This window comes from Camelus ferus, chromosome 15 (assembly GCF_009834535.1).
Source record: "Camelus ferus isolate YT-003-E chromosome 15, BCGSAC_Cfer_1.0, whole genome shotgun sequence".
Taxonomy (NCBI): Eukaryota; Metazoa; Chordata; class Mammalia; order Artiodactyla; family Camelidae; genus Camelus; species Camelus ferus.
The window spans coordinates 55,282,533-55,540,505 of record NC_045710.1 but is presented as its reverse complement, the minus strand read 5'-3'; the positions used below and the strand labels follow the sequence as shown (position 1 = coordinate 55,540,505).

General features: G+C 38.9%; 1 protein-coding gene, 1 non-coding gene and 2 pseudogenes across 2 annotated transcripts; all 4 read left to right on the top strand.

The window, feature by feature from the left end:
- Nucleotides 1-63,599: 63,599 nt before the first annotated feature.
- TACR1 (tachykinin receptor 1) lies at nt 63,600-228,254 on the top strand. Its single transcript, XM_006172878.3, has 5 exons — nt 63,600-64,023; nt 158,976-159,170; nt 214,724-214,874; nt 223,260-223,456; nt 225,038-228,254. The coding sequence occupies exons 1-5, from the start codon at nt 63,635-63,637 to the stop codon at nt 225,327-225,329; spliced, it is 1,224 nt and encodes a 407-aa protein (XP_006172940.1). The 5' UTR covers nt 63,600-63,634; the 3' UTR covers nt 225,330-228,254.
- LOC116669074 lies at nt 126,498-126,604 on the top strand. Its single transcript, XR_004326462.1, has one exon. It is a non-coding gene; the product is annotated as a U6 spliceosomal RNA (small nuclear RNA).
- Nucleotides 198,329-199,918, top strand: LOC102519332 (annotated as a pseudogene).
- An 18,005-nt stretch (nt 228,255-246,259) lies between the features above and the next one.
- Nucleotides 246,260-247,909, top strand: LOC102518621 (annotated as a pseudogene).
- Nucleotides 247,910-257,973: the final 10,064 nt, after the last annotated feature.

The following is a 257,973-nucleotide window of genomic DNA, read 5'->3' as shown; positions in this document are numbered from 1 at the left end:
TATAGCAAGTCATTTGTATATTAAGCCCATTATGATTTTAGATAATACAAATCATCATCTTAATATAAGGCATGAGTCATGTAGTTTCAGACTTGCAGTTCACCTGACTGCTGGCTTCTCTGGTCTCTGAGTTAGTGGTCCAGCCTTGGGTTGCACCTGCATTACAGAAACAGATGAAAACAAAATGAGAAGGTAGTGGTGAGGAACATTTTCCCAAAACTTTCCATGAAGGTTTGTGGAAAGAGATTCCAATCTATTCACTACTTGGGAATCTCAATTAATTGACATCATTATTCAGATTTGTATCAGTAATTTTTGAAAAGACATTAACTGTCAAAGTATTACTCAAGTCAATCAATCATTTTACCCAAAATATCAATTTTAGTCAAATATTGCACCAAAAAATACTTGTCTCATTAAGTCACCCAACTCCACCTTTTCTAGGCCCCTTTTGGTTGACTCTGATTGATTCTGAAAAGACTAGAAACCTTCAGCAATTTCAGCATCTCTCGCAGACAGACTCCATGAAAATATTTGAAAACTTCTCCACCCTTTCTTTCTAGTTCTCAAAATCAACAATTCCCAATCCTGGCCCAAATATGAGTACACTGATTCCAAATACAGCTGAAATCTCTTGGAAATGTAAACATTTTTAAATTGGCCCAGAAAGGAATTAGAAGCTGCTGATCCTGCATCCTTTTTAAAGTAAATTTAAGATATAAACAATTTAGCTACTTCAGTGAGTGCTGACAAGAGCCCAGTCACTTCTTACTCCCATACTTTGCCTACTTAGACTGCCTAACCACTGGATTTTATGAATAAAAAGGAGAGGAGAGAAAGAAAAGAGAGATTCTGTTTATCACTGAAAAGGAAGCTTATGGGTAGATCTGGGTGACACTTTTACTTTCTGATCATGTGTTGAGCAAGATTGAGTTCCTCTATTGAAAATGATAAACTATTAACGGAGCTGGATTTGCTTGGATTTGATGTGGTCTTGCTCTTGGTGCGTGTTTATTTGGGGAACGTTTTGTTTCTTTCAGCAAAAAAAAAATTGGATCCCATGTTAAGATGGTGTTTCCTAGTGATACTATAATATCAAGGTTGCAAACTTGGTGTCATGGGGGTCTTTGTCCAGCCCATTAGACTTGCTTGTTTGACCTTCAGAGTCTTAAAAAAAAAACAACTGAGCAAATACTTAAAGATCAGGTGATTTCATATAGAACCTCTCATTTCACTTTCTTGAAAAGTCAAAAGATTAAATTTGATAAGACAACAATGGTCTGTATTTCACTCAAATTCTAATTGCATAAAACAAAAGCTGAGTAGAGTTGTCCACTCAAGTCTGTCTTAGTCTTTAACATTCACAGCTGTTTCCTTGACACTGAGTTTCATTTGCCATTTAACATCATGCTTACACTACTGTTTTTGGTTTTTTTTTTTTAGTAATAGTGAAATAAATCTTGAAAGTGGGAAAAGTGAGAGCTGTTTTTTTCCCCAAGATAAATGACAGACCATGTTTATTTGCACAAGTGAAAAAAGATCCATGTGTTTAATAAGCAAACAATGATCTGCCACAGAAGAAGACAACTTAAGTTGCCAAGCCATCATATTAATTTATGTTACCTTCATGCCCCTTGTAGGCACTGGAGTTGGAATCCCTGATTGATTACATTCTCTACATCAGTGGTTCTCAACAAAGGGGCATATAGGAATATCAGAACCTAGAGTGCCTTTTTCAAGGTATACACCCTTCCACACAGGCATTTCTGGGAAGCCTGCCACTTCCGGAGTCTTCATCTCACTGCAAAAGCTGTCTAGGAAATTCTGATATGATTATCTGGTGGAGAACTCCGTATCTGGTCTATTGAAAGACATCCTGATGTTTTTATTACAATTTCTCTCCTTTGTCCATGCCAAAATAAAATGCCCGACAACCTTTGAATTCAAGCATCATGCCCAAAGCCCTTAATAGAGCTAAAGTAATGTGTTTATATGGTGAGAAGCTGTCAAGAAGACTCTTCTGATTAATGTTCTTGCTTCAAGTGGCATGTGGGGGGGCCTCTCGCTCCCTCATCCCCAGAGATGGCCCACATTCTGTCTACGGAGTGTGTATCTACTTTTACTCTAACCTGAGCACCCAACTCCCACACCTCATGGCCTTTCTCTGGCCTTCTGAAATAGCCTACACTCTATGTGCTATGTATCTCTCTAAATAAATCTACCTTTACTCCAAAAAAAAAAAAAAAATGTAGGTAGGGGTTAAGATTGGTGCAAAAACTACCTGACACCTTTGAAAATGTGTTAGCTCAAAGTCAGGATACCCCTAGATGGGTGGGTCACACATTTGAGAACCCCGGGAGCTTATTAAAATATCAGTGTCCAGGCCTCATGTCACTGTTTCTGCTCAGTAATTCTGTGTGGATGTTGAGACAAACTGACAAACCAACACTGGCCACTGTATATGGAGATAGAACTCTGACCCACACCCTCTGCAGCAACCAGTCCAGGAAGCCAAACTATGACCTCTTTCATCCCTGCTTCCAGCGTAGCACTAACCAGAGAAACCCAGATGCACTCTCCTAACTAACCTCACAGGATGCTTCGCTTAGAGTTAGGGGGCCTCCAGCTTCCCTGTGCCAACAGCTTTCAATCAGGGCATACTGGACTCTTGCCCTTTTCACTGTAACACTTCGTACTGTCATGCCTGCCTTGTGCTTCTGCCAGAGCTAAGTGATGATGGCTAACTTCTTTACTATAGCAAGCTCTGAACAGACAGCTTTTGCTTTTTCTCTTTAGTTATTTTTACAGGTTCCAGGAATCAGTATTTTCAGCCACCTCCCCAGATAATTCTATGATATACCAACATTTAAGAGTCACTTGTGCCTATATGTGTGTGGGAAGAGGGCAGAGATTCTAATGTGCCCCAAGCCCTGGTCAAAGTCCCAGCTGAAACAGAAGCTCTAGGAAGTGGACTGGAAAGTAAAAACAAAACAAAACAAATCCTCCTTTGGGTGATGCTAGTAATCAAGGGAATTGGGGGAGACTTGGGACTCTGCTGTTGTCTACAGTCTTGTGGCAGGTTGGTGGACTATTAACCACCTAGAAAGTTTATTACAAACAGAAGTGTCCAGGTTCCATCCTTGGAGATTCTGATGCTGTAAGTCTGATGTGGTGATTCCCATGAATAGCATGTTTGGGGAAGCAGTGCTCAACCTATGTGATTCTCAACTAATGTGCATACAGATCCCCTGGAGACCTTGTAAAAAGGCAGATTTGGATTCAATAGGTCTGCGGTAGGGCTGAGATTCTGCCCTTCTAACAAGCTCCCATATGATGCTTCTGTGGCTGGTCTGCTAACTGCACTTAAGTAGTCAACGTTGGCTACGCAATAGAGCCAAATGGGGAAACAGCCTAGGGAGTGAGACTTAGGCACCAGACAATTCCAGTGTGCAACCAATAATAAAACTGGTACATCTGCAGACTGCTTAGCCATGTGGCTAGAGCAGGGCTTCCCCAGGAATGGCAGCACAAGCAGTCTGATTAGAGCTCTTGTGAAATTGTCACGGACACGTCACTTACATTTCAGCATGGCTTTGTGGTTCTTGCAAATTCCTGTGGACATGAGGATGCTTGGAAGTCCATCAAATGCACTGAGAAGGGGTTGTCACGTGGAACTCCTGATGAACTACTTTGTCTTGATCTTTGAGGGGCTTCCTGCTGAGGGAGGGGTAGCGTAACAGTGATCTGGAATGCCCCATATGTGAAACCTTGAACTGAGAGCTATTGGTCTTCAATGACTGAGGAAATTTCCATAAGTTAAATTTGTTTTTATCTCAAGTTGAGTGTCACCGGATACTACTATCAACTTACACACACACACACACAACACACACACACACACAAACACACACACACACACACACACACACACACACTTGGTGATCAGATTGGTTTCTTTTTCATTTTTCTCTTCTAGGATGTCATGACTGATTACAAGGGTAAGGCAGATGATGGTGTTGTGGTTGATAAGAAGGTGCATTTGAATGAGTTATAATTACAATTCACCCTTCACCAGATGGCTTCATCCTGTTGCCAGGCATTTGATGAGCTATTTCATGAAGACTGTTGCTGGGATGAGTTAATGCCTGAGAGCTTGCTCATTTGAATGGACAAATGTGAAGGTGCTTAGCAGATCTTTGAATGCTTGGCTCATTTTTGCTTAGAGGATAAATGAGCTGATGCATAATTACATCTAAGAGAACTATTCCAGATGAAAAAGTACCTCCTAACCAAGGATTATGTGGGTTTCAAGCAAGCATGGATGACAACAGAGTTGAGCAAATAGGCTTAGAATCATTTCATCAGTGAGTTAAATGGACACAAGTTTTTAAAAGTCATTTATCCAAAATGCACTGTATCAAATCAATCATAAAGGTCTCATGGCTGATAAACAAACATTCCAATCTGCCTGTGCTCTGTAATTATTCAGAGTAAAACATCCTCTGTATAATTGAATGTCTGTTATTTTCAACCATCTTTCAGTGTATAGACAAAAGAAACCTAAGAAATTTTCAGACATCTGAAAACTGGGTCACATTAGACTCAACTATAGTGAGCCAAAGGGTATTTGTGATTTAGTGCCTAATTCTCAGGCAGAGGTTGAGAAGTTAGCAAGGAGAAGGCAGCAGAATGCCCGAGTGAAAAAAAAATTATTTATCATCCACAAACCAGTGCATGTCTGCTTTCAAAGGATCAAGTTAACTCTCAAATATTGATACATAGATATCTAAATGGTGTGTCTAGTAGCCATGAATCATTATTCATGAGTCATTTAAATAGATAGATAGGTAGAAAGAAAGATAGACAGATGATAGATAGAACCATTATTTTAACAATATACCCTTGTATGTATGATATACCATGTACTTTTATTTTAACAACAAATTTGATGTGAATTCAAAGATTTTTCTGAACAGAGAGCTTTAAAAGACAAAATGAGTCACAGATGGGCTGAATTTTACATCAGTGTTTAGCAGATTTGTAATATAGAAACTCCAAATCAACCAAAGAAACTAAAGTCTTGCATTATAACATACTAGGAGGTTAATACTGCTTTCTTTTTTTTTTCTTTTACCATTGTATTTTAATATCCAAGAAGATATATTACAAGGAAGAAAACAACATAGCAAAAGTACTAAATCTGGAGGTTAAGAGAAATCTACATGACATTGTTGGGAGAATTTCTAATGACTACTTTATCAATGGGTTTAGCTTGAGAAACACAATATTGAATTGTACATCCCAGTCTTACGTGGACCCTACCACCCGCCCCCAGGAGCCCACCATTGATCACATAATGGGCACTTTCCTCTAAAGGGCCAGGGCCCAATCCCTCCCCTGCACCCACCACACATGTCCATTTTCATTCCGACCCAACGTTGAGAAAAGGGCACAGGTGTGAGAACTGACTGCTCCATTTGTTTCAGGGATAGGTAGCCATCTCAGAAAAGCTGGGGAACTGTGAGCATTTGTGTATCACATGTACAAAAACAAGAATGGCAGATTAGAGCTGACTCTCTTCTGTCTTTAGCTAACTTTTTATCAAACCAAACGTGGGTCCACTCACCCATGTGCAGTAAAGCCAACCTACTGACACAAGGTTGTGGTGAAGGAAAGTTCATCATTTATTATAAGGTACCATACAAGGAGTCCAGGACAGCTAGGGCTCAAAAGCCCTGAACTCTCCGATAGGTTTTAGTAAAGCATTGTTTTTAATTTATTTTTTTAATTGAAGTATAGTCAGTTACAATGTGTCAATTTCTGGTGTACAGCATAAAGTCCCAGTCATGTATGTGTATATATATATATATATATATATATATTCTTTTTCATTAAAGGTTATTGCAGGATGTTGAATATAGTTCCCTGTGCTATACAGAAGAAATTTGTTTTTATCTGTTTTTTTATACATAGCAGTTAACACTTGCAAATCTCAAACTCCCAAATTTATCCCTTCCCACCCTTTTTCCCCCTGTAACTGTAAGACTAAAGATTGTTTACTGTCTGCAAGTCTGTTTCTGTTTTGTAGATGAGTTCATTAGTGTTGGAGGCATACTTGTGAATTCTCTGCAGGTATCCCATTTCAACATTAGGAATTTGATGGCTTTTTTTTTTTTTTTTTTTTTTTTCCAGTAAGGCAAGGTGAGGGAGAGGAGTCCCAGGGTATGTGACCAGCTCATGAACAATTCTCTGGTTGATTGGTTGATGGTGAAGTAACATGGTGGTGTCACAGGGGTTAACTTTATCAGTCTTTAGGCTTCAGTAGGCCTGGAGGCTATGTGCTCCTGGTCAGCAAGTATTTAACTCTTGCAATTGGTGGGGGTTTTAACATCTGTTAAAACAACTCAGGGAATGTGTGTCAGATACTGTTGTTTGGGTACTTCACAGAGGAGCTAAAACAGAGGATATCGATGTAACAGATATATAGGATATAGGGGCCTCAGGAAGGCCCCATAAGGCCCTACTCAGTTGCAACTTGCAGGGAGAAGGTCCATCTCAGTCCAGTAGAGTTCCTTAGGGACATTTTTGGCCTAGCTCAAGAATTTGGGCCAGAAGCAGTTCTTGGCAAAATTGCCTCTAAATTCAGGTTGGAACAGGGGAGTTGCCAGTACCAAAGGCACTACCCCTGCCCAAATTCTATGTGTAGCTGCCCCTTAAAGCATTAGGTGACTAAACCATAATAGTTATATGATAAAATCAGCACATGAAGGTCCTAAGGGAAAATTCAGGTAAAGAGAATTATTTGAAGATGCAGAAAGAGTAACTATTTGCAGATTAGTTGCTACAGGAAACAGGAATGAAAATTAAGAGGCATCTGTTTGAGTGCTCATTCACAAACCAGAAGCTTCCAGGGCTCTGAGGTGGAACACTGCTGCGCTTGGTCTCTTGCCACCTGCGGTTTAAGGCTCTGTGGGAACCCAGAGACCCCTGCTGAGCACCTGTTAGTCAGCCTGTCTACCTCAGAGGCTGGTAGAGAGAAGCCAGAAGCCCTCAGGGAAATCAGATGCAGCCGTGGGAAACCAAGTGAGGGAACTAGCAGAGGAAAGGAGGCAAAAGTGTTTATCCAGGAAGCAATTTCTTTCCTTATGTCCTCAAACTTGACCCACTTTTGACACATTTTTATTAACCTTGGACTGCATGGAATACTAAAATTTCTGAACTTATTCTTGTATGGTTTCCTATCTGAGGATTTTTTATTCTGCATTGGAATGTGGACTAGCAGTCCTTCCACCCTTCTTTTGTTCAAGCATGGATTTAAGAGTGAATGTGCACACACTGGCATGGAGGGTGAGACATCAGTATTACTATATCCTATATCTCAGAGATACTACTATATCTGAGACATCAGTATTACTATACAAAATTATGTATTAAGCATTGCACTAGGCTTTTCAAATAAGGATTCACATGCAATTATTGCAACAACCCACAAGGTTGTTGTGAAAATCCCCACTTTGTAAATTGGGCAAATGTCTCCAGGGAGGGTCATGTAACTTCCTCAAGATCACATGGAGAAGGCAGGATTTGAACTCCCAAGTCAACTTGGGTTTGCTTTACTCCCAAGATTTTTCTGCCATAACCATACTCTCTCAAAACAACACATTTGCAGGAGTCAATGGTTTTCTCTACAACTTCTCCATTTTCTGGTTAGATTGCTCTCTTAGGCAGAATTACAGTCCTTAAGTTATTTCCCTTAATAGATCTCTTTCCTAATTCTCTTGGGCCCATTTGCTGTGCTGATTTGAGCCTGGACTCTGAAATTCACTTTTCCTTGGCACATATTCCCCCTTTGGGGCCAGTCAGAGTCGGCTGGTGATTGTCAGCCAATTAGTAACCAATTATCATCAACCTGCTAGCAATTCACCAGATGATGACTATTAAGGTAACATTAGGAGAGAAATATTTCCAATCTTGTTACATTAGAAACAAACAAAAAAAAAAACATTATTAAACCAGTATTACTCACTCTGTTAAGTCACCTCAGTAAATACGATTTCAAAATGATTTTCTAAGAATATCAAATCCACTTTAAAAAGGCAAAAATTTGGCATATTTCAGATAGTTAAAGAAATGTGATGTGGATTCTGAAAGTAATTCAAAGTTAGTTGGAATAAATACAAAGTCTTTGAAAGTCACCATGTTAAAAGGCAGCATTCTTTTGAAAACAAATTTTCTGGCATGTTTTTAAGAACTTTGAGTCATTTTCTAATTCTTTCAGTACCTGAGAACTATCATAATTTTTTCAATAAATATTGTGTTTTATGCCTAAATTGGACAGAGTTGGCTTATGTTACTTACAATTAAAAACACTAATTAATACACAATTTTGAACCTGAAGTAAGAGTCAAATGACAGACCTTAAATATAAAACTTGGATGACTTGAAGGATGAAGTGTGGTTCATTCTGTTCTGTCTCAGATCAATTTAATTTACTAAAGAAGAAAATGGATAAACTGTTAACTGTTTATTGGGATTGAACAGTTTTGGGGGGTTCAGATCATATACCTCACATGGAAATTTGGGGGACTTGGCAGAAAATGTCAGATTATTAAGAGATATCGGCTACTTCCTGCTGCTTCCAGAAAAGGAGCTGTTCACAGCAGGGTTAACAACTGGTAGATCCTTGGACCCACCAAATAAAATGGGTGCCAGGTGTGGTGCTGAGATCCTGCTGAGACCCACACCAGCTGTAGTGCCAACTGGTGCCTGCTGAGGCCTTGCTGCCCCCAACTTCCAGCCCTTAGGCATCTGCCTGCTCCTCTTGGGGAGATGAACTCCTGATGGCTCTTTGCCTTTGCACAGTCAACAGCCTTGGGGAATGGCTAGCCTCACCACGGCTCAGGCAGGCTTGTCACAGCCCACATCTCCCCTGATTGGAGTCATAAATTTCACTACCTTGCTTGTGTCAGCTGCTGTCTCCATCTTACTGGAGTCATAAATCCACTATTCTCCCATATACCAAAGCCCCTCACCTCACTTAGAGCCAATCAGAAATCTGTTTCCCTATTCCTTTGTGTTCACACCCCTTCCCCATTAAAAGAGCCTGCACATTCACACTCAGTGGACATGCAGGCACCTCTTGCCTGTGTGGTGCCCTGTTGCCTACAGCAGCATAACTATTAAGCCTTCCCTTTGTTCTTTGCACTGGAAGGCACCTCCTATACCTATTAAAGAGTGTGCCTATTAAACTTCCTTTTGTTCTTGAACTTCTCCCTTCCTGGCAAATTCTTCCTACCAACCCAACATCACTGGCACCACCAAGTGTTCCCCACCATCACTCTTTATTTGTTGGTCAAGGTGTCCTGTAGGAGGTCGTGGGGAGGGGAAGGATGGAGGATAGAAAAGCTACCAGAAAGAGGCTTAATGCTATAGTTCTTTCAATGCTTTAGCAATAGTTCTGGTCTAAAACTAATTACATTTCACTTCTGGCCTTTAGAAAGATCCTGCAAGAAAAAAGGTCTTGTCCAGCTTGAAACATTTGATAGCGTTGCCCGTGAATGTAACCAGTGATCCAGGTTCTTGTCCCATCTCAGAAAGAATTCAGAGACAACTGTAGTGGTTAAAAAAGTAAAGTGAGAATTTATTTAAGGATGGATAGCACACTCTCAAGGGGAGGGCAGGCAGGCAGGCTCAGGTGGGCTGCGGCGCTGTGTTTCTTTGGCAAGTTAGTTACATAGGGTGTAAAAATGAATGGGTGGAATATTCATTGGTGGGGAGGGGTCTGGGGTCATCTTTCCTGATCTTCATCCCAGATCCACCTTCCCAGATGGGGAGCAGAAATTTTTCATCCTTATTTAGTCTTGATTGGGAAGTTGGATGAGGTCATAATGAACAAAAGTTTACATTCAGATGGGGTATCATAGACAAAAGGTTATGTTTGGACAGAGGTCATAATGATTGAAGGGTTACATTTGGATGGTGGAGACTCCTGTCTTGTCCCACCCTTCTGCCTCCAGGACACTTATCAACCCAGAAGGTATGGTTTTTTAATCAGTCCAGAGGGTCCTGTTTCTCTTGGTCTGTCCAAGGACCCCCTCTTTTTCACAAGATGTATGGTTTTCTGCCATTTGCCCATGTCCCCATTTCTCTGCTCACATCTAGCTACCTGCCTGCTCTAACAATTTCACATGAGACAGTTGTGTTACACTGGGAATTCTGGTACTGTGAGTATGGAGATAAAGGTTACTGTAGGCCCCGGGCAGCCATGAAGTGCAATGTTACAAACTATGGTGGCTGCATTTATCTGTCTAAAAAAGTTTCCTTTTCTCTTCTTCTGTTAAGAACTTCTGCTTCCATGGTCAACAATGCAGTTAGACAAAGCCTGGCCAAACATAAGCCCCATTGCCCAGTGAAGTGAAGTGGTGGGGTCACATGACCCAAGCAGACATGGGGAGAAACAAGCATCTGCTGTTGACAATGATTTGGTAAACCATGATGCCTACCACATGGAGAAGAAATAAAAACTGGGCAATGAAGATACTTGTAGTGTGGATTATACAATTTCAAATCCTAAGGGACTCATAAATGTTTTCCATAGCTCTTCCAAAGTTTCTGTGAGCTAACTTCTCTATCTATCTATCTATCAACATTCTATGTATATAAACATATATAATTATACATATATATTCTACACAGAATCTTGTATAGAATATATATGTGAGTTTAGTTTCCTTTACTTCCATCAAAAAAAAATTACCATGCAATATAACCTTGAATTCTATTATTGGCAATAGAATGATCAGAATAACTTCCTGAAACAAGCAGCCCTCTTATAGCATGTATTATTTAAATAATTCTGCTATTATTTTTAAAGCAGTTATACACAGAATGCTATGAGAGATTAAAAACTACTATAATGCATATAAAATACTATATGTAAAAATTAGGAAAATATTTTAGAATTCACTTAGCAATTTATTCAAAGCCCTTTCACACTTCAATTTCCACCAAAAAGGAAAATAATACAAATCAGATAGTGATGATAATGGAAATCACTTATTAAGCACCTACTAATTGCCATGTGTTTGAAGGTACTTTACATGGAATATCTCTAATATAATAACTCTGCACTGTAAGACTTTGTTCCCCAGCTTACAAATAGGGAAATGAGGTTCACAGAAGTTCAGTAACTTAACCAAGTTCTCAGTCAGTGGATGGTAGGGTCAGATCTGAAGTCCAGGTTTGATCCTTCCAGAAACTTTGTGCTTTAGTCCATATCACACCACATCTCTTCTCTACTTATTGGGATCTCCCCTTTCAAATAAAAAGCAAGAGTGACTAGATGACCTATTGGACCCAGCATTTTAGAAGTAGAGAGGTCTGGACAGAGAAGGAGGCTGACATGGAACACAAGATAGTAGGAAGAATTGCATGTTGTTAGGGATAACTTTGATCCCTACAGCACTTCAGCTTTTCAGTTTGCAAAACCCCTTCTGTGCTGTCTCATTGCAAAGGCATCTGATGTCACTGTAGTCCAAGTTTGGTGCCTGGACTTGCCATTTTGAACTGGAAGTTGAGGCCATTGGATTTCCTAACTGAACTGATTTTCACCAGTACTCATCAAAGCCATTCATTTCTTGGGGCTTAACCCTGACGTCAGAGGTTGCAGAGGGGACAGGAGGTAGCTCGGACAAACAGCAAAGAGAATTTTCTTTAGACATCAAGAAAGTAAAGCTAAAGAGCAGTGGGGTCCAGGGAAGGGGCAGTAAACACGAGCAAGATGCTGTCTATGAGCAGCAGCTTTCTAGAAGCCAGGTGGCAGGACCAGAAGGCACTGCCAGTCTGGACTGGAGCCGTCAAAGGCAGATGCCTCCCCTTATAAATTAGAGCACTGAATTGATTGGCGTTGCCAAATGCTCACAGGGCCTGGAGGACCACCCAAGCAGCCGCTGGCTGCTATATGCTGAGTGGTCTTTGAGTTGCAGAGCAAAGAAGGCTGTGGGGAGGCTGAGGAAAGAAAGTAGCTTTTCCCTTCCATTCACAGTGAGACACAGCATCCTCTGTGAGCTGGAAATGCAAATGCTTTAGGTTTTAAGTGAGCTGTAAATTCCTTGCAGATTTCTTCAACCAGACTGCTCTCTGCTCTGTGTTCCTGTACAAAGCTAATCTGAGAAGTAACAAATCTGTGTATTTACCAGCCTCATCATACCCCAAGGCCAGGGAAACCAGGGACCCCAAGATAAAGACTGCCTCTGCCTTTCTTCTGGATTATATCCATAGTGTCATCGAGGCACTTGGCATCTCTGCAAAATCTCATTTGTAGACATGAATATACATATATTCATTTTCATATTCTTTTTCACCATAACTTACTATAAGATTTTGAATATAGTTCCCTGCACTATACAGCATGAACTTGTTGTTTATCTATTCTATATACATATATATGTCAGTTCATATTTGCAAATCTCTAATTCCCAATTTATCCCTCCCCACCCTCCTCACCCCCCATAACCACATTTGTTCTCTATGTCTGAGAGTCAGTTTCTGTTTTGCAAATAACTTTGTCTTTCTTTTTTTTTTTTTTTTTTTTTTTAGATTCCACATATAAGTGATATCATATGGTATTTTTCTTTCTCTTTCTGGCTTATTTCACTTAGAATAACAATCTCCAAGTCCAATCATGCTGCTGCAAATGGCATTATTTTTTATCATTTTTTATGGCCCAGTAGTATTCCATTATATAAATATACTACAGCTTCTTTATCTGGTCATCTGTCAATGGACACTTAGGTTGTTTCCATGTCTTGGCTATTGTAAATAGTGCTGCTATGAACATTGGGGTCCATGTATCTTTTCTGAATTAAGGTTCCTTCTGGATATATGTCCAGGAGTGGGATTGCTGGGTCACATGGTAAGTCTATTTTTAGTCTTTGCAGAATCTCCATACTGTTTTCCATAATGGCTGCACCAAACTGTCTTCCCACCAACAGTGTAGGAGCATTTCCTTTTCTCCACACCTTCTCCAGTATATGGACTTTTGAATGATGGCCATTCTGACTGGTGTGAGGTGATATCTCATTGTAGTTTTGATTTGCATTTCTCTGATAATTAGTGATATTGAACATTTTTTCACGTGCCTATTGACCATTTGTATATCTTCATTGGAGAATTGCTGGTTTAGGTCTTCTGCCTATTTTTGGATTGGTTTTTGTTGTTGTTGTTGTTAAGTTGTATGAGCTGTTTATATATTCTGGCAATTAAACCCTTGTGAGTCTCATCTTTGCATTGGCTTTTAAGGTTATTCTCTTAACCAAAGATTTGAAAGTCTGTTTGAGAACCCAAAACCCAAGAAAATGACTCTTCACTGTTTGTGTTTGCTTCCTCTGAGTGCTCTTTGAAAAGAAAGCTACTTCTGAAGCCTGAAGAAGGTAGGGTAGCCTATGGGACAGAAAAAAAGCAACCTATCAATATATCAGTGTATGTTTCTGCTCTAGAAGGTACTGATTTGGGCTTCTATGCACCAGGAAGATTAACTAGAATAATTGATCAAATTAAGACAGTAGGGACGGGGACAAGGCACAATGATTAAAAGAATGATACAGCAATTAGCACCCAGATGGCAGAAGATTCAACTCCCAGTAGACCTTGAGCTTCATTATACTCTCACTGTAGTACTACAGCATGCTAAATGGTACCCCCACAGGCGCCATGACAGGTTCAAGGCTGACCATGAAAAGTCAAAAAGTGGGTGGTCACCCAATTCCTGGGAATCCCAGCCCCTTCCCCAAAGTAGTTGAAATAGTCCTCCCACTTGTTAGCATATGAAGTTTCTGAGAACATAAAAAATAACAACCCCGCACCTCATGATCACGTTCCCTTTTGAGTAAGATGGCCCGCATTCTGCCTAAGGAATGTGTATCTCCTAGGCCCCTCTGTCACTTTCTTGCCTTCTGAGACAGCCCACACTCTGTCTATGGAGGGTGTGTCTACTTTTACTTTAAAGTAAACACACACACCCATGCCTCGTGGCCTCTCTAGCTTTCTAAAATGGCCTTCACTTGGTCAGTGGAGTGTGCATCTGTCTGAATAAATCTACTTTCACTCAGCTATGGCTCACTCTTGAATTCTTTCCTGTGTGTGAAGCCGAAGACCCTCACTTAATTGGGCACATCCCAGGGACTCATCCAAGACCTGGGACATGGCCACCCTCTTGTGCTCCATTTTCCCTGTATCAAAATGGGAGAGCTATCAGATACCAATCAAAGTCCAGCTGCACGTAAATAAAGAGTTCTAATATAGGAAATTAGGTCCTTCCAAATTTTTGGAAAGGTTTAAAAAAGCAGGTTCTCAACTGGGTCTCCAGAAATGACTTTTGGAACAAAACTGACCAAAGACATGAACTTGTGCTATTTTAAAATTTGTTAAATCAGGAAGCCATTGTGCCCCATGCTGGCTCTGGGATCACACACCATCTCTACTGGGGACCAAACAGCTGCCACCAGAGGAGCTGAGTTCTGAGCAGTTATGTGCCAGTTAGAGCCACATTAGCTACTGAACACCTCACATGCTGTCACTGCCCTCCTTCAGAATTTAGTTCCAAATTCAAGACCCACATGAATACATCTATTTATTTTAGTGCAGGGAAGTCTGGATAAATAGTTTTCAGCTTCCTAGCCTCTGTAGTAGAAAAGAGAAAGGCACACCAGGAAGAGGTTGGAAGACATGTTAGTGTTCCAATCAGCCATCTATCTGCCAGAGCTGTGGACATTAGCCCACCTTTGGGAACCACGGACCAGCTTTCTGATCAGCTCCTGTCCAGCAAGATGCCTGGACCACACATAAAATTACCATCCATCAGAGGCTTAGAGTCTGTGAATTTAGTTCCTGAGCTGCCTAACTCAACAGTCAAATCCCACTGCTTCTGCCATCCACATCTTTTGCTTCTTCCCCTCTGATGATGCCTCCATTCCACTGTGGTCCTTCGTCCAGGTAAACCTGTATATTCTCTCACTTGATGGAATTTCCACAGGTGGCCCTATGACTGTTCATTTCCATGCGGTAACCCTGAATATAAGCATGTTCTTCCATGTCCATCCAATCTGTCTTAGCTTCTGAGATGTGACTTGTTGACAACCAAATATTGATGCTGGAAACAATCTAGTTTTACTTTCTAAATAATGAACTTTTTAAAAAGCTCTCATTTTGATACAAAGAATGCTCTTGTAGAAGGGTCCCCACATCAATCATTGAAATCTTGGTTTCTTGAGGACAAAACGGGAGAGATTCAGTTGTATTGGTGGTTTGCACTGTGAGACTTTTACTTTTCTCAACAAACATGCATCTTGGCTACAAAATACCATGTAGGTTCATGACCCCATTAAATTCAGTAAATTAAATTTCTATTGTTATATTATAGTAAATGATGTCAGACCAAGATTAAATGAGCCTGTGGAAACAATCATCATTCAATCATGGAGAAACTGAAAGCTTTTTATTCATGACTGAGCATAAATAACATGTGTAAATTTCACTGTTTAATAAAACTTGGTATACATTAGCTTTTCTCTTAATTTTAGTTTCATTCAGGCCTGCTGTTTTAATTCCCCTTAATTTACTCATTCATTGAGTCAGTACAGAAAGGTATGAAAGACATTAATCTTAATCTCATAATAATTTTAGCAAAGATGCCTTTGAATTTTCCTGTCCAAGTAGTATTCTACTTCCTTTCATTGTGACACTAAATTAAACTAATATGTTGTTGGGATGTGTGGCAGGAGAAATGGACAGAGGTTATACTAATGTCCTGGGGTTACCTGAAATCTTCCAACACTGTCATTAGGCATTCTCTCTAGGACATGATCTTGTTTCTGTCATCTTCCACCACTTGGCCCTCACACTCAAGGGAAAGGCCATACTTACATGAACACATGTCACATCTTTCTCCTGACTTCAATGCTGGCCACACAGGGAACACCTGTGGCTGTGCCCAGATGCTACACACTGCTGCCTTCTGCACTATTCTGTTGCCCAGAACAATGTACCACTCTGCCTTAAGCACACTGATCCTTGAGAGAGTGTCTTTGTGTGGGGCGCACCTCAGAAGCAGTAGGGGTGTTCCTTGAAAGGACAGCACCCTGCTTTGGTGTGGATCAGGCCTCTCACCCATTTTCATCCCCTGTGGCTTGGGGCCCAGCAGGGCACCCAGTTCCCCACTGTGTTCCTCTCCCTTCTCTGTGAACAAGGACATGGAACCAAGGTATAATCAGATAGGGAAATGCTGAAAGGATCTGTTTCCCCTACCAAGAATAAAAGAGGGCAATCAAACATTCATCTACTTATTTGCTTTGGAGACTCTACACCCCTCTGAATCCCTAGCTGCCCCCTAACACACACACACACACACACACACACACACACACACACACACACACACACACACACACACCCTGCCATGAGAGCAGATAATTTTAACATCTCATAAACTAGCAATCTCAGAGCAGAGCTTCTGGGTGACAGTATTTGCTGTTGCAGCTACAGCCGGGGCACAGATAACTTCAAACCTGCTGTTTTTAAAACTGAAGTATAGTTGTTGCATTATATTATATAAGTTACAGATATACAGTATAGAAGTTCACAATTTTTAAAGGTTATACTCCATTTATAGCTATTATTAAATATTGGCTATATTCCCTGTGTTATAAATATAAGCACATCTTTATCCATATAGCTTATTTTATTCATAATAGTTTGCTCTTCTTAACTCCCTTATTTTGTCCCTCCCATCTTCCCTTTCCGCACCAGGAACCACTAGTTTGTTCTCTGTATCTGTGAGTCTGGCTGTTTTCTGCTATACACTATTTTTTTTTTTTTTTGTATTTTTCAGATTCCATGTGTAAGTGATATCTTACTGTATTTGAAATCTGCTATTTTTAAAAAATTCATTTGCTCCTTCTGGTCAACCCATGCTGATGCTCACAGATGGCCCCGCTGTTACTCTCTTGCTGCAGTATTTTTGTTTGGATTTGATTTAAAGTTTTGATTTTCATTTTACGTGGAAGAAAAAAAAAAAAAAAAAAGAAATGCACACACAAAAGGGAATCTCTCTACACTCTTCCATCTATCTCTTGAGCCCGGGCTGTCACAGTCCCTTCATAGCTGCTTATTGCTTCAGCCCACCTGAGCACTAAATGTCTTTATGCAAATTATGGAATATTCCAGACACGCAGAGAGGTATAAAGAATGACATAACAAATGGCCAAGTACCTACCATCTATCTGACTTAAGACATAAAATATTATAATAAAATATTATCAACTCCTTCAAAGACTCCTATGTACTTCCTCATGAAATTTACCTCGTCCCCACAGGTATTTGTATTTTAGTGACACATATTTCTTAACTTTTCCTATGCTCCCTTGTCTATTTACTTTCAGATGACCCAGTCATACCTGGAAGTCATACCTGGAAGTATTCCTTGGCCCTGGTTTGCCCCAGTGGTATCTAGTTTCAGCACGGACCTGTATAATGACAGGGGATGGGGGAAAGCGTGGTCTTGACTTACAACTGAAAACCTGGCTTCTAAAGTGTCTCACCTGATCCTCATACTTGGCCATCTTTCAAGAGGAGGGTCTGGAGATGTCCAGATCCCCAACAAGCCCCTGGCACTTGTCAGTGTGCCCTCTGTTGGCCATAAGTCTCTGCAGGACTCAGGTCTCCCTTCCTAACCTCATTGAAAAGAGGTTTTCATTTTCATCTGGAGAAACATTTCCTTTGATAAAAATATACCAAAGAAACTGAATTATTTCATTCTTGCACATACATATGCTTCAGTCACCATCTTGGTCCATACAGATTGGTCCATAGTATAAATTCTTACATATAAAATTTTCAGGATTAAAGAAGATACACATTTCAAATATTTTTGTACATAGCACTAAATTGCCCTCTGAAAAAATTGTTCCAACGCACACATCCATGTTTGAGGGCACCCATGAATTGATTATCTGTTTATGCACTTTTCTACATATTTATTAACTTCAACTTATTGGCCACATTATTAAAATTCTCTGACATTAGATTTTGTCTACTTGGTTCACCAGATTGATTGGTGGTATGTCAAAATATCTCCCTATTGTCTCCCAGCTTATGTTGATCTTACCAACAGTGTATGTTATTTGCACAGAAAGTATGATTGTTTCACCTTCGTGTGGCTCATAAACATCATCAGTTATTAAAGGATTGTATGTATTCCATTTAACGTGTTTGGGCTTGAATTCTTGTGCATGTGTGTGTGTGTGTCTTGAAGAAATGAATGCCAGTGCCCAGCCAAGTTCCTGGTATGAGGCACCTTCAAAATAAATCTTATCTACCTTTCAGAAGCCCTTTCCATTATGAGTGCACTGTCTCCTTTCAACACGGACTCTTTGAAAATCTCCCTCATTTCAAATGTGATTTCCTAATCTTCATATGGGTGGTTCCTCCTCCCTCATAGCCTTCTTTCATATTCATCAAGGTCTTTTATCTAATCAAAGGATGAGACAAGGCTTAGCTCCTCTGTACTGTTCCAGCCTGAAATCTGAGGCTTAAGTGGCTGCTTACAAGGCGGGGGAAAGACCCTGTGGCTGTGGGTCCTCTAATTCCCTTTGTGTAAGCATCACCCAGGGGGCTTGCTAAAGTTCAGGGTCTTGGGCCTCCCCATTACAGAAGCTGATCTGGCAGGTGGAGAGTTGGGCCCTGGACTCTGTATTTTAAAGCACCGCCAGGTGTTTTGGATACAAGTGGTCTTCAGATGGCACTTTGAAGGAGCACTCTCCATGGGACCCAACTTCCTCCACTCTTTGGGGATTTCAGGGCTGCCAAGCTTGGCAGGTTAACGTGGGCTGACTTGTCCCCTTCACTGGTATCTCAGGCGGCTTCTATTTATTAATTTATGAGGGCAAAATTAACCCACAAAAAGAAAATTAACCTTTGAAGGCTAATTAAGGGTCCTATCATAAACCCTCCTTCAGACACCAGCGGCTATAGAGACTTGCCCTGTGTTAGTGAGATCTGGCCCAGGAGGCTTCCATTCCAGTGTACCTGCATGGGATATTGATTTTAAAGGCCAAGGAAGACCCTAGGAAATTTGACTGCAGCCAAATCTTCTAAACTACAGGATATAGACAACTGACTCCTAAGTTTGGGCTTTTCTAGTTGCTCTAAAGCCGTGGGTCACTTTCAACATCCAAAGCTGGTTGGGGAATGGGGAGATGGGGGAGGGGCAAAGAAACAAATCAGGGAGGGCTCCCCCCCACTGCCTGTGTCCCGAACCTGGGTGGAGGGTAGGGTCACCTATACATCTGAAGAAAGAAAAAGGAGGAGCCATCCGGAGTTACACAGCACTTGAGGCTAAATGGTGAATCCCGTAGAAATTCTCTGGTGCCTCCCAAGAGTCTTTTGTACCACGTGGTGAATGCTCGATTAGAGTCACAGACTTACTTTTGCAGAGAACGTGCATCCCACCTACTCACAGACATAAGTTTTGAAAGACTACAGTGTTTTTACATGTTTCTGGAATTCATCACATTGAAACATTGAGATTTCATATAAAAATCCAAGTTTCTGGGTTTTCCCCTGGAAAATGAAGATCTGACTTCATTACCTAACTGTGTCTGGTAACCGCAGTTGGCACTGGGAACCGACTGTCTCTGAGGGAGGCTTCTCAGTCTGCCATAGTCTCCACCACTGAATCCACACATTCCAACTTCTGCTTTACCTACCCGTCCCCCAGGGCTTTCGGCCTTACATGTGGTGTTTAAAAGCTGCCTTTCACATCCAGTGGTGTTTCCAAGTCACCTGTGCCTTCCCAGCAGAGATGCCCATCGTGCCCTCCCATGCTGCTCCCATGACGATCTCCAGCTGTGGGGACCTGCAGCCAGAGGGACCAACATCCTGGCTTATTGGAGACAGTCCCCATTTTAGCCCTGAAAGTCCCACTTTCTGGAAAACTACTCAGTCCCAGGCAACCTGGGACAGTTTCTCAGTCTATTTCCAGGTAGGTCAAAGAGACTTTGGAATTTGGGGCTGTGGGCATCACACTCCAGCTCATCTGCCCTAACTTTGGAAAGCTCAAAATATTGTGGGGAGAGCTTCCAAGCAGCCTATCGTAAGAACTGCTTAAATGCTGGCAAGGGAGAGGCAACTTAGGATGTCCTGTGCCTTTCTGCAGGAGAGGGAAAATTAGATGTCTTCCTATCCCTTCTTTGTATATTTAATGCAACCGAAGAAGGAATTAATGGTTGGGGATAACAAACCATCCCACCTGGCCTGGGACTGTCTGCATCCGTCTCCTGCTCAGCTGGGTGCTCACTGTGCACCCGGGCTCCTGGACTAAAGGGCAGGGCTTTTCCTCTGACTGTAAGGGTGGCAAATAGAGATTTTAAAAAGACTCCCTTCGTAACACTCACAGCTAAGTGTTTACTCTTAGACATTTGCCTCTCAGGAGTTTGGGGGACTGTTGTTTATGAACTTAGAGGTCAGCGTGTACCAGCTTATATGATCCAGATACGTAGTTAGGTGTGGTATAAACCCTTGATTGGACCCACCTATGAGTTTTATTTTGTTCATGTTCTTACACTTGAAGACAATCTTAAAGTAAGTAAGTGCTTTTTATGGAAGAATCCAAAAAAATTCAGACAAGCATAAAAACAAAAAATCTATCATTCTCTACATAAACTCATTTTTATCAATTTTAGAATTTTATGTAAAATGTTTTATTGAAGGATAGTTGGTTTTCAATGTTGTGTTAGTTTCTGGTGTACAGCAAAGTGATTCAGTTATATATATATTACATATATATAATATTTATATATTACATATTCTTTTTCAGAGTATTTTCCATTATAAATTATTACAAGAACTTGAATATGGATCCTTGTGCCGTACAGTAACTGTTTGTAGTTTATGTATTTTATATATAATAGTGTGTATCTGTTAATCTCAAGTTCCTAATTTATCCCTCCCCTCTTCTCCCTTGGTAACCATAAGTTTACTTTCAATGTCTGTGAGTCTCTTTCTGTTTTGTAAATAAGTTCAGTTGTATCATTTTTTAGATTCTACATATAAGTGATATGATACATTTTTCTTTTTCTTACTTACTTCGCTTAGTATGACAATCTCTAATTCCATCCATGTTGCTGGAGATGGCATAAATAAATTCTTTTTATGACTGAGTGCTATGCCATTGTATATATATCACATCTTTATCCAGTCATCTGTCAGTGGATGCTTAGGTTGCTCCCATGTCTTGTCTATTGTAAATAGTGCTGCTATGAACACTGGGGTGCATGTATCTTTTTGAATTAGAGTTTACGCCCAGGAGTGAGATTTTTAGTTTTTTATGGAAACTCTATATGATTATATAGATATACGCCCAGGAGTGAGATTTTTAGTTTTTTATGGAAACTCTATATGATTTTCCATAGTGGCTGCACCAATTTACATTCTGACCAACAGTGTAAGAAGGTTCCTTTTTCTCCACAGCGTCTCCAACATATATTATTTGTAGCTTTTTGATGATACCCATTCTGACTGGTGTGAGATGATACCTCACTGCAGTTTTTAAAATTTTTTTAAATGTTTTTTCCTTCCAGTTTATTGAGATGCAGTTGACATACAGCATTGTATATTTGGGGGGGGGATAATTAGTTTTTATTTGTTTTTTAAATGGAGACACTGGGGATTGAACCCTGGACCTCTTGCATGCTAGACACATGCTCTACCACTGAGCTCTACCCTCCCCTCCCTCATTGTAGTTTTGACTTGCATTTCTCTAATAATTGGCAATTCAACTTTATAATTTGAATCTTATAATTTGCAGCATATAACTTGTATCTTCCTTCTTTCACTTAATGCTACTTTATAAGCAAGGATGCCATTAAAATCACTTCATAACTGAGAGAACATAGGTGCAGAACCAATGGAGATGATACCGGTGCTCAGTTGGGTGTGGGGTGGGAGCAAGGTCCTGGAGCTGTCTGCTCTCCAGGCTTTCACCCTGTAGCTGATGCATCCTAGGGAGGCGTGGGAGGTGTGGAGGAGCTCCCAGAGCAGGCAGGGGAACAGAAGCACACCTGGGCTCTGGCAAACAACTATTAACACATTGTGTACATATTGTATTTCTTTGTGCACAGGCTATTGATCGTAACTGATACCTTCCTGAATCCTTGTCAGCATCAAATACAGAGATAAAGATCTGTGTGTAATACATGCACATTGTTTTAAATTAAAAATAAAACTTACTAAATGGCTACTAGAAGACACCATTCTTTCATTTATTTAATTTTATTGAGTTATAGTCAGTTTATGATGTTGTGGCAATTTCTGGTGTACAGCACAATTTTTCAGCCATACATGAATATACATATATTCATTTTCATATTCTTTTTCACCATGGGCTACTACAGGATCTTGAATATATTTCCCTGTGCTATACAGTATAAACTTGTTTACCTATTCTATATATACATGTCAGTATATGCCACTCTCGAACTCCCAATCTGTCCCTTCCCACCCACCTCCCCCCGGCAACCACAAATTTGTATTCTATGTCTGTGCATCTGTTTCTGTTTTATATTGAAGTTCATTTTAGAAGACAGCATTCTTAATTTTTTCCCCTTTCTTCTGGCATTTAGTGCTATAATTTGAATACATACACACATTAATAAAGTCAATAACATCTAAAGGTATGTACACACACAGAGGGATGTGTGTGTGTGTGTGTGTGTGTGTGTGTGTGTGTTTGGATATATTTATTGACTTTCTTTTATTGCAGGTGAAGTTTTTGTGCCATTTGTTTGTTTGTTATTGCATGCTCTTTTATTCCTACTCTTCTATCCCCTCAATACGGCTATATGACAGTTTGGGGGTCAATCTGTACTCAGCAGTTTTATCACTTTGACTCTGTTATTGTTCACTGCTGAGCCAAGCTGAGTACTGTGATTCCATCTCCTTTCTTGGAGAAGTGGTTTAGAAACTGACCGGCTGAGTTTGAACTCCACTCTGGCACCCTAGGCAAATCGCTGCTCTATGACTCCTTCACTGTGTAATAGACATGTCAAGAGTGTCAATTTGCTAGGGTGACTTTAAAGATTAAGTGAGTTAATATGCATAGAAGGGCTTAGAACTTTAAAGTGTCGTTAGGGGTATTCAATAAAATTTAGCTGCAATTATTGCTCATCTTTTTCTTTACTTTGGGGTTAATATTGCCCCATTAAAATTGTGGCTTAGTAGTTTTCTTTTAACTTCTTAGTCTTTTCATACCATTCAAACACCTCAATACAATTTCCCACACATTCAGGTCTATCAGAGAGCCTTTCTGGGTGGGGGTATATATAGGAGTGGTGCGGATTATGGTAAACTGGAGGAGATAGCCATTTAGAGGTTGTCTGTCTACCTGGCTTTATTAAGGCAGGTTTCCCTTTCAACCTGCTGCACAGCTGTCTCCAGAGCCTCCCTCATCGTCACCCTTAGATTTCTCTGGCCTCCTGCCTCTTTGAGACCCTTGCTTACTGAGCCTTATACCCTTCTCTTTCTTGCTGTAACTCATTGTTTTGATAGAAATTATCCTTCTGCAGCTTTTTGAGAATATTGGAGAAAGGATCAATACAGGCATACTTTTTGAAATTTTGCTTGCTAAAATATGTCTTTATTTTATTTTTTTCTACTTAATTGATGGTTGGGCTAAGTATAGACCTCTAGGTAGAAAATCAGATTTTAAAAGGCATTTTTATCTTCTACTCTCTAGTGCTCCTGTTGAGAAAAAGTCTGCTGCTACTCTCATTCCAAGCTTTTGTCTGAGACCTGTCTCTCCTCTCTGGAAGAATTTAGACTCCTCTCTGGAAGAAATTAGAATCTTCTGTTTATCTCTAGAGTGTTCTGGGATTTCTAATTACATTTGTGTGTTGTAGTTATTTTTCCCCCTTATTCATTGTGCTGGGTACTCATTGGACTGAGAAATCTGGAAACAAATATTTTCAGTTCTGGAAAATGTCTTTGCATTTCTTTTCCTTGATCATTTTCTTTCCTACCAATTTAATTATTATCTCTTTTGGAAATTCCTGTTAGTAGAGTGTTGGTTCTCACAATGAACCCCATGATTGCTTTATCTTTCACATCTTTGTCTTTCCTTCTGCCTTCCAGGAAGTGGCCTGAGTTTTGTCTTTCAAACCTTTTACTGGATGTTTTCTTAGCAGTCAGTTTTTTAAATTTCCAAGCTGATAGCACCACTCATTAGCAGCATATTTAACTTTAGGAATAGAAATAATTTACTTAAATCTTCTCTCTATATTGGACACCTTGATTGTCCAATTTTTTATAGAAAATGAGGCAATAAACATATATGTACATATATCTGTGACCATAACTCCAATTAATTCAATACAATTTTTCAAAAGTGAACTTACTGGGACAAATAATATAAATATATTTTTAAAAATTTTATTGGTTTATTTTTACTTTATTCATTGTTTTACTTAAATATAGTTAACATACAATATTAGTTTCAGGTGTGCCACATAGTGATTTGATATTTTCCTACATTATAAAATATTGATTATGATAAGTATAGTAACCATTTGCCTCCATACAAATGTTACTCACCATATTCCTTATGTTGTATGTTACATCCCTGTGGTTTATTTTATAACTGGAGGTTTGTAACTCTTAATGCAATTCTCCTATTTTGCCCCCACTCCATTCCTCTACTCTTAGGCAACCACTCACTTCTTCTCTATACCTAAGAGTCTGTTTTTGTTTTATTTGTGTGTTTTGTTTTTTAGATTTCACATATAAATGAGATCCTATGGTATTTGTCTTCTCTACCTGACTTATTTCACTTAGTATAACACCCTCTGGATCCATCAGTGTTGTCTCAAATGGTAATATTTCATTTTTAATGGCTGAGTAATATTCCACTGTTTATATATCACATCTACTTTATTCATTCCTCTGTTGATGGACACTTAGGTTACTTCCATATCTTGGCTTTTGCAAATAATGCTTCAGTGATCATAAGGGTGCATATGAATTAGTGTTTTTGTGGTTTTCTTTGGGTAAATAAATACCCAGAAGTGACAATGCTGGATCATATGGCAGGGTTATTTTTAATTTTTGAGGATACTCCATACTGTTTTCCATACGGGTAGCATCAATTTGCATTCCCAACAGTGTACCAGAATTCCCTTTTCTCCACATCCTTGCCAACACTCGTTATTTGTAGTCTTATTGATAACAGCCATCTGACAGATGTGAGCTGTTATCTCATTGTGGTTTAAGTTTGTATTTCCCTGATGATTAGTGACATCAAGCATCTTTTTATGTACTTGTCTTCTTTGGAAAAATGTTGTTTCAGTTTCTCTGTCCTTTTTAAAATCAGATTGTTTGAGGTTTTTTGCTGTTGAGTTGTATATGTTCTTTGTATATTTTGGATATTAAGCCCTTATCATGTATATTGTTTGTTAATATCTTCTCCCATTCAGTATGCTGACTTTTTGTTTGTTGATGGTCTCCTTCACTATGCAAAGCTTTTAGTTTGATGTAGCCCCATTTGCTTATTTTTGCTTTTGTTTCCCTTGTCTGAGGAGACATATCCAAAAAAATATTGCTAAGCCTGATGTCAAAGAGTGTACTGCCTATGTATTCTTCTTGGAGTTTTATGGTTTCAGGTCTTTGAGTTTATTTTTATATGTGATGTGAGAAAGTAGTCCAGCTTGATCATTTTTCATGTAGCTGTTCAATTTTACCAAAATTATTTATTGAAGAGACTTTTTTCTTCCATCAAAGATTAATTGATCAAGTAAATGTGGGTTTACTTCTGGCCTCTCTATTCTGTTCCATTGATCTGTGTGTCTGTTTTTGTGCCAAAACCATACTGTTGTGGTTAGTATAGCTTTGTAGTATAATTTGAAATCAGGGAGCGTGATACATCCAGCTTTGTTCTCCATTCTCAAGATTGCTTTGGCTACTTGAGGTTTTTTTGTGTTTCTACACAAATTTTAAAATTAAAATTTTGTTCATTGTTTTCTGGTTGTTTTTGTAGTTGTTGTCTTGGTTTCTACTTTTGCCTTCTTTTGCTTTCTTCCTTTGTGTTTTGATAACTGTTTTTGTGTAATGTTTCAATTCCTTTGTCTTTTTTTTTTTTTGTGGGTGTATCTGTTATGGATCTTTGGTTTGTGGTTATCATGAGGTTTATATATAACAATCTATATATTTATATATAATATTTTAAAATTGCTAATCTCTTAAGTTTGAAAACATTTTAACAACTCTACATTTTTACTCATCCTCTACATTTACTGTTATTGACATCATCTTTTATATCTTATTATCCCTTAAATACTTATTGTGATTATAGATGATTTTACTACCTTTGTACTAGCTTTGTAAATGGTTGACCTACTACTTTTACTGTATGTTTGCCTTACCAATGAGACTTTTGTAATTTTCTTTTATTGAGGTATAGTCAGTTTACAATGTTGTGTCAATTTCTCATGTACAGCACCATTCTTCAGTCATACATGAATATACATATATTCATTTTCATATCCCTCTTGCAATTTCTATCTTTCTAGTTGTGGCCTTCCTTTTCTGCTTAAAGAATTTCCTTTAACTGTATCTTATAAAGCTGGTTTCATAGTGCTGAACTCTTTTAGCTTTTGCTTGTCTGGAAAACTTTTGATCTCTTCAAATCTGAACTCTTGGTCTTAGGTTTTCCCTTTAATTACTTTAAATATATCATTCCACTCCCTTTTGTCTTGAAGATTTTCTAATAAAAAGTCAGCTCATAGTCTTATGAGTGTTCCTTCCAGTGTCCATAACTGGTTACTTTTCCTTTGCTGCTTCAAATATTCCCTCTTTATCTTTAATTTTTGGCATTTAAGTTGCAATGCGTCTTGGTATAGTCCTTTTTGGATTGATCCTGTCTGGGATTCTTTGTGATTCCTGGATTTGGAAGTCTGTTTCTTTTTCCAGGTTAAGGAAATGTCCAGCTATTATGTCTTCATATATGTTCTCTGCCTTTTTCTTCTCCTTATGTGACACTTATAATGAGAATGTTAGTATGTTTGATATTGCCCCAGAGGTCTCTTAAACTATCCTCATTAAAAAAAATTATTCTCTTTTCTGTTCAGCTTGAATGATTTGCATGACTCTGTCTTCCATTCCACCGATTTGTTTCTCTGTATCAACCATCATGTGCAGAGGCTTCTAGATTCTGATGAGTGGGGCTCTGTCTTGTTATGGCTATCTGGACAACCAAGGGAGTCTGGGCCCTGGTGCTGGGCCACTTGTGAATGGGGTCAAGTTATGAGGCAGCTGGCTACAGAATCCAGAGGAGTCTTGGGGCTAAATCTGGCTCACTGTTGAGAGGACCTGGGTCCCAGGGTGGCTGGCTCTGGGCTAGGGGTCTTCGAGCTAGTGTCAGCTTATAGCTGCAGGATCACTGGTGTCTCAGATCTGGTGTGAGCCCACTGGTAGATGGGGTGATATCCTGGGATGGCTGACTGTGGGACCCAAAATGTTCCAGGGCTGGTGTCTGCAAACTGATAGGTGAGGTCAGAGTGCAGAGGGTCTTGGGGCTGGTGTCAGCCCAGTAGTTGGAAGAGCTGTGTCCTTGGGTCTCTGGTTATGGGGCCAGGGGTCTCTGCATGGAGTTGACCCACTGGTGGATGGAGCCAAAACCTAAGGGCTTCTGGGACTAGTTGCAAGCCACTGGACGGTGGAGTCAAGTCCAAGGGTCTCTAGCTATGGGCCTGGGCTTCCTGAAATTTGTGCTGGCCCACTTGCTGAGTGGGGTTGACAGCCAGGGGTCCCATGGTTGGTGACTGTCCCCTAATGGGTGAGGCCAGGTCCTGGGGCTAATGCTGACCCAGTGGTGGGCAGAGCTGTGTCCTGCGGTCTCTGGCTATGGGAAACAGGGTTCTTGGAGCTGGTAGGCAGGTCTGTGGGGCCCTGGGTATCCTGAGGCTAGTGGAGTCCCACTGGTGGGTGAGGCCAGGTCATGGGCCCTCCGTGGGTGGGGCCAGTTCCACTAGCTCTGAGGTGGTGGAACTTTGGAGAATAAAAGAAGTAACTGTTTCCACCCTTGAAGTTATGAGAAAGAAAGAGACAAGCAGCTATTTGGAGGTGAGATAATGAATAAATATCAATAATTAAGTGTGAAGAGGAATTCAGAACATTAGGTGACCATGAGATAATGAACAGTCTTACAATGGGGCAGGGGCTGAATCCACTGTACTTGAACATTAGAGGAAGGATGACCTCTGAGGGCCAGATGACCTGGGAATATCTGGGTTTTACATTGTCATTATTTGTCACATTTTTTCCTCTATCACTGCACACCATTTCTAACTTAGCCCCTTATTTTGTACCCTTAATTGGATCCCTTTTTAGACTTACCTCCCTGGAAACTGATGGAATTGTTCTGTCCCTTTTCAAGGCTAGTATTTATTGGTTACCCTTAGGATGATACCTATTTGACCCCAAATTTCCATAATGAGTAAGAAACAGATTCTGTGTTTATAATTATAGTTTGCAAGGGTGATTAAAACTGATTTCTATATATTATCCATAGATTATTATATGACTGAGACATGTCATAGACCCAGCAGTGAAGTAAGCTATTGTCCTCTATATCTGCTGTTTCTGATAAAGCCAACCACGATTTACATTATTGTTCTACTATATGTAATGCATCATTTTTTCTCTGGCTATTTGAATTTTTTCTTTACCTTTAGATTTTACCAATTTGACTAAGATGTGTCTTGATGTGACATTATGATTGATGTTTATGGGGCATTTTGAACCTCTAAGTTGATGACATTCATACATTTTATTAATTATTTCTTTAAGTATTTTTTCTCCATTCTTTCTCTTTTCTCCTTCCAGTGCTCCAACTGTATATGTATTAAGCTTCTAAATGATAATCATGTGGTTTTTGTACTTTGTTAACATGGTGTACCACATTTATTGATTTGCATATGTTGAACCATCCTTGTGACACTGGCATGAATCCAACTTGATTGAAGTGTATGCTTTTTTATGTATTGTTGGATTTAATTTTCAATATTTTGTTGAGGATTTTGATTCTATGTTCATTAAAGTCAGTGGCCTGTAACTTTATTTTTTCATAATGTCTTTCTCTGTTTTTTGTATCAGGATGACAGTGGCTGCATAGAATGACTTTGGGAGTATTCCTTCCTCTTCAAACTTTTGAAAGAGTTTGAGAAGGGCTGGTATAAATTTTTCTCTGTATGTTTGGTAGAATTCCTCAGTGAAGCCACCCAGTCCTAGACTTTTGTTTCTAAGGATTTTTTTTTCTTTTTAAAATTACATATTCTATTTCACGTCTAGTGATCATTCTGTTCAAATTATTTTCTTCCTGCTGACTGTAGGTTATTTTTGTTCTTCTTTCTCTAATTCTTTTAGGTGGTAGGTTAGATTGTTTATCTGAGATTTTTTTCTTGCTTTTTGAGGAAGGCCTGCATCACTATGAACTTCCCTCTTAGGACTGCTTTTTCTTCATCCCATAGATTTTGTGTGGTTGTGTTTCACTGTCATTTGTCTCAAGGTATTTTTTCATTTCCTCTTTGATTTCACTGTTGATACTTTTTTTTTTTTTTTTTTTTTTTTTTTTTTAGTATCATGTTGTTTAGTCTCTATGCAGTCATTTTTTTACTCCCTTTTTTTTTTCCCTTTGGTTGATTTCTTGTTTCACGCCACTGTGGTCAGAAAAGATGCTTGAAATAATTTCTACTCTCTTAAATTTGCTGAGGCTCCTTTGGTGTCCAAGGATGTGGTCTATCCTACAGGATAGTCCACACTTGAAAAGAATTTATATTATGTTTTTGGGATTTTTGGATGTAATATCCTGAAAATATCAATTAAATCCAACTGTTCTTATGTCATTTGGGATTTCTGTTGCCTTACTGATTTTCTGTCTGGATAATCTATCCATTGATGTCAGTGGAGTGTTAAAGTCTCCTAGTATTATTGCATTACCATCAATTTCTCCCTTTATGTCTGTTAGTGTTTGTTTTAAGGCCTTATGTGCCCCTATATTGGGTTCATATATGTTAATGAGTGTAATATCATTTTCTTGTATTTATCCTTTAATCGTTATATAATGTCCTTTAACTTTCTTTATGGCCTTGTTTTAAAGTCTATTTTATCTGATATGAGTACTGATAACCCACTTTCTTGTCATTTCTATTTACATAAAATATCTTTTTCCATCCTGTCACTTTCAATCTATGTGTGTCCTTCACCCTAAAATTTGTCTCTTGTAGGCAGCATATTTTAGGCTCTTGTTTTATTATTCAATCTGTCAAAGAGTGTTTTTTAATTCAAGTAAAGTTGAAGTACAATATTATGTAAGTTAAAGATGTACAATATAGTAATTCAGTTTTTAAAGGTTATTGTCCATTTATAGTTATTATAAAATATTGGCTGTATTCTGTGTTATATAATATATCCTTGTATCTCATTTTATACATAATAATTTGTACCATCTAATCCCTCACCCCATCTTGTCCTTCCCCCTTCCCTCTCCCCACTGTTAACCACTAGTTTGTTCCCTATATCTGTATTTATTTTTTGTTGTATTCACTATTTTGTTTTAATTTTTAGATTTCACATACAACTAATGTCATACAGTATTTTCTTTCTCTGTCTTCTTTATTTCGCTTACTATAATACTATCCAAATCCATCCATGCTACTGCAAATGGCAAAATTTTGTTCTTTTTTATGATTCAGTAGTATTCCATTGTCTTTATATATATCTTCTTCAGCCACTCATCTGTTGATGGACAATTAGGTTGCTTCCATATCTTGGCAACTGTAAATAATGCTGCTATGAAAATTGGGATAAATGTATCTTTTTGAATTAGTGGGTTCCTTTTTTCAGATATATACCCAGGAGTAGAATTGCTGAGTCACATGGTAGTTCTACTTTTAGTTTTTTTGAGAAACCTCCATATTGTTTTCCAGTGTATCTGCACCAATGTACATTTCCACCAATAGTGAATGAGGGTTCCCTTTTCTCCAAATCCTTCCTAACATTTGTTATTTGTGTTCTTTTTGATGATAGCCTTTGTGACAGATGTAAGGTATGTCTCATTGTAGTTTTCACTTGCATATATCTGATGATAAAGGATATAGAGAAGCTTTTCATGGGCTACTTGGACATCTGCATGGCCTCTTTGAAAAATGCCTATTCACGTCTTCTGCTCATTTTATAATGGGGTTGTTTGTGTGTGTGTGTGTGTTTTTAAATTGAAGTATAGTCAGTTACAAAGTGTCAATTTTCTGGTGTATAGCACAATGTCCCAGTCATGCATATACATATGTATATTCATTTTCATATTCTTTTTCATTATAAGTTATTATAAGATACTGAATAGGGTTCTCTGTGCTATACAGAAAAAACTTTTTAAATCTATTTTTATATATAGTGGCTAACATTTGCTAATCTCAAACTCCCCAAATTTATCCCTTACCACCTCTTTTCCCCTGGTAACCATAAGATTGTTTATTATGTCTGTGAGTCTGTTTCTGTCTTGTAGATGAGTTCATTAGTGTATTCTTCTTTTCTTTTCTTTCTTTCTTTCTTTTTCTTTTTGAATCCACATACAAGTGATATCGTATGGTATTTTTCTTTCTCTTTCTGGCTTACTTCACTTAAAATGATGATCTCTAGTTCCTTCCATGTTGCTGCAAATGGCATTATTTTATTCATTTTATGTCTGAGTAGTATTCCATTGTATAAATATACCACAACTTCTTTGTCCAATCATCTGATGATGGAAATTTATGTTGTTTCTATATCTTGGCTATTGTATGGGTGCTGCTATGAACATTGGAGTGCATGTATATTTTCAAATTAGAATTCCCTCTGGATATATTCCCAGGAGAGGAGTTACTGAGTAAGGTAAGTCTATTTTTAGTTTTTTTAAGGAATCCCCAAGCTGTTTTTCATAATGGCTGCACCATACTTTATTCCTACCAGCAGTGTAGGAGGGCTCCCTTTCTCCACACCCTCTCCAGCATTTATTGTTTGTAGGATTTTTAATAATGGCCTTTCTGACTGGTGTGAGGTGACACTGCATTTTAATTTGATTTACATTTTCTGATAATTGGTGATATTGAGCACTTTTTCATGTGCCTATTGGCCACTTGTATGTCTTCATTGGAGAATTGCTTTTTTAGGTCTTCTGCCCATGTTTGGATTGTTTTATTATTATTATTATTATGATGATGATGATGATGATGATGATGATGATGATGATGATGATGATGATGTTGTATGAGCTGTTTATATATTTTGGTTATTAACATCTTATAGAAATATTTCCTCCCATTCAGTAGGTTGTCTTTTCATTTTGTGGAAAGTTTCCTTTGCTGTTCAAAAGATTCTGAGTTTAATTTGGTTCCATTTATTTATTTTATTTTGATTTCCTTTAAGAGATAGGTCCAAAAAATTATTGCTGAAATTTCTGTCAAAGGGTGTTTTGTCTGTTTTCCTCTAGGAAACATAGTATTTACAGCCTGGTCTTACATTAGGTCTTTAATCCATTTTGAGTGTATTTTTGTATATGGTGTTAGAGAATGTTCTAATTTCATTCTTTTACATGTAGTTGTCCAGTGTTCCTAGCAAATCTTATTGAACAATCTGTCTTTCTCTATTGTATACTGCAGCCTCCTTAATTCATCATAAGTATGTGAGTTTATTTCTAGGCTCTCTATTTTGTCCCATTATTCTATGGGTCTGATTTTGTGCCAGTACCATACTGTTTTGAGTACTGTAGTTTCATAGTATAATCTGAAGTCAGAAAGCATAATTACTCCAGCTCTGTTTTTTTCTCAAATTGTTTGGGCTCCTTGGAGTCTTTTGTGTTTCCATAAAATTTTTTAGATTATTGGTTCTAGTTTTGTCAAAAATGTCACTGGTAGTTGATAGGGATAGCATTGTAGATTGCCTTTGTTAGTATGGTCATTTTAACAATATTAATTCTTCCAATACAAAAACATGGTATATCTTTTCACTTGTTTGTGTTCTCTTTAATTTCTTTCATTAGTGTCTTATAGTCTTCTGAGTGCAGGATTTTTTAAATCCTCAGATGGATTTATTCCTAGGTATTTTATTATTTTTGATGTGAAGGTAAATGGACTGTTTCCTTAATTTCTCTTTCTGATTTTTCATTGTTAGTGTATAGAAATGCAACAGATTTCTTTATATTAGTTTTGTATCCTGCAACTTTTCCAAATTCATAGATGAGCTCTAGTTTTCTGGTTGCAACACTGGGATTTTTGATGTATAGCATTATATCATCTTCAAATAATGACAGTTTTACTTCTTGTTTTCTGATCTGGATTCATTTTATTTCTTTTTCTTTCCTGACTGCTGTGGCCAGGACTTCCAAAACTATGCTGAATAAAAATGGTGAGTGGGTATCTTTGTCTTGTTCTGATCTTAGAGAAAATGTTTTCATCTTTTCAGAACTGAGAATATTGGCTGTGGGTTTGTCATAGGTGAAGTTAGGTTCACTCTATGCCCACTTTCTAGAGAGTTTTTATCATAAGTGAATGTTAAACTTTTCACCATCTATTGAGATGATCATTTATTCTTCAGTTTGTTAATGTGTTGTATCACTTACTGATTTGAAGATATTGAAAGATCATTGTACCCCTGCAATAAACTCCATTTCATCATGATATTTGATATTTTTAATGTATTGTTGGAGTCAGTTTGCTAGTATTTTGTTGAGGATTTTTATATCTCTGTTTATCGGTGATATTGGCCTGTAATTTCCCTTTTTTGTGTGTGATGTTGTTGTCTGGATTCAGTGTCAGTGTGATTCGGGCTTCATGGATTGCATTTGGAAGTGTTCCATTCCTCTATATTTTTTTGGGTGGGAGAGGAATATTTTCCAAATTCATCTCTAAATAGTTTACCTGTGAAGCCATCTGGTCATGGACTTTTGCTTGTTGGAAATTTTTCATTTACTGATTCAATTTAATTGTTGTTAATCAGTCTATTCAATATTCTACGTCTTTCTTGTACAGGAAGACTGCTCATATGTAGGAATCCATCCATCTCTTCTAGGTTGTCCAATTTATTGGCTTATAGTTGCTTGTGGTTGCTTCTTATGATCTTTTATTTCTGTGGTGTTGGTTGTAACTTCTCATCTTTCATTTCTGATTTTATTTATTTGGACACTTTCTCTTTTTTTTTTTTCTTGATAAATCTGGCTAAAGATTTATCAACTTTGTTTATCTCTTTGAAGAACCAACTTTTAGTGTTATTGATATTTTCTATTCATTTCTTAGTTTCTATTTCATTTATTTCTACTGTAATCTTTCCTTTCTTTTCTTCTACTAATTTTGTGTTTTGTTTGCTTTTCTATCTCTAGTTACTTTAGGTGTAAGGTTAGGTGTTTTATTTGAGATGGTTCTTGTTTCCTGAGGTAAGCTTTTATTGCTATAAACTTCCCTCTTAGAACAGTTTTGTTTCAACCCATAGGTTTTGGATCATCATGTTTTTATCATTTATCTCTAGGTATTTGTTTTATTTCTTCTTTGATTTCATTAGTGACCCATTGGTTGCTTAGTAGCATATTATTTAGCCTCCACATGTTTTTGGTATTTTTGCAGTTTTTTTTTTTCTTGTAGTCAATATGTAGTTTCATAGCATTGTTGTCAGAAAAGCTGCTTGATACTTCAATTTTCTTAAAATTTATTGTGGTTTGTTTTGTGGCCTAGTATATGATCAAGCCTCGAGAATGTTCCATGTACATTTAAAAGAATATGTATTCTGCTACTTTCAGTTGGAATGTTCTCTATATATCAATTAAATTCCACTGGTCTAATGTGTCACTTAAGGCCAATGTCTCCTTATTAATTTTCTGTCTGAATTATCTGTCCATTGAAGTAAATGGGTTTTTAAATTCCCCTAATATTATTGTGTTACTGTATATTTCTCCCTTTATATCTGTTAATATTTGCTTTATGTAATTAGGTGCTCCTATTTTGAGTACATATATATTTATAATTGCCATATTTTCTTCTTGGATTGATCCCTTGATTATTATGTAGTGTCCTTCTTTGTCTCTTGCAACAGTCCTTATTTTAAAGTATACTTTGCCTGATTTCAGTATCACTATCCCTGTTTTCTTTTGGTTTCCATTCATATGAAATATCTTTTTTCCACCTCCTCACTTTCAATCTGTATACATCTTTAGATCTGAAGTGAATCTCTTGTAGGGATATATAAGCATATATATGGGTCTTGATTTTATGTCCACTCAGCTAGACTGTGTCTTTTGACTGGAGCACAGTCCATTTACATTTAAGGTAATTACTGATATGTATGTGTATATTGCCATTTGTTCATTGTTTTCAGTTATTTTGGTAGGTGTTTTTCCCCTTTTCTTCTTCTTTTGTTCTCTTCTTTTGTGATTTTTATGACTAACCAATATAGGAGCACTTAAATATATAAAACAAATACTAACAGACATAAAGGGACAAAATGATGGGAATACAACAATAGTAGGAGACTTTAACACCCCACTAACATCATTGGACAAGTCTTCCAGATAGAAAATCAATAAAGCAATGGAAATACTACATGACAAAATAGAACAGTTGGACTTGGTTGATATGTTTAGGTCATTACATCCCCCCAAACAGAATACAGATTCTTTTCAAATGCTTATGGAACATTGTCTAGGATAGACTACATACTCAAGCCCAAAAAAGCCTCAGTAGATTTAAGAGGATAGAAATTATTTCAAGCATCTTCACTGACCACAGTGACATGAAACTAGAAATCAACCACAGAAAAACAAGGAGAAAGAAAACAACACATGGACACTTAACAACATGTTACTAAAAAAACCAATGGCTTGATGATGAAATCAAAGAAGAAATTAAAAATTACCTTGGGACAAACAACAGTGAAAATACAACCACTTAAAATCTATGGCTGCAGCAAAAGCAGTCCTAAGAGGGAACTTCATAGCAATACAGGCCTTCCTCAAAAAAATGAGAACAATCTCAAATAAACAACCTAAACTTCCACCTAAAAGAATTAGAAAAAGAAGAAAAAAAATAAAACCTAAAGTCAGCAGATGGAAGGCAATAATAAAGATCAGGAAGGAAATATATGGAATGGATAAAAAAAAAACAATAGAAAAAGTCAATCAAACCAAGAGTGATTTAAAAAAAAAAAAAAAAGAGTAAACAAAATTGACAAACCTCTGGCCAGGCTCACCAAGAAGAAAAGAGAAAGGACACAAGTAAACAAAATAAGTAATGATAATGGAGAAATTATAACCAACACCACATAAATACAAAAATTTGTAAGAGAATACTATGAACAACAATATGGCAATAAATTGGACAACTTAGAAGAAATGGACAAGTTTCTAGAAACACACAGTCCACCAAAACTGAATCAAGAAGAAATAGATCACTTGAACAGACTGATCTCTAGAAGGGAAATAAAATCAGCAATAAAAAAACCTCCCTGCAAACAAAAGTCCAGGACCAGATGGCTTCACTAGGGAATTCTATCAAACATACAAAGAAGAGCTCATACTGATCCTTCTCAAACTCTTCCAAAAGTTTGATGAGAATGAAATACTCCTAAACAATGAAGCTGCCATTACTGTGATACCAAAGCCAGACAAAGACACTACCAAAAAAGAAAACTATAGGCCAATATTATTGATGAGCATACATGCAAAAATTCTCAACAAAATATTAGCAAACAGAATCCAACAACACATAAAAAAGATTATATACCATGATCAATTTTGGTTCATCCCAGGGACACAAGGATGGTTCAACATATGCAAATCAATCAATGTGATACACCATATCAACAAAAGAAAGGAGAAAAATCACAAGATCATCTCAATAGATTTAGAAAAAGTATTTAATAAAATTTCACATATATTTATGATAAAAATTCTAACCAAAGTGAGTATAGAGGGAACATAATAAAAGCTATTTATCACAAATCCACAGCCATCATAATATTCAATAGTGAAAAGTTGAAAGCCTTCTCACTCAAATCTCGAATAAGACAAGGATTTCCATCCTCAACACTTCTATTCAGTATAATATTGGAAGTCCTAGCCATAGCAATCAGACAAGGAAAAGAAATAAAAGGGATCCAAGTTGGAAGAGAAAACGTAAAATTGTCACTATATGCAGATGACATGATACTATATATAGAAAATCCTAAGGGCTCGACACAAAAACTACTAGAGCTGACAAAAGAATTTGGCAAGGTAGCAGAATACAGGATTAACATACAGAAATCAGTTGTATTTCTCTACACTAACAATGAACTATCAGAGAAGGAAAGTAAAGAAACAATCCCTTTCAAAATTGCATCCAGAAAAATAAAATACTTCATAATAAATCTGATGAAGGAAATGAAATACTTATATGTGGAGAACTACAAAACATTGACTAAGGAAATTAAAAATTACTGAAGGAAATGGAAAGATATCCCATGTTCTTGGATTGGAAGAATTAATATTGTTAAAATGAACATACTACCCCAAGCAATCTACAAATTTAATGTGATCCCTATCAAATTACCTAGGAAATTTTTCACAGAACTAGAAAAAATAATCCTAAAATTTATATGGAATCATGAAAGACCCAGAATTGCCAAAGCAGTACTGAAGAAAAAGAATGAAGCTGGAGGAATAACTCTCCCAGACTTCAGACCATACTACAGAGCTACAGTAATCAAACCAGCATGGTATTGGTACAAAAACAGACATATGGACCATTTGAGCAGAATAGAGAGCTCAGAAGTGAACCTAGAAACTTTTGGTCAATTAATCTTTGACAAAGGAGGCAAGAACATACAATGGAATAAAGACAATCTCTTCAGAAAATGATGTTGGAAAAACTGGACAGTTGCATGTAAATCAGTGAACTTAGAACACTCCCTCACACCATATACAAAACTAAACTCAAAATGACTTAAAGACTTAAACATAAGACAAGACACAATAACCCTCTTAGAAGAAAAAAATAGGAAAACGTTATCTGACATAAATCTCAGCAATATTCTCCTAGGGCAGTCTACCCAGACAATAGAAATAAAAGCAAAAATCAACAAATGGGACCTAATTAAACTTATAAGCTTTTACACAGCAAAGGAAACCATAAGCAAACAAAAAGACAACCTACACAATGAGAGAAAACATTTGCAAAAGATGAGACTGACAAGGGCTTAATTTCTAGAATATATAAACAGCTAGTAGAACTTAATAAGAAAAAAGAAATAACCCAATCCTAAAATGGGCAGAAGATCTAAACAGGCAATTCTCCAATGAAAACATACAAATGGCCAATAGGCACATGAAAAGATGCTCAATATTGCTAATTATCAGAGAAATGCAAAGCAAAGCTACAATGTGGTATCACCTCACACCAGTCAAAATGGCCATCATTAAAATGTCCACAAATGATAAAAGCGGGAGAGGGTGTGGAGAAAAGGGAACCCTCCTACACTGCTGGTAGGAATGTAGTTTAGTGCAGCCATTTTGGAAAACGGTATGGAGATTCCTCAAAAGACTAAAAATAGATTTACCCTATGACCCAGTAATCCCACTTCTGGGCACATATCCAGAGGGAACCTTAATTCAAAAAGATACATGCTCCCAATGTTCAAAGAAGAATTATTTACAATAGCCAAGGCATGGAAACAACATAAATGTCCATTGAAAGAAGATTGGATAAAGAAGTGGTGGTATATTTACACAATGGAATACTACTCAGCCATAAGAAAGAATAAAATAATGCCATTTGCAGCAACATGGATGTCCCTGGAGAATGTCATTTCTAAGTGATTTAAGCCAGAAAGGGAAAGAAAAATATCATATGATATCACTCATGTAGAATCCAAAAAAAAAAAAAAAAAAAAGACTAATGAATTTATTTACACAATAGAAACAGACTCACGACATAGAAAACAAATTTATGGTTCCCAGGGAGGGAAGGGGATGGGAAAGGATAAGTCGAGAGTTTGAGATTTGCAGATATTAACTAATATATATATATAATTATATTATATATAATATAAAAGATAAACAAGTTTATACTGTATAGCACAGGGAGCTATATTTGATTTCTTATAGTAGCTTACAGTGAAAAAGAATATGAAAATGAATATATTTATATTCATGTATGACTGAAGCATTATGCTGTTCAATAGACATTGACACAACATTGTAAACTGACTATACATCAATAAAATATATATATATATATATACACAAAAGAACCCAGCTAATTAGAAACCACTTAGACTTCAATAGGTTAAGGGTTATTGACAAACCAAATTCATGAGCAAATAAAAACACCTAATAAATGTCTGAAAACAAATTCAATCTCTCTTAATAATCCAATAAATGTAACCTTAAAAACAGCAGGTTAAATTTTTGCCAATCAATTTATAAAAGAATGTAGAAATAATAATGTTAAACACTGATTTTTGTGTAGTGAGGCAGACACTCACACAGTGATATTGAAATGGGGGAAATGTGCTATGGTACTACTTTTTTGTGAACTGCTGTGTAACTGTGTATCAAGCATCTGAAAAATATTCATATTCTTTGACTCAGTAAAAATCACTTTTGGGGTATTATCTTAGAAATATATTTTAAGGGAAAAATCCCAAATACAGAGAAATCTTCATATGTACAAAAATCATTTCAAATAAGAAGTGATATTTAAGAAGTTCCCCACCAATATTAGAAAATGCTGATGTAATAAGATTTAGAAAAAAGAATAAAAGTTTGTGTATATAGCATGCTTTCAACTGTGTGAAAGAAATACTGTAGATGAAACTTTAAAGTGATACCAATATTGACGAGAATGGCTATTATCAAAAAGTGCTGAGGTAATGGGTGATTTGGAGTTTATTCTTTATACTACTAAACTTTATACACTATTTTATTTACCACCTGGAAGAACTTTTAAGTGTTATTTGAAGAATATAAGGTGCTTGCAACAGACACGAGGCAGGAATTGTCAAGTTGGGGACATTGACTTTGATTCCACTTTTGCTCTGATGCATCTGTCCCCTTCCTAGCACTCTGTCTCCAGCCTCTTAAGTTGAATGGTGAGAAATTGCTACTTTTGTAGGTCAAAAAAAGACAGCTAGTGGCAATTTCATGTAGTTATAAATGCTATGCAAACAGGAGGCTTCAGATATCATATACTTTCCAGTGGCATTTTTCCAATAGGAAGTTTCTCATAATGGAATTTCAAGCACTGAAATAGTTGCTAGGTGACGTGAAATGATAAGATGCTAGTGAGAAGAGCCTCTTACTCTCCTGGGTTGTTGTTTGTGAGGGATAAACCACTGAGTTAAGTTGCAGGAAATTATGGTAAGCTTTCTTAGAGCCAGAGATATGGGTTGGATGAATCATTCATAGAGAGTTGGTAATGGAAACCATGAGAGTGGGTGTGCTTGGAAAGGGAGATGCCAAGAAAAAGAAGTACATGTGCCATGTAGTGGGTGGAGAGGGCTGAGCAGAGGAAGGGCAGGAAGAGAGAAAGAACAGCACAACCCTTGCAGAATCAAAGGAGGAAAGAGCTTCAAGGATGCAGAATGCAACAGTGTTACAGAACGGATGCAGGTGCTGACAATTAGTGAAGGCTATTGGGTATGTCCATAGACAGCATTAATTAACCAGAGAAGAGCATGTTTCCTAGGGTGATCAGAGCAGAAACCAGACTGCAAAGTGTCGAAGTAGGAGTGAAGCAGGATGCACAGTGATTAACAGCCATCGCCCTGGAGTCAGACAGCCTGATTTATTTCCTGGGTCTACTGCTAACTAGACAGGTGGAATGTTACTTCCCATCTCTGTGTTTCCGTGTCCTCATTTACAAAGCTAATAAAGTAACAATAGTCCCTGCAGTGATAGGTGACTGATGAGCTCAATTCTTCACCCCTCCCATAAGCACATCCTTTGTCCTGTAACCTGACAGTACCCACCCACTCTGATTCCAGGCTCAGCCTTTTGACTTTCTTTGGCCAAAGAATGAAAGTGACAGCACACCAGTTCTGACCCCAAAAGGACTTGTATGTTTCTTTCTGCTTGCTTTCTGCCCTTCTGCCATCACCTGGCAAATATACTCAGACCAGTCTTGCTGGAAGAAGACTTATTGGAGCAAAGCTGAGTTACTCTTAGAATTCCAGCTGGGGCCAGCCTTGATCAGCTGACCCCTAAACATGTGAGCAAGCCAGTCACCATCAGCAGAGTCATCTAGCCAGCACGTGTACCCCCCTCAATCCAACTAACCTCGGATATGCAGGCAATATATGCTTGTTATTGAATATACTGAGTTGAATGCTTACCATTGAATGCACTCAGGCAGCATCACTGTGAAAACAAATAACTGATATACCCGCTTTATAGGGTTGTTGCAGGATTAAATAAAATAATGGGTGTCGACCACTTTCAACAGTACCTAACACACAGCAGCTACTTAAACAAGTGTTAGTGATCGTCATTACCAGAGACAGTGATTATTTCCCCTGGGGTCGCACAGGGACAAATTGAGGCAACGGTATGATGGGCTGGCTAATAATTTGGTGCCTCTCCAACTTCATATTCTTTCCTATCTTTCTAAATTAATTTAGTGAGGGAAGAAGAACACAATTGCTTTTAATAATTATTGTACACAAAACTGATTCACTTATTTTGCCATTTCTACTGGCCGAAAGAGAACTGATGTTCTGGGAGTGCAAAGGACCAAATAGCTCCCACTTTTCAGTAAATCCACTCCCTGTCTAGAGTTCTTTGTGGTTTTCAAACAAGAAAACCTCTGAAGAAATATACTGAAGTGTATAAAACTCAGAAAATAAAACAAACCTCTCATTTCTAGTAAATGACACCATGCCATGCATTATGCAGTTTGGGAATTCCAGCAGCACCAGACTTCTGACTCTTAGCTGACTGACTACATGCTGAGTCATAAAAATACTTGACAAAAATAAGATGCACACAGCAAGTTTTTTTTTTTTTTTAATTTCCACGTGAAATCAAGTCCTGGTTCTGCAGAAGCAGTGCATTTTTCCCCCCATTGCAGTGGAGGTTTAATATCTCTTAAATGGGACAAGCCTGGACACCTTTACGATGAACCCATCTCTTGCTTGCTTTGGGGTCATCTTACTGTGGGGAAACTGGGTAATCAAATACCCCCTTTGCAACAACATATGGCATAGATGCTGGCTAGGATTCAGGTGGAGCTCACGCTAGCATCTCATTTTAAGGTTCTATTAGATTACCTGGCCTGGAATGGGAGGTATAAAAAACAAGCCCCATCAAGCCAAAGGGTAAGAGCTCTGTAAAATCCAGTTGCCACTTCCGCCTTTCCTCTCATTATTAACCGAAATGAAGCACAATGAGACTACTAACCACTCCTTGATCAATGGATGTTAAATGCAAACAGCAAATCACAGTTCAGAAGTTTATACCCCAACAGGTTCAAGCTAATTATCCACAAACTTTCCTCACTTTCAACCATCCTTGGAAGGCTTAGGGCCCTCCTGGCAAGGTCCCTGGAAGTTGAAGTCCTTTGTCATTGTTGCAGTTTAGGGAGAAAAGTAGCTCTCTCACCCTGTTTCAGTGGGTTCAAATCCCAGATCTGCTGCATATTAGCTGTGAAACCTTGGGGAAGTTGCTGACCTCACTATGCTTCTGTTTTCTCATTAATAAAATGAAGACGATAATAGCACTTCCTCCATGATGGTTTTGTGAAGATTTAATTCAATAATCTATGTACAATGGTTGATAGTTAATGGGACAGTACTAGCCACATAGTCAGTGCTCAATGTTTTATTCAACAAATATTTATTGAACCTACTATGTACTAGGCAATGTTCTGGGCATTCAATAGGACAGACCAAGAAAGACGAATCTTACATTGTAGAGAGGGAGATAGACAATTAACTATGAGTAGACTAAATGGGTAAATATTTAAGTGTGTTAGACAATGATAAATGATATGTAACAAAAGGAAAAAGCAATGCAGGGTGAGGGGATTGGGAGGGCTGAGATGGAAGGAGGGAAAGTTGCATTGTTGAATAAAAATAGATAAGCCTTATCAAGATAACCACATATATATAAATAGATTAAAAAAACAAATTTCTTCTGTATATATAGCACAGGGAACTGTATTCAATATCTTGTAATAACCTTTAATGAAAAATAATATGAAAACAAATATATGTATATATATATATATATGTATGTATATGCATGACTGGGACATTATGCTGTATACCAGAAATTAACACATTGTAACTGACTATACTTCAATTAAAAAAAGATATAATTGGAGAAAAGTCTCAAAGGAAGGGATGGCGTGAGCTGAATGTGTGCCCTGGAGGAGAATCTACCAAGCTCAAACCAAGGCTCAAAGGCAAGGGGCCAGCGTGATTTGAAGGAGCCAGGGGACAGCGGGAGGAAATGAAGTCAAAGCCACAAGGGGTGTCTGATCCCTTGGGGACTTGAAGGCCACTCTCAGGGCTTCAGTTTTCATTCTCAGTAATGCGCAGAATTGCGACAGGATTTTGAGTGAAGGAGGAGCATGATCTCACTTACATCTTAAAGGAATCACTCAGTTCTCTGTCGAGACTAGACTGCAGGGGAGAAAAGTAAGTCAGGGAGACTGTTGCTACTGCTGTGCCTCAGGTGAGAGATGATGGAGTCTCCAGCTGGGGCTTGGGTTTTAGGGTAAAAATAAGAGAGGGCTAGCCATGGAGGTGGTAAGGAGTGGTTGGATCTGGGATGTCCTTTAATGATGAAGTTAACCACATTCCCTGAGAAATTAGATATGGAATGTGAAAGAGTCAAGTCACCCAGCCCGAGCAACTGGAAAGATGCAGTTGCCATCTGCTAGAATGGAGATGCTTGTGGGCGGAAAGAAGCAACAGTTCAGTCTTGTTACTGAAGGAAACTTAGCTGCGTTTGTCAGTATCACAGGCTGCCTTGTACTGTTGTAAATACATGCACCTGCCTTATCTCTTTCTCCAGATGGAAAACTACTTGAGACTAGAGATCATATCATGTTCTTTTTAAAAAATGACCCAGCTTAGCTGATATCGCTGGGCTCCAAATTTGCAAAATACACCAGCTACATTCCTGGCACTTGCTAAATAATCTAAACAACTCCTGTCTGTCCTTTAAAATCTTATCAGAAAAGAAACAAAAATCATTGGAGGATGGCCTGAATGTATAGATAACATTCCTTCACAGATGCTTAAGCACCGTCCCTAGGTTGCCCTAGGGCATCTGGAAGTGAGATCCCTGAGTTGCCTGCACACTTCAGCTGCTAAAATATTTCTATTAATATTATTTTGAAGTGTTGCCTTTGGCCAATATGCAGGAATGCTGTAATATGCAATTCTCCTTTCCGTCAAGCCCCCATTTCATTTAGAGTAAATGCCAAAGTCTGCACAGTGCCCAACAAAGATCTGGGTTATTCCAAGCCCCCCCGATCTTACATCTTACTTGTCTTATTCTTCTCACCAGGCTTCTCCCAACTGAGGAAACTTGTCCATGCTGCTCCCTCTACTGAAAACACTCATCTCCCAGACAGTCACAAGATCCTCTCTCTCACTCTTCAAGAATTTCCTTAAACGTATCTTCTCACTGAGAAGTTACCTTCACCATCCTATTTAATATTATAGCCCCCTCACTCCCCAGAATCTCTCTTCCTCCTTATCCTGCTGTCTTTTTTCTGTATCTGTGTCCTAATTAATATCTCCCTGGCATGTCAGGTCCACAAGGTCAGAGATTCTTACTGTTTTATCCACTGCTGTATTCCCAGCACCTGGAAACATGTCTGTCCATAGAAGGCACATGGTAAACATTTATTGAGTGACTGCATCGTCTTCAGACTAAGACTCACTGTGCTCCTGAAAATGGTTTATTTTTTGCGCAATTTGAATTTCATAACTGATCGTGTTTTCCTCTTCACATTTAAGACTAGGAAACTTAGAACCAAGTCTATAGCACTTATATAGGACCTCACCTACATTTTTATGATTTGTGGTGAAAAAAAATCCCCTCAATTCTGGAGCTGAGGGTCCTGGCTTTGAATCCCAGCCTGACCATTTGATGTGTGACTTTGACCAATCATCTCGGTTGGCCCGGGACCGAGGGATTTCCATGGATGTGAGATTTTTAATGCTGCAACCAGGGCAGTCCCAAGCACACCATTTACTTTTTTTACACTGACATTTCCTTTTATCTCTTTTTATTTCTCATTTTTATTTATTTTATTTTGCTCTGTGTGTTTTTGAGACATGCTTTACATTCTTTATGAAACAAAATGAATATTAATAGATCATACATGCACTCACATATGATTTTGGGCATATTATATGCTACTAAAATATTAATATGCCATATGCTTTATAAAGAAAAATTATTGACTAAACAAAAGTATAGTTATTTCTTCTCCAACAGGGTTTAAATTTACTCTTCTCAATACTGTGTGCAAAGCAGAGGCAGAAAAAGCTGAGGCAGAGATGATAAAGCCTGAAAGGCTCTATCATGAGTAAGTTTACTATCATACAGCAAACAGGATTATGTAAATGAAACGACTAACACTGTTGAGTGTCACACAAATGTTGGGTGATATTATTGTAACAATCTAGTCTCATGACACCCTGAGGTTTCTTGAATAACAGAGAACTGCTGATGTAATGAGACCACATGTTTTAGAAATATGATATAAAGTGTATGTCTAGAATCCTCCTCAAATTTGTCATGTAATTAGCTTCTCCTATGATTGCCTTTGTGGGCATTTTCCCGCTCCTATAACTTTGTGAATACCTGAAATTTTCAACAAGCATCAATACTTTTCTTAACACAAGGATATAAGGGTTCCTGGATGGCACTGTGCAGAGCTCTACAGACGCTCTCCTTGGCAAAACAAATATAACTGGTAAAGCTATTGAAATATATTTTAAGGCTCAGAAAATTGTCCTAAGGGCATATGGCAAATGGAGAATCATCCTGTCAAGAAAACCTAGTATCTTAATAATAAGAATGGGCATCTGTGGCATTTAAGCCATGACTTGCTCCTTCCTCTGTCTCCCAGCTTGGCATGATGGAAGCTGTACTATGGGTAGGCGAAGCCAGGAGCAGGTGACCACCTCTACCCCAGATCCCATTCTACTGCTCAGTACCAGCCCTGGAGGAGAAAACACCCAGCATTTCTCACCCCTACTCACAAGTCCAGGCTTTCTGTTGTAGAAGGTTTCTTCCAGGCAAAAGCAGCTGAGAAGAAACACTTGGTCCCCACTCATAGGAAACTCTACTGTGTGGCAAGAAGAGAATATTGGACTCAGTTACCTCCACCACAGCTAGCTGAGAAGATGAATGTTTCACACCAAAAGAGCCAAGCCAAGAAGACTATAGAGTCTCATGCCCCCAGCCAGTGCCCCATTCATAAAAGCAGGGTGTCGCTACGAAAGAAGTGGGCCACTGTCCCCACCTCCAGCTCTGGTGGAGTTTGTCCAGGGGAAGATGTAGCCTTTAAGAGCAGAGATCTTCAAAGTTCCCCTCAAGGAACTAAATGCATTTGGAATAATAAATTCCACAATGTGGAAGTTCAAGCCCAAGTGTGGTGTCAAAACACTGAGAGCAACAAACTCAACTGTAGAGAAGCCATGAATTTCAGAGTGAGAAGCATGAGAGAGACAGCTAAGGGGAGGCATTCTGGAGTTGAAACAAACTTCAAAGATGTCTTTAAGACTACCCTTTCAAAAAGGCTGGAATTTACATCACAGTGCGAAGCAGTTTACACCCCATGATATTACTGGAAACAGAGCAATCAGCTGGTGATTAGTAGAGGGAATGATAACAACAGAGCACACAGCTTAACAGAGAGACCTGGGAAATAAACTGTCAAAGAGAACAATGCTAAGATCACTGTTGCACTGGGGTGACTCTGTGCAAGTCCAAGGCTATATCCTCTGAAGAGGCGGCACACAGAGAAAGTAAATAGATTGAAATAGTCCAGGTATGTCATTAAACAAATAGACAAGCAAACAACAAAAAAACCATCAAGCCTCTATTTGGGGGGAGGGAAGGGTGAATCAGTGTCCAGAATTGCTATACTGTATTATCTAAACAACCAGGATGCAACAAAAATTATGAGAAATAAAAAGAAACAAGGAAACTTGACCCATACATAGGAAAAACTAGGCAGTAAAAACCAACCTTTGAGATGCCCCAGATGTTGGACAAAGACTTCAAAGCAAGTATTGTATGTTCAAAGAAACCATGCTTAAAGGATCAAGATGAAAACATATTACAAAACAGCTATCAATAAAGAGAGAAATTATAAGATAAAAATAATGGAAATGTTAGAACTGAAAAGTACAAAAACCAAAATGAAAAATTCATCAGGGGGCTAAACAGTAGATTTAAGCTGGCAGAAGAAAGAATAAGCAAAGGTGAAGACAGATCAGTAGAGTTATGCAGTTAGAACAGAAAGAATAAAGAAAAAAAAAAGTGAATAGAGTCTTTGAGAAACGTGAGGCCCCATTAGGCTCCAATACTCATATGAGAGTACCTGAGAAAAAGGAGCAGAAAGAGTATTTTTAAAAAATGGCTGAAAACATCCCAAATTGAAAATAATATCAATCACAAAAAAATCTACACATGCAGAAAGCTCAACAAACTACAGTAGGATAAATACTCGAGATCTAGAATCAGATACATCAGAGTAAAAAAGCCAATGACAAAGAGAAAATCTTGAAAACAGCCAAAAAAAAAAAAAAAAAGTCCAAAAACACAAACAAAAAAAAACTTGTCACACACAAAGGAACTACACAAAAAGAATAACGGCTGACTTCTCATCAGAAAGAATAGAGGCCAGTTCAATGATACATTCAGAGTTCTAGAAGACAAAAAAAACCCATCATCAAAGAATCTTACATCCAGCAAAAATATCTGTGCAAAGTGAAGGTGAAACAAAGGCATTCACAGATAAACAACAATTGAGAGAATTTGTGGATGACGGATTCATCTTATTGGGAGTGTTAGAAAAAGCTCTTAAGGCTGAAAGCAAGTGAACCCAGACAGTAATTGTACACTGCAAGAAAAAACACAGAGTGCCAGTAAAGGGCCTTCTATAGGTATTTATAAAAGAAAATATAATCACACGTTTCTTTGCCTAACTGTTTTAAAAGGCAATTATATACAACAAGAAGTATGTGATTGCATTGTTGGCCCATTTACACATAGAAATATAATACATTTGACAATAAGCACAAAGGAGATGAGTGAGAGCAAAGCTATATTGGAGCAAGGAAATGAAACCAAACGGTAACTTGAATTCACAGGAATAAATGATGAGAACCAAAAATGGTAAGTAAGAAGTTTAATATAACAATCCCTATAGCTATATATTTATTCTCTTTTTTTTCTCAGCTTCTTTAAAGGGCATGAAATTACACAGAGCAATACTTATCACAACGTATTTTGGGGTTTGTAATATAAGTAGATGTAATGCACATAGTAATAAAAGCATAAAAGAGGGGAAGAGAGAATAAAAATATATAGGAATAACATGTCTATGTATCACTCAGATTAAATTAGTATAAATTTGAAGCAGACTCTGATAAGTTACTGTATATTGCAAGCCCTAGAATATTTACCAAGGATATAACTAAAAATAGTTTAAATCATTTGAGGAATTAAAATGTTACAATGAATAAATTCATTTAATGCAGAATAAAGTAGTAAAGAAGGAACAGAGACACAAAAACACATAGAAAACATGAAAGAATAACAGCAGATGCAAATCCAACTCTATCAATAGTAACATTAAAGGTGAATGGATGAAACAATCTAATCAAAAGGTGCATATTTAATCAGACTGGATGTTTAAAAAGATTCAATTATATTGTGTATACACGTTACACACTTGAGATTCAAAGATACAAACAGCTTGAAAGGAAAAGATATAATATCTAAGCAGCAAACATAAGAAAGCTAAAATGACTGTGTTAATATCAAACAAAATAGACTTTAAGACAAAAAAATGGTACAAGCAATTAAGATGGACATTTTATAATGAAGTAAAGAGTCCATCTATCTGGGGAATAAAACAATTATAAATATGTATACTTCTAACAACAGACTTCCAAAAGGCATGGAGCAAAAACTTACAGAATTGAAAGGATAAGTAGACAAATCTACAAAAATATCTGGAGATTTCAATATCCTACTTTCAGTACTGGATAGAACAGCTAGGCAGGAGATTAATAATGAAGTAGTGAGTTAAAAAATAGTATAAATCAGCTGGACCCAACAGATATCTATATAATACTCTACCCAACAAAAAAGAATGCACATTATTCTCAATTGTATATGGAACACTCTCGAGGTTAGACCATTTTCGAGGTCATAAAAGAAGCCTCAATAAATTAAAAGTTCTGAAATCATGTGAAGTATGTGCACTAACCACAATGGAGTAAAATTGGAAATTAACAATAGAAATATGTGAAATTAAAAAATATGTGGAAATTCAAAAACATACTCCTAAATAACTAATAGGTCAAAGAAAACGACAAAGGGATTGCTAAAATATGGAATGAAAGAAGGTCCGTTAGTACCATTACTGAGAGAGTAACATTATAAACATAAAAAAGATTAAAAGAGTGTACTATGAAGAACTGTATGCCAATAGTTGGATAATTTAGATAAAAAGTACAAATTTCTAGAAAGACACAAACTTAATAAAACTAACTCAAGAAGAAGTAGAACGTCTAAATATAATTACAGCAAGTAAAGAGATTGAATTACTAATTAAAAACATTCCCACAACGAAAATCCCAGGTGACTTCACTTGTGAAGTCCACCAAATTTTTTTTTAAAGAATTAATTCAAATTCTTCACAAAATCTTCTCCAAAATAGAAGAGGAAGGCACACTTCCTAACTCATTCTATGAGACTGGAGAGACTGATACCAGAACTAAAGGTATCATAAGAAAAGAAAATAATATATAAATACATTATATATATATAAAATATATATATATAATATGCCAAATATATAAGTATATTATATATATAAAATACATATATATATAATACGCCAAATCTATGTACCAAAAACTATAAGAAACTGATGAAAGAAATTAACACATTCTATGGAAATGGAAACACAACACTCCAAAATCTGTGGGATGCAGCAAAATCAATTCTAAAAGGGAGGTTTATAGCAATGTAGGCCTTCCCCAAGAGACCAAAAAAACCCCAAAAAACAAAACATAAAACACCTCAAGTAAACTACCTAACCCACCATCTGAAAGAATTAGGAGAAGAGAAGCAAAAGAAGCACAAAGGCCACAGGAGGAAGGAAATAATGAAGATCAGGGAAAAAATAAACAAAATAGGGATAAAAAATAGAAAAATCAATGAAACCAGGGCTGGTTTTTTGAAAGGAAAAAGAAAATTGAGAAGCCTTTAGCCAGCTCACCAAGAATGAAGAGAGAGGGCACAAATAAACAAAATAAAATGCAGTAGGAGAAATAACAGCCAATACCAAAGAGACATGAAAAATCATAACAGAATGCTCTGAACAGTTATAGTCCAACAAACTGGACAATCTAGAAAAAGTGGACAAATTGCTAGACACACACAACCTGCCAAGATTGAATCAAGAAGAAACGGACAATTTGAACAGACTGATCACTAGAAGGAAAATCCAATCTGTAATTAAAAAAACTCCCAGTAAACAAAAGTGCACAATGGACAGCATCACAGGGGAATTCTACCAAACATATAAAGAAGAACTAACACCTGTTTTTCTGTAACTATTCAGTACATTGAAGAGGACACTCCCAAATTCATTCAGTGAGGCCCACCATCACCCTGATACCAAAAATGAAGACACTACAAAAAAAGAAAACTACAGGCCAACATCTCTGAGGAATAGAGATGCAAAAATCCTCAACAAAATATTAGCAAACCAAACCCAATAATATGCAAAAGGGATTGTACACCATGATCAAGTTGGACTTATTCCAGATTCACAAAGATGACTCTACATCTGCAAATCAATCAGTGTAATATACCACATCATCAAAAGAAAAGACCAAAACCACATGACGATCTCAATAGATGCAGAAAAAGTACTGGGTAAATTCAACAGCCATTCATGATGGGAAAAAAACCACCTCTCATCAGTGTTGATATAAAGGGAACAGCTCAATGTAATAAAGACCATTTATGACAAACCCACAGCCAGTGTCATATGAGTAATGAAAAGCTGAAAGCTTCCTCTCTAAATTCATGAACAAGACAAGAATTCCCACTCTCGCCACTTCTATTTATTGGAAGCTGTAGCCACAGCAATCAGATTAAAAAAAAAAAAAAAGGAAGAAATGGCATTCAAATTGGAAGGGAAGAGGTAAAACTCTATTTGTAGATGACATGATACTTTATGTAGAGAACCCTAAAGTCTCCACCCAAAAAGTATTACAACAAATAAACACACTCAGTGAGGTTGGAGGATGCAAGATTAATACACAGAGCTCTACTGGGTTTCTGCACATTAAAAATTAAACAGCAGAAAGAGAAATTGAAAAAAAAATCTCATTTAAAATCACTTGAGAGAGACTAAAATACTTAAGAATAAACTTAACCAAGGAGGTGGAAGACCTATACTCTGAAAATTATAAAACATTGACAAAGGAAATTGAAAATAATGCAAAGAAATGGAAAGGTGTCCCCTCCTCTTGAATCACAGAATTAACATTGCTGATGTGGCCATACTACGCAAAGCAATCTACAGATTTAATGTAGTTCCTATAAAAATACCCATGACATTTTTCACAGAATTAGAACAAGTAATCCTAAAATTCATATGGAACCACAAAAGACCCCAAATAGCCAAAGCAATCTTGAGAAAAAAGAACAAAGCTGCAAGTACAACCCTCTCAGACTTCACACTATACTGCAAAGCCACAGTAATCAAAACAATGTGCTACTGACACAAAGAAGACGTACAATTCAATGGAATAGGATAGGGAGCCCAGAAATAAGCCCATGTACCTACAGTCAATTAATCTACCATAAAGGATGCAAGAATATATGATGGGCAAAAGGCAGTCTCTTCAACAATTTGTGCTGGGAAAACTGGAGAGTTACATGTGTAACAATGAGATTAGAACATTCCCTCACACCATATATAAAAATAATCTCAAAGTGAATTAAAGACCTAAATGGAAGACAAGAAACCATAAAACTCCTAGAAGAGACTATAGGCAGAACATTGTTTGACATAAATCATAGCAATGTTTTTTTGGAACTGTTTCCTAAGGCAAAGGAAATAAAAGCAAAAAAAAAAAAAAAAAAAAAGTAATCTAATTAAACACAAATGCTTTTGCGCAGCAAAGGAAACCATCTATAAAATAAGACAACCTACTAAATGGGAGAAATTATTTGCAAATGATATGTCTGACAAGAGGTTAATATCAAAATATATACACAGTTCATGTAACTCAATATAAAAAAACTCAATCAAAAAATGTAAAGATTATCTAATAGACATTTTCCCAATGAAAACATACATACAGATAGCCAACAGGCCCATTATATGATGTTTAACATCGCTAATCATCAGAGAAATGCAAGTGAAAACCACAAAGAAATGTGACCTCACACTTGTCAAGAATGGCTGTCATCAAAAAGTCTACAAATAACAAATGTTAGAGAACATGTGGAGAAAAGTGATCCTTTGTACACTGTTAATGGGACTGCAAATTGGTGCAACCACTCTGGAAAACAGTATGGAATTTCCTCAAAAAAAAAAAAAAAACAAAACTGAAAATAGAACTACCATATCATTCAGCATTTCCACTTCTAGGAAATATCCAAAAATAAAACATCAATTCAAAAAAATGCATGAATCCAATTATTTATAGCAGTATTACCTACAAGAGCCAAGATATGGAAGCAACCCAAGTGTCCATCCACAAATGAATGAATAATGGAGGTTTTTTTTTTTTTTTCTTCCTGTTTTCCTGTTTTTATTCTATGACCCCGGACAAATTTTCGAACCTCTGGTCAAGGTTCATTAACACAAAAGCCGTAAATGCGAAATCCTGGGGAACGAGGGACAGTGGACTCTATACTGGACTTCAAGCCAAGATGCTAAAACGCTGGCAGCGCCCTGTGGTCCTGCACCGGGGGGCCGGCACCGGGCTGCACGCTGCTGACGGCTGTGACGGAACAATCCCACCACCTGAGCTCGGTGTGCAGCCCCCGGGCCCGGGGGCCCGAGCCCGCGGGGGCGGACCTGCTGACGCCGCAGAGGAGTGCTGAGACTCGTACTGCGGAGTGTGATCGCGGCTGACGCGGGGACATGTGAGCACGGAGGGGGGACGGACACGTGGCTGTGAAGCCACAGGCGGGGCTACGCTGACTCTCATTTATAACTGAGTCCCGCCCTGAGTGACCTGCCTTCGGGACCAGCCTAACCCAGGGCTGGCCTCAGACGCGCAGACTGAGCCCCGGCGGGGACGGCGGTGGGCCTCGGGACGTGCCGGCCTCGTCGGGTGGCAGCAGGCACTGCCATCAGTGGGCAAAGCCTTGGAGGGACGGGCTGCCCTGAACAGTGGACCACCGACGCTGCGGCCCGGCCTCCCGGGAGAGCTCTGTGAGTGTGGCCGCCTCAGTCCTTACCCGCCGTGGGCGAGCCGGGCAAAGGGGAGCGAGCCCGGGGGACGCAGGCCCCAGCGCGCTCCTGGGGGGGCCTCAAGCTTGACCGCGGCCCTGAGGGCCCCGCGCCGCCGCGACAACTGCCGCCGCCTGATGAACACGGAGCGCGGCGCACGCAGCTGCCCCACCTCCTGCGCCGTGAAGCAGGGCTGCCCCTCCGCGAAGCGCACCACGGCGGCAAAGGACGCGGCCGCCTGCTCCCAGGCCGCCTCCTCCTCCTCCTCCTCCTCCGCAGACCCCAGACCCGCGGTGGCCGCGCCTGGCCCCTCTTCGGCGGCCGTGCTCCCCAGCAGGCCTCGGCTGGGGTGGGAAGGAGCATCTCCCCCGAGCCCGGGGATGTGTGCGAACGTCTGTTCGTGAGGTTTAGTCCTGAGACGCTCGGGCTCCTCCTCGGAATATGCAGTGGAATATTACTCAGCCATAAAAATGAAATTCTACCTTTCGCAGCAACATGGATGAACTTAGAGTTTATTATGTTTAGGGAAATAAATCAAACAAAAGATAACTCTATGTAATCATTTATTTATAGAATCCAAAAAAAATGAAACAAACAAATAAATATAACAAAACAAAGAGATTCACAGATACAGAACACAATCTAGTGATTACCAGTGGGGAAAGAAAAGAGGGGTGGGGCAAATTAATGGTGAGGATTAAGAGGTACCAACTAGATAGAGAATAAATAAGCTACAAGGATATGTTTTACAGCACAGGGAATATAGTCAATATCTTATAATAACTGTAAATGGAATATAATCTTTAAAATACTGAATTACTATGTTGTATGTCAGAAACTAATATAATATTGCAAATAAACTATGCTTCAATTGAAACAAAAGACAGTATGTGCCATGGGTAGTGTACATACTAAAAGTTAGATGTGTAGGTAAGCAGTGTTACCTCGCTATTATCATCCTTTATGTAATCAATACAGTGTTAAAGACACACACGTTATCTCCTTTAGTTCTCAAACTGCCCTTGAGGAATACTAATATCATCCTGCGGTTGGACATCTTTATGATTATTACCTTAAACTCTTTATTGGGTAAATTGCTCATTTCTACCTTATTTAGTTCTTTTTCTGAGTTTATGTGCTGTTAATTTATTTGAAGCATATTCTGCTGCTTCCTCATGTTGCCCAGTTCTCTGAGTTTATTTCTATATGTTATTTAGGTTGCTTACATTTTCCACCCTTAGAGAAGTGGCCTTACATGGGAGATGTCCTAAGGAGCCAGCAGCTTCCTCCCCTCTGGTCACCAGAGCTCTATGCTCTAGGGGTGCCCCTGTTCTGCCCACGTGCACCCTTCTACTGTGTATGCAGTGGTAGGTGGTGTTGACCCCTGTCCTGGTTGTCTGAGGCTCTGTCTCATGAAGTGGCTGTGGGCACACTGGAGAGTGGAGTTGTCTTCCCATGCAGTTGGCCATGTGGTCCGGGGGCTCAGAGTTGATGCTGGCCCACTGGCAGGCAGGTCCCTGATGCTAACACACCAGAGGGAGGATTCCAATGTGGGGCTCACCAGAGCTTGTGGTATTGCACATGAGGAGCCCCCAGGTGGCTGCCACCCAGGTCTCTGTCCCCAGCACAAGTCCTAGCTGCCTCCTTCCTCTCGAGGAGGCTCTCTAAGATCAGGAAGTGGGTCTGGCCCAGGCTGTTCCTACAGTCTGTCCTGCTCTGGCTGAGCAGACGACACTGCCCATTCTCACCATCTTCAGTTCAGCTCAGAGGCAGCTCACAGCTCAGAGCACCATGAGGAACAAAGGTCTGTGTGGCAAATAGTACTTTTGAGATAAATATTTTGTGTGCCTGGAGCAGTAGGAAGGGGGTAACATTCACATACAGTTATAATCATAGTACTCATGTTATGTTAGAACTGCTGACAGAAGATCAAATAAAGTGACTACCTGTAAAGCACACAGAACAGTGCCTGGCACACAGTAAGCCTTGTTTAAATGCCAGTGAGCCTCCCCTTCCTCTCTCTGCTTCCTGTTATTGTCATTGTTTACTATTGTTTTGTGATGGGAAGATGTACAGTTTAATGACTTCTGATCTGTTGCAGCCTCCCTGCCTCACACCACTTTTCTAAATTTAATCCTTTTGTGCAATTCAATCCAATTTAATACAATACATTTTGATCATCCACTCTGGGCAGAACATTGTATGGAAGGGAGTGTTAGCAAATAAATAGCTAAATAACGTTTTTCCTGCCTTCAGAGAACAATCTGATTTGAAAGAGGTGTAACGCACACCAGGCAGTCTGCCTTGTGAAAGGACGGCTGGGGAAGGGAGCCAGTGACTAACAGCAACGCATCAACACTTGAAAGGGGGAAGGGGATGCTTCCACAGCAGTGGCTTCAGGGGACCAGGGTTTATAGGGGCCAGAATGCAGCTGCTCTCCCTTTCCCAGCCAGCTCCAGTATCCTCTTTCATCATCCAAATGGCTTCAAGCTTTAAAGACAGCTGGACTTAAAGCGAATCCTGGGGCTCTGTTGAGGGCTGAGCTAAGAGAACAATGGAATTGGGCAGAGCTTCTTCTGACTGACTGGACTTTGTTGGGAGATCAGCCTGGGAACTTGGAGGGAGAATGAAAATAAGAGGAACCTGGGTGCTGAGATCTGAAAATGGGGGCAGATATCTGCCCTGGGTTGGTGGGCCAGGGAGTCTCCCTGATGCTCAAAAGGTCTAGAGGAGATAGAAAGGATGAGGTAGGTCTCCTTGCTCGAGACAGGAAATGGACAGGAAGAATGGGAGGCAGGGAGGCTCCCTGGAGGTATCGCAGTGGAATTTTGACAATTTGGGTGTGGCTAATCCTAACCTTAATCCCCCAACTTCTGTCATGACCTGGGTAATCACTAAATGCCCATGTTTAGAACGCTTCAACCTGGGCCCTGGAAACCCACTCAAGGAAAGAACAATCTATGCAAGGGAGCCTCGCTGCCAGAAACACTGAGGCTGGATAATCAGAAAACACGCTCAGGTAAGAAAGCTTCTGAAAGAGTTACTTGGACATCTGAATAAAACATCACAATAACAGTAAGTATCCTTAAGGAGATTCAAGAGTTGAAGCTAAACAAACATCTTTTGGCTAAAATACTTAGCATCAGTATTAAAAGACCCAAAGAAATGGCTTAGAAAATCAAGTGCAAGAAATATATTTGAATGCAAAGCAGAAATGGGGGAAAAAAAAAAAAAGATGTAAAACCATGAGGAAATTTTAAAGAAATTTACAGAATTGCTTTCAAACTTTTTTTTTTTTTTTTTACTGCAATCCATGCAGGGCTGCAACGGAAATAAAAATTTCACAAAACAATACTTACCCTTACTCCATGTGCTGTGCACTCTGACATTTTCTATTCTGTTATTTCATTTTTTTAAAAACACTAGTCACCACTAAAGGGTGAGGTATAGTTTTCAAAACATTCATAGAATGGATATGAGAGACCTAGCATGCCACCAATAAGAGTCCCAGAAGGAGAAAAAGGAACTGATGGAGAAGAGGTAATAACTTCAAAAAATACTAGAAGAAAATTGTTTTGAGATGAAGAAAGCACTCCTCTAGTTTCATGCTGGATTTTAAGTAAAAGACCCATTTATTTCCAAACTTGCTTGAAGAGAAGACTGACCCAAAATACTTGATAAAAACACAGATCACTATCAGACCTCCCAAATCAGAATTTTCATGGGAAAATAATTCATTTATTTAACAAGCAATTCAAGTGATTCTTATCATCTCAGAAATTTGGAAAACACTTACCTATTTTAAGCTCCCCAAACTTTAATGCGCATACAAATCACCTACAGTTTTATTAAAAGGCAGATCTTAGTTTGGTAGTTCTGCATCCAAGAACTTACGTTCCCAAGTGGCTTCTGGGTGATGCCAATGCTGCTGGTTCAGGGACCAAGACTAATATTTCTGGCCATAGTTAAAGATAAGATGTTTCAGAGTTCAGTTTTTGATGCATAACACTGATACCAAAATCTGATCAAGACAGAAAAGGAAAAGAGGAAAAAACTATACATCAAGCTTACTTAGGCAAATAGATGCAAGAGTGTTAAATAAAACATCAACAATTTGGTTCCAGCAATATATCAAAGGCATGATACAGCCTCTGGCCAAACAGAATTCATGCCAGGAATGTTAGGGTGGGTCAATGTTGGGAAGTCTATTATGCCAATAATTCCACTTAATCCATGATGCCAATAAATTAGTGAGAAAAATTACACATTCATGTTAGCAAATCCAGAAAAATGCATTAAAAAGAAAGAAATTACAAGACATGTCAATAAAAACTTCAGGGCAAAATAAAGTAGAAAGAAGATATTTAAACATAAAAGACTATTTAGCAAATTTAACAACAAATATTATCCTAAATGGTAAAAAACCAAAGCCACCCTTATTAACTTCTTAGAAACTATGTAGAAATATTTGCTAACACTACTTTGAATTTGACTTTGTCATGGAAGGTAAAGGAAATTCAGTGAGACAAGAAAATGCTAATGATGTGATTGAAAACTAAGGAAACTCAAGTGAAAAACAGTAGAATGAATAAGAAATTTGGTAAAATGGCTAGGATACACACACATATACACACACTTGCACAAACTCATACAAACAAATACATATGCACAGAAGTCAATAGGTTTTCTTTGATCTAGGGTAAAAAAGAAAAATATTTCATTTGCAATGGAAACAAAACACATGGAAATACACTTAATCAAAAGACTGTATCTATTTAAACCAAAATTATAAAATATTTTTGAAAGGCATAAAACAAGACTTGAAGAAATGGAAAGGGATACCATGTTCTTGGATGAAAAAACTTAGTATCAAAAATATCAATTTTGTCAATTAAATAAATTCCAGGCAGTTCCAATTAGAGTATTAATGCAGGTTGTTTTATTTGGAATTCTAAAAACTTGAAATTAAAATATCAAAGTTTAAATATGATGCCGCAAAATAGACAAGAAAAGCATGAAATGAGCACTCATATGAACTTGTCTTATCCAGTATCAGAATATTTCCTGTATTAGTCAGGATGAGCTAGTATATCATGGTGAGGAACAAATTGATCCCAAATCCTAGTGCTTTAGCACAACAAGAACTCATTTCTTGTTTATGCTACATGTCAGTGATGATCTGGCAGGGGCCTGTGTTATACAGTCACTCAGGAATTCAAGGTGATCAGGACCTGTCCCATTGTTTGGGACTTGGCAGGAGACAACACATGGAGAAGTCTCTCTTCCTTTCTCTCTCTCTCTCTCTCTCTCTCTCTCTCTCTCTCTCTCACACACACATTTCTATGCTTTAGCCTGAAGGTGATGCGTATCATTTCCACTAACAATCTATCGGCTGAATTAGTCACAAGGCTCTGCCTAATTCAAGTAGGCTAGGGAAAGTAGGAGATTATATGAATTATATGTATAGTGTTGCTATAGGAATAGATAAATAGATTAGTGGAAAAGACCAGAAAATATAAATATTAAATCATATATATTTGAAAATTTATTCTATGATAAGCATAATGGTTTAATTCATTAGAAAAATGGAAAGAGCTGTGAAAACATGCAAACTATATGAAAAAAGGATTTTACATAATATAAAATAACAAACCCCAGGTAAATTAAATACTTAAATGTAAGAAAAATGAAACAATAAAAAGCTGCCAAGAAAATCTAGGAGAGTTTGTGACAAAAGCCAGGATTTGCAGAGGCTCTTTTAAACCAAAACTTAAAAACCCAAAAGCTATTAAAGCAAATACAGACTACATAAAAATTATTTATGTTTTTATGGAAAATACACAAAATTCAAGAGATAGATAATAATATTAGAAAAAATATTTGAAATATTCATGACAGGCAAAGTGCTTATACCTATAACATATAAAAAGGACTTAGAAAAAAATGACCAGAAAACAATCCAACAGAAGAAGGGGCAAGGGATGTGAATAGACAATTTAAAGAAGAGAAAGTTCACATAGTAAAGAAGTCTTAAAAGAAATTCAAATTCTCTAGTAGTCTGGAAAATAAACATTATGTATGAGCAATGTTATCATATTTTACATATTTTAGACTGACAAAACTAAAAAGACCCTTAATATCTATTGCTGTAGATGATGTAGGGTAAAGGGTAATTTAATTGTTAATGAAATGTTAGCATTGCACCTTTTTAGAAGGCAATCTGGCAACATAAAAGAGAAATATACAACATGTATACGTATATGCATTTTAATATAAATACAATCCACTACCTAGCAAGTCCACTTGGAATCTATCCCATTGAAATAAAGCATTGTACTGTGGAGACATAATGTAAAAATATTTATAGTAGCGTTGTCTTTAGTAGTAAAAACTGGAGGCAATGTGAATTTTCATATAAATAGGAAAGAGAGGGTATGAATTATGATGCAGTCATACCGCAAGAATAATATTTAACCATTGAAAAGAATAAGTTAAATCTGTCTGTTGACTCTGAAGCATCCAAACTATGTTTTGAGTCAGAAAAACAAAATTCAGACAATAGTGAAAATTCTGTATTTGTATATGCATGTGTGTGTGTTTGTGTTTCTGTCTATATAGGATTAAAGGGCCTGGACAAATAAGGAAGAATTTATACTGGGTTGTCAAGAGAATTTACTTTGGGCCCGGTGGCTTTGTGTTGTGTGTCAACGAGGAAGCTCGGCAGAAAGGGGAGCCAAGACAAAAACCTAAAGAAAAAAAAAAATCAACTCTTGGAGGAAAAAAAAACATATATAGGATCTTAATAGAGTTTTGCAAAGTTATTCCCCCTGTGGAGAAGGGGCGATGCCAGAGAAGGTAACTGCTTGGAGGTGTGAGTGTGCGTACATGTGCACATGCATGTGTGTTTGTGTGAATTAAGGACACATTTGGCCATGGTAAGGCTGAGGCATTTTTTAAAATGTGAAACTATCATGAATATGCTTTGTTTTTGTGGGGAAGAAATAAACAAGCCATACATGCTTAGGACACAGCTACCTGCCACGAGGAACCAGGGACAGGAAGGAGCCACCCAGGCCAGCCTCACCTACACCGCAGGGCAGGGGATGCAGACCCTGGAAGGCCAGAGTAAGAAATGTAGGTGTTCTGAGTGAGCTGAACCTTGTGGGACTTTAAACGGAGTGTCATGATTTAACATATGAAACACATATATGGAAAGTGCGTCTCCCTTATTAGACAGAAGATCAGATGCCTCCCTCCCCTCCTAGCAGGCCTCGTGCCTTTGCTCACCATACTACTGCCTGTTTTGCGTAGGTAATTGTCTCTTTCCCTGTCAATAGACTGTGTTTGCCTGACTATATCCACAGCTCAGCAGTACCTGGTTCAAGGTATCAACTTGCCCCACTAGTGGAAGATAAATAGATCAATCCTTGCTTTTTAGCTTTTATTTAATGTATTTACATTTAGCTTTTGTTATACACTTAGAATTCATTATCTTTCTCCCCTCTCACACCCCCACCACACCTCAAGCATTGAGTAAAGTTCCTTTAAAAAAAGTCAGCCTGCCTCCTGGGCAGGGAGAAAGAGGAAAAGATCGCTTTAAGACAGCTTGGGAGGAAAAATTATGGGGGGACACAGACATGGACTCACACTCTGTCAGCTCTGTGAGAGGTGGAGGCAGCAATGAGAGATTCAGAGTGAAAAAGAAGGTGTTCCCTTCCACCTAAAATCTCTCCTTTTCTCCCCTTCTAAAGAAGACACTGTTCTCTTCCAGGCATCACTGGAGTTTTCTTTTCCGGGTTTAAGGGTGCCTGGAGGACCAGGCAGCTCAAGATGTGGTTCATGCAAACGATGAAGTTCCAGGCGTTAACAAAACCAGAGTGAACTAGCAGATTCCCTGAAAGCATCTGGTTTTAGCCCGGCCTAAGTCCATACATTTCTTGACTTTAAAGCGGTTCCCGCGGGATATTTTGAGCGCTTACCGCAGAGGCACGCAACCAGGCAGGACTAGGGCGTAAACGCGACTCCCGGGAGGAGAGCTCCGGTTTGCGCAAACCCGAGCTTCCGTGCAGGTCGGTGCTGCCCATCCCAGCCCCCGTCCCACAGCTCCGAGTCCCCGCAGTGAAAGGTGGGGGAACCGGCGGACGGCCCCCCAAAAGACTCGGAAGATTCGAGTGTCCATGGAGGCTCATCTCCCAGGCAGTATGGTTGGAACGCACTCCGAACCTCTCAGTCCATCTCGGTTTCTGCGAAAGGATTGGCATCTACTGGCGAGCCGTTCCCACCCCTTCCAGTGCCCTGCACCAGGTTGGCGGTTTGAAATAGCTTTGGACTGGGGAGACGTGGACTCGAAGCCCGCCAGGGGCGGGTCTCGGGTGGGGAGAGAAGGCGAACAGACCTGCCCTCCAGTGCTTATGCAAACCTGACAGAGGATGAGGGGGAGAGGGTCCGGCCCCCGACGCCACCCCAAGACCGGCTGTGGCCGCCAAGCCCGGGAGGCGCAGAGGCAGAGGCTGCCAGGTCGCCGGGCGGCGAGCGCGAGGCTGCAGTGGATGCTGGCAGAGCGCCCAGAGCTGCTCGTCTGGGAGACACACTGCTTAGTGGGGAGCTCAGGCTGGTATCCCGTTGCCTCTGCCGGGGCGGGGATTCTCATCTGGTGAGCTCAGCTGGAGCTCTTCATGGAGCGAGGGCTCAAGCAACCGGGGTGGCTGGAGATGTCCCCAAATCTTAGAACCCATCACTATTTCCCAGGGGAATCGGCCTGTCAGAGAAAGGAACTAGGTGTGAGTGTTTAGGACTGGAGAAGGGCTGGGAGCGCAGCGCTGGCGCTTTGCCCGGACACTTGCCAAACTCCCGCCACCAGAGGCAGGGGGCTCTGCAGGGCTATGGCAGCATCCCTGCCTTCCCCGGAGTGTCCATCACTTCAAGTCTTTCGCAAATCCTTTCTTTCCCCTTGGTTCATCTGCGGTTCCAGCTGCGGACCCCATCTGGCGCATTCATTCTGAGGCGATCTAGCTAGCGCCCCCTTGAGGAGTGCGTGGGGAGTCGGGCTTGCAGACTTCCACAGCAGGTAGCAGCAAAACAGCTCAGTGGTTGCGACGGTGCAGTGAGACAGTTGTCAACAGATGGTGAAGCCGCCTGTCTGCGCAAGGGGACTGGCGAGTACGCAGCCCAGGTACTACCCATTCCCAGTGACGTCTCTGCAGCGGGTTATAAAAGTCTCACGCGTAGCCCTGCCAAGGTTCTGCTAACTCCGGAGCTGAGCAGGACCCGAGCCAAGAGGCGCCTGCAAAGCTGCAGAAGGTGGCGGCGGCGGCGGCGGCAGCGAAAGCAAAGAAAAAAAAATCTCCAGCTGGACGCGGGGCCCCAGAATCCTGGCCACAGACTCAGAACTTTTACAGGTCGTGCTGTGGCTGATACCCCCACCCCACTTCGCCCCCAAGTCCTCAGCGCAGCACAGGTCTTTATCTTTGCCATTGCAGGCAGGAGGAATAGCAGTTGCAAGTGGCAGCAGGTGCAGAAAGGCAGGGGTTCTCCTGCTTCCTGGAACTGTGACCCGTGGAATTTCTTCCTCTTTTCCAGCCCAACGCAGGAGAGACGCTGTCTCCAGATTGAAGAACTCAAATGCTTCCTGAAGCTTGAAAGTGGGGGAATTCAAAGCCACCGAGGGCATGCCGCACATTTAGAAGCTTTTATTTCAGTGCCAATTTCTTACTTGCAAGGAAAGAGTTCTGTCCAGAAACAACCTACAGCCTCCCGTCTTGGTTAAACAGGACTCTGACCCCGGGCGCCGTCTCAGGACCCTTCTGCAAAGGATCTGTGTGTATACTGAGAGGAGGGCTTAACCGCTTAGTAAAAGAATGGATAACGTCCTGCCGGTGGACTCAGACCTCTTCCCAAACATCTCCACCAACATATCGGAGCCCAACCAGTTTGTGCAGCCAGCCTGGCAGATTGTCCTTTGGGCTGCTGCCTACACAGTCATCGTGGTGACTTCTGTGGTGGGCAACGTGGTGGTGATGTGGATCATCTTGGCCCACAAGAGAATGAGGACAGTTACAAACTATTTCCTGGTGAACCTGGCCTTCGCAGAGGCCTCCATGGCTGCCTTCAACACCGTGGTGAACTTCACCTATGCTGTCCACAACGAGTGGTACTACGGCCTGTTCTACTGCAAATTCCACAACTTCTTCCCCATTGCTGCTGTCTTTGCCAGCATTTACTCCATGACGGCTGTGGCCTTGGATAGGTGAGCTCGCCCTTTATGGAAAAGGGAGAAAGTATCCTTAAAGGAGGATGGCATTACTATGGAGCTTCAGGGCTGGCTAGTGCCTGGTTCAAGGTGACGGTCGGCCACCTGTACCCCCTGGATTTGTACTGACCGCCAGCTGAGTCCATTGTTACTGAGGGACTTTATCTTATCTCTCCATTTTCTTTCCTATTCCCCTTTCCTTTTCTTCTCCTTTTCACCCATTTCCAGTCTCCTTGCCTTTATATATACATCCCCCCTTTTCTTCATTTAACTCTCTTTTTCATCCCCTCTCCCCTCCTCTCCCTGACATTTTCCTTTCAACCCCTGCCTTGCTTCTTTCCATATATACCTTCTCCCCTTTATCCTCAAAGCCTGAAGGGGATACCCAGGGCATGGCCAGGGGGCCAGCCCCTGGTTTGGGCTTTGTGATCCTTGCAACCTGTTCTTGAGCCGTGCAGTCTCCTGATGCCTTCCAGTTTTAAGTACACCTGGGCAAAATGTGTCACTTTTAAGGGACTTTCTGCTCCTCCCGCAACTCTCCAATATTATTTGGATGTGAAGAGCGTTTCATGAGAACCATAAAATACTAAGGATTCTAATTCAGCTCTAAGCTGCTAGGGGTTCTCATTCAAGAATGAGAGGCAGCTGTGCTCTTCTTAAGGCGCTCCGCAGATAGAGATCCTGATTACCTAGTGGTTTTTCTAAATTTCTTTTGCCATATAAGGTCCATGTTTTTAGCGTGTTTGTGTCCACAGAGAAACATGCTTGGCAAAGGCAATTAAAGGCAGTTAAAGAGTTCATTCTTTCCTGAAACCAACAGGATAGGATTTCAGAAGCTGAGTAAAAGTGAAAATGTTGGCATTTTCAAACATTGGGGCTAGCGTTCTGGAATGAATGTGTCCTCAGGTGGCACTGATGGAAAATTGATGAGTGGAGCACAGCTTTATTTGTATGACTGTTTCGTGGGTGTCCTAGGTCACTCATTTGTATATCTATATGTGCACAAATGTGTAAATGTTTACCTGGGATGTGGAGGGATGTTTAAAGCTCCTGCCACTGTGATTTTGAAATGGGTCCTTTTGGTAGCCTTGCTGAGATAAATGAATATGAGAAGCCCAAAGAAGGAGCTAAGAGAAAAACTTCAAAACAAACATTCCCCAGTTAGTGAACTCTTTTACATAAAGATTAATTATGATTTGTGATTGATTTGAGGTCTTTTGAAACTTCTGTAGTCAATGAACACTTTTAAAATCAGAGAAAACTATGCTTCCTTTGCAATGGTGTCCAAATGCTGTCTTTTCTGTTCCCTCTGTGCAACCCTGATGTACTTAATGTGTTGTGTGTAAAACAAGTTGCAGTGAATCAATTTATATTTTAAATGTAGAAGGGAAATCAATTACTCAAAGGGGTAGTGAAACTTATCTTTTATGCTACTCTGGTTTTTAAATATTTGGTTTACTGAAAATGAGTTACACCTGTAAGTCTTCCTGTGTTGACTTGCTCCTTTCACTTCACTGCAGCCCCCCTGAAACTTAGAAAATGCATAGCGTGATGTATAACGGAATGTATGAGCCGTGAGACCCGGGGCCGTTTCAGCCCTACACATCCCGTCTTGGTGATCCCTAAATCAGAGGGAAAGCTGGTACTTTTTACTGCACTGGGCACTCGTGTGAGCTCAAGGGAGGCCTGACAGTCAGCGCGAGCCCACGCATAGCGGATGGAGCAGACAGCTCTGTAGCTTTGGCTTCCACAGAAATGACATGTTCCACAGCCCTTCTCTTTCCCTTTGTACTTAGAAGGTTAGGAGGATTAGGGTCAGGATTCAGGGTCAAAGTCTTCACAGCGAATTTGGCAGGGAGCCAGATTTCAGCTGTCTTGGGGCATCTCAGGCTCCACTGTTTCTAGGCAAACCATAGACAGGACCCTGACCTTTCATGACACCTGCTTTGTGAGGTCAGTAAGAAATGTCACCATGTACCTAGTGTCCAGATGGCCAGTAGTATGCTCAGGGTTAGAGTTCAAGGAGGACTTAGAGATGAGGCCTCAAGGCTGTGTCTCCAAGTCTTAGATGCTCTTTCTGCTCTTTTCCTTGTTCAGCCTCATGAGCACAGTGAATCAACCCCTTCAGGCCCTCTGATGAATCTAGCTCCACTGCATGCATGGTCATCCATTCTCTCTGAAGAATGTTCTAGAAAGGAAGAGGACCTTTAGCTTTCTCTCCGTGAATGATCTCTCCTTTCTCCACTGTGGCTATGCAGACTTTGAGGAAATGTTAAATATCTTTTTGTATTTTCCTTGAATTTTTAACAGATAATTTTTTTAAATTGCTGTATAGTCAGTTGACAATGTTGTGTCAATTTCTGGTGTACAGTACAATGCTTCAGTCCCACATGAATATACATATATTCATTTTCATATTCTTTTTCACCATAAGCCATTACAAGAAATTGAATATATTTCCCTGTGCTATACAGTATACACTTGTTTATTTATTTTATGTATCTGTCAGTATCTGCAAATCTCAGACTCCCAATTTACTCCTTCCCACCCCCTTCCACAGTGGTAACCATAAGTTTGTTTTCTATGTCTGTGAATCTGTTTCTGTCTTATATATAAGTTCATTTGTCTTTTTTTTTTTTTAGTTTCTGCATATGAGTGATATCATATGGTATTTTTCTTTCTCCTTCTGGCTTACTTCACTTAGAATGACATTCTCCAGGGACATCCATGTTGCTGCAAATGGCATTGTTTTATTATTTTTATGGCTGAATAGCTATTCTATTGTATAAATATACCATGACTTCTTTATCCAGTTACCTGTCAATGGACATTTAGGTTGTTTCCATGTCTTAGGATATTGTAAATAGTGCTGCTGTGAACATTGGAGTGCTGGTGTCTTTTTGAATTAAGGTTCCCTCTGGAAATATGCCTAGGAGTGGGATTGCTGGATCATATGGTAAGTCTATTTTTAGTCTTTTGAGGAATCTCCATACTGTTTTCCATAATGGCTGCACCAAACTGCCTTCCCACCAACAATGTAGGAGGGTTCCCTTTTCTCCACAGCCTCTCCAGCATTTATTGTTTGTGGACTTTTGAATGATGGCCATTCTGACTGGTGTGAGGTGATACCTCGTTGTAGTTTGGATTTGCATTTCTCAATAATTAATGATATTGAGCATTTTTTCATTGGCCATTTTTATGTCTTCCTTGGAGAATTGCTTGTTTAGGTCTTCTGCCCATTTTTGGATTGGGTTGTTCATTAAGTTATAGGAGTTGTTTATATATTCTGAAAATTAAGTCCTTGTCAGTCTCATCTTTTGCAAATATTTTCTCCCATTCTGTAGGTTGCCTTTTTGTTTTACTTATGGTTTCCTTTGCTGTGAAAAGCTTGTGAGTTTAATTGGGTCCCATTTGTTTATTCTTGCTTTTATTTCTATTGCTTGGGTAGACTCCCCTAGGAGAACATTACTGAGACGTATGTGGGATAATGTTTGGCCTATGTTTTCTTCTAGGAGACTTACTGTGTCTTGTCTTATGTTTAAGTCTTTAAACCATTTTGAGTTTATATTGTGTATGGTGTGAGGGAGTCATCAAACTTCATTGATTTCCATGCAGCTCTCCAGTTTTCCCAACACCATTTGCTGAAGACATTGTCTTTATTCCATTGTATGTTCTTGCCTCCTTTGTCAAAGATTAGTTGATCAAAAGTTTGTGGGTTCATTTCTGGGCTCTCTATTCTGTTCCATTGATCCATATGTCTGTTTTTGTATCAATATCATGCTGTTTTGATTACTGTAGCTCTGCAGTATAGTCTGAAGTCTGGGAGGGTTATTCCTCCAGCTTCATTCTTTTTCTTCAGTAATGTTTTGGCAATTCTGTGTCTTTTGTGATTCCATATAAATTTTATGATTTGTTCCAGTTCTGTGAGATATGTCCTGGGTAATTTGATAGGGATTGCACTGAATCTGCAGATTGCCTCTGGCAGTGTAGCCATTTTAACAGTATTGATTTTTCCAATCCAAAAGCATGAGATATCTTTCAATTTCTTTAAAGTCTTCTTTAATTCCTTAATCAATGTTTTGTAGTTCTCCATGTAAGTCTTTCCCCTCCTTTGAATAAATCTTTATTCCTAGGTATTTTATTACTTTGAGTGCAATTTTAAAAGGGATTGTTTCTTTACTTTCATTTCCTATTGATTCATCATTAGTGTAAAGAAATGCAACTGATTTTTGTACGTTAAGCTTGTATCCTGCTGCCTTACCAAATTCTTTTATTGACTCTAGTAGTTTTTGTGTGGAGCTTTTAGGGTTTTAACAGATAATCTTTGAACCATCTCAAAACATAAAAGCAACATGATTTTCCTGATTATAAAATTCAATCTCGTTCATGAAGAAACTAAACACATAAATAGAAATCAACCATTACTTCACCATGCAAAAATAACACCTGTTAACATTTGAATTTCCCTTTTATGACAATTAAACTACATAATTGAGGTCAGAGTCTATAGAATTCTGTAGCTTACTTTTTTCTATTGATATTATTGGAAAACCTTAATAATAATTTTAATTAATAATTTTATTTAATAATAATTTCCCCATGTTATTAAAAAGTCTTTAATAATGTAATTGCAGTGGCTTCCTGTTATTCCATTATATGAATGTGCCATTATTACTTTAACCATCCCCCTACTGCTGGGAATTTAGATGCTTTTTTAGATTTTTTTGCCATTATGATTAATGCGCTAATAAACATTTCTGTATAATAATTTTGTTTTGCTTTGTTGATTATTTCCTTAGGGTAGATTCCCAGAAGTAAAATTACTGGGTCAAATGAAATGAAATTTTAAAAGACTTTTCCTTCTAATTTTAAAGTATTATAAACTCTGGGCAGAGCAAGGAACACATCTGTTCTGCTTTGTTTACTTTATCTCCTCAGAACAAAGCAGAGTGCTGGGCATTTAACTGTCACTGCATGTTTACTGATTAAATGAATGAGTGAATAAATCTTCTTCTTCTACAAGAACATTTAGAAAATGTTAAAATTGTAAAAAAAAAAATGGTAAAAAAAAAAAGTAAAAGTCTAAAATTCCACTACTGACAGATAGCCAGTTAAAAGTCTAGAATGCTAGCTTGTATTTTTTCTTTGTTATTTATGCCACATACAGTCATTCACACCTTTTAGGATAAATTTTGGATCATAATAAAAGCAGTTTCAATACCTTTTTTTGTGTGTTTTGTTCTTAGCATCATATCATGGCCATTTTCCATATTTCCTTATTTTGAAATAGTTTTAAAAACAGTATTTTTAATGGATGCATTATATTGCATGGTTATAATAATTTATTTAATCATTTCTCTATTTTTAGATGTGCATTATTTCCATTTTTAATGATTTCAAGTAACTTTGAAATTAATTTCCTTGACATAAATCTTTGAGAGCATCCCTTCTTCTTTTCTTAGGTTAAAACTCTTAGAGTTGAATCCCTGGATCAAACTGTCGTGCGAAACTTTACCAAATTTCATTGTGGAACCAAAATGTAAGCAGAAAAAACTTCAGCTGCAGATTGGAGAACTAATTGCAATCCTTCCTGTAAACTTTCCATAGAATTAGGAGACAGACAGACAGACAGAGACCCCATTCAGAAGGAATACTTATTTACTGAAGGCATTGATTACCTAGAAAAAAAAAAAACTTGGTAAGTATACTAAGTATACTAAATAATATCAGATTTTTCTCTAATTAAACTCCAATAAACATCAGGGATTTTACTTTTTCAATCTCTATAATTTCTCCCACTTAAAGTAAAAATTTAAAATTTCTTCCAACTGTGAAAACTAAAAGATGTGTGTGATGTTTCATGAAATTAGCAGCTGGAGGACACTGAGAGTTGACACCTTTATTTTTCAGGAGCCAATAATGATGACTAGTTCTAGTTTTGTGGAGCAGCATCTAAGACAGGAGGCGAGGGGACCAATCCCTTAGCCCCACAAGAAGGGTTATTCAGGGAAAAGGTAGTCTGACTTGGAACCAAGCACACAGCAACAGAAGGCTCAGAAAAAAGACTGATCTGCTAATACTGCTTCTCTGACTGTGAGGGGCAGTAATAAATTCAATGAGATGAAAGGTGAAAGTTGCTCACTACTCAGACTAGTTCTGCGTATGTTACTGCTTTTTTGGTTTGTTTTGTTTTGAATTTAAAAACATTTTTTAAATTGAAGTATAGTTGATTTACAACTTTGTGCTAGTTTCAAATGTACAGAAAAGTGATGCAATTCTGTATATGTATACATATAATTCCTTTTCAGATTCTTTTCTACTGTAGTTTATTACAAGGTATCGAATAGAGTTTCCTGTGCTGTACAGTAGATCCTTGTTATTTATCTATATGATATATAGTAGTGTGTACATGTTAATCCCAAACCCCTAATTTATCCCCCACTTCCCCTTTGGTAATCGTATATTGTATTCTATGTCTGTAATTCTATTTCTGGTTTGTAAATTAGTTCATTTGTATCACTTAAAAATTTTTCTGTTTTTTTTTTTTATTCTACATGTGAGTGATATCATAATATTTGTCTTTCCCTATCTGACCTACATCACTTAGTATGATAATCTTTAGATCCATCCGTGTTCCTGCAAATGGCATTGTTTTTACTTTTTCTTTTTTATGGCTGAGTAATTTCTAATTTACATATATCCAGTCATCTGTCAGTGGACATTTAGGTTGCTTCTGTGTCTTGGCTATTGTAAATAGTGCTGCTATGAATATTGGGGTGCATGTATCTTAGAATTTTCTCTGGATATATGCCCAGAAGTGAGATTGCTTGATCACATGGTAACTCTATTTTTAGTTTTTTAAAGAACCTTCATACTGTTCTCCATAGTGGCTGCATCAATTTACATTCCCACCAACAGTGTAGGAAGGTTCCCTTTTCTCCACAACCTTTCCAGAATTTATTACTTGTAGACTGTATAATGATGGCCATTCTGACTGACGTGAGGTGATACCTCATTGTGGTTTTCATTTGCATTTCCCTAATAATTAGTAACGTTGAGCATCTTTTTCACATGCTTATTGATCATCTGTATATCTTCTTTAGAGAAATGTCTATATAGATCTTCTGCCCATTTTTAATTGGGTTGCTGCTTGATATTAAGCTATATGAGTTGTTTGTATATTTTGAAAATTAATCCCTTGTCGGTCACATGATTTGCAAATATTTTCTTCCATTTCATGCATAGGTTTTCTTTTCATTTTGTTTATGGTTTTCTTTGCTGTGCAAAGCTTATAAGTTTTATTAAGTCCTATTTGTTTAGTTTTGCTTTTATTTTGATTATTCTAAGAGACAGATGCAAAAAAAATATTGCTGTGAGTTATGTCTCTAGGAGTTTTAGAGCATCCACTCTTACTTTTAGGTCCTTAGTCCCTTTTGAGTTCATTTTTGTATATGATGTTATAGAATGTTCTAATTTCATTCTTTTACGTGTATCTGTCCAGTTTTCCCAGCCAAGCTCATTTAAGAGACTGTTTTTTCTCTATTGTATATTCTTGCTCTTTTGCTAGTAGATTAATTGACCATAAGTGTGTGGGTTTATTTCTGGTCTTTCAAACCTTTTCCATTGAGCTATGTGTCTGTTTTTGTGCCAGTACCATACTGTTTTGATTACTGTAGCTTTGTAGTATAGTCTGAAGTCAGGGCATATGATTCCTCCAGTTCTGTTCCTCTTTCTCAAGATTGTTTCAGCTATTCAGGGCCTTCTGTGTTTCCATATAAATTTTACAACTTTTTTTACAGTTCTGTGAAAAATGTCATTGGTAATTTCATAGAGATTGCATTGAATCTGTATATTGCCTTGGGTAGTATGGCCATTTTAACAATGTTAGTTCTTCCAATGCAGGAACACAGTTTATCTTTCCATCTGTTTGTGTCATCTTCAATTTCTCTCATGAGCATCTTACAATTTTTGGAGTACAGATCTTTTGCCTCCTTAGATAGATTTATTCCTAGGTATTTTATTATTTTCAGTGCAATGGTAAATAGGATTGTTTTCTTCATTTCTTTTTTTCTGATATTTTGTTGTTAGTGTATAGAAATGCAACTGATTTCTGTATATTAATTTTTTATCCTGCAACTTTACTAAATTCATTGATGAGCTTTAGTAGTTTTCTAGTAGTATCTTTAGGATTTTCTATGTATAGTATCATGTCATCTACAAAAAGTGACTTCTTAACTTCTTTTCCAATTTGGATTCCATTTACTTCTTTTTCTTCTCTGATTGCTGTGGCTAGGACTTCCAAAATTATGTCAAATAAGAGTGGTGAGGGTGGGCATCTTTGTCTTTTTCCTGATCTTAGAGAAAATACTTCCAGCTTTTTAGAACTGAGTATGATGTTAGCTGTGGGCGTGTCATATATAGCCTTTATTATGTTCAGGTATGTTCCCTTTATGCCCACTTTCTGAAGAGTTTTTATCATAAATGGATCTTGAATTTTATCAAAAGCTTTTTCTGTATCAATTGAGATGATCATATGGTTTTTGTTTTTCAGTTTGTTAAGGTGGTGTATATCACATTGATTGATTTGTGGATACTGAAAAATACTTGCATCTCTGGGATAAATCCCACTTGATCATGGTGTGTGATCCTTTTAATGCACTGTTGGAGTTGATGTGCTAGTATTTTGTTGAGGATTTTTGCATCTGTAGTTGTAAGTGTTATTGGCCTTTAACTTTCTTTTTTGTGATAGCTTTGTCTGGCTTTGGTATGAGGGTGATGGTGGTCTCATAGAAAGAGTTCAGAAGTATTCCTTCCTCTGCAATTTTTTGAAATAATTTCAGAAAGATAGATGTTCACTCTTCTCTAAATGTTCAGTACAATTCACCTGTGAAGCCACCTGGTCCTGGACTTTTGTTTGTTGGGAGTTTTAAAATTATTGATTCAATTTCAGTGCTGGTAATGGTCTATTCATATTTTCTATTTCTTCCTGATTCAGTCTTGGCAAATTGTACTTTTCTAAGAAATTTTCCATCTCTTCTAGGTTGTCCTTTTTGTTGGCATGTAGTTGCTCATAGTAACCTCTTATGATCCCTTGAATTTCTGTGATGCAAGTTATGGTTTCTCCTTTTTCATTTCTGATTTTATTAATTTGGGCTCTCTTCCTTTTTTCTAGTTGAGTCTGACTAAAGGTTTATCAATTTTGTTTATCTTTGCAAAGAACTAGATTTTGGTTTCATTGATCTTTTCTATTTTTTTAGTCTCTCATTTATTTCTGCTCAGATCTTTATTATTTCTTTTCTTCTACTAACTTTGGGTTTTGTTTGCTCTTCTTTGTTTATCTGCTTTAGGTGTAAGGTTACGTTGTTTATTTGAGATTTTTCTTGTTTCCTGAGGTAGGCTTGTATCACTGTATGCTTCCCTCTTAGAACTGCTTCTGCTGCATCCCAAAGGTTTTGGATCATTGCGTTTTCATTTTCATTTGTCTCAAAGTATTTTTTGATTTCCTTTTTAATTTCTTAAGTGATCCGTTTGTTGTTTAGTAGCTTATTGTTTAGCCTCCATGTTTGCAGTTTTTGCCTTTTCCTTCTTGTAGTTAATTTCTAACCTCATAGCATTGTTGTTGGAAAGATGCTTTGTACAATTTCAATTTTCTTAAATTTATTGAAGCTTGCTTTGTGGATTAGTATGTGAGATTCTGGAGATGCACCTTTGAGAATAATGTGCCTTCTTTTGCTTTTGGATGGATGCTCTATAGATATTAAATAAGTCCATCTGGTCTAATGTGTCATTTAGGGCTTGTATTTCTTCATTGATGTTCTGCCTAGATGATCTGTCCATTGATGTAACTGGGGTGTTAAGGTCCCCCACTATTATTGTGTTATTGTCAATTTCCCCTTTTATGTCTGTTAACAATTGCCTTAAATGTTGAGGTGTTCCTATGTTAGGTGCATATATATTTACATTTGTTATGTCTTCTTGGATTGATCCCTTGAGCATTATACAGTGTCCTTTGTTTCTTGTAAAGGTCTTTATTTTAAGATCAATTTTGTCTGATACAAGTATTGCTATTCCAGCTTTCTTTTGGTTTCCATTTACATGGAATACTTTTTCCACCCCCTCACTTACAGCCTGCTAACTCTGAAGTGGGCCTCTTTTAAACAGCATATATATGGGTCTTGTTTTTGTATTCATTCTATGTTTTTTGGTTGGAGCATTTAATCTATTTACATTTAAGGTAATTATTGATATGTATGTTCTTACTGTCATTTTGTTCACTGTTTGGGGTTTGTTTTTGTAGGTCTTTCTTCTATTTGTTGTCTTTTCTTGTGGTTTAATGACTAGATTAGTTCCTTTAACATTTATTTTAAGGCTGGTTCAGTGGTGCTAAATTCTTTAACTTTTGTTTACCTGTGAAGCTTTTGATTTCTCCATCAAATAGAATGAGAGCCTTTCTGGATAAAGTATTCTTGGTTGTAGGTTTTTCCCTTTCATCACTTCAAATATATCATGCTACTCCCTTCTGGCCTGTAGAGTTTCTGCAGAAACATTAGCTGATAATCTTATGTGAGTTCCGTTGTATGTTATTTGTTGCTTTTCTCTTGCACATCCCAACTGTTAGTGGAGCCTCAGTAGTAGAAGTTCACTACAGACTATGGGGTAAATAAATTAGACTGAAAATTATTAGAAATTTTCACTGTGAGTTTCCTCTTTATTTCTTACTTAGGAAAACAAGTGAGTGAGTGACATGATCATAGGTATTATGTTGAATCCACTTTTATTTATTTTTAATAATCTTAATGTTTAATATTATATGAGGAATAATAAATTACTCAGACAGTTAAGAACCAACAGGTTGAAGAATTTTGCTTTTTATTATTATTATTTCCCCCTTATTGTACTTGCTCAGGTTGTATTTCTATATTTTTATTAAAAAATTATTTCCTAGGTGTTTTAAAAGGAATTTAGGAAAGAAGTATTTCAAAATGACCCCACAATCTTTTATCTAACTATAAATTTATATTTGCTTTGTTTTGTTTAATTGAACTATGATTTATACTATTACTTTAGTTTCAGATGTACAACATTGTGATTCTAAGTTTTTATAGATTATACTTCATTTAAATTTATTATAAACTGGCTGAATTCCCTGTGCTGTACTATATATACTTGTAGCTTATTCATTTTATACATAGTAGTTTTACCTTTTAGGTCCCTACTCCTTTTCCCCCTTCGCTCTCCCCATTGGTAACCAATAGCTTGTTCCTTATATCAGTAAGTCTGTTTCTGTTTTGTCATATTCATTCATTTGTTTCATTGCTAAATTCCACATATAAGTAATAATGTACATTATTGATCTTTCTCTGTCTGACTGTAATATCCTCAAGGTCCATCTATGTTGTTGCAAATGGCAAAATACTATTCTTTTTATATTCTGTTCTGTATATATACCACATCTTCTTTATTCATTCACTTGTTGATGGATACTTAGGTTGCTTTCATATTTGGCTATTATTTTAAAAAGCTGCTATGAACATTGAGATGCATGTATTTTTTCAAATTAGTGTTTTCATTTTCTTTATATATATACCCAGAAGTGAATTAAAGCAGGTTACTTTTTCTCCACAACCTTGTCAATATTTGTTATTTGTGGTCTTTTTGATAATAGCCATTCTGATGGGTGTGAGGTGATATTATGGTATTGATTTGTATTTCTCTGATGGTTAGTGACATTGAGCATCATATCATGGTCCTGTTGGCTACCTGTATGTCTTCTTTGGAAAAAAATGTCTGTTCAGGTCATCTGCCCACTTTTTGATTGGATTGTATGTTTTTTTGATATTGAGTTGTATGAAGTGTTTATATATTTTGGATATTAACCTCTTGTCAGTCATATCATTTGCAAATATTTCTCCCATTTAGTAGGTTGTAGAAGCAGACTTGTTAAAATAGGGAGGCCTGAGAAGGCCTTCCTGAGGAGGTGACATTTGAACAAAGACCAGAATATTGTGATGAAGTCTGCATGTATTGTTTTTGGGCAGGGACTTTCTAGGCAGAAGGGACAGCTAGAACAAAAGGCCCCGAGGCAGGAATTGTTTGGAAATAAAACTTGGGTGTGGCTGGATTGCAGAGAATCAGAGGGAGAATGAAGTTAGCGAAGAAGGCCATGCATATCACATGTATTAGTCAGGGTAGGGTATGCTATCCTATAGTAACAAGCACATACTCAAATCTCAATGGCTTAACACACAGAAGTTTATTCATCAGTCACTGTAAGTCTAACTTCTCTTCTGGGGAGCTCCCTGAAAACATTATTTATTGCAGACTTTTTCCATTTGTGGCTCATCCATTTCAACCTGAGCTCCTTGGTTGCTACATTAAGGGAAGAAAGAAGTGACAGTCACACAGGAGCTTTAAATTCCCCAGGCAAGAGGCAATACACATCACTTCTCTTCATAGTTCAGTAGCAAGAACTAGTCATACGGTCCTAGGGTCCCTAACCCTAACCCAACTACCAGGACTCTGGAAAATGTGGGAGAGCAAATGAATGTTTAGTGACCATTAAGAGTTTTTTGCCACAGCAAGATAAATTTGTTTTTCAGTCTATGTGTGATTATAAACAATTAGAATGTAATGAGCAGGGTGGGGACATGATCTTATCTACACTTTTAAGAGATCATCTGTCTGTTATGTGGAGAATAAACACTAGGTGACCTGTGGTGACCCCAGAGAGAGACCATGGTGGTTTAAACAAGGGTATAATGGTAGAGGTGGAAAATGTTCAGATTTTGGATATGTTTTCAAAGTAAAGCAAATGATTTGCTGATGGAATAGATATATGATAGAAGATTTAAAAAGCAATTAAGAATCACTCCTATACTTGAGGCTAAGCAACTGGGAGAATGGTAATTTCATTTACTAAGATGTGGCAGAATGGAGAATAAATAGGTTCAGGAGAATAAATCAGGAGTGATTTTGGCCCTGATAAGTTTAATATAGGTAGCAGATGGACATGTGGAGGTACTGAATGAACTAACAAATGATTATTATTACTTTATTTAATTTATTTTTATTGAGGTATAGTTGATATATAACATTATATTCATTTCAAGTGTACAACATAATGATTCAATATTCATAGATACTGTGAAATGATCATGACAATAAGTCTAGTCAACATCTGTCACCATACATAATCCCAAAAAATTTTTTCTTGAGATGAGGACTTTTAAGAGCTCCTCTCTTATTAACTTTCAAATACGCAATACAGTATTATTAACAATAGTCACCATGCTATACATTACATCCCATGACTTATAACTGAAAGTTTGCACCTTTTGATCCCTTTTATCCATTTCACCCACCTACTCCCATGCCCATCTCTGGCAACCACAAAACTGTTCTCTGTATCTATGAGCTTGTTGTTTTGTTTTTCTTTTAAAATCCATATGTAAGTGAGATCATATGATATTTATCTTCCTCTGTCTGATTTGTTTCACTTAGCATAATGCCTCCAAGGCCCATCCATGTTGTTGCAAATGGAAAGACTTCATGCTTTTTTATGGCCGAATAGTATTCCACTATGTATACATGCCACGTCTTTATTCATTCATTCATTGATGGACACAGATCATTTTCATATCTTGGCTATTGTAAATGATGTTGCAGTGAGCATGATGGTGTATTTATCTTTTCAAATCAGTGTTTTTGTTTTCTTTGGATAAATACCCAGAAGTGAAATCACTGGATCATATTGCAGTTCTATTCTTAATTTTTTAAGGAATCTCAATAGTGATTTCAGTGGAGACTGCATCAGTTTACATTCTCACCAACAGTTCACAAGGGTTTCCTTTTCTCTACATCCTTTCCAACATTTGTTATTTCTTGTCTTTTTGTGGTTTTGATTTGCATTTCTCTGATGATTAGTGACATTGAGCATCTTTTCATGTACCTATTGTCTATCTGTAACGTCTTCTTTGGACTGACTTTTAAAAAAACCTGCATTTCAGGAAGGAGTGGTAAAGGCCAGAATACAAATGTGAGAGTCATTAGCATATACCTACAACCATAAAGCTGTGTGTTTCTAATGCATAATTATTTCCTAGGGGAAAGAGTGAAATAGAGAAGATTGCCACTGACTGAGGACTAAGGAACATCAAACTTAGAAAATCAAGAAGAGGAGTAAGAACTAGCAAATACAATCAGGAAGGAATAGTCAGTAAGTTAAGAGAACTAGTAGGTGAGGTTTTCTGGAAGCTAAGGAAAACGTTTCAGGAAGGAGGAAGTATCTACTGTGTCATAAGTTGCTGAGAGGTTAAGTCAGATGAGAACAAAGTCCTTTGCATTGGACAAGGTGAAATAATTACTACCCTTGATAAAAGTATCTTCAACACTTTGGAGAATAATATATGGGGAGTAGTGGAGTTACAAATGGGAGAAGAGGGAAAAGCATAGTAGGCAGAGGGATGTGAGGAGAAGGAAGGATTTTTTTTTTTTTAAGTTACAGCTTATTTGTATGGTGATAAGAATGGGGCAACTGAGAGAGAGATTCATGATGCTGATGAGAGGAGAATTTAAGAGCAAAGCATTTGAATGTGTAAATGGGGATGGGTCCAGGATTGGCTTTCAAAATGAAGTGAGACAATAAATCCAGTCTAGTTGTTGGAACAATGGAAAATGGGTAGAGAAGACAGTAGACTGGTAGGTTTGTTGATAAAATTATATAGTTCATTTTTATTGGTTCCATGTTTTCGGTGAAATAAAAGTTAAGGTCACTGACTGAAGCTGAGGAAAGATGAGATGTTAGAGGTTGAGAAGAGAGGAAAAGTTGAAAAAGAGTTGTGTTGTGGAGGTGGAGAGTACCATGACTAGATAATACTTTAAGATTGTTAAGCACTATGGAAGGCTCACTTGAAGTTTGTGAACTGACAAGAAATCTTAGAAGTCCAACATAACGTGTTTTTCTACAATGTAAGCTTAGGAAGGCAGAGAACTATGTATTAGCATTGGGGTTTTGTCAGATGAATGAAGTGGAGAGGGAGAGGAAAGTGGAGCTAATGTATCTACAAGGAATGATTACAGGGGCGCACCATGGAATCTAAGCTGGATGAATAGAGGAGCAAGGATGGGTGATAGATAATGAAAACTGGTAACATTGATGGACTGGAGATCCTGGTGAGTATTAACAGTTGTTGGATCTGGAGAACTAGAGGGTATGAGCTGAAAAGATGAGCTGACAGCCGCAGAATAAGAGGCTTGAAGTAGGAATTTGAGAAATGATGTAGTTATTGGTGAAGAAAATGTCCAGGTAATGATTCAAGTGTGAGTGTGGAAGGCTAGAGGCAAGTGGAGGGAACCATTGCTGGAAGGGAGGAAGTTAAGGAAATGAGTCATGTATGTGGGTGTTATTTATTACCAAAAGTGAAGACAGGGATTTGCTGGGAAGGAAGACAGTGAGCCAGGGGCTAAAATCTCCTAAGGACAAAAGGAATGAGTAGTAGATGACTCAGGAAATGGCCGCAACAAGTGTAGCAAGTGGTATAACCTTATATCATGTGCTTCAAAGAAGCAGCAGTTTAAAAAAGAAAGAATAAGGGTCTGGAAGTGGAGGTGAGGAGCCATAAGTACATGTGCCCCTGGTCCAGGGTTTATGGTTGGTGGACTGTGGAGGAAAACTAGCGAATCACCTGAGATAATTGCAGTTGTGGAATTAACATCCTGAAACAGTCACATTTCAGGCAGTAGAAAGATGAAGGGAGTCTCTGAAGAAAGGGATAAGGATTTTGTTGATGGTAGACTAATTGTTCCATGGAAGAGTCCATCAGATGAATGAAATGCTTACAGCCATATTGCAGATAAAAGCCAAGGTGTTGTTGTTGACTGGAGATGCTCAGACCTCTGGTGGTGGTCAAATATACAGAGAAATAAGAAGCAATGGGGTTGTTCCTGGTGGTCATTATAAGGAAGGCCCATAAAATGTTCTTAATTAGAGCTTCCCCCTTGATACTGGACACTGAGACATCTCATTGTGTGGTAAGGTAGGAACAGGGTGGAGGTCTTATTCAGGATCCATGGGATTTCCTGAAATCCTGCTCTAGCAAGAACACTTTTGCCAAAGGCTCTTGGATGTCTAGAGGCTTTCTCCAGAGATTTTCCTGGAAAGTTCATGATCATGGGAGTAGAGCGTTTATCAGAACTATGTCATGGGGGCATTGCTCAATGCCCTTAAGAAAATAGGTTCAGTAGGGTTTTGAAGGAAATGGAAGGAAATGAAATCCAGGGCACAGATGATAGTGCTGGAGAAAAGAGATTTCACCAGTTGAGTGGGGCAGCAGGAAGCTGAGAGGCATACATCTGACCCGATGCCCTACTTTTTATGTCAAATGTTTTATACTGTCCCTTTTATTATATTGAAATACAATTCATAGATATTATAATCTAACTGTACACACATTTTCAAGGAAGAAAACAATATAATATTCTAACTGTATTATACAGAAGAAATATGGAAAAAAAGCAATCCATAATAAAATCCTGTGGGTTTAGTATGGAGATGCTCAGGCTAGGCTTGTTCCTTTATTTAGGATAAAGAGAATGTGACAGCAACAGATTCAGGAAGGTGCAATAATGGGGTTTCTTTTTTTTATGGGGGGGCTGCTACTGAAATACTATGAGTCATGCTGATTCAGTGACATGATGTGCTGAAATAAGGATCAATTCTTGGTCATGAATAAAACAAAATACAACATTCCCTTATTTATAGGGTAGTTAGTTTCCTTAAAAATGCATGATATTAAAAAAAAGTTCAAAAATACTTTTTATGTTGTAGGCAGAATAATGGTCTCCCAAAGGTGTCCTTGTCCCTAAACCCCAGAACCTGCAAACATGTTACCTTGCATGGCACAAGGCAGATATGACTCAGTTAAGGATCTTGAGATAGAGAGACTGTCCTGGTGTATCTGGGTGAGCCCAACGCAATCACAAAGGTCCTTTTAAATGAAAGTGAGAGGCAGAAGGGTCAAAGAGAGAAATCTCAAGCCACTATGTTCTCAGCTTTGAAAATGGAGGAAAAGGCCATGAGCCAAGTAATACAGACCTCTAGAAGCTGGCAAAGGCAAGGGAATAGATTCTTCCCTAGAGTCTGTGGAAAGAATAGGGCCCTGCTAGCACCTTGATTTTAACACAGAAAAACCCATTTCAGACTTCTGACCTCTAAAGCTCTAAAAATAAACTTGTATTGTTTTGAGTAATAGTAAATTAATTCAGTTGATTTATATAAAAGTGAAAGCTAGGTTCTAGATCTGGGGTAGTTATAAGCAGATTTTTCACCTGCACAAGTTTCTGGAGGGACATTCGAAATCATTTGGAGTATGGGGCAGTATTTCTTTGGGCATTACTGTGCCACTTACTGAAGAACATCCGTCATTCCTGGTCCCCACATCTAAATGCCAGAGTCATTGTGACAACCAAAGCACACCTCTATGAGTAATCAATTTGCAAAAGAAAGTACCCATCATCCAGAAGCTATGAGAGTGAGGACATTTACATCTGAGGACTTCCTTGAACTAGAAACCCAATTTCAAAGATACTTTCGTGAACCTGTATTTAATTGGCACTCAGTAGCCTCAAAGCAGACACTGTTTCAGAGTAAATAAATAGATACATAAATAAATAAAAACTATCAGAATTTCTTATCAATCAATGAAGACTCCTGATTGATTCCTTAAAAGCCCGTGTTCAGCACTTTCTCATTCTCTGTCCCTGAACTGAGACTGAGAAGACTGAGAACAGGATCTCCATTTGACAGCAGAAGCCATACAATCCATCACCTTCTAATTTCCCGGGGAGGCATCTTTAATGAAATCCTTAACCCTTGTACAAATTCACAAATGGAGAGAATTAATGCAATTAAAATGGGAAGAAGTCATTCTCCGTTCAGTCTCTATTGCTCTGGATTATGAAAAAAAAAATCTTTTATATGATAACTTCCTCCTCCCTCAGCTGTCATTTGTTATTATCTGGGGAGATGGTGCATAGTTATCAACTGCTTTCAGAAGAGAAATGTTAGAAAACAATACATGGTAGATTTCGGTGTTACAGAGGATGTAATAACATTGATGTCATTTGGGTCCAGTGGAGGATTTTTGGCATAATACCGTGGAGAGAAAGGACCACAAAATTCAGAAAGGGTAATATACGGACTGTCAGCCAAGACATGGAAGTCCTCCAGTTGGGAGTACAGCACAGGAGTGGGTGAGGAGTGAAGGCGAAAGAATGACTGCTTCATCCCTGAGTTCCTGAGTGCAGTGCTGTAATTAGCCCTCACCAGGGAGACCAGGGCACCAGCATATTGTTTAGCATATCAGGCTTCTGTCCTCTGGAACATCCACATGGCTCAGAAGAATGGAGACAGCTTATTACAGAACTGTTCTCTGCATAAGAACAGGAAGGTCTAATTTCTGCCTTTCTACTTAAGAATGTAGCTTGATCATTACCAAGTCAGAGGATGACTTCTTTTGGGTGAGGGAAAGATGATGAATATTCTTTCTAGTTAAAAGAGTAGATAACTATTGTATAATTAGAACATCACCTTGCAGTTTGCTCCTGTTCACCCCCTCATGAAGACCAGAAAAGGAATTTTGTTCTTCCTCCTCTGTCTGGCTCATTATGGAGAAGTCAGGTGCTGAGTTCCTCCAGTCATTCCCATCCCACCTTCATTTTTCACACTCCTTCTTTAGTTGAACCAGATTTGCTTGTCAGGTTGATCAGAAGCCAACTTCCTCAGTGGAAAACAACCCCTAATTATTCATGGTTCAAGAGGGCATTAAAGCAATTTGCAACAGTAAGATGTGATAAAAGTACAACAGGACACACTCCAGAATCACTCATTTATCAACACATATTTGATGACTAGAATGCCACAGTTAATCTGGCAGTCAGTTAATAACCCCCAACAAAGCCTCTTCAAGGATTTTTGCCTGCAATACAAAACTCAGCAAAGTAGACAAAATTCTGGAACCCTGCAATAGCATTGGGTACTAATGTTAACAACTGAACGTATGCCAATGTATAGGGGACAGTTTTCACTGAATTGCAATTTTACCAAGAACTAAGATTCTATGGTTTAAGCCATCCCAGTTTGTGGTCCTTTGAGATGGCAGCCCCAGCAAATGCATACAAGCACTTTTTGTTGTCTGTGTGAGGAAACAGGTGTTGCAACCTCCAGGGCAAGTCATTATTTTCTGAGGTGATCAGAAGAACACCTTCACTGCATCCTCTTTCCCACTTGGGAGCTTCTGGTTCTGGGAGGCTACAACTCCCAGGATGCAGAAAAAAGTTAGGAGACAGGGGAGATATATATACACACCTGAGATATATGTGTTTAAGCCCTTAGGGAAAACATGGAAGAGAGAAAGAGAGAGCTCTGAAAAAAGTGTTCAAGGGAATATTGTTTCTTATATTCTTTCTCAGATCAAAGGATTATGTGCTCATAGAGAAAAGGGCATTTGGGACAAGTTCAGCAAAACTACAGAAGGTCAGTACTTGCTAGGTTCACAGCTTAGGCAGGGGCTGTTAACCTGCCTTTTAGATTTAGAATCTAGAAGGAATTTCTGCCAGCTCCCAAATGCTCAATGGACCCTGTTTGTGTCAAATCCATATTTGACTGGATCTCTATTCGAGAAACCAAAATGGAGCTTATAAAAAAGATTCTAAATCACAGAGACCATTCTTCTGAGAAATTAAAGAAAAATGATGTATTTATTTAGCAGAAGAGAAAAATCAGAAAATATCCACATTGGTTTCTTAATATAGAAAAAAAAAAAGAGCCTCTCAAATGGAGAAGTAAAAATAAGAAGAAAATCAAAAGCATAAAAAGGATCTGGCTGAGAGAAGAGAGAATCACATGAAGACTAAAAATGCAATTTCAGAATTAAAATTATGCTGAAGATAATAAAAAGTTGAACAGACACAGAAGAGCCAAATCAGTCATACAGAAGAAAAACACAAGTTGTTCTAGAACAAAGAAGAAAATAGAAGAAAAAATAAAATTTGAGAGAAATCATTAGTTACAAAAAAATAAGAAATACAGGCCAGAAATCCAACTTCACAGACCAAGTATTCTTGCAAAAGAAGCCAGTTTAGAATAAAACTTTCCTGAGAAGAATCTATCTCCATAATATACACAGAATGAGCTCACATATTTAAAGTAACATGAGTGAGGGAAAAAAAATAAAACTATACTCAGTAATATTTCTTCACTTTTTGGTAAATTTTAAAATTCTAAGTTAAAATTTTAAGTCCCTTTATATATCCCAGCAGGAAAAATAAAAGACACATAAACTGAAACAAAAATTACTCTGACTTCAGTCTTCTGGTAGATGGCAATAAATATCAGACAGCATTTGAGCAAAGTCTATATTAAATTCTTAGGATAAAATATTACAACATAATTATTATACACTTACACTGTTATTCATGTGTGAAGGATATTTTCAGATATGCAAGGACTTTGAAAGTAGAATAGTCAGATCCTTTTCCTGAGTAAAAATTAAATCAATGCAAAGACACATTATAATAAATGAAGGAATGGATCAAAATTAAAGTCTCAAAGAGGAAAAACTGGTATAAAAGAAGTGATAATGAGAATTTTTATTGGTCAAATACAATTTCCACCCACATGCTGTATAGTAATGAAACTGGAAGAAAAATTAAAATTCCAAAAGATAAATCTTGGAAGAGATTTATATTTTATTAAAAATAATACAATAATAATTTTCAGGGGCATTAAAGAAGGATTTAGGTAGGACTGGGAAGATAGAAGTAGGTATTTGCCATAAAAAGTAAAGCCATCATAAATTAGATTATTAAGGTTTATTTAAAAACTGGAGAAATATAAGTTAAAGTGTATTTTACTTAACACTTGTTTGGTTTTTTTTTCTGATTAAAAGAAAGATATTTTGGAAAATAGTAAATCAAGTAGGGGGGAGGGTGTAGCTCACGTGGTAGAGCACATGCTTAGCATACATGAGGTCCTGGGTTCAATCCCCAGTACCTCCTCCAAAAAATAAATAAACAAACCTAATTACCCCCCCAAATAAACAAAAAATAAATAAAAATTTAAAAAAAGGAAATCAAGTGAGAAAAAAAAGTCTCTTGTCATTACAGCACCCAGAAATAATCATTGCCAATCTATTCGCATTTCATCGCTGGAACTAGGCTACTATACTTACAGTTTTGTAATCTGCTTTTTACTTTAACTAAATAAATAGTTAACCAATATAAATTTTAATTACTGACAGCAAAATATGTCATTTGTATTGGTTTTCTATTGTAGCTGTAACAGATTACCCCAAACTTAATTTAGGCTTTAAACAACACAAATTTATTATTTTGTTGTTCTGTAGATTAGAAGTCTGACATGGGCTAAAATCAAGATGTTGGCAGGGCTGTGTTGTTTCCTTGTCTTTTCCTGCTCATTAACCCCCTCCTTCATCTTCAAAACCAGTAACATCAAATCTCTCTGATCATTCTTCTGTTGTCACACCCCCCAGGGAACATGACTAAGAAAGATTCTTCTTTGCATTTAAGGACCCATGTGATTATTCTGCCTGCCACACTATTTATGGCCATAAATCACTTAACCAATTCCTCTTTGTTGGACATCTGTTTCAAAAATTTTAAAGTACTAAATATCAAATATTCTTCTACATAAGTCTCTGCAAACTATTTCCATAGGGCAAATTTCTAAAATTGGAATTCCAAGGCAAAGTTTTTGTTTGTTTGTTTGTTTTTTAATGCCAAAGGTCTTGACATATTGTTGAATTTACTTCCTGAAAGGTCTAAACTCATCTCTTTTCAGTGGTGGAAATGCTTGATTTTTCACCTTGGCAACTGGGGATTATATATCTACTTTTTGATTATTTGACAAATTGATGAGTGGAAAATGGCATGACATTATTATACTAACTGCATTTCTTTGCTTACTAATGAATTGAATATTTTTTTCATCTTTCTCTTTGCCACTTCTATGTCTTTACAAGTGGTTTAACTCCTTTGCCCATTTTTATATTGAAGTTTATTTGATTATTCCTTACATTTCTTTGTAAGAGTTCTATGATAACAGTATGAACTCTTTAATATAAGGTACCAATATATTTTATTTGCTTCTTAAAGTTTTCTAAGATATTTTTTACATTCAGATGTTTTATATAGTTTATCTATTAAGTATTTTTGCTACTAATTTTAAGTTTAGAAAGTTCTCTGTCACCCCAAGATTAAGTATTTACTTATATAACCTTTAAGTTTTTGTATGAAGCAAGAAAATAAAATATTTTTCCAGATGGGTTACTAATTGTGCCAGAAGGATTTCCTGACAATTTTTCTTTTTCCTGTAAATAAATAATGTCACAGATATTTTCTACTAAATTCTTATATATGGTAGAGTCTGTTTCTAGGCACTTTATTACAGTTAGTTTGTCTTATCTTCCTATCCTTATGTTGTTACTGTTAGAGCAGGCAGATAGCTAAATATGAGCAGAGAAAGGGAGTCACAGGCCAAATGGCAGGAATTAGGCAAAAAAGGAGGATTACAGGCCAAATGCAGGAAACCACACATTGTGCATACAACAAGGGTCCTTGGGCAGACAAAGAAAAGCAGGAACCTCTGGACTGATAAGAACACATTTTGAGGTGACCAGATTCCTGGAGGCCAACAAAGAAACATGGGAAAAGGCAGGAATCTTCAGTGTCTCAATGTAACCATTTACTCATTATGCTCCCATTTCAATAAAATTAGCCTTGTAGATTAGAAGTACCCATCATGCACCGATGCAGTGATACTTCCATCCAGACTAAATAAGAACAAAAATCCTTCCTTCCCCTCAGAAAGGTGTAGCTGGGATGAAAATCAGGGACTATGACCCCAAACCCTTCCCTCCACAGTGAATATTCTGCTCATTAATTTTTACACCCTATGTAACCAACTTGCCAAAGAAACTCAGGGCAGCTGCTCACCTGAGTCTGCCCGCCCTCCCATTGAGAGTGCACTATCTATCCCTTAATAAATCTTCACTTTACTTTCTTAACCTCTGTGTCTCATCTGTAAATTCTTTCTGTGATGAGGCAAGGACCTCATCAATGGCAACAATATGACTTCACTTTACTATCTGATTGGGCAGGAAGATGCCTCCCACTGCCAACCATCCTATGCACATGCCATTTTTCTATCTGTTTCTGTGTTTCTGACTTGCTGGACTGTTTTGCCAGTTTATTCTCCCAGATGAACTTCAGACTCACTGAGTCATGGTCCAAGAAAAATCTCACTAAATTTTTTCTTGGAATTGCATTAAAATGTAAAACAACTGGGAAATAATTATTTCACCATTATAAGGCCACTCTTTTAAAGTTTTTAATTTCACCTCAGATAAGCATTAAATGCATTCATCATATAAATGCCCTACACTTTTTAATTAGGTTGTTCTGTACTTTATCTTTCTGTTGCTATTGTGGAAAAATATACTTTTATTATGCATATTCTTATTTATTATTACTAAAAGTATGTTTTATAATCTATTATTGCATATTTATTTATAACTAGTATTGACGGAAAAAAATACACAACCTAAAAGCTGAGAATTATATTTTATCCGGTGACCTTACTGAAGACTATAGCCCAGGATACAGCCTCTCAGGTAGCTCTGAGGAAACTGTTCCAAAGCAATAAGGGAGGAGCCAGGATATATAGTCTTTTTGCTGCAAAACAAAAACAAGACCAAAAACCATGTAACCAACATAAAAAAATTACACTAGTCACAAAAAAAAAAAAAGACATCTCCAGTTACTGATTTTAGTGCTTTTCTACTGTGTGAGAATATTCCAGAGTCTGGGCTCATTGAAATTATCCCTTTGATATGCATCTTAACTGTCTAGGGTCTGTATTCTGATCTCCTTCATCCTGAATTCTCCTGAATGCACCATCAGGGCTGCTGCAACGGCTCATGGCTTGATTGTGGGCAACATTCTTTGTTTACTGAAATAGCAGGCAATATATATACATATATTTTTTTGGTCCAAAGCACCTCCTCTTGGTCATAAACTTGACCAAAGCTTGAGAGGCATTTCATGACCAATTTGTCCCACAGCCCTAGGAAGTTTCATCCCAAGGTCAGATGAAGATTTTGTTGATATACCACTCAAAGTGCTATGTCTTGGATTAGGCCCTATTGATAATCTAATATTCTCTGGGTCACTTGTCTTGCTAGTCTATTGTGATTGAGGAAATGTTTCCCCCTTTGTTTCTTCCTATATCTAGAGTTGCACTATTACAAGTATTCTATATAGAGTTATGTACATGATACATAAATATATATGATATTTGCTCAACTACCTCAAGGTGTTTAGCCACCATTAATTTTATTAGAGGACTGGTTACATACTGGGTAATGCAACAGGTAAGAATATTATAAAATAGACAAAATAGACAGAATATAAGTAATACAGTTAATAAAATTAATAAAGTCATAGTGCAGCTGTGAGAGGCGTAAGGCATAATTTGAAAATAACAAGAGAGAACAAATTAAAGCAATGATTAGCATAACTAGTTATAATTTGGTTGCAGTAAGCCATCAAATCCACAGGGGAGCCAGTTGGAGAAGCCAAATTCTGGAAGGATTAGGGAGAGAGAAAAAGATAAATGTTTCATCTTTATTTACAAAGATATACTTAATCAACTTGTTGTAGGTCATAGAGTAAGAGGAAAGGTTTTCTGAAAAATGAAGATTAAAAGCCAGTGTATTTCAGAGAAAAATAATAAAATTATAGGTCATATTTATCAGTTCATTCAGTCCCATGTAAATAATTCCTGTTGATTTGGATAAAGTCAGATTTTCCATTAGAGTTTTGTAATGTCTTATCCAGTTCAGTGGTATGATCTAAAAGTCATCAGACATATATATGACAAAAAGTCCTTTTTATGAATTTTCTTGAAGATGTTTATTTTATAAAAGCATCAAAGTAAAACAATAATTGTCTATAAATGACAAAAGACTTAAAATGCCATGGTTAAAGATCTGATTACAATGTAATTGACAAGAAAGTTGGTAATTTCTGTGACATTCAACATTTTAATATAATAAGTATAATTATGACTAATAATATTATACCAGGACATATCAGATTTTTAGGAATTCTATATAAATTTTGGAATATCAATATTATGACATTTACCCATACATGATAACCTAAGAAGGCTTTATCACCACTTATTTGACAATATTTCCCACGTAATTTAACATACCATAGTTAGTTTAATATTGTGAACAAAAAACTACTGCAAACTATATCAGTAAACAAAGAATGCTGAAGCCATCAAGTCATCAGCTGATGCCACCATCCTTCAGTGAAGACAAGCATGCAGCCCAGCCTCTGCAGCCACTCACAATGGTGCCCTCTGAGGGGACTTGAATAAGAAAGAACAGGATACTAGCCCTGCATAGCTAGATGCTTGTCAAAGGAATGAGTTCATTGAGCCCAAATGCTTACTTCCTCCCTTACATAGAAAAGTGCTAATTTTTTTAACTTGAGATGTCTGGTTTTCTTCAGTTAACAAGTAATCTTTTAATGTTCCAACTACCTGCTCTTTGTTGTGAAACTCCTATATATCCTGGCTCCTCCCCTACCTCTTCAGAGAAGTCTCTCAGAGCGATTTGAGAGGATGTCTGCCCAGCTTGAGCCTTCCCATTAAATAAAACATAACGCTCAACTTTTAGGCTGTGTCTTTATTTCTGTCAACAATGTCTCTTTTGGGGATGTTTCAGGAGCCCGTTGAAGCATCCCAAAGTTAACTGGAGATCAGAAGAACCTTAATTAGAATTTGACATTCGGGAAGTTTATCAAAAATAAATCAAAAAATTTTAAACATCTTATCAAACAGGATAATAGGTTACTGTGAGACAATACTTATTTACTTAACCAAAGTGACAGTAAGATTTTAAAGGTTCTAATTGATCACTTAAAGGCAAAGAAACTCACACAATCTACTGTCAAAAACAGCTCAATATTTTAAAAGAATTTTTTTTTCTCTTAACAGAGAGATAAAACCAAACTCCAGTTCTGCACCAGGCTACTCTCAATAATAAAATTCAGTTCCCTAATTAAATTCATTCCAATCCTGGCTGGACCACGTACAGAACTCTTTTCTCAGGGCTCCCTTTCTATGAGCCTTCCACAACTTTTTTTGCATCAATATTAGCTTACCCCTCATTTTTTCCCATTTAAAAATAACCAGCTTTGGGACAAAACCATTTTATTTTCCCGTAACAAACTCCATTTCCATTCCTCACAACTTCTTTTGCTGAAAACTCACACCTTAATTTCCTTGCATACTGAAATGTTTCTCTTATTTCTAGTAGCTTTAATTTTATATTTTTATTAGAATTCTCAACTCTTAAAACCTTAATTTCTAGTGAAAACCAAAAACAAGTAATTATGAATGGCTTGTCATACCAGCATTTCCTGATTGGAAAACTTAGGAACAATTCATAAACATATCTTCTCATAGCATAATTTCCTTCCTTCATGTGGTATAAGACATGTGTCTAATAAGTCCAAACATTTTTAGTTTCCCTCTCATAAGAAGACAAAAGTAGGTAAACTTAGGCCTGTTTAGCAGACAATGCTCCAGAATTTTATCTTATTTGAAATGATCTAGATATTTAATGAATTCCATAATTTAACTTAGCAAAGCTCTAAAGTTTCAAGTTACCAAAAATCTGGAGAAACCATTTTAGATAGACATACCCAAAACATAATTATTCTAAAGAGTTCACCTGAGAACTCTTATCTTATTTGTGTTTATTTTATAACTTATATGTAAAATATCATCATATCAAGTTAATTTTTCTTGCTGACAAACACTGCAAGTAAACCAAGGTACAATAAAAGTAAGACATGTCTGTATTGATTAAACCAACAAGCTTAAGCTAGCTTTAATGCCAGATATTAATTTAACATTGAATATTTCCTAGATAACATGAACATGAAATTCTTTCTGAACAGTTTTCTTTATACTTAGAAATATCTCATTTGTAATTGCTTGCATTTAAGTCACTTAAATAGAGCTCTTTTATAATTTAATTTTGATAATATTATCCAGAGGTAGAGATATATCATATGCTTAATGTAGACACAGACATATAATAGAAAAAACTAGCGTTCCCTTAGCTTCACCTTAATAATTAGTTATGAATCAGGTATTACAGTATAGAAGTGCTATATATAAATAACACCTGCAAAGTTAAATTTATTTGCTCAGATGATTAATGCTTCATAAACTGTGGAAAAGACTTTTAAGATTTGTATTTGTCCTTGATAAATCCTTAAGGAAGCTGTGAATTAGATTTTGGGTAAGGGAGCCTTTCCAGAGGTGTGAGTGTTAAAAGGCCTCCCCACCCCCGCACCTTTTATTTCCTTTGGTTTCTGGTTTTTCCAGTCTCAGGACTTTGTGAGCTGTCTTTACATTTCTGATTTGTAGAGATTTGAAAGACAAAGACAATTGCTTTTAATTCCCCACTGTACTGGTTTGCCACCTTAATGATATTAAAAGACTGATTCACCCAACTATATTTTCTCTACTTTTTTATATTAGTGATTTCCAACTAAACTAAAAATCAAAGAGTTCTGTGTTCTAGAATGTTAGGGTTCAGTTTATCATGCTTTCAAAAATTTATGCAAGGCATTCAACAGAGGCTCTTCTCAGTGTGCACAGGTTAATCTCAGAGCAAAAATCTCTATTATTATCTTTATTGTCTCCTGAATATTAGCTCCCTGTTTCAATTTCACATTGTGTGGGCTCAGGTAACACTGTTGGTTTCTTTTAGTATGTTTAATTAATATTGTTTTAGGGGTCAATTTATATGACCTGTCTTATAATACCAGGTAGGGGAAGAAGCATTCTTCAGGGAGACAAAACACCTATCCCACAATATAATGAGGCAAAAGAGATGTAACCATCTTATATAAAGCCCGTGTAAATATACTAATTTATATGAACTTTATCTTAATTCTGTCAACTTTTATATTTTTTGTTTCCGCTAGGATCTCATGAACAAGCCTGATTTTACAAGGAATCCAGATATATTTCTTTTTATCTCTCGATCATTTTATCTAATTTTGTGTAAAAGTCTCCAGGGTCCCTCGTGAGGGCTTGAGCCAAGGGACATGAGACCCTTTGTCAATATTTTAACCTGATTAATTGGCCTAACTGTTGCTCCAAGCAATTGCTATCAGGTATTTCAGTGTAATTTATTTCCAGCCTTGAATATATATTTTTATATATACATATAATATTATTAATATATAATAAATATACTATATTTATATATACATATAACACATATATAATATGTATATGTATAAATATGTATATGTGTGTGTATGTGTGTATATATATATTTTTTAAACTGGGGTAGACTTGTTTGGGACTCTTTAATGTTGGGGACCAATATGGGGTAGTGTTGTATCAAAATATTTGTTTTAATTTCATTAAAATCCATTTTATTTATAATCATCTAAATTCTTAATAATTCTTAATAATCACCTAAATATTTTTATCTTTTTTGGACCACTCCCTTTACATTTTTCACCTTTTTAGGAAGAAATCTCTAGAGTTTCCTCCCACCCCACTTTTTTCTTATTTCTCTGTTAATCAATCTAATTAATATAATCAATCTAAGTTGTATGACCATCTGTAGGATCCATTGAAGTGAAGTAGAGACCATAAATCAGACTTCTTAAACCTTTTTTGTTTTTGAAGTATAGTCAGTTTACAATGTTCTGTCAATTTCTAGTGTACAACGTACTGTTTCAATCATACATATACATACATATATTCCTTTATATATTCTTTTTCATTACATGTTATTAAAAGATATTGAATATAGTTCCCTGTGCTATACAGTATAAACTTGCTGTTTATCTATTTTATATATAGTAGTTAGTATCTGCAAATCTCAAACTCCCAATTTATCCCTTCCAACCCCATTTCCCCATGGTAACCATGTTTGTTTTCTTTGTGAGTCTGTTTCTGTTTTGTAAGTAAATTTGTGTCTTTATGTTTCTATATTCCAGAGATAAGTGATATCATATGGCATTTTTCATTTTCTTTCTGGTTTACTTCACTTAGAATGACAATCTCCAGGTCTATCCATGTTGCTATAAATGACATTATTTTATTCTTTTTTATGGCTGAGTAATATTCCATTGTATAAAGACACCACAATTTCTTTATCCAGTCATCTGTCAATGGACATTTATGTTGTTTCAATGTCTTGGCAATTGTAAATACTATTGCTATGAACATTGGGGTGCATGAGTCAAGTTTTCAAGTTAGAGTTCCCTCTATACATATGCCCAGGAATGGGTTGCTAGATCATATGGTAAGTCTACTTTTAGTTTTGTAAGGAAGGAATCCATACTGTTTTCCATAATGGCTGCATCAAACTACATTCCCATCAATAGTGTAGAAGGTTTCCCTTTTCTCCACACCCTCTCCAGTATTTTTTATTTGTGGACTTTTCAATGATGGCCATTCTGACTGGTATGAGGTAATATATCATTGTAGTTTTGATTTGCATTTCTCTGATAATTAGCAATATCAAACTTTTTTCATGTACCTATTGGTCATTTGTATGCCTTCATTGGAGAATTGCTTGCTTAGGTCTTCTGCCCATTTTTTGGATAGGGTTTTTTTTTGTTTTGTTTTTTCATTATTAAGTTGCATTAGCTGTCTATATATTCTGGAAATTAAGCCCTTGTCAGTCTCATCTTTTGCAAATATTTTCTCCCATTCCATAGAATATCTTTTTGTTTCGCTTATGGTTTCCTTTGCTGTGTAAAAGCTAATAAGTTTAATTAGGTCCCATTTGTTTATTTTTGCTTTTATTTCTTATGCCTGGGTAGACTGCCCTAGGAGAACATTGCTAATATTTATGTCAGAAAATATTTTGCCTGTGTTTTCTTCTAGGTGGTTTATAGTCTCTTGTATTTTGTTTAAGTCTTTAAGCCATTTTGAGTTTATTTTTGTGTATGGTGTGAGGGAGTGTTCTAACTTCACTGATTTACATGCGGCTGTCTAGATTCCACAACACCACTTGCTAAAGAGACTGTCTTTTCTCCATTGTATATTCTTGCCCGCTTTATTGAAGATTAATTGATGATAAGTGTGTGGGTTTATTTCTGGGCTCTCTATTCTGTTCCATTGATCCATATGTCTGTTTTTGTACCAGTGCCATGCTCTTTTGTCTACTGTAGCTCTGTAGTATTATCTGAAGTCTGGGAGGATTATTCCTTCTGCTTAATTCTCTTTCTTCAGTACTGCTTTATCAATTCTGGGTCTTTTGTGATTCCATATAAATTTTAGGATTATTTGTTCAACTTCTGTGAAAAAAATGTCCTGGGTTATTTGATAAGGATTGCATTAAATCTGTAGATTGCTTTGGGTACTATGACCATTTTAACAATATTAATTCTTCCAATCCAAGAGCATGGGATATCTTTCCATTTCTTTAAGTCATCCTTAATTTCCTTAATCAGTATTTTGTAGTTCTTTGCATATAAATCTTTCACATCCTTGGTCAAGTTTATTCCCAAGTATTTTATTTTTTGGATGTAATTTTAAACAGGATTGTTTCTTTACCTTTCTCGTATTTCATTGTTAATGTAAAGAAATGCCACTGATTTCTATATGTTAACCTTGTATTCTGCCACTTTGCTGAATTCTTTTATTAGCTTTAATAATTTTTGTGTGGGGAGTTTATGGTTTTCTCTATATAGTATCATGTCATCCACATATAGTGACAGTTTTACCACTTCTCTTCCAATTTTGATTCCTTTTATTTCTTTTTCTTGTCTGATTGCTATGGCTAGGACTTTCAATATTATGTTGAATACATGTGGTGGGATTGGGCATACTTGTTCCAGATTTTACTGGGAGGCTTTCAACTTTTCACCATTGATTATGTTGGCTGTGGGTTTATCATAAATAGTTTTTATTATGTTGAGATATGTTCCCTCTATACTCACTTTGGTAAGAGTTTTTATCATAAATAAGTTGAATTTTATCAAATGCTTTTTCTGCATCTATTGAGATGATCATGTGGGTTTTGTCCTTTCTTTTGTGGATGTGATTTATCATGTTGATTTATTTGCATATGCTGAACCATCCTTGTGTCCCTAGGGTGAATCCAACTTGATCATAGTGTATGATCTTCTGTATGTGCTGTTGGATTCTGTTTGCTAATATTTTGTTGATAATTTTTGCATCTATGTACATCAATGATATTGGCCTGTAATTATTATTATTTTTTTGGTAGTGTCTTTTTCTGGTTTTGGCATCAGGGTGATGGTGGCTTTATAGAATGAGTTTGGAAGTGTTACCTCCTCTTTAATCTTTTGGAAGAGTTTGAGAAGGATTGGAATGAGTTCTTCTGTGTATGTTTGATAGGATAGGATTCCCCAGTGAAGCCATCTAGTCCTGGACTTTTGTTTTCAGAGAGATGTTTTATTCCTGATTTTCTTTCACTTCTAGTGATTGGTCTGTTCAAATTATTTATTTCTTCTTGATTCAGTTTTGGTGGACTGTATGTTTCTAGAAATTGGTCTATTTCTTCTAGGTTGTCCACTTTGTTGCCATATATAGTTGTTCATAGTATTCTCTTATTTATTTGTTTGTTTGTTTGTTTGTTTATTTATTTAGCACTTCTGTGGTATTGGTTGTAATTTCTCCTTGTTCGTTTCTTATTTTGTTTATTCAAGTACTCTCTCACTTCTTCTTGGTGATCCTGGCCAGAGGCTTGTCAATTTTGTTTATTCTTTCAGAAAACCAGCTCTTTGTTTGATTGGATTTTTCTATTTTTTAAAATCTCTATTTTATTTATTTCCTCCCTGATCTTTATTATTTCTTTCCTTCTGCTGAATTTAGGTTTTGTTTGTTCTTTTTCTTTTCTAATTTTTTAAAGTGATAAGATAGGTTGTTTATTTGAGAATGTTTTTGTTTTTTGAAGAGGCCTGTATCACTATAAGCTTCCCTCTTAGGACTGCTTTTGTTGAATCCCATAGATTTTGGGTGGTTGTGTTTTTATTGTCATTTGTCTCAAAGTATTTTGTAATTTCTTCTTTGATTTCTTCATTGAAATGTTATTTAGTTTAGTCTCCATGCAGTCATTTTTTTTCCCATTTTCTTTTCTGTGGTTGATTTCTAGTTTTATGCCATTGTGATCAGAAAAGACGCTTGAAATAATTTCTATCCTTAGATTTGTTGAGGCTTCTTTTATGCCTGAGTATGTGGTTTATCCTAGAGAATGTTTCATGTGCACTTGAAAAGAATGTATACTCTGTTTTGGGAGGATGTAATGTCCTGAAAATATTGACTGAATCTAACTGTTCTATTTTGTCATTTAGTATCTCCATTGCCTTATTGATTTTCTTTCTGGAAGATCAGTCCAGTATTGTTAGTGGGGTGTTAAAGTTTCCTACTATTATTGTGTTGCCACCAATTTCATTCTTTATGTCTTTTGGTATTTGTTTTATATATTTATATTGGTTGCATATATGTTAATGAGTGTAATATCCTCATCATGTATTGCTCCTTTTATCATTATATAGTGTTCTTCTTTATCTTTCTTTATGGCCTTTGTTTTAAAATCTATTTTGTCTGATATGGGTATTGCTGTCTCCAGTTTCCTGTCATTTCCATTTGCATGTAATATCTTTTTTCATTCTCTCACTTTCAATCTATGTGTGTCTTTCACCCTAAAATATGTCTCTTGTAGGCAGCATATTTTAGGCTCTTGTTTAATTATCCAATCTGCCACTCTGTGTCTTTTGATTGGGCAATTATTTCATTGACGTTTATGGTAACTATTGATATAGACGTGTGTGCATTTTTTTTTTTTTTACCATTTTAAACTTCATTTTCCAGCTGATTTTGTATTTCTTCTTTGTTCATTTCTCTTTTTGTTTTTCCCTTTGTAGTTTGATAGTTTTCTTTTGTATTAGCTTGATTGTTTTGTTTTTTGTGTTTTGTGACTCTATTGTATGCTTTTAATTTGTGGTTACCCTGTTTTTCAAGAATATTAACCCATTACTATATTGATACACTTTAGACTGCCAGTCACATAGGCTCAAACACGTTCTAAAAAGAATGAAACAAATCTACATCTTCTTGCTCCCTCTCCCATATTTAATGAGTTTGATATCCTCTTTTACATCTTTATGTTTATTCTCTTGCTATTCATTGTAGTCATCACATCCCCAGTTGTGGTTTTCTCTTTTCTATTGATTCCTGCTTCTTTTATCTTTAGAGATATTTCAATGTTTCTTTTAGGATAGGTTTAGTATTGCTGTACTCTTTTAGTTTTTGCTTGTCTGTGAAATTTATTATCTCTCCCTCTATTTTAAAGAATAATCTTGCTGGGTAGACTACCCTGGGCTGCAGGTGTTTCTCTCTCAGGACTTTGAAAATATCTTGCCACTCCCTTCTGGCCAGCAATGTTTCTGTGGAGCAATCAGTGATAGACTTATTAGGGGGGCGGTTCCTTTATAACTAATTCTTTGTTTTTCTCTTGCTGCCCTTAGAATCTTTTCTTTATCTTTACCTTTGGACATATTAATTATAATATGTCTTGATGTAGGCCTGTGTGGGTTCATCCTGTTTCTGACCCTCTATATTGCCTGTACTTGGATATCTGTTTCCTTTTTTAAGCTTGGGAAGTTTTCTGTCATGATTTCTTCAAATACATTGTTAATCCCCTTTCCCCTTTCTTCTCCTTCTGGGACCCCTCTTATGTGTAGATTGGTGTGCTTTATATTATCCCACAAGTCTCTTATATTGATTTCATTGGTTTTCATTTGCTTTCCTGTCTGCTGCTCTGATTGGGTGATTTCCATTACCTTGTCTTCTAAATCACTTACTCATTCTTCTGCATTACTCTGTATTGATTGTCTAGCTTGGCTTTCATCTTAGCAATTGAGTTTTCTGATTTTAATTGGCTCCTCTTTATAGTTTCTTTTCCCTTTTGTACAGTATTCTGTATTTCTCATATAGTTTCTCTGATTTCTGTCAATGCTTTTGTCACCTCCTTTTTGAACTTATGATCTAGTAGACTGTTGATGTGTATTTCATTGTTCATTCTTTCAGGAGGCTTCTCTTGTTCTTTTAATTGGGAGTGGCTCCTCTGCTTCTTCATTTTACTTATATTTCTCTGACTCCATTCATTTAGGAGTAACAGTTATCTACTGTGATCTTAAATGGCTTTTTAAAATTTATTTTTTAATGTGGGAGTGTCCCTGTGTAGTGTGCACATCTAATATTTTTGTCACAATGGCTGTTTTTAGTATTGATGGTTGCCACATGTTTCCTCCATATATGCTGGCTGTTATCCTTTTGACTGTGGGTGTGGTTTGTGTTTTGGTGACTAGAGCCTTCACTGGTTATTGAGTAAGGCCCCTTCTTTGCTCTGTGGTTGTCACAGCCCTGACAGAGGCCAGGCATGCTCCCATGTTGTTGGAATTGAGGCTTCCACACTCATTTCTGAGCTGTGGTGTGTGATAGATGGGACAGGAGTGCTCCTGTTGGAAGAGGAGCTGCTGAGTATTTCTCCACAGGAGATGTCCACCAGAAAATGTCTTTATTGTGCAGGCTTACAAACTACACTTTGTTGATGCTGCCCTTGTCCCCTCCTCAGCTGCAGGAATGTCAGCAACCTCCCCTGGTGTCCCCCAGAGTCTTCACCCACAGAGCCACCAGCACAGATTCACTGACATCAAGCACCAGGACCCCCCCATAGTGCACATACAGTCATGCACTAGGTCCACAGTGAACAGGGTCAGCCCATTCCCCAGCCCTGCACCTGCATACACAGGCCCACTGTGAATGCCCTTCCTGTCCCCACTGTGCCCCATACCTTCATTCAGTTTTCTCAGAGGTGCAGGTCCACAAAGACACCAGTGGAGCAAACTCTCCATCACCTCTTGGGGCTCAAATCAAGTCTTGGTCCTGCCTGTGAAGGGCTAGTTATTCCTAGATCCCTAGAAACAGATTCAAGTTTCAGCTCCACCTCTGCCTGGGAGCTGCGCACCAGCGATTGTGCCCTTCCTTCAGCTTGAGCAGGCTGAGAAGATTGCTGGATCTGAGCCTCACCCCTCCAGTGATGGTGCTGAGCAATGCCCTCTAGTGGGCTGGTGGAGATGGCTGCCACATCGGCACTGCATCACATCCCCTACCTGCTATGTGCACAAGCAGTGGTGTTTTCTATGGGGGGACCCAGGCTGTTTTGTTCTGCACACACTCCCAGGCACAGCCCACACCACACACCAGCCTGCTGAGGCTGCCTCTGTGCAGTCAGCTCCCATCCCCTCCACAAATTCATCTGTGGAAGCCTGAGCTCCAGCAGCCTGGCCCAGCCTGCTCCTGCTGGCTTGTGTCTCATGCTAGGGATCACAGGCACCATCTGTGCTGGTTTCTCTCAGTTCTGTCTGACAGGAAGCTGCTGCTTTCTCCTCAGAGCCTCCAAAACTCCTTTTCTGTCCCTGCTGACCACCCCACTGAAAATGGGGCTTCCCAGGGTGAGGGTACTCTCCCTCTTTAGTTGCTCCCTCCCTGCAGGACAGATCTTGCACTAATTTCCTTTTTCTTTTCTTTTTTTAAATCCTACCTGGTTTTGTGTGGATTTCCTTGTGTTTCCAGTTGTAAGAGATATTCTCCCAAAGTTCAGTATATATTCTGTGAGAATTGTTCCATATGTAGATGTAGTTTTTGTTGTATCCATGGGAGAAGGTGAGCTATGTTTCCTACACCATCATCTTGGCAATCTCTCTTCTCTCTATATTTTTTATCTACTTTCTAATTTGGCTTTTTCATAGGTTCCAGTAAAACAGCTGTTTATAATTATCTGTCTAAAAATTTACCAATCTAGAACTTTCTCCAGTTTAAAGGATTCATCGTCTGGCATTGATGAGATATATCTTAATAATAACTCAAACCAATAAAGCCTAAAAGGAGTCCCCACCAGAGAGTGCAAAGGATACAGCATTCACAATATCTAGAAAGTTTATTCCCCCAAACAGTCTAAGAAATTAAAGAGCCTTCATTGTGCAAGCAATGACAGTTAAGATGGCAAAGGCCCCTAAGAGTTGGCACAACCAGACTAAAAGACTGCTTGACTGCTTGGAATCCCAGTCTATTTGACTAGCTGCCAAATGTCCACCATATATGTACCTTCTAGATGGGAGAGTCTAAGCTCTGAAAATACATGGGAAAAAAAAAAAGCCTAAGAAGATCAGGGAGAATATTTACATCTCAAAGACACATGGAAAGAAATGCAAGTTCCCCCTAGAAGGTCAGAATTCTGCAAGTTTATCAAGCCAGCTTTTTTATAGCTGCACATACAAAAAAAAAAAATTAATTTTGGTATGTCAGACTTCAATTTGGCTATTTTTAGGGCAAGATTCTCTTTAATTCCCAATTAAGAAAATACTTGTAAATATAAATTCTGTGCACACATAATAAAATCTTCCTAGTATCTTTCAACTGAGAATATAAACCAGGTACCTCTTCTTGAAGGAAAATCTACCCAGAGAGGAGTTTAACACCATTGAATAAAACAGGGTCATCTGCCAATAACAGAAGATCCAAGGCCCAAGAGAGACTCACACAAATCTAACTGGGCTCTCTGATGTAGCAGATGGACAAAAGAGGCCTCTACTGGTACCAAGGCTCTGGTTCCTCATAGAGTTCAGACAAAGGAGAAACATTTGCTCTGGTTCCCTTTATTGGTTGCCAAAGCTGTTGACTGAAAAAAAAATACACAGCCTAAAATTTGAGAAGTATGTTTTACTCACTGACCTTACTGAAGATTGTAGTCCAGCATACAGCCTCTCGGATGCTCTGGGGACCTATTCCAAAGAGATAAGGGAGAATCCAGGATATATAGGAGTTTTTACCAAAAAAAAAAAAAAAAAAAAGCATGTAGTCAAACATCAAAAGAGTACTACTAATCACAAAAAATAGACATTTCAAAGTTAACGATATTAGTGCCTTTCTATATTGGGAAAATGCAAGCCTGGGTGCATTGAAATTATTTCTTTGGTATGCATCTTAACTATTTAGAGCCAGTATGCTATTTTTCTCCATCTTGAATTCCCCTCAGGACATCACTGCTGTGGACGAAGGCTTGATAGTGGGCAACATTCATTGCTTACTAAAATGGCAGGCAACATTTCTTTTTTTTTTTTTTTCTTTTGTCCACACTAATTACCTTCCTGCATTAGCTCAGCTCAAACTACCACAAGCAAAAGGCGCATTTTGTATAAGAATGCTAAGGCACCTCATATAAACCAAAGGCAGGGCCACAGCTGTGTCTTAGAATGAAAGAACAGGGCTTTCCTATTTCTTGACTCTGTTCTACCCTTTATTTTCTCTCTCCACAAATAGCCTACTTCAGATAATTTGAACCAAATCAAAGAGGAGGTAACCTTGATAGCATTCCAATTTTATATTTTGCAGCCCCAGCCACCCACAACCTCTGGCCCACTCACTCCATTCACTCTTGCTGTCTCTCTTCCAAAATGCCTTGGGAAGACGCTTGGCAGATTGATTAGTTTCCACCTCTGGAAAAGTCACTGATGACCCAGAAGTCAAAGGCCGATAACAGTGTATGTAGGAGTGAGCGTGGTGATTGCTTGACCAGTAACCAAGTAAGTGTCCGTTATAATCCTCTTGACTTTTCAAGTTAGATAATCTTGTTACTGTATTGAATTTCTTAAAGCATCTATAATATTAAATCATGGTACTAAAAACAGATATCTGAACTGTAACAGCTTGACAGTAGGTTTTCATTTTTGTATTGCCAGTGCCTGACTTAAGCCTCTGTTCCCAAGATACCCACTTCAAAGAGGCATCTACTTCAGTGGAGGTGATCTAGGATAAGAGCATTGCCAGTCAGAAAGCTAGATAAAGAGCCAGGATGTGTCCCCGCCCCCCACCATGAAGCTCCTTTGTTCTAAAGATTCTAGCTAATTTAGATAACTAGCCATTTGGGCTGCTTTTTGTTTGTTTGTTTGTTTTTGTTTTCATTTCTTTTCCTCTCTTCTTGCATTTTAAATCCCCACTCTTATGTTTTAAATTCACCAATAAAGAGTGAGCCCTTGAAACCCTAGTCCCCCACCTTGACTCCAATAAAAGCAGAACCACAGGCACTCTCTGTGTTTCTCTCTCGCTCTCTCTGGCCTTGCTATATACTCTCTGACATGCCTTGTACACTCTAGGGCCTGTGAGTCATCATTTTTTTCTTTCAAGTTTCCTAATGGTTATTGCTGCAGGGCATCTTTCAATCTAGTAAGAACTACAAGAGTCAGTACAGTCATGATACTGGTTTGGAAAGCAGAGATGTCTATGGGAAGGCCTCCAGGGCCCAGGTGAGTGCCCGCAGGCATTTATAGGTGATAGGAGTACTATCAATAGGCTGATACCAGCACAAAACAGCATCCTAACATAATGGAAATGCTTTTATAATTTCATCATTCTGTACACTGGTGTGTTGATGTGATGCTTTTTATCATTGTAAAGGAAGGATCTGCCTTAGTTTCTAAGATCATATCAAGAATGGATGTTGAATTTTATTGAATCCATTTCTGGTCTTTATCCAAATGGCTACATGTTTATTTGTTTGTTTTTTCCTATAACCTAAATGACATGATATTCTATTATTAATAATGTCCTAATATTAAATCATTCTTATTTTAATATAACAGTGTGCCTATATGATTAAGTGTTTTGGATTGTCTCAGAGTCTCATTCTTTTCTAGTTTCAGTGATGGAAAAAGTATCCCTTAAGAGAAGGTTCATTTGTGTGACTTTTTAATGAAGTGATAAGGATGAAAGGGATATGTGTGTACTCCTTAATAGATGGTAATTATTTGAATTGACTCACTAAAGTATGGAGTTTTTCTTCCTGTTAAAAAGTCATTCTGAAAGGTATAAGCTTGACAGGAGATTTTACTGTTTAATGGAGGGACAGGGTAGCATGAGCTGGGGAGAAAGTCCTGGAAGAAAGTGGGCTGTCTTTTCTGCCTCCACTGCTGGTCATTTGTGGTATCAGAAGTGGAAGACAGAGACCTGGAGCTGAAGGAGTTTCCATGGTGAGCAGCAGAGTTGGTCTAGCCACTGAGTCATGAAAACTCACTCCCTAGGGGCAGAGACATCAAAAGCTCCTCACGGACAATTCAAGGACCTAATGTTCTGACCTGGAGAATGAAATGAAAGGTGGGACACCAGCTTCAAGAAAGAACCATTCCTTGACTATCCATAAAGCATGAGTAGTGAGCAGATCAATCCTCCTTCCTCTTTCATGACTTTTGTACTAAAAAAAAAGGGCCAGTAGTTGGAGTTGTGACCAATTTATGCTGAGACATTTAATCTTAGTGGTTTTCCTTATGAGAGTCTAGTAAGAACCCTAGTCTAGTTTCTGATAAGTCCCTCTGGGAGGGTGGTAAGACTACCGTTGCTGCTCATCCAACACGTCCAATGTTCCTGCTAGTGCAAATGTTCCTGCTAGTGCAAGGTCCAGTGCATCCTCTCTCCAACTCAACACACCTACCCCAACAGGAAGAGTTATGAAATCCCTAAGTAGAATAGTACTAGGTCAGGGTCAGGTTGTCACGCATTGAACTTCAGGCTTTGGCTTGACCCACAGCATCCTGTGACTAATTAGTTTCACAAAGTGTTGATGGAGCATGAGCTTTATCAAGAGCCTCTGTAAAAGCCAGGCCAAGGCGTGAGCTGGACCAGTAGGAATGGGTATGGTGGGCCAGGAGCCAAACAGAAAGGGCCCCCTTGCATCCTGTGAGCAGATTAACTATAATCATGGATAGTTCTGCTTAGACTATGAGGTGTTTTTTGTGACTGAACTCATGAATTGTATTGCAAATATTTTACTTTGCTTTTTTTGAGTTGAGAAAAGACTGATGACGGCAGACTGATGACTCATCAAGATTGTGCTTCATAAAATGAATTTGAAGGCTGTAGCTCTTTTTCTTTGTGCTGGATTAGTTTATATATCATAGGAATCATATGATTTTTTTTTTTTTTTTTGTAAAGTTTACCTATTAAACTGCCTGGGCCCACAGCCTTTCAACACACTAATTTTTAAACTGTTCTTTCCCCCAAAATTACTGTTCCTTTTAGATTGCGTTTATGCTTCAGTTGATTTTGACAATTTGTATTTTCCCAGAAAATCATCTATTTCATTTGCTGCATTCAATTTTCATGATTGTTAAATCTTTTTAGATAATGTCTTCAATTCTTACAAAATAATTCATTTTGTCATAATTGCTTTTCTATTATTTTTACTTCATACAATGTATATATGGTCACTCTTGCTTGTTTAGTTTGTATTTGCCCAGTTTGTCTTTGAACATCCATTTGCTTATTTTTTAGGGCATGAGTGTTTATTTCAAGATGAGGGTGACAGTGTGTACACCACTTCATGAAACACTCCAAGGAAATAGAAGAACAGTAATTTTGTACAAAATACAAACCAGCTAACCTACATGGAGAAATTTAAATGGATCATTTTAAATTTCATTGCACAGAATATAAAGTCATGAAGAATAATAAGGCAATATTAGGATAAGAATCTCTCTCTGTCTCCCCTCCCTTAATATTGAGTAGACTATCTTCTTCAAAATGTATCACAAAATGCTTCTAATGAAAACAAAATTGAATGTCATATTTTTAACATACCTTTGCACTAACTTCCTGAGTGATCGGGAAGTTGAGTGTTCCAATCTCAACTTTTTTCCCACCTTTTTTTAAAATCTACTAAAGATTAAAAACAAACAAATAAACAAAAACCCTGGCAATGCTTGTCTTTGCCTTACCAAGCTATCAGTGTAAAATTGCATTTAATAGAACGTATGTATATGAAACACCCAATGGATTATTAAAGCTTATATATTTGCCTTTACTTTAGACTTTGTACACTTAAACTGCTAAGAGCTGATTCACATTTTTATTCAAGGCAAATATTTATAGTTCCTAAGAACTTGAGCCCAAGGGAAACATAAAAAAGCCTATGTGAGTAACCAGTCGCAGCTTTAACAGATAAACTTTGAATTCTCAGTAATTCAGCACAATGGTTTATTGCTGGCTCGGCCACTCTGATGTGAGTCAGCTGGGGCTCTCCTCATCTGGTGATCCAGGAATCAAATCTCCCTCCATCTTGTGACACTTTCATGTCAACAATGACTTCCAAGATTGCCATGAGTAAGAGGGAGTGTGGAGCTGGCATATCAGCTCTTAACTGTCTTAACCCAAAAGTGATACCCATCCCTCCCACTCACAGTTTGTTGGTTAGACAGTAACACAACCTTGCCCAGCTGTAATGAGGCTGGGAATTATCACCTCTCACGGGGCCAGGACAGAGGAAAGAACTGGATATGGGAGAGCACCAGCAGTCCCTCCCACAAGTGATAAATCCATAATGCTTCATACTCAGTATAGCAGATTGTGAAAGGAATTCCAGTATGGATTTTAACAACCTTGAAACAACAACCTTTCTCTGAGTCATCCATCTGTTGGGGAGGGGAAATTTCCCCCACAGCCCTTCTTGAGATTTATTAGCTGGACTAATAATAAAATTGACATAAGACAGATTAACAGGAGAAAAAGAAACAAATCTAATTCATGCATATAAAGGTCTCATAGAAATGGGACCTAAGAAGGTGAGAGCAGGCAGCTTTTATATATTTTAGATGAAACCATAAATTTGTGAGAAAATGACAGGACCAAAAAAAAACTAGGTTTTGAGTGCCCAATTAGTGACCCTAAACCTAAACAGAGTTCGGGCTTGGGGTAGTAAATTAAAGAAGTAACAAGGTTTGTTTGTATATGCTTCTCAGCTCAAATTCCCATATTTGGCAATAAAGGTGATCCACCTCCTGATACAGCAAGTACACTTTTCACGTGAGGGGTTAATTTCCTGCTTTGAGGGAGACAGAAAGGAGGGTCAGAGTATCCCTCTTGCACTGGCCATTTCTTCAGTAATTTTAATTCAAAATAATCAATATGCCAACTGAGGCACATTTTGGGGCTGTCTACCCTAGACCCCAATAGATCTTTTTTAAAGAAATAATAATAATATAAAATTAATGCACAAAAAGATCTTAAATAAAAAGGTCAGTTTCTTGAGTGTCACCCAGACATAAATAGTTCACAAAAAAATGCTAAACATATAATTTTATTGACCTGAAATTACAGGAAACTGTATCCCCTATCAAGAAAGTCATGAAATATGATCAAATATGTCTTAGGTAAAACAGAACTCAAATAAACCTGTTTCCTTTGATATATTTCTTTACTTCTAGCTGAAGATTCTCAGTTTCCACTGGCATATTTTATTGTTCTGGCCCCAAGATTTTCTTTTCTAAAATAAGTTAACTGAATATTGTAGACCTTCTTAGCAGGCACTGGCTTTCATCTGGTGTTATTTGGAGATCCAGAACTGTTGGCCACCAACTTGAATTAAAGTATGTTACACTGTATGCTTCTACCACATTTTTTTTTTTTTAATCTGGCATTTTTCTTAGAGAAATATTTAGGTTGGGTCTTGAAAACATGCAATACTTTGGGATGCCTTGGCCTTCATAAATTTGATTTTGTAAACTTTTTATTGCATGGCTGTCTTCTGAATTTATATGTGGCACAAAGGAATAACATTTTATTCTAAAAGGCACTTTCAGAACCCTCTTTGGTTTATTATACAAAAGATTTCTAGTACCTTCTGAGTAATAGAATGGGAAGATTTCCAAAATCTTCCTTTTAAAAAAATAATAATCTATACATTTGGGGGTCTTGGTCAGGCTACTCTAATTCAGCTTTGACAAATTCATCCAATAATCACTCTGGATTAGTGATTTCCTGATTCACCCTTGAGCCAATACTGCCCAGGTTTTCCACTGCAGCTGATGAGAAGATATGGCTCAGTTCCACAGCTGATTTGTACACAGCAGTGTCCATATTTTTATTTGCAACTTTTCCTAGGAAATATTTTTTTAGGAAGTCTATATAGCTGTTTATATGTGGCTGATATTTTCTTTTAGTCTTTTTATCCATTAATATTCTTTTCATAATGAATATGCCTGATTTGCTTCTGCTTTACATTACTTATTGGTGTTAGTGTTGTCTCTTTGCTGTTTTCTTTTTAATACCCTTTTCACTATATGGACTATGTTTCCTTTGACTTTGTTTCCTCTAGTGATCTGAAAGTCCTGTACTCTGTTGTTGATTTTCTAGTGGCTACTTCTATGTTTTCAAAAATTTGAAACTATTCTTCTTATCACTGTCAATGCCAAGAATAAAACTGTGTTTGCTGGCTACCTCTATGAAAGATTAATATTTTAGCATGCATTTTTAATTTTGCTTTCCTTTCTCTCACTCTCCCAGTTTTAAAAAGTATATATATTTTCTTCTGAGGTAAAAGCATTATTTGAGAGGCTTGGTAGAGGGATCAAAGAGCTGGGAGGACAGTGAGATCTAAAATCCTCAGCCTGGCTGGGATGTCCCCAAGCCTCACAGTCACAGAAAGCTACATATGGGGCTTTAACTCATGTTTTCATGCTGTGTCTCTTCTCCTTTAGGAGCTATTTTTAACATTTGTATTAAAGACTATAGTAATATTATTAAGCCTTAACTTTTATGCAACACTTATATTGAGCTTTATAATAATATTAAACAATTATTAAGTCTTAATTTTTATTTAAACTATTGCAGTGTTAGCCATCATCTTTTTAGTCAGCAACTCTCTTCTTGGGCTGCTCTGAGCTGTTTCTCTCCAATTGGACAATGTCTTTGAGTGGTGTTGCTGATGCTGGGGTTATTTTCAAGGAAGTTGTGGTTGATATATTTTCTGAGCTCTTATGTTCCTGAGACAGTCTTTCTGTTGCCTTAACACATTACTAATAACTTAGGCAGACAATTCCAGACAATAAGGTTTCTCCTTCCATAATTTTATAAATATGGCTCCTTTAATTTCTGGAATTATAATAGGAAAAGACTTATGAGATTAGCCTAATTGTTTTTCTGTAGGCCAAATGTGTATCTTCTTGTATGGCTGGTAGAATTCTTTCTTAACTCTTGAAATAAGAAAAAAATATATACATATATATAATAATATCTCTAAGCACATAGTCCTCTCTCACATACATTGATTTTTGCTTATTGTAAGCAACCCTAGATGTTTATTCAATTCAGGAACATTTTTCTTCTATGCCTAAAGTCATACCTTCTGTTCAGATTATTTAATTCTCCTATTCAAGAACTCTAATTTCCTCATTATTTTTATTTTGTTTGTCCTTTTCCTTTTCATTCTGGAACAAATTCTAAAGCTGGTTCATTCATTTCTAATTTGCTTTTCTGCAATTTATTGACTCTAATGCTGAATTTACTTCTGTTACCACACTTTTAACTCCTTCAAAACTGTTTCTCATCTCAATCAACTCAGTCAACAATAGCATTCATGCCCCCTCCTTTTTTAGGGGGCTAAATTTTTTTTTTTTTAATTTCAGCTTGTATTCCTTTGATTTCATCTTTTTTCTGTTTCACAGAGTTGATGTTATACTGAAGAGTTTTTAAACTGTTCCAAAGCAACTGTGCTATAAAATTTACTTCTGGAAACTATAGTAAGTCTTTTTTCTTTCAAAACTACCTTCTGCTGCTCTTTGAGCATTTTCTCCTCCTTTTATAATATACACTCAAAATTCATTGGCTCTAAGTTATTATTTTTTCTATTTACTTATCCTTTAATGTGGAAAGATCTTCTCAGGCTAAGTTTTACTGCAAATGCCGTATTTTTTAAACTTGGTTTACCTCACTGTCCACATAATTGCTGATAAGATTCTCATTTCTTATATTTATTTATTTATTTTTATTTTGGGGTGCATGGGGAGGTAGTTAGGTTTACTTATGTTATTTTTGTTTGAGGCAGTACTGGGGATTGAACCCAGGACTTTGTGCATGCTAAGCATGTGCTCTACCACTTGAGCTATACCCTCCCCCGACTAAGATTCACATTTTTGATCTTCAGATCAAGTCTTGTTAGATATTAATTCTTTCTAGCCTTTTTTTTTTTTAATACTGTTTTAAATCTTTCATTTGGTGTGAATATATTGCCAGGAGGAGACACCTAGTCCTACTGCCTATTTATCTTTTTTATCATGAAAATGGTTTCTATGTAGTCAGACATTCTTTCTAGTTCTTTACTTACCTGACCCAGTGAATGATAGGATTGTTTGCTACACAGTAATTTCTCAGTAGACTGTTCCTCCAGTGTTCAACAGAACTCCCAGGATGTCCCACAACTCTATCAGGCTCAACTCCTTCCAGCTGCCAACCTGACTCTCTTAGATATAAGCACTCCTAGTCACATAGCATTGTGGGTAATAATAGTCCCAGAATTGGTGCAAGGAAACAGGAAAGATGTAGCAAAATGGCTCCAGTTATTCTAGAATTTAGATCTATGCTGGCTTCTCTTTCTCCCATAGGAACACCCCATGTTTTCAAGGGAAGGATTTGTGGTAGACATAGCTTTATAGAACGTCCTATCACCTTTTTCCTTTTTTCCTGTTTCCAAGAGTCTTCAGAACTTTGGCTAATAGAAATTTTTTTCTTTCCTGGCATGTCACTGAGGGAAGACTTTCTTAGAGTTGAATTTTTAAATAAAACTTTTTAAATTAAAAAATAATGCAACAAACAATTATGTAGATTTAACTGGGTTCAATACTTACCAGTGGATCTTTTATAACACACATTCCCCATCTGAATTCTTTACTTTGATTTGTGCTTCAGCTGGCCTAAGTATTTAATATTTTAAATGATGTAACTAAGGAAGGCATATTATTAGGGGCCTGCTATCTGAATCCTTACAGGTCTAGAATTAGTTAATATCTAAGCTGGACTGGAAATCAGGTCTCCTGTTCCTTGGCTTTTCCTACCAAATTAGCTGCTTGATATAGCCAAAAAAATAAAAAAGTACCAATAAAAAGTTGTTTTATCAGCTGATGGTTATTTTAAGAGCAGAATGAGATAATATGTCTGAAGCACTTAGCACAACACCCTTAGAGGTGCAGTTACTATCTCTATTTTACAAATGAAGAAACTGATGCTCTGAGATTGACATAACTTGCCAGAATTGACAAAGCTGGTCAGATGCAGAACCAGGAGTGGGACATGGGACCATCTGAATTCAGAGCAGAGGCTCAACTCTCACTAAATTGCCACATATTGAGCATCTCACAGACCACAAGTTCCTCTTTTCAGTTCTGCTATCCTCTGGTATGCTAATTTGAGGAATACTCAGCTTCAGGACTCAGCTTGTCAAATTAAATTATGTTGCAGTCAGCTGTCTTCCTGTGTTGCTCAACAGGCATTTCAACAAAAATTAATAGATGAAAATATGTGACAATCACCCAAAGCTGACACAAACAGCTTTTATCCCTGCTGTTAAAAACTAAGAGGTTCTAAGTTTAGAGCTTTGCTTGATGCCTGGGTTAGAGACTCCCTCTTAGAACTATTTCCTTTTTTTTTTTTCTTTTTCTGTTGATCTAATTAAGTTTTTATTTTATCTTTAAAAATAGCTGTCCTTTTGCTACTTCTTACAGTAATCCCTTTTGTTAAGTCAGACCCTGGGAATACACAGTATGCATACTCTACCCAGGAAAAGGGCAGAGAGTAAAAGAGAGTTAGGAAAACTTGGAAATCTCTCCATGTCTACTTTGTCTAATCAAAATTATACTGACTCAGTAGTTATCTGGAATAATGCTTTCCCCATAAATGCCTAGGCCTTTACCCACCTGAAGATCTCAAAGACATTAACCTAAAGTGAATTAACAACACTGAAGAAAAAAGAATGAAGCTGGAGGAATAACCCTCCCAGACTTCAGACAATACTACAGAGCTACAGTAATCAAAACAGCATGGTACTAGCACAAAAACAGACATATGGGTCAATGAAACAGAATAGAGAGCCCAGAAATAAACCCACAGACCTACTGTCAATTAATCTTCAACAAAGGGAGCAAGAATGGAGAATGGAGAAAAGTCTCTTCAGCAAGTGGTGCTGGGAAAACTGGACAGCCGCGTGTAAATCAATGAAGTTAGAACACTCCCTCACACCATATACAAACTCAAAAAGGCTTGAAGTCTTAAATATAAGACAAGACATGATAAAACTCTTCTCTGACATAAATCTTAGCAATGTTCTCCTAGAGTAGTCTATCCAGGCAATAGAAATAAAAGCAAAAATTAACAAATTGGACGTAATTAAACTTACAAGCTTTTACCCAGCAAAAGAAACTATAAGCAAAAAAGAAAAAAAAATGACAATCTATGGAATGGGAGAAAATATTTGCAAATGATGCGACTGACAAAGGTTTAATTTCCAGGATATATAAACAGATCATAAAGATTAATGACAAAAAAAGAAACAACCCAATACAAAAATTGACAGAGGACCTAAACAAGCAATTCTCCAGTGAAGGCATACAAATGGCCAATAGGCAAATGAAAAAATGCTCAATATCGCTAATTATCAGAGAAATGCAAATCAAAACTACAGTTAGGTATCACCTCACACCAGTCAGAATCGCCATCATTCAAAAGTCCACAAATGATAAATGCTGGAGAGAGTGTGGAGAAAAAGGAACCCTCCTACACTGTTGGTAGGAAAGCAGTTTGGTGCAGCCACTGTGGAAAACAGTATGGAGATTCCTCAAAAAACTAAAAATAGATTTACCATATGACCCAGCAGTCCCACTCCTGGGTATATATCCAGAGAGAACTCTAATTTAAAAAGATACATGCACCCCAATGTTCATAGCAGCACTATTTACAATAGCCAAGATATGAAACATCCTTAATGTCCATCAACAGATGACTGGATTAAAAAGTTGTGGTATATTTATACAATGGAAGATTACTCAGCCATTAAAAAAAAAAAAGGATTATAATAATGCCATTTGCAGCAACATGGATGGGCCTGGAGATTGTCATTCTAAGTGAAGTAAGACAAAGTGTATCATGTCACTCATATGTGGAATCAAAAAAAGAAAAAGACACTAATGAACTAATCTATAAAACAAAAACAGACTTGCAGACATAATAAACAATCTTATAGTTACCAGGGGGAAAGCGGGTAGGAAGGGATAAATTTGGGAGTACAAGATTTGCAAATATTAACTACTAAATAGAAAAATAGATAAAATACAAATTTCTTCTGTATAGCACAGGGAGCTATATTCAATATCTTATAATAACCGTTAATGAAAAAGAATATGAAAACAAATATATGTATGTTATATGTATGACTGGAACATTATGTTATACACCAGAGGTTGACACACTGTAACTGACTATACTTCAATAGAAAATTTAAAAAGAAGACTCAACAACATGAAAAAAAAAAAAAAAAGTGGATTAGATCCCAAAGTAGTGAGAAGTGTTGGGGAACCAACCTGAGTCCTAGTTAGAACCTGCTATTTTCTTTGTCTTCAACTATCTCTATGATCTTAGATAAATGCTCAACATAGCTAGGCCTCTGTTTTAGATTTAGACATAACTCATGAGGTTATAATGAGAATTGTATAAATCGATATGTACTTATGCTCATGGTTGAGAAACCAGCTCTGAACTAAAAGCTCATTTCCATGGGAACTTGGACTCAGAATGCTCTTACTTCCTGTCTCTAGATAGAAACACCAGAAATTGCTTCCCTGTTGTGAATTCGCTCTCAATAATTCTCTCTCAATAATTCCCACATCTTCCTGATGACAGTCAGTAACCAGAACTGAGAGAACAAAATGAAATATTTAAATTGTTCACCTCTTAAATTATCAACCTTTTCCTGTATAAAATTAATATATTCATAAATTTTCCTTTTTTTTTTTTTTTTTTTTGGAGGGACAGTTTCGCTTCAGTGTGAGGGCAGTGCATCCCTGTGCCTGTGCCCTAGGGTGGGGTGGGGCTTCCCATTGATGCCACTTGGCATGATCCTGGCCCAGGGCAGTTTGGGAGCTGCCTGGGCTACTTATCTGCTCTTTTAAGGCAGTGTTGGACATGAACAGGTGGGGAACCAGGTGAGTGTAGCCCTCCTTTTCTGGCTCTCACCAGTTCCTTCTCTGATCCCACTAAAGTCAAATTCTTGTCTTAGTAGGTACTTTCCTCACCTGAGTCCTTTCATTTGGGAGAGTGAGAAGGAGAAATGTGGGTACCTAATTAAGTAGCCATGTGACCCTTGCTTCCATGGATGGATGAGGGAAGTACAGTGAGCAGGTGGTACAAAGGGAAAGGAAGGAAAGGTGACTTGTTCAGACTTGGTGGAGTGGGGTCTAGCCTTCCTCTATGTCTCAGTTACCAGTTCCAAGTTAGCATCCTTTCCTCCTTTGCTTTCCTTCCCAATATTTCCCCAACCACCATTCTACCACCACCACAAACGAATAACAGCTGAGGTGCCAATCCCTTCCAGCTTCTTTTTCTAGTCGCCATTGATCCAGGGCAGTGGCTGGGATGCACTGGAGAGATGAGTCCCTTGAGAGATGGATGGAGCAACCAGCCCCCCACCCCGACCCCCACCACGAGAGAGGGAGGTGTCAGCTTCACCCTGTGGACTCACAAAGGCTTTCTCATTTTCTTATTCAACTTAATAGAAATGCAATGTGTGCTTATGAGTGCGTTATCTCTTTACCTCCTCAAACTAAACATGAATGAACATAACAAAATACAATATAAAAATACAAATTAGAACAGAGGTTGGCAAACTTTCTGGAAAAGGTCAATGTATTAGTTTCCTAGTTTTTAACTATTTACCACAAACTGTGTGGCTTAAGACAACAGAATATTATTTTCTCACAGTTCCGGGAATCAGAAGGGCAAAGTCAAAGCATTAGCAGATCTGTATTTCCTCCAAAGATTCTAGGAGAAAATCCTTACTCGCCTCTTCCAGCTTCTGGCGGTTCCAAGAGTTTCTTGGTTTATGACTATGTAATTTTAATTTCTGCTTCCACTGTTACATGGCCTTCTCCTCTGTGTCTGTGTGTGTCACCCCCTCTTCTGTCTCTTACAAGAACACTTGTCATTGGATTTGAGGACCACCCTGATAAATATAGAATTATCTCATCTCAAGACCCTTAATTATTTTTTCAAGCTAATTGATTTTTTTCTAGTATTTTTTTATTGAGGTATAGTCAGTTTACAATGTTTTGTCAATTTCTGGTGTACAGCAGAATGAATACATATATTCATCTTCATATTCTTTTTTCACCATAAGCTACTACAAGATATTGGATATAATTCCCTGTGCTGTATAGTATAAACTTGTTTATCTATTTTATATATATTAGTCAGTATCTGCAAATCTCGAACTGCCAGTTTATCCCTTCCACCCCTTTCCCCTCTGGTAACCATAAGTTTGTTTTCTATGTCTGTGAGTCTGTTTCTTTTTTGTAAATAAGTTCATTTGTCTTTTTTTTTAGATTCCACGTGTAAGTGATATCATAAGGTATTTGTCTTTCCCTTTCTGGCTTACTTCACTTAGAATGGCATTCTCCAGGACCATCCATGTTGCTGCAAATGGCATTATTTTATCATTTTTTATGGCTGAGTAGTATTCCATTGTATAAATATACCACAATTTCTTATCCAGTCATCTGTTGATGGACATTTAGGTTGTTTCCATGTCTTGGCTACTGTTAATTTTATCTGCAAAGACTCCTTTTCCAAATCAAGTAACATTCATAGGGCTGGATATCTTTTTTTGGGGGGGGCCACCATTTAACTCATTACAGTCAGATAGTAAGTATTTTAGGCTTTATGGGCCATAAATGTTGCAACTACCTTATGTCTCAACTACTCAACTCTTCCATTGCAGCATGAATACAGTCATATACAATCTATAAATAAGTATGGCTGTATTCCAGGAAAATTTAATTTATGGACACAGATTTGAATGCCATAGAAATTTCACATTACAAAATATTCTCCTTTTTATTTTTTATCAGGCATTTAAAAATGTAAAAACCGTTCTTTGCCCTTAGGCCATTTAAAAAAACAGGCAGCAGGCCAGATTTAGCTTATAGGCTATAATTTGCTGATCTTGAGTTAGAATTATAGAATATATTTTAAATCACCTTGATTTGTTTTTGGAGGTCTCCAGTAATCGTCTTATCTCTTCTCTGTCTTTATTATTCTAAAGGTTTCTGTGTCTTTTGACACAATTTGTGACTGCTCTTCTTTTCAAAGCTCTTTCTCCAGCCATGTGACTATGATAAAATTTAAATGTGGCTTCACAAGAGATATGATAAGGGAGCGTAACGTGATAAGGCAGGAAGGTGATGGTCTTGACCTTATCTATGTGTATCAGAGCTATGTGACCCAAAAGAACAGGATATGGTGACCTCTAAGAAAGGAATAGAACCTTCCACAAATGAGCTGGGCTAGACATTTTTTGTTGTTGGGGGGGTGAAAAAGATGTTTATTCAGGCTTGATCCCTTGATACAGCCATACATGTAAATATATATAATTAAAATTCAGAAAAATAATAATCAGGTTGGTGTGACCTCCCTTCTTCCCCTTAAGCACAGCCTTCCCAACTGGCACCATTCCCGGGTGCTACTTTCAAAATCCTGGAGTAGGGAATACAGAGGTCACTTCTTGGCAGCTTCTGCCTGGGCTGCCAAGTCTGCATGTTGTGTTGATGGGGATGGGAGATAAATGGAGCTAATAACATTAGACAGAGACAGAGAGAAGAGAGAAAAGGGAAAGAAGGGCGTGTAAGCAAAAAGAAAGGGAGATTGGGGGAGGGAAGGGAAAAGAAGGGAAAGACAGAAAGACGAAATGAAGGTAGAAGAGGAAGTTAAAGCCAGATGAGGTTTGTCAGGCCATACCAGGAGAGAGGGCAATGAAAGACATCTTAGCCCGGAGGAGAATTAAGATTTGTTAGGAACTGAAATCTGTTTCTTCTGTACAGCATGAGGAACTATATTCAATATCTTGTAATAATTTTATTTTATCTTGTAATTCAATTTTATCTTTAATGAAAAAGAACATGAAAACAAATATACGCATCTATATGCATGACTGGGACATTACGCTGTACAGCAGAAATTCACACATTGTAACTGACTATACTTCAATATTGAAAAAAAAAAAAAAAAAATGGAGAGAGCATCCCTGAGAGCCAAGGGCAGGATGGACAACAGTAGGTCTTAAGGAGAGTTCCTGACGATTTGGTTATGTTTTAAATGGAAGACAAGATGTTTTCCAAAATAAACAAAGTAAGTTGTGTTTAGTGGGCCTTTCCTTTGGTATGGAGACCAGGAGGACCATGCTTGGTATGAATTTCTGGGAGCAAAGGAAGGGGGAAAGCATATGACTTCTGGAGAAGAGGGGAGCTTCCTCAGGCCACTGTGACTGAGCTGGGAAGTGGACTGGATGTGGCCTCTGAAGCCAGCAGCACAGGGTGGGCCAGAAGTGGTGATGGGGTCACCACAGGAGCCGAGCCATGCTTTGGAGAGTGCCCTGGGGGACTCCTCTGTCAGTAAGGGATGCAGGGTGGATGGACAGGGAGAAACTGGAGCAAGAAGACCAAAGAACAGAAGACAATTTGGAGTACTCGGGAGGAAGAGACTTTCTGCTACTCTTCAAGGCTGTTCTGTCTGGTCTAAGAACTAAACTGACAAAAGTTTAATAACATGTGTATGTGGGAGAGACCCAGGAGAATTGAGGAACTTGCAACATGGCCAAAACCCTCACCTTATATACCAGCTTCAGCTAGAAACAAAAGAGAACGTTGAGAGAAGGAAGGTGGTCTGGGGCATCAAAGGGATGGAAGGCCATGGAGATGGAAAAGCAAGTGTTTGATAAACAGATGTTTGCTGGGCCATACAGAGGTAATGGGACACAGAGAGGAATTTTAACAGGCTTTGCTAGGTTCCTCCCTGTCCATACACTTAGTTCATAGCATAGTGATCTATGGTGAGAGCCCCTTTCCTGGAACAGGTCCTCTGTCTACATGATTTTAGGTAGTTAGGGGGAAAGGCAGAGTTTCTTACTTATTCTTTTGGGGCTTGAATATTTTCAGATCAAAATAATCTGCATGCCAGAGATATTTTGGAGTGGCAAGTTTTGCTTCCCTGCAGTGGCCTCTGGCCACAGTTGATGAAAAGGAAAGGAAAGATGGGAAACCCTGTTTTGGAGAAGGACCAAGGCTGGGTGGCTAACAGGCTGGATTTTTTTTTTTCACTCAGATGGTGCTGGCTTTGGTCCTGAATCCCCAGTGTTTTTGGTTAGGTTGATTCTCCCCCTGGGGCCAATCTTTCAGTCTGAAATCTCCCAGAGCAGGCAGCTTCAGCAACACAGTCCTCCCTCGTGTCATGCTCAGTCTGGAGGGTCTAACTCCTCCCCAGTGGGCTCTTCGGCAGTGTTGTTGGAGGGTTTCAGGAAAAGGGTATTCATACCTCATCAGCAATAGTGTGACACTGATTGTTGGAATCCAAGGGGAAACCAGGAGCCCAGAAGGAAGGCAGGACCAGGCTTAGACTTCCTATGGGTCAACCACCATTCTGGGCACTAGGAGGGGCACCCAAGGGAGCTCGTGTTCTGCACAGCCAGTCTCCACCTTCGATTAACTGCTGTCCTTTAGTTAACCAGCAAGCTTAGCCTTTTCTGAAATCCTGCAGCCAGGATAGTCCTTTACCAAGGCTGACAATGTCCTTATGTAGCAGGGACCACCCCAGGCATTTTCTGTGTACAACACCCTGAATAAAACTGTTTACAGTCAGCCAATTCAGTAAAAAGTTGAATAAGTCTGATTAGAGTATTCATATGATGCCCATGACCTATAATTAGCATAAGTAGGAGAGAGAACGTTGAGTGCAAGGAGACAGATTCTTGCCCATAGAAGTTAAAACTGTCTTCTCTGTTTTGCTCCCTGCCCAGATCTTCTGCCCTGATAAATTCAAAGGGTTAACAACCACGTGGAAGGGAATGGGGACTGTGTTGTGTGAATTTCTGGATTCTTGCCATTGCTTCTCCCCCAGTGGCACACACTTACTCTTAAGAATTAAGAGTTTTGTTTTAATAGTTTTTGTTCTGATTCTAAAAATGAATCCTAGGTCTTTAGATCTGGAAGAGACTTCAGAGCACAGCCAGCCAACCCTGGTATTTGACAGATAGGGTCAGTGACCCTCAGAAGGGAGAAACTTGCCTGGTTGTGTTATCACATTTCAGTGTCAGGACAATCTTTCCTATCGGCAATCTTTCATAATGCCCCACTGAGGTATGTATGACATCAGAAGATTCCTGTCAACTTCTGTTTCCATGCTATGCCAGGGTGTCTCACTAGATTCAATCAAGGTGATTGCGACAATTGTGTCATTCCCAGTCTTCTCTGCTGCTGAACTTTTCCCTAAAACAACCCTTTCAAGAGGTCTTAGCCGCATCTTTCTTTAGGATTTAATAGTCATTGGTCCATCAGCTGAGTGATGGAGTGTGTAGTCTGCTGTCCCAGGGAGCATGTCACTATCCCCTTAGAAATGACTTACCCCAGTGGGAATAGAGTTTGAGTCATTAGGAGAGCTACGATCTAAAGTCATGTTTAGTGGTATTCATCAATTGTGTATCAAGCATTAATTGAACACCTAGTGTGTACCAACTGCTAAGCTTGATGTTTTCAGAGTTAAGAGTAAGACTTCTGACATTTCAACCCATGGCCTTTTGGCTGAACTGACAGCCTGGATGCTCATTTTTCAGGGTTCCCATAGCCCTTCGAGCACACATTTATTAAAGTTCTCACTGTATTGTAATTCAATGCTATCATGTTTCTTTCTTTTTTTTTTTCACTAAACCCCAAGCTCTTAAAAGCAACTCAGTGTCATCCATCTCTGTGAACCTTACCCCTGGCAGTGCCTGATATTTCATAGATGCTTAACAAATATACTTTGTAGGGATGGAAGAAAGAAGGAATGAATGTGGGGCTAAGCCCATTATGTTATTACCACCAGACCCTTGTCACCGAAATGTTCCCACTAAAGATTTAAAGAAATGTCAGTACTGTGACCATTTGAGATCTCAACAATAGAGGCCAAGGACAATTGAAATGTCAGCTGTTTTGGGTCATGTGCCAAGCATCCCACAGTTATGTTTGCTGAGCGAGGGGGCTTCCAGCTAAGTTCTGGGAAGGAACACAATATTTATTTAAGGGCTAGTGTCTACTTACACACAAGAAAACACTCTGCCACCTCACTTTGCTTGAAACTGAAATTCTGGTCTCCAGCTGATGGCTGAGACAATGCAGGACATTGCAAAACATTTCAGATTGGTTGGTTTCCCTGGCAGCTTAGTTTCCTTGCGTCAAAAACACAAACACAGAGCAGATCATGTTTCTGTATTAACAAGCCTGCAGAACCTGCCTGGGGATGAAAAACTGGTACTACAGAGGAAGTGATGGGGAAATATTTTAGGGACATTATCTCAGGGCCATCATTTTAACAAATTTTATGTTAAAATATTGCCTGGAAGTGGGCCAGAACTAAAAATAACACCATCTGTTTATATAGTGGCTTATGGTTTATAAAACATTTCACAGTCATTATCACACTTTTTTGGCAACTGCTACTCTACTTTGTAGATGAGGAAATCGCGAGTCACTAGGGTTTGTTGATTTCACATAGTAACTGGTGGGTCCCATGTGTACTGTCTCCTCCATGGTTATTAGCATCACAAGAAATTCGAAGATCCTCACCCCAAACTTGGCACTCTCCAGTTCCGCTAAAACTACCCTTGCCATGGTGACCAGCAATCTCCTAGAAGCCAAATATCATGGACTCTTCTATTTTTATCTTGCCAGTGCTTCTGTAACAAATGACCACGTGGAATACTCCCTACTTCTTAAAGGCAGTCTTCTTTGGTCTCTGTGATGCTGTTCCCTCCTGGTTTTCCTCCTCTGTCTTAAAACACACCTTCTCAACCTCATTTACTGGCACCTCTGTCCCCACGCACATTATGAATGTTGGTCCTGTTTGGCCCTTTCCTCTTTGAGCCTCACACTCTCCTAGGGAATCTGCAACCATTAACTTCAAAGTGGTAACTCCCAAATCTCTGCTACCAATCTCTTATGTGAATTCAAGCCATATATATATATATATATATATGTATATATATTATATATATATATATATATCCTATCTGATTTCTGCATCTCTCCACCTAGATGTGCAATAAAAGCTTCTAATTCTGCACACTAGATTGTTCTAACATTACAGTATTGGGTATGCCCACTTGGCAAGATATAATGTTTCTTCACTTATTGAAGTTTCCTTTTTCTTTTTTTTAGTAAAGGAATATTTAGTACTTTCCTTCATATAGATTTCACATAATTCAGTAAGTGTTTATTTCTGAATATTACATAGTTTCATGACTACTGTGATACGATTTGGTTTCCATTATGTTTTATAAATGGCTATGCTAGTATGTAAAAAAGCTATTGTCTTTACACATTTGTTTTGAAACCAGCTTCTGAAATCTCAGATTAGTTTTATCTGTTTTTCAGTTGATTCTTTTTGGTTTTGCAGATAAACTACTATCTGCAAATAATGATAGTTTTCTCTTATTTTATGTTCTTTATGCCTCTTACTTCTTTTCTCATCTTAGTTGCATTGGCTAGCTCCCCTAAAGCAATATTACCACTGGCAATAGTGGTCATTAGGCTACTTCAGTGTTCATTGTAAAGCTCAATATCATTTCACCACTAAATTAAATACATGTATATACTTTATTTTATTGGTGGCATATCATTCTATTTCTATTTTACATTAGTAAATGACGTTCATTTTTATTAAATGTCTTTTAATTATATCTTTATATATAAAATGATAGTTTTCTCCTTTGTTCTAATCATCTGATAGATGATGTTAATAGAGTTTCTAATACTGAGTTGCCTTTGTAGTAATTCATTTTTGGAAAGAGCCTATTTAAGAACTTAAATTTTTATTTAGCTCAACTTAAATTTTTATTTAGCTCAGGGGACTACATGTTAAATTTATTAATTATTGCTTCTTCTAGAGTTCCTATTACACTATATTTTATCTCCTAAACCTATCCCTTCATATCTCTTACTATTTTTTATGTATTATATTTGTTTTGGCTTGCTTCTGGATTTTGGGGAAATTTCTTAAACTGAACTTTTGAGTCATTGATATGATTTTCTACACTATCTGATCTATTATTCATTACTACTACTTGCAAATTTGAAAGTTACAACTTGAATTTACAAATTTATGAGATAAATGTATAATTTTAAAAGTTAAATTAATTTAGAAATTGAAATGTTTAAGAGCAATATTTCCTGACATCAGATTGTTGCTTTTAGATGGGTGGGTGCTGAAATCCCAAGTTTTTTAGAGAATATGAATCAATTTTATTTTGTTTCTTTTCATATCTTACTTTTTGGAATAAACTTCCTTCAGAGAACATTTGCTCTGATCTTTCATATGTATTTCCTTCTTTCAAATCACTAAATCATTTCATATATCTGGTGATTTTTCTGTTTGTTCAACTTTCCTGAGAAAGTCCTGTTCATGGTTGTGAATTACAGTGGCTTCCATCAGAGACCATGCAGATGTGTATTCTATTCTTAAGTTTAAGAAAAAGAGAAAAGGTGGATCTGCAGCTTTAGTTTGTAGGAGCATCATTGGCTGGGAAGACTGGGAAAAGGCTACAGCTAGAAACATCTGCACATGTGCTAAATGATTTCTTCCAGGCCATGGTGAAGTCCACGGTTATCTTGGAACTCCATAAGATGTGCCCACATTTTAATTATCACACCTCTCAAGGCTGGAAGGGTTCCATCCATAAACTCCCTCTATATTTCCTGAACCCTTATGAAAACCATGCCTTCTGTCCCAGTCATGGCCCTATGGAGTCCTGGGCCTGCTGCTTGAAGTTAGGAATATTTGTGCCAAGTTAGAATTCCCCTCAACTGTGGAATCTAGGAAAGTAATTACAACCAAAGGCAATCTCATCGCAGGGAGTTCCACTGCTGGGCAGACGGGGAGCCACTCCTCCTCTCTTGCCATGATTACTGGCAATAGACCACTCCCTCTGTGCTCTGCCCATGGCCTCCCTGTTTGAAGACCTTCTGAGCTGGGAAGTCAAAGTGATCTCCTTATATACCCCATCTACTCACTGCTGGGATTAACTCCTTCATTTGTACAGAACTCAGGGCATTGGTCCATCAGTTAGTGAAAACCACCAGCACCACATTTTTTACAATATATTAGGCAGTATAAGGCCATAAGTGCTCAGTGTCTAGAGCCAGACTCCTTGGGTCCAAACATTAGCTCTTCTTCTAGCTGTGGGCCTGACGGACCTCGTAGCCTTCCCTGTGCTGTGGCCTCTTCATCTGTAATAGAGAAATAATAACAACCCATCAGTGTGGATAATGGTAGCACTTCCCTATCAGGAAGTACCACGATGCTGAGCATTTCCTTCCAGACAGTGACTACACACAGTCATGCTCAGTCGTGTGAGTGCAAAAAGTGTCAACACTTCCAGTTCAAGGAAGGTGTCCTTTCCTGATGGTTCTATTTTTTTTTTTTTTATATTTCTTTGGCTATTTCCATGGAAACTTGAAAAAGAGAAGAGTTAAATGTATAGACTTAAATGTCCATCTTGTTCCAGAAGTTTTAAAGTAGTCTTTCTGAAATGAAAGCTGATCACTTTACTCCCTGATTTAAATCTTTAAATGATGGTCCATATCAAAGAGGGTAAAATTCAAACTCTTTGGTGATATCAACAAGGCCACTTGGAATCTTGCTCACCTTCTGGTCTGGACTCTAACCTATTTTTCTCTCACACCCCAGGCTTCCACCCAACCAACCTCCACAGGGTCTCTGCTCATGTGGAGCCTTCCACCTGGAAGCCCTCCTCCCACCACCTTCTCAGCACCCTTGCACCTTATTGGCTCTGTTGCAATTCTGAAGGCTTACTTCCAGGTATCCCCTCCGCTGTGAAGCCCAGAACTGCACCAGCAGGCCCTTCCTTGGTATCCACACTGCATCCAGTGCAGGTCTCTCCATAATATGCCTATGAGGCTTTGTTCTCAACTGCCATGATTGTTGGGACCAACTAGGGAGCTTATTAACAAATACAGTTAATATTCCAGTTCATTAGGGTAGAGATGGGGTCCAGGAATCCATATAATTGATAAAACAACTGAGGTGATTCTGAAGACCTGTCAAGTCTGGATTAATGGTACCTGTTCTCTAGTTAACATTCTCTGTTTAACAAGGCTCCTTTCTGGGTAGGCCCTCCTTTCTGGTTGACCTGCCCTCCCTTTTGGTTAGTGTAGCCTCCTCTCTGGTTAACTTGCCCTCTTCTCTGGTTCATGTGCTCTACTGTCTCTAATAAGCCATGGATTTCTTTTAAGCAAGCACCATGTCTTATCTGTCTTAGTCCCCAGCACCGAACACAGTTCCAGGCACTTAGAAACATGCTACGTGAACAAGTGATTAAGTGATTTGCCTGTCCCTTACATGTTCCAGCCTCCAGTCTCCCAGGTGTTTCTGTCTTTTCATTCATTCATGTTCATTTCATTTCATGTTCATTTCATTTCAATCCCATTCGTTGCTTTTGCCCACTTCCACTTGAATGTCAAAGACTTAATTGAGGAACTTATAAGTGAGGCAGGAACCATTGTTTCTACTTTGGCAGCATATGCCAGACTTCCTTGCCAGACTTACTGTGAACCTTCTGTCCTCTTGAGAAAGGAAGCCTGGGGGATCAGAGGGGCTATTGTATAGCAGCCTTCTCCTGAGACTTAAATGTTTGGCAACTTCAGGCTTGGCACAAGGATTGCCATGAGGAATTTAAAAAAAAAAAACCAAAAACTGAATACCCAGAAAGCATGAGCCAGCACCTTAAATGGACTTAGTGGTGAGCCAGACAGGAGATAGGAGCAAGGGTGGGGACTCTAGGGCTGAGCCAGTCTCTCCTCCTCTAGCCTCCCCTGACTGTGTTACTTAGGCAAGTCATTACTCTGAACCTCAGTGTTCTCATCCATAAAAGAGGGATGAAAATGGGTTATCACAGGGTTGTTATTAGAATAAAATGAAATAGTTTATGTGAAAGCGTCAAGTATAGTGTAAGAAATGTTTTCTCTCTCCTTCCTGTCATATCTTGGACCTTGGCCTGGAAAATACCAGGAGAACAGTAGAGAGCAGCTAGACACTTGGGCTTGGGCTCTCATAGTGGGATGGGGAGAGAGAGTGGGGTGTGGAGCTGCAGGAAACCGGAGAGTTTGGTCTAGCAAGTAGACCACAGTCCCAGATGTATGAAAAACAGACCATTGAGATAGACCAAGCCAGCCACCTTCTCAGGATATCCAAGAATCTTCAAGAATTGAGTCACTTTAACAAGAGATGGTGTTACACATTTCTGGCACAGATCAGTGTTCTTTGGGGGAAGGGCCCATACACCATTCATCTGTGGAGTTCTACTGTCTAATTGAGTGCTTGATAGAGGACCAATGAATATCTGTAAATTGAAGACAAAGTATAACATGGCACCATCCCTCCCTTGTTCTTTCCTAGCTCCCTTCAGGCCTCCAGACCATGAGTGATGTGAACAAGTTGATGTTTACTGAGGGTCATACAGACCTTTTGGTCCATGACCTTGTCCACACACCTGGATGTGCTTAAGTTGTGTCAGACAGACCTCTGTGTCCCATGCTACCCTTCACAGTACCCTGGATCCACAACAGCTTCTGCCCATGTGGCAGCTTTGAGCTTTCTTCTCTCAGATAAACTTACAAGTGGTGCAATGACCCTTTATTAAGTAGGGTTTCTTGTTGGAGGGGCATCAAGCCCTGTTTAATGTAGCAGGAAGAAGTTGTCATTTGAAGCTCCAACGGTTTTCTAAGGGGGGTGGGTTCCATCTTGAGTTGGCTTTGTTTTTGCTGAGACCTTGTGGATTTGGATTTGCAAACTGGAAGAACTGCAGTGTTTCACATTCTGAAGGGAGAGGGCCTTGGGACGTCTGAGGCAATCCAAGAGGAGAAGAGAATCAACAAGATGATGTGTTACTCAGTGAGGCTCTCCTGTGATCTCAAAACCCCTAGTTCTTACTAGACTCACCAACTTGTATGGGAATCAGTCAAAAGTGAGTTTTGCAGGGAAAAGGTATATCTCAGTGGTAGAGCACATACTTAGCATGCACAAGGTCCTGGGCTCAATCCCTAGTACCTCCAATAAAGTAAATAAATAAACCTAATTATCCCCTGAAATAAAAATAAAATAAATGAGAAAACTTTTAATAGACTTTATTTTTTAGAGTAGTTTCAGGTTTACAGCAGAATTGAGCAGAAATTACAGAGTTCTCACATAGCCTTCCCCACCCACACATATATACTCCCCTACCCTTAACATCCCTCATCAGTGTGGCATATTTGGTTCAATTGATGAACAAACATGGACACATTATTATCAACCAAAGTCCATAGTTGACATTAGGGTTCAGACTTATTGTATATTCTATGGGTTTTGACAAATACATAATGACATGTAGCCACCACTATAGTATCCTGCAGAATAATTTCATTGCCCTAAAAATCCCTTGTGCTTCAACTATTCAACATTTTTAAAGTGAGTTTTGCATCCAGGGAAGTGAGGGGGGAAATAGTCTATGCAAGTAGGAACTAGTCACAATGGGAACCATGAAAAGAAAGACCATGAGAATCCCCGCATATCATGAAGAGGGCCTTGGACTTGACCAAGATTACAAAACTAAGAGTTCAAGCCAAATTAACCTGAACCACTGAAGGGCAAGGCGGGGACATCTCAGGTGATACCTGCATCCTCTGAACCTGGCATTATTCTAGACACCACAAGGAATGCATAATCAGCATGTGTGCTGGTCCTCATCCTTAAGGAGCTTAACAGTCTCCCTGCAGATAAAAAGATACAAAGCCATTAGACAACATACTTTCAAGCTGTGTTTTAGTTTCAGTGGAGATGATCAGAGAAAAGTCTTGAGCAGGGTTTCTTGAGGGAACAACCTGAGTTGAATCTTAAAAGGGAGATGACAGGATTGGATTTGGCAGAATATGGGAACAGCTTTTCCAAGATCTCTCTGTCAGAATCTAAAACACACCAGCCAGGAAGTGCCCAAGAAGGAAAAAAAAAAAAAAAAAAAGCAGCTCTGTCCACTGCTCATTTTAAGCACATGCTTTTGTACACAGACGTAATCTGCCACTGTAAACTTTGCAGGCAAATTGGGCTTCCTTCTTCTTATAACGACTTTTTAAAGTAATTTCTCCAGATGGACATTTACCTGACTTGGTTCTTTTTCTGAAATAATGCAAAACAAAAACAAGCAAGAGTGCTCACTTTGCCAGCACATATACTGAAATTGGAATGATACAGAGAAGATTAGCATGGGCCCTGCACAAGGATGACATGCAAATTAGTGATGCATCCCATAATTTTTGCAAAAATAAAAATAAAAAAAATTTTCTATGACTTCTAGCATCCTACCCTCATTTTCATTTGCCCTTGGCCTTTCTGAACTGAGTGGAAGAATGCATGTACATACCACCCACTCAGCTCTCTCCTCCTAGTAAAGTGTGTAGCGTGTCTACACACAATACAGTGGGCTACTTGGAGAAATTCCAAGTTATAACTTCCAAAGGCTGGTGGGTAAAATTGAGTATTTCCATTTCCACTGTGGCCCAGAAAGGTAGAGATAATCTTACAGTATCCAAAAAGTGACTGCTCAGTATGATGGGACTTCAAGTCCCATTTTAACAGAAACATGTTGATTTAAAAGGAACAAAAGCAGGTTTCTGAATTATATGTCTTCTCTCTCCATTAACAAACTAGACACGTATGGGCTACATTTTTATTTCCGTTCTGCTGAGGGGCATCGACCAGGGCTGTTGTGTTACCTGATGTCTGATCTTTCTAATGCTAACCTCTCTGCCTCACTGTTTTCCTCTCCTGAATGAGATGTTAGTGTCTTGGCTTTGTCTCAACTAAACTTATGATTCAGATTTTTAATTCTTCACCAGTGGAGCCTCTCAAATCCTTTATCTTCAGCTCAACAGGAAAGTAACTTTGTTACTAGAATATTGAATGCTGATCATTTATTTGTTTATATGTGGGGAAAAGAAAGATCTGAAATATTCAGTTATGAATGCAATAGTCCCTGGTTCTCTATGTTGGCAGGGTGGGGAGCCCAGTGTGGCTGAAATTCATAGAATGATGCTGGTTTACAAAGCTTCACCAAGCAGGGAGGAAAGAACACCTTGGCCCATGGGTCAGACAGAGCTAACCAGACCCATTGTTATATCTTTGTAGCCACAGCATGGAAGCCAGAGCATAGATTCTCCTCTACCACTCTCATCTTAGCAGAAAAATTACACATGCTGATGTCAGACAGCTCAGACTCAGATCTTGCCTGATCCCTAACTCCAGCCTAAAAGACCTGTTCAGACACCTGGCTCTGCCCCAACTCGTCACTAGCAGTGGGACCTTGGGCAAATGATGTAATTGCTTTGTACCTCAGTTTCCTCGTGGGCAAACTATAAGCAATAATACTTGGGTAACAGAGCACTTTACAGGAAATAATAGCCATGAAGAGTCCAAAATGATGCTGGACAGCTCCATTTGTTAAGCATTTCATGTTGAATGCTTAAACCCATGCTCATTTCATTACCTTTTCCTTTCAAAGGCTGAATTCATACTTTGACTGTTCAATGCAGAGGTGGGCACTCTATGGCCAATGGGCCAAATACATTCCAGCTCTGTTTTTATAAATGAAGTTTCACTGGGACACCACATGTGTGCACTTATATGTTGCCTGTGGCTTCGGGCACTCTACAGCATTTGAGTGAAAGATGGCACAATTGAGTAGCTGCAGTAAAGACCATATGAGGGGTCAGATCAAGATGGCAGAGTAAAGGGGGAGAATATAGTTCAGTGGTCAAACTCGTGCTTAGCAGGCACAAGGACCTAGGTTCAATCCCCAGTACCTCTGTTAAACAAATAATAAATAAAAATTCAATTACCCCCACCCATCTCCCCCAAAAAGAAACAAAATTAAAAAAAAAAAGATAGCAGAGCAGGAAGACATGGAACTCACATCCCCCACAAACACATCAAAAATACATTTACATGTGGAAAAATAATTGGAAACTAACTGGAAACTAGCAGAACCTGTACAACCAAGGCTGTAAGAAAAATCCACACATAACTGAGTAGGAAAGGAAGAAAAGCAATGAGGTTCAGACCTGTGCCCCTGGGAGGGGACTCAGGGAGAATACACGGCCAGAGACCCACCAAGGGGAATGAGTTATGAGAGCCATAGATGGATCCTCTAGTCCTGGGGTCCTATGCAGGGGAGACAAGCCCCCTTGGCTGGTTGGAGGACCAGTGAGACAGTGGGGATGCTGAACTCCACTCATAAGGAGGGCATGCTTGCTGGCTTGCCCCCAAGGCAGAGTGGACAGGATGGGTAGAAGACTGCTCCAATGGCTGCCGGGTTCCCTGCAGCTGCATCAGTTTTGCTCCAACCAAGCCAAGTGAAGGCTCCAACCTCACTCACTCCACATCACACCTTGGCACAGGATCTAAGGCTGCCACAACCAGGGAGAAAATTCAGCCATGGGATCCAGAAGTGACCCAGTCTCAGGATGGATCCTGGGTGGGGTAGCCGTGACCACTGTTGGTGCTTACTCAAACAACACATGAGACATATCCCAGAACTCTGATGGTGACTTTCCTGCCACAGGTCACACCCTGATATAGTTGAGTCCACTTAGGTCCACCTGCCCCGCAGAGCAGCTCTACAATGGGTGGGGTGGCAGAGGCCGGGGAGTTATCACAGTGAGAGATAGAGAGGGACTTGGAACCAAGGCTGTGTCTGAGCAGAATGAGAGAAATAATTGTTGACACCTGCACAAGCAGTGCAATGGAGAGAGCTTGGACATCTCTCTGTGGCCAACAGGAGCCGACAGCTCACAGGGGCCACTCCAGGGCAAAAGTCCTGGTGCTGGGAGAGGGAAAGAACTCAGTTAAAGGGAAAAGAGCCAGCTCAGACCTGATCCTTGGGGCTTCTGCTCCAGCAACTTGGGATCAGACTCTGACCCTGATAGGGTGGTGATGGCCACTAAGGAGAGGGGAAGCCTTAGTTCACTCTCAGCTCCAGCTTTAGCCCTTCCATCTCCAGGTCCACCTCCTTTCACCTCCAATCACATCTTGAGGAAAGTTGTGACTTGTGTCCATGTCAAATCCAGCTCTCCCACCAAAGGCATTGGGCACGCACAGTCTGTATACTGATGCCTCCAAATAAGGACACTCCATCAAGACCACAATAGGTAAATATGTTACTTAAATTCATAGAGGTAGAGAAAGTTAGGCAAAATGAAAACAGAGGAACTAGCTTTAATTGAAAGTGCAAGAGAAAACTCCTAAAAAATAAGCAATGAAACAGAAGTAAATGACTTACCAGATCTTCAAATTCAAAACATTCATAATAAGAATGTTAACTAAATTAAGACCAAAACCAAAGACACTACAAAACAACAAAATTAGCAACAAAATCTTTGATGAATATAGATGTGAAAATCCCCAATAAAATATTAGCAAATCAAACCCAACAATATATAAAAAGTATACACCATGATCAAGTGGGATTTATTCCAGGGATGCAAGGATGGTTCAGAATTCACAAATCAAGCAAAGTGATGCAGCACATTAACAAAAGGAAGGATGAAAATCATATGATCATCTTTTAAAATGAGCAGAAGAACTGAATAGATTGTCAGAATGGCCATCATTAAAAAGAACACAAATAACAAATGTTGGCAAGGATGTGGAGAAAAAGGAACCCTCCAACAGCATTTGTGGGAATGTACATTGGTGCAGTCACTGTGGAAAACAGTATGGAGATTTCTCAAAAAACTAAAAATAAAACTACCATGAGACTCAACAATTCCACTTCTGGGTGTGTATATATATTAAAAAAAAACCAGAAACACTACTTTGGAAAGATATGTGCATCCCAATGTTCATAGCAGTGTTATTTACAATTGCCAAGATATGGGAGAAACATAAGTGTCCATCAACAGGTGAATGGATAAAGAGGATGTGGTATGTACGTACACACACACACACACACACACAGAGAGAGAGAGAGAGAGAGAGAGAGAGGAGAGAGAGAGAGAGAGACTAATACTACTCAGCCATAAAAAAGAATGAAATTTTGCCATTTGAAGCAACATGGATGGACTTGGAGGGCATTATGCTAAGTGAAAGAAGTCAGAGAAAGGCAAATACTGTATGATATCACTTGTATATGGAATCTAAAAAATATAACAAATTAGTGAATAAAACAAAAGAGAAGCACATTCACAGATGTAGAGAACACAGTGGGGAAAGGGAAGAGGGGAGGGGCAATATAAGAATAGAAGATAAAAAAGGATTATTATGGAATTTATTTGAAATCATGTGTGTGAAACTTTTGAAAACTATAAAGCACTACAGAATTTAAAGACTTTCATTCAATAGAATAAGTAAATTTTTAAAATCACATGATCATCTTAACAGACAAGAAAGAACACTTGACAAGATTCAATATCCATTCATGAGAAAAACTCTCATTCAAGTTGGTATAGAGGAAATATATCTCAAAATATATCTCAACATATAAATGATAAACCCACAGTTAACATTATATTCAATGGCTTTTCCTCTATATTTAGGAATAAGACAAATATGCCCACTCTTGCCACTTTTATTTAACAAAGTATTTGAAGTCCTAGTCATAGCAATCAGACAAAGAAACGAAATAAAAGGAATCCAAATTGGAAGGGAAGAAGTAAAACCATCACTATTTGCAAATGACATGATACTTTATACAGAAAACCCTTAAGTCTCCACTGAAAAACTAATAGAATAATTCAGTAAAGTTGCAATACAAGATTAATATACAGAAATCTGTTGTGTTTCTATACACTAATAATAAAATAGCAGAAGGAGAATTTTTTAAATCTCATTTAAAATTGCATCAAAAAGAATAAAACACCTAGGAATAAACTTAACCAAGGAGGTAAAAGATCCATAGTCTGAAAACTCTAGAACATTGATGAAGGAAATTGATGATGATACAAAGAAATGAAAAGATATCTCATGCTCTCTGACTGAAAGAATTAAGATGGTTAACATGGCCATACTACATAAAGCAATCTACAGATTTAATGCAATCCCTATCAAAATACCCATGACATTTTTCACAGAACTAGAACAAATAATCCTAAAATTTATGTGGAATCAAAAAAGACCTGGAATTGCAAAAGCAATCTTGGGAAAGAGGAACAAAGCTAGAGGTATCATGCTCCCTGGCTTCAGACTATACTACAAAGCCACATGATACTGGCACAGAAAAAGACACATAGATCAGTGGAACAGAATAGAGAGCCCAGAAATAAACCCATGCACATATGATCGATTAATTTATGACAAAGGAGGCAAGAATATTCAGTGGAGAAAAGACAGTTTCTTCAATAAATGGTACTGGGAAAACTGAACAGCTACATGTAAAACAATGATATTAGAACATTTTCTCACACTATATAAAAAAGTAAACTCAAAATGGATTAAAGATCTATATATAAAGCCTAAAGTTGTAAAAGTCCTAGGCATAACACTTTTTGACATAGATCATAACAATTTTTTTGATCTGTCTCCTATGGTGAAAGAAATAAAAGGAAAAATAAATAAATGGGACGTAATTAAACTTAAAATCTTTCACACCGCAAAGGAAACCATTGACAAAATGAAAAGACAGCTTATTGAATGGGAGAAAATATTTGCAAATGATCGGCAATCAGTTAATATCCAATATATAAATAAAGCTCATAACAACTCCATATCAAACAACAAACAAAAATGATTAAAATATGGACTAGAAGACTTAAATAGACATTTTCCCAAAGAAGACATGTAGATGGCCAACATGCATATGAAAAGGTGCTCAACATGGCTAATTATCAGAGAAGTGGAAATCAAAACCACAATGAGATATCACCTGACACCTGTCAGAATGACCACCATCAAAAAGTTTACAAGTAATAAATGATGGCGAGGATGTGAAGAAAAGGGAATCCTAGTACTCTGTTGATGAGAATGTAAATTGGAGAAACTATTATGGAAAATAGTATGGTGGTTCCTCAAAAAACTAAACATAGAACTACCATGTGATCCAGCAATTCTACTCCTGTGTGTGTGTGTGTGTGTGTGTGTATCCAGGAAAAAACAAAAACACTAACTCAAAATGATACATACACAGTGTTCACAGTGGCACTATTTACAATAGCCAAGAAGTAGAAAACCCAAGTGCCCATCAACAGATGAATGGGTAAAGAAGATGTGGTAGATATATATGTACAATGGAATATTACTTAGCCATGAAAAGAATGAAATTCTGCCACTTACAGCAACTTGGAAGGACCTAGACAGTATTAAGATCAGTGAAATAAGTCAAACAGAGAAAGACAAATACTGTATAACATCACTTATACTTGCAATCTAAAAAACAAAGTGAATGTATATAGCAAAACAGAAACAGACTCACAAATATAGAAAACAAACTAGCAGTTACCAAAGTATAGAGGGAATGGAAGAGGGGCAGGATAAGGGTATGGGATTAAGAGATACAAACTACTATGTAAAAAATAGATAAGCAGCAAGGAGGTATTGTACAGCACAGGGAATTATAGCTATCATTTTATAATAACTTTAATGGAGTATAATCTATAAAAATACCGAATCACTGTATTGTTCACTTGGAACTAATATAACATTGTAAATCAACTATACCTCAATAGAAAGTCTATGTGACCAACAGAAGTAAAAAATGTTTACTTTAAGCCCTTAAAGAAAAAAATTGCCCACATCTGGGTTAGCTGAAGGATACTGGTTGAGAGAAACAGATTCAAATTCTCACTCCAGTATTAAGTGTGAGATACTGAACTTACTGAGCCAACATTTCCTCATCTGTCAAGTAGGAATAACATTACCAGCCAAAGGGTAATAGGTTAAGCCCTAAGCAATAGAAAATATATAAAGTGTCTCATCACTATGTCTGGTTCCTCTTACTCCTCTTTTAATTGGTAAATGTAAAGAAAGACAAAAACCATCATTTTGGAGCAATACCTTAGAATTAATATGCTTCAGTTGGGAATTCTTCAAAAACATGGATTTCCGGGTCTCCTCCTGGAAACTCTGAGTTGATAGGTCTGGAAAGGGAGAATGGCATCTAACTTTAGTTCACAGTTCGCTCGATAACTGTTGACCAGCCTGACCACTTTACAGGTGGGGGAGCCAGTCAGCAAATACTGAAGTCATTGCAGCCACCAAGGACCAAGTCAGAAGCAGTCAGAGTTGTGTGGAGAATGCAGACAGCCTGCCTTCTGACCATCCCTCTCCTTGGAGTGAAGAGACATGGTGGATGGACTTTTTAATGCCTGCAGAGGCTTCATCCAGACCCTTAGTTACCTGTCCCTTCTGCAGTTAATTCTTGAGGCCCTAAGCTCTAGAACCTTAAGGGCATAGGATGCAGGGGACTGCAGTTTTACAGCTGAGCATAATTTTTACCATATGTGTACCTGTCCCAGGATGTCATGAAGACTAGAGGCAGAGGGCCTAAGATGACCCCAAAGCTATCACACACCAAGCAGATTTCAGTGAGCCAGATAGGACTCTAGAGTGTGCAAACTTGGCCACACCACTTCTTGCCTCAAAAGAACACGAAATAATTTCCCATTCCCGCCTGGGTAGGCACCGCCCCAACTGCTTACTGCTTTAGAGCTGGGCTATCTGAAGATTCAAATCACTTAGTAGCCATATGACACTGGGTACATTGCTTAATCTCTCTGTGGCTCAGTTTCCTCATATGAGAAATATAGATAATAGCATTTATCGTAAGAAATGAGACACATTAAACTATGTGTTAATTTAAAGGTACATCATGAATTCAGAAATATGTAAATGGGAAAAATGTGTGCCTTATAATAAATGATACTGTGTATCTTTGTAAAGATTAAATGAGTTCATAAGTAATAAAGCCTTGAAATAGCACCTGGCACAGAGTAAGCTCCCAATCGTATTAGCTATACGAATTATCCTGCATCATTATCTTCTCTCACTCCCTGTGCTCCAGTGCCTTGAATGTGCCAGTCTGTCTCCTACCACAGGGACTTTGAACATGCTGTCCCCTCTCCCTCTCTGGATCAGATCCAGCTCATCTTATAGGTCAAATGTCACTTCCTTAGAGACTCATTCTCTGATGCCTCTGGCTGTCCAGATCCCCTTGTTATATGATCTTCTGACTTTTCTTCTTCATAGCACTTTTCACAGCTGCAACTGGACATTTATTTATAGGTTTATTTATTATAGGTTTAGTCAATTATGACCCATCGCTCTCATATGACTAGAGCTCCCTGAGATCAGGGGTGCTATTTATGGTCTCCACCTCTGCATCCCCAGTCCCCTCTAATTCCCTGGCTCTAATAGGCACTCAGTAAGCATTTGAATAAAAGCCTGAGTGGGTGAGTATCCAGGCTGCCAGTTAGTGATGGGTCAGGACCACAAAGTGGCCAATGGACAGCAGCAAATATTTCACATTTTGACATTGCTATAGTCCAGCAGAAGTTTGTTAGACACAGTATGTAGTCATGTAGTAAAGTCCAAGGCTACATGTCAACTGGCTGACACGCCTCATTTGCCTGAGATGGACCTGTGCAAACACTCCCCGCAGCTCTGAGTCAATGAAACGGAGCAGCCCTTCATGGACACGGGGCAGTTTCAGCCCCGTAGCCTATTCCTACCTGAGTAGCATTCACCTTCCTTGGGAAGAAGGCAAAAGTTCAGGGTAGGGAGCTTCAGCCGTGGGTGAAAAGCAAATATTTCAGTGAGCTTGTTCACTCCTTTGTGCTCTGCCCAAAGTAAATCTGTCTCAGGGTACACAGCACCTGTCACATGGCTTAAATAAATAACTGCCAATGCTAAAATCTGTAACTATGTCACTCCCAGCCCTGTCTGTCTACAGGACCTTCAAACTGGGGAGGACTCTGCACTCCCCTTCCAAAGCATGGGCTGTGAAATCAGTCAGAACTGACGGGTAGGGGTCCCATCTTTACTATTTAACTTCTGCATGCCATGTCTGTGAACCCCAGTTTTCTCACATTCTATCAAAAACTAATGTAATGGTAAATATGTTCATCTTTCCCAGTACAACTCTCTGCTGGTGTTTGGAGTCAGTGCCATTTTATTCAAAACTATTGAGATGTCTTAGATGCACATATGTCCTGGGCAGCACCAGTGAAACCTGGCATTAAAAACTCAATATTCTACAATGTCTTATGTCTAAGATCCCATCATGAACAAACACACTAAAGACCTAGGGGTGTGGGGCAAGTGGGTCCATATAGGAAGGACAAAGACAGCCTCGCATCTCAAGCACTGGAAGAGACTTTGAGCCAAAGTTCTTCATAGGCAGCTGGATCTCTAAGAAGTATTTTCCCCTTAGACCTAGAGGAGGAAGGGAATTAGAGGTAGCATGAGGGATGATTGCTTATATAGTTAGGATTCTGTTTATAGAAAACCTATTGCACAAATACTAATTTTAAATAATGTGTAAGAGTGAAATATATAAGCAATTCTTTCTATTGGAAAAAATGATCTTGCTATTAAGCTCTGTAAAGGCTTGGAAGATGTTGCTTGACATCCTAAGGATGTCAGAAGTATTCAGATGCTCACTTGTGTCCTCCCCAAACACCAAGTTTGTCCCTGGGAATTGGTATCTGGGATAAGACTTGGGCTCACCGCCTAAGGAGGGCATGACATCAATGTTACTGCCTTCCAAGGGTGCAGTTGGAATAAGCCACCACTTACTCTGACTTCACTTGAATTCAAGAGCTATTGGTGATTTTCAACCCAGCATTGCTCCAAATTGCAAACCTCTCACAGCAAAGGTGGGTTGCCTCCCATTACTGTATGCAGCTTCTCCAGCTCTAGCCAGAGTTTGTCGCTGTCACAGGACTTTACAAAAACAGCAAGAAAGGAACTCATAAATGCCATTGGCCCTAATACTTGAGGCTCTAGCAATAGGCCATGTATTGGCCAAATATGTTGCCATTGCATAATGAGGGTCACCAAATCTCCAAACTGCAATGGCTGAGTCCTTAGTATCCAATAATCAAATGCCATATTTTAGGTTCTGTTAATTACAGTATCCACTTATAAGTGCTGTAGTCTGTTGTCAGTTAGGATTCAGATCACCTGAGAGTAACTGACACATGACTGCTGTGTCTTTAACACATAAGGATTTAAAACAAGCCCAGAAAGGAGCAGGTCAACGTTCTAAGGATGCCAGAGATACGCAAATGCTAGACTTACTTAAAGCCAGTGGCCACAGAAGGACAGGCATGATGGCTCTATGAAGCCATCAGACACCTGGGCTCTTTCTATCTTCTGCTCCCTGACACGTGGCTTCCATTCTCACATCACCTCTTGGTCCAAAGTGAATGCTGAGGTTCCAGACATTGCATCCACATTCTAAGCATCAAAAAGGGTAAAGTGAGAAGGTAGAAATGGTGCTCCCTCATGGAATTCTTATAGAAACTTCCACTTACATGTCTTTAGTTGGAACTTGCCTGACTCAAATTAGGGTTTTATAACTGAGGAAGAAGTGGGGAACAGAGGTTTTTGTGGGCCACCAGCTGGCAGTGCTCTAGACAGTGGTAAGTATTATATCCCAGAGGATGGTGAATTGGATATCTGATAGAAAATGCACCATGCTCAGAGAATTTGAGGGGGCACTGTTTTCCCAGGGGAGGAGTGGATGGCTTCTAACCCACTGGATATCCAGGAGTAAACAATTATGAATGGATGAGACTTGACAGCAAAGACATGTTGCTGCTACTACAAGTCAAACCATTACTATTTCAGGTGCTTTAGTAGGCTTCTTTAATGCCGTCCTGGACTCATCCCCACAGCATCACCAACCTACCCTTAAAGACGGAGCCTGAAAGAGGTAGGGGTAATGGAGGGGAACAGGCTTGAAGACAGAGAAGTAATTTTCTGCACATTACTTGATTTCAGAAAAACATTTCTACCTGTTGACCCCACCATGTTAAAAAAAAAAAAAGTCATATCAAATCTGTTGAAACAAACTGTCCTGCTTCATTTTAGGTGGAATACTCAGCTTCAGTTGCAGGGCTGCAGTGAGATTCCAGAAGCTACTTGGAATATGAACCATACAGGTCATTATAAGACAGTAGTTCTTGGAGTCACCCATGGCCATCTTTGTTAGCTGACCAGTCACCCAGGGGACTTTCAACCACTCAGAGTGAAAAGTAAAAAACAAAACAAAACAAAAAACAGAAAAAGAAAGAAAGGAAAAGTTGGAGGAGAGGCCTGAAAGGCAGCTGGGTAGTCATGAAACAAACAAAGCCATTGAAGTCATTCAAGCATGTCATCACTTTAATCTGTTTGTGACACCTGTCACCTATGCCCTGGAAGGTGAAAACACAGTGGGAGAGAAAGTCCTTTCACCATTCCTTCACACAAGGGCATTGTAAAGCTGGGAATAAATTCTGAATTCTGTCAGCCCACCAAATTGGTTTTTGGTAATAGAGGTTGTAACTAATGAGTTTACTGCTAGAAACTGCTTTCCAATCTCCTAAATGAGCATTAGATAGAGTTACCTGCATCTCTCTATAGGGAACACCCATTGCCAAGGCTGGACCTAACCCTGCTCCTCACCACTGCTTCCTCATGACCCTGGCAGTCCAGAGAGTGGACTCATTGCTGTGTGGACCTGCCCTCTTCCCTCTTCATCTAAAAATGTTCCTATGGCCATATCAGGTGAAAAAGAGCATCAGAGCAGAGCTCTTGCTGTCTTGGTACTAGAGTGGCTTTTGTTCTCTCTCATCAGCATGAGCTCTTCTCTTCCATTTTTTGCTACAAACTTTGATACTTTTTCAATCTTCTGTAAAGTCTTACACAAAAGCAGCTTCAAGACAGCCCTCTCCCTTTCCCTCAGCCCAATTTATTCTTCTAACCCTTCCAATACAGAAATCCCAGAGTCAACATTGGCTTTAAACACAACTTGGTCTCAAACTGGACCTTGATTGTTTATGCCACCTCCCTGGGCCTCAGTGTCCTCATGTGTTTAATGAAGGGACTGGACTAAACAACCTGTAATCGTTCTCCTCTCCTATCAACCTACTTAGTCAGTGAGGTCCTGTGTGCCATCAGCATGGACACACTCACCCTGATTCCTGGTTCAAGCTGTTTCAGGGACAGTGAATTAACATTGACCTAACAATTTCTCCTTGAAGCCCAGGTGAAGATGTCATTATAAATTGACAGAGCATACTTATCTATTGAGATCTACTCTGCCATCATCCATCCTGAGATGTCTGTGACCTTTCTAAAGCTCCAAGTGTGGCATAACACACCTTAATGAGTTGCTTTTCTTCTTGTCTTTCTTGGGTTTGAGTATCTGTTTGGTGAGCATTCCTAACAGTGCTTCAGATGACAATCACAAGTCCTTAATTTTTGTCTTATTTGGTCTTGACAGTAATTACATGGGATGGGAAAGTGAAAGTGCCTGTTAGGAATTTGGACATTTCTGATTGGAGAAAAGAGATCTTTGGAAGATGCTGGCTGAGAGGTCCTATAAAATGTGACAGGGGTGAGTGAAGGGACAGATCTCATAGCAAAACTGACACATGGAGTTTTACAGAACATCACTGGAAATTGTTCACCAATAAAGAAACCAAGACTTGAGAAGAGATGATTTGCCAAAAGCTCTCACTACTCAGTGGCAGAAAAAGAAAAGATAGAATCCAGTTCCTTCTGACTTGTTGTCAGAGGAGATTTTGTGGGGGTTTTGTTATTGTTGTTGCAATACACCAGTAAGTGCAAATTCCACATGTCTTTTGCTGTGGGCAGTATAAGAATGAAGAAGTGAGTGCCAAGCCCCTTGGGGCTTAGACCTGCATCTCCTGAGGGAGCAACCACTGCACAGAGTGGGAATGATGGCCAGAGAGATGGCTGTACAGAGGACTCTGGAAGCAAGAGGAAGCTGGGCTGTGCCCTGTCAGATGACACGCTGTGTCCTGCCAACCCCTGCCCTCCCCCATGCCCTTCTTTGTTGCTTGGGGGTGTGTGTTTCTCCTCCTATGCAGCCCCCACATTCACAAGCTGTGTGCTTTATCCTCTGAACCCCCCCCCCCCATGCACTCCTGGTGTCACAGTAGCTCTCTGGCAAAGCTTCTGAAAAACATTCTCAGAAATGAAATTTACAAAATGCAGTGAAACAGGATGCTGAATAAAGGGAAAGGATTGGATAGCCAGGGGAGGCAGAGAAAGGTGAATCAGTTTCCTCTTCCACAGGGTGGCCTGATCTTAGCTTCCCCTTGCTGGGGGAGGGCGGCATTCATCCCAGTGAACCCTAGAGGAGGTCTGATGTGTAGCTGCCCCTTCACCAGCCTGTGACACCAGGGTTCAGCAGTTGTCATGCTTAAATATCTCAGTGAGATTCATTCATGGGGACTGTGGGGATGAATAATACTGCTCCAATTTTTTTTTTAACTGTGAAATATTAAAGTTGTAAACTGAGTACTTCCATCCTTGACAGCAGCTATTAAGCTGACGCCATGGCCTCATTGCTCTTTTGCTGTCTGAGCATCTCTCGGTGCCTAGCCCTGGATTCAGCCAGTCACACTTGGTTTAAACAGTTTAAATGTCTGTCGCCCTGTACTCGGGTTGAAGGTAGATGCTGGGCATCTGAGAAGATATTGTGCTGCCTCTGGTCATGTGCCTTACAAAGATGCTAAGCAAGAGTGAGTTTGTGTCGTGTGCCGATGGTGCACCAGGCACTCTCCTTTTCCTTCTCATGCATTATCTCAGTCAGCCATCACTACCTGGTAAATAATGTATGGCCTGAGAAACCACTTTGAGAGAGATTAAGTAGCTGAAAAAGCAGTAAGTAAGAGCAAGGGGAAGAGGGAAAGAGGTATGTTCTGAGCCTGGGAGCCCCACGGGAGGAGGAACATCATACCTCAGACAGCAGGGGCTCCGGTGCCCAGGAGCACAGACCAAGGAAGCACTAGATCACCCGCAGGACGGGCCACAGGGTGGGCTGTAAACACCAGCCTGGGGAGTGTTTACGTTCTGGGAAGTGTGTTTTCCTCTCTTGGGCTCTTGCTCTGTATTTGGCAGCCCAGATCCCAGCATCCTTCATAGGGTCTAGGGTCCCTTGGAGGCTAGCGTTCTCTCTGGCCAGTTTCACCAGCAGAGGACCATAAGACCGTGTCTTTCCTCACTCAGCCTTCTATCCTTGTTTCCTATCAGCATCTGGAAGGAGCAAACTCAGAGGTCAACTTCTGCATGCTTAACAGAGGGAGCTGTTAAACTAATTAGATGGTACCTATGTATTAACCTGGCCAGGTAGCATGGGGATACAAAAGAAACAGTACCTTCTTATTCCTGATAAGCAATAAAATGTTAGAAGTGCTTATAAACAAGTCATTTCTTTTCAGGTCCCCACACCTTTGTATATGCTGTTGCTTCCTCCTAGAAAGTATGTGGTGTACAGCTCTCCAGAGATGTACACATCAACTCATCCTTCAAGGTCAAATTCAAATACCACCTCCAGTGAGAAACCTCCCTGACTTCCGTGCCCAGGCTGAAGTGGCTTTCTGTCTGCTCTGAGCTTCCTAGGCATTGTTACTCTCAGGCAGCCCACACAGCACCATTGTATCTTCATTATCATGTAAGTGTGTGCCTCTCCCGTAAGACAGACTTCTTCTTCAAAATATGAATATACTTGTCTTATGTTTAAGTCTTTGATCCATTTTGAGTTTATTTTTGTGTATGGTGTAAGGGAGCGTTCTAGCTTCATTGGTTTACATGCTGCTGTCCAGTTTTCCCAACACCATTTGCTGAAGAGACTGTCTTTATTCCATTGTATATTCTTGCCTCCTTTGTCGAAGATTAGTTGACCAAAAGTTTGTGGGTTCATTTCTGGGCTCTCTATTCTGTTCCATTGGTCTATATGTCTGTTTTTGTACCAATACCATGCTGTCTTGGTGACTGTAGCTCTATAGTCTTGTCTGAAGTCTGGGAGAGTTATTCCTCCAGCCTCTTTCTTTCTCTTCAGTAATGCTTTGGCAATTCTAGGTCTTTGATGGTTCTAGTCAAGACATAGAAACAGCCTAAATGTCCATCAACAGATGACTGGATAAAGAAGATGTGGTATATTTATACAATGGAATACTACTCAGCCATAAAAACCAACAACATAACACCATTGGCAGCAACAAGGATGCTCCTGGAGAATGTCATTCTAAGTGAAGCAAGACAGAAAGAGAAAGAAAAATACTATATGAGATCGCTCATATGTGGAATCTAAACAAACAAACAAAGCATAAATACAAAACAGAAACAGACTCATAAACATAAATACAAACTTGTGGTTGCCAAGGGGACAGAGGGTGGGAAGGGATAGATAGGATTTCAAAATTGTAGAATAGATAAACAAGATTATACTGTATAGCACAGGGAAATATACACAAGATCTTATGGTAGCTCACAGAGAAAAAAATGTGACAATGAATATATATATATATATCCTTATATATATATATATGTTCATGTATAACTGAAAAATTGTGCTCTACACTGGAATTTGACACAACACTGTAAAATGATTATAAATCAATAAAAAATTTTAAAAAAAGTGAATACACTGAGCTCTGACCTGACACACAGAAGTGGATAAAATAATGTTTATTGACTAAAAGAGTCAAAAAAGTTGGGAAAAAGTATGAATATATAGGTTTGTATGTGCAAAGAAAGGACAGTTTCACCCATGTTGACAGTGGATGTAAGAGTCCTGGATAGTGCTATGATTAACAGCAAGGTGAAAGGGGGGAGAAAGGAATGCAGATGCTCTGAAGTCAGACCGCCAAGTTCAAACCCAGCCCCATCACTTGGTGGATTAGTCATTTAAATTCTCTGAGCCTCCATTCCTCATCTGGGAAATGGGAGTCATAACAGTAGCCTGCTCAAAGAGTTGATAAAAGACAAAATGAGTTAATGTACAGGAAGCACACAGAATAAAACTTGGCACATCCCAAGTGCTAGTATGTTAGCTAGGTGTTTCTGTTAGAGCATGGAGGTGGGAGAGAGGCTTTCCCTTTATGTCTTCCTGTATTATTTAAATTTTCACTCCAGATATTTAGACAAGGAAAAAAATAAGACAGTGTAACTTCTGCTGACTAGATATGACAGACTAGATATTCTGATTTATGCTCTTGAAATTAACCAAAAAATTCTGGGTGAGATACCATCACCATAAAAGAAAAAAGCCCTTCTTAAATGCATTAATTATCTGGCAAGAAAATGAGGAATATTCAGGTTAAAAGTTAAATTAAGACAAGATTTCTAAGTATTGGACAGAGCAGAGAAGCTCACATTTGTCTTCAGGACTTTTGGCCTTAATTTTTACTTACAGGGCATGGGAACAAGATACAAAGTCTAGGACCTGCCCATGGTGGGTTATCTACTAAAATACATTCTCTTAAAGTTGAGAAGCAAAGGAGTACACCTTCAGTGTTAAAAAGAGCTAGAAATGCCTACCCTGCCAGGGACTGCAAGGAAAATTACCCATCACCAACCTTGATGCTCAATCAACAGAAAAAAAATATATATTTCCTGAAAGTTTACAACAGAAAAGAAATCCTCACATGGTTCTGCAGGGCAAATCTATATCAGTTCATTGGCCTAAAAATCCTTACCCTGAAATCTAGTTTTTCAGTGATCCCAGCCTGGAAGTGCTCCCAGAAACTATATCCACTTTGAACCCATCAACCCAGGCATCAGTGAATTCTCACAGGTAAAGTCCCAAGAAAAATAAACAGGATGCAGTCAAAATAAAACTGATAATGAAACAAATCATTGTGAACCTCAGGGGACAGACCCACAAAGACTTCGGCCATGGGAGTTAATAGAGACACAGAATAAAAACTACACTTACTATGTATAAAAGAATTTTAAGAGAAGCTTGGAAAATATGAAGAGCAAATGAAAAATATAAAGAATGACCAAGCATGCTGAAAAATAAGCAAATCAAAATTATTAAAATGAAAAATAATAAGAGATGAAATATAAATCACTGGACAAGTCTAGTAGTAGGTTAGAAATGCTAAAGAAAGAATCAGTAAACTGGAAGGTTGATCCAAAAAAAAAAAAAAAAAATCAACCAGAATGAGGCACAGAGACACAAAAAGATTTAAAAGACAAAACTAAGTTGTCTAAGTTGATAAATAAATTGTCTCTGTTTCTTCTTGTTTTACCAAATTTAGACACTGCATAATTATATTCACTCCCAGTTTCATACCAGTCCATTCAGATATGGAATATAAACTATTTACTAAAAAATAGGAGATCCATCAAAAGATTCTTCCCACAAGTCAAAATATTCCTAAGAGCAATTTAAAAATTTCAAAATCAAATTGTGCACACCATGGGGCTTTCATTTCTTGCTTTGTGTAGTTCGTCTCCTGCTTTTACAGGGGAAAATTGCAATGTCTTTTGGTTTGACAGATTTGTATTCAAAAATTGAACTTTTCTAAAAGCTTCAAAAGCTAAAATCTGGGGATATGCCATTAAAAACATTTTTATGAAGATTTTCAGTGAATTGTAAACAAAGTGTAGCCAAAACTTAGGATACTCAATTATAAAAAGTTTAATACTATTACTTATTAATTCACAAAACAGTTTGGCAAATGCTTCAATATTTCTAAAATTCTACTGAAGTATACTTTTGTATTCATCATTGTCACCAAAAGGAAACACATGAGTTTAGTTACTCTGTACCTACAAAAATTATTTGTAAATTTCAACAACTTCAGCCTCTATGTTTGTTGGTAAAATATCACAGCTTGTCTGGACACAGTGGTACATGATATGTATCACAATCTATTCCAAGTACATTTCTGTTCCATGGGTTTCTTAATTTAGTTAGAACATTATTTTAACACATTGTATTCATATTAGTACCCAAACAAGACAAAACAAAATGATTTATCTTTGCTGTCAAAGTCTGAAATGAATTTGTGGTTACATTGGTAACAATCTCAATTCTTTCACCTTCCAAAAACTTTGCATCCGTGAGTTGAATTTAAAAAGAATTGAGCCATTATTGGGATTAACTGATTTCCTATTTGAAAAATCTAATGACAGATAAAAAATTATAGTTGTTTAGCAATTTGCCAAGTTCTTCTGCTAACCAAGCCATTATATTGATAGTTATCACTTGAACTTTTGTACATGCACAAGAATAATTGGAACTGAAAAAGTGAAATTAATTTAGAGCAGTCATTTAATCTAAATGAAAAGTCATGCTTCACAGAATGATGAGCAAACACACCATTTTCACCACATTATGTTACATCAGCATCTTTGGGCACAGTTGTCTCAAAGTGACTACTAACTTTTTGGTGTAGTTGGTGCTGTTTCTTCAATGGCTTTGTGTCTTCTGGTTTTCATGTGTTCAGTGATAACACTTTGGCCCCATAGAAAGTAAATGTCTAAAATCTCTTTGTGCAGGTCACACATTCATTCATCACCAACTTCTTTCATGAAAAGCAAAAATTCGGTCTTTAATTTTTCACTCAACATATGCTTTAGTTTATTTATAACTTATTACTGTCAAAAGATTTTTTTAAACAAAGCACTATCAATCAATTAATTAGTTATAAATTTGCACTATCCAATAAAAGGCAAAATCACTGTAAAAACGGTGACCAAATTACTCTGAACTGTCTTCAGCAGGATTGCTTAGCCTCCATCCTGCTCACATTAGTGATAAATTTCCAGGTTTCCCATGAACCCTGCCACCCATGCTCTGGTCACCTGGGGCAATAAAAGTCTGCAGGCAGAAGACACAGAAGTCAGGTCATTGGGAGGGCCAACAGCATCAAACAATTGTCCCACAACTACCTAAGTTGCAGTATGCTTGATTTTATCAGTGATCCTCCTGCCTGATGTACCTGAGTGAGAGAGATGATCAAAACTGGGATTAGGGTAAAGCAAGGGAGGCACACGGGATGCAAAATTTAAGGAGGCACAAAATTTCTTTTCAGCAATCAAGACATATAATATCTTCAGACAATATTTTAAAATATCAAAATTAATGTGAAAATTCTATGGGGAGTAAAATGTCAAAATTTTCAATAAAGACAAGATCCAACACTGTACTTTTACAATCCCTTGTTTACTTTAATCCCAGCACACAGATCCTGCTTCTTTGGAGATGAATAAAAGAGAACTGTAGGAGAAAAAGGGGTTGCTTTGAGTGAAGAAGATGTAAGAACATGCCATGCTCCAAAACCCCTCTCATCACATTCTGATGTCTCAGATGCCCCTGCTTTAAGTTTTCTGCTATATAAATTGAAAGTCAGGCTATGTTTGTCCAAAAATATGCCTGTCCCATTGGGAAAAAAGATGGCAGAGAATCAGGGAAACCCTAAACATGCCTTTGTGTTAATTGTGGCAAACGCTATATAGCCTACCAGGCCTGATGAAATGGGCATTTCAGCCTCAGAAGAAAAATGTATTTGATATTGCTCACACAAACTTCAGAATTGGTCAGAATAAAACATTAATTAATTTACTATCAAGGCCACACTGCATGATAAAATAAAAATTCAACCCCGTCTCAGATTATGGCCAACTACATTTTCCTACTAAGCTTACCAGAGAGGGTTATTCCATATCTTTTCTTTGGACAAGTATCCAAAATTGGAATTGATGAATATGATAGTTCTATTCTTAATTTTTGAGGCACTTACATACTGTTTTCCATAGTGGCTGTACCAATTTACATTCTCACCAGCAATGAACAAGTGTTCCCTCTTCTCTACATCCTTGCCAACACTTGTTATTTGTTGTCTTTGTGATCATACATGTTCTGACAGGTATGTGGTGATATCTCATTGTGATTTTGATTTGCATTTCCCTGATGATTAGTGATGTCGGGCATCTGTCCATGTGCCTGTTGGCCATCTGTGTATTTTCTTTGGAAAAATGTTTATTCAGGTCCTCTGCCCATTTTTTAAATCAGGTTCCTTGGGGTTTGTTTGTTTGTTTGTATGTTTGTTTGTTTGTTTTTGATGGTGAGTTTTATGAGCTATTTGTGTATTCTGGATATTAACCCCTTATCAGATATATCATTAGCAAATATCTTCTCCCATTCAGTGGGCTGCCTTTTTTTTTTTTTTGACAGTTTATTTTACTGCACAGAAGATTTTTAGTTTGATGTAGTCCAATTTGTATACTTTTGCTTTTGCTCCTCTTGCCTGAGGAGACATATCCAAAAAAATATTGTTTAGACCAATGTCAGAGATCATATCTATGCTTTCTTCTAGGAGTTTTATGGTTTCACATTTAGGTCTTACATTTAGGTCTTTAATCCATTTTGAGTTTATTTTTGTATATATTATGAGAAAGAAATCCAGTGTGATTCTTTTGCATGTAGCTGCCCTGTTTTCCCATTTTTTATTGAACAGGCTGTCCCTTACCCACTGTAGATGCTTGCTTCATTGTCAAAGATTAGTTGACTATATAACTGTGCATTCATTTCTGGCCTCTCTAATTCTGTTCTATTGAGCTATGTGTTTGTTTTTATGCTAGTACCATACTGTTTTGATTACTGTAGCTTTGTAGTATAGTTTGAAATCAGGGAATGTAATGCCTTCAGCTTTGTTCTTCTTTCTCAGATTATTTGGATTATTTGGGATCGTTTGTATTTCCACACAAATCTGAAAATTGCTTGTTCTAGTTCTGTGAAAAATTCCATTGGTTTTTTTTAATAAAGACTGCATTGAATCTGTAGGTTTTCTTGGGTGATATGATCATTTTAACAATTTTAAATTTTCCAGTTTATGAAAAGGTCTATCTTTCCATCTGTTTGTGTCATCTTCAATTTACTTCATCAGTGTTTTACAGTGTTTTAGAGTACAGGTCTTTTACCTCATTGGCTAGGTTCATTTCTTGGGTATTTTATTATTTTTGATATGATTTTGAATGGGATTGTTTTCTTAATTTCTCTTCCTGATACTTCATTATTAGTGTACAGAGAGGCAACAGATTTCTGTATATTAATTTTTCAGTTTGAATGGTTATCAGTGGTGTGTTTAAGGTTTTCTATATACAGCATCACATCATCAGCAAACAGTGACACTTTGACTTGTTCCTTCCCAATTTTGATTCCTCTTATATTTATTTTTCTTGTTGGATTGCTGGATCTAGGACTTGCAGTACAATGCTGAATAAAAGTGGGAAGAGTGCACATCCTTGTCTTGTTCCTGATCTTAGAGGAAATGCTTTCAGCATTTCACCATTGAGTGTGATGGTAGCTGTGAGCTTGTCATATACGGCCTTTATTATGCTGAGGTATGTTCCCTCTATACCCACTTGTTGAATGTTTATCATAAATGGATATTGAATTTTGCCAAAAGATTTTTCTGCATCTATTGACATGACCATTTAATTTTTATTCTTCAGTTTGTTTAAGTGGGTATCACACTGACTGATTTGCTGATATTCAACCACCCTTGAATCCCTATGATCGGTCCCTCTGAATCATAGTGAATGATCCTATTAATACATCATCTAATTCAATTTGCTAATATTTTGTTGACGACTTTTACATCTATGTTCATTAGTCTTATTGCCCTGTAATTTCCTTTTTTGTGGTATCTTTGTCTGATTTTGGTATCGGGGTGATGCTGGTCACATAGGATGATTTTAGACGTGTTCCTTCCTCTTCAATTTTTTGGAATAATTTCAGAAGGATAGGCATTAACTCTTCTTTAAATGTTTTGTAGAGTTCACCTGTGAAACTGTTTCTGCACTTTTGTTTGTTGAGAAATTTTTAAATTACTGATTTAATTACATTACTGTTAATTAGTCCATTCATATTTTGTATTTCTTCCTGATTCAGTCTTGGGAGATTGTACATTGCTAAGAATTTATTCATTTCTTCTTGGTTGTCCATTTTATTGATGTATAATTTTTCACAGTAATCTCTTAAGATCTTTTGTATTTCTGTGATATTGGTTTGTAACTTCTCCTTTTTCATTTCTGATTTTATTTATTTAGGTCCTCTTTTTCTCTTGATGAATCTGGCTAAAGCTTTATCAATTTTGTTATCTTTTCAAAGAATCAGCTCTTAATTTCATTGATCTTTTCTATTGTTTTCTACAGTCTCTATTTCATTTATTTCTGCTCTGATATATTTTTTAATTCTTTTCTTCCACTAACTTTTGGTTTTGTTTGTTTTCCTTTTTCTATTTCCTTTAGGTGTAAGGTTAGATTGTTTATTTGAGATTTTCCTTGTTTCCTGAGGTAAGCTGGTATAAATTTCCCCCTTAAAACTTCTATTGCTGCATCTCATAGATTTTGGATCATTGTATTTCCATTTTCAATTTGTCTCCAGGTCTTTTTTATTTCTTCTTTGATTTCTTCAGTGACCCATTGGTTATTTTGTAGCATACTATTTAGCCTCCAAGTGTTTGTGCAGTTTTTTTCTTATAGTTGGTTTCTAGTCTCATACCACTGTGCTCAGAATAGATGATAGCGATTTCAATCTTTTTAGATTTATTGAGACTTGTTCTGTGGCTAGAATTTATAATTGTTATATCTACTTTGGGGTCTGATCCCTACATCATTATGCAATGTCCTTTTCTTTGTCTCTTGTTACAGTCTTGGTTTAAAGTATATACTGACTAATATAACTATGTCTACTCCAGCTCTCTCTCTGTTTCCATTTGCATGGACCAGCTTTCTCTATCCCTTCTCACTCAGTCTGCATGTGTCTTTAGACCTGAAGTGAGTCTCTTACAGACAGCACGTATAGGTCTTGTTTTTGTATCCATTCGGTACTCTGTATTTGATTGGAGAATTTAGCCCATTTTTATTTAAAGTGATTATTGATAGGTATGTACTTACTGCCATTTTGTTCATTGTTTTGTGGTTGTTTTTATAGTTCTTTTTTGTTCCTTTCTTCTTTTGCTTTCTTATCTTGTGATTTTATGACTGTCTTTACTGTTGTTTAGATTCTTTCTCTTTCTTGTGTGTATCCATCATAGATTTTTGGTTTGTGGTTACTGTGAGGTTTATATATAGATATACATAAATGATTATTTTAAGCTGGTGATCTCTTAAGTCCAAGTGCATTCTAATTACCCTTCACTTTTACTCCCTACCCCCTATGTTTAATATTTTTACATCATATTTTACATATTTTGTTTTGTGTATTCATTAGCTACTTATTGTGGATATAAATGATTTTAAAACTTCTGTCTTTTAATCTTCCTGCTAACTTTGTAAGTGGTTGATCCACTACCTTTACTGTGTATTTGCCTCCACTTGGAGAAGTACCTTTAGCATTTCTTGTAAAGCCACTTCAGTGGTGCTGAACTCTTTTAGCTTTTCCTTGTCTATAAAACTCTTTACCTCTTCTTTGAATCTGAATGATAGCCTTGCCATGTAGTGTATTCTTTTTGTAAGTTATTTCTTTTTAATACTTTGAAGACATCATGCCACTCCTTTCTGTACAGCAATGTTTCTGCTGAAAAATCAGCAGACAGTCTTAAGAGAGTATTCTTTTGTGTAACTATTTGCTTTCTTCTTCCTGCTTTTAATATACTCTCTTTTAATTTTTGACATTTCATTATGTTACTTGCCTGGACTTCCTTGAGTTCATATTATTTGTTCTTCCAGGATCTGGATGCCTGTTTCACTTCCTAGGTTAGAGGATTTCTCAGCTATTATAGTTTCAAATAAGTTCTCCGCCCCTTTCTCTCTCTCTTCTTTTTCTGGGGCCTCTATAATGCAAATGTTAGTACACTTGATGTTGTCCCAGAAATCTCTCAGTTTTATTTTTTAGAATTCTTTTTTCCCTTTGTCTGTTTAGCTTGAGTGATTTCCGCTACTCTGTCTTCCAAATCAATGATCCATTCCTCTGTGTCATCTAATTTACTTTTGATTCCTTCTAGTGTATTTTTTATTTCAGTTGTTGTATTCTTCAGCCCTGTTTGGTTCTTCTTTACATTTTCTAACTCTTTGTTAAAATTTTTTTCTGTGCTCATTCTATTCTTCTCCTGCATTCATTAAGCATCTTTATGATCATTACCTCATATTCTTTATTCAGTGCAATGCTCTTCTCCACTTCACTTAGTCTTTCTTCTGGGGTTTTATTTTGTCATTCATTTAGAACACATTTCTTTCTTGTCTTTTGCCTAAGTCTCTATGTTTATTTGTATATATTAGTTTGTTTACATTTCCCAGTCTTGGAGAAGTGACCTTATGCAGCAGATGTCTAACAGGGCCCAGCAGCACACTGTCCTCTGGACACAAAAGCTATATTATCTTGATGTGCACTGTATGTGGGCTGAAAGTGCTCACTTGGTGTGGTAGAATCAGCTACTGTGAGTGTGCTGTTAGGTAGGGGTCTTCCCCAGCCCAGTTGGCTGCCAGTCCTGCCTCGTGTGTAGGCTATCAGACACTGGTGGGCAAGTACTGGTCCTGGGGTGGCTGACTGCAGGTGCAGTGGGTTCCAGTCCTGACACCGGCCCACTAGTGGGCAGGGCCAAGGTCTTAGAGTGTCCCTGGGGCTAGTGCAGTCCCCCTGGTGGGTAGTGCTGGATCCCAGCATGACTGTGTGGCCAAGGAGGCCATGGACCATTTCCAGGTCCACTGCTGGGTGGTATAGCATTCTCTTATGGTTGGTTGCAGCTCAGGGAGTCCCTGGGCTGGTCCCATCTTACTGATGGGCATTATTGAATCCTGGCATAGTTAGCTGAATGGCACAGAGGGTCCCAGGACTGGTCCTGGACTACTACGTGGGGCCTGATCCCTGTGTTAATAGGCTAGAGGGAAGATGCCAAAATGGTGCTTGTCAGCTGCAGGGTCCTCATGGTAGCATGAGCTCTCAAAAATAGCTGCCTCTATTGTTTATGTCTCCAATGGGAGTCCCAGTTGCCTCCTGCCTCTCTTTGGGGGCTCTTCAAGATCAGCAAGTGAATCTGACCCAGATTCCTTTCAAATTGCTGCTTCTGCACAGAGTCTCAAAGAGTGTGAAATTTTGCATATACGTTTTAAGAGGAGAGCCTGTTTCTTAAAGCCCTCCAGCTCTACTATATGTAAGTTTTGTTAGTGTCACAATATCATGTACACATACACACCGTATGTGTATGGAGATAGCCGATGGCTACTTTAAAGCTTTATGAAGTTACATAGTCTTATATAGGAAAGAATGATAAGGGAAATGGTTAACAGGCAGTGTCCGGCTCAAGCTCAGAAGATCCTTTATGTTTTGGTAAATCATGTTCGTGTTGGCACCAGCGAGCGAGCCTTACAGCTTATCAGAGCAGAATGTATGAGAAACAGCTGCTTAACAACATTCTTCTTGGACTCAGGTGGCTGTGCCTGTCTTAGGTTGCCCCCCTCTGGGGATCTTACCCGTCATTGGCTAACCAGCCTTCTCACCTCTGAGTCTGCAGCTTTTTATAACTTGTTTACCATTCCAGCCCAAGGCTCGTTCCTTTGATCCCACAGTCGGGGAGCTATAAGCTTGGGTAGCCTTCAAAGCCATGTGTTCTGAGGACTCACCTTCTCAAAAGACCTCTGGGCTGGGGACCCCTACATGGGGCTTGGACCTCTCCATCCTTGGGAAGAATCTTTGCAATTGTGATTATCCTCCTGTTTGTGGTCACCTCCCCAGGGTTGTGGGCCTTGACTATACCATGTCTTTGCCCCTCCCACTGTCTCCTTGTGGTTCCTTTGTATATTTAGTTGTGGAAAATCTTTTCAGCTCATCTTCAAGTCATTCTCACAGATAGTTGCTCTGTAAGTACTTCTAATTTTGGTGTGCCCATGGAAGTTGTTGAGCTCAGAGTCTTCCTACTTTGTCATCCCGGCTGCTCCTCAGAACACTTAGGATATTATATTTAGTTTAGATCTTTACTGCATTTCCCCCATAATTAATTTCAGGCCTTAGTTATATTAGTTACCATAACTAATTTTATGGTAGCCCTGGCTGAAGTCTTTATATCTGAATCATCTTTGAAACACATAAGTCCTTTGATCACACTTAAATAGGACAGCTTGGACAATAGTCAGCCACATCCCCTCCTTCAATTTACTCTAAATTGTCACAAGCTCTTGGTTCCATCTGTCTTTGTATCCATTTCTTTTTGTTTGTTTGCTTTTTGTTTTTGTTTTTTTTACTACAAGATATCGAATATAGTTTCCTGTGATGTACAGTGTGAACTTGCTGTTTATCTCTTGTATATCTATTGTATATATCAGTTAGTATCTGCAAATCTCTAATGCCCAATTTATCCCCTCCCACTCCCTCCTTCCTCCTGGTAACCACAAGTTTGTTCTCTATGTCTGAGAGTCTGTTTCTGTTTTTCTTTTTTTTTTTTTCCAATATGTATATTTTTATTGAAGTATAGTTAGTTTAAAATGTGTCAATTTGGGGTGTACAGCACAATGTTTCAGTCATACATGAACATATATATATTCATTTTCATATTCTTTTTCACCGTAAGTAACTACAAGATATTGAATATAGTTCCATGTGCTATATAGTACAAACTTGTTGTTTATCTATCTTATATATAGTAGTTAGTGTCTGCAAATCTCAACCTCCCAATTTATCCCTTCCCACCGCCTTCCACCCTGGTAACTATAAGTTTGTCTTCTATGTCTGTGAGTCTGTTTCTGTTTTTCAAATAAGTTCATTTGTCTTTTTTTTTTTTTTTTTTTAGATTTCACATATAAGTGATATCATATGATATTTTTCTTTCTCATTCTGGCTCATTTCACTTAGAATGACAATTTCTAGGTCCATCCATGTTGCTGCAAATGGCATTATTTTATTCTTTTTTATGGCTGAGTAGTATTCCATTGTATAAATATACCACAACTTGTGTTTGCATACATTTTTTATGGTCTTGTTGACTGAACTCTTGCTGTCAGTTGGCACTTTTGGAACTGAGTCCACTGATAGTGTTATGAATCAACATTGAAATTGGAGGCAAAAAAACATGTGCTTTTTAGAATTGTGCATAACCCAGCAATGAGAATATGTGGGATCCTGCCATTACCAAAATGCTTTAGCAGTATGTAAATGCTGGGTCTTCTCTATTTGCTGCTCAAAGACCTCTCTGGTTATAGTTTGTGAACTTAGTCTTAGCTGAATAGACAAAGTTTCTGGTCAAGTGATTTAGCTAAATGAGGTCACTGGATTTTGATGAATAAAGAAATGTCCTGGAAGAAAACCTCAACTAATGAAATGTTAGTGTCTTCAGGGAGAAAGACTGTGTGCCTTTTGTAATGGAAGGGAGGGGAGTATGAGAAAGACTGAAGTGACCTCTTGTTCAGAGGAAGAACCAGAGTGTGACACCATGTAGAAAGACTGAGTTTTGTACATTTCCCATACTGGTCAATGCAGAAGTTAGTTGAAAAATATTTTGAGAATTTATTTAAGGGTTTAATGTCAAGAACTAGGACATTCTGAAGACCCAGATCCAGTGAAGTCCCTCATGAGTAATGACCCCAGATATCTGTATGACAGAAAACACTGAGCAATAATTATTCTCACCTATATTCAGACTGTGAGAAACAAACGTGTAATATGCATGTATTTCCCCTGCTGCATGTATTTTCTTTTTAAGTTTTTTATGCTTTATTATTTAAAGTTTTTTAAAATTAATTTATTTATTGTGTTATTTTGGGGGGGCTAGGAGATGTCATTAGGTTTTATTATTTATTTTTAGATGAGGTACTGGGATTTGAACCCAGGGCCTCACACATGCTAAGCACCTGCATGTATTTGCATTCAATAACCATTTATGGAGCCCCTGCTTTATGCCAAGAAATCTGCATATTCACTTATTCAATTAAGATTTCATTGAGTATTTACTTTAGCTTAGACACTGAGGAAGCCAAGTAAACGAACGTGAGTAAGTCACAACAACAGCTATCCTCAAAGAATCTGTGGAGGATAAAGAGAGAAGAGACAGATGCACAAATAGATAAATAAAGTGAAGTGTGGTTGGCACATACTTAGAGATCCTCACAGCAGTAAATGTGGGGCACCTAATCCAGCCACGAGGACACAATGACTGGGCCAAGCCTTGAACATAAGTAGGAGTCAGCCAAAAGGAGACTGAGAAGGAAAAATATCCCGGGCTGAGTGACCACTCTTGTGGGTTTCTCGGTCATGGCTTGTGACAGACCACCCTGCTGACTGCTCGTGAGCTGTAAGATTTATCTGCGCAGTGAGCCTCAGTCTTAGAGTCCTCAGTCTGGCAGAAGTAAAGAATGTTTCTGAAGAAAACACTTTGTTCTCCTACGTTCTAATTCCTTCTGCTCTACTATTCTCATAAACTAGGCCAAAGATCAGCAAACTGTGGCCCAGGGGCCAAGTCAGTCACTAGCACTTTTGTAAATAAAAGTACGTAGTCATACAGTCATGCCCAGCAGTTGCCTTGTCTGTGACGGCTTTCACGCTACAAAGGCAGGCTTGAGTAGCGACAACAGAAATGGTATAGGGCATAGAGCTTAAAATATTTACTATTTGGCCTTTTACAGGAAAAAAATGTGCTGACCCTTGAACTAGACTATAGCAGCCCTGCTCCCAGCTGTCACCCGTCCTGGTCTTTTGAACCCAGGAAGATGGTGTCTCTTAAAAGAAACTTGCACCATCCCAGGGAGAAGTGAGCTGAGGGATAAGGGAGAGCAGGGAATGGAACTGGAGGGAAAGCATGGCAGGAAGGCCTGGTGAGACAGGTCTCCCAGCAGAGGAAAGGCACTCTCTTTGCCGAATGACTTAGGGCTGGTATAGAAGTACGTTGTGAGGAGACTGAGGCGTGTCAGAAGATTGGAGTTCTTTCTCAAGATAAGACTGTTTCACTGTATGTTTAAAAAAACTGTGCAGCCTTCTATTTTGCTAGACTTAGAGGACTATAAGGAGAGTTCTTTTTATAAAGCATAATCATGCGAGAGGAAAACAGTAGCTCAAGTTTTCATCCGGGAGGCCACATACAATTCAAATCAGAGCTGGCGGCCCTCCGTGGGACTGAAACAACCTGCGATGGAGAACGTGATCCACTTCTCACACAGCCTCCGGACCCCTGTCTCTGGCAGCCTGATGATTAATGTATAAACTAGAAAGACATCTCATTGACTGCCTTCTAGCCCCATGAGCACAATGCGGTCGATAAATATTTATTGAATGTAATTTCCTGAGGCTTGCAGCCCTTGCTCTGTGATAGCTTACAAGCGAATAAGCCAGGATTGTTCAGGATGGTTGCGAATAAATATAAAAATGTATGTTAATGGAATCAAGCTAAGAATGAATGGTAAGAAAGAAAATATGTGTCCATCTGCAGACAAGACATCCAAGTGGTGCTAGATTTTGAACAAATAAGAAAGAAGTATGTCCCACAAGCCGCAGAAGTGAGAGTTGCAAGGGAGAAAAAGAAGAAAGCAAAAAGGGGAGAAATGAGAGGAGGGAGATTTATAAATGGCTCTATTTTGTACCAATAAAAATATATATGTTTTTTAAAGCCAGTATTTTTTATTCTCTCTGGCTTTATGTGCACAGTACCTTCATCTGTCACTAAAATAGTTCATACACTCAAGAAGTAGCAGTGTGAACTGAAATGCGCTCCTAAATTACATTTTTGCAATAAAAATAAAATGTGGTTTCTGCCACCCATTTGGAACTGCAGCATCAATATCTGATGGAATCCCCCTTAAGCCCCAGTCACAGTAGATTCTGAGTGGTGTATCACTAATTCAGGCATGAGGATGGGTGCTGGGTTACATTTATTAAATATATTGGACATTTATCCTGAGTTAAAAGTAAATTAAAATTTTGCATTTGAGGTAATATCCAAAGGGGACAATGTAATTACCACATTCTCCCCAAATCCCTGTGAAGCCTGAGAATGCACAGCCACAGTGAAGGCAGGAGCTCGTGGGTGGCTGACACCAGCATCTTCATGGCTGCACGTTCAGCTTTGTAAAAGCAAGTACTTGCCTCTAGGAAATGATCAAAGAGATTTTAGCCATGACCTTCCAGGTATAGACCTTTGGCAAATTGGAAAGAAGACAACAGTGGTTGCACAAATCCAACTCCACTGGCTCCGATTCTGGGGTTCCCCTATCCACCACCCCATGACTAGAAAGGAAGCCAAGACTTCATTGCTATCAGGCAGTAATAAAGGGGCTGAACCAGGAGGGAAATCAAGGATTTTTAGAATTCTTTTCAGGATATCACCCCAAGGATGGACGGTCATCGGGTTTGTGGTGTACTGGACTTCTTAGAAGTAGCCAGACAGTGCTTGATTTACCACATTTTGAGAGTTGTCTTTGCGCTTTTGATGCTCTGTAGATGGCAGTTGAGTGACAGACTTTATAGCTACCAACTAACCAATGAAACACCCAGAAATTGATAGAATACTACTCACCTCCACCATAGTATCTTTTGCAAGTCTCTTCCTGATTCCAGTCCCTCCTACCTCGAGACTACATACCCACTTTCCAAAAGAGACAGAAGGAAAAGATCCTGGGGGAGTTCCTTTGGGGTGGGAGGGGCTTTGATCACACAGGTAAAGCCTGACCTGAGGCATCCTAACATTTAGTCTTCATACACTGAACACCTTCAGTGGCATCGCTGTTAGAGACCAGAGAAGAAAAACCTAGGTCCCCAGCAAGAAGATGTGTTCTGAAGTTGAGAATGAGAAGCAGACGATCAGGGAAGCCTTCGTGAAAATGGAGCCATCAAGCTCCTAACACCGGGAAGATTTATTTGTCTAATCACAACGTGGAGAAGGGAAGGAGTCTCGAATACTTCCTGCCCTTCCAGCCGGATGCTCAGCACGCTCACCAAGTCCAGCATCCGCCTTATAAACACTTCAATAGCCCACCTGCCATTCCAAGTCTTGATTACCTCTGCCTCCTCTCTAAGGCTCCAAGGCATTTATCAGATTAACGCTAGAGGCCACATATCCTACTGTCATGTTTTGTGGCTGCTTATATTTATGTGCCTTTTCTCCTTGGAGAAATTAGAAGCTCAGAGTCCAGAAGGAAACACGGTGTTCTGGGTATGGCAGGTGTCCAGAGTGAATTTGAGGTGCATTTACTGAATGCAATTGCTTTGCTTGTAACCCTGGCCCCAGTTCCTGCCTTAGAGATCCTAGGTGTCCAAAGACTGTAAAAAAGAATTATGTGGAATTATGTGGAGCCAGCTGACAGCTGTGCTATTTGTCTGCTCATTTCTGAAGTCTCCTTTGACAGTTCAGTCCCATGGATGCCAGAAATACCTGCATGTCAGAGAATCAAATGCATGAGTCTGAGGATTTGTCACAAAATAAACACCAAAGGCAGGATCAGACATAATTCTTACTCTGAAAAAAAATGCATATTTTAAGGAATAGATACATAAACTTGGCAAGAAAAAAAATTTTTCAGTGTGAGCAATCTTTATTGGCAGATGTTAAGAGGGCAAGACAGTAACAAATCCAGAAGGGATGGGAAAGGGGGTGGAGCTCCTCTCCTTTGAGGACCCTGTAACCAGGCCAGTGGGGTGGGGGCACTTGACCATGGCAACTTTGAGCCCAGCACCCTCCAGAGAACAAGATCCCAGGCAGGAGAGCCCCTCACATTGCTGGGGAAGGGAGCAGCACCCCAGAAGGGTGTCCGATCCCAGGCGGCTTGGTTCCTGCCCAACACACACCTTGACAGCTTGGGGCAGGGGTGTTAGGGGACGGGACTAACCTTAGCGTTTTAAAAGGCAGAGGACTTTTTAAGTGAAGAAGACAGACTTCATGTGATTATAGCTGATATGAAATGATGATTGGTATATTTATTCTAAAATCTCTGCTGAATCTCAGAGGCTGCACACAAATTTGGACATGGACACTTATTCAGATGCCACCATTCAGTGCTCGATCCCAAGTAAGAAATGAGGAAATGGCTCTGAGCCTGAAGTCATCATTCACTTTGCTTCCCCCTTTCCCGCAGTGGGGTTTCATCCACCCTGGCCTTTGGTGTGCTCAGCTGCGTCTGTCTGAGGAAGTAGAGAGTCTCTTTCTGTACATGAAGCACATGTTGTTAGCCACACATTAACTTTGCTATATTCAAAGAATTGGTGAAGATTTCTCCAGGAGCCATTGTTTTTTACTGGCTTCAGGCCACTCCTTTCTCATTCATACACACTGACTTACCTTTGAATTGTATGGACCCATACAGGGTTGCTGGCCTTTGAAATTGCCCCACCAGGACTTTAAAAATGACTATTTCTCTCCCCATTATTCCTTAGTCCAAAAGGATAAAGATATGCTTTATATTGAATACATTTACAGCATTGGTCTTAGTTTTCTGACTTCATGGTAAGCCACCGACCTACACTCGGGCATCAAGTCCCTAGCACGAGTATTCTAATGATGAAAATTTCTCTCCTGGAGTGTTGCTAGATGGGTTCTAAAATACTGAAAAAAATCTGACTAACTTTATGGATTTCAGTGTTTATGCCATAGAAGTCATAAAGCTTAAGGACAGAATATGACAAAGAAAACAGCTGTAAAACTCACCGGGTCTCAAAGGGCTTCTGGGGAACTTCTCATTGGGCAGGAGCAACGCATGGTCACCAGTGAAGATTTTGGGACCAAATTGGAATTTTGTCTCTTCTTCTCTGTTCCAGGTACATGGCCATCATTCACCCCCTCCAGCCCCGACTGTCAGCCACAGCCACCAAGGTGGTCATCTGTGTCATCTGGGTCCTGGCTCTCCTGCTGGCCTTCCCGCAGGGCTACTACTCAACCACGGAGACCATGCCCAGCAGAGTAGTGTGCATGATCGAATGGCCAGATCACCCCGACAAGGTTTATGAGAAAGTGTGAGTAGAGACAACCCTCCAGGGCCTTCGCTGTCCTTTCTTGTTCCTTCTCTCTTTCCATGTTCTTTTGTTGCTTAGGATTTAATGTGTATCTGTAAGCATTTCTCACAAGCCCTCTAATATCAGGTTAATGTGCCCATAGTTATCAGGGGACCATTATGTCCCAAACACTATTTTGGACTTTGAATGAAAATTTTTAACATGTAAAACCTGGGTCCTGTTATAGCATACCATTTGGGTGCACGTCCATATTCTTCATATGTTTTGCCAGAAACTTTGCCTGCCAGTGTCTGCATTCCTTTGCTGGGAACTTTTTCTTAACCTATGGAATGGCCCCTTGCCCTCTTGCACAGCATGGCAGAGGGTGAGGGAATGACCCCCCCACTCCCAGCAGTTCTCAACAAGGACTGCTGGGAGTTGGCGTGTGGATACCCCAGCCCCCTCGCCCTTCAGGCGGGGTGTCTCTGGGGTGTGTGTTTTCCTGTGTTCGGGCTTTACTCTTGGGATTAATTGCCAGTCACCCTGGTGGCAGCTGGCTCGATGACACGCCCTTTGTTGGCCCCACTCCCTACTGGTGTTTCTTTCTTCTCCCAAATATGTCATTTGCACTTGAATCTTGGTCTCTGGATCTGTCTCTGGGGAAAACAAAACCAAAACAGCCAACTTCCAGGATTGTACAGTTGGAAAAATAAGATATATACATGTGAAATGCATGGGAAGGCCAGGCCAGGACACTGAGACCTTAGGAGTCACAGGCCCCCCCACAGGGCAGGCCTGCTTCACTTCCAGGGGCCTGACTGATCACACTGAGGGTTTTTCACAGGTATCCTGGCAATTTCTTCCAAGACTCCTTATCCTAGAGGCAATATTAAAGTGGCTTATTCTTTGTTTTGTTCTGTTCAAGTGAGCAGCAATGTGACATTTATATTACCAACCATTGTCTGGACTCAGAGCACGTTGATAATGTGGGTCCTTTTGAAAGTCCTCTATAATTGTCCAATCTTGGGTTCATTAAGTGAATCGTAAAAGAACACTGATGTTAGAGTCAGGAGATCTGGGTTTTAACTATGAGAATGCCAAGTTACCAGCTGTGTGACTGAGGGCAAGGTCACAGTCTCCCCTCACTGTTAGAATGGAAGAGGATCAAGCACTGCCTCCCATAAACAGCTGTTCTGGGGAGCGGACAAGACAATGTGTTCTCACCTTGTAAGCTAGGAGATGCCGCCCAGAAGGTGTGATGCTATTATCGCACCAAATCCATCAGGTAGCGGTATAGTCATTACAGGCCTTTGAGCTTATTAAATGGTAAAACGAGACACTGTACCCGTGGTCCCCAAGATTTGAGGGTCCAAAAGCCTGCTGCGCATAGAGGTATACAGAAAGCAATCCATAAGGCTCAGACTTTGCCTTCCAGATGTAGACAATGGGATTAATTGTTCAAGCAGTGGGAGGATTAATGCTCAGCCTAGGAGACATTGAACATTTTTCTTTCAAATGAAACTACAAGCCTGAGCAGGGTTGCACTGGAAGAAAGAACATAGCTTTACAAGCTGTACAGGACCCATGGACATGTTCAAGCCAGAATTTTCCCTCCAAAGGTTGGGAAAAAAATCACCCCATGAATTAAAGCTCATTATATAAACTGCTTCAGAAACTGCCATCAGCTTCATGGACTATAGCTCAGTTCTTAGTTCTCATGATCTTTCAAAGTCTGATCACCTTTCTGCAGCACTTTTTGTTTCAAATCAGCACAGTTTTTGTCTTCCAACAAATTCAAAATGTAACTTGGAAATATAGACTTATTTCCCCATTGATCTTTGGGATCTTCTCCAAGAAACAGTAGTGTTTAGTGTTTTACTTTTAAGCATGTTGCTGTTTCATGCTTATTAATAATCAGAAAGTCCTTTGAGATGCAATGTTTTTGACTGACTTATTTCCTTTCAAGTGTTTAAGGTAACTGCTGTTGGATGCATGGGTTGGTTTGCCATCATTGTTTATTTCATGATTTTAACCTAAAAAAAAAAAAAGAGTCTGGATTAAGAGCATCTGATTATATATAGTCAAGTCGTAAAAATGTTTATAGATGCAGTAGTAACTTGAAAGAGTCTACATTCACCATTTACACATTGTCTGTGATACAAACCCAAGTGGAAGCTCTACGCAAACCTATTTTATTTCTGTCAGTATCTGTCATAATGCTTTATAATTTTTTTAGGGAATTCAAGTTTTACCAGTTCTAAACTAAGCACTTAATTATTTTCTCTTCTGTTAGAACTAACGATTCCCATTTCCACAGTGTACAGTAATTCCAAATTTGAAACCAAAAGGAAACTTTGAGGCAGTGTAATAATTAGGATAAGACGGGCTATAGAATTAAATGAGGGATCGAGAATGATGTGAGGACCTGGCTACATCACTCTCCAGTTGAGTCATAATGGTCCAGTTATTTAAGCCTTTAAGCCTAATGGTACCTTCCACACAAAGGTATTGAGAGGACTAAATAAGATATGTGCTTAGCTCAGTGTCATGCACATTGAAAGGAGCCTAGAGAGTGTTAACTACAGTTATTAGTTGTCATTCATTGATCTGGGTACATGGGCAGATGACTGGCAGCAGACAGTGCGGTGGGCGGATGCTTGGGCCCAATTTGCCTGATGCATAATTTGTGTCAGATAATTGCATAAAAAGGTTTCATAGGTGGAGGGTATAGCTCAGTGGTAGAGTGCATGCTTAGCATGCATGAGGTCCTGGGTTCAATCCCCAGTCCCTCCATTTAAAAAATAAATAAATAAATCTAATTACCTCCCCTTCCAAAAAAAAAAAAAAAAGGTTTTATAAAAAGTCTTGGATTGCTGCATTTGCCTTCTGGCTGCACGGTTAACCTCTAATCCTGATCATTGATCACTGACTCTTTATTAATTCATGCATTAAATTAAGCACTTTTAAAAGAAAGGCAATCCAGTAAAAGAATGAGCAAAAGTTTTGAACGTGCCTCACCAAAAGAGCTACCCAAACAACCAATTAATATATAAAGAGGCACACAACTTTATTCGTCACCAGTGAAATGCAAATTAAAACCATAATGAGATCTTACTGTCCACCCATTAGACTAGCAAGTGTTAAGTAGTCGGATTAAATTAAGCATTTAGTATTCTTGGTGAAGACATAGAACAATGAGAACCTTTATAGACTGCTAGAAATATACATTGATAAAATAAAAATCCCCAAAATGGAATAGCTAAGTCAAATTTTTATAGTTGTCCTCCATATTGGATTGTACTCATTTACATTCCCACCGGCAACGTGTGAAAATTTCTGTTTTTCCACAGCCTCACCAACAGACTATATTGTCAGGATTTTTAACTTTTGCTCACTAAAGTTAAAAATGCACTTCTCTTATTAGGATTGGGGTTGAATTTCTTCATAATTTGAGTCATTTGCATGTATCTTATAATCTGCTGAATTCGTTTACTATATCATAAACAAATTCTTATGTCATTAAACATGTTTCTACAATTTGATATGAATATATATGTGTATATGTAAATAATAGGTTTGTTAACTAATCCTCTTCTTTGAAAATTGAATACTCCAATGATTTCTTTTCGCTGACCAAGAAGCTAAAACAGCAAACTTCAAAGTGGGCTGCTTCTAGCTACATCCCTAGCTCCCTGCTGGTTCAGTGTCCTCTGCCCATCCCCTGTCTACGTCTACCATCCGCAGTTACAGAACGTTACTCTAAAATCATAACACTCATGAAAGTGGAGACTTGAGCTCATTATTAATGCAATATTGTCATAATTTGTAACTGAGTCCTGCTGTAATTTCAGCAACTCAGTAGCTTAGCTTTGACAGCCCTAGTTAAACTCACACTACCTAGGAAGTCTTACAATGGTGAAGCATTGACTTACGAGGAAGAAAAGTTTCATGGGTAACCAAAAGTGACGCTTCCTAGTGGAGAAAAAAAAAGCACAGTGAAAGAAAGATGAAAGAATAAAGAAGAAATATTTGGCACTGCAAAATGCAAATAAATAGCTTTCAAAGTTATTTGGATCCAAGCCCACCCTTGAGAATGCTAAACAAGAGGCAGTGGTCCTGGAAGGTTGCAGGGCAATGCCCTGAGGACAAGGAAGACGAATGAGCCAACATTTCTTTATCAGAGGCCTCACCGACAAGGCCATGAAAAAGTCTGTAGCAAGAATAAAAGTGAGAAATAGATCCCAAAGAATGAGATTTAGACAAGCCTGGGGGATTTCAGCTTCCCCGAATAATTTATTAATATTGGTCACATGTCATTTTATGTTAAACTTCTTTGCACGTAACTTTGTGTTAAAGTTTTAGCACAAAGTAAGAGGTGCCTGTTTGGAATCCCAAATATTACCAATCATCTTGGGAAAACAAGCTATGTCAGAAAACAGCATCACTCATGATTCTACTTACCTGGAGATTTTGTGGAAGTGCATATGAATGTGGATATATTAACTCTAATGTAATTCTCTATGAATACCAATTGTAACAGAAGATTATAAATACATGCCTTCGTCTTTATTTAGCCTTTGTATGTCATGATCCACCATCTTAGCTGAAATTTTTATATTTATAAATATTCTTTACTTTCATTAATAATAATGAAAATTTAAAATCAACAGAGAGTAAGAAAGAAAAAAGAATATTAGAAAAAGTATCTGCAGTGTTACTTCCCCAGTTTTCCACACTCTTGATTATTTCACAAATGGGAAAGAAAAAAAAAGTGTGTCTCCTTTGCCAAGCTACTCCAGGCCTTGGCCAAAAGGGTGCCAGCATGTTTGTGTTTCCAGGATTGTTTATGCTAGCTGCTGTGATTAATCTCCTCCCCGACACCCACTACATTTATATAGCCCAGCACTCCTGGTACTGTCACCGCTGTTGATGGAAAGCAGTTAAACCAATAATGAAAAGTGCATTGACATGTCAGGGGGAAATGGTTGCATAAAAACAAGCCTAAAAGCAAGCATCAAACAAGCATAAAAACAAGTCAGGGTTAACCCTGACTCCCAGAAGAAAAAAAAAATAGAATGAACAAAGTAAAGAAGAAGAAGGAGAAGAGGAAGAAGGGGGGAGGAGGAAGGAGGATGGGAAAAGAAAGGGAAGGGGAAGGGGAAGCAAGAGGAGAGAGAGGAGGAGGAGGAGGAGAGGGAGAAGCAGCAGCAGCTTACATTAATGCAGAAACTAGGAAGGTTGCCCTACAAATGCCAGAAATTTCACTACACTATGCAGATAGAGACAAAGAGGAGGCCGTAGCCACAAGGGCTGTCGTGGGCAGTACATCCTGCACACCTAATTAGGAGGTGGAAGTGTAAGCCTGAAAAAGATGGGACCACTCAGTTTGGGATTCTTTTGTACTATCACGATCAATTTCCAAAGGTAGCTGACCTTACTGAGAAAGAAAGGGAGAAAGCACATCCAGGCCTGAACGGGTAATGGGATGTAAGATCAAATGGGTGGTTTTCTATGAAACTGTAAATAATCACATGGATACAGCTTGAGAGGGGAGGAATGAGAGTACTGTTCAGGAATTACATTTATAAAAGGCTCTGGGGATCAAAATATGTGCAGAGAATTTCTTTCAAATATCCTATAAGCACTTAAAGAGTTCAGAACTCTATGGAGAACTTGCTAATTTATTACACACATTTGATAGGACTTAAATGTAAAAAGTTGACAAAGGAAGCTCTGAAAGTAAACTTTCAGGCCAATTCCATTTACAAATATAGATACAAGACTCACCAAAAAAATTCAAAATTTTATTAAGATAGCAATGTTTTGCTTCTGAGCATGACCTTTTCCAGCAAATAAGATTAGTAAGTTACTAGGAAACTGTTACTATATTTTATCAAATTAATTGGCCAAAGGGAAGTATCGTATTTTTGTCTCAGTAAATGTCAAAAATAAATTTGTTAAAATGTAGTATCTATTAACAAAAAAATAGCTTATATCAGTAATAGTCCTTGAGAAAATAAAGTGACTAACAGATATCCTTTAAACAGAAACCAAAAAAACACAGAATAATTAAGAAATGGGAATTATATGGAGAGAATGAAAAACATCATGCTATTTTAGACTTTACTGAATGGCATAAGAGAATATTTGAGAAATATTATTTCACATGATCCAAGGCCTGTAAAACACGTAAGGGTAGGGAAACAGTCCTCCTTCTCTGAATGCATAGTTTTCATCTGTACACCAGTGTTCATAGCAGCAGTATTCACCATAGCCAAAAACGGTGAAAACACCCTTCTATCTTTATATAATTCCGGAAAGCTATCAATTCTTCTCAAATTATTCCAACAAGTATGTTTAGGTAGCTGTTAAAGCAAATCATTTGAAAGAGTAAATGGATGAAAAATAATTCAAGAAGAGTTTGAACAAAAACAGTTAATTTTGATATCAGCAAAATAACAAAAAAGTGATAAGAAGTAACTTGCTCTTCCAAATAGTAAAACACTCAGTCCTGGGAATAGAATTGGTCAATAAAAAGCAGAATAGAAATCACACACACACACACACACACACACAGAGAAACCCAAGGATTTAACATTTTGTATAGGGTATATGCTACAGATCATATGTCAGTTCTGTAAGGATTATCCCATAACTTTCTTTGGAAACCTGACAACCACCAAATCTGTAGGATTCTGTAACTCAAATGAGTTAATGGGTGACCACATAACCCACTGCTATCCCCAGCTTAGAGAGTCACTATATACATTAACATACTGAAGCTTCTAAGAGCCTTTCCATTTAAAATTGTTTTAATTTATTTTTTGAGGTAATATATTCATGTGGTTTAAAAACCGGGAAGTGTAAAAAGGTAATCAGAAAGTGATTTCTTCCTCTAACCAGTGTTTTTAGTTCCTAGTAAGCCTTCCAAAGTTCCTTTATACTTATCTAAAAAAGTTTAAGTATATATTCTACTTGTTTCCTTTCTTAACACAAAGTATCATATACCCTATTCTTATTTTCCTCACTAACAATTTATTTCAGATATATCCCATCAGTATAGAGCAAACATTCTCATTTTTGTTTATAGCTGCATAATATTCCTTTGTATAGAAAAAACATTGTTTATCTGGCATGATATTGATGTATATTTGGATTGCTTCCAGTGTTTAACTATTTCAAATTAAATTGTAATGAATAGGCTCTACTCTGATAATTTTGCAGCAAAGAAATCTGATGGTTTTTCTTAAACCTTGTGTTTCCCAAATTTATTTGATCATAGAATTCTCCTTTTAACTAACCCCTGTTAACATCCCATAGAAATATTGTCCATAAAACATATTCTGGAAAAATTCTGGGCTAATCATAAAAATGTTTTTCTTTCTCACAACTTAAAACCAATATAAATTCCAAACAAATTGGGATAGGGTAGAAGCTTTTGAAGCGTAGCACTCAAGGCAAAACCAAAATGAAAGAAATTGTTGGTTTGAGTACTGACATTACATAGTGATACAGATATAGACATATTTGTTAAATACTGTGGATGTCAGGAAACTTTGTGAGGAAGTTCTGCACATGACAAACTAAGAGAAAAACGTCAGAGACAAACCACTGATATAACTAACACAGAGGAGCTCTAACTAATCCATAAGAATAAGGCAAGGATCAAAAATCTAACAGTTCATCCATGAAAGAATATGAAAACCTGTATTCCAATAACGGATACAACTTTCTCCTTAATTTACCAGCTCAGGTTAAACTTAATACATATGTTAAGTATTAAAAAGTTTATGGGAAAGATAAGTTCTGTTTTCAGGAGGATGCTTTGCTCCTATCTATCAAGATTTTAAAATATACACTTGATCTGGGTTAACAAGTATATTCTCCTGAAGTCATACAGCAGGAATGTATATGCAATCTGTTGATATCAGCATGATTTATAAGGTTATAAACTTAGAAGCAAATGCCCAATGGTAGAGGATGATTAAATCAGTAGTGGATCATCCACACAATGAAAAACTGTGCAGTCATTAAAAATAGCATTGCACAAGCATGTTCATTAATATGAAAATATATTCATGATATTCCAATCAGTAAATAAAGCAGGCTTTAAAGTAATGTGTAGAGTATAGTACCATACTGTGTTTTTAGAGTGTTTACTTGTACTTGTAGATTATAGGGGGACAGTCTGAAATGATACACAGTAAAGTCTAATGCTCAGTTTTTATCTTGGAAGTGGGATTACAGGTCATTTAAATTTTTTATTCTTGCCCTATCTGAAATTTAAGTTGCTTCCAACTGAAAATAAATTTTTACCTACAATGCATTTTAAAATTCAGTAATGTGAAAATTTTAAGGCATCCACTTCTAGAAGAAAAATATTATTGCTTAAAAAAAATCACTAGGGCATAAAAAGATGAAATAAAAATGAATATTTTAGCACCTGAAAAATAGTTAGGCTAATTATATAGTTATTAGACCAGAGTTATTTTCTCACAATTCTTTAGACATTGTTCTTCTGGCATTTAGTTTTGTGAAGAAATTGGACATCATCTGATTTTTGCATTTTACATAATTTGTGATATCTGCCTGTATGCATTTAAGATTTTTCTCCTATTCTTTATATTAAAAAAACAGAATGCATGTATATTTGGAAGTTTATATTACATTTTTCTATCATTTCTGAGACCTTTCAACTTTAAGTCACATCTCTAGTTCAGGGAAATTTTCTTTAAATTAAAATTAAATTAAAATTGTCCTCTCCTCAGAGTTAATGCCATGTATAAATTGTTTCCCTCAAGTCTGTTCTCCATGTCCCTTACTAATCTTGGTCATTTCTTTCTCGTTTTTCTAGTTTCTGGGTGAATTCTCAAGCATTTAAAGAGGATTATCTGTTCTTTCTGCTTCCTTTGCATTTTTAATTCTGTAATCATATGTTTTCCCTTGAAAGCAATATTTCCTGCCTTTTTCATATGTGCAACAGCTTCTCAAATCTTGTTTTAAAAGCAAATAAGGGATTACTTGGATTTTCCACAAGTTTCTTGAAGCAAGATCTTTCACAGAGATGCATTGGTTCCCATTGTCAGATTTGCCAAATATCAAATGATTTTCTCTTTTTGCTCATCTTTATAAAGCGGAGCCCAGTGTGGAGAGTTAAGTTGGATTCAGAGTTGTAGGGGTCCCTCCTCAAATCTTTCAATGGCAGATGAAAAGAAAAGGAGAAAGTGTGGGTTTACCATGGTTTCCTCCTCCCAGCTGCTTCCTCCCTCGGGGGATCCCAGAGATATTCAGACCCTTGCCCCCTTCTCTAGACATTAGGGTTTATGCCCCAGCTGTTCAAGCTCTGGAGCTGACAGTTTCTTACCCTGATGCCTTCTGCACTGGGGCAGCTTCCTCACATCTGTTTTCGGTAGACACCCTGTACTAGCTTCCAGCACTGAAATGGATTTCTACTTTTTTTTTTTTTTTTTTTTTTAACAATTTCAGGGACTACTCCAGAAGGAGAGGGAATTAACTACATTGGGCTTAAACTGGAGTATCACATCCCAAATTTTAAAATGATCCCTTTTATATTTTTCAACTAATAACATAGCAAAGTAATTTTTAAAAATTTTTATTGAATTGTGGTTGATTTACAACGTTAGTTTCAGGTGTACAGCAGAGTGATTTAGTTATACGTACACATACATTTTATTTTTTTCTTTTCAATTATTTTCTTTTATATGTTAGTACAAGAAATTAGATATAGCTTCCTGTGCTCGACAGTAGGTCCTTGTTTACCTATTTTATCTGTAGTAGCATGTGTCTGTTAATCAGTCCCCAGCCCCTAATTTATCCCTCCCTGCCCTTTCTCCTTTGGTAACCATAGTTTGTTTTCTATGTCTATGAGTCTGTTTTTGGTTTGTAAATAGAATTTGTATCATTTTTTTTTGAATTCCAGATATAAGTGATATCATATGATATTTGTCTTTCTCTGTCTGACTTACTTCACTTAATATGATAATTTCTAGATCCACCCATGTTGCTACAAATGGCATTAATTCATTCTTTTTAATGACTGAGTAATATTCCATTTTGTATATATACTGTATCTTATTTATCCAGTCATCTACTGATGGACATTTAGGTTGTTTCCATGTCTTGGCTATATTGTACATAGTGCTGCTATGAACACTGAGGTGCATGTGTCTTTTCAAATTATGATTGTCTTTGAATATTATGTCCAGGAGTGGGATTGCTGTATCATATGGTAAGTCTATTTTTAATTTTTTAAGGAACCTCCATACTGTCCTCCATAGTGGCTGCACCAATTTACATTCCCACCAACAGTGTAGGAGGGTTCATTTTTGTCCACACCCTCTTTAGCATTTATTATTTGTAGACTTTTAAATGATGTCCACTCTGATTGGTGTGAGGTGATAACTCCTTGTAGTTTTGATTTCTATTTCTCTAATAATTAGCGATATTGAGCATCTTTTTATGTTCCTGTTGGCCATCTGGATGTCTTCTTTGGAGAAATGTCTATTTAGGTCTTCTCCCCACTTTTTGATTGGGTTTTTTTTTTTTTTAGTATTAAACTGTATGAGCTGTTTGTATATTTTGGAAATTAGTCCCTTTTTGCTTGTGTCATTTGCAAATATTTTCTCCCAGTCTATGAGTTGTCTTTTCATTTTGTTGATGGCTTCCTTTGCTGTGCAGAAGCTTTTAAGTTTAATTAGGTCCCATTTATTTATTTTTGCTTTTATTTCTATTACTCTAGGAGCTGGTTTGAAAAAAAATATTGCTGAAATTTATATCCAAGAGTGTTCTGCCTATGCTTTCCTCTATGAGTTTTATAGTATCTGGTCTTACATTTGGGTCTTTAATCCATTTTGAGTTTATTTTTGTATATGGTGTTAGAGAATGTTCTAATTTCATTCTTTCACATTTATCTGTCCAGTTTTCCCAGCACCACTTATTGAAGAGACTGTCTTTTCTCCATTGTGTGGTCTTGCCTCCTTGTTGTAGATTAATTGACCTTAAGTACGTGGGTTTAGCAAAGTAATTTGTTTTTACGAGTGTATCTTTTATCTAATCATTTTATTTATTCTAATAGTATTTAAGCTGACTTTTTTTTCTATGAATACAATCATATCATCTGCAAATAATAATTATTGACTTCATCTTTCTAGTGGTTACACTTCTTATTTCTGCTTCATGTTGTTTATAATGACCAAAACTTTTACAGCATTGAATAATAATGATTTTATTAACTTTCTTACAGTTCTGGGAATGCCTCCAGAACTGTACTATTAGGTAGGTTTTTGGCTATTGAATTTAAGACAGGAGAGAAGGGGGCAGGGCACAGCCATGAAGGCAATGACACAGCAGTTATCACCAAGATGGCAGGAGATTCAACTCTCAATAGACCTGGAGGCCAAAGATGGCAGGAGATTTGACTTCCAGTAGATCCTGAGCTTCATTATGCACTTATTGTAACATATTAGCATGGTAATTGGCACTCCCACAGACTCTGTAACAGTTCCAAGGCTAACTAAAAAGTCAAAACGTGGATAATGGCCCAGTTCCCAGCAATCCAAGCCCCTTCCCCAAACTAGTTGGAATAATGCTCACACTTGTTAGCATATGAAGTTACCAAGCCCATAAAAACTAGTAGCCCTTGCATCTCCTGGCCCATCTCATTTTTCTAGCTGATCCCATGCTTGGAGGCTACCACTCTTCCTTGAGTAAAATGGTCCACATTCTGCCTATGAAATGTGTATTTCCTAGGACCCTCTGCCACTTTTTCTTGCCTTCTGAGATGGCTCACACTCTGTCAATGGAGTATGTATCTACTTTTTCTTTAAACTAAACACCCACACCCACGCCTTGTGGTCTCTCTGACCTTCTGAGATGGCCTACACTTGGTTTATGGAGTGTGCATCTCTCTAAATAAATCTACTTTTACTCAACTATGGCTGGCTCACTTTTGAATTCTTTTCTTATTTAAAAAAATTTTATTGAGCTATAATCATTTTACAATGTTGTGTCAAATTCCAGTGTACAGCACAATTTTTCAGTTGTACATGAACATACATATATTCATTGTCACTTTTTTTTTTTCACTGTGAGCTACCACAAAATCTTGTATATATTTCCCTGTGCTATACAGTATAATCTTGTCTTATCTATTCTGCATATGCCTGTCATTATCTACAGATTTTGAAATCCCCAGTCTGTCCCTTCACATGTCCCGCCCCCTTGGCAACCACGAGTTTGTATTCTGTGTCTATGAGTCTGTTTCTGTTTTGTATTTATGTTCTTCTTCTTCTTTTTTTTTTTTTTTTTAGATTCCACGTATAAGCAATCTTATATGGTATTTTTCTTTCTCTCTCTTTCTGGTTTACTTCATTTAGAATGACATTCTCCAGAGACATCCATGTTGCTGCAAATGGCATTATGTTGTCATTTTTATGGCTAAATAGTATTTCATTATATAAATATACCAAATCTTCTTTATCCAGTCATCTGTTGATGGACATTTAGGCTGTTTCCATGTCTTGGTTATTGCAAATAGTGCTGTTATGAACATTGGGATGCAGGTGTAATTTTGAAGTAGGGTTCCTTCTGGATATATGCCCAGGAGCGGGATTCCTGGGTCATATGGTAAGTCTATTCCTAGTGTTTTGAGGAATCTCCATTCTGTTTTCCACAGTGGCTGCACCAAACTGCATTCCCATCAGCAGTATAGGAGGGTTCCCTTTTCTCCACAGCCTCCCCAGCATTTGTCATTTGTGGACTTTTGAATGATGGCCATTCTGACTGGTGTAAGGTGATCCCTCATAGTTTTGATTTGCATTTCTCTGATAATTATTGATATTGAGCATTTTTTTCACGTGCATGTTGATCATTTGTATGTCTTCCTTGGAGAATTGCTCTGTCCAGTTTGGGATTGGGTTGTTTGTTTTTTTCTTATTGTGTCATATTAGCTGCTTATATATTCTGGAGATCAAGCCTTTGTCAGTTTCATCGTTTGCAAAAATTTTCTCCCACCTTGTAGGTTGTCATTTTGTTTTACTTATGGTTTCCTTTGCTGTGCAGAAGCTTGTAAGTCTAATTAAGTCCCATTTATTTATTCTTGCTTTTATTTCTATTGCTTGGTTAGACTGCCTTAGGAGAACATTTTTGAGATGTATGTCAGATAATGTTTTGCCTATGTTTTCTTTTAGGAGCTTTATTGTATCTTGTCTTATGTTTAAGTCTTTGATCCATTTTGAGTTTATTTTTATGTATGGTATAAGGGAGTATTCTAGCTTCACTGATTTAGATGCTGCTATCCAGTTTTCCCAACACCATTTGCTGAAAAGACTGAATTCTTTTCTGCATTAAACCCAAAGAACCTCACTTGGAGGGGCACATCCCAGGGACTCAGCCAAGACTTGGGACAAGGCCATCCTCTTGTGCCCCATTTTTCCTGTATCAGTTTCACAGTTAAATTTAATTTATTGAAAACTAATCTTGTTTTCTGAAACAGCAATGGAATTAGCAAAGGAACTCACCCATAAAACCAGCTAGCCCTAGAGTCTTATGGAAAGACTCTATAACACATTGTTTAATTCTATTACTGCTACAGTATTTTTTTCAATTTGTTAATGTATATTTTTAAGAAAAAATATTTTATAGTGACTTTCAATTTAATAATATACAATTATATACCATCTTTAATTTTTTAAATTTCTATTTTATTTTTATTCCAAAATACTTGCCAAAAGAGATTATTTATCTATTTTCATTCATTAACTTTTGCTCATATTTTTATTTTTCCTTCTGGTTTTATAGAAGTTTAAATGTACATTTTTTGAATTTCTGAGTTGAATACTTCATCCACTTATTTTTAATTTTCAAATAGTGAGACCATCTAACACTTAGATCCACTTTGTCTCCATTCCAGTAGCTCTGATATATATAGTGCTTTCATATCCTCAACTTTTAAAATAATTTACCACTGTATTTTTCCAAATACTCAGTAGGTATTCAGAAAAGTTTTTTTTTTTTAAGTCGAAGATAGATAGAGGCATTCTTTCTTTTTTTTCTTTCTTTCTTTTCTCTCTCTCTCTCTCACACACACTGTTCTCATTTTCGTTTGTGCTGTGCTTTGAGCACTTTCATACTTTGTGGTATACAAGATGCTCTAGGCTCACCCTGTGTATTTTCTGCCCCAGACCTATAATCAGCCGTTTCCCTAAGGGGTCCTGGTTTCTTTTATTGGAGAATGGCATTTGAAACCTAGATCTGAGCTCTAGATGTATTATTGTCATTTTAAAAAATTACTTATTTAATTTATTTTTTTGAAGGGGGAGGTAATTATATTTATTTATTTTTTTAATGGAGGTACTGGGGATTGAACCCAGGACCTCATGCATGTTGAGCATGTGCTCTGCCACTGAGCTATCCCCTTGCCCTTATATTATTGTCATTTTTAAATGGCTTAACAATCACTAAAATTTTCTCAGTTTTTTATTTCTAAATGTTGTTAACTTGACAGATAGAACCTACATGAACAAAAGCTCTCTAGGCTTCTCAGTAATTTTTATGAGTGTAAAAAGCTTCTAATAACAAGTGGTTGGAAACAACTTCTGTAGATCTGCCCTTTTAAAAGTGTTTTTTATTCCATTTCATAAATACAGTTCATAAACAGTGATTTACTGTCATCTCTATATACTTTTGTTTTACCAATTATTACCAGTTTATTAGCTCTATGGCTTCCTGATTTTGAATCCCCATTTTGACTCATCTCTCATTGTCCTGGAGCATGTCTTTTGGTAGTTTCTTTGGTACTTTCTTGCATATTTGAGAGTTCCTTTTCATAGAAATGGCAGCTTGATTGGGTATAGATTGTCAGAATATTGTGTATCCTTTTAAGCTCTGCAAAGTTTGCTCTTTTGTTGTTTGAAATCAAAAATGGTCTCTTCTTTTATGGATAACCTGAAATGTACTCCGAGATACCTATAGAATTACATGTTGACCTAGGAAATTCAAACAGGATCAAAATATTACATCTGCCCATAATCAAATCATCACTGTCAATTTTTATGCCAAGATATATTTTAGATATGAATTTTTTTTTTTTTTACTCTATTTTAGTTTGTACTCTTTGGCTGCACTTAAAAGAGAGTGACTTTGGATAGTGTATCAGTTAGCTCCTGCTGAGTCACAAACCACTCCAAAATGCAGTGGTTTAAAGTAACAACTATTCATGCAGGTCATGATTTTGTTAGTTGGTTGGTTGGTCTGGTTTGTTGGACTCTCTCATATGTCTTCAGGTTAATGTGACTGCTGGAAAACCTAGGAACCCTTATTCACATATCTGGCACTTGGAAGATTGTCAGCCAGGATGAGAAGGGTGACTGAACCTTTGTGAATGAGACGGTGTTTCTCATCATCCAGCAGGAGGGCTCAGGCTTCTTCTCCTGGATTTCAAAAGCAGCAAGAGAGGACAAGTCCCAGTGCGCTAGTGTTTTTCAAGTCTCTGCTTGTCCCACATATGCTGATATGCCATTGGCCAAACAAACCATGTGGCAGAAAACACGTACATATCTTTACTTTTAATTGCTGAGGAGAGCCTGGCATTTATTTCTCAGGCACAATTCCAGAATTAAGGATGATGATTGATGGCCAAGAGCTTACTCCCAAAGTAGTCCACAGCAGGGCCATCATTCATCAGCTTTGTGATTTTGGGAAAGTCACTCCACTAATTTCCCAAGCTTCAGTTTTCTCATCTGAAAATTGGAAATAATAATAGTACCTACTTCATGAGTTATTGTGAAGATTAGATGAAACAGTGCATGTGAGCACTTAGCACTGTGTGTGGTACTTAATAACCATCCAATGAATGCTGACAGCCACTAATTCTTAAGTTGTTTTATTTAATTATTATTACAGATAGGGTAGATCTTACAGCACCATTGATGGGAAGATCACCAAGGATGTTTAGTGAATTGGGAGTTGCATTCCTTTGACTCATGAAATTACTTTCTAGTTCCCATGAACTTTCTTTTTTGACTTATTCTTCTTTAAAGGGGAGAGCTATGGTTACAGTGTGATTTATCATTTCATTCACTCACTTAGCAAGTATTTGTGAACACTTGCTTTGTGGCAGGTATTATGCTGAAGATATATCAATGGCCAAGACATCGTCCATGGCCTCAATGCCCTTAAAGTCTATGAGTCAATCAGAGAGGTGAAGGACATATAAATACCGTGGTGGGAGCTACAAAGATAGGAAGTCCACAGTGCCAGGAAAACACAAAGAAGGCTGTCATTAAACCGGGATAATGAAATTTTCAACAGACCATGGTGAGCCAAATAACACAGAGACAGGGTCTTAGAAGGAAAAAGGCAGCTTTGTCGCTTTGCGGGGCAAAGGAGACTCACAGCAGGCTAGTGCCTTCCAAACTGTGAGCCCACCTTGAGATTGGGGCTTATATATACAAACATGTGGGAACATAAAGGTGGTAATGATCAACAAGAGTCTCTGGTGAAAACTCTTTCTAAATCTTGATGAGTCCGTTTTGGTGTCATGGGATTATCTGGTGGTCTGGAAGGTATTCAGCCCGGACCTTCTTTATCTGGTTAGACCCATCTGGTGGCACAGAGGAACTCTGAAGGGGCTGGCAATTCTCCTGAGTTTACCATTCTGTGACTCTCTTCCTGAAAAACAACTCAGAAAACATGACTATAAATTTTAATTGTCAGAGCAAAGTAGAAAAAAAAAAAAAAAAAAAAAAGCAAAGTTAGCAACCTTAGCTTTACCAATGGGCCTGGGGCTGGGAGCAGTGTCCAGTCAGTCAGGTTTGCTGACCATTCTAAAAGCAAGCAGTAAGCATAAAGCCAAGAATTTGTTAGCCTAAGTGTGGCCATTTTATTATTTCTCCTTCAGTATCAGAAATGCTTCAGTTCCTCCAGGTGAATAGTCTGCTTGGTTTAAAAGATCAGGTCTCAGCAGGGGAGAAGTGATTAGGAAAGGCAAGGAGGTGCTCAGACATCCAATTATTTGTTTAAAACAGCAAGGGATGGGGAAGTCAGTGACAGCCTGGAGATAAAGCTGGGAGAGTGCTGACTTGAACAAAAGGAACTTTAACCACAGATCTCTGCTTGAACTTGTTTGGGACTGATGGGGCTTCATTACCCAAGAATTTTAGTTAGTTTTCACTTGAATTTATACTTCTACAGCTTTTCTCAACATTCAACCTTGTCAAACGTGTGTTGTGAATGATAAGTGTTCTTTGCAACCATCTAGTAACAGTGAGAGAACTACAAGTTCCCCCTAGAAGGACTCTTGTTTCTTTAAGGTCAGAATTCTGAAAAGACGTTTTATCAAGTGACTTTCTCTACTGACTGCATATGCAATAAAGGAGCATCTGCCATTTTCAGGGTGAGATTTCCTTTAATTCACAATTAAGTACTTGTAGGTGTCAGTTGTGTACATACCTAAATCTGTCTGGTGTGTTAGTTGGAGGCTGGCTTTCTGACACCCCTCATTTATTCAGACTCTCACCTAATCACCCAATCCAGACCATTCAGTGTCTCTCAACTGAGTAACTCCTACTGTCTTTCAACTGGGCTCTCCCAGTATTTTTCAGCTGGAAGGTATTTTCCAGTATTTTTCAACTGGGGAGCCAGGTAACTACAATAAACTGCCAAATAAAATTGAGGATCATTAACCAACAATGGGAGATCCAAGAACCTGGAGAGACACTCAAATTTGTCTGGACTCTTCTGGGCAGCAGATGGGCAAGACTCTGGTTCCTCATATAGTTCGTGTGAAGGAGAGAATTCTGCTGTAGGTCCCTTCACTGGTTGCCAAAAACATCAATCAAAAAAAATTGCACAACCTGAAAGTTGAGAATTATGTTTTATTTGGGGCATTACTGAGGATGTAAACCTGGGATAACAGCCTCTCAGATAGCTCTGAGGGACTGTTCCAAACAGGTAAAGAGTAAGTCAGGATATATAGGAGTTTTTGAAAACAAAAACAAAACAAAAGAGAGCAGGTAGTCAAACATCAAAAGATTACTGCTAAATAAAGAAAAACCAGCCATCTCAAGTTAATGAACGTAGTGCTTTTCTCTTTACGGCAAGATGGAAGGGTGTGGGTTTAATGAAATTATTCCTTTGATATGCACCTAAACTGTCTAGGGCCAGTATCCTGTTTTTCTCCATCCTGAATGCCCTCAGGGTGCACTGAATTGGACGGCTACAAAGACTGAAGACTTGATGGGCAGAACATCCTTTGTTTACTAACTTAGCGGGCAACATTCTTTGTTCACACTTGACAAGTGAATCAATGAAATAGTGACCTAATCCCCACCTACTCAGACTCAGTCATGCTTTCTCCTGGGAATATAATGCAATCGACTTGTTGGGGTCCAGAGGTTCTTGTCTTGTCACAGAAAGACTTCAGAGACTAGATGCGGAGGTTAAGAAAACAAAGCAAGGATTTATTAAGGGGCAGGTTAGACCCAAAAACTCAAAGAAAAAGTGGGCAGACCCAAGTGGGTGGCTGCCCCGAGTTTTCTCCGCAAGCTCGTTATATGAGTGTAAAAATGAATGAGCAGAATATTCATTGGTGGGGAGGGGTTTGGGGTCATATTTTCTGATCTTCATCCCACCTCCACCTTCCCAGGTGGGGAGGAGGGATTTTTCATTCTTATTTAGTCTTGATTGAGAAGTTAGATGAGATCATGATGAACAAAAGGTTGCATTAGGATGGTGGGGATTCCTGTCCTGTCCCACCCTTCTGCCTCCAGGACACTTATCAACCCAGAAGGTATGGTTTTTTTTTTTTTTTATCAGTCCAGAGGATCCTTTTTTTCTTGGTCTGTCCAAGGACTCCCCCCCCCCCCCGTTGTTCACAAGATGTATGGTTTTCTGTCATTTGCTCATGTCCCCCCTTCTTTGCTCATATCTAGCTACCTGCCTGCTCTGACAGACTGAGCATATGAGACCCCTCAGCATGGCTCATTCATTCATTCATTCATTCAACAGTTTTTAAATGTTTACTATGAGCCAAGTTCTGTGCTTGGCCCTGAGAATCATTTAGCCTTTATAACTGGCATGATAAATATTCCAGGAGTGTTGGCTTTACTCCATGATAAGTAATTTAAAACTTTACTTTAACAGATGGAAAAATGTATCGTGGCATAGAATAGACAATCTGCATGAAGTTTTTAAGATAAAACAAGAGGCTTCACATAAATGTCTGAGCTGGACGTGCACAGCTTAGGGCTATGCCCTCAGATTTCCCAGAGGATACATGTCCTCTGCTTGCAAGAAGCAATTTTGATCAAAAAGTTTGAGAATACCAATAATTGCTCTGCTTTCTCTCTTCTCAACCCAGACAGCATAGAACTGTCAGAATAACCTTGCCACAGACCGGTTTTATAGTCACTCTGTGTTTAAATGAAGGGCTTTTCATCCCCAGGAGTTCTAGTTTTAGGGAGCCAAAAATAACACTCCCAAAAGCATTAGCTCTCAATTAAAAACTGGATAGTGCCAACTAGCAATGTCTATGTACAGTAGGTTTTCTAAAAAATGCTTGTGCATGCTGATGATTTAGATAAAGTATTCCAACTAAAGCAGAAAAGAGAGGTGATTTGATGAAATGAAGAAATTCAGGAAGGCTCCATGGAGGAAGAGGGGCTTCAGTAAAATGTGAAGAAAAAGTTGGGAATTTAGCCATATGAGGGAATACATAGAGCGGCTGGGCTGGAAGAAATCAATAATGATTTGATTCCAGCCAGGTTTTGTTACCTCCAGGGCTTTGCTTATTCATGTGCCTTGGAATTATTTCCCAGTGTGGACAAATACTTCAAGGCAAAATTCAAATCTCCTCTCCCGGGAAGTCCTTCTGGATGCTTGCTGTTAATTGCAGTATGAATTACTTTCCTCACATTCTTAGTATCCTGAAGTATAAGTAATAAACATGCAACAAATATTTGCAAAATTGGAGAGTAACTACTTCCTTTGGTGCTGTGATCTGTAGACTTAATTAATTTCAAAACCAGCTTCTAACAAACTTCTCTGCATCTTGTGATACAACAACCTGCCTGGGGTGATGTGGCTGCTAGGAAATGTCAGTCTCTCCCTTCTCCAAACTACTGAAGCACTCAGACCTACCAAAAAAAGAGTGTGTCTTGGCATCATGTCTAAATATAGTCAAGACATGGAAGCAACCTAAATGTCCATCCACAGATGACTGGATAAAGAAGCTGTGGTATATTTATGGAATGGAATACTACTCAGCCATAAAAAAGAATAAAATAATACCATTTTCAGCAACATGGATGGACCTGGAGATCATCATTCTAAGTGAAATAAGCCAGAAAGAGAAAGAAAAATACCATATGATGTCACTCATATGTGAAATCTTAAAAAGGAAAAAGAAGACACTAATGAACTCATCCATAAAACAGAAACTGACTTGCAGACATAATAAACAATCTCATGGTTACCAGGGGAAAGAGGGTGGGAGAGGATAAATTTGGGAATCTGAGATTTGCAAATGTTAAGTACTACATATAAAAATAGATAAAAAACAAATTTCTTCTGTATAGCACAGGGACTATGTTCATTACCTTATAATAACCTTTAATGAAAAGGAATAGGAAAATGAATATATATATATATATATATATATATATATATATATATATATATGTATGACAGTGACTTATGCTGTACACCAGAGACTGGCACATTGTAACTGACTATACTTTAATTTTTTTGAAGTTTAAATGAAGCTAATAAGCCATTCATTAAGATCTTTATCCTCTTATCTTTAAAACAGACACCTTAATGTTGACCTGAAGGCCAGGTTTGAACACTTTACTCCTTGGAGTTCTTTGTAGGAGCATGGTCTTGCAGGGCAACCCAGCCTCTAACTTGCAGCCTGGCCCACTATCCTTCCCGCCACTGCCTCTGCCCCTACCCAGAGACGGAGTCTCACACATGTGACACTCTGATCTCTGCATCTGAGTTCTTTCCACATCCAGTCCCCATAAGCAGCTGCCCCTTGGCCACCCCACAGGCACCACAAGCAGCATTGTCCACCCTTGCGGAGACTGACCCAAAGGAAGAGGCCCACACAGGCCCTAGAAGTAGGGAATTCCAGGGTGACAAGGGTAGAGGGGTCACCTGTGGACATGTCTTCCTGACCCCAAGAAGGGCATAGACTCCTTGTTTTATGGGGGTGGCCTGGTCATAGAAGGGCCTAACTGGGTCCCCTATAGCACAGGACACAAGATAGTCACCCCTCTTACCCACGTATAAGTTGGAGCTGGGAGCACTTATCTACTTTCTCTTTATTCAACTTTGCGTCATTTATTATATAGTCTTATTCTGTTTCCTGAGTTTAGATCATGTTTCTCTACTCAACTGTAATTTCCCCCAGGGTAGGCCTGGCTCTTTTGTATTTGTACCTGCACCTGCAGTGTGACAGATGGAGGGACTGATGCACTGATTGACTTGTCATTGCCAGGCAATCTGCCATGTGGCTTGGAATCATGGAAGTTTCCCAGGTGGCTTTGTGAAGATAATCCTTCCCTGACTCCTCCCGATGGATTCATTTATTCTCATGCCCTTTTCCTTATTTTCTCATCTGGTCCCTGACTATGGCTTCCCTCCTCCCAGCTTTCCCCATCTGGGTGCTATAGTTTAGGGAGTGCTTCTTCTGTTGTGCTAATCGTCAGCTAACAGAGTTAAGTAATCATTTCAACAACAACAGTACTTGGTGTGTCATTCTTTTCAACTTTCTTAAGTACTTTCACATTAGTTATTTCTGTATGTGTTTACAACAGCCCTGCGAGGTAGGGAATGCTCCTGTGAGCCCTGTCTGGAAGTCTGAAATAACAAAACACTTATTCAAGCTCACAGGATTAGTGGATAGGAGAGGCAGAATTGAAGCTCTGGTCTTCTGCCTTCTAGAGTTTTCCTCCCTAAACCAAGTGATGACTCGAGAGAGCACATCAGCTTCCTGAATTTGAAATACTACCAAATGTAGCCATCACTGGCCCAGTGGACCAGTGATTGTGCAAATATTAAAAGTCCAAATGAACAGCTGTTTCTGAGCCTACCAATGATGATAAATGACCAAGGGAAGAGATGATGGTTGTATGTGTATGTGTATGTGTATGTGTATGTGTATATGTGTGGCACTGGGTTTTTATGCATGTGCTCTGTGTGTCCTTGCGGGATTAAACCTTCTTCCACATGGAGTGACTGTACACTGCATTTTTCTTCCTCAGCACATTAAAAAAAAAAAGACATTCAGTGTTCCAGCCATTTGAAATGTGCCTTATCCTCCTATAAATATTTATACCAACTTAATTCAAAATTTCAAATCACATTTTGATTTTGAATTTCAGTAAGAATTAGCTTTGCCCAAATCTTAATATCTTGAAATGTAAGTAACAGACATGCAACTTTTTTTTTTTTTTCAAGATGAAGAGTAACTGCTTCCTCTGGTGCTGTGATCTGTGGGCAGATCAGCTTAATTACTTCAAAACCAAACTTTGTCAAAAATATAGAAAACAAACTGGTGATTACCAAATGGGAGAAGGAAGGAGGGGAGGAACAAATTAAGGGTATGGGTTAACAAATACATACTACGATGTATAAAATAGATAAGCAACAAGGATATACTTTACAACACAAGAAATTCTAGCTATTATCTTATAATAACTTATAATGGAGTATAAAATACTCCAAAAATACTCAATCACTATGCTGTACACCTGAAGCTAATATAATGTTGTAAATCAACAATACTTCAATAAGTAAGTAAACCATATATGTCAATTAAGTAAGTAAGTAGATAAATAAATAAATAAATAAATAAATAAATAAATAAATAAATAAACCAACTTCTGATAAACTGCTCTGCACCTTGTGATGCAATAACCTGTCTGAGGTGACAAAACTGCATTAAAAATGTAGTAGTTTTCATATTCTTTGGATGTGTACCCAGGAATGGGATTGCTGGATCATACAGTAATTTTATTTTTATTTTTTTGAGGAGCCTTCATACTGTTTTCCATAGTGGCTGCACCAATTTACATTCCCACCAACAGTGCACAAGGGTTTTTCTCCACATCTTCTTCAACACTTGGAATTTCTTGCCTTTTGGTGATACCCATTCTAATGATTTGCATTTCGCTGATGATTAGTGATGTTGAGCATCTTTCCATGTGCCTGTTGGCCATCTGTACATCTTATTTGGGAAAATGTCTATTCAAGTCCTCTGCCCATTTTTGAATCACATTGTTTTTTTTTTTTTAAATATTGATTTGTATGAGTTCTTTATATATTTTGGATATTAACCCCTTACTAGATATATGATTTGCAACTATTGTCTCTCATTTGGTAGCTTTTCATTTCATTTTGTTGGTGCTTTGCTGTGCAGAAGTTTTTTAGTTTGATGTAGTCACTCTTGTTTATTTTTGCTTTTGCTTCTCTTGTCTAAGGAAATATAGCCAAAAATAATATTGCTAACATTGATGTCAAAGAGTAGCCTGCCTATGTTTTCTGCTGAGTTTTAAGGTTTCATTCTTACATGTAAGTCTTCTATCAATTTTGAGTTGATTTTTGTGTGTAGTGCAAGGCAGTGGTCTAGTTTCTTTGAAAAGATACATACACAGCCCACTATGTTCATCACAGCATTGTTTACGATAGCCAAGATATGGAAACAACCTAAGTGTCCATTGCCAGATAAGTGAATAAAGAAGACGTGGTATATACATATACAAAGGAATACTACTCAGTCGTAAAAAAGATGAAACCCTGTGATTTGAGACAACATGGATGAACCTTGAAGGTATTATGCTAAGTGAAATAAGTCAGACAGAGAAATACAGATGCCATATGATTTCACTCATATATAGAAAATAAATAAATAAATATATAAATCAAATCAAACAAAAACAAACCCATAGACAGAGAATAGAGTAGTGGTTACCAGAAGGGAATAGGGACGGATAGAGCAAAATGGGTAAAAGGATTCAATTATATGGTGATGAATGGAAACTAAACTTTTGGTGGTAAGCATGCTGTAGTTTATACAGAAGTCAAAATAGAATATTGTACACATGAAACTTATATAATGTTGTAAACCAATAAAAATTAATAATTAAAATTTTATAAGGGAAATGTGGTTTCTCCATTTTCAAAGGTAACCCCAGAGGTCACCATGGGATCAGTCTTCCAAAAGATTGCTGTGATTGGGTATCACCCTGAAGAATAATCTCTCAGAGGATGTGATTTCCTCCATAGTGACACAAAAATGTACGAGGTCTAGAAACACAGCCTGGACTTCTGAAATGTAAATACATCTCATTTGAACACAGAGGGTGAGATGAGGGGAGCTTCCAGAGACAAAAATAAGTGTGGAACAAGTGAAAACAAGAAGGCAGAAAATCATAAAGTATTCTGGGAAGACAAGTTGTCCATGGTAACTAGAGATACTACTAATAACACTGTGTAAAGGTACAGTGAGAAATGAGGCAGGACAGACAGGGGACAACTCAGGACCAGCAGTGGAGGGCAGGAAGGACAGGGCAGATGGCAGCCCTGGCTCTAGTGCCAAATTGAACATTTGACTTTAACCAGTAGAAAATAACCCAATTTAGGGAAGCGAACTCTTGCAAGAGTCGGAGAGGTAAATTGGAAGAGAAACTAGATACAGAAAGATATGCTAATGAGACATTAAAATACCCCCCTTCAACTGTGTTGGACAACACTACAGCAGTGGCCATGTGTTGAGACAGAAAGGGACATATGTAAAAAGGGAGTAAAAAGCTGTCACATGGAAGAGGTGTGGGACTTACTTTGGGTTGCTCCACAGAGCAAAATCAGGACCAATGAATAGAAATGACAGGAAGGCATGTCATGGGGCATCGTGTTAAGACAATTTGGGGAATAATTACTGCTGAGAAGAAATGGTATAGGCTGCTTTGTGAAGTATGAGCTCTCTGACATCGGTGGGACCTCAGGCACTGACAAGATTTTGATGCTTTAATACATTTGTCAGAGAGCTTGTGGGTGCATGATTCAATATCTATGTTTACTTTACATAAACTTTAGAATTATTTTGTCACATTTTCCCCTTTATAATTCTGACAGTCTTCAGGATTAGTTACAAGTAAAAGAGAAGGTGGGTAGTGGAAGAAATACCAAAAAAGAGAAAAAGAACTCTCATTTACTAAGAACGTATAGGAGATAAGTCATGGCACTAAACATTTTGCACACATCGTGATTATCTGAAAAGGAACAAATGAAGCCAAGAATATTCACAGTTTGAAAACCACTTTGAGTTATTATTTGCTTTTCTGATACCCAAAGAAGATCCTTAGTCCCCCTGAATATATCCCAGCCAGGGCTCTGGTTGTATCTCTGCTACCTTCATGAAGTTGGAAGTGACATAGATGGTGTGATTGGGGCATATTGGAGTGGAACATCGAAAAGCAAGCCAAGATGCCCTTGGACATTTTGCCTAGAAGAAGAGGGTCTCAATAGAAAAGAGAAATAATAACATGGAGGCAAAGGGAAACTAATAGAATTGAAATTCTTATTATTTTGAATGATATTAAGCTTTTATCAAGCTCTTATAAGAGCCAGGTATTATGTTAAGCACTTTAAATGAATAATCTTATTTGTTTCTCATGATCTCCTGTGAGGAGGGCTCTAACATAATCCTCGCCTTACAGATATATAAACTGAGGTTCAGAGAGCTTAGACAGTCTCTCAAGGTCATGCAACTTGCAAATGCTTGCAAAATCCATTACTCCCAATTCAAATGAGATAATAACTGAGAAGTCAAATGGAATGTGGACAGGGACACTGAATTCCTAATTCAGTTATCAAGTATTGCATTCACGATCATCACAACTGACAGCTCTGAGCCAGTGTTGTTCCCTCTGTGCTGGGGGTATAGAGGCCTTACGTGGGTGATCTAGGGCAACACTTCTCACCCCCAGTCTGGAATGATGCCCTGCTCTAATAATAGCAGCCACACCAGTAGAGAAGTGGTTCATTTGGTACCAAGAGTCCCAGGTTAAAATGCAGGTTCTCCAGAAGGGGTAGTGCAATAAATGTGGATGAACATTCCAATCTGAGTTAACTGATTTGAGTTTGATTGTCAGAGGAAAGAGAGAAGACTGAGGAAAAATGGGGAGATTGAAGGAGAAGGAGAAGAGGACAAAATCATCAATGGGTTACATTCCTGGAAGCCTTTTCTGAACCCTCGTGCCTGGGGGGAGGCACCAGCCCCATGCTCCCATGATGACATGTGGTCCCCCCATCACAGCACTTGCACGCCGGATTGTGATGCATTATCCACTGACTGAATTCTCAGCAGACTTGAGCTACTGAGAATTTAGCATGACTAAGGAGAGCAAGGACTGGGTCTATGTTGCTCATTGCTGCACCCTCAGCGTCCCAGAACCAACCCACAGTAAATGCTCAGAAGGAATTTGACAGATGGATGCAGGAATGAATGAGTGCACGTGCTGACAGGCTGACTATAAGGTTCCATCTCAGTATTACCTCTTAAGCAGTCCTTACCCAGGATGTTTGTGTCTTTGTGTTGTTCCCACTTCAATGATTAGATATTTGTGGATTTTTGTAGTCTTGTGTCAACCATTTACCAAAACCCCTTCTTCCTTTTAGCCCCTTCTGGAAGAGTTCCACCTTATAGGAACTAAAATTCACAACAGAACCATCTGACCTCTTTACGGACATGTACTAGCCACTGTAGGTTGGTTGTAGTAGAAAAAGTAGTTGCTGGTGTCAAAAGACCTGAATCCTGTAAATACTAGTAAATACAAGTGTCTAAAGCATTTCCTCCCTGAGCCTCATTTATCGGCAGTAAAACTAAAATAGTAATAGGTGTGTGGTGAGAATTACATGAAATTACTTCTGTAAAGCATCTGGAACCTTGTAGGTACTTGGTGAATGCTAGTATGCTCCCCTGTTCCTGCTGAGTAAGAAAGTCAATTAAAAAAAAAAATAGAGTAATCTTGTCAAGACTTAGAGTTCTGTCTTTACCAGAGCTGGGAGGCCCTTAGAGGTTAGAACCCAGTCCCATCACTTTAGAGATGAGAAAGACATGCAGAGACAAGCAGCTGCTGGCTCAGTGTTGCACCAGTGACTGCCAAGGCCAGCAAAACCAGCCCCTTTTCACACCAGCACTGTCCGGTTAGTCCCTTTAAGCTACGCTTGGAATTGCCACGGAGGGAAGCTGCATTTACAGACGGCCCCTTCCAGGTTTCCAGGGGCATTTGTCCTGTATTAATGCCAGCCTCCCAGTGGAATTGGCTTGAACTTCCTTCCTCACTCAAATTGACTTCAAGAGGTAAACCAGATGAGCACCTTCTAGAAGCTGGATTGACCAGGCAGTTTCCTCTCTTAGCCCTTCAGCTGACAAAGATGTTTATAAACTTCTGTATTTATAAAGCTGCCTGAGATGGAGGGGTGAGGGGTGGTGGGGTGTTGGAAGGTGGCATTGTCAGGGGAAACAGCAGGTAATAGACTCTCCTGGGACATGCTGAGCAGAGAGCACCAGCTGCCACTGGGCTCAGAATCATCCATAATATGACAAGGTCTTTTCCCAAACATGGCCTGGCATAGGATTGTGGGTATTTCATGGAATTTCTACCCATATGGTCCAGTCGCTTTTTTTTTTTTTCCAGAAATGAGAGACTGAGATCTAACAAGAGGAAGAGACTTGCTCAAAGCCACATAAAAAATGAAGAGGGACAGAATATCAGAGGCAGACTGGCGCATAAACCTGTAGCTGCCACTCACATGTGTTAAAATCTCCCACCCATTGTGGTTGTGAATTTATCCATTTCTCCTAGTACTTATGCTAGGTTTTGCTTTGTACCTAGTAAAGCTGTGTTATGCAGTTCAAAATAAGTTATAACTTTGTGTGATTTTATAGAGGCTCTTGATTCCTAATACTGGACACTAGGATATTAGATGTTCCTAATTTTTGCCTTAATGTCTATTTGTCTGATGTTAACATAGTTACCTCTTGTTTGTAATATCTTCTTCTGTCCCTTTACTTTCAATTTTTCTGTGTCCTTATGTTTTGCGTGTCTTTTTCATAAAGAGCATTTAGCTGGATATTTCATCATTGTTGTTGCTTAAAATATAATCTTACCATCCCTGCCTTCTAGTGAGTGAATTAATCTCTTTACATTTGTTGTGATTATAAACATGTTTTGATTTATTTCCACCTTCTTATTTTCCTAAAACATATGTTATATTTTTTATTTCTACAAATGAATGTATTAACATATATGTAAATAACTAGACATATTGATAATTTATAATACATGACTCTAATACCCATCTTGTGAACTAGAATATTATTAAGCTATAGAAGCCATCTTTGCTTCCCTCTCATAGGTGGTCTGTATGAATTCCTAAACAGTAGATTATTTAGTTTTGCTTGATTTTCACCTTTATAGAAATGGCTGCATTTTGTTTTCATAATTAGTTTAACATTTTTGCTCAACATTTTATTTCCAAGATTTATCTATTTTCCTATATGTAGCTGTGTTTTATTAGTTTAACTGCTGCGTATTATCTCATGTGTACTTCATGATTCATTCATCCATTCTCTTACTTGTCATCGCTTAGGTGATTCCCAGTTTTTTGCTGCTATGAAATTCTTGTGTATGATTCCTGAGGCCCAAGTAGAAGAGGGCACATATCTAGGGCATACATATTAAAGTGAGATTAACTTGGGTTTGCACATGTTCAACCTTATAAAAGAATGTCTATGTGATAACTGTTTTCTAAAGGAGGTGTAACAATTTTCATACCCACCAGCAGTACATAAGTGTTCCTGTTGTCCACGTCCCATCAGCATGTGGTGTTGTCAGACTTCTTTAGTTCTTGCCTAGTTAGTAAATGAAAAATACTATCTTGCTGTGGTCTTAATTTGCACTTCCCTGAGAGAGAAGACAGTTGTTTCAAGAGAAGGGAGTGATCAGCAGTGCAGAATGCTGCTTCCAAATATAATGGTCTAATGGGCCACCCCTCTAAAAAATGCCTGCATTTTAATATGGGACAATGCTTTGACTCAAAGGAATGAATCTTAAATAGTGTACAATCAGCCGTATCTTAGGCCAGTGAAACAAGGGGCAGCTGGGAAAAGGAGCAGGCTCACAGCAACCCCACATTTGGGTGAACAACCACACTGCTTTGCCAGGAACTCAGGGGTTTTCCCTGAATGCAGGACTTTTTGTTTTAAATCCCAGGCATACCACGACAAGTTGGTCACCTACTCATACTGCACAGGGAGATTCTTCCCGGCTCTATTAGTGCTAAAACATTTTATTCTCATGCAAGAAGGCTAACCCTCATGCACACACACCCCAAATTGGCCTGGCCTCTGTATGGCAGAGGGCAGCCTAACATAGGCTACAGTCTGAAGCCACCTTCTCGCCTGAAAATATTGCTTGTTATGAGTGAATGAGGTGAATGAAATAATTTTATTTCTCATTCTAAAAGAGAAATCTGGAAAAAAAATTAATAAATAAAAAAGAGAAATGTGAATCACATGGCATTTTTTTGGTCAGTGCATTACTCAGCAGCTATTAAAAAAAAAAAAAAAAAATCCGTATTTCCCCAGGCTGGGGAATTGTGATGATTCAAAAAGACATCTCAAAACTGACACAGGCTGCAGGGCCAGTCCACCCAGGAGAATCAGTCACATTATGTAGAGCGTGTCACTGGGACATGAAGTTTGAGCTCTGCCTCCCCCACGAGGCTGAGTACACCCACGCACACCCTGATGGATGCCTGTGTCTAAAAGCAGGCTCAACAGGGCTCTTGCTAGAGGCTGGAGCTTCAGGGAACCCAAAAGACAAAAACCCCCATTGTCAATTCTTCTCCTTTGCAACAAGTTGTAACAGCGCCAGCCAACACTTGTGTTGCTCACTTCTCACCTTGCAGAGAAGCTTGGTTCTCCTGATGAGCTGGGCTGGCGTTCAACAGAAACACACAAGCACAGCCACACCAGGTGTGAAAATATTTTGACATTTCTTTCCTGTTGATAGATGATAGGACAACATAACTGTTTTTTTTTTAAAAAAAAAAAAGACACTAATTAATAGTTTAAATTCTAATATATGTGGTTTATCTCAGACACTATGCATGCTATATAATTCCAAGACATGTTTTTGGTTTGGACAAAACCCAGAATTGGAGGGATGGTGCAGGTGTCCCTTATTTCAAAGCCCTTGGGTAGGAAAGGGCCTCAAAGATGAGCTGAGGAGAATGTGTTCTGTACGTGCTGCACCCTGCACAGCAGAAATGGTCCTGCAGGTGGGTCTGGGGAACCTTCTTTATCTGGCCATATGTCTCTTGGTGAGAGGCAGCCATTCCTATGTGAGGCTGTGGGAAAGGAATCTGCCCAGAATTCCATTAAAAGGAAGTGGCAGAGAAGTCCTTTTTCCATCCCCCCATCTTCCTCAGTGACTGGTCTCCAGACAGCGGAGCCTCATGTCAGCCTGCCATCTGCACAGGTTGACTGCTCCCTCCTCCCAGACCAGCCCCAGTGGGTGCCCACCCGACTCCAGGCAGGGAAAACCCCAAGGTGCACCCTCACCCGTGAGCAACAACCATGCCCTTTACTATCTCTTGTTTCTTTATCTTTTCTGCCTTGGTCCAATTTAGTAACTGGGCTCAAACCAATTACTGCCTTATCAGCCAACACCAGCATTACTTGTGGCCCCCTTGTCACACCCTCTCCGTCAAAGGGGATGATGCAGGCTCCAAGCCCTGGTGACCAGTATCAGCCAGTCAACAACCTGCTCCTCAGTTTCCTCCTCTTGGAAATAAAGTCACCCTCTGAGACTTTCACTGGGGGCTTCCCACACAGAGAATGCCAAAGCTGCCTTTGTATCAGGAGCTTGTCTGTGAAAGCGACACTGCCCAGTTTGGGGACTCCTAAAACTCCAGTCAGGGTGATCCCAGAGGTGGGGCTGGACTGTGATTGTAAGTGGAAAAGAAATCAATGTGATTATAGCTCATCTGGAGGGTGGCTACAGGCAAAGTAAAAAAAAAAAAAAAAAAAGATTGCCCAGATTCTCAGGTGTTTCCAAACACCCAGTCTGTGTACTTGTGCTTAGTGAGTTTTTCTTCAATTAAAGGTCTGCTTTTTATGCTGAAATTAAGTCCGCCCTTCTTTTCTGTCATTAAAATGTAGTTTCCCAAATGCAGTGATGGTGACAATTGTCAGTAGTTTAGTTTAGCTCAGGTTCATTTTTTAATGTCCTTTCTTGGCACAGTAAGAGACTAGAAAAAACCCTACAGCGGTCCCCAAATTTTGTTTAATTTTTTCTATGAAATGCAGAAATCTGGGAACCACAGATCTTGAGGATTTGAACAAAAGAGTCCTGAAGCTGGCCTCACCCTGCTAAGCCATCTTCAGGACACTAACTGTGTGCCAGGCACTGTGTGAGGACAAGTGTCCCCTCAGAAGGAGAGGTGTCCATCCCCCTGACAAGCAGATCCTCACTGTGGACGGGGGTGTCCCTGCCTTTTAGTCTCTCAGAGTCATGGAGGCCCCGTGTTCAGCCAGCCAACCCCCCTGGTGCTGAATCTGGTTACATGATCCAGTTTACTCAGCGGTCATATTTCTCCATTAAAATGGTTTACAAATCAGATTCCTGACAGTGTGGTCAGCGCGTCTGTGCCTGTGAGGCTGTGCATGCTGTAAGATGGGGGTTCTGGGGCTCAAAGACTGAGGCCAGCCCCTGAGCTGGAGAAAACTCTCTAAGGAAAATGCCCTGAGAGGGTCTCTCGTTGCCTGGCCCAGCCAGCCACCCCCTGAGGCACCTGTGAACACCACAGACACCCGCTTTCTTTCAAACTACAGCAAAATTCACTAGCGAATCTGTCTCTAGGGAGGGACTTGGGTGCCTGCCCTAAATGCCATTAAGGACTGCAAAGGTTTAAAGCTGGCGAATTTGGATTCCCTCTCAGAGCACTGTTGTTTTTTTCTTTTTTAAACATATAGAAGGATCCACCTGCCTCAGAATCACTGAGGCACTGGTTAAAATTCATGTTTCCAGACCTTACCTCAGAATCTCTACAGAGTAGGATTCAGGAATCAGTATTTTAAAAATAGGCCCATGGTGATTTTTTTCTTTAACATTCTGTTTGAGAATAGCTTCCATGAAGAAGGAAGACAACAAATGGGTTTCAATATGATGGGAAAACCTTTGGTCTTTCTGCTTTTAGACCCAGGAAACTGTATTCTTATCTTCAAAAATACTTGTTGCTATCATCAAGTTGGCACCAAAACAGGTTTTCACTAGAGGACTGTACTCAGAGAGCCCAGCACACACTAGGGTGGCCTTATTTTGGGCAGCTATGACAAAGTGCCGTAGGCTGGCTGGCTAACACAACGGACATTTATTTCTCACAGTTCTGAAGGCTGGTAAGTCCAAGATGCTGGTCCATCCTATTCCTGGTGAGAACCCTCTTCTGGTTTGCAGAAGGACATCTTGCTGTATCCTCAGTGGTGGAGACAGAGATATCATTTCTCTAGTCTTTATTGTGTGTGGAGGGGTAGTTAGGTTTATTTATTTATTTTTAGAGGAGGTACTGGGGATTGAACCCGTGACCTTGTGTATGCTAAGCATGCTCTCTGCCACTTGAGCTACACCCTTCCCCCATTTCTCTGCTCTTATAAGAGCATTACTGTCATCATGAAGGCTCCATTCTCATGACCTAATTACCTCCCAAAAGCCCCCACCTCCTGATACCATCCCATTTAGGGGCTTAGAATTTCAGCAGGTCAATTTGGGGAACACAAACATTCAGTCCCTAACAGAGGTCTGTCTTGGAGAGTCATGGTGAAGAACAAAGGAGTCTTCAGGTCAGTCCTTTGCTGGTCCCCTTCCCACTCCTGATTTTCTTGTACTGGAGAGAAGGGAAATACAGGAGTGGCCTGTGCCGTCCATCAGCCCATGTTCCCCCCATGTGGATGCTGGTATCCTCAGGACTCCGCTTGTCACAGATTCAGCAGAGAACCAGCACCACTCATGTGACTGGGTGGACCAAGAGGGGTTACAAGAATCACAATGAGGAAGGATATGTGATTTGATAGAAATGAGGGTGCTAAAAAGTCTACTTAAACTTTCAAGGCTACATGTATCCTTTTCTCTGTGGTACCCTGGGGCCTCTTAGGGCACCAAATGGGACATCATTTCTATAGTATGAAGGCACAATGATAGAGTGGTATAAGAAATAAAGATCAGGATTAAAATCCTAACTCAAACCACATCACTCAGTGAACATCTTTGAACCTCAAATTAAATTGCAAAATTGAGGTGATGAAACCCAATTTTACCAGAGTTGGTTAAACAGGGTAACACGTGGTAATCTCCTGGACTGCAGTTGGTGTTAAATCAAGGGCATCTCAATGCGTGTGTTTACCCAGGCATTGTTCCCAGGGTTTTCTATGGTTTCCATCACCCATCCCCAACCTCAGCTGTCTCACCTTATATCTTCTCTTTATATTTTCTCCCCTCTTACACCCAGATCTCTCAGGAATGCTAGCAAAAGCCAGGAAGCCAGGCTAATCGTGGCCATATTAATTCATGCTACTAGGCAATCTTTCAGCATTTTTTACTGATGTTATCAGCTACCTTCCTGTGACCTCAGATCTCTAATCCTGCCCTGCATCCTTGACTCAATTTTGTCCCCATCCTGACACTGAAATTGCTTATGACTCACCTCATCATTGTCAAATCCAGAACTGTTGTCAGTTCTTTTCCAATGTCGTAAGAGTATAAGAGAAAGCAAAGTAAGGGAAGGCAGAAAAGTCCATTTCCTGAGCAGCTACTATGTTCTAAGCACTAATCTAGGCACCAGTTAACTAGTAAGAATGGGGGTTGAAGATGATATAGTACAAGAGCTTTAAGTGTCATGTTAAAGAGTTTATGCTTAATCTGATAGTCAGTTGAAAGCCTAAACAGGGAGGTCATTTGTATCAATCATTAGAGCTGAGTTAGTAGAAAACTTAATCTGTGGTTGATAACATAAGGAAAAGAAAAATACCCATGGTCCTTGCTTTCGAAGAACTTGCAGCTAACTTGGAATACAACACTAATGTGTGTGAAATGCAGAACCATACAAGGCATCAAGTAATCAAAAACTAAGTAGATGTTAAGAGGTCTGGGAGATCAGAGGAACAGGAGAGATTATGGAGACCAGACAGGTCCAGAGAAGCTCCCAGCAGCCAGAGCTGGGACTTGAAGAAGGGTAGCAGTTGGGTTGGTGCCAGAAGAAGGGAGAGCATCACCATGGCATTAATAAGACCAGTGAAGGTGTGGTGTTGGTCTGCAGTACTTTCCTCTGTAGGAGTTGTAACTCAGCCTCTTCTCTTTGCAGTACAATGGAACAGAAGTGGGCACATTTTAACAGGCCAAGTAGTAAATATTTTCAGTTTTGCAGGCCCTATGGTCTCTGTCACAACTATTGTCCCCAGCCACAGAAGCATGGAAAGTAGCTACTGACAATAACTTAAATGAATGGGTATGGCTGTGTTCCAAGAAAATGTTATTTATGGACAATGACATTTGAATTTCATATAATCTTTAAAAAAAAAAAAAGTCCTATGTTGCATGCAACTGATGTACTTTTTAAATTTTTTTAAAATTTCTTAAATGAACTTAATTTTTTTTAGAGCAGTTTCAGGTTCACAGCAGAACTGAGCAGAAAATACAGAGAGTTCACACATAGCCCTCCCCACCCACACATACATACTCCCCTACCCTCACCATCCCTTATCAGTGTGGCGTCTTTGTTACAATCGATAAACCAACATGGGCACATTGTTATCAACCAAAGTCCATAGTTTACATTAGGGTTCACTCTTGATGTTGTGCATCCTGTGGGGTTTGACAAATGAATAACCAAACGTAGCCACCACTGTAGTATCATACAGAATAATTTCATTGTCCTAAAAATCCCTTGTGCTCCATCTTGACTTTCATATAATCTTTACATGCCCTGAAATAATGTTCTTCTTTTGATTTCTTCAACCATTTAAAAATGGAAAAATCAATCTTAAGTCACAAACCATTTGAAAACAGGCGGTGAGCAATTTTACCCGTGAGTAGTAGTTTGCTGGTGCCTGTAGTGGAGGGAAAAATTGTGATCCCCATGGAACCAAGAGACCTGGGACCACATCTGGACCTCCACCCCACTCAGCAAATGCACAGCCATGCCTAAGTTTTTAGCTCTCTGTGTCTCAGCTTTCTCACCTGCAAACTGGAGATAAAGTGGAAGCAGCCTCTGTCTTCTCTGGTGGTTGTGAGGATTAAGTCGTGGTTTCTAATACCAATCTCCAACAGTAGGAACCAGGGCTGCCTGGGGAAATGGCTGATTTGAGGACCAGGGCCAATGAGTATACAAAGATGAGCTTGGAGCATCTTGTATTTCCGGAAAGGAAGAAAGTGCTCAGAACACACATACAAACACACACACACATACACAATGTTGGAGGTATGTCAAGAGAGACAGGAGGCAATTGTAAGAGCTCCCAATAGCCAAAGCTGGAGCAATTAAGGCAAAAAAAAAAAATAGTATTGGACTATAACCCAAAATATATACTAAATGTATGTGAGTCCATATTGATACAGAGGATTGAATAAAAAAGTAAGTGAAGGAGAGTAGACAAATACACTAATGTGTCTCATATCACTCCATGCAGAAGAATCCTAAATAATTTATGCAGATACTCCATTTTCAAGGAGGGAAGCATAACCCCCTACTTGTTAAGCATGGGCTGGACATAGTGACTTTCTTCCAAAAAATGTAGTATATAAAGGGCTGGGATGGGGGAAGAGTAGCTTCATAGTAGATAAACCTGAGCAACTCCACCCTAGTCAAGTGATCTAAGTCAGCACCAACAGTGCTAAGTCATATTGATGGCAGGTACCCTTGATAGAGTGTGATGAGAATGACACTTTACCTCTGTGGTTTTCCTCCCCAAAACCCAGTCTCCCCCGACTAATCGTAAGAAAAAAACATCAGACAAATCCCAGCTGAGGGACACTCTACACAATACCTGACCAGGACACACTCAAAGCTCTTGACGGCATCGTAAACAAGCAAAGTCTTGTACTTTGGTTAATAATAATGTATTAACATTGGTTCATTAATTGGGACAAATGTACCATACTAATAAGATATTAATAGTAGGGGAAATTGTCCATGAAGTATACGGGCACTCTCTGTATTATCTTTGCAACTTTTCACTTTAAACCTAAAAAGATTGTAAAATAAAACGCTTATTTTTAAAAACTCTCTATAACAAATATATAATAATTTTATATATGTGTATATATATAAATATTTTTATATATTTATTTTAAATATATATATATGTAAAACATGGGGCCTCCCTTCTACATAGTTTTCTTTATTGATGTGTAGTTGGTTTACAGTGTTGTGTTAGTTTCTGGTGTACAGCATAGTGATTCAGTTTTTTATATATATATATATATATATATATATATATATATATATATAAATATATATAATATATTCTTTTTCATAGATACTGAATCTAGTCCCCTGTGCTATACATTAGGACCTTGCTGTTCATGTATTTTATATATAGTAGTTAGTATCTCCTAATCTCAAACTCCAAATTTATCCCTCCACAACTTTCCCCTTTGGTAACCATAAGTTTGTTTTCTATGTCTGAGTCCCCTTTCTGTTTTGTAAATAAGTTATTTGTATCATTTTGGGGGAATTCCACAAATAAATGATATCATATGATACTTGTCTTTCTCTGTCTGACTTATTTCACTTAGTATGATCATCTCTAGGTCTATCCATGTTGCTGCAAAAGGCTAGTTCTATCATTCTTCACCCAAGGCAATGCTAATCTCCACAACACGGAAGTCTTGGATCAGTTTCTTAAGCTCTGTTGTGAACTTCATCGCCCAACTCCAAGGGGTGCTATTTACACAATAGTCTCTGTGAATGAAGTCCCAGAGTTGTGCTGAGTGCCGTGGTACATAAGTACTTTGCAGTCTTGGTGCCTGAGTTTATCACCCATAACCCAGAGATGACTGTTGGTGGACATGAAGGAAGCAGTATATGGCAAGCGTTGAGGACAGTGCCTGGCATATACCAAACGCTGCATCAGTGTTCGCTAGTGATGTGGGGGTGGTGGCTGTTATCACTACTATTTATTTTTTTTGAGACCAGTCAGTAGTATGTGTCTCTGTAGTCCCTGTAGCCACTATAACAGTGGCTGTTTAGTCACTAAACAAAAAGGCACTCCTTACACCATGTTCAACCTGGGTCCACTTTTAACCAGGATTATCACCATGTTGGAATACCATTTTAACCACGATGCCCTCTCCCCTAAGCCCCAGTTCCTTCCTAAATACAATGAATGTGGGGGCCTGAGAGCCCTTGTCAAGGGAAGGAGACAGCAGGACTGAGTCAGAGGCTTGCCTGGGGGTATCCGTCACCCTCTAAACCCACTCCCATCTACGGGTCCTGCCCATTCTGTCTTTAAGTCATATCCCAACTTGCCCATCTCTCAACAATCAAACTAGTAAACCACTAGTTTAGATGTTGCTACAAGGTATTTCATAGATCTAAAGCAGATTATCCCCACCCTACCCCATAATATGAATGAGCTTTATTCTATCACTTGAAGTTTTCCAGAAGAGGAAGGAGTCCTGCCTCAAGAGTGTAACATCAGCTTTTACTTGCGTTTCCAGTCTGCCGGCTTGCTCTAAAGATTTCAGACTCACCATTCCCATGACCATGTGAGTCAATTCCTTAAAATAGATCCCTCTGTCTGGACATACACATGTAATCACATGTATCCCATTGGTGCTGTTTCTCTGGCGAACACTGTGGGCCCTGATTGGATGTCTAATATCACCCTCACCTCAAAATTAAAGCTGGATCATTCCACCCACAGCCTTCCTACCCCTCCTGCAGTGCTCACCCTGGACACCCGCAGTCTGCCCTTTATGGAAGAGAAAGCAGCAGCCTCTGATGCTACAGTAGAAGAATGAAAGTACAAAATATGGGAAAAGCCCACCCCTTCTCTTTGCAAATTGGTGGCAATCCAGTGCTCTGGAGTGGCCCAGCCTAGCAGCAGTGGCTTCCAGATGTAACTAGACCAGAAGGGAAAAAGTTCAGTCTTCATTGACCTGTCACTGACTGGCGGTACACACAAAACCACCTTGTGATAGCCGGTGTGCAGCTCCCTAATGATGCTCAGTTTGATGATTTACACTGCAACACTGAAAAAGGAGAATTTAGGAAAAAGAATCAAGATCAACCATGAAGAAGGAAACAGAGTGCATCATATGCCCAGAAACCTTGCATCATTGCAGTGAAGACTCTATCCAGTAACGTTCTTGGTTTTCGTTATACAAAACATTCTTCTAAACCAGACCCTTCTGGAGAGTTCAACCCAGACTTGTGTCTCTGTGGGCATCAGGAGGAGGCTATGGGTTTTCTTAGAACCCAAGTCTCAGTGGGCATTTGATTAGTGCTTCAAATGACTATGCCATCTGCCTTTTGCTCCCTTGTCTTTGGAGACGGCTGGCACTCTGTCTATGGAGCGTGTATCTCTTTTACTTTAACCTGAGCACTCAACCCCTACACCTTGTGGCCTTTCTCTCGCCTTCTGAAACAGCCTACACTCTGTGTAGTATGTATCTCTCTAAATAAATCTACCTTTACTCAACTGTGACTTGCTCCTGAATTCTTTCCTGCGTGAAGCCAAGTACCCACACTTGGTGGGGGCATGTCCCAGGGGCTCAACCAAGACCTGGGACATGGCTCACCTCTCACCCCACATTTGTTTTTTTTTTTTTGCTGTGTCAGTTACAAAGGAGGAGGGCATGAGAGTGCTGGCTACCCAATAAATTTGTGATTGACAAATTGGAAATGCCTGCTACTTATAAATTTATTGGAACTAATATTAAAAATGTAAATATTGCTTGTTGTAAACTTGGACCTATAGATTCAGTATTATAATTGAAGACACACACACAAATAGTAGAAACTGTGACAACTTGTACACCTTATGAAAGTAGATAACATTCTTTGAGATAACATTAGTTATTTATATTGTCCTAAGGTTGTTTAAGAACATTGGCAGAACTCAGGAATGACTCCTTCCTTGGGCTAGACTTTAACTGATCTTTTTTAAAATGACATGAAAGTTTCAAGAAGTCAAGGAAAAAAATGACTACACCATCTGCCTATAGGATATCACTGCCGTTCCAAAGGAAGTAAAAGTTGTGCACATGAAGACCATCTTCACAGGGCATTACAGCAGTAGTAGGAGAAGTTTTCTGGCATCTTCTCCATGTCTCTTTTTGGGTCAGGTGCTTGATGATCAGAAGCTTATGAGCTTGGGTATGCATTCAAATGATACTTCCAAACCAAGCCATTCAGTTATGCTCACACTTCTGAAGTGAGCCACATTTCTTTCAATCCTATAGTGAGTTCATTCTTGCCACAGGATCAGCTGACCAGCCTTGTGGGATCTGAGACTCTGACACTTAAGTGCATTCTTTTTAAATGCTGGAGAGGGTGTGGAGAAAAGGGCACCCTCCTACACTGTTGGTGGAAATGCAGTTTGGTGCAGCCACTGTGGAAAACAGAATGGAGATTCCTCAAAAGACTAAAAGTAGACTTGCCAAATGACCCAGGAATCCCACTCCTGGGCATGTATCCAGAAGGAACCCTAATTCAAAAATACACCAGCACTGCAATGTTATTTGTAGCACTATTTACAATAGCCAAGACATGGAAACAACTGAAATGTCAATTGACAGATGACTGGATAAAGACGTTGTGGTATATTTATACAATGGAATACTATTTGGCCATTAAAAATGACAACATAATGCCATTTGCAGCAACATGGATGTCCCTGGAGAATGTCATTCTAAGTGAAGTTATCCAGAAAGAGAAAGAAAAATATCATATGAGATCGCTCATATGTGGAATCTGGAAGAAGAAGAAGAAGGAGAAGGAGAGGGAGAGGGAGGGAGGGGAGGGGGAGGGGAGGGGGGAGGAATATAAAACAGAAACAGACTCACAGACATAGAATAAAAATTTGTGGTTGCCAGGGGGGAGGGGGGTGGGAAGGGACAGACTGGGAGTTTGAGATTTGTAGATACTGACAGGTATATATAGAATAGATAAACAAGTTTATACTGTAGAGCACAAGGAAATATATTCAAGACCTTGTAGTAGCTCATGGTGAAAAAGACTGACAATGAATATATGTATATTTGTGTGTGACTAAAAAATTGTGCTGTGCACCAGAAATGGACACAACACTAAACTGACTATAACTCAGTAAAATATTTTTTAAGTTGCATTCCTTTGAATCACATACAGATGAAATAGTCCAGGTTCAATAATTGCCTCACAATGAGACTAGTTTGGCTTCCAGGGGTACTGATCACAGACTGAACACCTGAAATGTAAGTAAAACTGGAGAGGAACAATCCCCAGAAGATGCAGAAGATGGGCCACCAGAGTTGTTGTTTAATCACGGTGGCAACAATTTCCAAGATATCTGATTTCTTCTAGAATCCCAATGCATCTTGGGTGATTGGTTCTCTATCAGAAGCCAGTATCATGCAACTGTGGGAAATGAGAACATTTAAAATGATGAAGACCCTGAAGGACGTGCGGACCCAGAAGGATAAGTGTCCTAGACAATGTCTGAACTTCTAGTGATTTTAGACGCCCCTTTTCTTCCTCTCAACCCTGAGAATAATTTCACACTGGTTTTGAGACACAGACTTTGTTTGGCTCTACTTCTATAAGTGCCATCAACAATGCTATTAGCCCAAACAGAAGGTGTTTTCTAAATAAGTCACTGGGAGACTTGAATCAGCAAAGCCAGACTCAAATTTAAATTTTCTTCAGGAATTTCCTAGTAACAAAGATTTAAGTAGACACAGAAAAGAGAATGTGTGTGGTTATTTTTCTTCTAATGTTGTGTCCCCTAGTTTTTCTGGCTCATTTAACTAAAGGCTACAGTGTTTAAGAAATAGAGCCAAGCGAAGTAGCCATGAAGTCTGAATATTGCAAAAGGTCATTTTTATTCAGGAAATGATTCAAGTCATATAAATTCCTACTCTAAAATTTGCCCATCTAACTTCCCCGGATGCACATTTTCTTAAAAAATTCCCCTCTCTGTTTCTTTAGTTAAGTCAAAAACAATGTGTTCCTCTTTCCCCATGTATTTTTGCCCATTAGTGTATTTCTTGGACGGTTTTCATATTATTTCTTTCCTGTCTGTGAATTTTTTAAAAATAAAACTTGGGACAACCAAGTCGTAAAGGTGTATGTTTTTACCTGACAGTGACACCACAGACAGACTGTCCAATCAGGTGAAGAAGAGTGAGGCTATAGCCTGTATTTGTTTTTATTTATTTTATTTATTTTTTAATATTTTTTTGGTGGGGGGAGTTAATTAGGTTATTTATTTGTTGTTTGTTTGTTTGTTTGTTTGTTTTAATGGAGGTACTGGGGATTGAACCCAGAACCTTGTGCATGTTAAGCACGTGCTCTACCACCGAGCTATATCCTCCCCCCGTATTTGTTTTTACAATTAAATTAATCCTGTAACTTTGGGAGTCTGAGATTTGCAAATGATAACCACTATATATATAAATCAATAAAAAACAAATTTCTTCTGTGTAGCACTGCGAACTGTATTCAATATCTTTTAATAACCTTTAATGAAAAAGAATGTGAAAATAAATGTATGTGTGTGTGCATATATATATACACACACACGACTGGGACATTATGCTGTATACCTGAGATTGACACACTGTAATGGGCTATACTTCAATTTAAAAAATAACAAAATAAATTTTTAAAAATTTAAATTAATCCTGGGTAAGGAAAAAGAAAAGTGAATCATCTTATCTTGCTTAACCCATTCGGTGGCTCCCAAGAGCACGGCCCACAGCACCCTACAGACTGTGGCCCCTGTCCATATTTCATGGCCTTCAATCCTTCCACTCTGGCTACAACAGCCTTCTCTTGACTCATTCAGGGTACCCAGATCATTTGGGCCTCAAGGTCTTCTGCCTCCTCTTGTCTCTGTATGGACCATCCATCCTGCACCAAATATGACCACTTTGCCCTTCAGGTCCCCTCATCAGAGGGTCCTTTGAGTGTGAGCCCCTGCTATTCTCTACCCCACCTCCGTTTGATGACTTTATGCACATAACACACTGATGATTTTATATTTATTTGTTGTTATATTTGCTTATAATCTATCTTGCCCACTATGTTTTAAGCTTCTTAAAGGGCAGAGACCAGGTCTTTTCATTCATCACTATGTCCTCAGATTCTAGCACAAAGCAGGGGGGTCATTAACAATTAAGTGTCTGAATGAAATGGGGCCCAGCAGCAACTATATAGCTCCTTTTGTATGCTCCTCCCCAATAACTGAAGGTGCTACCTCAACACAGGGCTGGCCTCCAACCTGAAGAGGTGACTCTGCATGTAACATACATGCAACTTTAAGAAAGCCAAAATCTACAGAGTTCAGCACCTAAGTAGAGTCGAGTTCAGGAAGCCTAGTTTAATGGGCAAAAGTGATAAAACAGCAGCTCCCAACAGTAACCACCAAAAAGTCATCCGCCTTTGCTTACCTCCTAGTCTCATATCTCTTCACTGCTCCCCTCATAACCCTCCCCAGCCAACACCTTTCTACATCCAGTCCACATGGACTTTCTGTCTTTGTTGTAGAGACAGCTTAGCTTTCCTCTAGCAAAAAAGACGTTTTGTTTTTTTTTTTTTTGTAAGAGGAGTAGATTGCCTAAAAGATGGTCCAGAAATTACTAAGTTCTCTTTGGCTAACTTGGGGAGGTATGAAAATCTGCCAACGCTCCCTCATTAAAAATATTTGTCCTCTCATATGTGACTCGCAGCGGACTTCACATTGATTAATGTAGTCTCCTTGATAATTTCTTATGAGACACACAAATTGCATTGCTCAGTTCGTTCGTGGAAACTTTAGACTGGCAGCCTGTGTGGCTCACAGCATAATGGCCTATTGTCTATGCTGAGAAACTTTGGCTGAGGGACTGAATGTAAGGCATTTGTCTTTCCCACAGTTCAGCCAACCGTTAGTTTCTGTGGGTTCAGGGTTCAAGACAGGAAAAGGTTTTGGAAATATGAAAATGAATCCAGATATAAACTGGAATCCAAGATTTGGCCACATTCCAAGTCACCCACACAGACAGAACTGAATTCTGTGCCTGATGTTTTAAGCTATGCTATTTTTCGATCAATTACCTGCATTATGAAATGCTGTGAATAATGTTTATGCTCAACGTATGTGCTCATTCTTGAAAACTGCGTGTTCCCTGCTCTCAGTGACATTTATCCATTCTTCTTTCAAGCTCATCTAAGCAGAAAGAATAGAAATGCAAAGGGCTGAAAAAAGAAAGGGGCAGATCTGTTTTCTATTCCCATGTCAACCCTGAGTGACTTGAACAAAGTAATTACCTTCCCTGTACCTTAATTTTTCAATTTAAAATGGGATTAGTGATATTTGCCTCTTACCCCAAGCCCCAGAAGTAGTGAGATGAAGTCAAATCCACTTTCCAGAAACACCTTTACAATGAAACTATTGCACATAAAAAATGTGAGATTTCTACATCTTCTACAAGCCTTCAACAGTGGCTGTTTATGTGGTACCCAAAGTAAATTTCATCAGGAAACTTTATCAAAAGAAAAGAAAAATGGCCACTACCTGGCCATTTGTTAGTGGTTGTTGTGCCAAGATTTGCCTCGTGGAGAAGAAGTACTTTCAGGCCATAGCAAGGCAAGTGGGCACTCAGCCTGAGAGCTGTGAGTCTGGGGCACTTAGACCAGACCTGGGGACACAAATGATTGTTAGTCACAGGTCACCGTGACTCGGATTGTTTCCTTATTTTAAGTGTTTTTCAGATGCCGGGGACCAGAGTAGAAAAACAACCAACACCCACATTTATGGGCAATTTAATTATATCAGGAAATGTTTACTGACTTATGCCAATTTGCACCAATCAAAACAGTTCCAAACAAAGCCCCACCAGAAATAACAGTATTTTAAATGCTTGACAGAATGGTAGCGTACAAGCTTCAGGTCTGCTGCACGTATCCAAGTCCTCCTTGGCTCAGTGATAATCACAGGCTGCCGCAGCCAAGGCGGAAGCGCATCCCTGATCTGTCCCCGGTTGCTCATACAGCAAGAATTATTTCACTACAGTTAAGCCAGCCTCAAGGAGAGCATCACACATAGTTAAAGAACTATCTAGAGAGGTTGAAGGTGGGTGAGTTATATTAGCAAAACATTTATCAGTGTCCACTGACACTCACAGAAAACAAATCACAGATAAAATGCAGTCTTGTTCTCAATGGGGTTGTAAGCACCCGAGGAGGTTTGCAAAGCCCATGCCACATTGGCAAAGTGACATAGTGGAAAATGACATCATGGCATAGCAGGGATTGGGAGGTGGGCTGTGCACTGTACAATTAATTCAAGCACATGAAATGCATGCTGTTTTATTGACGGATTACTGAAACACCAGTCGCCTAAATGAAATACTGAAAGGTCTACGTGCCAGCTGCATTTTTCACCCCAACCTAAATTCAGTGTCTGTTCAGATGTCAGTTTTCTGTGCCCTGTGGCTGGCTGGCATTTCCAGAACTACCGTGGGGACTCCAGGAATATCTACATGATTTGATGTCACCTGCCAGACTGGGAAGATTGACCAGGGAGCATAATACAGATTCAGGGACTCTGTCTCCACCTCCCTGTTTCCTGAGACAGGGACTTCCTCTCCACCACATCTCCTACCCAACGCAAGGTAATGGAAACTTTGTGGCCACCACTGTCTCTGGCCAGCCCACTTGACTCCACTCGTAATCAGTCCTCCTCATTCATTTCTTCAGAGCCCCGCTGACATAGACTTGTTGAGTGTGGCATCCTTTTTCACTTTTACAGATTTAGGGAGTGGTTAGAGAAGTCAGAGAATTTCAGGATAGGACAGGATGGTACTTTTTTAACTTTACCCTCAGGCACAACCACTCCTTGCAGCACACCGAGCAGTCCTCACCACAGGAAATTTCCTGCTGGCTGCGTCCAGCGGTCCCAGTCTCTCTCTGTCTCTGTCTCTGCCCCTCTTGCTTAATCTCTTATTTTTCTCACTCCTTCTTGTTACCAGTATTTTTCTTCCTCACAGACACCAATTTAACATTTTTCACCCCAACCTAAATTTAGCTTCTGGCCTAACATTTCTTGTCCCCAAACACAATAAGGTCCTTAGCCAAACCAACCACCATCTCCTTTGCCCTCCTCTCTCAGAATCACAGAGCCTGCACAAGCTTTGTGACTTGTGGCTTGTTTTTTCTTTAACATATCAACCAAATAAAAATGTTAGGCAGGATTATTAGCCACCTGCTCCCCCCACATCTCTGCCCCTAAGCAGACTGGAAGGAGGAGAGGTGTGGGTGAGGGTCTTTCTGCTGGAGTCCAGTGTTGACATATAAGTTCTTGTTAGAGCTTTTCCAAACTCTGGGACCATTTCTGGCAGCACATCCTCTATAGGATCTTTCTCTTTGCCTGAGAGAGCTGACCAAGAAACAATCTGAAATGGGGATATAAGGCCCTGGGCACGTAAGCGACATCCACCACTAAGCTTTATCATGAGAATCAGTGCTGGGAGGGGCCAGTGAATTGATCACCTGACATCTTCTGGGAAGCTGCAATTCCGGCTAGAAATAACTGAAACCTTCCCCTGATCTCCTTCTTAAGAATTGTGCAGGTGGGGGAGGGTATTGCTCAAGTGTAGAGAGCATGCTTAGCAAGCACAAGATCCTGGGTTCAGTCCCCAGTACCTCCTCTAAAAATAAATGAACCTAATTACCTTCTCCCCCCTCACCAAAATGAAATAATTTTTTTTAATGTTCAGGAAGAGAGATACCTTATTTTGAGGAACCAAGTAAAATAATAAGGGATTTTTACTGCCATATATATATTTTTTAAAAGCCACAAAAATTAAGATGATGTGGAATGGATACCAGAAAGGAGGGACTGGTAGAGGAAACAGAACAAAAGCCCAGAGGCACATGAGTGTATGAGATAGAAGAGCAGTTTCAAATCAGCAAGGAAAGGGTGGAGCAACCGATAGGGCTACTGGGGAAACTAAACAATGGTTGGAGAAAGAAAATTTGGAGCCTTTTCTCGTAATACCCAGCAAAGCAGATCTTGGATAGACTGAACAGTTAAATGCAAACAAATGAACTAGGAGAGAGTGTAAGTGAATGCTTTAATGCTTTTGATATGGAAAAAACATTTTAAGTATAACATAATAGAAGCCATAAAGAGTTCTTACAAATTAGTAAGGACAATATGAGCACCCCAATTGAGAAAATATACAAGTAGGCAATTCACAAAAGAGGAAATGACAATGGTTAAATAGCATAATTATAAAATTTCAGTTTACAATAAATCAAGAATATTAAATGTAGACTAGAGGACCGTCTATATATAAACGATCATGTTGTCAAAGATTAAAAGACTTACTGAATGCCCAGTACAGCCACGCAGAGGAAAAAGAGATCTCATCAACCCCTGCTGGTGGTATAAACTGGCATGTATTTTCTGCAAAATGACAATACATAGCAAACCCTTAAAAATGCTTTTATTTCATTCTGACTAATTAATTCTTGGGAAATAAGAAATAGAGGAAAGACATATGTTTGAAGGTGTTAATTATCGTAGCAATTAAATGTCAAAACATTATAAAAAAAAAAACTCACATGTTCAAATTAGAAGGCTAAGTAAGCACTTACCTCCATAGAATGGAATTTTATTACAGCCATTAGAAATTTCATTATAGAAATATATTTACTGACTTAAAGAATGATGTGACATAGTGTTGTTTGTAAAGTAATCTAAAATGCACTAATGTGATACAAATTTGTGTGTGTGCATAAAGATATAAGAAGATACGGATCAATTTTATTAGAACTTATTTCTACATAATAGAAAGTTTTGAAGGTTTTCTTTTTCTTTTTTTCACAGATAAAAATAAAAGTGTATTCTTCAGGTTAATTTTATATCACATGTACTTTATTATGGTTTTTTAAGTGTATTTTTCAAATGACAATTAGTGTGCATAGTGCCAGTGAAGCAACTGCCTCTCCAAACAACATTAAGGACAGCATGCTGGGCTGGAAATATTATAATAAAGAAGAAAAACACTTCAGCTGCAAATGAATGAGAGCTAAATACCCTCCAAGAGCTGGAAATTCCTGATTTGCCATTAGCTTCAATACACACTGCCCATCAGCAGCAGTGCTCAGCATTAACGAGGCTGACGTGGAACTCATATCCAGCCTGCACTTCACCTTTAAAGATTTTCTTTTAATGTGTGTCTATAGTTTCAAAACCACACTGAATAGATAGTACTTCTAGTGAGAAAACTGTTGATTAAAAAACTAAAGAAGTAAGAAATGCTTAGTCCGTCTGCCTCAGGACCTGCATTCAAGCAGATGCTAAGCATCCTCCTCTGGGGGCTGCCGTCAGGAGGGTTCCTTGCTGTGGAGGGTGGACCAGCTGGCAATTCGAATGTCTTTTGAAGCCTGAGGTTATATCTTTCTATGATGTATTTCCTTGGTGCCTGTGTTGTGAAAAGAATTAAAGAGGAACACCGCTGGGCTCTAATCTGAGGACCACGTCATCCAATCAAGGAGATAAGGGGAAAGGGGAGCAAGATGACAGATGCGGAGGACACAGAGCTTAGTTCCCCTACAAGCAGATCAAAAATACATCCACGTGTGGAGCAGTTCTCACTGGAAACTGGCAGAAAGACTCCTGTATGAAAGGTCCACACAGAATGGGATAGGAAGGAAAGAGAAGCAATCAGGTCAGGAACCGAGAGGAAAAGGACAATTATGCAGGCAGAGATCCTCCCTGGGGAGTGACCAGTTTGAGCCACATGTTGGGTGCCCAGCCCTGGGGTCCAACAACTGGAAGACAAGCCCCCTTGGCTGGGTGGAGGGCTGCTGGAGCTCATGGAGAGGAGCAGGGGAAGCGTCGACTCTGCTCAGAGGGAATGCACAAACACTTTCTGCTCCTGAAGCAGAGCAGAGAGGGCAGACTGAAAGCACACTGGTGGCTAACTGGTTTCCTGCAACCTCCCTGGCATGCACCCCAGCCTGAGCTGAGTGAGTGCTCCATCACCACTTGCCCTGCATCACAGCCCCACAATGGAGCAAGGACTGCCACAGCCAAGGATAAAGCTAAGCTATGAAATGCCGAAGTAGCTCAGACTCTAAGCGATGCCTGAGCAGTCATTATTGGCAGTTGGACAGGTGGCACATCAGAGGCAGCCTGGATCTCTGATGGCAGCTAGACCGCTGCAACCCATGCCCTGAACCCTGCTGAACACCCACGCCAGCCCCTCTTGCACCAGCACTGCTGCTCTCTGGGGCAAGAGCGCAGGAGCTGGGAGGGAAAGAGCACACACTCAAAGGGAACAGAGCCAGCTTGGACTTGACCTTCAGGACTTCAGTAACATGAGAACTGACCCTAATCGCTGATAAGACTGTGATGGCCACTGAACATAGGGGAAGCCCTGCCTCACCCCTGGCTCTGGCCTTAGCCTCTCTCCATCTCCAGCCCCACCTCCTACCATGGTGATAGCTGCCAGCACACCCTGAGGAAGACATGACTTGTGTTCATGGCAAATCCAGCTCTCCAACCAAAGCCACTGGGCAGAGATAGACTGCATCGGGACACTCTCTCACACAAGAACATTGCGACAGGTAACTGTTTCACTTAGTTACATACAGAGAAAGATAAGCAAAATGAGACATCAAAGGAATGTGTCTCAACGGAAAGAGCAGGGAATCTTTAGAATACTGTCAAAGATACCAACGTTCACAATATAGATGTCCCAGAAGGAAAAGAGAGAGAGAAGAGGGTTAAAAATGTATTTAATGAAATTGTGTCTGAAAACTTCCCAAGCCTGAAGAAGGAAACGGATATCCAGGTATAGGAAGCACAGGGGGTTCCAAACAAGATGAATCTAAATAGACTCATACCAAGATAAATCATAATTAAAATAGCCAAAGTTAAAGAAAGATAAAGAGAGAATTCTAAAGGCAGCAAGAGGAAGACAAAGAATCATGTACAAAGGAACCATTTGGGGGAGCTCATTCTACCGTGTGGACACTGGTGCTGGCAGGTGCCCCTGTGGATTCTCCCTACAGCTTATTAGCCTCGGGACACAGCCCCACACCCACCCAGTGGACTATAGGCACCAGTACTGGGACACCTCAGGCCAAGCAACTAACTAGGCAGGGAAACAGCCCCACCCACAAGCAGACAGGCTGCCTTAAGGCCCCTGAGCCCATGGTCACCCTGGACACAGCCCTGCTCACCAGAAGCCCAGGACCTGGCCCCACACACCAGTGTGCAAGCTCTAGACCATCCCCAGCACCCTCCACTCAGAGATCCCAGGACTCAGCTAGTCCCACCAGTGGGCAGGCCCCAACACCAGGATCCCTGGCCCCCCTCCACCCAGATCTAGACTTGAAACCAGCCTCACCCACCAGCAGGTGGGCATGAGCCACAGAACACCCACAGCCTTACAACCTGAGAACCCAGCCCACCTACCAGCAGGCCAGATCCTGCCCTGGGGCCAGCTGGGCCCCAGTCTTGCCCACCAGTGAGCCCGCTCTCCTCAGGACCAGCCTCACCCACCAGTGGGCAGAAACCAGCCACAAGACAACTACAACCCCACACCCTGCAGACCTAGCCCACCCACTAGCAGGCCAGCACCTGCCCTGGGTCTGGCTGGGCCCAGGCCCTGCCCAGTAGCAGACCAACACAAGCTTTTTGACACCCTCAACTCTGTAGCCAACTGTGTCAGGAACTGGCTCCACCCACCAGGAGTCTAACACCAGCTCTGGGACCCCTGAGTTCTGCACTCAGATCCCAGGACCCAACTTTGCCTGCCAGTGGGCTGGCACTAGCACCAGGTTCTGGCTTCACCCACCAACGGGAAAGAAACTGCCCCAGGGACTCCTGGACCCCAACTCCACCCACTAGTGAGTCAGCACTAGCCCTGGGTACCCCCGGGGTTCTGAACTGAGATGCCTGTGACCCAGCCTTGCCAGCTAGTGGCCAGCAGCCTTCTCACAAGGCACAGCATGGCAACCAACCAGATCAGGGGCCAGCAGACCTACCAGACCACCCACAGTAGTCAACTCACCACAACAGAAGAATCCACGCAGCCCATACCGGGCGCATCCCTAGAGCAGACAGCTGTGGTAATGAGAGGGGCGTGGCTGCCGGGATGCACAGGAATCTCCTATAAAAAGCCCCTCTCCAAGGCTGGGAAATGCAATCAACCTACCAGACACATAGAAATAAAAACAGCAAGTTAAGCAAAATGAGGCAACAGAGGAACATGTTTCAAACAAAAGAACAAAATGCCGGAAGAGGGTCTAAGTGAAGTGGAGACAGGCAATCTACTGCAGAAAGAGCTCAGGGTAATAACCATAAAGATGATCAAAGAACTCAAGAAAAGAATGGATGCACAGAGTGAGAAGATAGAAGTTTGTAACAAAGAGTTATAAAATACAAAGGACAAGAAAACAGATGAAGAATATAATAACAAATAAAAAACTGACTAGAATAATTCAACAGTAGACTAAATGACACAGAGGAAGGGCTCAGCGAGCTGGAAGACAGAGTAGTGGAAATCACTGATGCTGAACAGAAAAGAAACGAGGACAGCTGAAAGACACCTCTGTGAAAACAACATTAATGACACTAATATTTACATTATAGGGGGTCCCAGAAACAGAAGAGGGAGAGAAAGGGGCTTAGAATATATTTGAAGACATAATAGCTGGAAATTTCCCTAACCTGGGAAACAACATCCAAGGCCAGGTGAGTCCAAACAGAATTAGCCCAAAAAGGAACACACCAAGACACACAGTAATTCAAATGACAAAAATTAAAGATACAGAATATTAAAAACAGCAAGAGAAAAGCAACAAATAACACACAAGGGATCTCCCATAAGTCCATAAGCAGACCCCTTAGAAGAAAGTCTGTAGGTCAGAAGGGAGTGGCACGATATATTTAAAGTGATAAAAGGGGAAAACCTATAACCAAGAATACTCTATCCAGCAAGACTTTCTTCAGATTTGATGGTGAGATCAAAATTTTTATGGAAAAACAAAAGCTAAAAGATTTTAGCACCATCAAACCAGCTTTACTAGAAATGTTAAAGAGAATTTCTCAAAACAAAACAAAAAAAAGAAACAACTACAAACATGAACATTATAAAAGAAGAAAAAATCTCATTAGTAAAGGCAAATATACCATAAGGGTAAGAAACAATCCACACACAAAGCTGGTAGGAAGGTTAAAAGACAAAAGTAGTAAAATCCCCTGTATCAACAGCAAGCAGTTGAGGGATGCACAGCACAGTTAGATGTAAACTATGATGTCAAAACAGTATCTGAGAGGGAGGAGAGTACAAATGCAAAGTTTTTAAAATGTGTTTGAAATTGAGAAGTCAGGAACATAATCTATAGAGATATAGATGTATAGATGCATAGATATAGACAAATTAGGTAGAGATACAGATAAATATATTGATATATGTAAACCTTATGGTTATCACAACAAAAAAAATCTATAACAGATACACACTCACAAAAGAGAAAGGAATCCAAACATAACACCAAAGATAGCCATCAAGCCACAGTAGAAGAGAACAAAGAAGAAGGAACAAAAAAGGAGCTACAAAAAAAAACCCCCAAAACAATAATAAAATAGCAGTAAGAATGTACATATCAATGATTACTTTAAATATCAGTGGACTCAATGCTCCTATCAAAAGACATGGAGTGGCTGAATGGATATAAGAACAAGACCCATATGTAATGCTGCCTACAAGAGACTCAGTTCAAATTTAAAGACACACAGGCCAGAAGGTGAGAGGAGGAAAAAGGTATTCCATGCAAAAGGAAATCAAAAGAAAGCCAGGGTAATTTTTCACAGAACTAGAACAAATAATTTTAAAAATCTGTGTAGAATCGCAAAAGACCCCAAATAGCTAAAACAATCTTGAGAAAGAAGAACAGAGGTCGAGGAATCATGTGCCGTGGCTTCAGACTATACTACAAAGCTGCAGTCATCAAAACAGTATGGTACCAGCACAAAAACAGACACATAGATCAATGGAACAGGACAGAAAGTCCAAAAACAAACACACACACTTATGTTCAATTAATCCACGACAAAGGAGGCAAGAATATACAATTGGGAAAAGAAAGTCTCTTCAATAAGTGGTGCTGGAAAAACTGGACACCTACATGTTAGAAAGTGAAATTAGAGTTAAAGACCTAAATATAAGACTGGAAGCCATAAAACTCCTAGAAGAAAACATGGGCAAAACACTCTTTGACATAAACCATAGCAATATTTTTGGCATCTGTCTCCTAAGGCAAAAGAAATAAAAGCAAAAATAAACAAATGGGACCTAATTAAACTTAAAAGCTTTTGCACAGTAAAGGAAACCATGCACAAAATGAAAAGATAACTTACTGAATAGAAGAAAATATTTTCAAATGATATAACCAATAAAGGTTTAACATTAAAAAAAGTACAAATAGCTCATACAACTCAATATCAAAAAAACAAACAACCTGTAAAAAATGGACAGACCTTAATAGACATATTTCCAAAGAAGACATAAAGATGGACACACAGGCACATGAAAAAATGCTCAACACAGCTAATCATCAGTGAAATGCAAATCAAAACCATAATGGGCTATCACCTCACACCTGTCAGAATGACTTTCCTCAAAAAGAACACAAATAACAAGAGTTGGCAAGAATGTGGATAAAAGGGAGCCCGCGTGCACTCCTGCTGGGGATGTCCAGCAGCTATGAAAAACCTTGGGTTGCTTAGTTTGCAAACGAAGGCACACTTGGTCTTAGCTAGCCCTGGGCGGGTAGTACTCCCTAGATTATCAACAAGACCTGAGATGTCAAAGCATCATTTACAGAAACTGGAAAACGTGGTTAATTCACACTTTAGTCAAGTCATTAAATCTCAGACAACAGTGGAGTTCCAACAGGTTTGTGAGCCTTGGATCTGAAACAGTTTTTCTCCATGCTAGCTGTATTCTGTAACTTGGGGAATTTTTTTAAACTGTGGTTTCCTGCTCTCATATTCTTGGCCAATTACATGAGTATCTCTGGACCCTGATCATTTTTAAAGCTTCCCCAATGAGTCTCATGTGATTCAAAGAGAACCACTGGTCTAAGACTGTTTCTCAAAGTCTGAACCAGAACGACCGGCAGCAGCATCGTTTGGGAACTTGTTATAAATGCAGAGTTTCAGGCTTAACCATAGACCTGCTAAGTTAAAACTGGGTGGGGACCAGCCCTGTGTTTGTACAAGCCCTCCAGGTGATTCTGCAGCTGGTTTAAGCTTGAGAACCACTGGTCCAAGGTGAGGAGCATCTGAGACTTGAGTGCAGTATCCTCCCATCACATCCCTGCCTCCAACACAGACACTCAGCCCTCTGAGCAAATGCCCCACAAAGTTCAGCTAATGTGTTTTTATCACCAAGTATTAGTCTGCTGTTCTTACAGACAGAAGAAGTAGGCGCGGCCTGGGGGTTCCCAGGGTCTCCCTGCTACCACAGTCTCCAAATGCTTTGATTTCAACCAGTGTCTGCACAGCAGTCAGAAGACGGCCTGAGCTCAGGCAGGAAACCAGCACGCAGTCACTGCTGTGCTGATGGGGAGCACAGAGGCTCCCAGGGAATGCGGCATCCAGATGCTCCTTGGAAGCCTGGTAGTCTGTCTGCACAGGACAGATGCACTCAGCACCTGGCTTTGCTGAACCCGTGGCTAGCACTTAGGAACTCCAAGTTTCTTCAAGTTGCAAATTTTAATATTCAGAGGGAGCTGAACAAGTGGTAAAACTGTGGGGCTTTGCAAAGAAGTGACTGAAAACAAACAGTATCTATAAAGGAGGAATTAAGTGAATAAGTGGTTTGGTTCTTTTTTTTTTCCTTTTTGGGAAAAATTTATTGCAGAAAATAAGCATAAACAGTGGAAGAAAATACCACTGGGTGACTTTTCTCCAGTGACAAGAGTCTGGCTCTGGGACCATAGTCCTGCATTGTAATCTCAGCTCCTCATTCTACCAGCTGTGAATTTAGGAAAGTTAATTAAATTCTAAACTTCTCTTTTCTCATCTACAAAATGGGATTATGATAGTATCTATCTAATCATTTGTTTTCAGGATTAAAGAAGATGATGCCAGTAAAGTGCTTGGCATTTTGATCTTCGGTCAATAAAATCCAACTTCCAGTTCTGCTACTAATGCGTCATTAATGTTATTAGTAACACAGGGCCTTAGAGTAAACCCGCAAAATATTAGCTGTTCTCATCATCATTATTATTAGGGATGCCAAGCCTCTGCATTAAACTCCCATCAGGGGAAAAGAGCTGTATTGCAAAGCCAGACATGCCAAGGACCCCCTGAGAAAAATATTCTTTCTCAAAATTCAAACAACTTATTTGAATGTCCAACTTACACTGAGCCTCAACTTAGACAGAATAGGATAAGTTACACTGTTGTGAGAAACCTCAAAATCTCAGTGGTTTGACACCACAGTGGTTTATTTCTTGCTCATGTTTCAGGTAGACTCAAATCACTTGGTATCTGTCCTTCAAATGGTAACTCAGAGACCCAGACAGTTTTCATCTGGAGATATACATTGAAGGACAAGGTTTAGAAGTAACTTAAACTCTATGGTTCTCACCCACTGATCATAATTCTAGCATAGTCTTATCTCTCTTTCCAAGATAATTAATTAGTCATTATGTCCGTGAGTCCATTTGTTATATAGAATGGATAACATTTCATCAGCCATCATGGTGGTTCTCATCTGAATGTCCTAGTTGGTCTATGTCCCTGCACCAAAACTGAACCTAAGTGTAAATCTGACATGTATGAATTGAGTGGTACAATCACCTCCTTTATTCTAGACAGTATACTTTCATTAATGCAGCCTAAGGGTTATTTTCTTTTTGTTTGTGTGTGGTGTTTTTTTTTTGGGGGGGGGGAGGGAAAGGTAAGCAATACTGAACTAATCAACATCAACAAATACTGCCATAGATATATAAGGATTCAGTTCCCTCTTGTCAATGTTTATTCTCCTTTCATTCTGAACAGGAATCTGCATTATGGAAAAAGTTCACAAGAAGAACATAAGTTGAAGAGATTTCCTTTCTCTCCTTTATCCATCAATATATCGCCTACCCATCCAATGCAGGTTGCTAGCCTTATCATCCAAGTTTGTAAAGGCAAATACTAAGAAAGGTAGCTGTCAAGGCTTGACCAGCCTTGTTATTTCTTGGACTGACCCCTCACATCCACCTTGTTGCAGGTACCACATCTGTGTGACCGTGCTGATCTACTTCCTCCCCCTGCTGGTAATAGGCTATGCATACACCGTAGTGGGAATCACGCTGTGGGCCAGCGAGATCCCTGGGGACTCCTCGGACCGTTACCAGGAGCAAGTCTCTGCCAAGCGCAAGGTGAGCAAAGGGCAGGCAGCACTTGACTCATTCCGGCACAGGTGGCAAGCGGGCGAGCACATGAGCCCCAGAGCCTCAAGAGGCCCAGAGGCAGCAGGTGCAAAACATCCCTGAATCCCCAGAACAGGAGGAAGGGAGGAGAGACAAGGGGAGGGGAGGGCAGGGAACAGCTCTTTCTTGAGGGTCTTTGTAACCTAAGCCTGCCTGTACAGTCATGAGCCATCTCGCTCTCGCCTTAAGACTAATTGAAAACTGTCAAGTAGTAAAAACAGACACATATCTAATGACAAAAGCATTGAAGAGTTATTTAGTTCTCTTTTATTATTACAGTTTGACAAAATAATACATTCACTTGGTTCAAACATACGAAAATACTAAAGGAAAGCAAATTATGGAGATGGAGAACAGACCAGGAGTCGCCAGAGTTAGGACTGTGGGGGAAGAACCTGCCTATAAAGGGATAGCATGAGTGAGTTTCTTTGTGATGATGGAGCAGTTCTGTGTCCTGATTGTGGTGCTCCCCCCCCCCTTATCTCTGCATATGATAAAATTTCATAGAACTATTCACCAAAAAGTTGCACGTAAAAACTGGCAAAATCCAAATAGTCTGCGGCTTAGTTAATAACACTGGACTATCACCAGTTTCCTGATTTTGATCACGTGGCATCATTCTGTAAGATGCTGTGATTGGGAGAAGCTGTGTGATGGGTCCTGGGAACTCCCTGTACTATTTTTGCAACTTCTTGGGAGTCTTAAATTATTTGAAAATTAAAAGTCAAAAAATATGTTGAGTCCATCTTTCCATGAAAAGTCGCCCTCCTTTCTAGTTCCTCCAACTACCCAGTTCCCAAATGTGCATGTACATTCACACACACACACTCACCACACACACACACACACACACAATGGTAACCATTACTGTTTGTTATTCATCCTTCCAGATATGTAATGAATTTATAAGCCAAATAGATTTTTTTTCTTTTTTACACAAATAGTAAATACACACTGTTCTTCCCCTCATTTTTAGATTTAACAGTATCATAACCTCTTAAAAAATCAACATAGAAAGAGCTTTGTCATTCTTTTTCTCTTTTGGTATTTATTTGCATACTATTTCATTGTGTAGATGCTAGATAGTTTTCATTTTTTATTGAAATACAGTTGACTTACAATATTATGTTAGTTTCAGGTATATTACATAATAATTTGATATTTACATACACTATGAAATGATCACCGTAAGAAGTCTAGTAGCCATCTATCCCCATACAAAGTTATCAAAGTATTACTGACCATATTCCTTATACTGTTCAATACATCCCCATGACTTATTTATTGTATAACTGGCAGTTTGTACCTCTTAATCTCCTTCACCTATTTCATTCACCCACCCATCCCCCTCCTTTCTGGCAACCACCCTTTTGTTCTCTGTATCCCTAAGTCTGCTTGTGTTTTGTTTGTTTCCTTGTTTGTTTTGTCTTTCAGATTCCACATATAAGTGAGATCATGTGGTATTTGACTTTCTCTTGGATAATACCCTCCAGATACATCCATGTTGTCCCAAATGACAAGATATCATATTTTACAGCTGGATAATATTCCATTTTATATGTATAACACATCTACTTTATCCATTCCTCTATCAACGGACACTTAGGTTGCTTCCATATCTTGGCTAATGTAAATAATGCTGCTATAAACAATAGGGTGCATGTATCTTTTCAAATTAGGTTTTCATTTTCTTTGGATAAATACTGAGGAGTGAAATTGCTGGATCATATGGTAGTTCTATTTTCAGTTTGTTGAGGAATCTCCATACTGTTTTCCAGAGTGACTGCACCAATTTACGTTCCCAGCAAGTTTACAAGGGTTCACTTTTTCCACGTCCTCACCAACTCTTGTTATTTGTTGTCTTGGTGATATTGCCATTCTGACAGGTGTGAGGTGATATCTTATTTTAGTTTTGATTTGTAGTTCCTTGTTAGTGATGCTGAGCATCTTTACCTGTGCCTTTTGGCCATCTGAATGTCTTCTTTGGAAAAACATCTATGCAGATGGCTGTCCATTTTTTAATGCAGTTTTTTTTTTTTTTGATGTTGAGTTTTATGAATTCTTTGTATATTTTGGATATTAATCCCCTATTAAATATATTGTTTGCAAATATCTTCTCCCATTTAGTAGACTGTCTTTTTGTTTTGTTTATGGTTTCCTTCACTGTGCAAAAGCTTTTCACTTTGATATAGTTCCATTTGTTTATTTCTACTTTTGTTTCCCTTGCCTGAAGAGACATATCCAAAAAAATTACTAAGACCAAAGTCAAAAAGAGTGCTTTCTATGTTTTCTTCTAGAAGTTTTATGGTTTCAGGTCTCCCATTTAAGTTTTTAATCCAGTTTGAGTTTATTTTTATATATGATGTGAGAATGTAATCCAGTTAGATTGTTTTGCATGTATCAGTCAACTTTTCTCAACATCATTTGTTGAAGAGGCTGTCTTTTCCCTGTTGTATATTCTTGACTCCTTTGTGAAAGATTAATTGGCCATATGTGTGTGGATTTGTTTCTGGGATCTCTATTCTGTTTTATTGAGTTCTATGTCTCTTATGTGCCAGTACCATGCTGTTTTGATTACTGTAGTTTTTACTATGGTTTTTGAAATCAGGAAATCAGATAGCTTAATACCTCCAGCTTTGTTCTTCTTTCTCAAGGTTGTTATGGTCTTTTGTGTTTCCATACAAATTTTAGGATTATTTGTTCTAGTTCTGTGCAATTGCCTTTGGTATTTTGATAGACTGCGTTGAATCTATAGATTGCCTTGGGCAGTGTAGTCATTTTAACAATGTCAATGCTTCCAATCCATGAGCTTGCTGTATCTTGTTTGTGTTTGTGTCCTCTCCAATTTATTTTATCAATGTCTTATAGTTTCCCTTATAGTTACAAGTCTTTTACCTTCTTGGTTAGGTTCATTTTTAGGTATTTTATCCTTTTGGATCCAATTGTAAATGGGATTGTTTTCTTAATTTCTCCTTATGATAGTTCATTGTTAGTACATAGAAATGTAACTGATTTCTGTATATTAATTTTGTATCTTGCCACTTTACTGAACTCATTTATTGGTTCTAATTTTTTGGTGGTGTCTTCAGGATATTCTATGTATAATATCATGTCATTTGCAAACAGGACAGTTTTACTTCTTCCTTTCTAATTTATATGCCTTTTATTTATTTTTCTTGTCTGATTGCTTTGGCTAGCCCTTCCAATAATATGTTGAATAAAAGGGAGAGAATGGCAACCTTTTCTTGTTCCTGATCTTAGAAGAAACGTTTTCAGCTTTTCACCATTGAGTTATGATGTTAGCTGTGGGCTTGTCATATATGGCCTTTATATGTTGAAGTATGTTCCCTCTATACCCACTTTGGTGAGTGTTCTTATCATAAAATGGGTATTGAATTTTGTCAAAAGTTTTTTTTTCTGCATCTATGAAGTTGATCATATGATTTTTATTCTTCAATTTGTTAACATGATATTGACTGATTTACTGATATTGAACCACCCCTGCATCCTAGGCATAAATTCCACTCAGGCATGGTGTCTGATCCTTTTAATATATTGTTGAATTTGGTTTGCTAATGTTTCATTGAGGGTTTTTGCATCTATGTTCATCAGTTATATTGGCCTCTAATTTTCTTTTTTGTGGTGTCTTTGATTTTGGTATCAGAGTGATACTGGCTTCATAGAATGAGTTCAGAAGTGTTCCTTCCTCTTCTAATTTTTTGGAATAGTTTGAGAAGGATAGGTGTTAACTACTCTTCTTTAAATGTTTTGTAGAATTTACCTATGAAGATGTCTGGTCCAGGACTTTTGTTTGTTGGGAGTTTTTGTTTTGTTTTGTTTTGTTTTTTATAACTGACTCAATTTTATTACTGATAATTAGTCTGTTTGCATTTTGCACTTCTTCACAATTCAGTCATGGGAGATTGTACTTTTCCAGGTATTAATCTATTTCTTCTAGGTTGTCCATTTTCTTGGCATTTAATTGTATTTAGTAATCTCTTATGATCCTTTGTATTTCTGTTGACATTGAATGTAAATTTTCTTTCATTTCTGATTTTACTTATTAGAGCTCGCTCTCTTTTTTTGTCTTGATGAGTCTGGCTAAAGATTTATTAATTTTGGTTATCTTTTTTAAAAACCAGATCTTAGTTTCTTTCATCTTTTAAATTTTTTTAGTCTCTACTTCATTTATTTCTGCTCTGATCTTTATGATTACTTTCCTTCTACTAACTTTGGGTTTTGTTTGTTCTTCTTCCTCTAGTTCCTTTAGGTATAAGGTTAGGTTGTTTGAGATTTTTCTAGTTTCCTGAGGCAGGTTTGTATAAATCTAAACATCCTTGTTAGAACTGCTTTTGCAGCATCCCATAGATTTTGGATCATTGTGTTTTCATTCTAATTTGTTTCCAGGGTTTTTAAAATTTTTCTCTTTAATTTCTTCAGTGATCCATTGGTTGTTTAGTAGCATATTGTTTGACCTCCATGTGTTTGTGTTTTTTGCAGTTTTTTTTCCCTTGTAATTGATTTCCAGTCTCATAGCATAGTGGTTGGCAAAGATGCTTAATATAATTTCAGTCTTTTTAACTTTACTGAGGCTTGTTTCGTGGCCTAGCATGTGATCTATCCTGGAGAGTGTTCCATGTGTACTTGAAAAGAATGCGTATTCTGCTTCTTTTAAATAGAATGTTCTCCCTCTCTCTCTCTCTCTCTCTCTGTCTGTCTGTCTCTCCCTCTCTCAATTTATAAATATGTCTAATGTATCTCTTAAGGTCAATTTCACTTACTAATTTTCTGCCTGGATGATTTTCCCATTGATTTAATTTAGTTGTTTAAGTTTCCTATTATTGTGTTACTGTCGATTTCTCCCTTTATGTTTGTTAATATTTGCTATAGATATTTAAGTGCTCCTATATTGGGTACCTATAAATTACAAATGTTATCACTTCTTCTTTGATTGAGTCCTTGATCTTTATGTAATGTCCTTCTTTGTCTCTTGTCATAGTCTTGTTTAAAGTCTATCTTGTCTGGTATAAGTATTGCTACCCCAGCTTTAGCTTCATTTCCATTTTCATGGAATAAGTTTTTCCTTCACTTTGCTTTCAGTCTGTGTATCTTTAAATCTGAAGTAAGTCTCTTGTAGCCACCGTATATATGGGTCTTATTTTTGTATCCATTCTTCCACTCTATGTCTATTTATTGAAGCACTTAGTCTATTAAAATTCAAAGTTATTATTGATAGGTATGTACTTATTGCCATTTTTAATGTTTTCTAGTTGTTTTTATAGTTTTTTTTTTTGTTGTTGTTCCTTTCTTCCGTTTTTGCTCTCTTCCCTTGTGAGTTAATGTTTGCCTTTAAAGTTATATTTGGATTCCTTTCTCTTTTTTCATGTATATCGAATATAGATTTTCAGTTCATAGTTACCATGAGATTTATATATAGCAACCTATATATACATACATATGTGATTATTTTAAGATGGTGACCATTTAAGTCTGAACGTATTCTAACTGTCCTTCACTTTTATTCTCCCATCATTTTTAATGTTTTTGACATCATATTTTATATCTTTTCATTTTGTATATCCCTTAACTATTATTGTGGATATAGATGATTTTTCTACTTTTGTCTTTTAAGCTCCCTACTAGCTTTATAAGTGGTTGACCTGCTACTTTTATTGTATGCTTGCCTTAACTGATGAGATTCTTTTCTCTCATGTTTTCCATATTTCTGGTTGTGGTCTTTTCTCTTCCACTTAGAGAAGTTCCTTTAACATTCTGTTAGGCCATTTTAGTGGTGTTGAATTCTTTTAGCTGTTGCTTGTCTTAAAATTTTTATCTCACCTTCAAATCTGAATGATAGCCTTGCCAAATAGAGTATTCTTGGCTGTCTGTTTTATTCTTTCATCACTTTGAATGTATGGTGTCACTCCTTTCTGGCCTGCAAAGTTACTGCTGAAAAGTCAGCTGACAGTCTTATAGGAGTTCCTGTGTATGTAACTATTTGCTTTTCTCCTGCTGCTCTTAATATTCTCTCTGATTTTTAATATATGCCATTTTAGTATAATGTGTCTTGATATGAACTACTTTGGGTTCATCTTGATTGGGACTCTGTACTTCTTGGATCTGGATGTCTCTTTCCTTTCTCAGGTTAGGAAACATTTCTGCTATCATCCCTGCAGATAAGTTATTTGCCCTTTCCCCTCTCTTCTCTCTCTGGGACAATGCAATGTCCCTACAATGCAAATATTAATACATTTTTGGTTGGTTGTCCCAGAGGTCTCTTAAGCTATCCTCATTTTTTGTTATTTTTTTTTCTTTTTTCTTTTTTCTTTAGCTTTGATGTCTTCCAGTTTGCTCATCCATTCCTCTGCATCATCTAATCTATTGTTGTTTCCTTCTAGTGTATTTTTTTTATTTCAGTTATTGTATTCTTCAGCTCTGTTTGGTCCTTCTTTATATTTTCTAACTCTTTGTTTAAATTCTCATTATGTTCATCCATTCTTCTCTTGAGTTCATTGACCACCTTTAAGCTCTTGAACTCTGTTTCGACTAGACTGTTTACCTCCACCTCATTTAGTTCTTTTTCTGAGGTTTTTGTCTTGTTCCCTGTTTAGAACACATTCCTCTGTCTCCTCACATTGTGTATGCTTATTTCTCTCTACTTATTTATATGCATTAGGTAAGTTGTTTACATGTGCTGATCTTGGAAAAGTGGCCTATGTTGGAGTTGCCCTATAGGGCTCAGCAGCACAGTCTCCTCTAACCAGCAGAGCTATATACTCTAGGGGTGCCTCCTATGTGTGCTGTGTGGGCCCTTCTGTTGTGGTGGGGCTGACTACTGTGGTAGATGAGGTTAGTTCCAGCCCAGTTCACTCCCAAGCCCTGCCTTGTTTGGTTGCTGCTGGCCCACTGATTGGTGGAGTTGAGTCCCTGCCTATATAGTTGCAAGGTACAAGGGCCCTGAGGCTGGTGCCAACCCACTGATGCACAGGTCCAGGTCCTGGGGCAGCTGACTATGGGTCCATGGGGGGCCTCGAGCTGGTGCCAGCCAGCTGCTGGGTGGGTAAACTCCCAGAGCTAATAGGCTAGAAGAAGGACTCTAAACTGGCATTTGCCAAAACCAGTGTCCTCATGGTAGAATGAGCTCCCCAAAATGGCTGCCACCAGTGTCTATGTCCCCAGGGGTGGTCCCAGTTCCCTCCTGCCTCTCTGGGAGTTTCTTCAAGGTCAGCAGTGGGTCTTATCTAGGCTTCTTTCAATCATTGCCTCTGTGCTGGGACTTAGAGCATGTGATACTTTTTTATGCACTCTTTTAAGAACAGAATCTCTGTTTCCTACAGCCCTCTGGCTTTCCTGTATGCAAACCCTGCTGGACTTCAAAGCCAGAAAGTCTTAAGTTTTATCTTCCTAGTGCAGGACCTCCTAGCTGAGGAACCCAATGTGGGGCTCAGACCTCTTGCTCCTTGGAAAGGACCTCTGTAATTGTGATTATCCTTCCATTTGTGGGTCACCTCCCCAGGGCTGTGGGTCTTCAATATTACTGCATCTCTGCCCCTCCCACCCATCTCATTATGGTTCCTTCTTTATTTCTTTAGTTGTGGAAAGTCTTTCTGCTAATCTTTAGGTCATTCTCATAGATAGTCATTCTGTGAATAGCTGTAATTTTGGTGTGCTCACGGGAGGAGGTGAGCTCAGAGTCTTCCTACTCTGCTATCTTGGCCAGACCTCTTCTAGGCAGTTTTTCTCTGAAGATTTCTTGGGGATAAAAAGGAATGGGTTACATCACCTATTACTCATAAAAACTTTTAATGATTATTCCCTTCAAACATTTGACCCCCCTTGCTGCTGCTGTCCAAATCCCATCCCTTCTCTTCCCTCCCCTTGAATCTTCAAGCTTAGCAGCCTGCTCTGGCTCATTGCTTCTTTCCTTCTGCTATGTTCTCCCCCTTCCTGGGCCTTTTCCTCCTGAACACCCATTCCTCTTCATTCATCAGTCTGGTCTCCCTTGGCTTCTCCAGTTATTGCCCAGAAGGATGATATAATATGGTGGTTCTCAAACATGAAGTCTGGGATGGGGTCCAAGAATTTGCCCTTCTGACAAGTTCTCAAGTGATGGTTATGTTGCTGGTCCTGGGGCCACCCTTTGAGAACCACTGACATAACCGAATTCCTTTGGTATGGCATATAAATGGCCCTTCCTCCATGTTGAAATGTGTTATTATAAATACTTTCCACTCTATATGACACGTGCACAGTAAGGAGGCAGAGAAAGAGAGTAAGTAACCATGAGAAAAGGAGGGTGTGCTAGTGGTCTCACCTGTCTCACTCTCTTGCCAGGTGGTTAAGATGATGATAGTCGTTGTATGCACTTTTGCCATCTGCTGGCTGCCCTTCCACGTCTTCTTCCTCCTGCCCTACATCAAACCTGATCTCTACCTGGAGAAGTTTATTCAGCAAGTCTACCTGGCCATCATGTGGCTGGCCATGAGCTCTACCATGTACAACCCCATCATCTACTGCTGCCTCAATGACAGGTAAGAATCCCATCCCCAGTTCTCTCTCCAAGGAAGAGAAGACCATTTGTTTGTATCACCCCCACCCCAAGCAGGTAAACTAAATGAGCAAAGCTGGCTGTGAGACAAGAGAGAATAGTGGGGACTGCAGAAAACTAAACTAATCATCACCTGTTCAATCCCTGCTGATTATCACCATGCAGGAGCATGAGCCCCAAGGAGACTTTTTTTCTTTTCCAAAGGAAGCAAAATCTGTATTTTTGTGTGAAATCCTCTGGCTTTTAAACACTGGTTACTAAGTCAATGATGGAAGGTAGGAGGCAGAGGCGAATAAAAAAACCTCTGTGATTGATGCATATAAAGCAGGTTGCAGGCTGGGTCAAGTTCATGAATTTTCTCAGTCTGCTCTATGGATTCCATGCACAGAAGGCTGCGCAAGCAGACAGGGAGAGACAGAAAGTCAGAGAGAGATAGAGTCAGAGAGAGACAGAAAGAGAGAAATAGCACAAGAGAGAAAGAGAGAGAGAGAGCAAGTTTGATGCCATTAAAATATTATCCACCACAGGGCATCTTTTCCTTTCTCTGGTCTCTCACTGTCCTCGTCCCATCCCATCATGTAATCTGGGCACCTTTGTCCAGTTTATTCCATCATGTCCAGCAGGACAAGATAAGCAAAAGGAAGTCAGGGCCTCAGAAGGTTTGATTCTGCCTTTACTTGGCCACAGGGGTCAGGAAAGCCTTCCCCAAAGTGGAAGCCAACCTCAGACAAGTAAGAAAAGGGAGAAGCCATGAGGAATAGTGGTCAGCAGTAGGTAATTCACTGCAGTGTGCGGAGTCCCCAAGAGGGAGCTGAGATTCCACGGTGGCAGCTCTGTCCTACATAGCACCACTCCAGCCTGTGTGTGAAAAGGAGGCAGAAGGCAGGGAGAGGGACAAAATGCTTGTCACATTTATAGCCAGCAGTCATCAGCCTATAAAGTGCCTTCTGTGAATGAGGCACTCAGGCGCTGTAAATCTGGGGACTGATATTCTCTGGGACTTGTCCAAATGGTCTTTGTTAGTCTCACTCACAGATGCGTCTTTCTTCTAAGAACCTCACAACCTACCTAAACATTTCTGGGTTAAATCTCCCAGCACGCCTTTAAGTAAAGGCTAAATCTCTCTGTTTAAAAAAACAAGGAAAGTGAGGTGCACTGAAGGAACATGATGGGCAGAAAGTCAGTGGGCCACTTGAAGAAAAGGACTGAGTCTTGACACAGTGTTGTGTGCATACTGAACACTTGGTGAATGTTTTTACTGATGTTGAATTGGCCCAAAATCGGCTGATCCCATACCAGTGAAGGCAGCATATTTCAACCACTGCCCTCAGTATGGACATGCATTTCATGTGATCCTGGGCTCTAGTCCTGGAGTTGACTTTGATGACTGACCTTTAAATCTTGTTGCCCTTGGCATCTCCAGCTGTCAATTAATTTAAAAAATAATCACACAGAGTCATGTTTGGCTATGACCATGTATTACAGAGTTACTGCAGTGATGGGAAAGCCCTCCAAAAGTGGGCCATCCCCAAGGGTTACCTCTCCATCCTCTCTCTCTCCCCAGGTTCCGTCAGGGCTTCAAGCAAGCCTTCCGATGCTGCCCTTTTATCAGTGCTGGTGATTATGAGGGGCTTGAAATGAAATCCACTCGGTACCTCCAGACCCAGGGCAGCGTGTACAAAGTCAGCCGCCTGGAGACCACTGTCTCCACTGTGGTGGGGGCCCACGAGGAAGAGCTGGAGGAAGGCCCCAAGGCCATGCCCTCATCCCTGGACCAGACCTCCAATGGCTCCTCTCGCAGCAACTCCAAGACCATGACAGAGAGCTTCAGCTTCTACTCCAACACGCTCTCCTAGATCACAGGGCCGTCAGTAGCTTGACCACCACGTCTTTGTCATGCATGAATAAATCCTCAATATAGAAACCATAGGAAACATCCTTGGGGCCTGTGAAAGGGTCAGAATAGTTTAGGGAAAACATTCCATCCTGGAGTCAAAAGCCTGGATTCTTCCATGTCTTTGCCACCCAGAAGCCGTGTGACCTGAAACAAATCATCAAACTTCTCTGAGCCTGTAACATGGGAAGGTTAGACTTGATTTTCTCTACAGTCCATTTCATGATCCTAGAATTAACTTGAATTGCATGTGGGTGCTCATTTCAAGGTGCATCTTGCAGTGAAGCAACAGATCCAAGGGATCTGTTTGCCTGGAGCCCTGTCCTACATCAATAAATTTGTTCTCAGTCTTGCTTAGATTATCTTCTTTTAGCTGGTGGCTCACACTGGCTCAGACTCTGCTTGATAAAGTGAACAAAAGGAGGAACCACATAAGATATGAATGAAAGATTGAACCCTGTCTTCTAAGCACCCATGAAAAGAAGGCATACTTCTGCCCCTTCCTGACATCTCAAAATGTCAGTGCATCATGGGACTGAGAGCCTCAAGGTCATCTGTACTATGTCCCCAGCGAGTGTCCTGGGCAATCAGTGCAGCTAGAATATGTCTACTGATTCTAGCTAACGTCTGTTATGGAGCCAGAGTGAGAGCTGTGCCGTACTTACCTATCTGATCCTCTTTCCTTATCTGTAAAACTGTGAGGCTGAATTCTACTATCAAGGTGTTCCTTGGAATTTCAGCATTCAGTGGCTCAATGATTTTATGAGTTTTTTGTGTATTTCACCAAAAACTGGTAGTCACAGAAAGAATAGGAGCAAGTTTACCGATTTAACATCCGGCGACTAGAGATGTGGCGACTGCCAAGACCATGTGTCAATATCCACACATGACATTCTCTGATTTATCCTAAAACCATGAGTACTTTCCTTCTCCTGGAAGATTTTGGTCTATGACAGAGCAGAGGACTTCATGTCAAAGCCTGCATCTCCTCATCAGGCTTTAGCAGGCTGAGACTCAGAGATGGAGAATGCCATCAGGGAAGACAAATGTGGGCCCTCTGCTCTGACCTTTGGGGTGTCTTAGGGCAGGGGCACTAATCGAGTTTTAGCTTTATACTAACACAAGGCATACAATACACTCAGATGCCGAATGACTGAGGAGGCTGCACCCTGCAACAACAATTGTGGGAAGAGGCCACCTTGCATCTTCCCTTTAGACTCTCTGAATCTCCCCTTCCTGCTCCCTGGCTTTGCTGGTTTCCTGTCTATAAGAGGTGGGATGATTGATCAACCCTATGGAACAGTCAGTTGACCAAGAGTCCTGAACTTAAAGCTTCATGTCCTAACACAGTTTGGGGTTTTCCAGCAGGTAGGCATGCAGTTTCTTTTTGTCTTCCAGATCTGCACTTTGTCCATTTGTGGCTGAAAGCAGAAACTTCATGTAACTACCATGAATGCCTTCCTCATTATTTGAAGAATGTAGGCATATGTTCTGCATCCATCATTTTGAGGGAACAATGCTGAGAATAGACTTCACAGCCTTTACCAGCCATGCTGGCTCTAACCCTACAGGGCATTGGCAAACCGGGAGGAATTTGTATAGCAACAGTCTAAGCCAGAAAGACTTGACAACCATATTCTCCAAAGCAGCATGAGAAGGATTAAATGAAGTAAAGCCATCTCAATGTAAATATGTGATTAGAACACATAATTTTGGGGCAACAAAAGTCAGTGCCCAAAGTGTTAGTCATACTTCTGATAAAGAATCATACCATGTATGGATTATTCACTTCAGAGGGATTTAAGAACCAGCATGATTATGAGAGGTACCCAAGAAAAAAGTGTTAAGGAATAGGGGACATCCTCTCCATGGAAGAGGTTAGAGTTGAATTCAGCAAGGATTATTAAGCACTTGCTCTAGACCTGACCTTGAGCTGGGGACACATGGCTTCTTCTGTTCTTGAGGAGCCTGCCAGATAAGCCATTGCTAACCCCCCAGTCTTAGTGGGTCTAGGCTACCCAACAGGCATGGAGGCAGCTGGGAAGCAGATTCTCCATAGGATTCTAAAGACTTACATTCAACAGAGGTAATCGGGCCAAAGGCAAATACCTTAAGATAGGCTTTTGCAACAAGAGCTCTCTGAGATAATTCCAAAGGGAGCCACCAGTCAGTCCAGAGGACCTGAAGGGACGTGGTTAGACAGCATCATCACTGACATAATAAGACCGAGTGGGTCGGTTTCAAATCTGGTGGAACGTTTCCTTTGAGAGAGCCCAGCAAGCCTTCCTCTGACCCACTCTCCAACCACCACTTAACTTAAAAAATCGTTGTGACCTCCCGTGGCTGAGAAACACCAAGATGTGCACTGTGCATGGGTCTCATTCTTACAGAAATGTGTCACTCGGTATTTATCTCCTAAGTGTTTTTCCTTGATGTACTAATCAGTAGTAGTCAAATGTAAGACATCATGGGGCCATCTTTGTTATGTTATTTATAAAATGTGGGATTTAGTTGCTGACAATGTGCTATTTATATTGTGCCAATCCCTCCTCATTCTTTCTCAGAGGGAAGCGGAGGTACGTCATGGACTCCCAGTAGGGCTGTAGTAACTGAGGGGTGGGGAGGGAGACCTATGTGGGAGGAACTGCGGGACGGGGTCCTCGTCCTCCTCACCTCCCACTGGAATGCTAAGACAGTCCGGAATGCCCTTTCTCTTGGAAGAACTGAATGGAACCCTGGGAAAAGAGGGCTTGGGAGCTGACGTTGTTGACCTGGATTTCAAGAAGAATCATGTAAATAGAGAGGAGTAGTCCCTGAAGTTTCTGTGTTTTCCGTCCTGGGATCCTGGAAAGAATCTTCCTACAGAAATAAAGTATGTTTTTGACCACTTGATGCCTCTGTCTCATCTCCAGGGAATCTAAGCACCCTACAAGAGGCTGAATGAGAGTGGTACTACGAACCCTAAAAAACTGCATGGGCAGAAGAATGGAACCCAACACCCAGCAAACTCCTAACCCTGTGACAAAGTGGGTTGGCAAGATGTGGGGGCTGTTTTCAGCTGGGGATCTGTGAAAGTAAAATGGGATTGTGTGAAGTGGCCAACAATGTTACCTATGAGTAGAGCTGTCTCCGTTCAGAATCCTCTCAGAAGCAGACAGCAAGAGACCTATTGGGGGAACACTTGGGAAAGATAAAGGGTAAAGAAGGTAGGCAGAGGGGGCCTTGAGACCCCTGTGCAGATCTGACACCTGGGAAGAAAGGGGGAGGGGAAGAGGGGAAGATTGAGCAGGAGGAGCCTCTGTCTGCAGTGCAGGAAGTCTCAGTTGACCCACCAGCGTGCAAAGGGTCCCAGAGAAAAGCCCTGCACTGGCAGAAACGGCCAGGGCTGGTATCCCCAGCATGCTGGGTCACTGACTGGGAGCTCTCTGGGGAGACAGTGGTCTGCACTTGAACTGTGATGGGTCCTAAATGCTCTGCAGCTGGAGGCAGGCAGCTGATTGCTCACCCATCACCAGATCTCTCTTGAAGGGAAATCTGTGCCATGACTTCCACAACTGCCACCAGAGCTTTGGTCCTGTCCCCTGTGTTTGAAAGCACATTTCAGGAAACCCTTGGCAGTATTAGAAACTTCAGTGGTTAATCTCTGTGAGCCCTGGAAACCTGTAAGAAAGCCCAGGAAGTAGAGGCCAACCTGTACCACCTCACCCCTCATGCATGTGCCCTCAAAAGAGTGATGAGCAGCTGTTAACAGACTTGCAATGACACATACTGTAAAAGCTTTGAAAGAGGGAATTTTGAGAAGAATCTAGACAGCTACCCAACACAGTTTCAGAAACAAACAATAAAGATTTTTTTTTGTTTAAAGCATCTTAAACTGAGGTGCCTGGATAAGCTTCAAGGAATACACAAATTCCCTTTAAGGTCCCCACAAATCATATGTAGAACAGTGTATGTGTGTGTGTGCATGCGTGTGTGCGTAATAAAGGGTATAAAACCTGAATCTTCTCGGAAGAAACATTCATCCTCTGCTCTCCAGAGAAGGAGAGAAAATAAATTGTTTATAGAAGAGGGCCTCTTCGTGCACATCTTTCATGGAAGAGTAATCACACTCCTTAATCAAGAATTTGGTATGTTTACTGCCACGAACATCTTTAAGGACATTCTACAGCTTTAACTCATCTGGGTGTCTGAGGTGAATTATGATTTTGTTCCAAAGCTGTTTCAAGTCCCAGCAGCCATTCTGCTCCTCCTGGGGCTCATCTCCCTCTCACTGAGCTCTGAAGGCCTAATGTTTTCCTCGGTGGCAGTGCACGGGGAATCACTCACAGAAAATGTTTTCCCGTCTCAATCACTTATTTCCAAAACCTCCCAAGTTTTCTCATATCTGATGGGCATCCTTGCTTTTTTAGGTTGTGAAGTTCCAAATTCTTTAGCCCTCTTTCAATGTCTGATTTTTTTTCAATTGAGTTTATTGTTGATTTTAAATCTCCCAAATCAAAAGCCGGTCCCTCAGTAACCCCAGTGGAATCTGGCCACCACCACCTTTACCCCCGCCTCCCTCAGGGTTCCGTCTCAGGGCCACAGGACTGCTCTCTGCTGCCCTCTGGAGGATCCTCTTTATAAAAATCCACACACAGGTCAAGGATTCAAATGAATAATGTACCCAACACTACAGCCAAATGCACTCTGCCAGCATCTGGGGATGTCACTTTGAAGTTTCCCAGAGCCAATGCCATGAGCATGACTTTCCTATGCCTGGGTGTTGTCTGGGTTATGGATTTGAAGAAGGAAAGACACACACATTAGAATATGTAGGACAGGAAGTGGGGACTTACACATACAGTCACTTTTGTTTCTGTTCCCACCAGGAGAACTTCCAATCTGATTTTGAGAGCTGATCATGGGGCTCCACCACGGACTCCTCATGTCATTATCCTTCTTTCAGATCGCACATTTCTAACCATTCTGCCAACTCCCGGATGCCTCTGGTTGATCCTAATGTTCCAGTGGGCTTTGTCATAGTGGTGGAGTGGAGACCAGTGGAGAGCTATGCCTTCTATTGGGGGAAAAGCAGAGTAGGGGACATGGCATCCCAGAAGCCCACTCAGAGATGCCATGCAGACCCTCTCTTTAAAAAAATAACAAGCTTCTCTGCTTCTTATGCGCCGCTGATGCCAAGTTGTGGCAGGGAAGGCTCAGTTGCCCATCATAACACCTGTGAGGTAGGAGGCATTTGTTTTGTGTTGCATACATTAGATTTAGCAGGGTCACATCTGGCTCTAATCTACATTGGCTTTGGATTTGGAACTGGATGCTATGTCTCAGAACCATCAAACCTCACCAGCTTCTTAACCTTACTAGATGATTGTCATGGATTTTTTTGTAGCTTTCCAGTGCAGAATTCAGTCCCTGTGTCCCATAAGAGACAGAGTATAAATGCTCAAAAGGGTGAGTAGAGTAGGTGAAAGAGGGAAAACTTGGGTGTGTTCTGGGAGACCTCTCTTACTGTACTGGGCTCAGGGTCCCATGGCCTAAATGAGATATAATTCTGTTGCCTAATTTTTCAGAGAGAAGATAACATTGAGGTTATACATCAGCAAGCAGTGAACTCAGAATCCATTCCCCAGCTATCATCAAGACAAGATGATTCCCCATTTGGTCCCCAAGAAGTTGAGACCTCTTTGATCCTAGGTGTTCATGTTGTCTGGATTGCATCTGTACACAAAATGCGGTGAAAAAAGGCACACAAATATATCCCCAAGGTCTTTGTGTTCCAGAGAAGTTTGAAGCCCTAAAAAGAGGAAAAAGAGAAGAATTGCTTAGAAGGAAACTATAATGTCAATAATGTTATTAATAATATTAATTATAATAACAACTTATATTCTAAATATCTTGTACTAAGCACTTTATGTACATTTATCATGTTTAACTTTCACATGCTGTGAAATCAATGTTATTATTGTCATTAATTTAATATGAGAACAATGGGACATAGACAGTAATTTGTTTGAGATCCCATTGTGAGAACTGAATCTCAGAGCTGCCTGATCCCAAAGCCCAATGTCTTAAGCAAGACCTTCTGCTGTTTCCTTTATTCATTGTATTCCTAGGTCTCTACCCTATTCTTAAAGGGGAATAGAGCCTAGCCTGGAATGCCGATCCCAAACATGTTGCCAAAATGCTAATTTAATAGGTGGTCTTTCCAGGAGCAGCAAATTTCCGTAAGTCCATTACACCATCAGAAAAATGTTTCAAAGGCTAAATTATACTCATAGTCTCTGTAGTTGTCGCTATAATTAGGTGAGCTATATGAGCAAGTTGTAACTATGATTTGAAGAGGCTTATCAAGGATTTCCAGTTGTAAGAGTGAGGATATAGCTCAAGTGGTAGAGCGCATGCTTAGCATGCACAAGGTCCTGGGTTCAATCCCTGGTATCTCCTCCAAAAGCAAATAAATAAATAGACTTATTACTTCCCTGTCCCTGACAAAAATAAATTAATTAAATAAAAATAAATAAGTAAAAAAAAATTTTTTTAAGGATCTCCAATTGTGATTAATCTTGGCACATTAAGCTTTGAGTGCACAGAATTCCCTAGATATGCATCTCTCTAGGGGATAAAGTCTTCTTTTAGAAAGAGAAATAGCTTATGTCACTGAGAAGGATAATATCTTACATTTACAACTAGCAACTTAAGCATCCATGTCCTGTCCACAAGGCCAGACTCATCTAGATATTGGAGGCAGGGGTGGGACTACTGGATTGCTCATGAAATTGGTGTGCAAGGTGAGGGAGTCCTGGGTCCAGGTTGACCTGAACATTGCCCACACAATTGCTGAGTCATGAAAGAAAGGTGAGTTTAGTACCCAAGAGAAGGAACTAAGAAGCTGAAAACTGGTAAGACAAACTCAATGGCTTCAAATCCTAATGGGCATAAAAATCACATAGGGGGTTTATCAATGCCTGGATTCTTAGCCCCACCTCCAGAGATCCTGACTTAGTAGATCTGAATTTTAACAAGCATACCAGTCATTATGATGTGAATGGCCCATGGAACCACTGGACTAGACAACTAAATAGAAAGCAGTGTGGAAGAAAAATGTCGCCTGTCATATCAGTTAACAAAGGGTGTTGCAACCATCCATCAGCCACTGCAGCCATTTGGTGATTTAGGTGAGAGGCTGGCCTAACATCTTTGCCTCCAACCAACATTGCAGCCATGTTTATGTATGTACAAAATATATACTTACATATACTTACTTAATTGGGAATTAAAAAAGAAGTCTCACCCTGAAAACAGCCAATATGGAGCTTTTTTATTGCATACATAGTCAACTAACAGAAAGCCAACTTGATAAAACATCTTTTCAGAATTCTGACCTTAAAGAAACAAAAGCCCTTCTTGGGGGAACTGGCATTTCTCTTCTTGTGTCTTGGAGATGTAACTGTTCCACCTGGTCTTTGGTGGTGTGTGTGTGTGTGTGTGTGTGTGTGTGTGTGTGTGTGTGTGTGTGTGTTGAGAAATTGGCCTCTGTTATCCAGGAGGTAAACATGTGGTGTACATTTGGAAGCCATTTGGCAACCAGTAAAATAGACTGAGATTCTGAGAAGCCTTTTTGTCTCACTGGGTCAGCTCTCAGGGGCTTTTTGCCATCTTGACCTTCATTGCATCAGCCTATACAATGAAGATCTTTACTTTCTTAGACTATTTTTGGGAGTAAAGTTTCTAGATCATGTTTAAGCAGCATTTTTCACACTCCCTTGTGGGGATGCCTGTTGCATCTTTTTGGTCTGAGTCACTACTAAGATATATCTCACAATGGCCAGATGATGGATCCTTCAAGTTGGAGAAACATCTAAATTGGTGAATTTTTAGAGAACTCTCATAAACAGCTATTTTATTGGTACCTATGGGAAAATAAAATAAACTAGAAGGTGGGAAAAGATATATATATAAAATGATTAACCTAAGAACTCCTTTAATTTAAGAAAAACAAAAAAACAAAAAAAATCGATTTGGAAAACCTTATTTGTGGTCTCTGCTTCCCTTCAGTGGGTCTTATAAATTTACAAATGCTAATAAAAACATTAGGATAATTAATGTTAATTAAGTTGATTAACGGGGAATTAAGAGAAAAACTAAAAAGAAAATCTAGAGACTTCTTCACAAGGTAGAAATTTTAAAGGGACTTATCTCAAATGGACAAAAAATCTTTAGATGGTTGTTTAGAAAAGGGGTCCAAAAAATGAATGTTAATGGGATTTAAACAAACATTTTGATACAACACTACCTAAGGTTGGATTGGCCAAAGGGAACCCCCTATTGGTCCACAACATTAAATGGCCCAAAAAAAGTCCATTCTATTTATCCTAATTAATATATATATGGAGAGAGAGAGAGATTTAAAAGGCAGAAAAAATTGCACTGAGATATCTGACCAACAATTGCTTGGGCCAATTAATTAAGTTAAAAAATATTAAGAAAAAAGGTCTGAGTCCCTTGACTCAACCCATCACTGGGGAACCCAAAGTCTTTTATACAAAAACAGATAAAACTGGTCTGGATAAAAAGAAAGGTTTCTGGGAGGAGATCAAGATGGCAGAACAGAAGGACACAGAGCTCACCTCTCATAAATACATCAAAAAATACATCTACATGTGGACCAGTTCTCACAGCATACTTACTGAATGCTGATAGAAGGTCTCATGCAACCAAAGTTGCAAGAAAGGTAATCACATAATCAGATAGGATGAAAGAAAAAAAAAAAAGGAATTGTGTTGGGACCTGCACCCTGGGAGGAAACTGTGAAAGAGGAAAGGTTCCTGCACCCTGAGAACCCCCTTCACTGTCTGGGAGATCAGCCAGGACAGACAGAAAGCTTCAGAGGCTCAGAGAAAAGTGCAGCAGCCAGATTGCAGCAGTCAGAATGGAGAGAGACCAGCACAGCCTTTCCTGGCCACCTCCCTGCACTCCTCAAATCAAGATGGTCATATGCTGGTGCACATGAGGACTGGGAGCTAAAACTTGAGCTTCAGAAGACAGACCTGAGTTAGAGGACTAGAGTTGGCTGCACAGAAACAGCCAAAAGGGGCTGGAGTGTGGGTCAAACCGTAACTGGGGGCATGCACAAGACTGAGCCTGGATTCACCACAGAAGCCCCATTGTTAGCCCCATTATTAACTCATGTGAGAAGGAAGGGGGTGGGACCCTCAATAGTAGCCTCACTCTAGGCTTGCTCACAGCAGGCACAGCTCCTTCTCTATGAGATCTGGGAACATGCAAGCACTTGCAGTTTGCCCACATGCAGAGGCAGTGGAATCTGATCCAATCCTCAGGGTCCATGCAACTTCAGAAGCAGCGTCTGTAAGATCCATGGATTTATGCAGGCTTGTAAACTCTGTGCCCATGGGACACCTAGTGGATTATTTGTGCTCTCCTGGTTGGGGAAGGTTTGGCATTAATGGCTGCAAGCTTTGGGGGTATCCACACACAGAGGCAGGGCCAGAGTCTGGGCTGATTCTGTAGCTCCAAAATAGCGCTCCTGTCCAGGTGCGCTATTATGGCAGTCCCAGTGCCTGACTCCAGCAGATCTGTGCCACAAATCTGCACTGGTGCCTTTAGGACCACAGAACATGAGGGATGCCCCAGCGGGTTGCCTGCATTCCTATGGTTGAGGCTGGGCCAAAGGCAGTGCCAACACTGTTCTTTGTGAGTCTGCCTAATGAGTGGCAGGTGACACCACAGAGCACATCTTTTGGTGGATAGATCCTACAGAAGGATACTCAGTGGCTCCTCTCCCAGCAGAAGCTCTCCAGTCCTTCCTACCTCGCACTGAAGTTCAGAAACAGATCTGGGGGCTTCTACTCCAATAACTTGGGGGCAAACTCTGCCCCTGACATGACTGTGACAACCACAGAGAAAAAAAATGAGGCCCCACTCAACATCCAGTGCAGGCTCTGGTCACCACAATACCAATCACATTTCCTATTGAGGGAATAATGGCTAGCACACACTGAGGAAAGACATAGCAAGCACGTACACTAAAAAGAGCCCTACACAAAAAATATTAGACTCACACAGGCTACAGAGGGACAGTCCCACATAAAAACAGCCCTTCAAGACCAGAGTAGATAACCATTTCTCCTCCTAAAATCATGAGTCAGAGAAATATAAGTAAAATGAAGAAGCAAAAGAACCACTCCCTATTAAAATATCAAGAGAATGCCCCTGAAAGAACACTGGAACATATGTTTCCAGTCTACCAGATCCTAAGTTCAAAAGGAGGTAATAAAAATACTGAAGGAATTAAGAAAGGCTGCTGATACAAATGTAAAAAGGAACTACAAACTATAAAGAGGAGCCACTTAAAATTAGAAAACTTACTTGCTGAGTTGAAAGCTGAACTAAAGACAATAAATAACAAACTGGATGATGCATAAGAAAGATTAAGTGACCTGGAGGATGGAGTCATGGAAATCACCCAATTAGCACAACAGAAAGAAAGACACATTTTTTTTAAATGAAAGCAAGAAAGAGGTCTGTGGGATAATATAAAGCTTGCCAATCTACACATTACCTAGGGATTCCAGAAGGAGAAAGAAGAGAAAAGGGAATTGAAAATGTATTTGAAGACATTATGGGTAAAATCTTTCCAAACCTAAAGAAGGAAACAGATATCCAGGAATAGGAATCACAGAAGGTCTCAAACAAGATGAACTCGAAATGACTCACGCCAAGACATTTTATAATCAAAATGGCAAAAGTTAAAATAAAGAGAGGAGCAAGAGGCAGTAAGAGAAAAACAAAGAGTTAATTACAAGGAAACCCCAATAATGCCATCAATTGATTTCTCTACAGAAACTTTGCAGGCAAGAAGGGAGTAGCAAGATATATTCAAAGGACTGAAAGGGAGAAACCTGCAACCTACAATAGTCAACCCAGCAAGATTATCATTTAGAATAGAAGAAGAGAGAAAGAATTTCTCAGACAAGCAAAAACTAAAAGGATACAGCAATACTAAATCAATCTAAGAAGAAATTTTAAAAGGTCTTCTCTAAATAGAAAAGAAGCAGGAATCCATAGGAAAGAGAAGATCACAATTGGAAGATAAATCACTTATTTCTGTACACTGTAAATCAGTACATAGATTTTTAAAAATAAAAAAAAAATTGTGAAAGCAATGACTACAATGAATAGCAAAAGAATAAACATGAAGATGTAAAAGAGGACACCAGAATTATAAAATATGATGGAGGGGAGTAAAAATGTAGTTTTTTTGTTTGTATGTTTAAGAATGTGTTTGACCCTATATGACTACTACTCTAAGGCAAGTAGGTATAGTAATGGGTCAATATTCTTGAAAAACAGGATAGCCACAAATCAAAAACATACAACAGAGTCACAAAAACCAAAAAGAAGAAAACTCAAGGATAATACAAAAGAAAATTATTAAACCAAGAAAGGAAAAACAAAAAGAAAATAAAAGAAACAAAGAAGAAATACAAAGTTAACTGGAAAACAAGGTTTAAAAACACAATAAATACATATCTATCAATAATTACTTTAAATATCAATGGACTAAATGCTCCAGTCAAAAGACATAGAGTAGCAGATTGGATGATACAATAAGTGCCTACAACATGCTACCTACAAGAGACCCACTTTAAGGCAAAGGACACACATAGATTGAAAGTGAGGGGACAAAAAAAAGATATTTCATACAAATGGAAATGACAAGAAAGCAAGGATAGCAATGCTAACATCAGACAAATGACTTTAAAATAAAGGGCATGCATACTACCCAAGGTCTTATACAGATTCAATGCAATACTTGTCAAATTAACAATGGAATTTTTCACATAACTGAAATAAAATTTTTTTAATGTGCATGGAAACACAAAAGAGCCTAAATAGCCAAAATAATCTTGAGAAAAGAGAATGGAGCTGGAAGAACCATGCTCCCTGACTTCAGACTATACTACAAGGCTACAGTAATCAAAACAGTATGGTACTGGCACAAAAACAGACACATAGATCAGTGGAACAGAATAGAAAGTCCATAAATAAACCCATGCACTTATGGTCAATTAATCTATGACAAAGAAGATAAGAATATACAATGAAGAAAAGACAGCCCTTCATTAAGTGTTGCTGGGAAATGGGACAGCTAAATGTAAATGAGTAAAATTAGAACATTTTCTAGCACCATATACAAAAATAAACTCAGAATGGATTAAAGACCTAAGTGTAAGACAAGCTACTCTAAAATTCCTAGAGGAAAACATAAGCAGAATACTCTTTGACATAAATCACAGCAATATCTTTTTCCATCCATTCACTAAAGTAATAGAAATAAAAGCAAAAATAAACAATTAGGACCCAATTAAACTGAAAAGCTTTTGCACAGAAAAGGAAACCATAAATAAAATGACAACATACAGGATGAGAGAAAATATTTGCAAATGATGCAACTGACAAGGACTTAATTTCCAGAATATACAAACAGCTCATACAGCTCAATAACAACAACAACAACAACAACAAAAACTCCAAAAATGAACAGAAGACCTAAGTAAATATTTCTCCAGTGAAGACAAAAATTCCCAAAAGATACCTGAAAAAAGATGCTTAATATGATTAATTGTCAGAGAAATGCAAATCAAAACTACAATGATGGGGGGAGGGTATAGTTCAAGTGGTAGAGCTCATGCTTAGCATGTATGAGGTCTTGGGTTCAGTCCCCAGTACCTCCTCTAAGAAATAAATAAATAAACCTAATTACCTCCCCCCACCAAAAACATAAGTATACATTAAAAAAACCAAAAACTACAATGAGGTATCACCTCCCAGTGGTTAGAATGGCCATCATTAAAAAGTCTGCAAATGATAAATGCTGGAGAATCCTCCTACAATGTTGGTTGGAATGTAGTTTGGTGCAGCCATTATGTTTTCCCTGAAACAGTACAGAGATTCCTGAAAAAAAACCTGAAAATACTACTTACCCTATGATCCAGCAAGCCCACTCCTGGGCATATATCCAGAGGAAACTCTAATTCAAAAAGATGCATGCCCCTCAATGTTCATAGCAGCACTATTTACAATAGCCAAGATATGACATCAACCTAAATGTCCATTGACAAGTGACAGAAGTAAGAAGATGTGGTGTATATACATACAATGGAACACTACTCAGTCATAAAAAAATAATAAAATAATGCCACTTGCAGCAACATGGATGGATCTGGAGATTGTGGTACTAAGTGAAGTAGGCCAGAAAGAGGAAGAAAAATGCCATACGATATCACTTATATGTGGAATCTTAAAAAAAAAAAAAAAGAGAAATGAACTTATTTGAAAAACAGAAATAGACTCAGACATAGAAAACAAACTTATGGTTACCAGAGGGGAAATAGGGTAGGGAGGGATAAATTGGGAGTTCAGGATTTGCAGATACTAATATATATAAAATAGATAGACATATTTCTACTGTATAGCACAGGGAACTATATTCAATATCTTGTAATGGCCTATAGTGAAAAAGAATATGAAAAGGAATATATATATATATATATACACACACACACACACACACACATTTATAAGTGAATCACTATGCTGTACACCAGAAATTAACACATTATAAACTGATTATACTGTAATTTTAAAAAGACTAAGGCTTTTTAATGGAGCCCTAATAGAAACTAAAATTTAAGGCAAAGGAGTTGGTAGAATTGAGATAAAAGTTTAAAAAGTTGTGTATTTAAATGGGCTTTATATAAGATGATTACATCTCTTTTGCTTAATTATATTTTGGGATAGACATGTTTCACTGAGGACTGCTTCCCCTGCCTGGTACTGTAAGACAGGTTATATAAATCTGCCTATCCAACAATATTAACTAAACATACTAAAGGAAATCAACAGGTTTAGCTGAGCCCACACAACATGAAGTAAAACCAGGAGCTAATATGCAGGGGCTAATAAAACTAATAATGATCTTGCTCTGAATCTAACCTGTACACCCAGGAAGAGGGCCTCTGTTGAATGCCTTATGCAAGTATTTGAAGACAGGATGTTGCAGCCATCAAGCCATCAGCCAGTGCAGCTGCCTCGCAACTGTGCAGCCTGAGGAGATTCAGGGTGGACAAAAACAGGATATTGGTCCTACATAGTTAAGGTGCATATCAAAGAAATGATTTAAATGAGCCCAGACTCTTGCATTTTCCCATATGTAAAAAACAAAAGTGCTAAACTTATTAACTTAAGATGTCTGTTTTTCTTTAATTAATGACAATCTTTTGATGTTCCAACTACCTGGGGTTGGGTGTGGTTTTTTTGTTTGTTTGGTTGTTGCTGCTGTTGTTGTTGTTATTGTTGTTGTTTTGCAAAAACTCTTATGTATCCTGGTTCCTTGCTTACTTCTTTGGAACAGTCCCTCAGAGCTATCTGAGAGGCTGTGTCCTGGGCTTAAGTCCTCAGGATTGCCCCAAATGAAATATAACTCTCAACTTTCAGGTTGTGTTTTTCTGTTCAGCAGACAACAGGTTGGAAATTTGATGAGGAAGGGGATGAATTATAAGCAGGTGAGTGGAGGGAGTTCCTAATACACAGGCTGGCCTTAGTCTAGGTAGACTCTCAAAGCACTGTGCTTAAGAAGCTGATGGGGAGCAAGGCCCAGGGTCAGAGCCACAAGAAAGACAGAGGAAGGAAATGTAAAAGGAGGTGATGATTCAATCTATTTTTCAACTTTGCCCACCCTGAGTCCCCATTCCTACTGTCTCCTTCCAACATTCCAACATTCTCCCTCAAACATAAAGAAGCTTACTAACTTCCACTCACCCTTTTCCTCTGTTTGAATCTTCCTTCATGCAAGTTTTCAAAACCAGAATTGAAGTACAAAATTTTCACTCCTCAAATTTCTAAACATGTGCCAAAGCTGCCAACTCCTGGGAGACACCAGTGTTGAACTCTGTCCAACTCGGGATGGAATTGTTTGTTTTCCCTGAATTTTATGTGAACAAACTATTTTTTATAGAATCCAAACATTCAATTCAACTTGATGATTTTTTCAATCATTTACAACTTTCCCTTTATGTTCAACTCATATGAACTCAGATTCATATTCAAGTAAAGGAGGAAATCTATTTGCCAGAGCACTGTTGCTCATGTGCACAGTGAAGGAAAGAGGAAAGAAGGGTGAAATAAAAAAGACAGAAGCAGGACAAGTTGGATATATTTTCTTTTTACCAGAAGTAAAGAGACTTATCTCAAATTTTATTCCTCTTTAGGTAACAAACATTGTATGTTCCATTAGACGTTGTGATGCCAAAGGCAGCACCAGGAGTGTGATTGACAGCTGGGGTGTAGACTCTCTAGATGACCTTTCTTGTCTACATAATCAGAACAGGGCTAATTGTGAGATTCCTTGAAACTCACTCTTTCAACAAACACTTACAACACCTCTGGAAATGTTCCCTCACAGAGCATTAGTAACTTCCATAGAAGCCCCATGGGTGCTGTGGTATTCTAGAAATAACCTCCAATGGTCCTTGTGACAAGAAATATGAAGCTTCTTTCAGGACTGAGAGTGCCTTGTTCATCCATTCACTCTTTGATCTCCTGCAATACAGAATCTCCTACAGCACAAAATCAGCCCAGTGCTGATCATCAAGGATGCAATGGAAGTAAAATCAGACACGGTTCCCAGTTGCAAGCAGCTTTCAGCTTAATGAGAAGACATGTTTTAAATATCCCACAAAAGAGGGATTACATTAAAAACTGGGATAAGGACTATTAAAGGGAAAAAAGCTTTTTTATGAGAGCCTGTTATAAAAGAACTGGACCTAGAATTTGATGCCAGGGAAGTTTTCTCTGAGAAAATAAGGCCCTGGGGAGAGATGACAGTTAACCCAATAAAATGAACAAAACAGGGTGTCAAGCATGGAGAATGACACAGAGAAAAGCCTGTGACAAGGGGGAGTGTGGCATATTCAAGGTACTGAAAACACAAGGCCAATGTGCCTGGATGCGTGAAGAGGGAGGAAAGAGTAATGGAAGGCAAAGCTAGAAAAAAGGGAGGCAGAGAATCTTAGACACCTTTATGGGCCTTGATAAGCATTATGGTCTTTAGTCTTAGAGCAAAGTAAATCACCAAATAAGACTTGCAGTTGCCAGGGGGGAGGGAGGTGGGAAGGAATAAACTGGGAGTTTGAGATTTGCAGATACTGACAGGTATATATAAAATAGATAAACAGATTTATACTGTATAGCATAGGGAAATATATTCAATAGCTTGTAGTAACTCATTTAAATCCATTTCTTTCCCACCTTGCCTGCCCTAAACCTGGCCACACAGGGGATTATAACCAATCAGACCAGGTACAAGAAGAGAACAGAAGACTATTAGAGCAGGCAGGAAGCGTCAGAAAATGGGATGAAGTGACTGGGACATTGTTCTGTACACCAGAGACTGACACATCTTAATTGACTAAATTCAATAAAAAATAAATTAAAAATTAAATTTTTTCCTAAATTTTAAAAATGAAAATGGAATGAAGAACTCGGCTGGCAAATGCCTAGTGTCCTGCTTTGGGTATTGCCCTTCTGAGGCTGTGCCATAATTATCCTGTTAGCCCTGCTTGCCATTTTAATTCAAGTAGTTTCCAGCTTCATTTCAAATCATCCCTAGCAGTTTCAAAATAAGATTCTGCTGCTACACAGATGGAAGCCTATCCCAGGGTCAGATTACCTAGATTTAGAAAAGATAGAGAGACTTCTATTCTGGTAGGTAGGCATCCGCCCCTGTACAGAAAGAAAAAGCTGCAGAACATAGAGACCTCCATCCATTTTCCCAAGAAGATTCTTGAGTATGAAGTCTCTCGGGGATTTGAGAGAGGGGCTTAGGCAGGCTCACTGACACTGGTTGATTATAGGAATATAGCTTGGTAAATTACTTATGAGGTTCCCAGCAACCTTACCAGGTGAATAAGAAATGTTACCTCTTGACAGGTGCAGAAACCTCAAGGTATTTGGGGGATTTCAGTGAGAGAGGAATTCAGTCAAATCCATAGGCATTGTAGGATAATCTGAAAAGTCTTTGGTGCAACTTTTCCTGGCCATGAAAGACCTTTTAAAGTTCTATGATTCCTTATGAAAAATTCCAGCAAAGCAAATTTAAAAGCACCTATATGATCAACTGCTATTTTTGATAAACTTATATAAATAATCAGGCCAAGTTTATAGAAACCAGACTTATTTTGTAAATAAGTTAGTCTCACCTTGGGTACATTTGGTGGAAGGGAGGATGATTTTAGAGAAGAAAAGTATGTTTCAGTAATATACCTTTATGTATATTAAATTCTAGTGCTATTAATTTTCTGTAAGGTTTGGTATTTCCTGCCTAAGACTCACTATTAACTGGCTCCTTGTTGCTGTGTTACATTATTACAAAGTTTAATTAAATTATTGAAAGACATTTTAAGCTTGCCTTCATAGTTTACCACAGTAATCTATCTTTTGATGAAGCTCAGATACCCCATGATCTACAACCAGGAGCACATACTGGAAAAGACATCATTTAAAGGACCCTCTCCAGCCTAGATGGAAAGGCCCTTATCAGGTATTTTTAACTAGCTAATGCACCACAAACTAAAGGAAATTGACTCTTAGTTTCATATTTCCCACTTGTAAAGGGTCCCTGCACTGGACTGGTCTATAGAGAGGATCACTAACCTCAAACTCACCTTATAGCAACTCTCAAACAGAGAAGACACCAGGACAAGAAGAAGATGACATCAGAAGTAGACAACTATACCAAGACACCAGACTTGACCTGTATGATTATTTATAGTGTTTTCTTGACTTCTTGGACTTTCATATATTATTATGACCTTATTATTGCTACTAGCTATATTACTTGTATTCTGTTTATTTTATAAGATTGTTGTTTCTTGTATTTCACAATGTGCAACTGGGTTTCTGACAAAACAGTGATGACTAAGTGACTAGAAACAATTGTCCAGCTATACAATTCTGTATAAGATTAAGATTGATTATAGTAGTGTAAACTCTAGAGAGAATCATTTCCTGGACCGTAACAGACTAGTGAAACAGGTGATCCGGGGACATTTATGCTTACCATTAGAAGAGCCCAGTTCAGTCACAGGACATCAAGTGGTCTATCAATGAAATCATGTCTTCACCTAGGAATTAGCCTTCCTAGGGCCATGGGACAAATCGATCATAAAATGCCTCCCAAACTTTGTTTGAATTTGTAACCAAAAGGGGCAAACAAAAGAAAAGCAAAGAGCGTTTCACTCAGCATCCAAGTCTGCAAAGATTAGCATGCTGCTGTCACTGGCTGACAGCGCATTCAGCACTTCAGACAAAGGGATTAAGGCAGTAACAGGGTGAAGCAAGCACTCTGTGATTCAGACAGAAGAAATTAAAGATGGTAACAAGATGCTCTGTGCCTTGGACAAACAACCCCTTAGATAGAGGCCTTTCAGGAAGAATTTTAATGAACCTCACTTCTTGCATTTTGCCATACATAGAAAAGCACGGTAATCGTTAACTTGAGATATCTGTTCTTTTTGACTAGCAGTAATCTTTCACCAAGATGTATGCTCAAGTGGGTGTATTCACTAATAAAAATTACATATAAACTAGCCTTTCCCCTACCTCTTTGGAAGAGTTCCTCAGAGCTAGCTGAGAGGCTGGCTCCTGGGTTATAGTCCTCAGTAAGATATTGAATAGACCTTAACTCAACACTCACATTGTGCATTATCCTTCCAGTTGATACTATTTCCATTTTATTTGCTTTGTTGCTACTAACAGCCTCAGAACTTTTTGGAAAGAGGAGAAGTAGAAATGAGTTTAATCAAACAAACCAAAAAATACATATTTTGAGTTTATCCTAAGAGCACCATGTCTGAGGAATTGGTGAATGGACAAGAACGCTACAACATGGGATAAGTTTGAAACAATTATGGAAGCCAAATATCTTTTCCTGGGCCTCCCAGGATGTGATGGCTCTTCATATATTTTAAGAATGGAGTTATTGGATCCCCACCCAGGGAGAGTTCTGAGATCATTTTTTTTTTATGTGCCTATTGGCCATTTGTATGTCTTCATTGGAGATTTGCTTATTTATGTCTTGACGGCAGTACATGAAATTAATCGTCATTTTTTTACAGTCTTTTTATATATTATATTCACATCAGGTAAGTCCTTCCCATATAACTTCTTTTCTAAATTTTTTTTCTGTATTTACTCATTGCATTTTCATAGCTGTATTTTTTTCTCCTTGCAAAAGTAATATATATGCATTTTTATTTCAAAAAATACAATGTGAAAATAGAGTGTTTCTTAGGTAACTTTTTAATTATTTTGTTAAATTCCTTTTAAATTCCTGTCATTATTTTAATTATGTATGTACTATACCCATAATTAAGAAGTTAACCTCTTCATAACCTTGAAAATGATCCTCATATATTCTTTTATGTTCCTTGGGAGTACTTTTTGGATCCAGTACATATGGATCCAGTATATTTATTATTAATTTTGTTCCTAGGTACTTCATATTTTATAGTATTTAAATATGATGCTATTCTTATTTTATTTTTAACTGGTTTTGCTGATATATTGTAAAGCTATTTATGTTGTAGCTGGCCTTACAGTTTTTCAATTGCTTTTCTTAAATTTTCTAGAAAAACAATTGTATCATCTAAAAATAATGAATTATTTTGTAAATAAATAGATAGCTCTTCTTTTTGGTTCCTTTTTTTTTTTTTCCTGCCTCACTGCATCCCCTACAACGGTGTTATAGAATCCATGATCCACAGAACACTGTTGTACCATGAATTCGGAAAATCCTGGGTATTTCATTTTCCTCTCATAGGTTTACAACTTACACTTCTTGTCTAGGGCTATGTGAATTCATATGGTAATGAAACCTAGTTAACTTATTTAACTTTGTATCACTAGTGTACCTAGTATCTAAAAAATATACATTGGCAATCCCAGTCTCAAATATCCCCATCCTGCAAGCTTATGTCCTCTTAGCCTTTCCCACCTAGAAATTCTACAGTCACTACTGCTTGGGGGAAGGGTATAGCTCAAGTGGTAGAGTGCATGTTCAGCATCCAAGAGGTCCCGGGTTCAAGCCCCAGTACCTCCTTCAAGCTGAGATCAATGAAGGAACCTAGTCACCTTCCCCTCAGAAAAAACAAACAATACAAACCACTGCTTGTAAAACCTGTGTTCACTGGTTGAAGTTAAGATAACTCTGGACAACAGTTTCTGAACAATGTTGAAAAATAGTTGTGATAAAAAAGCATCTTTGAGTTATGATGTATCATATTAGTTAAATCTGTCAGTTTATGTTTTTCTTTCTTGAATGGACTTGCCAGAGGTTTATATAACTGATATTTTAAAAGAATCTTCTCTTTAATTGATTAATTCTATACTTTCTGTGTGCTTTAATTTGATTCCTGCTTTTATGTTTACTATGTTTTCCTTGAATGTACTTTGCCATCATCCTTTCTAATTTGGGGGTTTAGATCCTTCGTTCATTATTTTCATATTTTCAACTACATATAAAAATGTATGGGTTTTAGCAAAATGCTAAAATGCCCCTCTTATTAAAGAAAAGAAAGTGGAGGAGACTGGTTAAATTTCAGGCTCATTGCTTCTCTCATAGACTGCAATACATTAATTAAACCTCATATCAGAAAAGCTAATGTAGATAAGAATAAAGGATGTAAGGGCCACACCATCTTCTGGCTGACCGTGGTGGATGTTTTGAGGGCAGCTCACCCGCAGCCTGTGTGCACCACACTGCCTCCTGTGGAAGCCTGAGCCAGCTGTGGAGCTTTCTCCCTTTGTCTCATAACCATGTCCACAAACGAGAATGCTAATTCACCAGCTGCCTGCCTTAACAGATTCAAGAACAAGGGGAAAGACAGTACAGAAATGAGGAGGCACCAAATAGAAGTTAATGTGGAGCTGAGGAGAGCCAAGAAGGACCACCAGACGCTGAAAAGGAGAAATGTCAGCTCTTTTCCCGATGATGCTACTTCTCCACTGCAGGAAAACTGCAACAACCAGGGCACTGTGAATTGGTCTGTTAATGACATTGTCAAAGGCACAATAGCAACAATTTGGAAAGCCAGCTCCAAGCTACTCAAGCTGCTAGGAAACTGCTTTCTAGGGAAAAGCAGCCCCTCATAGACAACATAATCCAGGCTGCTTTGATTCCAAAATTTGTGTCCTTCTTGGGCAGAACTGAATGTAGTCCCATTCAGTTTGAATTGCTTGAGCCCTCACTAACATTGCTTCCGGGACATCAGAACAGACCAAGGCGGTGGTAGATGGTGGTGTTATCCCAGCATTCATTTCTCTGTTGGCATCGCCCCATGCTCACATCAGTGAACAAGCTGTGTGGGCTCTAGGGAACGCTGCAGGTGATGGCTCAGTGTTTTGAGACTTGGTTATCAAGTCTGGTGCAGTTGGCCCACTGTTAGCTCTTCTTGCAGTTCCTGATATGCCATCTTTAGCACGTGGTTACTTATGTAATCTTATCTGGACACTCTCAAATCTTCGTCACAATAGGAATCCCTCACCCACCTTGGATGCTGTTGAGCAGATTCTTCCTACTTTAGTTCATCTCCTGCATCACGATGATCCAGAAGTATTAGCAGATACCTGCTGGGCCATTTCCTACCTTACCGATGGTCCAAATGAATGAACTGAAATGGTTATGAAGACAGGGGTTGTACACTGACTTGTGAAGCTTTCAGGAGCTAGTGAACTGCCAATTGTGACTCCTGCGCTAAGAGCCATAGGAAATATTGTCACTGGGACAGACAAGTAGACTCAGGTTGTAATAGATGTAGGAGCACTTGCCGTCTTTCCCAGTCTGCTAACAAACTCCAAAACCAATATTCAGAAGGAAGCTACATGGACAATGTCAAACACCATGGCTGGCCGCCAGGACCAGATACAGCAAGTTGTAGATGATGGGTTAGTCCCGCCCCTTGTTGGTGTTCTCTCTAAGGCAGACTTTTAAGACAAAAAAGGAAGCTGTATGGGCTGTGACCAACTATACAAGCGGTGGAACAGTTGAACAGATCATATATCTGGTTCATTGTGACCTAATAGAACTGCTGATGAGCCTCTAACTGCAAAAGATACCAAGATTATTCTGGTTATTCTGGATGCCACTTCAAATATCTTTCAGACTGCTGAGAAATTAGGTGAAACTGAGAAACTTAGTATAATGATTGAAGAATGTAGAGGTTTGGACAAAATTGAAGCTCTACAAAACCATGAAAATGAGTCTGTGTACAGAGCTTCATTAAATCTGATTGAGAAGTATTTCTCTGCAGAGGAAGAGGAAGATCAAATGTTGTGCCAGAAACTACCTCTGGAGGCTGTACATTCCAAGTTCAGGATGGCCCTGCTGGGACCTTTAACTTTTAGATTGCACAGCTGAGGCATAAAGTTGTTTGTTGTGTACTAAGTTTGGAATAAGTTTGTCTTACTGTTTCTCTACTAAGAACTCCTTTTACGTGTGGTTTGTTACTGCAGCACTTTTTACAACAAAACTATACTTGAACAGTTCCAAACTGTAAACAGTATGAAGCTTCTCCTGTCAACGGGTTTCTAATTTCTACATGGAATTTCATATCTTGCAGTGTCCTGTAAATAAAGATTAAATTCCACCCATTTCTTTAAAAAAAAAAAAAAAAGAATGCAAGGCTTTTGGAAACAAGTTTGTAAAATAATGAGGTATGAAGGACCCAAACACCCAGTTTCCTTTCAGCTGTGGGCAAATCCAAGTCACGTAACTGGCATAGGAGAGCTCCACTGAAATGAAAACACATCATCTTCAGGGGATCTTCTGGAAATAAAAATAGGCCTTATATTCAACCCAAATTTGTTTTATGATTTGAGAGGCTATCTTCATTTGGGTCCCTCCAGAAGCCAACCCTGCAGCAAGAATTCTCAAGTAAGTGGTTCATTTGGAAAGCAATCCCAGGAAACAGCAGTAGGGGAGTGTGGAAGTGAGGGGAGGAAGGAAGACAATAAAAAGAACATTGTCAAGCAAGTTCCCACTATGGACCCCTGGAGCTTGATTCTGCTATGGAACCCTGAGGCCAATGTAGAGCATGTGCCTCAGAATTGCCCACCCCAGGGGTGAGGAAGCTGGGGTAGTTATATATCCAACAACTCCCATCAGCTGGTAGAAGACTGCTAAATGTAGGGGCCACTACTGGCCCCCAGCTTGTACATGCAAAGTCCACAGTGGGGAGTCAGATTGACCAGCATTAAGTGATAAAGGTGAGGAGCTATGATGGGGGTGGAGAGTGAGGGGATGGGAAGTGTCCTGACAGCTGTGTATGGGCATTGGATTTCCTTCCATTTGACCAGCCATAAGTGTCTCACCCAGGCTTGATACCAGTGCCTGCAGTTACTGATGGGCTAATTTGCTTTCTGGGAGACATAAAACTTTAAAAGGGATTTGTTTCTGGTCTAAATGTGACTATGACCTACTTTCATCTCATCATCAGAGAAGCATCCTCTGGAAATGCAACCAAGAAAGAGCAAAGGTTGAGCCCACGGATGCTGTCCAGGAGTGGAAAAGCTGCACAGAGCCAGGGATGCGGAAAGTCTCTCTCCAAAGTTAGGACACATCAGAAATCTCTCTGGGGTTGTTGCTAAAGGGATTCAAACTTCAGGGTGTTGAGGTGAACAGAGGAGTAAAAAAGGCAAAGGAGACAAATTGCACCTTCATGACAATTTTACTGTCTTAACAGTTGCTTTACTCTCTAGAGACTCCTGCTGTTTTGGGCCCTAAATTGTCATTAAGGGAAAGCATCATCTCTCCTAGCTCTAGTTCAATCTAGATGATCTGAGGTCAATTTCTTCTGAACAGAAAGGGAAATAAAAACTGCTACACCCAGGGAGTAGTTGTAACAACTGATTAAATGTAGGGAAAGCCTTTTGATCACTAAGTGTTTGCTAATAAAAGCAAGTAGTTCTCACAAGAATTTGTTCAGCTTAATTAGTGAGGCAATTTGTTCTCCAAAGCACAATACAAATGCAATATAAATAAAAGGGATTTGACCCTGTTTTTCATTGCCAAATTTCCAAGAATGGAGAATAATAAAATCTAGGTTCCAGTGCCTCATTTACAAAGATGAATTTACTCTCCAAAGTTATATTTTGAAAATTAAAATGTGTTCCTACCAGAGATTTCTGGTCAAGATGGTGAAGTGGTAGGACCACGAGCTCACCTTTCTTTGCTACTACAAAAAGAACACAACTCACTGCTAGGCAACCATCAAAAAAGAAGAAAGACTGGAACCTAGCAAAGAAGATCACCTTCAACTGGAAACAAGGTTTCCACAGCAGGATGGTAAGAGGGGTGTGCTCATGATATAATTGGGTCCCACACTCCCCAGGGTGGGTGGTGTACAAGCTGAAGATTTGTCAAGTCGCAGAGGCCCTCCCACAGGAGTGAGAGTTCTAAGCCCCATGTCAGGCTCCCCAGCCCAGGGTTCTGGCACTGGGAAGAGGAGAAGATCCCAGGACATCTGGTTTTGAAGGCCAGCAGGGCTTAACTCCAGGAGCCCCACAGGACTAGGGGAGATAGAGGCTTCATTCTCTTGGGAAGAATACATAGAATCTCAGGTGCACCAGGTCCAAAGGCAGAGGCACTGATTTCACAGGAACCTGGGCCAGGCCTTCCTGCTGGATTTGGATGGTCTCCTGGGGACGTAGGGGATGGCTGTGGCTCACTCAGGGGACATAAAAGCTGGTGGCAGATATACTGGGAGTGTTCATCTACATGAACTTTCTTGGAGGCTGACGTCTTGATTGGATCATTAGCACCAAGACCTAGCCCCACCCAACAGCCTGTAGGGAAGCCTCAGACTAAAGAACATACAGGGTGGGAACACAGTCCCACCCATCAGCAGATCTGCCGAGCCACAAAGGCCTCTAGACAAGGCCCTACCCACCACAGGTCCAGGACCAATCTTCACCGAGCAGTGGGCAGGCCCCAGCTCCTCCCGCCAGGAAACCTGCATAAGCCTCTAGTCCTGCCTCATCCACCAGGGAGCAGATATCAAAAGTAAGAAAACAACAATCCCAAAGCCTGTGGAAGGAATCCACAAACACAGACCAGACTGTACATTAGGACTGGCTGGACCCTGGCCCTTGGGTGACAAGAGAGGAGTGTGCTGCTGGGACACATAGGACGTCTCCCACAGAGAACCACCTCTCCAAGGTTCAGAAACATAACTAACCTACCTAAAAATACAAATAGAAAGATAAACAATGTGAGGCAGCAGAGGAATATCTCCCAGGCAAAGGCATAAGATAAAATCCCAGAAGAAAAAGTAAGTGATGAGAAGATAGGCAATTTGTCTGAGAAAGTGTTTAAAGTAATGATGGCAAAGATGTTCAGAGAACTCAAGAGGAGTGTAGATGCACAGAGTGAAGTTTTTAGCAAAGAGTTGGAAAATATAAAAAATACCCAAACAGAGTTGAAGAATAAAATCACTGAAATAAATAGCACACTAGAAGGAATCAAGAATAGACCAAATGAGACAGAAGAATGGATCAGTGAGCTAGAAGACAGATTAGTGGAAATCACTACTGCAAAACAGAAAAAAGAAAAAAAAAAAAAACCAAAAAGAATTGAGGAAAGATTAAGAGAACTCTGGAACAACATAAAGCACCCTAATATTCACATTATAGGGGTCCCAGAAAGAGAAGAGAGAAAGAAAGGACCTAAGAAAATTTTTGAAGAGATAACAACTGGAAACTTCCCCAACTTGGGAAAGGAAACAGACACCCAAGTCCAGGAAGCTCAGAGAGTCCCACACAGAATCAACCCAAAGAGGAACACACCAAGGCACATAGTAATCAAATTGACAAAAATGAAGGATAAGGAGAAAATGTTAAAAATTAGCAAGAGAAAAGCAACAAATAACATACAGGGAGCTCCCATAGGGTTATCAGCTGATTTTTCAGCAGAAACTCTACAGGCCAGAAGGGAGTGGCAAGATATATTTAAAGTGATGAAAGGGAAAAACCTACAACTAAGAATACTCTATCCAGCAAGCCTGTCATTCAGATTTGATGGAGAAATCAAAAGCTTCACAGATAAACAAAAGCTAAAAGAATTCAGCACCACCAAACCAGCTTTACAACAAATGTTAAAGGAACTTCTGTAGTCATCAAACTATAAGAAAAGAGAACAAAAAGAAGAAAGAAGGAAAGAAAGAAAGAAGGAAAGAAAGAAGGAAAGAAGGAAAGAAGGAAAGAAGGAAAGAAGGAAAGAAGGAAAGAAAGAAAGAAAGAAAGAAAGAAAGAAAGAAAGAAAGAAAGAAAGAAAGAAAGAAAGAAAGAAAGAAAGAAAGAAAAGAAAGAAAGAAAGAAAGAAAGAACCTACAAAAGATCGCTTTGGCAGTTAGGGGTCTTTTGTGGTACCATATAAATTTTGGAATTGTTGTCCTAGTTCTCTGAAAAATGCTGTGAATAGTTTGACAGGTGTTGCATTGGATCTGTAGATTGCTTTGGGTTGTACAGCCATTTTGATAATGATGATTCTTCCAATCCAAGAGCACAAGATATCTTTCCATTTCATTGTATCATCATCAATTTCCTTTATCAATGTTTTACAGTTTTCAGAGTATAGGTAACCTCCTTGGCTAAGCTTATTTCTAGGTATTTTGTTCTTTTTGATGCAATGAAAATGTTTATGCCAGTTATAAAATTCCAGTTTTTGTAGTGGAAAAAAAAAGTGAATGAAGGGCTACAAATGGCAAAATAGCCTTCTTTCTTATGGGTAAGTTGTATCCCATTACATATATATGCTGCATCTTCTTTATCCATTCATCTATTGATGTGCATTTAGGATGCTTCCATATCTTGGCAATTATAATGTTGCTGTTAATAGCAGTGTGTATGAATATTTTTGAATTAATTCTTATTTTGTGCTTGGCTTTATTCCTTTGATAATTGTGTGGGTTTGAAAAGCTGAAGTTCTAAACATTCTTAAAGACAGTGAATAGCACATATATGTACATTTTAAAAATATTGCAGTATGTTGTTTATATGTGTTTACATGTGATATGTTGTATATGTGCAGTCAAATTGTAAAAATTCTACTTAATAAAACTGAAAAATGAAAAAAAAATTGCTCCCACTAATACCATGCCCTTTTAATAAATGTAGTTCTCTTCCACTCATTAGTTGGGGGAGGGACTTTAATTGAACTATAGTTAATTTGCACATTATTTGAGATTTATAAGCTACTTACTACAGAATAGTCACCAATAGTGCTGGTCTTTAAGTATTTTGCTGTATGGAACTATGAGTAGGTACCATCAAGATGCTTTTCCTCTGCAGAAAATATTTCATTTTACCTAGGTCTTCATCACCTGTCTGCATTTTTGATGAATGGCTTTCTCAACTAAAGCTCTCACACAGCAATTTGCAGTTCTATTTTTTCCTCCTCATTTCTGGCGATAAACAAGTGTGTCCCTATATAACTCCTTCTTGATTTCAGCTTGAATTTAGAGGGCACAGGAATATTGTACAGGATCAGTTTCTGTGCCACTCAGATCTGCCCACATGCCTTGCTTTCTGGCCCTGGAGATAACTTGTAATTGTGGAGTCAGGTCACTGATGCTGGCTGCAAACCAGCCAACTCCTCAGACAGGCCAAGTGACAGAAGCTAAAGGTACAGTGGAGTTACACCCATGGGGTGGCTGACCAGTGGGAGGCAGAGTTGTGGGGGTTAGAGCTGGGAGGGGTCTCCTTTTTTCTTTTTCTCCCAGATAGGCTATTTGGAAATTCTGAAGATGTCGTATGAAATCAAGCAATTAGCCCTGTTTGTTAGACTCTGAGATCAGCTAAGTAATCTTTTTTCTCTGTTTTTAAAATTGTGGTTAAAAAAATGTAACATAAAATTGATCACGTCTGCTATATTTAGGTGTACAGTAGAGCAGTGTTAACTATATGCACATTGTTGTGCAACAGAGCTCTATAATTTTTTCATCTTGAAAAACTGACACTCTGTACCCTTTTCTCCCTCTCCTCAGCCCCTGGCCACCTCTATTTACTTTTTCTAAGAGTGACTACTTTAGGTACCCCATATAAGTGGCATCATGCAATATTTGTCTTTTTGTGATGTTGAGCAATAATCAGTATCGAGACTGCACAGAACAAAGAGTTTTATTTTGTGTTCTTAAGAATAGCAATTTGGGAGACACAGATTTGGGTAAAACTGAGTGTTCTGAGGAAGAAATAGTCAGGGGCTTATAAAGACAAAAGCCACAAGGTTGTTAACAGTTATCTGAAGAGGACTGTGATCAACTCCGAGGCAAGTCAGGAAATATTTGTCCTTAAGAAATCATGAGTTATTTTAGAGTAAGTGTCTGACAGGTATCTTGAGTTTCTGGCAGGTGTTCTGGGTGCCTACATTAAGAAAATAAGTGGTCAAAAGATGAGATTCCATCCAGGCTGAGATGTGCATAAGTCACACTTCCACAGTGGCCCCCTAAGTTCATTCCAGAGAGCTCTCTTAGCAATACTGAATCAATTTTTATTTTATTTTCACAGTGGCAGGCTTATTTCACTTAGCATAATGTCCTTAAGTTTCATCCATGTTGTAACATAAGACAGGATTTCCTTCTTTTTAAGGCTGAATAATATTCCATTGCATGTATATATCATAGTTTCTTTATTCATTCACCTGTGAATGGACTTCAGTTGCTTCCACCTCTTGGATACTGTGAATAATGTTGCAGTAAATTTGAATGTGCAAATAGCTGTTCAAGGCCCAGTTTCAGTTCTTTGGGGTATATAACCACACCTCCATGTATTTGAGCTGCCTACTTTCCTGCCTCATTTGCTTTTTTCTCTCACTCCTGATCCCCTGGGTTTGCCCAGTCATGTGCTGGTGGATGTGAAACAACTGGCTCTCCTAGGATGGTCCCAAAATAAACACTGGCTGATATTTTCATTTATAATGAATAAGAAGAAAGTGAAATTACAAAGACATATCAATGAGACAAGTCAAGCTCTGATTTGTATCATTTGCCTATTTCTGTGGTGTAAATACTCTCACCACAGCTGTTTTCAAGCTGCTAACATAATGTTATTGGAAGTAGAGTTGGAAGGAGGAATGGAGTAACATATCATTACTGGACATTTTTCTATCAAGTTTGAAACATAGATAACCTCAAGAGTTTAGATAATAGGAAAATATAATCAAATAATCAAGAAGTAATGAGACAGGTTGGGATCTGGGACTTGGGACCCTTCGCTGCAGTGCTTTCACCTTGACTAAAGTCTCCTCTGAGCAACAGAATACAAAGAAACTATAAGGGGCTAAACATAACTGCATCCATGTGCTGTTGTGGCAAATTATTAACAAGATACAAAAAGACCAAAAATCCAACTGCCACTTCTGAGGTGTCCAGAGCAAAAGCAGGGTACTGCACATGACCCCTGCACACGGCACCACCCATGGGGTGGGCTGACCACCTAAGCCACCCCTCTGGCCCAACCATGGATCTGCCCCTACCCTCACCCCATTTCAGGGACCAGCTTGCCCCTTACCCAGGGAGCAAGCAAGGGAAACTATTACTTGTTCCCCCTCCCTCGTGCTGCAGCATGAGTCCAAATAGAGCCTTACCTGAATTTCTCACTTGATCTTATCCACTTCTATTGATTATAGAGTCACCGAACCCTGGTTGACTAACAGGAATGTTTGGGAAATTTATTACTTTTGTTTTTCATATAATTTCTTTAATTGAAAATCTATGTAATTTAAGTTTTAATGATGTCAGTGTTTTACCAAAATCCCTGAAAAGTAAACAATTAACTCTTGTGAGACAGTACAAGCCAGCTCCAGGACACCACTGGTTTGCACTCTGGAACAAAGTACTAAGCCGTAAGCTTTCCCCTTGGGCTCTGCCTTCTAGGAAATGTAGACTATGAGAAAAATCTTCGAAACAATTGTGATGTGTTTTATTGTTTCTTATTATTTTTACCTTTTCTTACTCATTTATCTTCCTAATAAAAAGGAAAAGAGAGAAAGAAGGAAGGAGGGATGGAGGGAAGGATGGAGGAAGCCAACACTCAGTAGTAGCCAAAGACCCAGAGTCCTCCTTAAATATTTTTCATAAAGCCCCTGGGACCTTTATATCATTCCAGGGCAAAGAAAGAATAAAGGAAGAACTCCCAATATTGATCAGGTTCAACTGCCTTCTCATCCAGCATTATAGGGACTCAGAGTTTTGTTTACTTAGATTTAAATGTACATGCTTGTGCCTTTATTCACAGAGCACAGCCCCCTCCAAGTCTATTGGTTTCTATCACTTAACAACTGCATAACAAATGAAAGGAGCACTGTTAGAAGAGCATAAAGGAAGGAAGCCAATAATATGATTTTATGTCCCCTCCCACGATCAAAGTGTTGATCCTAGGAATCTCCTCTCATGATCAAATTTTCTCCACTGGGGGTCTTGTTGACCCATTGTGACATGTACCTCATTTGTGAACAGTACACAATTCCCCATTCTTAGCCTTTTATCATAAAATATCACAAATGAGGAACAAATTCCATAATGCCCAAAATTTCATAGGGAAAAAAATCTGTTCTTACAAACATTCTAAGTCACAGGCCATATTTCCTCCATACGTAAGAAATGCAAGGAGTTAAGAGCTGCTAAATTACTGTCTAGGAGAAGTAGAAGAATCTTGACCGAGGGAAATTGCCTGTAAATCTCTGTTCCTCATTCTGAGTGATTATGTCATCCCAATCACATCTAAGTGCTTCCTTTCTAAGTCCTCCCCTAACATATTCTTCACCCACTTTCCTATTGGGGATAATTATCTTTTTGCTTCTGAAGAAATTAAAATATTATGTTTTCTAACCCATATGTTGCAAACGCTTTCTTAATGTCATTTGGCTTGCAAGTCATTCATAAACATGTATGTAGACACATCTATCGATATTTTGTGACCATTTTCTTAAGGGACCACTTTTCCCCCATTATTTCCTTCAACCATGCCCCTTCCCATTCCTTAAATTTAAAATTTTAAAAATTCCCTTAATCTTGGCAATGGTTGGATTCCTCTGTTGGCTGTCATCATTCCTCTGGCTATCTATGGACATAGCAGACTTCTGGGTAGAAGATGTTTAAATGCTGGCACCAACATGGGGTGAGTGCAGGTTCTCCTGAGAGCCCTGAAGGACAATCACCACTCGGTACTCTGATAAGGGAGGTCCGGCTCCACTTGATCTCTTCCCTCCTGCTTCATGTCTCTTCACCAGTGGTGTATTGTGGCATCTTGCTAGTGAAACACCTGTTGTTAAGTAGTATCTTGGGTACAGTACTTGCTAGATAATGCAAGACCAGATATCCATGAGGTTGACTTGACCAGTGGAAATTTCACAAATCTTTGCTATGGTGATTTCAAAATATTTTCACAAACTCTTTGGTATGACTCTGATAAGACAGGATCCAATTCTACTCCCCTTGAATATGGAATTGATTTAGTAACTCACTTCTAACTAATAGAATAAACAGACATTGTGGCTTCCATCTTTCCAATCTCTTGGGTTGCTCCTTCTGGGGGAAGGTAGCTGCCATGTTGTGAGGACACTCAAGCAGCCTGTGGAGAGGTTCATATGGCAAGGAGCTGAGTCCTCCTACCAACAGCCAGTGAGGGACTGAGGCCTCTTGCCTACAGCCATGTGAGTGAGCCATCTTGAAGGCTAATCCTCCAGCTCCAATCAAGCCTTCAGGTGACCACAACCCCTGCCAACATCCTGACAGCAACAGCGTGAGAGATTCCGAGCCAAAATCATCTAGCTAAGCTGCTTCTGAATTTCTGAATAAGTTAAATTTGTTGATATTGTAATTAGGACTTTTTCATCTATAACCACACAGAGCGGCTGCTCCTTCCTCAAACACCCATGTAGCCCCATATCCTCTGAAGACTTCTACCCTTGTCAGTTTCCAGAATCTCACTGCTTGGCCTGCCCACCGCTTGCTGATTACCTTCTCCCACACTTGCATTCAGGAGGGTAGCCTATTGCTCACCCAACAACTCCAGACCAGCTTCTGACTGAACAAACCAGCAAACTTTTATACTATCCATTGGGCCAAACCACACCTTCTTCAGTGAGGTCTGAAGTCCTTCCAAGTTAATACTTTCTTGTGTACTCTACTTCGGTCTTAAGGTACCTTATAGTTTATATATGACTCTTTTATCATATATTATATATCATTATCTTATATTAAACTTCTTCTACTTAGCCTACTGTGTGGTTTATATTACCTGATTGGAACCAGACTGCTAGAACCAAGAAGAATTTCACTAACATCTCTTCCTTGGAAGTGGAGACAACTAGAAACTCAGGTCATCCCTGAAAGGTAGGTCAGGAGGAAGATGCAGTCAGTGACTGCAGCAGCGGGAGTTCAAGTCCCCCTTCCCAGCCGGACCCTACTGCTGACATGAAGCTTCTGCCATACTACAACCCTCCCAGACAGATGCAGCTCGCACAGTGGATGAAAATT

Bases quoted from the DNA above. Each gene is read 5' to 3' on its own strand.
- TACR1 (XM_006172878.3), top strand. From the start codon at position 63,635: ATGGATAACGTCCTGCCGGTGGACTCAGACCTCTTCCCAAACATCTCC. The intron at 64,024-158,975 runs GTGAGCTCGCCC...TCTCTGTTCCAG, and splicing joins ACGGCTGTGGCCTTGGATAG to GTACATGGCCATCATTCACC. The intron at 223,457-225,037 runs GTAAGAATCCCA...CTCTCTCCCCAG, and splicing joins TACTGCTGCCTCAATGACAG to GTTCCGTCAGGGCTTCAAGC.